This window comes from Nymphalis io, chromosome 13 (assembly GCF_905147045.1).
Source record: "Nymphalis io chromosome 13, ilAglIoxx1.1, whole genome shotgun sequence".
NCBI lineage: Eukaryota > Metazoa > Arthropoda > Insecta > Lepidoptera > Nymphalidae > Nymphalis > Nymphalis io.
In genome coordinates this window covers 9,578-297,935 of record NC_065900.1, presented here as the reverse complement: position 1 = coordinate 297,935, position 288,358 = coordinate 9,578, and the positions used below count along the sequence as shown (strand labels likewise).

The 288,358-nt window shown below is 35.9% G+C and overlaps 2 protein-coding genes, 2 long non-coding RNA genes and 1 other non-coding gene across 6 annotated transcripts; 4 read left to right on the top strand and 1 right to left on the bottom strand.

Annotated features, from left to right (window-relative positions):
* The first annotated feature begins 64,522 nt into the window (after positions 1-64,522).
* Positions 64,523-266,368, top strand: LOC126773051 (collagen alpha chain CG42342). Its single transcript, XM_050493684.1, has 23 exons — positions 64,523-65,149; positions 251,342-251,412; positions 251,556-251,591; positions 251,967-252,002; positions 252,680-252,715; positions 253,079-253,150; positions 253,293-253,361; positions 254,273-254,452; positions 255,044-255,149; positions 256,722-256,819; positions 256,921-257,055; positions 258,754-258,783; positions 258,954-259,001; positions 260,969-261,073; positions 261,275-261,319; positions 261,428-261,490; positions 263,580-263,606; positions 263,755-263,808; positions 263,893-263,919; positions 263,993-264,028; positions 264,359-264,493; positions 264,889-265,088; positions 266,280-266,368. Exons 1-22 carry the CDS (start codon positions 64,789-64,791, stop codon positions 265,069-265,071), a joined length of 1,953 nt encoding a protein of 650 aa, XP_050349641.1. The 5' UTR covers positions 64,523-64,788; the 3' UTR covers positions 265,072-265,088; positions 266,280-266,368.
* On the top strand, positions 123,488-127,442 carry LOC126773090 (uncharacterized). Its single transcript, XR_007669712.1, has 3 exons — positions 123,488-123,803; positions 126,611-126,836; positions 127,351-127,442. It is a non-coding gene; the product is annotated as an uncharacterized LOC126773090 (long non-coding RNA).
* Trnar-ucu (transfer RNA arginine (anticodon UCU)) lies at positions 196,299-196,371 on the top strand. Its single transcript has one exon. It is a non-coding gene; the product is annotated as a tRNA-Arg (tRNA).
* LOC126773089 (uncharacterized) lies at positions 258,674-265,004 on the bottom strand. 2 transcript variants are annotated; one of them, XR_007669710.1, is made up of 3 exons: positions 264,688-265,004; positions 261,765-263,624; positions 258,674-258,768 (listed from the first exon to the last, which is right to left on the bottom strand). It is a non-coding gene; the product is annotated as an uncharacterized LOC126773089 (long non-coding RNA). The 2 variants fall into 2 exon arrangements; XR_007669711.1 differs by lacking the exon at positions 258,674-258,768 and adding an exon at positions 261,390-261,520 and having other exon boundaries at positions 264,688-265,003.
* A 6,708-nt stretch (positions 266,369-273,076) lies between the features above and the next one.
* On the top strand, positions 273,077-279,414 carry LOC126772940 (protein toll-like). Its single transcript, XM_050493550.1, has 8 exons — positions 273,077-273,462; positions 274,364-275,273; positions 275,357-275,526; positions 275,998-276,146; positions 276,223-276,363; positions 276,553-276,945; positions 277,025-277,363; positions 277,443-279,414. Exons 1-8 carry the CDS (start codon positions 273,318-273,320, stop codon positions 278,016-278,018), a joined length of 2,823 nt encoding a protein of 940 aa, XP_050349507.1. The 5' UTR covers positions 273,077-273,317; the 3' UTR covers positions 278,019-279,414.
* The last annotated feature ends 8,944 nt before the right edge of the window (positions 279,415-288,358 follow it).

The following is a 288,358-nucleotide window of genomic DNA, read 5'->3' as shown; positions in this document are numbered from 1 at the left end:
AGTCCAACAATTATTAGGCTCGGTTTAGATAATCCCAATGATCTCCAAAGTGTGTAATCAAATTAACTTTAATTATCAATTAAATCATATAGGTACGTCAGACGATCAGAAAAATAAAAATTATTGAATTGAAACTTTTTCAGTATTGTGATAGTGAAGATTTTAAGGTCGAAATCAGATATATAGTTTCTCATATGCTTATGCTATATACTGAGTATATATGTAGTTGTTCCGACTGACTGTCTCATTTGTCAATTGATTAGTTAAAGCTACAGATCTCGAACCCGTGGTCCGGTTGAAAAAAAGAGTTTTTCTTTTAGAAAAATCTTTAGTAGCAGCAAAATTTTTGGAATTACTTGAAGCCGTACGTCGTGCGCCTAAAATTGGAGGACCAATCCTCCCAGTCGTCCCATCAAATATCAAATTATAAGAGTGAAGGAATTGACCGTGCTTTTCTAGAATAGGAAGGCGGACGAGCATATGGGCCACCTGATGGTAAGTGGTCACCAACGCCCATAGACATTAGCATTGTAAGAAATGTTAACCATTGCTTACATTACGAATGCGCCACCAACCTTGGGAACAAAGATGTAATGTCCCTTGTGCCTGTAATTACACTGGTTCACTCACCCTTCAAACCGGAACACAACAATATCAAGTACTGCTGTTTTGCGGTAGAATATCTGATGAGTGGCTGGTACCTACCCAGACGAGCTTCCACAAAGCGAAACTACTAGTAGAAGTAGTACGAACGATCAACGACTGTACGAATTTCAGAGGCATGGAAATGTGATACTGACTGATAAATGAAATAACAAAAACTTTTTTTGTGACATTTCCCGCTTAAATAAATGCAACTTGCCTTTTATTGGAAGACGAATAAAATTTATCATCCATTAAATCTTCCAAGAACATAAACAATGAATGCTTTAAATAAAAAATCCCAAAGATCTACGCTGAAGGCGGAGATTAAACGGTCTTTTTAACTATACCATCCGTCTTGTTAATCCGTCCTTGTAACTAATGACATCTAGCGGGAAAGAGGTAGAAATAGATTTCTATGTTTAAAATACAACGTATTATTAGATTGATTGTGTTACGACTCACTTGTATGGTTATGTTATTGGATGAAGGGGTGTGTACAAGTCAGTGAAAGTATAGGAGACAAAAAGCTTACGTTAGATAGTGCACTGAGAGAGTACAGTAAAGTGATCACTGTTTGTGTTATTACTCGTTTCTTTCTTTGCACTTTTATAATAATATTACATATATTATTTTTCAGATATACATAACTAAGTGCGACTGATATACATATTTACAATATATGTCTAAATACATAATATATACTTTTATACATAATACTCTCAGACTCGGGGATCGAACTCGCAACCCCGGTGTGGAAAGCACTGCCAACTGTTCCAATGGGTCAGTCTTTTCGACATTGATTGAATGAAATAACAGTTTGTAAGCTTTCCAATAATGGGTAAAAGCCTTCCCTCCACAAAAAATAAAATATGGATCTTATTCCACCACGTTGCATCAATGCGGTTGGTAAGGATCCGAGTGAGTAAGAATTTTTTCCAACCCGAGCAGGTTGTTTTCCTTCACCGTCCAAAGCGATATGAATTATAAATACAAATGAGTGCTTAATTAAATTCGACGATGATGTTCCGGCTCTTAACTTCAAACTTCGTTTAAGTGTCACGTGCTGTAATTAAATTGTCATTATTTTCTTTAACTTTTAATTAAATTCTTAATAAAATCTACTGATATATTTTGCAGAATAAATTGATTAGTTCAGGGTTGAGGTCTTGAAAACACAGTTGAAATTGCTTTTCAATCTGAAACCATTTGCCATAAAATTCTAAATTAAACAAGCCATAAAAATTTATTTGATTCAGTTACAGTGAATTTAAAAGAATCATAAAAGCTAACAGTATAATCGAACAGAGCTGTATTTCAGGGGTGGCGATAAAAAATTTAAATCTTAGTCTGAAACGCTCGACTGGCAAATGTTTGCGAACGCATTACGCCGTCTGGTTGAGATGTGAGATGTGCGCTGCGCAACTGTACTTAGTGACATTCGCATCTATTCTTAGAGTCAATACGTACTTGGAAGTTAAAATCTATGATCTAACGTATAATCTACATAAAATTAGGAAAAATAACTAAAACTTTATCTTTACTAATATATAAAGCTGTATAGTTTGTTTGTTTGATTAAACGCGTTTAACTCACGCTACGATCTATAGGGGCAATGACGCATAACGCACGTCAAAATGCGCATGTAATCAGTATAAATAAATAAAATCAAAAGAAAATATTTTAGTTATAGAGGGTCAAACTGAGCAAATACATAAAATTCATAGATTTAAACAAAAAATATGCCGGATTCGTTCTTACCTTATTAAATTACATTACATGACCTGAAATGCCTTGCTACCCTTTTCTATTGATCAAACATACGTTTAATTTATATGTACAAAAAATTAAGATACCAATTATTGTGCTGATTTTAATTAAATGTTTGCATTTCGTTGATAACATTTAATAAGTAATTTTTTTTTGTTCAAAATCGTATAATAATAACCTAGTTCAGTCAAATTGTCTGTCCAACCATATTCAATGCCAGGAGGATAATTTGTTATAAGCTATCTGGTGCCCGCGACTTCATCCACTTGTAACGATTTTTTTTTTATATAGAATAGGAAGGCGGAGGAGCATATGTGCCACCTGATGGTAAGTGGTCACCAAATGCCCTGAGACAATGGCATTGTAAGAAATGTCAACCATCGCTTACATAGCCAATGCACCACCAACCTTGGGAACTAAGATGTTATTGTGCCTGTAATTACACTGGCTCACTCACCCTTCAAACTGGAACACAACAATAACAAGTACTGCTGTTTTGCGGTAGAATATCTGATGAGTGGATGGTACCTACCCAGACGAGCTTGCACAAAGCCCTGTCACCAGTAAAATAATAACTTTGTTGCGGCGCTTCACTATCTATCATCGCGGGGTGCGGGGACGCGCCTACCAACTTAACTTCACTTGTCGTCTCGACTCGCGTGCGCGACACACATCAGTTCTTATAATGATTTATCATTAATACAAGTATTCAACTTCCAAAGTCTTCGTTATTTTTACCACCACAAAAGCAGCTATCGAAGCTAACAACTTAGTTACAATGCAATTTCTTGTTTTATTCTTTTTTTATATATTTTTTTTCATTGAACGATACAATGTGTTATTTATATTGTATGTACAGAAGTCGAATCTAAAACTATCTTTAAATGACGACAACTTTTTTTACTGTTATCTGGTTTCAATAAAGCGAAGTCTAAATGTTGCTCCAAGCTGAAAAATCAATAGTGCTTGGTTAGTTTTGAACCGACAATCTTTAGTTAAGATGGTCTATCTTGGCTCAATTGCTCTCTATACATCATCGCTATAAGGAACGTATGTTTATTTGCTCGCGCTGTAACATTGCTTATGTATATATGTAAATACAGTTTACAGTTTAAATCAACGGTTTACTTTTAGTTCAAATAGTAAATAGTAGTAAAGTAACATGTCGAAGTTCACGCTTCCTATGTGTATCCGATGATCCCCAAAATGAGTTACGCTGTTCAGCACCTGAGACCTTCATTTAATAAACATCTTATTAGTTCTTATCTTTCAATATTAAGTTTCAAAATGTATTGGCGTTATGTAACGGAAGAGGTTCCTATTTCGACATACGAAAGATGTGAAGTAGGGTTGAACACAATCTTTACATTTATAAAATAACGTATATATGTATGTCTGTTCCCTTGTTATTTGAGTTAGTATAATAACATGTTCACGTTTTGTAAATATTTTATTATACAAACATTATTCAAACATAAGTTTTGCTGTGCAACAGCTTAAGAGCGCGATCGTGATTTCACGATGACATTTAAACACCGGCTCCAATAACATAAAGAGCGCAAAGTTTGTATAATTAATTATTCTCATATTTATTATAGAAGTTCACAGTAGAAGCCTGAAGTTGGCAATGCATTACTTCCTAAAGCTCACGTAAGGATTTAACGCTGTCTACGTCATATCCATATCCTACGTCATAACAGATTACAATCCATAAAGACAATTTTGTTCATTACTATAAAAAATATTTTTTTTAATTCTATATTAATTTAACCTAAAAATTAAATAAATTGTTTTTATCATTACTAATTTAATATGACAGACAGCCAGAACAAATATTCAGATCGTAGATTACTGCCCACTTCTAAATTATAAAAAAAAACAAACAAAAAATAAACTGCGACGCGATCAAAAAGACAGAATCCAAGGCATCGCGGAGAATCTCTTGTGTCCCCAAGAGAGTAAGACGTTCAAAAAACTCGAGATAAAAATTATTTATGACCAAGGACGAGACATTAAAGCAATATTAATTCGTTTTAGTGCCGCCGTCGCTCCCGACAGCGACGCTATCGTTACACGCGTCTTGTTTTAAAATTATTCTTAACGAGCGAAGACCGCGACTGCGTCCGTTTCAACTTTTTAATGCAGCTTATTGATCAGCCTCTAAGAACTTGGATATTTTCCGGTTTAAAATGTAGCGTATATTTTATATTGGAATATAAGCTATTACAATGTTGATTTTCAATTAAACAAAAAAACATTACTTGTTTACCCCGGTAATAGTTATTATATAAAAACTTTTTATTTAATGTATACTATTATGTAATAAACAATTCAAAATACATTTTGTATAATAATGCTGAACGAATTCTATAAGACCTGAGGCAGTGAAGAAAATAACTTATGTAAATATTAAAGAAATATTATTTTTTTTACCGATAAACAGTTTACTCGTATATACTGACACAAGCAAATAAACATACTTACCACAAGTAAGTTATACGTACAGAAATGACTCCATTTAAATGATGTTATATATATTAATTTGTTTTATGACGTTTGTTTGTCGCACAAATCGCCATTGTGTGTTAGATTATTTATGAGGCATTTGTCACCAGTAATAAAGAAAAAATGAGCGTTTTCTTCGCAGTAAAATATGAGATACAGCGGAATTACATGAGGCAATTGGTTTATCGAAACAATCGTGTGATAACTAAGACATTCATTATGATGTAATGTGTTTATTTATTTTATCTTGAACCTCACTGAGCTTGTGTATCAGATCGAAGTGTATCTTTGTACTGGGAGACATAACGATAACTTATGTTAACAAGCCAACAAGACTAATTAAAAGTTTAATGAAGAAATTTGAAGTAACGTTTTATTATGTTATAATATTTAATATCTTATATTAATTATCTTGTAATATGGCAAGATCTTTCAACCTTGTGATCAAGCCTCAACCTCCGCCGACAAAAAACAAAATTTTGGATTGTTGTGTTCCAGTTTTGATGATAAATGAGCCAACGTAATGACAGGCACAAGGGATATAACATCTTTGATCCTGTGGTTTTTGAAGCTGTAAATTTCTTACAGCGCCAGTGTCCTTGGAAAGAAGTATGCACATTGGTCGTCTGTACGATGTTATATACCTTATGATTTCGAGCCTGTAATAATTCGGTTTTTTTATCCTTTTCTTGCTCTTGCCGTCTTTAACTTGTGTTCTTTTTTAGATACAGCTTTAGTATTTTTATAAACCATTAAAAATAAATGAGCAACAACCCTAAAATATACGGCATATGAATGTGGAAGTGACAGTTTATTTCGTTAGCCACTTAACAACTGATTGAGGGCCGCTCTCCGCCATAAAGTTTTACAGGAAACGATCTTGTTAACTCCTATTACTGTAACGCTCGCTGTCCTAGTAAATAAATATGATGAGTTTAAAAATATAAAATCTAACCCGCTATGTGTAAGAACCATCAAATGCGGAGGCTAAAAATCAAAAAATATTCGTTCAATTAAATACAGTTCATGGTTTTAAATAAAATGTTAAAATTGGGGTAGATATTGAAGTCGGTAATTTAGCAATTTTTTAAATTAAAGGACTAATGTATATATTACTTATACTTATAGTTCGTATACTACGGCTTTTACTACAGCTTGGCAAAATGGCTCTGCGTTTGTTTTATACACTGTGAAATCAATTTTATTTGGTTTAGGGTTGCTAGCTTACGAAATTTATTATTTATAGAAAAATCGTAAACAAGTCGTAGTAACGAGTAAGGTCTTAGAAATTTCAGAACAATCTCATATAAAGAATATAATATAACATACCGTTTACTCATTGCTGAGTAAAGACCTGATTAAAGGAGAAGTTTTAGAGCTTACTCCAGCATACTGTTTTTGGCTTAGCTTGGCACACACAAATACTTTTCACAGTTTTATTTGATATTTAGATAAATAATAACCACAGTTTAAGTACATCACACATAATTTCTGCTTGCCCGGATTATAACCCAAAATGTCTGATTAAAATCCCCGAGAGCCATATTGCTAAATAATCTTAAAATACAGCTAAATGTTTTCACTAACAGTTGAGTTTAATGATTGATATTTTCATAAACCGTTTCAAGAACTATTAGAGAAACAAAAACATTTCAAGATTTGGCGGGAGTCGAGCGGAGGCGTGGAATTTGCATAAATTTGCGTTAAGTAAATGGGGGACCTGACAAGTTTAATCTTGTCTTTACAATTTATTGTCCCTCGACTGCAACCTCTAGCTTTGCACTGGCTGAATAAACATTTGGTCTTAGTTCAGGCTCCCGGTTAAATCTTAAGGATGTACTCGAATGAGTTGCTGCGGAGATATTATTCATTGCTATTAATCCAACGATTCTTACTTTGAAAGCTTAATAAAACGTTTAGGTATATAAAAGTTTTCGATTAATTTAAGACACTTTTAATTCGAAGTCAAACGAAAAAAATAATTGAAAACCCTATTCTAACACAAACAAAGCTTTGATCAAAGTAAATGCTTAAAGCTACTGATAATACCTCATAATATAATACAATCATTTATGAATAATATATTTAAGCAAAAAAAAAATCCCATTAAACAACACCGACAGAGAAAATGTAAAACAAATATTATCTCATATACTCCAATTCAAACATGAATATACGAAAAATTACCTACACGCGAAAATGTACACAACTTTGTCAATTTACCTCGTTAATTTTATGTATTCGTGCATGAAACTTATTTCTTTATCCAATATTTACATAAAACGCCTACACGAATAAACCTAATAAGGGGAATTCACAAAAGTTAGCAAATTTTACGTCACAAATATCTAAGAAAAATAAAGTAAACTAACATTCTGTGTATATCCCTAATCCGCCATTTGCAGGATTTCGAACAATGTTTTTGTACGCCACAAAGTATAACAATAACAGCCTATTTAAGGAGAATATAAAATATAAAATAACAGCATATTTAAGGAGAAAGCAATAAACTGACATACAGACTTCATTTAACGAGATTTGTTTGTGCCTATATAATATCTATGATTCGTTGTTCTAGTTGCAACTTTATAAGGCTGTATGTCCCAAGGTTCTAAGATCAAACCCTGAGTTGGGCAATAACATTTTTTGGGCTTTCTGTCAAGAAATAATTATCAGAAGTAGCTGGAAGTTTAGAAGAGAGCAGTATTTTATTGTGAACCAGTTCTATTGAACATGGGTTTATTGGGACTAAACATACATCTATATCTCCATGTTTATTATTCCGTGGTATTGTCATCAGTCAAGGCCAAATCTAATGTTGAATAAGATCTACCGTACCGTAACAGCCTGTGAATATCCCACTGCTGGGCTAAAGGCCTTAAGCACATGAAAATTCAGTGGTGTTTGCCCGGCTTTGAACCCACGATCATCGATTAAGATTTACGCGTTCTTACCACTGGGCCATCTCGGCTTAAAAGCGGAGTATAACATGAATTATAAAACAAATCATGCTCATGAGGCCTTAGTGGTATTTAACCGTATTTGGTCTCGTAATCTTCGATTCACATTCACATTTTACAACCACTGGATTATCTCGACATGACGACGTATGATATAAAACATCGATGAAAATCGAGGTAGTTAGAAAACTAAAAGTCAATGGTTTGTCATTGTTCAAACAATCGCGTATAAGGGCTTATACTATTATAATACAAAATAAGAATAGAAAAAAATAATGCAATCGGAAAAAAAGCTACAGATATAAATTACGGAGAGACAAATACAAAAGTGGTTACACAAAAGTGTAATTATTTCGTCTTATTTTATTTACGTATGTATTCATCTCTTCACTATTCAAAGGAATAAAATTTGCATGAATATTGCAACTTTTCAATAAACAAAGAAACAGCTTTAAAATATTATCACATAATTGTCACTAATCAATAAATTTCAATTTTGTTGCGAGGAATTGAGAAATAAGCTCGAGTTAATTTGCTGTAAAATTATTTTTAAATTATGTACATCAAAAGCAAAATGGATAATTTTATTTATAAACAACTCTGATGCTGTATTTAAGATTTATACATTTTGCGATTTAAGTAAAGTTTAGAAGTTTCTTAAGTTAGTAGAAGTTGAAGTAGTTTAATAAGCAGTTTTATCTCGAACTGAGCTGTTCGTTGCTAACCTGATGAATTTAAAATCTTATGAGATTAAGATTCTCTTGTTTCACTAAATGTCTCTAGCTTTTAGATAAAACTTGTATTCAAATTCATTGAATACTTGGATTTGAAATCTCTTAATAGTTTTCACGGAAGATTAGATTTTAAATTAGTTTTGTTTTAAAATATTATACTAAGTTTATTGCGTACTATTTTTTATAGGAAGCCAAAACAATGTACAATGTATGTAATGTATATATATGTCAATTAACAATTTTAAATAATGACATTTACTAGCACCGAACCAATCTGTAATTTGTTAAATTATCCAAACCAAAATAAGAGATCTTGAGAAATCCTTCAAAAATCAGACAAGCCGGTTGGCGTGGTTGGTGGATGCTTGCCTTTCACGCCGAAGGTTGTGGGTTCGATTCCCACCCAGGACAGATATTTGTGAGCATGAACATGTCTGTCTGTCCTGAGTCTGGGTGTTATTATCTATATATATCTAAGTATGTATTTACAAAAGAAAAATAGTATATGTAGTACATCAGTTGTCTGGTTTCCATAGTACTAGCTCTGTACAAGCTTAATTTGGGATCAGATGGGCGTGTATGAATAAAATGTCCCAGGATATTATTAAATTATTATTAATTAATTTTTACATGCACGTAAGTGTACATGTAATTATATATATAATGTACGTTTCATACATGTAAATAAAAATTTAATTGTATCTACATCGATAATTATCGAAGTCTAGTAAGTAGAAATATCAATACACATTTATTAATTAATTTAACAAAGAATACGTTAATCGAGTCTTTATTAGACGAACATTTTTATCTCCATTGTTTCATTATAATCTCCTAATACATCAATGTAACTATTAGACACTTTCTCATGTACCACTCGATCTGTTTCATTAATCACATCATTGTGAAAACTTGATGCTTATGAGAAATATTTTCTAATGTATACTCTATGTTTTGGCTGATAAAGCTCATTTGAGTTTGTCTGTCGTTGAGCTTGAAGATCAGAATGTAGTATTTAGTTGGATCTTCTTGATTGATTGGCGTCCTGCGGGTCAAAGATCACTGTCTACACTCTGATTCATTCTTCGTATTCTTACGATTTATTTTGATCGATTTATATCTAATTTATATTCTTATTTTTAACTGTCTTCAAAATATAAGGTGGTTGTCAGTTCGTAAGTATCTATAATATTTTTATGTTTTATCGGGTGTAACTTTTATGTTTATAAACTGATTTTAATGATTATTTTTAAATGGGGCTTAAGACATATAGGTATAACTTGAAGGTGCCCTAAGGTCCTCTAAATTTCATAGATATTAGCCATTGATTCTAAAATATTTTCTTTGAATTAGATAGTTTATCAAAGTATAATTTGTTTCGATTTGGGTATAAAATATCATCATACTCTAAAATAAACGCAGACGTGACTCAAACGTGACTCAGAAGTAGCTTGTATTATTCGATTAGCTACTTTATTCATGACTTTAAGACAAAATCGATAGCACATTACTCGTGTTTCACTTAGGATCTTCGTTTATAAATTAAACCCTATCTACTTTAACAATTGCGTCTAGACGTTTCGCAAACGACGAACGAAAAATTTATCTAATGTAAAGAGATTAAAAATACGATCAATGATATCTTAAATTTCGCTAATCGCTGACAATGCTCTTCACTAATTACCTCTTAGGAATTGAACTAAGCGTACTAATACAATTTTGTGAGTGCGAAAATATAAATGTCATCAGTTGCTGTTATATTAACTTCTATTACCAAAGTGCTAAAGGCTATTATCGTATATATCTTGGTGGCGAGTGTCGCTAAGTGTCTAATTTGCAAATGGAGTCGTGTCGTAGGCCTCACAATTTAGCTTAAGCGAAACTCTTAGCATGCCGTTTGCGAAAGTAATTGAATTTAGTACAAAAATTCGCCCGAAATATTATGTGTATTGCTTGGGCTTCTTTCACTTTATTTTTAGAATATTGGTATATAATAGCTTCGGTGTGTATTGTTAAGGATTTAGGAAAATTGGATAGCTAAACATCATAGAGATATACAATAACATATTTTTTCTGAATTACCATCGTTCATTATTTTTTTCTTTAGCAATTAATCACTATACGTTATGTTGGGCAAAAAGAAAATTATTTATTACACATTTCGTAATTTATTTTTGATAATATGTTTTCTTGTTTAGTTTAAGAAACAATTAAATTAAAATTAACCTTAGAAAATAAGATGTTATATAATAATTATCATTTAAGGAAAAGTAAATAAAAAAGTACCTAATACGTGTACGTCCTAAATATATTAAAAGATTTTGCGTTATTTAATTTAGTAGACCTTACTTAATTATTTTTATTTAGAACTGTTTATAAATTTAAAAAAATATATTTAGTATTTTCAACAAAAACGAAAAAGTATTAAAATATCTCCAAATAATAAAACGCAATGAAGGCACTTGGTATAAAGTAATAGAACGAAATCACTAGTTTCAAGAAAACTTAAATGAGAAAAAGCAAGTAACATGAAGATAACAATGTTATGGACAGTTGCAATTATAGCGTTGCATTAAGTGCATGGAGGCGAACGATGCACTCAAACAAAAAATGCTTATAATTAAAATTTAAAAAACAAATACACGTAGTAGATTTTGTCGAACGGCTTTACCTATAAATGTTTTGAGCGAGAGATTAGATTAAATTATGTTATTTTAATGTGGTAGGGATTTGTGCAAGCTCGTCTGGGTAAGTACCATCCATTCATCAGATATTCTACCGCAAAACAACACTACATGGTATTGTTTCGGTTTGAAGGGTGAGTGAGCCAGTGTAATTACAGGCACGAGGGACATAACATCTTAGTTCCCAAGGTTGGTGGCGGATTGGCGATGTAAGCGATGGTTAACATTTCTTACTGTAAATGCCAATGTCTATGGGCGTTGGTGAGCACTTACCATCAGGAGGCTCATCCACCTACTTATACTATAAATAATATCTATATATAAATATATCCGTGCAGTGACGGAGAAAGAATACATTTCACTGCCCCTCTCTTTCCCATGGGTGTCGTAAGAGGCGACTAAGGGATATCTGTGCGACCATCTGCTCATCTGGTGGTAGAATGCTAACATCCGCCTAGCTTGTTACCACCGTACGCATGGTGAAAAACTCGTGAAGTGGCTTGCAGCCGCGTTTCGAGGTCAGCCAGCGTACAGCCAGAGCCCGAGCGAGTATTGCCGCGATGGGTGTTGGTCCAATTGGAGACGGCTGTTGAACCAATGCCGGGGGAAACTATATTGACCTGCCGGACAGGGAGACCCGAAGAAACGGCTGTTCCGTTGGCCGCCCGTGGCATAGTACAGGGGCCCGAGCGTGCCTAACCAGCTCGTGAGGCTGTCCCACCAGGCGACGCATAATCTCGGGGTGGACCGTCGTGCCGGTTGGTGACCGGAAGGTGGGGTCCCGGCGGCCACTTCCGGGGGGGTTCGGGGGCCCTTCCGTCCGGCGGGTCAGTGTATTTTTCCTTTTGGCAACCACTTGGGGAAACACGCCTCCACACTTTGCCCATCCCTATCGTGGCAATACATCGCTCGCTTCACGTCTCTTTTCCATTTTATTTTTCCCAAATGGCGCAACAAAACAGAAATAACGGTGCACACCCCCACCATACCCTCGCTGTTTGAGGTCGAGTTCTCTAACATCCGAGGCCTCCACACTAACCTCAACGCTGTCCACCACCATCTCGAGACAGCACGGCCAGCAATGTTGTTTCTCACGGAGACACAAATACTCCGTCCTGCCGATACCAGCTACCTTAATTATCCCGGCTACACGCTTGAAGAATCCTTCAAAGCGAAAGCCGGAGTATGCTTGTTCGTCAGGACGGATGTTTGCTGTCACCGACTGCGCTGCTTGGAGGACCCCTCCTTCTCCATGTTGGTGGTACGTGTGGACCTGGTTCATCAGAGCCGAGTCTACGTGTGCCTCTACAGATTCCACAATGGTGACTTGGAGACAAGCCGCAAGCGGGCAGCGCAAGATCGGCCAACGTGGAAATCCTTGGGGGGAGGTCTTGTCCAGCAGTGGACGTCTTTCGGCTGGTGATGATGAAGCAATGACCTCTTCTTCTTTCATCTATCAAATATATAATGAAAGAAAGAGCAAAATATATGTTTAACTAAACAATCGCTAAGCAACGTTCATAAAATAAGGCCGCTAGTCTTTACATCATACATACATACATTATCAACCCTTCGTCGTCCACTGCTGGACATAGGCCTCTCCAATGGCACGCCACTGAGCTCGATCCTCAGCTCTCAATATCCATCCGCTTGTCCAGCAGTGGACGTCTTTCGGCTGGTGATGATGAAGCAATGACCTCTTCTTCTTTCATCTATCAAATATATAATGAAAGAAAGAGCAAAATATATGTTTAACTAAACAATCGCTAAGCAACGTTCATAAAATAAGGCCGCTAGTCTTTACATCATACATACATACATTATCAACCCTTCGTCGTCCACTGCTGGACATAGGCCTCTCCAATGGCACGCCACTGAGCTCGATCCTCAGCTCTCAATATCCATCCGCTGCCAATCTTTATGCTTATTCGTCAGGACGGATGTTTGCTGTCACCGACTGCGCTGCTTTGAGGACCCCTCCTTCTCCATGTTGGTGGTACGTGTGGACCTGGTTCGTCAGAGCCGAGTCTACGTGTGCCTCTACAGATTCCACAATGGTGACTTGGAGACAAGCCGATTATTTGACCATCTTAGTCGGGTGGCAGATGCTGCGCAAGAGCAATTTCTTAACGCGGAATTGGTGTTTTTGGGGGATTTTAATGCTCACCACGAATCCTGGTTGAAATCCCTCAAAACTGACCATGCTGGAAGGACTGCTCATGCTTTTGCTCTCACACATGACTTGACCCAACTGGTTGATCAGCCCACCAGGATCCCAGACATTGATGGGCAAGCACCTTCTCTACTGGACCTTCTGCTGACTTCTCGCCCGGTGGAATATCAGGTTGTGGTTCAGGCTCCTCTTGGCTCTTCGGATCACAGCTTCATATCTACCAGAGTGCCACAGGCCAAGCTGCCGCCACTAGCGGTATGCAAACGTCGCGTTTGGCACTATAAGTCGGCGGATTGGGACGGTATGCGCGATTACTATGCGTCGGTCCCTTGGAAGGAACGTTGCTTCAGTGGGAATGACCCGACAGCTAGTGCCGCTGCTGTTGCTGGCGAGATCATGCTGGGAATGGAATACTACATTCCTAGCTCAGATCTCGTCAGTAGGAGTACGCGTAACCGTTGGTTCACTCGTGAATGTGCCGATGCTGTATCATCTAAGCAGGCGGCATATCGCAAGTGGATCAACGGCTGCATTAGCGGGGCATCTAATATTGACTCACTGAAAGCAAACTATAATAAAAATTCCAAGTCCTGTAGAAAGGCATACACGAGAGCGGATGCACAGCGCATTGTACAGATTGGTCATGACCTTGTTTCGCATCCTAGGGGCTCCCGTAGCTTCTGGCGTCTGACCAAGTCTGTGCAAAACAATTTCTGCCAACCTTCGCTGCCACCGCTCAGAAATCCGGACGGATCGCTAGCTCACAGTCCGCAAGAGCAAGCTGATCTCCTGGCTTAACTCTTTGCCGACAATTCCGTCATCGATGATTGTAGTGCACTGCCACCTACAATACCTGCATGTGGCCATACGATGCCTGACATTAAAATCAGGCAACGTGATGTGCGTGCGGAGCTGCAATCACTTGATGTACGGAAAGCTAGCGGTCCCGATGGAATACCAGCCATAGTGCTGAAGAAGTGCGCAGCGGAGCTGTCTCCTGTGTTAACGCGCCTGTTCCAACTTTCTCTCTCTTCGGGAAGTGTGCCGGAGGCTTGGAGAAGAGCTAATGTGCAAGCGGTTCCCAAAAAAGGGGATCGGTCTGACCCGGCAAATTATCGGCCAATAGCTATCACCTCAGTACTTTGTAAGGTGATGGAACGGATTTTAAACAACCAACTGATCCATTACCTAGAAGATCACTCTTTAATTAATGATCGTCAATACGGGTTTCGACCAAAACGGTCCACAGGTGATCTTCTAGCGTACGTAACTCACCTCTGGGGTGAAGCTATTGACAAGCATGGAGAATCGTTGGTTGTCAGCCTCGATATCTCCAAGGCTTTCGACAGGGTCTGGCACAGAAGTCTTCTCTCCAAGCTGCCGGCATATGGTCTGCCTGCTCAGCTATGCACCTGGATTGCCAGCTTCCTACACAAGCGTAGCCTTCGTGTTTTAGTTGATGGTTGCGCTTCACAATTCTATGTAGTGAATGCTGGGGTCCCCCAGGGATCTGTGCTATCTCCCACACTCTTTCTTTTGCATATCAATGATATGCTCTCTCTTTGGAACATACATTGCTATGCAGACGATAGTACAGTGCATGGTGGATACCACGGACGCGCAGTGGCTGGGTGAGCGGAAATTGAGGAGAGGCGGAAGGATCTTATCATTGAACTCGATAGGACGTTAGAGCTCATCGCCAAATGGGGCTCTGATAATCTTGTTGAGTTTAATGCCAAGAAAACACAGGTATGCGCTCTCACGGCGAAAAAGTCAACATTTTCATATATATAGATAACATCGAGGCTATTATAAAAACAGCTTCACGGAAACTCGGAGTTCTGAACAAGGTGCGGCGCTTTTTCACGCCACAACAACTGTGCCTGCTGTACAAAACACAGGTACGGTCTTGCGTGGAATATTGCTCGCACCTTTGGGATGGCTCCGCTAAGTACCTACTTGAGGCCTTGGACCGGTTGCAGCGACGTGCCGTACGCATTATTGGCGACGTAAAGGTCACAAACACCCTTGAACCTTTACATTGCGTCGTGAGATAGCAGCACTGAGCGCTTTCTATCGACTGTATCACGGCGAGTGCTCTGAGGAATTATTCTCTCTAATTCCTGCTTCCCCCTTCCTTCTTAAGTCCACGCGAGCTGGTTCTCGATGTCACCGCCTAACTGTGACATCAATTCCATCGCGAACAAAGAAATTTGGCAACTCCTTTCTTTGTCGCACTTCCAAAAAATGGAATTCCTTACTAGCTCACGTGTTCCCCTCCTCTTACAACCCGGGTTCCTTCAAACGAGGCGTGAAGAGGCATCTTGCGGGCCGGCAAGGCGAAGGCGGCTAGTGCAGAACGTTTTTCCCGTCTGTACTGGCCGTCGTCGCGTTTGGACTCTACTACCACTTACCATCAGGTGGAGTAGAGTAATTTGCCCTCCCGGCGAATATAAAAAAAAAAAAAAAAGTTTTCGATTGTCAATCAATTATGTCAGAAATAGAGAATTCTTTGTAAATAATCGCTCGCTAACAACGTTTATAAGTAAATCCTTAGTGAATATTATATATTTTATATTGATTATGATTACTTACGCAATCTGGTTGGATTGAAATGATTATAGAGAAATCAAAATTTGTTTTGTGGTAAATAAGGGTTGTATATAGTTCGACTGACAACCGGATTGCTGCTCTAGTGGCTCGCTCTTGTAGCTATTAATCACGAGGTCCTGGCTACAATCCCCAGGTCAAGGCAATAAAAACTTATTGCGTAGTGGTATCTCGGAGTTTGGTTTGTCGGTGATTACAAAATCTCAGAAAACACGTTAAGCCGTTTGTCTTCTCTAGTATTGTCTTAGTTCCATAACTTCGGAATATGAGAGTTCATGAATTAGACGTTGCTTAATCGAGATCGCTGTTTAAAGGAAATAAATACCCAACACTTACATTTTCACCCTTATTTATCCTATTTTGTGAATTTTTATCATCGGTTCACAATCGAAAATAAATTATGAATCGGAAATATAAACTCAGTTCACCATATTTATTCAAGACAATATACTAACAGCTGTTTATTGCGTATATATGCGAGTAAGTTAAGAAAGAAAGTAAAACTTTCTTAATTAATATTTGAAAAACGACACTGAATACAATAAATAGCATAGCAACCGCCCTGCGTATTGTGGTCACGTAGCCTAACAATAGTTTCTGCTCACGTGCTTAACACAAAACCTATTTACTCTGTGGTTTTGTGTGAAGTTGGTAAGTCGTACAAAAGCTCCACTGCGTACGATTCCAAGTTTATGGTGAATTGGACAAACTTTCTAACTCTGTATGTGAATAGCGGTTTCACATTGAGGATTGTTTTCAGTTTACAACTAGATTTCCTATGAACTTTTCTTTGCGTGACACCGACGACAAAGACTACTACTATTTTATATGTATTTAAAAGTATTTTATGAGGTCATGTCAATGAGCATAATATATTTTCTACACTATAGTATAATGTGATGAAAATATACACGAGCTTTCGAAAGAGACGGAGATGAATATCAAAGTGATATGTTATTTTTTATGTATAAAAAAACTGCAAAATTTCGAACAAAATAAGACTAAAATATTAAATTTTATATAACCAGCTAAAAATATTTGCAAAATTTCTAGCTCAATTCATAAGCGGAACTATTTTAAATATCAATTGCAAGATTTGACCCATCCATACAAGTGTATGAAAAATTATAGACATACGTAAGATATAAATAAATACACAATACGCTGTAAACTATATAAATCAATATGATTATTAATAAAACTCACAAAGAAGTTTCAACACTTTTGAATCGTCTATAATCCGCCATGACATGACATGACGAAATGTAGGTCTGCATTAATATTGTTATTCTGAAAGATGGAATGAAATCAGTTTTTTTAAAGCGTAGTGTCACTTTTATTACCTCTTCTAAAAAAGCTGATCTGAAGTATCTTTAAATCCGGTAAGGATCTGCGAAGAGGGCGGGAAACGATATATCCTCGTCCCTCGAGAGCCGGCTATCGCTTGTAACCTCATAGCGCTGATCAATAGGCCTTTGTCTTTGGTTACTTATTTATTGGCAGAAATTGTAAGGAAAAAATAATACTAATAATACAAATTACTTTTAACAATATACAACTATTAAAAAACAGCTTCACGAAAACTCGGAGTTCTGAACAAGGTGCGGCGTTTTTTCACGCCACAACAACTGTGCCTGTTATACAAAACACAGGTACGGTCTTGCGTTGAATATTGCTCGCACCTTTGGGATGGCTCCGCTAAGTACCTAATGGAGGCCTTAGACCGGTTGCAGCGACGTGCAGTACGTATTATTGGCGACGTAAAGGTCACAAACACCCTTGAACCTTTACAAATGCGTCGCGAGATAGCAGCACTGAGCGCTTTCTATCGTCTGTATCACGGCGAGTGCTCTGAGGAATTATTCTCTCTAATTCCTGCTTCCCCCTTCCTTCTTAAGTCCACGCGAGCTGGTTCTCGATGTCACCGCCTAACTGTGACATCAATTCCATCGCGCACAAAGAAATTTGGCAACTCCTTTCTTTGTCGCACTACCAAAAAATGGAATTCCTTACCAGCTCACGTGTTCCCCTCCTCTTACAACCCGGGTTCCTTCAAACGAGGCGTGAAGAGGCATCTTGCGGGCCGGCAAGGCGGGGACGGCTAGTACAGAACATTCTTCCCGACTGTACTGGCCGTCGTCGCGTTTGGACTCTACTACCACTTACCATCAGGTGGAGTAGAGTCATTTGCCATCCCGGGGCATATAAAAAAAAAAAAAAACTTATACGTGAGCCGAGATGGCCCAGTGGTAAGAGCTCGTGAATCTTAACCGATGATCGTAGGTCCAAACCCAGGCAAGCACCACTGAATTTTCATGTGCTTATTTTGTGATTATAATTCACGTGATTATGATTAACGTTGAAGGAAAATATTGTGAGGAAACCTGCATGTGTCTAATTTCACTGAAATTCTGCCACATGTGTATTCCACCAAACAGCATTGGAGCAGCGTGGTGGAATAAGCTCAAAAACCTTCTCCTCATAAAGGGAGTGGAGGCCTTAGCCACACAGACATTCACAGGCTGTTACTGTAATATACTACTTAATGGTAGGATTTGAATTGGTACCCACTCACCACATAATAATTCTAAAGCTCAACAGTAATACTTTGTATTGTCGTGTTTCGGTTTGAAGATTAAGTAAGCCAATGTAACTGCAAGCCCAATTTTCAGTTCAGTTCAATCGTTTATATTTTTTACAGCGCCGAGCGGGTATTGGTGACCACTTACCATCAGTGGCTCATTTTCACAGCCAATATAACGCCCACCATCCATTTAAACAATCCATATTATATATACTATTAGAAATCAAGATAGAAATAGGTTTTTTAAAAGAGGTAATTCAATATAACTATACAACAATAAAGTAAACGTAGACCGATACGTACAATTTACACACACACAAATAGAACAAAGGAATCAAGACCGAGCAACTGAAATATTATTTATGACATATCCGCCACAACCGAGAGTCCAAGCAGAAGTGTCTAAAGCCAGCCTGGCCGGCCGATGAGCTCGGCAAGGCCAGTCCCCACTATGATGATCATCACGCGATCAAGTCGCACCGCTGGGTCATGCCCCGTCGGAAGACATTCCTAACAATACAAAATAAAAAGAATTTTCGTTCATAAAATATTAGAAGTCAATAATATATAAATTATTATTTATAATTTTATAACATATATTTTTCATACCTTAAATACGCCAACAGCCGCGATATCTAATATCCGATCTCACTCAGTATAATATTAACAGAACTGTTAAGGTGCTATGAGTGGTAATTAAACCTTAAACGTCCAGGGGATTGTCATACAACTATAAATTAATATGTTAAATTCAAGCTAACTAAGTCCAACTGCGTTTCATCATTGAAAGTGTCACCGCCCAGATCATTTGCATTATTAAAGTTCAACATAGATGTTGTCGCGGCACGAGCTAGTCTTGTGTAATCACAAGCAAGTAACGATAAGGTATTAAGCCTAACCCACAAGCCTGGCGATGGTTACGTGCGGTCCGGTATGGCTACTCGTTTCGAGCTGCTCTCCCTTGTATGACACGCGCTACATCTGTTGCAATTCGTGGACCGCTATGCCTGCCGCCTACATATCGTTATTAACATGGGTCACACGTTTCCTTTACGAGGAAAATTCTTCGTGATTATTTCTTGTTAACTTTTTGTTGCGAAGCTGATAAAGTGACAAATTTAAAGATAACGCTTAAAATGTAATGGATATAACTGGGTGGTAAGGCTTTGTGTAAGCCCGTCTGTATTTGTATCGCCCACTCTACATCATATATTCATACATTCTCCCGCTTATCAGCAATATTATAGTATAGTTATCATTTCGGTTGGAAAGTGAGTTAAACTTAAGGCCCAAGGAACACAGGATCTTAGATCCCAAGGTTTTATACTTGAAATGAAATTAACATATATTATTATTAAAGAAATTTTTATTGATTTTTATATCATAAAATAAAAAATAAAAACGATTATAAACTCCATTCTTTGGTATCATCTATAAAATTCAGTATTTTTAACACGATATTCAAACTAATTAATAGACAAAGATAAAAAATCATTCGGTGTACTTATATTAAATGCATAATTATCGAGAACTTAATTTTAAACCGATTAATGAATTAACCCAAAAATTACATATAATTATTTACAGAACATAATTACTGATAATGCTTCTTATTCTGCTTAACGAATGACGTCACGATTAAAGAATTATTTCCGTACATTCGTCCGTTATCAGTCGACATCACGGGGCATGTCTCACGAAGTTGTTTGATTACATCAGATTAGATTGATAATAAATTCGAGTTCAAGATCTTGAGTGAGTAATCCGTCGAAATCTGTTCGGCGCTTAGCCGCTTTGTTTCATTTATCTATGTAGATGCCTCCACAACTATATGTTCGTCGACCTCCATACACATATATTATATAACAATGAATGAAATTAATAATGATGTACTTTGATTATTTAATATTTAACCGTAAATTTGTAATCGTGATTAGAAGTCAAATTAATTTTAGTAAAACTGTAGCTGAACTAGAAGAGTGTCCAAAACAGTAAGGAAGGATTTTTAATAAATATAAACTTTGACGTAATAAAAAAGCCGAGATGGTCTAGTGGTTAGAACGCGTGAATCTTAACCGATGATCGTGGGTTCAAACCCGGGCAAGCACCACTGAATTTTCATGTGCTTAATTTGTGTTCATAATTCATCTCGTGCTTGACGATGAAGAAAAAACATCGTGAGGAAACCTGCATGTGTCTAATTTCATTGAAATTCTGCCACATGTGTATTCTACCAACCCGCATTGAAGCAGCGTGGTGGAATAAGCTCCAAGCCTTCTCCTCAAAAAGGGAAAGGAGGCCTTAGCCCAGCAGTGGGACATTAACAGGCTGTTACTGTACTGTACTTACTGTTGACGTGTTAAAGGAGATGAAAGTCTGTTTTGAAGAAAGAGCTTTAGAAATTGTTAATTAGCAATTCAGAATTATTTGAGTTTATAATAAAGGACATTTATTTTTAACTTTGCTACTTAATAAGTTTAAAGCTTATAAACAAAATATATTAGTCTATCTATTCTATATATCTCAAATATCTACATTTCAAACAGATTGTTTCTATTTTTATAATACACTGACCAGTTCAAGAGTGTCGGTATGGGTTTTTTTTCTAGACATATTGAGTAAAGTATTACATACAGCTCTTCGAACCCACGTTAGAGTATCGCACGAAATCTACTTTTTCAATTTAATCTGAACAGAAGTATCGTCTCAAGGGTTTCGCCGTTTCGGTTTACCTTCTTGCAACTGTTTGTTATTTACAAAAAGAAAAAAATATCAGACACTAAATTGTTACATGAATTAGATAATGTGTATGTATACATTAATATATATATTAAATACATTAATCATCATCATTCCTTAAACCATTTCTCGCGCAACTTTTCATTTTCATTGATCCAGCCGTTTTTGGTTTTATTAATATCGTCTTTCACAGAATCCATTCAGTTTTTTGAAGTGAAAGCTTTTTTAGGCGCGTTGCTCTGTTTTGAGGTATGGGATAGATTCGTGGCTTCGCGTCACCGACATGCTGATGTTAATATAATAAAATCGTTGAAAGAACAAATAATTTAAGTATTGCGGAAATGAATGAGGATAATAATGATTGAAATTTATGCAAATACTAACAGTATACATAAAAGTTAAATTAAATGTATATTAACTATTATTTATTTAAATTAAGCTAAATTAACATGTTGCACCAAGCTTGCGACATACTTTGTAATTTGATGAATAAAAAGCTATATAATAAAAAAGGATAGAATTATTACTTTGAGTGCCAATAGATGTGGAAATTGGACAAATATATTTCAAGTTTTCATTTCTGTCGGCAGTCTCTATGACTGCCTTTAATTTTTTTTTATTTATCTCTGCCCATGCGTATTAATATATTAAAATATTTTGACTATCATTATATATAACGAAAGTTATTCTGTTTGTCATATAATCACATCAGCCCGGTAACTGAATAAAAACATACGAATTACGCAAACTCCGATAAAAATAAATTTAATACCAATCTGAAATAGCAGACAATGGCTAAAATATTAATTACAGCTTATTATTTTTTTTATTTTTACTCACACTCCATACCATAACACAGCTATATATGATATCCCGGGATAGTGGCTACCTTGAACAGCTGGCTGGCATAACTCCACAAAGCCTTTCTACCTAAATTCCTGCTGAGACACTCATATAAAGGTGGAGATTGTAACTGCAACTCTCTGACCAGGCAATAAATATTAGAAGTCCATGAACATAGTGACCGATACCTCAGAAAACAGAATATTCAAATATGACATCTAAATATTATATTTTGATTAATTGATTAATATTTATAAGTACGATGAGGCGTGATTCTATATTGAGATTCTAAATTGAGCTAAAATTGTTGCTTACAACGGATATCGTGAACACGATATTAAAACCCATATCGACAAAATTTTTATAACTTATATCGTTTATATGTGCTGGTGACCACTGGATCGCTGAAAAAGTGAACTGAAAAACTGCTTTATGGCTATTCTTATATTGTACGATTAATACACGAGTAAGAGCTGTTAAAGTCGTTCCTACAATTTTTTTGACACATACACGTGACTTTAAAACTTACGAAATTTATTTGTGGATATATTAAAAACATAAGCAAATCGAATCAATTCTTGTATATTAGTAACAGGATAATACATCTACAAATAAATGCCAATTCTATTATTAATTGTTCTATGGTCAAGTATAGGTAATTAGTACTAATTATCGTGATTGCGTTAATTGACATCAAATGCCAGCTAAATTACGTCCCGTCGGATTAGATCGTCTGTGAGTTGTGCTCTAGCTAATTGCCATATTTCCTGTCTAATATCTAGACTGAATGGCTTGCAAGTATATGATAATTGACGGGAATTTTATAAATGATTTGTAAAAGAGTGCTATTGGTCTATTGCACTCGAGTGGGCAATACTCGGTCCGCGGAGCACCGATAGCTCGTGACCTGATTTTCATACACCTAAATGCTACCATCAAATAAATAAAAAAAATATATCTATGAAATTGTTGAGTACACTATTTGAGGAAACATTTATGTGTGTAACTTAAAAATTTAACTTCCAAACCCTCATTTATTTAGATGTAATCTTAACCTCAAACATGTTCAGTGATAAGTCTTATTTTTGAACCGCATTTAAAACCAGTTTCACTGAAATGATTGCACTAAAACTTTGCCTACCCTTCTAATACACCAGGCTTCTGTCTACGCAAAATTATTTTTTTCTTGCTAGAGCATATATTCATTTCTATAACAAAATCCCTTATATAATTTAGCTATGCTAATTAGTAAATTTATATATCATGTTAAAAAAATTAATTAATAAGATAACATACTCGATACAGGATTATATCCTTACTTTTTTTAATGATGATATATTTTTTTAATTTATATTTTTACGAGCTGGTTTATATTTGACGAGCCGGTGGACGTGATTAGTGGATGCTTGCCTTTCACGCCAATTCCCACCCAGGACAGATATTTGTGTGCATGCACATGTCTGTTTGTCCTGAGTCTGGGTGTGTAAAATAGTAAATGTAGTATATCAGTTGCCATAATACAAGCTCTGTACAAGTTTAATTTGGGATCAGATGGCCGTATGTGAAAAAAAATAAATGTCCCAGGATATTATATTATTATTATTTACATTAAAGCCTTAAATATATTAAAATAAAAAATACCGTACAATTAAAATTACTGTACAAATCTTGACCGCGTGTTGTTACGCCCTCACATCTCAACTACTCAACTGATCGTCACGAAATTTTACATACACATGGTCAGGAGCACAGAAAAGGACATATGTTACCTATCTCCTTCCCCCTTCCCTTACACGTAAGCGAAGCCGCGGGCGGAAAATAGTATACTATATTGATATGAGTAATAATAACTTCAGATATTCCAAATTTGAAAATTGCAAATATGAAAATGAAATAAATAACAAAGAGAAGGATCGTAATCGCAAAGTTTATACAAAATCTCGTACGCGTGTTCATTTTCAGTAAATCAAGCGATTCCCGCAAGCGATCTGCGACGGACTCGAGGGACCTTTAAGTTTAGGGTTGCCTTTTCCTTTTGCTTTGTTATTTTGAACTGTATGCTTTTCTTTTCAGTACTCTTCTCTTTTCTTCTGTCGCATTGCCTAGATTTTGTCTCTTTCATCCACTCACATCAATATTGTCACTACTGCGTTTCTAGTTTGATTGTAGTCGTATTTATCTCTTAATATAATTATTCCGATTTAGCATGGCATGATTATTTCTAGCTAATTATATAATATTAATGTTGATACAAAAAAGCGACAAAAACAAGATTCGGATTCCATAATATTACATGAAGATCTATACAAAATTTAAAATGTTCATGAAACCTATGATGATAATTGTATTGAACCTGTAAGTTAGATTGTAATAAAATGAGAATGTTCGAATAATTGTTCTTTTAGTTCCTTACCATGTATTGGTGTGAAAGGTATTTCCAATTTTTTTTTAAGTTAAAACAATTCACCTTTTTGAATTTGAATGGAACTCAAAAAATATGACAATCGTAATAAATGTCAGAGCCTTTTTCTCAAATAGACTAAAAATATATATATAAAAAAACCATTATTCACAAAAAAAACACATAAAGACAGATATTAAGAAAAGACCATTAAATTATAATCCCGGAAGTCACAGCCCTAACCGCATAAAAACCCTTCGTATCCCGTACCCGGGACACAGCGATAATAAAAACCCCGCACGCCTACTCGTCGCATGATTAATGTTGGATCTGACACCGCCTTAGTTCAACATAAATGGCTTTGCGCATGACATGTTTAATCTTTGACCACTACATTTAGTATGTGCACACTCTCGCGTTAAACAATGAGGTTATACCCACGACTTCATACGTGTGGGTGTCTGAAATGCTCCGACTTTTACCTCAATATTTTTACAATTGCTGCTATACAAACTAAATGAAACTTCAGAAATATTAAGGTTCTTACTTTTTAATACCTTTTCTAACGCAGTGGAAGTTTTCAAAAGAAGAGAAATCCACATTACATTCTTTACATAAATTAATTATTTATAAACATTGATTCATTACTGCATGAAAGTCTAAAATACCAATTACATTTAATATTTTATTATTTCTATCGTTTATATCGAATCTATTTGTTATCTCCATCAATATATATTTTTAAATAGTAGCTTGTTAATGATTGTTAATTATATATATGTATATCTAAGCTAGGCAGATTCACCTGCAATAGGATTTTATTCATAAGCCTGCATCTTCTTAAAATGTTTTCCTTCGCCACTGAACACTGACCCAGCTTGCATAGCTATTTCCAAAGTATCAGCACCTCTCGTACAGTCTGACATTCATCATCCCCCTCTCAAAATATTAATTCAAAAGTCCTCATATGCCACTGTCAAGTATAATAAAATCCTAAGATACAATTATACAAAACGTGACTATGAAGCGCTGAATTCTGCCTTAGAAACTATAGATTGGACAGTTATATGGTTAGGATGATGGGATGTTAATGAAATGGTTGAAGTATTTTACTCGAAATTAATGTCAATTATTCATGAATTTACTTCAGTTTAATTGCCGACGAATGAGAAATTCCCTGTCTGGTATTCCTTATCCCTTATTTTTAGCTCTTAGAGAAAAAACGAAATACCATAAACGATACAAAACTTACGGAAATGAAATGAATAAACTTAGTTACTCTTTAATACAAGAACGATGTGAGGCTTTGGTAAAAGAATGTTATACTAACTATATAAATGTAAACACCTAATAATTTACGTCGAAATCCAAGGTATTTTTGGTATTTTATTAAAATTAAAATGAGTAACTGTACTTCAATTCCCAATGAAATGACCCTAGGAATCGATAAAGCAGTGGGTGGGCAGGACATAGCTAACCTTATCGCCAAGCATTTTCAGAATACATATAATTTAAGCCGTGAATACTCGGTACTGCCAACACCAGATGTTACTAATCCATATGGCAACGTTATGTCACTCAGTAAATTGTTCGTAGAAGAAGTCGACGTTTTAAGATGTCTTCAGTCTTTAAATACGAACAAATCACCCGGTCCTGATGGATTACCTCCATTATTTTTGAAAAAATGTGCAAAAAATTTGTAACCACAAAGGGGGTGATGTAGGTGATGTAACTGCTTATCGTCCTATATCATTACTATCTAATTGTGGTAAGATACTTGAGTCAATTGTGCATAGGGAAATACTAGGCCATACACGTAAATATATAAATTGTAATCAGCACGGCTTTTTAGCAGGTAGATCAACAGCATCAAATTTAGTGTCTTATGTATCGGTAATTGCAAATGCCTTAGACAAGAAAAAAGAGGTTCATTCAATATACACTGACTTCAGAAAAGCGTTTGATGTTGTGAACCACCGGTTATTATTGAAAAAAATTGAACACATTGGCATTCATGGTTCGTTATTGAGATGGGTTGAGTCTTATCTACAAAAACGTTCACAATTAGTTAATATTTGTGGTTTTAAGTCCGCAGAAATTGAGATAGCTTCAGGAGTCCCTTAAGGATCAGATTTAGGCCCTTTACTTTTTTTAATCTTTGTAAATGATTTATGTATTAATATAAAATCGAACTTCAAATTTTATGCTGATGACTTGAAAATATATCGCGTAATAAATGATGATTTAGATAAGCTAATATTGCAAACGGATATAAACTATATTTGTGACTGGTGACACACAAATCAAATGTACCTCAACCCCACGAAATGTTTTTACATAAAATTTTCTCGCAAGATTATTTCTGATAAGGTGACATATTATATCAATAATAATTCAACTATCCAAGAAGTAACGAGCATACGTGATCTTGGCGTTATACTTTATAGTTCACTAAGCTTTAGGCTACATCTAGATCATATAATAAAAAAAGCATCAAAACTATCTGGATTTATTAATAGACAGTTAAAGATATTTAAGCAACCGAGTGTTTCTATTCTTTTATTTAATACCTTTGTTGTATCCTGGAGTATTGCAGTGTAGTGTGGAGTCCTTGCTATCAGGTGCACATAAATAGACTTGAATGTGTTCAAAAGAGATTTTTATATCACCTTTCTTACAACGATAATAAATGTCTCGAACTGAAATCGTATGCACAGAGACTGAATTTTTACAGAGCAAGCTCACTTTACACTCGAAGGAAAATAAATGATATCATCTTTCTATACAAGCTAATTCATGGACTTATTGACTCGTCCGATATCCTGCAATGCATACAGTTTTCCATTCCTCGCCCAAATAGTCGCATGCGATATTGTATGACCTTTTGTCTTCCTACCTCTAAAACAAATGTACTTAACCACTCGCCTTTATACCGCATGTGTTTCTCTTATAATAGTATTCGTTTTAATTATGATATTTTTACCGACAGTTCTATAGCCTCATTGAAAAAAAGTTTAAAAAAACTGTTTCGATAGATTAAATTATTTAGCTATTAAAAAAAACTTATAAGCTTAGGTATTTGTTGCTGTCACAGACTAGACGCTTTTTTCGCACTTAATCAAAAACGCATGTCGTGTCTACATCAAGAGAAATGTAATCATTTAAATTTTTTGATTGTCATTTTGTTGCAATGTCAACCATCGCTTACATATCCAATGCGCCACCAACCTTGGGAACGAAGATTTTATGTCCCTTGTGCCTGTAATTACACTGGCTCACTCACCCTTCAAACCGGAACACAACAATACCAAGTACAGCTGTTTTGCGGTAGAATATCTGATGAGTGGGTGGTACCTACCCAGACGAGTTTGCACAAAGCCCTACCACCAGTATGAACAGAAATTATATTTTTTAGAATTACAAGGTCCTCTAATAAAAATTAAATATTATAAAATGTTATAAAGTGTCTTATTAGCAAAATAAAGACATTTTCGTCGAAATTTACATCGATGTATCAGTGACCAAGTTCTAACAACCAAACAATGACACATTATTAAATAGTGACGTTTTAATGTTATAAATTTAATTAGTACTTCAGTGACATCGCTCAAAATTAATTCAATTCAAATCTTAATGCCGAGATGGCCCAGTGGTAAGAACGCTTGAATCTTAACCGATGATCGTGGGTTCAAACCTGGGCAAGCACCACTGAATTTTCATGTGCTTAAGGCCTTTAGCCCAGCAGTGGGACATTCACAGGCTGTTACGGTACGGTAGACCTTATTGAACATTAGATTTGACCTCGACTGATGACAATACCACGGAATAATAAACATGGAGATATAGATGTATGTTTAGTCCCAATAAACCCATGTTCAATAGAACTGGTTCACAATAAATACTGCTCTCTTCTAAACTTCCAGCTACTTCTGATAATTATTTCTTGATAGAAAGCCCAAAAAATGTTATTGCCCAACTCAGGGTTTGATTTTAGAACCTTGGGACCTGCAGCTTTATAAAGTTGCAACTAGAACAACGAATCATAGATATTATATAGGCACAAACAAATCTCGTTAAGTGAAGTCTGTATGTTAATTTATTGCTTTCTCCTTAAATATGCAAGTACAATTACCAGGGCGCCATAAATCGTAAGTAAGTGACATAATATTTATAGATACAAGTTTGAAACACATGCCATAATATAGATGGGATCTCGGAACGTAATCATTTTGATTTCATTACTTCTATTTCGATGCTTTTTGAAATGTAATTATTAATACGTTAAGGCTCCGCTTATATTTCATTTAATATTTTAAATTTACATATTAAGAGAATTATAAATGTTCACTTGAGTTTCAAATATTTTTTCATATCTTCCTATGTGATATTACGGAGAGCTGGAACGCTTTTAATGAACACGGGATTGACTTAGCGGATTTGTACGAGTACATTTTTAGTCGTTCAACTGCTAAATCGAAATGGATTTTAGCCGTCTGCGCAAAACTTTCTATCAAATTGGAGTAACAAATATTTAATAATAGAATGCCGTCTTTCGACTTTTATTTAAATTTTTTGTGGTGCAACAAATATTGTTCAGCAAAAATCGAACGGTCACCTACTAGCGTCATTACAAATTTTAATACTATATTACGAATCTTTACATTTACATGTACATGTACATTTACATATACTAGAGCAAATGAAAACATATCTTGCACTTTCTAATAAATAAATAAATAAGAAAAACTGATGAAAATAATTTATACTAAGTTCATGAGTGTTACTAAATACACTATTATAGTGTAGTCAGTGATTTTAGATCTATGTGTCCACATTCACAGCAAAAGATTGATTACTCGCATTAGAAGCTCGACCAAAGCGAAAACTGTATCGGCCATTTATCGCAGTCACATACCATTTATATTATGTTCTAAGACATTTTATCTGCTTCTGCAAATGTAATAAAACTCTTAAATACTATTTGAGTATAAACAATTATCAAAAGATAAAATTCATTATACATACATATTTATTCCCAAAAAACATAAATAAACTTTAGTGACCGCTGTTAGGAAAATAAAAAAATTGTGTTGCATAGTAATTTGTTGATAAGTTATCAGAACGTATGTTTGTGGTTTCTGAAATAGCTTTTAACTATTGAAAATTCACATTAAAAGTGGATGAGTGGCACAATAGAACTTAAAGGGAAATATTACTCAATCCATATACCGTTAATACGCCGCCATCCATGGCAATAAAATCCCTTGCGTCTGTAATTACACTGGCTTACCCTTCAAACCGGAGCACAGCAATAAAAAAATGCTTTTTGTCGGTAGATAATTAGTGGCACCTACCCAGAGGGGCTTCCGCAAAACCCTAGCAAGTATAAAATCATTTCATAGGTACTTTATAAATAATTAATATAAGCAAACACAAGAACCGCCCCTTAAAAAAATGAAATCATATTCCCCTTACTTAACGGCATGTCTTTAATATGCTGATTGCGTTTAACATCGAAAGGTAAATTAAAATGGTGTCTCACTAACATAAACAATAATGAAGTTATCCCAGCCCAAGTCGCGCAATGAAGAACTATTAACGTTGTAATGACTTACCGGAGATTTTGTTATCTGGGCACTCGATTATAGCCCTTATTGATAAGGTGATAAGAGTTAATAATTAGCATTTATTGAATTTGTAACGAAGATTTGTATGACCGAGTCAACGTAAACTATCAAGTCTATTACTTTTGAGTTCCTTCACTTTGTTTGTATGAAATATAGCTGTCGTTACAAATCTTCATCATGTGATTCCGTATAAAATAGATTTGATACCAGTATACAAACAACAATGAGCAGTTTCTAGCTAAATATATTCTAGAAAGTTTTATTTAATACTTCATTCGAATTTAATATTTTGCTTATTTTTATCGTGATTTATTTATTTTTATATCTAGCTTTATCAATGCGGCGATCTCTGACAGGTAGAATTTGTATCAAAAACTTATCAATAAAAATAAAAACATAGTGTGGTTGAAAATCAGCTTGCGACACTGAAACCTCAACAGAATAATTATTTTATTTTAAATAAATACACGTTTAAAGTTAGTCTTCCCGGTGTGTCGGTCTCGGTATAAACTTGGACAAGACCAAGGTCAGGTTCAATAGGCATGTCGTGCCGGGACCGATATACGTCGAGGGGAAACCTCTCGAAGTTGTTAGTGAATATACCTACCTAGGACAGATAATACAAGTCGGTAGGAACAACTTCGAGAAGGAAGCCGATCGAAGAATTCGCTTGGGATGGGCAGTATTTGGCAACCTTCGTCAAGTCCTCAAGCCGTCTATACGGCAATGTTTGAAGACGAAAGTCTTCAACCAATGCGTCTTACCTGCCATGACATACGGTGCCGAAACGTGGACACTAACTGCGGGACTAGTCCACAAATTCAAAGTCGCTCAGCGTGCTATGGAGCGAGCTATGCTCGGAGTATCTTTGAAGGATAAGATCAGAAATGAGATTATCCGGAAAAGAACCTGAGTCACCGACATAGCTTGCAAAATTAGCAGGCTGAAGTGGCAGTGGGCTGGTCACGTATGTCGTAGGACCGATGGCCGTTGGAGCAGACGAGTCCTAGAGTGGAGACCGCGAATCGGCAAGCGCAGCGTAGGGCGCCCTCCAGCCAGGTGGACCGACGACCTTAAGAAGGTGGCGGGCACCAACTGGATGCGGAAGGCGGAGGACAGGGAGCTTTGGCGCACCTTGGGAGAGGCCTATGTTCAGCAGTGGACAACGATTGGCTGTTGATTGATTGTTTGACACGTTTAAAAAGCTATTATTAATATTATATAAGATAATGTTAGTGCATATAAAAGGTTTTCTTTTAATGAAATGTTTGGTAAGCACAATTTACTTTAAATGGCGGCGTAAAGGACCTATTACATTATATTTGGCTTATTTGCACAAATAACGGAAACAATGTATATTTATTTTTACCCATTAAAAAAATGTCTGGCAATTGGTGGCATCCCTATGTATTTTTTTCACTAAAAAAAATTGTAATATTTTCCTTAAGCTGTCCATGTTTCCAGAAAACTGATTCCTAGATTTTTCTAATGTGCTAATAATTAAACTCTTCAAATACAACAAGAAACAATGGTTTAAAACACCTTACCTGCGTTTCACAAAGTGATTAATTGACCCTAAGAGAATCTAAATAAAAATGTGTGTACGTTTTCGAAACATTTAAATATTCTCCGAAAAACATTTCTATACAAAAATTAAATACCTCAAACAAAGTTCTAAAGGAAATAAACACATAAGTCGGTCATTGAATTCGGCAATGGTGTGTGAAGAGGGTGCTTTGAAGATATCCGATATTCATATATTGTGTGAAGACGCTTTTATGTTGGCGTCGGTGGAAACTCGTAAACATCTTTTATAATCTTATGAATAGAAAAGTAGGAAACGTGCGAAAATTCCAGTTGCCATTGGATCCGTACCTCGAGGAAAAACGTCTAACATTCCTGTTTTCATCCATGATCACGTGACATACCGTCATATCATAGTCAACATTAATATAAATTAGTAGACATATAATTAACTACATATTTACAAATAAAAATTAATAATAGCTGCTGTATAAATCATGTCCGCGTGGCGTTATGGCTAGAATGCTTGCAGCGTATGCAAAAAGTGAACCAGCCATCTTGTCAACACGGAAAGGTAATGAAACGGTGTTTTAATCCTTAAGATAGATTTTGCATTATTATTAACTGATGTTCGATTTTAAACAATATTGATAGTGAACAAGTAAGCGCTAAGATTTTGACTTAATAATAAAAACAATTTTTTTACAATGTCAGTCTGTCTTTTCTAGCACGATTGTACACAATTATGAAACTTGATAAGACAATAGTGTTCTGAAAAATCCTTTTTGTCTCCTAAAATCACGAAGAAGAAAGTAAAAAGCATTACCTAAATCTCTAAAGTTCTCAAAATAAAGTCTCGGACACAGGTTAAGGACCTGTGATCATTAAAACTTCAATACGCTTACATTCTGAATACATTTTATAAAACAAATCTTTAGAATTCTGAAGAACCCACGAACTTTTGCATCGTAATCAGTCTCTTGTGAAATATATTCGTTTAAAAACAGAAAAATAGCATTAATCTCTCCTTTTGTCTTCATTCGTAAGATGCTAAATCCATCTCACTGTCTGCTTTGTTGTGTAGAACATTCAACGCTATTTATTTCTTGGCCTCGGATTCTGTAAAAAAATATATATATTTTTACTTATTCGTTTTTTAATAATAATAATTTAAATTCTTAGTATGTAAAACGATGTATTCGATTGAAACTTATGCTAGTTCACTGTACTATGAATGGTCTTCTATCTCTCTCCTTTGAGTTGTGTTTATATATCATCTCGCGCTTGGCGAAGAAAAACATATGAAGGAAGAAAACCTGCCATATATTTTTTCCAACCTGTGATATAGTCTGGTAGAATAATATTATGATAAAACCAAAAAAAGCTCCATACCCTTTTAGTTACAAGGAAAAAAATTTTTTACTTTTCTATTTTGTTACAATTGCATGACTCAATACTAAATCGATTACGCTCAAATTTAGTATGAAAAATAATGAAAGAAAAATAATGTTATTGAAAATATGAAGCACTATTTTAACACGAACAAAATTGCTTGTAAGAATCAATTATTAAAATATTACTAAGAAAAAATATTGCATATAAATCAAGTACCTGCATTATTAAATTATTGAAACCACGTCGATATAAATATTGTCACTAATTATTTCCATTTGTGTAGTTCCATGTTAATTAATGTGGTCATTTACCGTTGTATTTGTTAAATACGAACCGCGTTAATCACTTTATAATTAATATATGAAGATTCTTGAGTGATCTTGGCATCACAAGGCACCTTCCTGTAAAGAGATTTCGCACAAAAAATAATAATTAGCGCCATATCACTTCAATTGTTTACAAGCAATTGTATTTTTATTTCATAAATTTGATTTTATTCATAAAATGATTATTTAAAAATTACGATATAATGTGATGCAAGAGCATATTACCATTCTTATAAAAAATAATTTTCTGTGGCAATAATATTAAAATCAGGTTTGTATATGTTTATCGATTTTATTAATAATGATATTGTACGAGATTTGAATAACTTATAACTATCATCTTAAACTGAACCTACAAAAAATACAGCGCACTTATTATATTATGTAGGTTATAAAACTGAGAATATTAATTCAAAGACTGAGATTTACTCAGAATTTTATTTTATATTCGTTTCGTTTCGTATAAAATAATTATAGCAGCTTTAGTTTATTATCTATTTCATTAAGGCAGACGAGCAAATGGGCCAATTTGATAGTAAATTTTGGCAGTGAAGTTGATCATCCATAGACACTGACACAAAAAAATGAATCACTCCTTATCACTAATACGCTTACAACCATACGATCTATGTATTTATATACTTTATGTCTCTGGCTCACTGAGCCTTTAAAACGAAACATAAAAATACATGTAGCGTTAGAATAACTGAAGAACGGTCACACAGAAGGACCCATCGGTAACACTAGGACTTTTTAAATTTAGAATTCCGTTTAAAATAAGAAATTGGAAGTGAAGGGAATATCTACGAAAACGAAATAAAGCTAACCTCATAAAGTCGAATCGCTTATGCAACATTAAATCATATAATAAAATTTATTGAAACGTTTTTATAAATTTCGCGTTGAACCTCAAACGATCGCGTTTTTATCGGTCCTTCTTTCATAAAGTCCTCAGATTCTGAGGGGCGAATGATTTGTGAATGGCGCGAAATCTACTTAGATTTCCTCATTTCGACTGAAATCGCTGAACCGTTCAGATGGTCACGTAATAAATTATTTCTTTCGAATTGTTGCGGTGAAAAACAGGCGTTGTTTGCGAGTTTCGGGTTTATTTCCATTGAGAATTTTGTATCATTTCATTGTAATTTTACTTAAAAAACGTTTAATGTTGAAAATTAAATTATGTCATGGAATCAATTATTTCTTGTTTATTTCGTTTAAAAATGTCTCATTGGTTGATAACTACCTTATGTCCTTTTCTGCGCCGCTGACATACGAATTATAAGCATAATTCCATGATGATTGGATGGATAGTCCAACGTAAAAGTGTTACAAACAAACTCCCTTTCACCTTAATATTATTAGTTAGGATGAAATAATCACACGTTCTTCTTTGAATATCACAAAAATATTAATGAATATATGTTACGAGGTATACACAACATACTGAAAAATCGCAGATCCGTTTCGGTCCAGGACCGATTCTGAAAGTCGATAAGAGCTCATTCACTTTAATGAGCTTAATTTGCAAAAGTCACAGCAAAAAGATAAAGTCCGGCGTTAATAGAACTTTGTCAAAGGACAGTTTGGCGGACGAGTCACTGCGATCGTTAATTTAATTATTGAGTTTGAATAACTTTATTTGTACAGTTTGAATATACTTTGTTTAATTGAAGGTTAACTTTTTAAATTCAATTGTTTTAATTCTAGAGTTCGTTTAATTCTTATTAATGTAATGAGATAGCTTTGTTTTAGTTATATTATTAAAATGTCGCCGTACGTCTTATAACTTAGGCAATATAGTCACTTTGTGGTAGAGCTTTGGGCTCTTCTGGGTCAACACCACTTCCTCACGTATTTTACCGCCAATAGCCGCCACTTATTATTGTTGCTTACTAAAGATACCGGTTCCAATGCACTACTAAGTTTTTATTCATTCATTAGGCGATAAAAGAGAAAATTACGCGTAACCTGCATGAGTCGAGTCGGATAATCTAACACATTTGTGTCATTTAAGATTTGATTCAGGTGTTTTTATTTAAACACTGCCATCGTTGAGAAAATTGCGTAAAAGTGACGTAATTCCACCAACCCGCATTGGAGCAGCGTGGTGGAATAAGCTCCAAACCTTCTCCTCAAAATGAGGAGAGGAGGCCTTTAGCCCAGCAGTGGGACATTCACAGGCTGTTTCGGTTCGGTTCGGACGTAATATTAACACAAGTTAAATACTGGTGTTAGAGCTTTGTGCAAGCTCGTCTGGGTAGGTACCACCCACTCATCAGATGTTCTACCGCAAAACAGCAGTACTTGGTATTGTATTGTGTTCCGGTTTGAAGGGTGAGTGACCCAGTGTAATTACAGGACTAGCTATCTAGCTATCTAGATATCTTAGTTCCCAAAGTTGGTGGCGCATTGGTGGTGTAAGCGATGATTAACAGTTCTTACAATGCCAATGTCTATGGGATCACCAACGGGTGACCGATTTCCATCATTTTCATTATGTTTCACGTGCTCTGAACAAGTCTTAATATTTTTTTTTATTTTCTTTCAGGTAAGTTCCGCTGCATAATATGGTAAGATTATTTTACGGTAGGTGTGTTATAATTATACGTTGGTCGGAACATAAAAAAAAAAAAACATCAGACCAACTAGTCACTATGCTAATTGCTAACAGCTTTGATATCCGTACATAGTAAATGCGGATGTTTTTTTTATTATTTCAATTATGATAATAGAACCCTATTGGAAAAAAAACCAAGTAAGCTGATGAAGTTACTACATTTATTACTTTAACTAATATTATTATCTAACTACTACAAAAGCAATTGATAATAATGAATAGCTAATGGACGGATAGATGGATTACCACCATGTTGATATGATAAGTGCTCACCACCGCCTATAAATATTGGTGTTGTCAGAAATATTAATCATTCCTTACATTGCCTTAGATATTACTCCTTTCAAACTGAAATATAATGATACTAAGTATTGCTGTTTGGCAGTAGAATATATCATAAGTATCTACCCAGACGGGCTTGCACAAAGCCCTACCGAGTAAAACTATCTTGAATTATTTAAAGTATAATATTATAATTTTTAAACAAGACTCGATGTATTCCAACCTTTAGCTAAAGTCAAACTCAGTTCGTGTAATGTCCACAAAGTCCGCCGCGATGAATTCCGCACAATCCTAACGAAACTGCGCACCGCATCTCATGCGCACAAATTACGTACAATTACTGCTTAACTACGTTAAACCATTATAAATTCAACTCCCCGACCCCTCTAACGCTTAAGAAATCCAGACAAACGCGGAGACCAGATTGATACAACCAGGGTTCTTCATTAATTGGTCGCTTTTAGACCCCCATCTTCTAGTTTATTGCGACTTCAGACGGTGACACGCAGCCGAACATATAAAATGAAACCGTAAGTGGTATACTTAAGGTTATAATTCGTTTGACCGAATCTTTGTTAGGGTTAGACGGAAAGCAATACAAATTGATCCCATCAGCATTGTTGGATCCCAGGATACGGTGTTTAAGGAGCGATCCGGTTGATAGTGTCAGAAATTACGCTATACTAACAGTGGATTAAGCAGCCGGGTATGCTCTGAGTTATAGGCGATTTAACCTTAATTACAGCTATCAAGTGATAGGGAAGCGTCGGTATGAAGATGTTTCAGCATTTATTAGTATTTAGATCGTTACTCTTAGACTACCTGAAAGTTTGAATAAAACAACTTTTTTTGTAAAAAAAAACTACGTTTACTTTTTTTTTTATTCAATTCCAGTTAACTTTTGTACCGCTCGATAGATCTCAAATTCAAATAAAATATAAAAAAACAAGTAATCTAAAAAGGGCTGGCGTAACACCGGCAGTAAACTTGCTATCTGCGGTTCGTATCATAAATAAAGACAGCGCCGGTGGGCAAATGCCGCGGTGTGACACACGGCCGCGATGCGTGCGTGCCAAACTACCCTCCCATATAGACATAGGTAGTGCCGTAGGGTTGGCAATATTGACTATTATTTATTTTTATTATACTTCATAACGAAAACCTTTAAGTAACACTTTATTTCTATTGGCATAAGTAGAATACGAACGATGTAAGTCTACTATTTCATGTCTGTTTGTCCTGAGTCTGTGTGTAATTATCTATATAAGTATGTATTTACAAAAGAAAAGTAGTATATGTAGTACATCAGTTGTCTGGTTTCAATAGCACAAGCTCTGCACAAGCTCAATTTGGGATCAGATGCCCGTGTGTGAAAAATGTCCCACGATATTATTATTATATTATATTACTATTTCTTTTACAGTTATAATATATAGTCTACTATTTCTAGTTACTCTGTCTTATACCGTGTTGGGGCCTTCAAGCATGGCATTTAAGATGTTATGTATCTATTGTAAATTTTTCGCTGAGCTGGATTTCCGTTTGAGCTGTACAGACTAAAAAGAAGTTCAAAGAAACCGAATATTCGAAATATGTTTTTTTGGTTTTTATTTTTATGAGTAATCACTCCGTAAAGAAAGCAAATTATATAACATGGTTATTTTTACCATCTTTGAACAAGACATAAACAAATAATATACTCCATTTTTATTAACAAAATTCAAAGCGCTGTCAACTCACAATGCAAGCAAGAACATTATGACCGATGTTGAGCTGAATGTTTTTTATGGCGCTATTTTTACTGGTAATAAAGTTTGCCCTTTGAGCAAATCTTGCCAAAAGTACATATAGATACAGTATATAATGTAACACTATTTTGACACATTCAATTTGAGCTATTGCACAAAAAAAATGTTAATAAGAATTCAATACATAAATAGTTATAATTTAAGGATACGTTACTTTTAAACTTAAGAAATATTTAAGGATAAGAAATACTTGATATAAATCTATTCAATAGTTTTCATGTGATGCATGAAAAGACTAAGAAAGAGATTATTAAGTATCTCTTTTCCATCTTTAATTATGTAGTATATATTTATGCGAAATAATGTCGCAAATATATTTAAATTATAATTTTGATTAAATGTATCTGTACTGGTATCAAAATAAAATAAAACAGTGTCAGCCCTACATTAAATACCTACACTGTTAATACAACAAGTCTGCGCTAAGCTTTAGCATGATTTGGCACACATTCAGATTGCTCAATTGCACGGCGAAATACCGTAGCTTTAGATTTCAGTGTACATTTTAAAATTCCCTTTTTCAGCAACAAACTCCATTCCTATTTTTATTCTACTACAGAGGGAGATATTTTTAAAGGTAAACGAACTCTTAAACTATTTTAAATCTATATATAATCAATCATTAAATACGTATAAACATTTATCTCGTGATAATATTGTAAATAATACACGTTGTTTCTTACACGAGACATGTTGAAAGCTTATTATGATGAGGGGGTCTATTAAAACATTTAGCTATACGTTTCGAGTTTGTTCTTACTACTACAGGAATTTAATTAAAATCTTGCAATAAAGTTACTTTGAATAATTTTCGTAATATATCTAAGCTACGCTCTGCTATAGTATTTATTTATTTTGATCTTCAACCGTTGTGCATGAAATACATCCAACATATGCTTAACATACATACTACTGGGTAGGTACCACACCCTCATCAGATATTCTACCGCAACACAGCAGGTGTTAGCACAAAGGTTGGTAGCGCATTGGCTATGTAAGCGATGGTTGACATTTCTTACAATGCTAATGTCTAAGGGCGTTGGTGACCACTTATTATCCGGTGGCCCATATGCTCGTCCGGCTTCCTATTCTATAAAAAAAAAAAAAAAACATTCACTTAAACTATATATGTACTACCAATTATAGAACACAGCGTTCCCAACCACAATAATAATGTTTATAATTTACTTAAAAGTAATTATTCTATAATAAGTATAGGTTACTGAAAATACAGTAATGCCTGTTAATTTCCCACTGCTATGCTTAGGCCTCCTCTCCCTTTTTAGGAGAAGGTTTGGCGCTTATTCCACCACGCTGCTCCAATACGGGTTGGTATAATACACATGTGGCATAATTTCAATGAAATTAGACACATGCTGGTTTCCTCACGAAGTTTTCCTTCACCGTCAAGCACAAGATGAATTATAAATACAAATTAAGCACTTGAATATTCAGTGGTGCTGCCCCGGTTTAAACTCACAATCATCGGTTAAAGTTCACGCGTTCTAAACACTCGGCCATCTCGACTTGTTACAACATAATTTTAAATATTTAAGAATGCCTATATCGTATCTATGGATAACTAAAGTTATATAGATACGATAACTTTAGTTTATGTTTAATTTTCGAATTAATAATATCATGCTATTTCAGATTAAAACGTAGACACTTCAATATATATATAGTCATTATTTATCTTTAGCCGACTTCAAAATAAAAGGAAGTTGTTAATTCGGCAGCTTCCTTTGTTGTTAGATAATGTTATACATGTCTTCAAAACGTCAAAACCGTTTATATTATCAAATATTTTATTTCTTATCACTTCACAATCATAAATATTTTGATCTTAACATTACGATCGTGGGTTCAAATATGAGAGTGATTAAATTTTCTTAATTGGTGTTTATAAATCCTACCTTGCTTGGCGATGAAGGAAAACATCGTAAAAAAACCTGCACGTGCCGGATAAAATGCTGACACGTGTGTTTAGCAATTACATTCGGAACGTTGTGGTGGAGTAAGTTTCAAACTTTCTTATTTAAAGAACTCCTAGATATTTTACAGCTCGCTTACTTTTAGCTTTATATTATTAAGTAGATTACACTTTATTCGAGTTATTTACGAGTTATTCGACTTGAAATAAATAACACAAAAACATTACAAATAGATAATATAAATTGCTAACAACAAAAGTATATAAATGAATCCATTAAAGATTTAATTGAAAAGTGACAAGCAATAAGACGTATAGCTAGACAAGCCGACAGTGACGAGACGGATCAGAAATAAATGGCTCTAACGACTTTACAGATTACACTATCACAAAGTACATAGTTGTATCGGTACAATTTGAGCGAGTAAAACTCTATTCAACCAGATCAGAGACATAAGGCACCAATTTAAAAGCACCAACGGATCAACGCGACAAATTGTCGTACACTAACGAGACTAGCTTATCTTTGATCGGGCAATTGTAAATAAATTTATGTTCCTAGATAACTTGTATACACCCGCATCCAAACTTGCGCTCCTTCTACTATGAGTTAACAATTATGTTCGCGATCAATTTCATCAACAACCATTACTGTATTAGTAACAGTATAAATATTCGAATAAAGAACAAATTCGTCGATGTATGGTATCGTAGTGTTATTGATTTTTATTTTCGGGGCATTATTTGGAAAGGCAGCGGCGACCACGAATCGATTGTTATCACTTGATTGCTCGATGTCATCTGACAACGCGCAGTGAATAGATAGCGAATGGAATACAATAGAATTAAGTTGTGTTAAATCAAAACGCAGCCAGGGTCCGTTCGTGGAATAAATAACGAATGGCATCTGATAGAGATATATTGGCTCTCGTTTGCTATTGTTACGCGATGGAGGCGGAGGATATATGCTGTCACGTGTTGTGAAATGACAAATATTATAATAGCCTGCGCAGGAAGTGATTATTTAACCCCTTGTCTTCTTTCTTCTTTATTTTATGTTATCTGTGATGTTATCATTTGCAGGAACAATCTCACTATATCCTATTCTCTCACGAAAGAATGTTACACACAACCATAGTTATTTACATTGTTGCGTTTCTTTGTGAAGATTGAAAGGTGAATCAGTTTTCATCGCAAAATGATATTGTTATTTATTTATAATTTTCTTGAACCTCGCAATAAGATAATAATGATAAATCTTAAAGTGTAGTAGTGAAGTGTGATTTCATCGTACAGGCTTTAAAAGAAAATATTAAATATAATTTATTTAATTTAATAACGTTTTTAGAGATTATAATATAAGGTATATTACGCTGATATTTCCAACAGAATTATATTATAATGAATAATTTTATGCTGATACAACTTTTTTAATATTTTTCATATGTTATCATTTTTAACGTTTTTATATAACATATTTATCTTATCATTTTATATATTTCTCTATATAATTTAACTTTATCTAAAATCCTTTCGCAGCATACCCCAGTTCATGTCCTATCATCGTCTCCCATCTTCAATAAATCGGTACTTAGCGTCGATTTGAACAAAACTGCGACATATTGCTTTTATTGACAAAATATTTTTATCTGCAAAAATAACCAAACATAAAATGATTTATAAAAGGTAATATAGAATTCATGTGCTTAATTTGTGTTTATAATTCATCTCGTGCTTAACGGTGAAGGAAAACATCGTGAGGAAACCTGCATATGTCTAATTTCATTGAAATTCTGCCACATGTGTATTCTACCAACCTGCATTGGAGCAGCGTGGTGGAATAAGCTCCAAACCTTCTCCTCAAAAGGGAGAGGAGGCCTTAGCCCAGCAGTGGGACATTAACAGGCTGTTACTGTAATATAGAATAAAAGTCATCATCTGAGGTGCGTTCAGAGACTTGTGATGAAAATCACAAGGTTTTTTTAAATATTACAAATAATTTTACCTATGTATCTTTATGATGTATTTAAGTTTTCTCTACAAAAACCTACACTATGGTACCATTATTATAATCGTTCTGTTCAAGAATATTATTATCTTAATTTAAAAATATACATAGCCAACACTATAAATATTTAGGTAAGAGGCTCTTAGAAGTAGGAAGTAAGTTGAGAGTGTATAGTTTCGCCTATTTTCTTGTAACCACCAACCACACTACGCTTCGTGGACACGCTATAACTCGCCGACCACGAAAGACCTCGCTGCTGCAGCTATCCATTCCAAAAACAGAACATTCTTACATGTGCCAAAACGCTGCACACTGTTTAATTAAACGTAACAACAGTCAAATCTGTTTGCAGAATTTTTTCGTTGTCAGCAGATAAATATATAAACAATTTTTTTTTATATATGTATATATACAGCTACTAAATATATATTAAATGTAATATTGAATTTTTTTAGCTCCAGAAATTTCGTAGTCATCCTTATCCTCGCTATCATCCCATAAACCACGTGTCTTAATGATAACTCGTTCTAAATTAGTGTTAAAGGCCTTGTCTCTACCCTAAAATAACTTTTCCTCTTCAATAGAATAAATGTATAACCAAACATTTCTTTATTTCTCTACAATTATGGCATTCTATTTTGCTCAGTTTATGTCATTATAGCATTCATAGTCATTGTGCCCTTTTGCTTGCGTTACGCTGGCGAATCACTTGGGCGAATCAGCGGGCGAAAACTTGTCTGTACTAAACTATGTATCAAAATGAACGTAGGACGAAATAAAAGGAGTAACAATCTTAAACTTTTTATAGTTAAGGCATAAGGAAAAGTTTTGGAGCTTATTCCACGAGACTGCTCCAATGCATTTTCCCTTCCAAACAAAACCTTCCCTTCGTCGAGCTTTATACGAGAGGAAATTTTAACAAAAATTAAACACATGAAAATTAAGTTGGTACATTTTGAATCACTTAGATTTGAACCCGCAATCTTCACGTGTTCTTAACACTTAGCCATTTCAGCCTTTTGTAAAACGAAGTCGAGAACACAAGCTCTTTAAAAATAAACGATAAGAGTAATGATTGAAATATGAGTTCCCTTTTTCGAAACGATGAAAAAGAAATTAATTTTAATAGTAAGTCAACATCACGGGTGTACGGGTTTTGATAATATTGTGTTTGTTCAGAGCGAGGGCCTTGTAAAAACATATCGGATGCTTGTTTGCTGTATCCGAAGACAAACGTCTCAATTTCGGAGGGCGCTTTGTTTAGTAGGGGTACGTGTGATGAAGGGCGCACGGAGATTGTGATTTGGTTGGTCCGCCTTAAATAATTGGTATGTTAAAGTATCGATTAGAAATATTATGTTATGAATACTTCTGCTATATAATAAAGTCAAGTGAAAGTATGCAACATATATATACGTAAACACACATCATCATATAAAACATTTCATGCTATTTATTGTATTTTTTTATTTTATAGCAATGTTATATATTATTATTAACAAAATCCGGGAGATGTTATCCTTTTTTATATAATAGGTAGGCGGACGAGCATATGGGCCACCTGATTGTAAGTGGTCACCAACGCCCATAGACATTGGCATAGTAAGAAATGTTAACCATCGCTTACACCGCCAATGCGCCACCAACCTTGGGAACTAAGATGTTATGTCCCTTGTGCCTGTAATTACACTGGCTCACTCACACACAACTATTTGTGTTCCGGTTTGAAGGATTCCGGATTGATATTGATCAAGTACAGCTGTTTTGCATGGCCCATATTCTCGTCCGCCTTCCTATTCTATAAAAAAAAGTATTAAAGCCTTCATTAAACAGCGACTGTGTGATAACCCTGGCCCTTCGGGCCAAAATTATTCGATACGGCAAGACGACTTGCCCGGGAGGAACTAGCCCGGGTAAAGGGGGAATCTCCGAGGCCCGTACCTAGACTTGCTTTTAGGGCCAGTCAGGAGGAACATTCACTCAACCTTCTTTATAAAAAATGCATATTATTATATTTGCTAACATTCACATTTATCTATAAAATCAAGTAACCACCAACTATAGACCATAGAAGGAATATTAACCATTCCTAACGTCGCCTGTTTGGTTCTCTCACCGTTGTTGGGGTCCAACCGGAACCCAACAATACTAAAAACTGCGTCTCACATACAACCTTATCAAGTAAAGGAGCAGAATTATAACAAATAATAAGGTTATAAGTTGTGCTTATTATTATCATTAATCACATCACCTTCGAAGCCTTTGAACATCAAACTAACATTTTCTTGACTAATATCTTGCTTAAATACAACAACACATATTCATAGTGAGCGAATTCCCTCTGATAGAGTCGACCCCAATAAGCGCCCCTATATCCTAAGTCCTGGAGAGAAATGCAATGGGTCATACGCAAATATTTGCCCAACCATAAGATAGTTTGGCGTTCACACGGACAGCGGCTCAGACGCCCTCTTTATACATACGTTAATGATTTCATAAAATTTTAGTGAAGTGTAATTTTAAGCTCATAACTACTTAAGCCATGTTATAAAATGTAAGTTAAGTTTATTAGACTTCATTCTTGTAAAATACACTAGGTTGTCTTTAAAATATTTATATTTATACTTCACCCTTGTAATCTGGTAAATAAAAATTATTTAAATTAAACTATACTAATAATAACTATACTAATAAGCTCCAAACCTTCTCATCAAAAAGAGGAGAGGAGGCCTTTAGCCCAGCAGTGGGACATTCACAGGCTGTTACGGTACGGTATACTAATAAACATTTAACTAGGACACAAGTTTATTTTACAAGTTTCGTGTGAAGTGCCTTTAAGTTTCATCTGAGTGAATTATCGAGATATCCTGTTTTAACACCAGATGCTATTTAGATGTTCTCGGGTACATTACTTCGCCCCATCCATTTGTCATAGCTGCTGATGGCTTTAATTTACTATGGGATGTGAGCCCAGGACCTTAGCCCATACGGATAGATTTATAACGCATTATGTTAATGAGTTTATCGTTTTAACGATAAGTATTATTCTAATTTTAAATTGTCCATACCTTATAACACTCTTGACATTCCGATCAATGACAGTTTTATCTTTTATTATATTTTGGTATATAATCCGCTTGTAATTTCTTACATAATCGGTCTCGTGTATGGTTCAATGTGTGTTGAATCGTTAAAAGCTCTACACACCTACATGAACTAAGTATATTTTGCTTTCGAAACAGCAATCGACGATCGACCACCAAACCGTTATGTCGATTTCATATAAACGTAATAAATAGTGAAACATCAGCTTTATAGATAATAGCTTGTTCAGTTTCCCGTGAATGAGGAAATTTGATAAAAGAAATTCCTCCCGATCAGAGGGAAACAAACCGTCGATGTCGCCCCAAATGTTCGTGGAAATCGTTTGCTAAATCGGATCGCTCACTATCCGCGCTGGTTGCCATTTTACTATGACGTTTGTTATTTGTTTTCTTCTTGGCTTTATCTGTCACTGTCAGGACGTTGTCCTCGGGGGAGTTTTCAACACCGACCTTTTCGAGATTATGATTTTCATTTTCTGAGATGAAAAAGGAAGCGACGTGATGCGGTCGAGGTGCATTTGAATAAAATTGTCTTGGTTAGGAAATTTGTGATTCGAAAGAAGAGTTGAGTTTTATTAATATAACCTTTAAAAGTTTAGAGTATCGTCGTTAAGATTGTTCGATTAAGTAATTTTAACTTTTATTAATCCAACAAGTACTACTCATGTATTACTTAAATAATTTTATTTTTTTGAATTTGAATCATGTATTAAATTACTACAATAAACGTTATGTTAATACCAGCGAAGTATCAAATTCATTATCTATTCATAAATAAAGAATCTTACTTATATAATTTAAAAAATAGCCTTTATATCGAATTAAAATTAGGAAATACTAAATCCAAACTTTGTTATAGTCTATATAATCTTGTATTAATATGTTTAATAAGTACTGTATTCTAAACATAATATTCAAAATAAATCTTGAGGATTACAAAAAATTACTTTGCAAATAAATTTTATTTATTGATTTTGCGGAGTCGTATACCTACTTGATACATAAGTTTATTAAGCAAAACATTATATATTCATGAGTAATTTACAGACAGTAATCATGTTGATTCAATAAAACAAATGTAAATTTAAACATTCAATTGAAATGTATTAATCATTCAAATTAAAAATTCCATCCTGAGTACATTAAATATTTCAGTAATAAAATCTTATTCGTAAATACATTTGATATAGACGTGTCTCGCAAATAAAACGAAACGAAATTGGATCAACTCAAAACATTTCCATTAGCGTCTCAATGAATTTTTTAAGTCCGATTAGACAGATCAAAGTGAAAGAGAGACTGTCGAAATGAAACCAATTTATGAAGGCCAGATGTAGGAGCACGGGCAGGGCGTTCGAATGGCGTATACTGTAGGGGAAGTGTATATCTTTACACAGACGAATGAGTGCGAACAAAGTGCGCCGCGTGGCCGTGGTATCACTGGACGGAGGCTGGTCCCTCTTGGAAGCGCCATTCATTTCCTTCTGTGTTTGCTTATCCAATGAAACTCAGATTAAAATATCGGGGTATATGTTTAGCTATTATGGTAATGTTTATTTATAATACATTCGCAAACGAAAACATACAAAATTCAAAGTCGGTTTTACATTTGGAAGATTAAATTATAACTTGTAGCTGTTTGTGTATGGATTTTTTTGAAATTTCAGATCTAAAAACTGCTGCTGTTTCATATTATATTAATATTATGAATTTATCATATTATAAATAATATAATTAATAATATAATATTTATTATATATAGTTATTCTACCATATTTAGCTTTGCCAAAACGATTTGATATATCATTTGTCATCTTAATTTTACAAAATATTTATTAAATAGTTTTTAGATTCATGATGGTTATAAACATCTATCATATCATTGTCATAATAGACATTTCACCAAATTAAATTATAGCTTTTGTAACACTCGTTCCCACTCTACTTAAGTGAATAGAATAAGTACTTATACAAAGTGTAATACAATATCACGTTAAATTGTATATTTTTTTTAAAGTTTCTCAATAAAGTCTCGGTGTGGCAATCGAATAAAACCATATAAATTATTGCTAAACGTAAACAGTATACAATCGCTACCACCCACTTTTCACATACGATGGTCGAATGTGTGTGGGAAGTAAAACAGATATCCACTCTTATATCTACCATAGATAACAATTTCGTATCAGCAGGACACCGTCCCTTATTTAGTAGACTTAAGACTTAAACATTTATAGTAATAAACGTCGCTATCACACTTAACTATCACTTAATATAATGGTGCCTTCAAATCTTACGATATCTGTTCTCGTAACGATGCTGCAATATAATATGCGTGTATCAGCTGAGACGATATTAGTTATGAATAATTATAAAGACAGTGATAGAAGAAGAAAAGAGAAATGTGTCATCGATTTCTTTGAATTAAACAGATAATAATAATAATAATATCGTGGGACATTTTTCACACACGGCCATCTGATCCCAAATTAAGCTTGTACAAAGCTTGTGCTATGGAAACAAGACAAGTGATATACTACATATATATACTACTTTTCTTTTGTAAATACATATTTATATAGATAATTTCACCGACTCAGGAGAAACAGACATGTTCATGCACACAAATGTCTGTCCTGGGTGGGAATCGAACCCACAACCTTCGGCGTGAAAGGCAAGTATCTACCAATCACGCCAACCGGCTCGTCATAATGATAGCTATATAATGATAGCTAATATTGAAATTTATTTTAAGGGCATTTTTTGGGAGAATATTTTAAGTGTTAATTAATTACGATGTTTATTGTCATTTTGAATAAAGCAACAAATACTAAATACTAAACGCCGATTGGCCAGCCGTTACGTCATCAGAATAAAAAAAAATAGATCGTAAAGTATATCTTAATTTATTTGCTTGGATTTTATCCCACCAATAGGATTTAGGATAAAAAATATTAATACCCATTACATAATTAATATAAAACTCAAAGATAAAATATAATATAAACGGTAACTAACAAAGAGACCGGCTAACTTAATCGTTTATTAATACAATTCAAACGACTGCTTCCTTGCAATTTTGCATATATCGAAATTCAATTTCTATTGATAACATGAACGTATAAGTTTGTATACCTCAAAGTATATTATTATTTATAAAATTGAAATCTTAATTTAAAGAATGTCCAAATATTTTAAAACAAGTATACGACTTATAAGAAACTCATACGTAGATATAATAGGGGAAACTCAATAATCCTAAATGGAAAACGATTTGAAAGGCAATCTCCATATGATAATTTTATTTGATAGTTGACACAATAATGAAGTAGTCATAACACGCGTGGAAGCAATACCAATAGCCGTGGCCGCAGTATCGTTAACGTGCGCCGGCTCAGCGATAAATGTAAATAACATGCCAACAATGGTCTCGCAGTTTATGAACCTAACGATCTTACAAACTGATTTTAACAAAGCGTTTTCTGTTACGATATTCGTTTTGAAACGACTTCAATTATACGTTTATTTATCTGTGCGACGGTGGGGATATTGATTGAAAATGTTTTGAAATGGCATTAGTAGTATTAGATTTATAAGCTAAGTTCTTGAATATTTTTACTCCAGCACGAGAGAGTCCTTTGGGGATATCACGTGGATCTGAACCGAAGATCATGTCTGTCTTAATTATACATCATAATTTACATCGGTGGGATTAAATACCACGTGTATATCCACCGAACCATAGTGGAGCAGTGTCGTAATAACCTCAAAGCCTTTTCCTTAACAGGAGGGAACAGGAGGCTTTAAGTTAACATTAAGTATTAACTCTTATATCTACTTGATGGTAAGGCTCACTCATCACATTCTACCGTCAAACAAGTGTCTACTGTCGGTGGTGGAGTGGTGGTGTAATGTCTCCTTACCAGTACCAGTACAGTACCAGTACTCTTTCTAGAAGATAACCACTTGTCACAACGGAGTCGCACGTAGTCACAATGCCTTTCTAAAACAAATAATAACGAGAGTTTTATTGTGTCGCGTTTTTAAAAGACAATTTATTAAAATAATATATAAAATATATATATATAAAATAATAAATTTACAATAAATATATGTATATTTATTGTAAAATTATTACTATAAACTTTCAATAGAAAACAATAGATATCCATTGCTGATGTAAATTTACTCTTTTCGTCCTCACCCTAAAAGGTCAACCCGAAACATACCCTAAGATGCGGTCACATTTGTCCCGCCCTTGTCTTCAAAGTTCCTAACTTAATTGTTACTTTGCCATTAATTCCAAACAACTTTATAGTTCAGACTTTATGTAATTAAGTCTTTAATTAAGACAACAAAGCAGCTATAGTAGCATATCCAACAGGATCGGAGAAGAGATCAGCGCTACTGAGAATATCTCGACAAAAACCCGATAACATTTTTATTGACGCAGGGTCGATGCCAGGAGCTCGGCGTCAGCAACTTTGTAAGCTAGCCACTAGACCGACGAGGTGCATCAAGACAAAATAAATTAAAAAAAATTAACACATCTATGAATAAAATGTTTTTTTTAAATAAACTTCCATCTACTTCACGTACAACTTTTCAAAAATAATTGATTGATAATAATTATTATAAAGAGCACTTTTATCTACTTCTAAGGCGATATTTTAGAACCCACTTTCAAATGTATCGAGTACTTAAGATATCTTCTAACTTAATAGTATCTTATGACATAAGGTTTTAGAATTAAGCCATTAAATAAAAATAAAAGGCGGTCCGCTTTAACTAGAACACAATCTCACGAATTATACATTAGAGAGGCGATACAGTTTAATAAAAAGTGTAATAAACAATTCCATAAAGATCAGCGGCTTCATAGCAGTACCGTCACGACTTCATTCAAACAATTTTATATGAAATATAGTTACAGCCCGCATCTTCGCTTGTGTCGACTTTTGACATCGAGTTTGAGGTCTGAGGTTTTCCACTGACACCTGGCAGTTTATCAGCTATTGAATATAATATCACGTTTTTACTGATGGAAGAGATTCATATAGATGACCTTGGTGAGATGTACCCACGGATATAAATTTAGCAAAAGTAATAAGCGATTACAGCATTGTAAGTCATATCGTTCGCTTTCTGTTTATTTGGGATCAGCGCAGTATGTAGGCTGTGTTGGAAAAAGGATTTCGTAGATTATTACAGCCGATCGCTTGCCTAACGCCGAACCTTGGAAGTATTTTAGCTGATTGTTTGGTTTCCCTCCGGAAGCGCATTTGTGTGTTATTTATAGATGCTTTTCACAATTATTATTTTTATAAAATTTACTTCGTATATTTGTTCATTGAATCTGGAAATACATAACAAACAAACAAACATGCTTTACTTACTATACATTTAATATAAAACTTATATGTTATTGTTATGTATAGTTTAAGAACAGATATAATATATAGAGCATATTTATATAGGTTGCATGTTTTTCGGATGTACAAGGAGATTATTATGTCATCGAACTTGGACAGAAAACGAAGCGAGCATTGCCAAAATAAAGAAAACTTTGTAAATTCAAGAAAACTGTGTAAATAACATTTGTAGCTCTCTAACATATTTATAAAAAATATAACAACATATATCTTTTATAAATGAATCGAGAACAAGAAAAAATTAACGATGATTTTTTTTATTTCTTTTTATAGTTTCTTAGCCCTCAGTCCACTTTATAATATATACCGATAGTTTTAAGGACATCGCAAGATATTTGAAGTCTGAGAAAAAGACGTGGGGCGAAGTAAGATGTACTAACTAGTACAGGCGGAACTATCGCTTGGTTCAATTCATATTGCATATATTTATTTATCTTTTATAAATAAACAACGATAATCATTGTATAATTACGAGAAGCAAAGGTGAAGCAAAGGTAGTGCACAAGTGTGTGCGCGAATACAGGTGCACTCTCTATTCCCTAACTCTCATAATCTGATGGAACGGCAATCTGACACGACGGGAAAGAGTTCAGGCGCAGGACCAATGGTTTTACGTGCTTTCCGAAGCACGGGAGCATACACACTTTCAACTTCCAGACTCCGGGCTGCTACTGAGATTTTTCGACAGAAAAACTTAATAACTAGGATTGAACCCAGGATCTCCGGGTGTGTGGCCTTACATGCATACATCAATACATCCTGGAGCAAATAATTCATATTTTTAATAAATTTCCAAAGATATTTATAAATGCACCTAATAATTATTATGGCCGTACGTAAGTATAAACGCCGCTTAGCGACATTTTCTTAGTTGAATACTTATTTGTCTCTTCTATCATTATTGATTTCACATATAATAGAAGACGACACAACATTGTTTCACTAATCACTCGCTAAATAACGTTGATAAATAAGACTGTAAAATTTAATTTTAAAAAAACGTTAATAATTGGCTTGTTTTAATTTAAAATAATACAGTTACAGTAAAAGCCTGTTAATGTCCCACCGCTGGGCTAAGGCCTCCTCTCCCTTTTTGAGTAAAAGGTTAGAATAATTAATGTTAAAAGACGGACCGCCTTACTTATAGCCTTTGCTAAAGGGCTGTTTAGTTGAACACTATTTTCGCTCTTTCTGTGATTATTGATTTAAAAGTCGAAAGAGGAAAACAAAACATTGTTTACCTAAATAACCCGCTAAGTAACGTTTATAAATATGCATAATGAGAGCATGCAGTTAGTATTCGTTGACTTTCATACAGGATAGGCAGGTTAAATAATAATTGATTGATTTATTTATTTAATTGAATTTTATTAACATTCATATGTAATTTGATAGAATCGAGTAACTACTGAGCTTAATGCCAGTTATTCACGATAAAATCTACATTCCTCATACATAGTATGACGATATATAAGTTTGTTTATGGGCCAACTTCAATAGAGAATATTTCGTTTAGATTCAGTCATCATATGGAATATTATGATGTAATAAACAAACAAAGTCGAACGGGCCGCTAGTCTAGAAAACCAAATAACTTTTTATTCCTATTTCCTCCTCCTCGCCTTTTTGAAGAGAAGGTGCTTGGAACTCCACCACGCTACTCTAATGCGGGTAGGTAGATTGTCATCCACATGGCACATATAGGTTTTCTTACTGTATATAATGTGTTCCTTCACCGCCGAACACGATATAAATTATAAACACAAATTAAGTACACGAACATTTAGCGGTGCTTGCCCGTGTTTGAAGTCGAGATCATCGATTAAGATTGACATCTTCAAGCTGTCGTGCCGACTATACTAGACTATACTACCGAATCTTAGTATTCATTATGAAACATACTCCATCTGTGTATCTTACTATCTTATTCGAATTCAAATGAAGTTTATTGGCATTTATATGTGAAACATTTCATTTGTATATAGTGTTACCATAAAGCTATTTAGCAAGACTATATTAGTTTAGGGAATTACATTCAAAATAAAGTTAACAGTGACTTGGGGTATTGTACAAAGTTCTAAATAAACATGTTACTGAAGTTACTTGTAATATAATGTAACAAATATAGCAACACTCACATTTCGGTGCACATGTTGTTGCCGGCTGTTACAGAGTTGCGGAGTTTGGTGGCTCCAGCAACTTAGCAACTATTCTGGCACCCGCCTTGATATATTGTTACACTTCAGGTTAGCGACTTGCGATTTGTGAACCCTGGTTTGAGGATATTTGATTCTTGAAGATATTAAAGATTTAAGTGTTATAAAGGTTGTAAATGTGCCTTTGCTGGATCTTGAATCCTTTTGAGGCTCCATCACCACATTTTTATCTATTACGTAAGGCGTTTAAAAATTAGCAACATAAAATTGATGTTTTGCTTAAACAAAGTAAAATCAATGATTAAAAAATATGTCTATTTAAAAAAAAGTCAATGTCCGGTTTTTAAGGAATTCCTAATATTCCAATTTACGCTTGCAATTAAGCGTGAAGCTTGTGTAAAGAGCGCTATTGCAATTTTTTATTCAATTTAGCACGTTTTCTCACGACTCCCATCACCACCTATCACGAGATTAATAATAAGCATAAATTAAAAACAAAAAAACAGTAGTGCTTGTCTGTGTTTAGCAATATTTTATTAAGATTCGCGTGTGACGAACCCGTTGACCATATTTGTATTGTAGTCTTTAAAATAATTTGAATCGTGGGGAGGAATATTATTGATCTTTTTTTTAATGTTCTTCTAATAGCAAAAATAAAAATAATACATGTCTTATTTTGAGCGAGAGGGTTTATTTTTAAGGAAAATTAATATTTGGACACTATTCCATTCCACTTCTTTATTACTTTCTTAATATCCTAGATAACTTGCATACATAGATTACTTTAAAATGACAACCATCAGTTACTAATCTACACAATAAACGAAGTCTCTCATTGAAAATATATACATTGTGTGTGTACAAGATTCGTCGTAAAGTATGTGAATCACAATCTACATAGTTGCTAATACTGGCACATAATGTGCTCCAGACTTAACTTTGAATGCAAAACTTTATGATAGTAGTGATTAGAACGTCACGCGTCACCGCCAACCAATTTGAGGGGTCCAGGACAATTTGTCTTCTGGGAGCAATTTGAAATTCGCTTGGGAGTTAATAGTTTCTCTAATTGATGTCACTTTGACACTCCGCTGTGATCTGCGTAATAAATTGATAAGTTGATTGCGGTCCGATCGCTTTTCGAAAGGCAATAAATGGAAAAGAGATATTAGGGATTTTGTAACGTACTTCGCGTTATCTCTTCACACAGCTGTTGGTGACGGCTTTTAATATTCACGCTTATGTAAATATGGTAAATAAATGTTTTATATATTTTATATTTCTGATTGCTATATTATTTCATTTTGAATGTTTTCTTTCTCTTCGTGCGAGCGTGGCCTCAGTGTATTTAGTTGTCCTCTAATACCTGTAATGTTTATGAGATTGTACACATCGCCGAAATAGAAAAAGTTACAAATAATCTTATTGCCTCTGCTGGTTTATATTTCGCCTAGATTTCAAAATTGCGATTCGAGAGGAAAATTCGGCTAGTATTATTGCCATCATTCTACGTGGTCATAGTTTATACTGTAGCTATTTTACAAATACCTATTTAAGTCACATATGTAAATTATTCTTATGTAAATAAAATTACTTAACGTGATTTACACAGTTTTATTATAAATATGTCTCACATGTATATATTTGAAGATTAGATTATGTATTGAACCTCTTTGATTAATTTTGTTAGTCGCTGTAGCCACAATAAGTTATGTTGCAAATATAAATTACCTTCACAAAGCTTACAATTCGTATATGAGTTAAGTAATTTCCCCATCCCGAGGTAAACTCCGCTCGACGAAATTGTTATTTTGAAGTTTTATAAAATGGTATAATGGTTTTTGTTCACAAACTTCTAGATATTTACGAGGCAATATCTGTTAAACACGCAAGTCACAAGTGGGTGAGTGAGGCGACAATTCATAAAACGCTCAGTGGCTCAATTTACGCCCCCAAAAGGCCGACTCCACACTCGGGTTTAACTAATGTTGCGTCTTTAAATACTTTTGCGGTGTTACATAATATATTTCGCTTTTAACACATTGGTATTAAGCAAACCCAAAAACAGCTGTCGTTACATTTGGACAATTTAGACAATATAGTAAGTCTTTGATTATTTAATAAATACTTTACGTTAGATTGCGAGTAATGCAAGTGTCTTAATTTGTACGGCATTTTCATCAGAGTGACGTGAATATTTTACGTGACAACCAAAACTAATCTGCCAGGACAAATTGTTGCATGTAGCCAGACCTTAAGTACTTTCCACACCACTGTAAACAAACCCACGGGCCGATAACGTAGCGTCAACCGTTCGGGCTTAAGGAAGATATTCCATTTTCTGTGCTTCCCTCCGCATTATTTATACCTCCGACTATTCGTTTTAGATATTGTATTTCAATAGAAATATTGTAAAGTATTTGTTTTGTTACTAACCTTTTTAGTAATTACATTCTCAAGATTATGAATATTCATTGCGTCGCGGTTATTATGGTATCATATTTGTTTTTGCTGGCATTTCGTATAATAGAATATTAAATTATCCTAACCTATACCCGCGACAGCTTAATGCTAACGTTGAAGAAAACACCAGAGGGGGTTTTGTATTAAAATTATAAGCTTAAGAGAAATCTGCGCTGTGATAAAGATAATTTATTTCATGAATTATAATAATGTTTTAGTAAAAGATCACAATGAAAGTCTATGTAAATTACCGCAACAAGTCCTTATAAGGCGATGACTTAGAACTAATTCCACCACGTAGCTTTAGTGTGTGTTAATGGATATATATATTGTTATCTTTCAACAGGTTTTCCCACAATATTTGCCTATACCGCTGAGTATAAGATGAATTGTAAACACAATTTTTTCTATTGAAATCTCGCTGATGTTTAACTAGTTTTGTACTCGCAACCTTAGTGAAAGTCAATCTAAATTTAAGAAGTAAAGAACCACTGAGCCATCTCATTTCGTTCTACTGTAAGCCCAAATTATTATTTTCAAAACAAGGAAAATAACACACTTGATAAGTAAAAGTACTCTAGACTTTAAAGATAAGTTCAAATACAAAAACCCCGCCCGATATATGTACGTGTTATCATTATATTTCGTTGTCCGTAACCCGTAAGAGCCTGTGAATGTATCACTGCTGGGCTAAAGGCCTCCTCTCCCTTTTTTGACGAGAAGGCTTGGAGCTTATTCCACCACGCTGATCCAGTGCGGGTTGGTGGAATACACATGTGGCAGAATTTCAGTGAAATTAGACACATGCAGGTGTCCTCACGATATTTTCCTTCACCGTAAAGCACGAGATGAATTACAATCACAAATTGAGCACATGAAAATTCAGTGGTACTTGCCCGGGTTCGAACCCACGATCATCGGTTAAGATTCACGCGTTCTTACCACTGGGCCATCTCGGCTTCATTGAGCAAATCAAAAACTTATTTATATGTATTAAATTTGAAAATACAATTTCATAAAAGTAGTCAATACAAGAATAAAGTATTCCGATAAAAATAAAATAAAGATGTGAAGATACAGATCCAGGAAACATCAGTTTAAAGAAAATCCGGAGCTCCACGAGGGTTGCCAATCTGAATTTATATTACCCACTATAATACTTTTTATCCCCAAATAAAAACGGTATAGTCAAAGTTTTACGATTGTTCAACTCAAGTTGAACGATTGGCTCGCTTCAGATTTCCCATGACAATCGTCTAGTTTTCATAATAATTAACCAAACTCCTAGTTTCGTTCGAGAATATTTTAATGACAGAATTACTTACTTGGATTTTAATTACCGTTACCGCTATTAAGAATACAACATTTCAAAATATACGACTTTAATTTTACTACAATTTTATAATTATAATATAATTTATAATAATATAATAATTATTAAAAGTAAAAGCAGAAAATATTTACTCATGATAGTATATACCAAATTTAATTGCATCCTAGCCAGTAGAAGGATAACATTTTATGTTTTGTATTATACTGTAATTTTGTTATAGACTCTTGTACGGTCTCATCTTTGTAAAAAATATCTCTGGTTGTTTCATTCACTGTGTTATTATTTTAATGTAGATTATATGTATGTATGTATATGATGTATGTATATGATTAGATGAAGATTATATTTAACTCTTAGAGTTAGTTCTTCTAACTTTGTTGTGAAAACCGCAATGTTTCTTTCGCCGTTTCTGCTCAGACATAACTCAATATGTAAGAATAATACTTCACAAATAAATTGTGGTTATCAAGTACTTTTCGAGTCCCAGGACTTGAGGTGTATTAGAGCAGGCTTCGTTATGTCATCCTGATGTAATCGCCTTAGTTAATAATAAGGAACTGTTTGTCCTGTCTGTGTCTTCCTTATCCTATTGATATCTTTAACAATTGTACAGCAGGTTAATAGGCAATTATCTAGGATTATGATGTAAGTGCATTAGCTTCGCGCTGATGTAACGTCGTTAGCATGCTTAGCGATAGTTCATTGTATTATATAGTTTGTTAATTAATAAATTTATATAAGCAAATACTTTATATATATTTATATATGTATACACTTATAAAGATATATAATATTTACTATAGCTTTAATTAAAATTATCGTAACCTAGCTGACGTATTAAAAAAAGATTTTGCGCCATTTTGACTTTTTTAAATTATTCAATGCTTAATTTTTTTAACACAAACATAACAAATATGTTGAAATTAAAAAAAGAAATTAAGTTTAGAAGTAAAGCCAATAATAATCAATATTAATAAACAGCAGTACAGTAATATTTTGTAAATAATTAAGATTACGAACGAAGATTGTCACATAATGTAGTAATAAACTCTTCGTCAGATTGAAATAAGTCGCCCCTCGGAGACAGATCCTGCATACGAGCTGTGAGGTGCGTTGTTCTTCTCCTAATAGTGCTCGTTTGTCTTGGATGCTGCAGATTGTGCCGGAACTGCTGTTTTAAAATGTTAATGAGATAACTGTGCAACATTATACGTTACCTCAGCTCAAGAAAACTTTTAGACAATTATTTACTTTGATGTAGTACTGTTCTTAGTTCGCTTTATGGAATATATTTTTAATTTATTATAAGAATAGTATAATAAAAAATTCCACAGGATAATCTTTTACACTGTGTGTTTTTTTATTTTAATTTTATATATTACAAAAATGACTGTACATAACTTAAAAATAAATGAATAAATTTTTCATAAGGTAATATATAAGAAATTTAATTGAAATCTCAGTCTGTAAATGTTCTACTGATACATTGATATGTAACGAATCCATCAGACTAATCCCCCGAATAATTATTTGTACTCCTTCCCACATATTTGACAGCAGTTTCTTTGAGGGACAAGGCCGCCTGTTGCACCGAATGTAACTTTGTATATTCCGGTAACTTATTGTCTACATAAGTTACATGTTTATGTTTTTGTTAGTACAGAAATAAATATCTCATTGGGAATAATCGAATGGGAGTAATTATCCTTATTTAATACTTTGTTTTGTAATAAAATAATAATTATTGCAGCAAAATCATTCCATGTTTATTATATTCCATGTTATATCCAAATTTCCATAAATATATTCTTTAAAATAAAAACAGAACAATGATCAATACGAATGAATGAATGAGATGATTAACTGAACTGATTTCAAAACTAATTATCAAAAATAAGTTATTAAGAGAAAATTTATACCCAAACACATGAAAAATATATATACTCGTACAAATGAATTGAAAACTGGCACCTTTTTGAAATCGATAAAAAAATAATTTATAATATTCTTTTTTCCATTACATAAGCGATTATTTCGACATTGTCATTTTGCTCTTGTGATGTAACGTATATTGTAATAATTTATGACTTGAACGACTTTCTTCATTTACTTATCATAAAGCTCGTATTAAGAGTCAACAATATTCTTTATGAGCCTCTTGGTCTTAATCACGTTATTTATAGTGTAAACTTGAGACTTTACTTATTTAATAATTTAAATTATTAATATATTTTACATCAGTACACCCGACCCTGGTTGAATTATTGCAAATTGATATACCGTCTTTTGTTCTTATTTATCAGAATATTACGAAACGAGGAGGTGGTCCATTAGTAAGAATACGTGAATCTCAACCGAAGCCCGTGTGTTCAAACCAAGGCAATTTAAGTTTATAATTCATCTTGCCGGAATGCTTGAATTACTTCCCGGTGAAGAATAACATTTTGATTATACCTGCGTACATATGTATCTGCCAACCTGCATTGGAGAAGCGTGGTAGGACAATCTCCACACCTTCTCTTCAATAGGAGAGGAGACCTAAGCTCAGCAGTGCTAAAGTTTATTCTTCCAGTGCACATTATATATGTAACTACAATATAATGTTTTTTTAATTAATATTTTTAATATAATTTTACGAAATCTATATTATTATATGTTAAATATTACCATTTTCAGATGACATCTTTAAGTTTTGACAAGGTCGGAAAGAGACGTCTAAATTATCTGCCTGTTTTCAAATAAAATATTTAAAATGGTTGATCACATTCAACGATATTGAAAATATCTTTATACCATATAAGATAAAACTCCAACTATTTATGGCTCGAATTTTATAAAGCCAATTAAAAGGCCGTAACATTAAACCGAGGAACACGAGTTAAATTTTAGAAATGACCATTTAGATATTGATAACGGACTGCGCTGGTGCCATCTCTGATCGCTTGGGTTATAATTGCTTGAATATAACAAATATTCAACTAACATTTTTGTATGGTTTTGTTTAGAAATATTTCACATACTTAAATATATTTAAAATATCATCTTAATATTTTATCAAACAAATAACCTAGTGACACACTACAGTGATTTTAATACTTTTAATAATAAATAAAAATCAAGCAAATATAAAATATACTCTTAAAAATATGCGCAGCAGGAACGTTATATTATAATGTAATTATATGTAGATATAATAACCAAATACCAACATCTATGAGTATAATGGCTTACCTATATTATGAAGTGTATAATGATGTATAAAACGGCAATAAACAACAGATTTATTGGTATTGTTGTGTTCCGGTTTGAAGGATGAGTGAGCCAGTGTAATTACAGGCACAAGGGATATAACATCTTAGTTCCCAAGGTCGGTGGCACATTGGCGATAACACTATAGCTTATTATTTAGTTCTTAGTGTAAATAAATAATAATAAAATTTCAGTAACAATTCCAAATACGGGTACTTTATGTCCCTTTAGTACGTAGAACAAGTATTGGCGTATTGTGATTCCTTTAAATATAAAATAACCCTGAATTATGGTATGTGTGTTATTAACAAAGTTATGTGAATACAGAAAATCTTTCGATCACCTTTTTGAAAATGGAATATACTGGGACATAATAATATCCTGGGACATTACTCACACACTACCATCCGATCCCAACTTAAGCAGAGCTTGTTCTATGGAAACCAGCCAACTGATATACTACACATACTACTTTTCTTTTGTAAATACATACTTATATAGATAATTACACCCAGACTTAGGACAAAGAGACATGTTCATGCACACAAATGTCTGTCCTAGGTAGGAATAGAACCGAAGACAAGTATCTACCAACCACGCCAACCGGCGAAAATGTGTATTACGTGTTAAATTAAATAGTAGTGTTGGTTAATTCATACACACTTCGGTTATAGTTCTCACCCTGAGTCAACGTATGGAATAGATTTTATACAGGGATTTCTCTGTACAACGAATATACGTTCGCTGGGGATAGTGATAGAATAATATTTAAATATCCGATTTCCAAGTGAACATTTCGCGAGCGAAGTAAACCACGAACTAAAGTAAATAGAATCGAATGTTAGTTCGTTGTCAACTATATTCGAATACAAAATGAATACAACGTAACGACAGTCGATCCGATTTATTATTAGACATTTATGACGGTTGGTGCGTAAAGGTCCGTAACGCACGGTCGGAGAGCGTTTTTTGTGGCGCTCTCGGCTGCCACTCGGTTCTTAATGACTCTATTAAAGAGATTAATTGGCTCCATAGATTAAAAAAAAAGCTTTAAGGTTTTTTTTTTCATTCCTTACAAATTTAATTAATGTCGATACTGATCTTTGAGAGTAGGACGAACGAGTTATTAACTACGATTTGTTTTTGGGAAATTTGATATTTTAGTTTCTGTCATAAACATTTTTGATGAGTACAATTATTATTATAATAATAAATAAGTAGTAATGAAAATTTATATGTATGTATAATGATAACGGTGTTGTGTCTCTAAAATTTGAGTATGATTATAATCGCGGCTAAAGCTGGAATGTACAAATGAATGGTATATACATATTATTATAAAAATATATTTTACTAACTTCCGCCCGCGGCTTTGACCATGTGTGAGAGGGGGGGGGGGAGTTAGGTACCCTATGTCCTTTTCTGTACCTCTAACTACGTGTGCGCAAAATTTTATGATGATGGATAGAGTATTTATGATTTACAAGCGTAACAAACAAACTCTCTTTTGCATTTATAATATTGGCAAGGATTATTTTTATGATTGTTTTCTCATAATATTAAGTATTATCCAAAAAGTAAAAGTTGTAACTTAGTGAAGGTTAAGGTTATGACGAGTGAAACAGGAAATGACAAGGATACCATGGAATATTAAAGAAAACTTGTATGTTTTATAGTAATATCTCAGACCGATATAGAATGTTGAATGGTAGACAAAGCTTTACGCTCTCACAAGGAAGCAGGGTAAGGAAAGCTGAATTTGAAATAGGAAGCTGATCGCCATTGCGATACGGGTTAACGGACACGCTGTTACAATAACAAAATTCATTATTATTATTTTAAAATGTCGTTGTCTAGTAAAAACTTTAAGAGATAATCTGTGAATAAAAAAAGACTTGTGGGATTTAATTTCACAAAAAAGTATTTATGTTACTTAATTTGATATAAACGTACAAAAAAATCCGTAATGTATTATTAGAACACAAAACTTCTTAAGTAATGTCACCGGGGCGTCCGGCGTATAAACATTAATTACCCTGAAATGTGGACGATATTTGGGTACGAAGGTAATACCACGAGCTAAAATTTAATTATGTATAATTTTAGTAATCATTTTCTTCACGGTACTTTTACTGTTATTATTTAATATGTTAAATGTCACCGACTTAAATACGCTAAAACATAGCCTGAAGTCATCGTAAAAAAAATACATTATTCATGATGACAATTCTTAGTAATTGCAGTTATTTCAGTTGTAGCATTAAAGAGAAAAATTTTATTTGCTTTTTATGGAATAACGGTAGAACCACTGAACATCAGTTTTTCAGCGTTTGATTATAATTATTGACGTTAATGATCATTATTTTATAGTAACTTTTCTTATTTGCTTGCTGGTATAATTATTGTGGTTCAATTTTTCCTAATTAAAATGTAATATAGTAAGTTTTTTTCTTTAAATAGTTTTAGCGTATTTAATAAAAAATTTATTAAAATTAATTTGTCTCTTAAATATGTATATATTAGTAATTTTATAATTATAAATATATGGGGTAAGCAATTTTATGTAACAGCATAGTTTACTAAGCACACAGAAAAATTAAAGTGTATGCGACACAAGATTACTCACACAACTTTGTAAATGATGCATCATTTCATTGAACGCTTTTGTTTGTTTGCGTGTCTGACTTTTCTTATTAGTCTGAGAGTTGTTCTTGGTTCACCGCTGAGGGATTCGTGCATGCATGTATGCGGGAAGTGATTTCGTTCTAATCTATACTGTTCAAATTTATAAAACTATTATTATAAATTTGAACGCGCCAATATCAAGATCTATCAGTCTGATTATAATGATTTTCCATTTGACCAATTTCGGTCACGGCGGCCATTTTCAACGGAGTCCAGCAATGCATGAAATATTATCGTGTAAATATGTGTGCGCACACAGATGCGCTCTTAATAATCCGATGGGTCATCTATTCGACACGATACGGACAAGTGTTTTTCAAGGGACTCATAATATTATTGCTTCCGGTTGCTACTGATAATTTTTTACGGAATAAGCCAATAAAGTTTTATCGGTCAGCCCTTAACTAATATATAGAACCTCGGGATCTACAACGTTACAAATCGTATCATATTATTATTGAAATTATAGATTGAGAGTTCGGACAAACCAAAAATAATACAGACGGTATTGAAATTGAATTGAACTGTAAGCTATTATTAAATTAGCCAAAAATAACTATTATATTGTAGTTATAATTTACAAATTACTATAATATAGCTATAATATTAACAAAATAAATTTGAACTTACAAAAGTAACGCCTTAAGCGATATTAATTATTCTTCTAGAAATTAACTTTTAATAACATTTACTTTTTATCTTCACTGATTGATCAAAGTAAATTTTTAATGATTAACCTCTCTAGTAACGTCTTGACTAGCGCTCGCCCCGGCTCACCCCCTCATTCCAAGTGAGTCACTCTTTGCTCTAATCAGAGGTTATATGCTTTGTAGAATCTTTACATAATCTTACATATAAAAATGGATGTTGCTACATCTGTTTGTGTTTAATAAACTTTGAAACTCTTTGATCGATTACCAAGGTAGTTATATAGCATATATTATATTTACGTGTGTCAATACACTGGGTATGAATTAGAGCATGAATTTTAGCGCAATCGTATCAGATAAAAAAATATAATTCGTGATTATAATTATAATTCAACTCGTTCTCGGTGGTGAAAGAAAACATCCTGAGGACACATGCATGTGTCGGATGAAGATCTTCCACGTGTACATATATCCACCGACCCGCATAAGAGAAGCGTGTTAGCTAAATCGTCTCAAAACGGAGAGGAGGACTTAGCCCAGCAGTGGCATATTAACAAGCTGTTATATTTGAATCTTATAAAACTCTTTGTGACATTACTGTAGTTTATATATTTTAGGTATATTTTATTGTATTGTATACTTAATTTAATATTATATTTTAATAATAGTCTATTACGTGCTTAGTTATTTTATGAATTTTACTTTTTTTTAATTCTACTCATTTAGATACCCCTCCCCTACCCATGGTTTGAGTCCGGAAATAGCGTTAAGGAAGACAGTAATAATTTTACGAACAAATTTTTTTTGTGTTCCATTTTTGTGATATAATGCAAAATAATGTAAACTAAGTGATATAATGTAAAGAACAGTCTTTACATTATATGCAATAAAGTATAATTAAACTAATAATTTATCCACTTTATAAATACTGTTGAGAAATACTTACTACCACAAAATATGTACTTAATAATTTTAATTTATTTATTTTATATTTATTCTGAGTTTGAAAATATTATCAATGGTATATTCTAAGCATGGGATTGGTGTAATACTTTACAACGAGTAATTTAACATCGTTAAAATGTACCCCCACTTCATCTACATTAGTTTAGGTACCAATTACTGAGGATAAGGACATAAGTCTCCTAGTAGGATGTAGATATGACTTTGATAGTCCCAAATATCCGCGTTTAACGCGGGCTGATCCGAAGCATTGTCGCATGAAGTCCGTAATCCAGACGAAGCAGTTAGACAGTGGCGTGCCGCCTGCCGAGTAGGAAGGGTGTGTACTCGCGCTCCTCGCGACGACTGCCGAGAATACGATCGAGTTTCAAAACAACGACACCGCTTCGACATTACGTTCTCTTCATACTTTTCTTAAATTCATTATAAAACAAATGCGTCTCTTTTGTGATATATTTGTACTATCCTAAATTTAAATTTAAGAGTATATTTTAATTAGCGTAAAAAACCAAACGCGTCCGTCGTGCGTACAATGTGTATTCAAACGAATTAGCATGGAACGGTGGATCCCATGAAACTGCAGCCATGATATTCAAAATGGGGTTAAAGCCTCCGGGCAAGAGCCCTCCGAAAAAAGAGACTAAAGAGAAGAAAGAAGAGGAGAAATGTGAGGAAAGATGCCCCGATCCATGGATGTACTGTGTCGTGTTGTGGTGTGCGTGTGCCATGAGTCTGATATCGAGTGGATATAGTCTATACAAGCAGCAGGGGCTGCAGGACAGGTTGTCGTTACTGGAAGAGCAGCATTTGGCATTGAGAAGTGCAGTTTTGGAGCCGCAGCAACCCTTAGTCGAGAGACTTAGAAGGGAAGTTCTCTCCAGACCACCCGGTTTTTGGAGGGCAAAAAGAAGTATTCGTGACTATGGTGACTGCGTTTGCCCGCCAGGTAAGTTGAATGAATAAATAAAACGAACTTTAATTTTCTTTCACAACTAGTAAAGCCCTGGATAATTCATAGGACTAGATTTGTTACATAAACTTAGTACGTTTGAAAATAAACATTTCAACAATGCTTCGACACAGCACCGCGCGACCCCCTGACAAGGAAGTGCTTGACAAATTGCAGAGTATTTGTAGAAAAACATTAGAAGATAATAATATTCATAACTTTGTCTTATACCTTAATCTTTTTAATAACAAAAAAAATATACTCAAATCGATTTTTTATTTTTCTAATAAAATTATTTTAAATCTTAGACTAAATTATACCCTCTTAAATAAAAAAAAATACAAATTCCTAGTAACGACATTTTTTGCATAATAGGTATCTTAAAATATTTAACCTGAAAAAATTAGAACCCATTTACTTATTAGGCTAAATAAGAAAATATAAAATGAAAAAAGAAAAAAAAGAAAAATACGGGTTAAAGTATGGCATAAAGTCGCTTAAAACTATTTATCTAGGTATTTTTTTCTTACTTAGCATACACATAAAAATACAAGTATATTTGTTAAAAGCAAATAATATGATAGTTACATTTCAAACTCGACTCAGGAACATAAATATTGAGACTGGTCATACTCGAACAAATTGAATTGACAGGCAAACATACACACGAGTATTTACCTCATCTCAATGCCGTGGTAAATAACTATTAAAACCGATCAACTCTATCAATATTTGTTCAGTGGTGAAAGCATTTCCATATGGTACATTCAAATTTCCTGTTACATTATTTAAGTTTTATCATCTTCGATAATGTGTTTCATAGTCCAAGGTCCAGTAACCAGTAAGCAGTAACAGCCTGTTAATGTCCCACTGCTGGGCTAAGGCCTCCTCTCCCTTTTTGGGGAGAAGGTTTGGAGCTTATTCCACCACGCTGCTACAATGCGGGTTGGTGGAATACACATGTGGCAGAATTTCGGTGAAATTAGACACATGCAGGTTTCCTCACGATGTTTTCCTTCACCGAAAAGCACGAGATGAATTATAAACAGAAATTAAGCACATGAAAATTCAGAGGTGCTTGCCCGGGTTTGAACCCACGTTCATCGGTTAAGATTCACGCGTTCTTACCACTGGGCCATCTCGACCTCGACCAGTCCAAGGTATAGTTTGATAATCCAGTTGATATTAAATTTCCCACAAAATATTTTTTTTTTAATATAAATTTATTAATTAATATTAATGGTTTAACCCGCTATGCTTAGTTTGTTATTATTATTCATTTCGTACTCGGCAGTTAACTATCATAAGGAATCTTATTAAAATCTGCCACATAACTCCAATCTCCAGAGTTTCTCCTCAAAAAGGAGAGCAGGCTTTAACCCAGCAATAGGACATAAGCAGGTTGTTTATATATTACAATAATTGACATTAAAGTATAATATTATCATTTTTAAACAAGTTTTTGTTATCATGTACTAAAAAAGATAAAAATTATACTTTACCTAAAATTATACCTGATACATACTCGACAATGGTCTAGTCACCATTGTCGAGTATGTATCAGGTATATTAAAGTAACTCTATTTTCTTCCTTAGGGTTCAATCTTGCTTCGTTCTAAATTTTAACAAAATCGGTTCTTTTGTTTAGCCGTACAAACGTACAGACAGACAAATAGTTTTACTTTCGCATTATTAGTATAGATTGTTTTGTCACCAGCGGAAATTGTGTGTAAAATTTCAACTCAATCGATTGTGTAAGACCGTCATAAAATTTTATTTGCATCGACTCACTAATACTAGCAGGTAACGTTAATCTTTAAAATCGTGTAAAAAGTATAATGCAAATGAAACAATAAAATGCACGTCTTTGCACTCTTCCTTGCCTATGATACAGAATATTTGTTCCCTGAACAGCTTCCGCTATCAGTTTAATTAGAAACTATCTCTTTCAAGTGAGTACGTTTTTTTAATTTTTTATTTGTTTATTTTTTTTAACGACTCTTTTGATTAAATCTGTTATTTGAATCTTATATTGTGCTCATTAAAAAAAACCTAAATATCGCACACGCACTATTCAGCTAAGATGTTGCCAAATGTATTATTTTTTTCTAGAATGAAAATTTTGTAATTTCTCTTTGTATATATACAATTGCAAATTTAGTATACCAGTTCTTTTTCATCTACAGACGTTTGCATACTTTGTAAATAATAATTTAAATAACAATATAAGAATTTACATTCGTTCAAATAAAACGGCATTCATTTTTTTATACATTATTCAAATACCGACGAAATACATTTGAACACGACGACGCGACATATTGTTTCAATCGTAGTATTGTTTTAAATCACATTCGTGTACAATTCGATCACACATTCGATGGCGATTTGCATTCATTCAGTGTCATTATATATATTATTAATGATCGTACAAAATTGCACCGCGCACTATGCACGACCAATAAATCATTCTATTCAATACGAAACGGATCGTAATTATTCGATCAATTGTATCTTTTATATAATGATCCCGTTAAAACAACTTGTTGATTCACAAATATGTACTATAGTATTATATAACTATTAACAATTATAATAAACGGATGTTAAATACAGATTTTAATAAATTATGTTTAGAGTCTCATTATACATCAGGCAACGAATAATTTAAGATGATATTTTTTTTATGAAATATGTAAGCGGATGCCCAAATAAAAAAATCCAATGCGCCATAAACCTTGGGAACTAAGATATTATATCCCTTGGTGCCTGTAATAACACTGGCTGACCCTTTAAACCGAAATACAACAATACTAAGTATTGCTGTTTGGCGATAGAATATCTGATGAGTGTATAATTTACCCAGAAGAGCTCGCACAAAGTCCTACATATAAGTAAATTTTTATCTTAATTTACCATATTCAATAAAATAAATATATATGCCATGTGGTTTTAGTAGAGTAGAATAGAGCCACTTCATGTCATTCCGTAGGTGTCATAAGAGCCGACTGAGAGAATACTTGTTAAGTGCATTCATTAATCGAACACTTAAGCGTCTCGACAACCCATGTGTTGACGAGGATCCAACACATCAGGAATTAGCAAAAGCATTGCCAAAGAGGATTGACATCAGAGACACCGCAAATGTTTTCTACATGGATACTGATCACAAATTAATGGGATAATGATGATGAATGATCAATTTAATACAAGATCTATTAAACTTGAAATTCCTACTTCAAATCAAAGATATCTCAAAGATTAATATTTTAGCACTTTTTTCCAATTTTAATCTCTTTGAATCACGGTTAATATGGACCTCATAATTTCGTACCGGTGGGTCTAAAAGGCCGACCTCTTCAAAAAAGCTATTAATTTTTTTGGGCCGCAATACGAAGTTAATCCCGGGTTGAAAGCTGTCAACTAACCCCATAGTTATCAGAGCTGCCCTCAGGCGCTGATCGAAAAAATGATAAACGGTCCGGATGGCGCGAAAACGCCGGGGGTGACACTCTTATTTAAAGGTTACGATAAGTCGCAGTTAATACGGGAACAGCTTTTTTATTACGGCTTACTTTAATACTGTGATTATTAGACCTTTTCTAAGTATCGAGATTGAAGGTTCCCTAATAATTCCAAAATTTATCGTCGACTTTTATGTTTTTGACAAAATATTTTATCAACAAGGAAAAATGCCTGACGCAGCCGTATAACTATTGACATTTCTATGTTCAGATCGTTCGGTGTATATATCTTGTTTTACCCTTAATTTATTCCATAATACGCAGTAACTAATATTAATATATTTTACTCAGTAAAAAGTATAAATAATCGAATAAATAAACAGACAAATAATAATTACAATAAAGCAATTACTCCATTCAAATTGGCGTCCGCATTGTGTTTAGTTATCGTCGTTGCATTTAATTATAGCAGCGTCGCCCGTCGCTAGGTAAATAAATGAATCCACTAATTTAGAAAATCCGTGGGAACGTCGTGCATTCGATAGAAAAAAAAACAAACTAGGGGTACCAAATACCCGGTCGCGATAAAACTGACGCGTGCATTTGACAGCACCCTGCGGGTTGAGCCACACGCTAGGACTTAATGCTGTGTGAAGCTACATAAATACTCAATAGATAGATAAAAAGCAACGTAAATAACAGGAAGAACATACAAGCATAAGGGTTATGTCAGAATACAGTAATAAATATACTTCTTTGTTAATTCAAACAAATCCTGTACATATGGCACAAAATAAATTGATAAATGGTAACTGCTGTCATCCATTAAATTGGATTACTGGTTTTATGAATACCGTTTACGTTGTAAAAACTATATGTAATTAATTACTTTAAAAACGGTATACAGATTTAATCTATTATTCACTCAGTAACCAGGTTATACATTTTTTGAATTATCTTCTGCATTTATAAGAGATGAAGAGTGGCCGCTGTCATTTTCACTAAAACAATTCGGTTCAACTCCATATCAAATTGCTAAATGTTGGAAAAATATGCACTGTGTTTCATAACAATACTTGACTCAGCCCTCGTATTATCAGCGGCGTTGGTGAGTGCCGTACAACGAATTGATCCCTGATCGCTTTCCAATATAAACCCGTGTCCAGTGTCCACTCATTTGTACAGCTTTGCTCAGTAATTACATACATTCCATTTTAGTCGCAGTGATTACAAACATATTTCGTTTTTCATTGGAATATTGGGAGTTGTTTCGTTTTATCCGTTTCTATCAACAATAGCGTCAATACAATTCTACAATACTACTGCTACGTATCAGATGGAATAAATGACATTCCGAATAATATAGATATAATAAGAGTTCAGTAGATTATATATTTAGATGTAGGTACTAATAGGCTAGGTGGTGAAAATAAAAAGTACTTATTACTCATCGAATCTGAAAGACTTAGGAAGTACCCTAAAAGAATAAGGAAGGGTTAACAGCATTTAATGACAAAGACTAATATAAAAAATGTGACCTTCTCGGCGCTCCTGTAAAAACAATAATAAGATTATTGTGACATTTCCATAGTTTGTACAAAATAATATTTCAATAGAAATAAAATATAAAAATCCAATTTAATATATTCAATTAGTGTTAAAATTAATTAGGAATCGGATTGAGGCAGGTGAAGCCGTGAGTATATTCAATTAGTTACAAATATTATTCCATTACTAAGTTAATGCAAACAAAACAACAAGCAATTTTAAAAAATAATATATTATATGCTAATTATGTTAGCACATTTAAAAATATAATATTATTATTTTTATTACAGGACTTTATGCCTTCTTGAGGTTGTCATATTGAATTATATATCCCGTGTGTGACGTAACAGCCTATAACCAGCAGGCGATCAAGATGATTCTAACGGTACCGCAATAGTCAAAATTATAAAAGGTAGTTTAGAAGATATGCCAGAATAGATGAACATACATAGCCTACTGAAATCATTACCCTCCTTTTGGATTAGCTGTAGTCGAGTAAAACTAGTCACGATGATTTGAAACATAAATTCAGGACTGGAGCTTTTCGCATTGGAACGCTGTACGTGAATCCTCTCATCGTATTATGGGAAGCGCTTGTAAGTGCCAATCCGCATACGAGTAGTCGAATCGTGATCACTTCCAATACCGACGTCCAATCTTCGATACTATTTATTTGGTCAATTTCGTTGATTACACCGCTGTTAGATTTTTACAGCAGTAAAAATCCATGTGAAGTTCTAAGAAATACAAAAGAACATCACTTAAACTGAAGTTAAAATGAATTAAACAAATATGTATGTATTTAGAGCGAGAATGTTCTCGAAGCTATTGAAATTAAAGCAGGTCACTACATCACTGGCACCGCATTGTACCACAGCATGATCTACCCGCGCTTTAACTTATCTAGTAATTGTTCGAGTCTTGTTATAAAATCGAAGTTAACGTTTTTTTTTTTTCTTTTAATAAAACAACATTGTTACCTCCGTACAAAACATGCTCAGTGTCTTGTTACACTACAGGATAAAGTTTGGGCGGCTTGTGGTTTTCCTTGAAAGTACTTTTGAGGTTTCTGTGTACTTAGCGATACTTGCTTGTTCTTACCTGTGTACTGCTACTAGTTTCAACAAAGAGTTATTCAATTGAAACTATGCGTGCACTGTAACGGAAAATGATACCATATTATGTAAAGTCAGTGCAAGTGATACGACTCGCTACGCCAGCAACTTTAAGCGCGCGGACGTCGGACATGATATTTTTTTTGTCTCATTATCCGAGATAAAAGTTGATTGTATGTAACGTAACGTAATGGTACAGTTTTATGCGGAGTTTTATGAAAATCCAATGTAATATTTCCAAAAACGGACATTGTTAAATACATGACTGTTTCTGCATCCGTATCGACTATCTCTATGAAAGTATTTAAATAATAAAATAGAAGCAAAGCTCGTAACATGTTTTCATAACGTATAATGTATTAGTTTCTCTAGCGATTAATACTATAATAATGAAAACTAAAGGAATAGAATTTTCTAGTTCTAAAACAATACTTTTTAACTCGTATATCAAAACAGTAATTTTAAAGCGAGTTATATCGTCTAATGAAAATTTGAAGATAAAAGATCCGCGGGAGCCGTCTCCGTGAGTAACAACGCTCAGTGTTGTCTATGATATAAGAACGTGATTCTTAGAACTTACTTGTAGCTTACGAGTAAAGTAAGTGTAGCAAGTTCTTAAGCTACGCTTTTTGAGCTAGTGAACAGCTGAGTTTTCTCTTTGTCTCATAAGAAATCAAAATTTACATTTCACAAATGCTTGAAAAATCCGGCTCCCACTGCTGGGCCTTCTCTGTTCGAAAAGAATAGGAGTGCGGATGCCCACACGAGATAAATTATAAATAAATTGAACCTGAGAAATTATTGGTGTATGCCCAAATTTAAATCCGCAATCTTCGGTTAAAATTTTCACGATTTAACCACTAAGACAACTGAGCTTAGCAGGAACTTAATCGTTTCTGAACTTTGTGACCAGATGCTTAATTTGGTTTATGATATTTTAGTCTTCTCATTTAAAATTAACAAAGAACATCAATATACCGATATAATACCAAAATCCATTGAAAGGAGCGGGACTAAAGATTTGGAATGGAATGTTAATTTTCTATATTAAAATAATTTTCTACGATGGTTAATATTTTTTGTCTTTTTTCATTTACCTGTCATGCTTTATTAGGACGTATATCTAGTTAAAACGCCTGTCATGTCCGTCCATCAAATGCAATTATTATGCGAGCCAACCGTTTAGGTCCACGATGTTCATGTTTGGCGTAACGCCAGACAGTCTAGCCTAGTGTATGGTACAGATTAAAAGATCGAGATTACAGATGGTATAGGAGATAAAACTCATTAAGGAAACTTAATGGCTGCAAGCACAACCGGAGACAAAGACATTATAGCAAATCTATTATTCAGTTAAAAGATGCAATCTATGAGTCATTATATACATTTAATTATGATGTCAAAAATTGTTGAAGCAATTCAGAATCGTAAAGGGAAAGCTTTACATTTTTTTGTTTGGCTCAGAACTAAATGAGTCAGAAATTCCCGTAATAAAGCAATCACGATATGCTTATTACTGTGTTAAATGGCAAGGCTTAAGCTATTTACATACAACGATTGTCATCTAACCTCCATAAACCTGTCAAAGAGCAGTTATCATTTATTCTAATATTAAAATTATCTGGCATCTTAATAAGCTCCATTTACGTATCGTCCTTTTCACTGCACCATCATTACACTCTAATAACATCGAGTATAGAAATGTGAGAGACTAAATATGGGAAAATAAATTAAGAGACACAAAAGGTGTGGATTAAGTGCCTTGGTGAGGGCTAATAAAGGTCCAATGTACATTGTTTTGCACCTCCTACATACTTCTGATGATAAAGCTTGTTCTTATATTTACCAGTAGTAAAACACGATATATTTATTTACATGAAAACGCTTAACGGCGAACAACAGAAATATTATGTTTATGATTTTTATAAACTATTTTATTTTAAAAGTATGTCGTAATGGTTTATTTATATCTGAGTTTCTTCCACCGGTTCTTCTCTTTTCCGTACCGGTAGGTTCTAGTTTGCTATCAATAATTGAGTTTAATATTTCCATGTTGAATAAAGTATTTTGATTTTTGATATAATAATTATTTGCATAAAGAACTCAAATACACATATAATACTCAAAATTTAAAAACAATTTCTGTACAATTGACCGAAATGGTGACAAAAATCACCGCACCTTTTCCGCAGTTTCGAAGAAGTAGTTTATAATTTTAAAGCAAGTTTACACGAATAAATTACATGGCCTATTTTACAAATCGTATAGTAAAATAAAAAGAAACTTCAGAAAGTAAGTCCGTTAATTTCTATAGAAGTGAATTAGGCGCATAACTAATCTGTTCAGTTTTCTAGCCATTGTTTAAAGTTCGTAAAGGCTCTGAAATTACTGCGATCCAGTAATTTCGAGTTTACCTAATTGCTCAAAGGCTAAGCTAGAGGATAAATAGCCTTTTATTGATTACAGTTTATTATTTATTCACTTTATTTCACAAAAAATTAAATAGAAAAACTTACAAATATATAGGATAGGTACTCGTCAAATATCACTTAATCAAACTTAATTTTAATGATCTATCAGTTGACTTCGAAAAATTAAATTTTGTTGTTTTAATTAAAATTACGGTGCCAAGCTCTAGTCCAAAGAGGTTTAAGTAGGACTAGCGTTGATGTTATTAAAGCGATCGATCGGCTTTACCGCAAAGTAGTAAGTAAAGTAGGGCACATTATAATATTTAGGCAGCTCCTAAACAAGTATTTGCGAAGTAAAATTGCGTTTACCAAAGCTTATTTTACTTTCTCTATTATCTGGAAGGGAGAAAACTAATAGCGCGGCAAACAGAGGATGTTTAATCAAAACTATGTGATTAAACATCATGAACTAACCATGAGCGACGACGCGGAATGAAACCTTTGAAAATTTTCGAACCCAACAAAGTTTCCGATTCATGATCAGCTTTAAAATATCCGATTCATTGCCGATATGAAATACTCTTTTGGCCTTTGAATAGTTTTCGCTAAGTTCGAAAGGCTTAAACTTCGCAATCGCTCCGTCTGCACGAGGTCTTCATCTTCGAATTAAATTTCCTGAAAATACAAATTGTTTCCGAAAACTCTTAAGCCATTTCGAAGATAGTACATAAATAAAGGTACGAAAATAACTTATTTTATGACGCGTTGTACTTTATATCTCAATGACTATAAGTAAAAGTAATCAACTTAGATTAATAATTTATTTTCTTGGATCACTTTTATTGGTTTCTAAGAGATACTCATTAATATTAACATAATCTTATAGACCTGGTTGAGAAGAGCGTGTGTGAGCTAAAAGCTTTCAAAGGTGGCGAGTTGATTCTAATTGAATGTTTGCGGGAACTGAAACTGGAAACATGGAAAAAATAATTTTACAACGTGTACGTAAGGAGCATAATTGTTTGAAATTGTCTAAAGAAATAATTTCTAAATTATGAAAGTTTACGCTTGATATAACCAAGCTTTGATCAAATAATAACAAGTCTTAACAGTACATTAATGTAAAAGATTATCGTATCATTTCATGGCGCATATATTTTTTGACAATCAAATTGAATTTTGACTCCCTGGGCATTTTTGGAAAGCGTTTAAATTGAAAATTATGTTTCAAATGACGATTTCAAAGGGACATTTTATTTTCCACTTTTATATTAAAACTTAATTACACCCATTAAAATTTGTATGTTTTCGCAAAACAAAATCCTTTTTTTTTGGTAAATATGTAATCTATATATATAAATAAAATTGAAGTATCTGTCTGTGATTTCAAAGTATATGCCTGTTTTCAAGGTAGGTTGGCTATTCGCGAATTACCAAATCAACAATCATTTTTTTTGTTTTTGTCTGTCTGTCTGTCTGTTTGTCCCGGTTAATCTCAGAAACCGCTGAAACTTACAATTTGAAATAACTAAATTATTATAAGAAGTATTTCGAGGTTCCGTTTAATCTTTGTTTCATCAAAATCGGTTATGTCTATCAAAAGTTATAAAAAACGTACGTTTTTTGATGTTATAACATATGTCGCGGATATAAGATTTATTATTATTATTTATGTTATAGGTAGCCGGACTGCTACCGTATGTGATCGCTACCGTCCTTAGACATTGGCGATGTAAGAAATATTAACCATTCCTTACATCGCTAATGCGCCACCAGTTTTGGGAACGAAGATGTTATGTTCGTCGTGCCTGTAATTACACTGGCTCAGTCATCCTTCAAACCGTAACGCAACCATACTAAGTATTGCTGTTTAGCTGTAGAATATCTGATGAGTGCGTGGTACCTAATCAGACGGGCTTCGGGGACAATCTTGATAGAGCACAAAGCCCACCACCGTTTACAAAAAGGTGCTTCAATTATTAATTATAAATAAAGTTTTTAGTGAGTTTAATAATTTTGTTTAACCTGAGTTTGATATAATAAAAAAATGGTACGCTTGCTCATTTAAAGTATTAACTATATCCAACGGCGTGGGTAGATGCCGGGGTATTCAAGCAACAGAATCGTAGATCGGAATATTTGTATAAAATAAAATTTTCTTCAAGCCATTTAAGTCACAATAAAATATGTTAAAGTGAAACTTCAGGGATTCACAGTAAGTTCTCTAGAATAGTCATCAATCTAAAAATTAAAAAAATCTTTATCCTTACTTTCTTCTAACCAGAATGACATTTTACTTTAAAATCACAGACTTCCAAACTATCATTTATCGTTTCCTTATACTTAAGCACAAGCAAAGCCGCGGGCAACATCTAGTTACGAAATATGTAGGGTACGTTTAGACAATCTCAAGTAATTTCCTGAAATAAAACAATTTAAATAGAAGACTTAAAACATTGAAAAGTTAATTTCAATGCAATTTGCTATTTAAATTGTTCCGAAGGTCGGAAAGAATTATGCGGTAGACCAGAAAATCCTCCGTGGCGGAGACTAAATTAAGGCCATCGACAAGCAAATGTAGGAGATACATTAATGGAAGTGTTCCGAAGAATTCGCCGTGGAAAATGCTGAATCGAGTCATTACGATGAAACGTGTTGAACAATAAGTGTATTTGCACAGTTCATTATTCAATATAATATTATACAATAAAGTACTACATGGAATACTTCTAAATAACTCCTTTAACATTGGTTTTGACAATTTTTCATTGTTAATCAAAATTAATTTTATTTTATTTCATTTCTCTGTTAAGTTTTATCTATACCAGAGAAGAACATTTACAAAAGTGAACTCTATTTTATTTTACTTCTATTTATTATAACTTGTTTAATTATCAAGTAAACTAGAAGGTTACTGTTTAATTATATTTGTCTTTTTCGTCATATTTTCGTTGTTATTTTATTATATTTAATTTCAGCTTAAAACAATACTTGTAAAATATAAATGTATGATTCATTTGAAGAGCTCTGATGTCTGAAATACAGATATGTATTTATTTATCTCGTCCAGACACAGCTGCCTTGTTGATTTATTAGATAAATTATTTATTAATCTCACATAGATTTTTAATAAACAAATAATTATTTATATTTTATTATTTATATGTCTTTTTAAGCACTTGCTTAGAAACGGTCCAATTTTACTATAATGTATTTTTGTATGCGATTTTTCACGCTAAGTCTTCTGTTTGACTTCACTCAACATGCTAACATTTTCTCTTAAGTGATGCAAGGTGACGTCGTCTCGGTTGGCTGCGACGCGTGTTCGTTGACAGTAAGGAAATGGCTCGAGATGTTTGCGCAGCATATCACTTAAAGGGTACTCGCAGGTAGTCGGCTTGTGGTGAATAAATACGGCGTGATTATACTGTAAGAAAAAAAAAATAAAAGCTCGACTGTGGAAGCAAACTGTTCATACGTGAAATTAAATAACTATGATAATTAATCAGTGTTTATTTACAATGAAATTGTCATTTTATAAGATTTAATTTACCTAATTTCTAATTAATTCGATAATTTTATCCGCTACCTCTATATATATATGAAAGTCATTGGATTTTTTTATTGGTAACGAGATCTAAATATTCAATATTAAAGAAATTTACTATGTACTGTTTGATTCCATAAAATACAAATCAATTAATTAAACGTTTCGTATCATATGATAATATACCTTATTTATTAAAGTTTATATATATATATATATATATATATATATATATATATATATATATATATAAGTTTTGGATCGCAATAAATCACAGAGTTCTGCGATATTTTGATAAAATGAATGGTTAAAAAATCTTGACTCTCGTATGAATTACGTTAATAACAATACGAATAAAATTTGACGAAGAGTTTCAAATCAGTCTTATAAAATAATCTCAATTTTGAATATGTTTGCAATAAGAAAACAGCTATGAATAAACCAAATTATCGCAAGTGTTCACCTTTGCCCAAGAGCCTTGTAAGAGGGATAGTGGGTAACGAATTTATTACACTGTCAGCGAGCTACCAACTACGGGACATCCTCGTAGATTATGATGTAGCGATGTGGCGCAATAATAAGTAGGTTGTTGATGTTTACATTTCAAACTGTTTTTACCGAGTAGTTGAAATAATTTCTGTTTAATTGCAATACTAGCTGACCCGACAAACGTTGTCCTGTCTTAGCTATGAATATTCAATTAGAATTGGAATAAATAATAAAAAAATATATATTTCCAACATTGTTAGTTTAATTTTTTGACGAGTAAATAATTGTTTAATTACTATTGTTCTATTGGTTGAAATTTTTTTAATGATTTTATTATAACTTGAAGTAGAAGTAACAGCTTCCAACTGTCCCAATGCTGGGCTAAGGCCTACTAGTTGTGAAGTTTTGGAGCTTATGACACCACTCATGTAGGTTTCCACAGAATCTCTTCTTCACCACCAAGCACGAGATGAATTTTTAACCGTGGTGCTTGCCAGAATTTGAATTCGAAGTTATCGCAAACTTATTTTACTGAGCTGCCACGACTCTTTTTCGGCTTAAAAACATAAAAGATATATTCATAAAAGAAATATAATTAAAAACACTGATTACAGGAAACAGTGCATATAAAACCACGAGTAAAAATCACTATAAAATATACTCGAGTGATTAAGTATAATATTAATTTCTCGCACGCAGCCGTCTGTGAGTCGGTGCGATATAATAGATTTCAGCTTTCAGTATAGCAACGCGAAAAGCTCGGTCTGCTCATAGAAAGTTTAAACCTAATTAGCTATTCATTGCGCTCCATGATATTTACATTTTAATTTATTCAGCATTATAATTACTGGAAATTTGTAATTAAATCGTACGTTTCTAGTTAAATAGACAAATAAACAAAAGCTGAGTTTGTGTATGTTATTAAAAATGAAAAAAACAAGTGTTATTTTAATAAAAGTGATGTACAAGCCTGTGATCCCACTGTTGGCTTAAGGTGTGGAGCATATTTCACGAAGCTGCTCCCATTGCGGTTTGGTATACTCATGTGACAGAAATTCATCTGACAGAAGATAAATATCATAAACAAATGTGGAGCATATAGTATTCATGCTAAGTGGTGCTTACCCGAGCTTGAACGCTTAATATTCGGCAGGATTCACGTGCCACTGAGTCATCTGAACTCTAACTTGAAACATAATAATATAATCAAAAACAAAATATACTTCACAAGAAAGCTCTTACAAGTTTTTACAAGACAAATTTAATTTAAAGCTTCCCGTTCGGAATGTGGATTCTACCGAGAAGAACCGGCAAAATACTAGCTACTGTCTTTCATCAACCATATTACATAATATATAATTAAGTATATTATATGTTTCTAGTCTCAAATAAACTGTGTAGCTTTCGTTTCGCTTGGTCGCTCAAGTGTGATCGATGTTTTAATCTCAAATTCAGCGTCCATACGTGATATCAAATCACTAACATTAATGACAATCAAAACTGTTGGCTTTCTAAATTTTCACATCCATAATGTCGTAATCACGAGCGAGAACAGGTTACTAATCAAACGTAAGAACACGCTTCACAAAGAAAAGCTAATTAGCTGCAAACAATCTCGTGTAGGGATAAGTCAATTTGGTCCCACCCACGCACAAGTACTTAAAAATCATCAAGTTGATTGAGACCTTGGAGCAGAAATCTTTTAGAACTGACACGTGTTGTAGACACAATTTTTTGCTCTATACCTGGAGGCGTAGCAACAATTGACAAGTTCCTCGGAAGCACCGACCCAAAGGATATTCAAATATATCAAAAATTTAAACTTGAAAAATAGTTTTAACAGTAGATTAATTGTTAGGCATTTTTTTCTGTATCTTTATGTATAAAGGGAATGAATGAGAGGAAAGGGAATAGAAGGAAATGACCACTCAACCAGTGGTGTTGGTCATTTGCGAGCATACATTTTTACTACAAAAAGCCACTCGTTAGTCACATATATTGTCAATACCATCAGACGTATAAGATGCTAAAGCGATATTACATTAAACAATTTTTAGCAAAAAATAACAACTGATTCTTTTTGAGACTCTTTCAATTTTGAGGAGAAGCTTTGGAGCTGATACGATCGTGCCGCTTCTTTGTAAGCCCGGGTTGATAGCAACGCATAATGCATACTATTACTTGATACATTCAGGTTTCTTCACGACGTTTTCATTACTGCCGCCAATAGATAAAATCTAAAAACAACGTTGACAAGATTCTTCGATTGTAACTACGTGTGAACACTAGAGCACGTTGGCTCGATTGAATTAATCAAATTCATATGTCTCAAAACGTCCTGTTGACACTATTAGAGAGTGATTTTGCTTCAAGCCAATCTGATTTTACTGTTTTCCGAGATCAAAACGGTGCTCTTGGGACGTGTAATGATAATCCCAGCACAGCTTCAGCCATCCTTGGTGCAAAACAAGCAAATAATCCCTTTGAAAGATATTTTTAAACCCTGTAAGCTGGTGATAAATTTAACAATGCTATTTCAACTAACGAATAATGTGTGGGTAATTTTAATTGTTAAGATTGATTGTCATTCCAAGGGGTTGGGAAACGAGCTCGCGTGAATACTCGTCAGTCTAAAATAATCTTCTTTAAAAATAACTAGAAATATAAATTAATCTTCTCCTTAGAAAGCTATAAGAGAAATTAAAAAATATTTTTTTAACGTCTATTTTTTACCTGGCAACGAAGGAGCAACAAGAAACGTCATAAGCATCCTATAGATGTTAGTGTTTTCAAATTTATATGTTAATAGTAATATCTAGACGAATCTTCCCTAGCTTATCATAGTCGAGTTTTAGTTTATTAATTAATTAAAAGATTATATGTTTCATCGTATATCTATATAAAAGTCTACCAATGGCCATAAGTGCGACGAATGGTGCATTTGCCGAATATTTGGTAATTGTACAAAATTTACTTGGATAAACCTATAATTTTGTACAGTTATTGACAATATAACTAAGATTTATGGACTATCTGTGGAGAGAGAAGACCATTTACAATCGGGTAGTACATTTGCCCGTCTGCCTTCCGGCTATTGAAATTTATCTACGCTTAAAATATATGGATAGTTTATGAGTAAAATTTGAAACGGGTTACAATGCAAAATGAGCATACCGCAGATTCATAAAAAAGTAAAGTATAAAATAAGTTTGTTTAAAATGTACCTCAGAGCTCGTTATGCAGAACACATTGCCAATTACAATAACCATCTAGATAAGAAAACGTAATTATGTTGGTTGGTAGGATTGAATCTCGCTGGGCGCTGGGCGCTGGGCGCTGGGCGGGGCCAGTCAAGTCGATAGAGTCATTAGGCGGCTATGTTGTTGATATTTCTTATTTAACCTTCGGTCAGAAAATAAAAGAGAAACTATGTTATATTTCATTCAAAAATCTACATACTGAAAAATCTAATTAAATATTCACCAATAAATAACAGTCTTCATCAGATGAAAATTAATGTTGTAATTATTACAATAACAATAAACAATTATAGACGTTATAGCATTAATTTTCTATAAATGAAATATGAAATGTTTTTAAACATAATGTTATACAATCGATAACTTATTAACATTTATATAGGATTTCGGTTGTTTTTGAATAGAATTTTAAAAAAGGAGTTATTTTTAAACCGATGTGATATTCCTGTTAGCTTCACTTGCTACTGTTCTAGTGGTGTCCTAGCGTGCAAGTGCTAACTCGCCAGTGAGTAAGCTTGTTGACTCAACCCATTTTACTCGCGCACTTTATTAGACTCAACGGTCTGAAATACCACCACTAAGACATTATATTACAGATAGTATCTATAAACTTTATATTGTAAATTTGTATCAACTAAATTATATCCTGTACTGCAAAGAGATAAATGTGTATATACGATGTCGAGATACAAAACTAATCATTATTAGATATTTTTAGATTCAGTAGTGTTTTCTAAGAACTCGCTTCGATCTCACGTGAAATTTTCTAAATCGAGTTACAGTGATACGCTATTCTGTTACGTGTATCATTTAAATGTTATAATGAATTACAGTCAATATGTTTTGCGACACATACCACTTGCGACCTTTTACGATCGTGATCCGTGGTGAGTTATGAGTTTGTTCTTATAGAATTGTTGTACTAATTTATATCAAATGCCTTACTTTGACCTTAGTAAATGAATTAAAATAATGTATTTTATCTCTCGCTAAAATTTTATATTTATATTAAACCTGTTTTCATATTAGATACCGTATAGGTCTATAACACTCCACTTATGTGTTTATATTAACATTATTCTTAAAAACTTGAACTCACTTTAATGGGACTTATAAATTATTTCAATTAATCATTTCGTACATAAAAGGCTTTATAATCGATATATTTCTGAAGTAACAACTTGTATATGTCTCACTGCTTAACAAAGGTCTCCTTTCCTTTTGAGGAGAAGAATTAGAGCATATCCCACCACGCTGCTCCAATGTACGGACTCACTTACGATGTTATTCAACACACAAATTAAGCACGTGAATCAATGTTCCAACCCAAATTTGAACCCGCGATCACGGTTCATGCCACTGAGCTATATCGTCTCATACATATTATATAGTTCTTGCTTCAATCAAAACTTTTATGATACCAATAACCACACATCAAACATTTGTTTGTATGTTTTCTTTGTCACATTCGAAAAAAAATTACGTGACTCGCCTGGCGTCACCCTTTGACGGCAGCTTTTATTTTTATTACGCCCTTTATGGGGCTGAGGATTTATTTTTATAGTCTGCGGTAATTGAAATGCTTTTGTCTCCGGTCTGTGTTGGCTCTGTTTTTTTTTAAAGTATTATACGATTGCTTGAAAGATTTTGAGTATCAATTACAATTTTATTACTTGGACTTTAAAAGTGTATGTAAAAAATATTAATTTCGTTTTTAAGTTTATCTCGTGAGGCGCTTAAGCTGCTTTTAAAAGGATAGCCTTTTATTTTTAAATCCTTAAGAAATGTAAAACTTCTATAACTTCGTTTTTAATTAATGTAAGTATAGGTTTGTTTGTTTTATATTACTTTAATTAAATACACCTTTTTATTGAAAAAGAGACAAAACAAAATAATATTTCTTTTTTTTAATTACAAATTCTATTCTATTGATTGAATTATTATTTTCAATTGATCTACAAATGCTACAAATGATGTTTTAAATCTATTTTTATAATATATTTACATTTATAATTTTTTTTTTTTTTATAGAATAGGAAGGTGGACGAGCATATGGGCCACCTGATGGTAAGTGGTCACCAAACGCCCTTAGACATTGGCATTGTAAGAAATCTCAACCATCGCTTATAGCCAATGCGCCACCAACCTTGGGAACTAAGATTTTATGTCCCTTGTGCCTGTAATTAAACTGGCTCACTCACCCTTCAAACCGGAACACAACAATATCAAGTATTGCTGTTTTGCGGTAGAATATCTGATGAGTGGGTGGTACCTACCCAGACGGGCTTGCACAAAGCCCTACCACCAGTAATTTACTAACACAAATATATTCTAATAAATTGCAAACATATCTTCAGACATTTAAAGCGAGCCCCTCACAATGATTCGATGCAAATCACTGCAATAAAAAACCAGTTTCGACAATCGTTCCATTTAATATTAATCCGCAACACACAAATAAATACATACACACATTACGAACACACACAAGCGAACGAGTGTAAACGCTATCGACTAACACAATATAACCTACACATACGCAACCCCAATGGTCCAAAGAGACAATGACCTCGGACAGCCCTTTAAAAATATTTGGGGCGATCAACCCTTTATGCGGATATTTTGATTTGTAATTTGCTAAAAACAAAAACTTTATCGATATATATACAACTTAGTTATGGTAGCTTTACATTTATTTTAATACTGTAACACGACGATTTGAAAGTGCTTTTACGAGTCTACTTGAATAGTTAATGCGTTTTTATAAACACTCATAAATGAAGTTGTTTATATTTGTGTATTTAGAAAAACTAAATTAGCCGAGGTGGCTGAGTGGTTAGAACGCGTTAATTTTAACCAATGATCGCGGGTTGAAACCCTTGCAAGCACCATAGAATTTTCATGTGCTTAAATTGTGCTTATAATTCGTCTCGTGTTTGGCGATGAAGGAAAACATCGCGAGGAAACCACTGAAATTTGACTGCAATTCTGCCACATGTGTATACACTAACAGGGGAGGCCTTATCCCAGCAGTGGGATGTTCATAGGCTGTTACTTTAAATAAAAAAAAATCGAGGATATAATTTTAATCGCCGGCTCAATAGTTTCATCGATGAGATTCATAGAGACTTGAAAAGCAAATCTACAATAGAGATCTTCATTAAATCGATCGCCACACACAATTAGCGTCCTCTTTGAGACGTTCTAATTATCCTGTCTTGGACTTGAATTGAAAGTATTTTTTTTTTTTATTATATTCTCAAAGGGAAGTAAATTATTTCCACAAAGAAAACTGATATCACATGCAGTTTCGTCGAGTGGTCGATATTTCTTAGAAGGAACCATTCGATATATTATTTACGTGCGAAGCGCCTTTTGTACTCTATCCCTATGACTTACCATTTACTAGACGTTTACGGCGTTATGAAACTTTAAAAATAGTCTTCGCAAATCGGATGACGGAAATAGATATTTCAAATGAACAAAATATTTTGTCGTATTGCTTTTCTTTGCATTTTAGTGTACTCTTTATGACGATAAGGTTAGGAGTTTATTGCACCACGCTGCTCAAATGCGGGTCGGTAGGTACACGGGCTAAATATTATCCGGTTTCCCTACGATCTTTTCTCTTACCGACAGTCACATGGTAAAATGTAAACACAAATAAAGCATATAAAAACGCAGTCGAACCTGCAATCTTCGGTAAAGATTTACGTGTCTAATGACACGTAAATGTTTCAAATCTACACTGAGCAATCTCGGCTCTCTAATTTATAACTATTTTTTCCACTAGTTTGAACTACAAGTGTGCAGATATGAAGATCTAAATATTCACTTACTTCTGAACATTGCTTAGTAGCCGTTTATTTGAACACTGATTTCACTCTTTCTATCATTAATGATTTGACATTCAAAAGAAGAAGACACAAAATTGTTTAACTAATTACCCGCTAAACAACGCTTATAAGTAAGACCCGGATCGGAGCTAAGATAATTTTTGGCAGGTTTTTATATATAATATTTTCTACTTATATACGGTGATTGTGTTAAATTATCTTCTAATTCATAAAATATCGTATAGTTATTATTAAACAATTTATACAATACGATTGCAAAATGTTTCCAACAAAATGTAGACCTTTCAATAAATGTTACACGCCTTTAGCGATTGTTATGTTAATGTAATGAATCTTTTGTAGTGACATGAATAGGAGCGGTCAGTTCACTATAACCACCACACAAACACACATGACACACACACTCACAACAAATGAATAATAACATTAAACAGGATATTTATATAACTATTTATAAAACACAGTGAATTTAAAGCGCCTAAATTCTAATGAAAACTAAACAGGTTTCGTTTAAAACGAAAAAATATATTTAAAAATCATTGTAAATACAAATTGTTAAACATAACAAAATTAAAAGTAAATGTTGAATGTGATAAAAAGTCTTAACCGTCGAGATAACAAAATTTAATTGGTTATATGTACTATGTACCAAGTAATGCGAAAAGATGGCAGAGCAGTTACTTAATGTACGTTTAATTACAAACAACATTGAATATTTTGAAACGGAACGCAGCGTTAATGGAAACATAACAATTAGCGACGCTGTTATAGAGCAATAACATAATAACAATAAGGTTAAGCATAGCCATCGTTAGCCTCTGTTAGAGGGGAATAAGGTTGAAATTATAAATATTTCAGGTCCATTGAAGCCAGCTGTGGAACGAACGGGAATCCGTCACACGTAAGTGATGGAACATTGGAACGCACGCAACGTACAATAAACACGTTGCGACCTGTGGAGTAACAGCCTAATATTTCTCCAGTGCGGGGCTTTGATGAAAATAATGATGCATGCCCAAACTGTTGAAACCAATTTTTCTTTACCAATCCCGAAATACGAAGTTCTGTTACTAATTTATACTTCTATTCTTTTATTTAAAGCTCAAAAGTTTATTTGTTTGAATGCGCTGGTCACATCAAATGCGATTTGAAAACATTTTCTTGCGATTGAAAATTCACTAATTAAAATGGACTACAGAAGATTACTCTGTCTACAATCCGCGGAGGCGAGTCTATGTTTAACGCAAATAAAACATATTAAAACATACAACTCGTATATGCGTTATGTATAGTTTCAGAATATAAGTTGCAACTTAAGATCTTATAGGATGTTTACTGGAATTTTAAGAATGACTCTGTACTCGAAACCTCTGTACTTTTATATTAAAAACCAAACAATAGGCTATGGACACACCAGCGATGTTTATAGCGACACACACAATGGGGCGTCCATTTGTGTCCACGATAAATATTGTCACATATCCCTCGAAGCACGACATTAAGTCGGATTCACTTATTCTTAGAGTTTTTGTGAACGAAAATATTTGCAGAGACGTTTCAATTTTTTGTTCTTTGTTGCCAGCTTTGCGGCGCGCACTGCGACACAATGCGTACCGAAACTATTTCTCATTGAAGAGAGAATATTGTTTGAATAAAAACACAGATGTTACTATATCACACGCATCGTTTGATTCGCTAATATATAAAGTGTAGTAGTGTTTTGTTATTTACTTGTATTTATATTGGAAAAGATAATCTATATCGCGGCTTATTATACTTCTATTTTTGGCGGCAGCTACTCATGACTTACTACTACACATGGCGATCCTTTTAATGTTCTATTAATTTTAAGTTTTAAATCGAAACATACATCGATGTAATCATTTAACTAATATCTGGATTAATATATAATCTCTGAAATAATGGTAAATATTACTTTTACGATTGCCTATTATTTCGTAATAAGCATGTTAATTGTCCTTTCAAATGTAAGCCTTCGGTGCCGACAGACTGTACTATAATCGCATTCGCGTCTCATTTTTCAACTTTCCCCCCTTAATAGTGTTAAAATCACATTTAAACAGCCAAACGAAAGGGACAAATGAACTGTATAAAGTGACAGGCGATATCATAAAGATTGGAGTACATTGAGTAGAACAAAATACGGAGCTTGATTTATTGGAAGGTTTGCAGCTTTCAATGCAGAAATAAAAAAAATATTTCCTATATTTGTCTTTTGGTATGACGATTTCTTCTTATATTTGTCAAGCTTATTTTTTTGTATCTTCGCGTTTGCAATTTTGATTAAACTTACAGTATAGAATAGGTTAAGAGTCAAAGATATTCCTAATCTTATGCTCCTTGATAGAAAGTCTAAGGTTTCGATCATGTCTCTTAATAATTTTTCATGTTGTTTCTTGGTCACGAAAGCAACGTTGTGTACTGACCCTATACAGTAATAAGCTGCAACGTTCAATTTGGTAGCGACAGATGTGAATCAACTCCCCGCTTGTCCCTATTTTCTTTCAGCCACTTCTATTAAGTGCCCGTTTCCAACTATTTTCGATTTATTATTTGTTAGAAAATATACAATTTACAACGAAATTGGTCTTCAAACAATAGCAGGTATTATCCTCTCAATTGACGATTTAAAAGATTGTTAGGGCGGGTTAAAGTCAAATACAACAGCGGTTTTAACATTTAAATCAAATAATAAATTAAAGGGCCTGCGTGTGTAATTTAGTCCAGAGTGTTCTGCTGCGGCCCTTACAGGTGATATTTATGTAACATCTGCCATTAAGTCACTTCGATAATGGTTGGGTGTTTTATAATTATAGACATGTATCAGAGATTGATGATTTTCTAGTATATCATGCATTTAATTTTTATTTAATAGACCATTGAAAGGAAATTGTTTGTTCTTCGAATGTCATTTCTGCTTACTAATTTTTCATTGTTGAGTTTTCGTTTTAGATGCATAATTTAAAAAGTGGTACTTTGAAGAGTATGTAAAATATTTCAAATTAATTTATTTATAAATTGTTTTATAAATAATTTAATTTATGATACATTGAACGAATGTAGTTTTTTACTTTTAAAAATGCTTCGTTATATTTTTACTTCTCTTATAAAAGCAATGTTGATTGTAAAGCTAAACAGAATACTCAGACGTTAATTAGTTGTGTATTGCGGTAACAAAATATTTAGTATAATCTTTCCCCGCCTGAAGCTAAAGGGATCAGTCATTCAATATGTTGTTATTTACTGACGTCTACACAATGAGTTGTTTCTATTTGTATTTACTTTTTCCTGCAAGATAATTTTAAATATGTTTTAGACGAACTTTGGCAATTTTAATCTTTTCTATTGACCTTACAATATTTTTTGTAATTGAATCAATATTGTAAACATTATTTTAATAACACATTGTATTCATCAAAGTATCTGCTGACCGTGAAACGCATTGATTGAAAATTAATCTCACAGCGAAAGGAAATAAAAATTCAGTTCCGAAACGGCTGCGCTTGTAAAATATTCAATATCCGTTTAGCCGTCGTTACTTTAATCTCGAGAGTAAATTTGTCACCCTTTATTGAGTTAGATCACCCTCGGATGACGCAGCGTAATGATAACAATCAACGGTTGATACAATGGACGTTGCAATGACGTTTTTTCTCTGACGACTCACTTCGCGCTCGTTCAAAGGATAACGGCTGGAGTATTCATTTCACATTTAACGATATCTTCAACCAGTAAATTTAAAGACAATTCTCTTTTGTCCACAGTTGCTCTTTCTTTTGTTACTTTTTACTCGATTATATTTTAATAGAATCAATTTAAATACGTAATGTACATTTAAAAAGTTCTAAAATCACCGATAGAAAATAGACTAGAAAATATTCAGACCAAGACTTTTATTATGTTCTAGTTCAAGTGAAACAGTTTTATATTAAGGACACGTGTAACATAAAAACGTATTAAGGCATATCGATTGTAAACTTCGCATTAAAAAAACGAAATTAATCTTTTTTTTTTTGTTCTGTATGAGTGTTATGTTCGAATGTTGATTCACATGCATTCGATACGTTGAAATACAACCCCTCTTGATATGACAGGTGACGCAACGGAAATTAACGAGCCTTAACATCGACCAAAAATTAACCATTTCTATGCGAAAATGAAACCCCGCGTATAACGGTTTTCTATTAATTGTTATTTAAAACATTAAGCGTAACATGGAGAAACACATCCGAATGTTGCTTATATTGGTTTTCATTTACATACATTACATTACATAGTACGAAATATTAAAATATTCGACATTCATCAAAACAAAAGTGTTCGCGTATGTTTTTTCCCGCTGCCTATTAAATCTGCGGTTGCGCTAGGTAAAGAAATAATGTCAACGTATATTACATTGCAAATTGGTTTCATCTGAGAATGTTCAATCATATTCGAATATATTCCGAGAAAAAATGTGCAAAATTTAAGAAAAATTCTCTCATTCGTGAGCACTCATAAACCAAATTCAATCACGAATTAGGGCAATCACATTGGCTCAGAAAAATTCCGAAATTATTTTCATTCAAGATATCGCTCGCATTCACGGTTCTTTCATCCCAAAAATTTTCAGTAATATTTTTGAAAGCATTTTAGAATAAAACCTTGGAGTTTCAGATGAGCACTGTAATCGCAGGGCCGGCACGTGGCATCTGTCGGGTCACGGGTCGCCGGAACTTTGCTCGCCCGAATAAATTCAGATGTTTTACAGTTTTACCGCCGGCTCAGTGTTTTGCCTTGTATTGTCTTAATGATATTCTGGCATGTACTCGTTGACATTTAAATTTTCTTAATAATATTTCTTCAAACACGGACTGCATTATATAATAATTTGGTAACGACGATGCTTATGGATTTTAAAATGACAATGTATGCCAATGACTTCAATTGGAAAATAGAAATGCCTGAAGCCTGATTTTTCAGCAGCTTTGATATCTGACGCCCTGGTGGATAGGTTATTTAATTCATGTATCACTCTGCACCGTTGTCGGTGCACCTGCAACGAGTCGGAATGCAAATGACTGCGTCCGGCAGTTCCCACTTATCCAATTTGCAAGGCTGCCGTTACTGTCACCTATACACAAATTGCTTAGCTGGTCCTCTGCTAATTGAGCTCGCTTGGTAAAATCTTTTAAACTTTTAGATATCGGTATTTGTTTTACATTTTGCGTTTAAAAATCAAGATATATTTATTGTTCCATTTTCATTAGCTAACTCCAATTTTATTTACATAAAAAACCTTTTTTATCTTATTATTTATTTATAAAGAAACAAACAGTACAATTACACGTTATATTAAGTTTTAATAACAAGACATAGACATATAAAGTTTCCAATAATAAATAATTCGTTATGACAGCAAAAAAACACACGCTATAACTGTCATCAAGAATTGTATGAAGAAAAAGAAACTACATAAAAATTTTAAAAAATTATTATAAAACAAATTAATTTTCAATATTTTAAAAGCTTAAATCGCCAACACATATCTTTGTCTTCCTTTTCAAATTAATTACTCAAAATACTAACTGTTTTTAAGTCTCAACTTTTTTTATTAAATTATTCTTTATATAATAATCGAGAAGCCGCCATTTAATTACCATTACTAAAAATGTATTTACAGTAGCGAGTCTTTTTCAACAGTTTTTTATATTATCATTTGTTTTTTTTAGGAATAGTAATCACTTGGGATATATTATCCTTCCTAAAGAGCTGCTCTCTTGAGATTTTTTTATTTTTCTTTACATTTAATCATATTCTTATAACATTTATCTGACGTTTTTGAATATATTTCTGTAATGTTTGTTTTCTGTGACAATAATGATATCATTTGAGGAATACAATTTTTCGCACACTTCGAACAACCTGCAGCAGACGCCTAACACGATAGCTTTCTTGCTCCAGCGACCCTTAATACGTTTAGCACCTACAGCGGGCCGTTAATATTTCTTTGGATTATAGCCTCTATTCCTTTCATCTTGAGTATTAAAATTACTTAACTACTTACGATGTTTCACCGCACCTCATTCCCACTTGTTCTTAAATACTTCAGCTGGCAAGGTCCCTCGCCTTTTTAATATTTTCTTATGAAATATTCTTTAAGAACGCGTGAAAAGAACCGTATTTATATCAAGGTCTTTTCTCGCTACCATTTTGTATTTAGCTAGTGACTCGGTTGATTTTTAATAAAAGTATTAGCTGATATGAAATATTAATATGATATTTTTTTTATTAGAATTCACTGGACATTTTAAGTTGTCTTCAATATAAAACTACAATTTGACTTATATGATAAAGCTACGAATATGTACGTAGTTTCGCCACAGATAAGTATGCAACGCTGATGATTTTACATATTATGTATATGTATGTACGCTTATTGGCCATTCAGTTAGGTCGGTGTGGTTTCTATGTGGGTTTACTGGGCGCTCCTCGGAATGCACGCGCATGCATAAGTCGACATTGTTACAAAATGTTAAGATAAATTATTAATTAAAAAAAATCCACCTCGTCCTGTCCGTAGGAATGTGTTCGGATCAATACGAGCTTTGAGTTGCAACAAAATGGTATTAAATATTTTTATACAAATTAAAAAAAAAGATATCGTAATAATAATATGTTTAATAAAGATTAATACATACAATATATAAAAGCCAATTTTCATAATCATATTATGCTGTCATATTGTAATTAAAATTTGGCGGTAGTCCAATTCTAAGCCTAGTTTATTCAAAGCGCCAAGGTGGGTTCTTCCCTACTCACTCACATTAATTTATTTTAATACGAGCATTATACACGTCGTCGTTGTTGAACTCGCGACATGGAATATTAATTTCAATATCCCCATTTTACATTATTTTTATAGTTCATATGTACTTCGATGAAGTTAAACGTCAAGTATTTTTCTTTAAGAATATTATTCTCGGATTTAATAAAAGTAATTGTAAAGTGCTATTTTGTTATTCTAAATTACTATTTAAAATTAGGTACTGAAATACGTCGTTTTTAAAGCGATTGCAATTAGAACCTTGAACAAGGTAAGCTATGAGATGATGCGAAGGCTCAGAACACTAATTCCGCCTAGACGTGGCCGCCTACACGTACTGAATATACGCACAATTTACTCGTGGGCAGGTGATAAATATTGAGGTATTAGTACGAATTCAACTTGTCGCTTTCGTTTATTAAAATTAATGTGCTTAGATTTTAGTTTGCGATTTTATAACACCGTTAATAGTCATGACGACAGAATGTTGACCGCTTCATCAACTTACTATGTAAAGGATTTGAATATGTTTAAATGTTTTCCTAATAAAACACTTCAGGCTGTCACAATATTAAGGTCGTGAAGTCAACAATTATGTGACACATGCGATTCCTGAATCACGCTAACACTGTATTCACCGTAAGAGTATATAGAGGCTCTTAGAATATTTGCATCACGTGTAAATGAAAAATTAATTCACTTTGAAACGGTTTTTTTATTAGTGTCAAGTCAATCCCATAACTTGATGTAGTTTATGATGCGTGTTCTGTGTGTTCGTTCTTAAATAATTCTATAGAGATTTCCGAATCAAAAGTTAAGATTGTTCATAGTAATTTTGTGAGCCCTTAATTCATTATAATTATAAAATTGTTGTATACAATAATTTTCTTAACGTTCGCAAAGACCAAGTTTTTTTACCTAAAATTTTAATATAAAAAATTTCAGACGATTCAATATTTTTAACTAATGACTCCATAAAATATTCCAATAATATACATTTTATAGGTTATTAAGACGAAGTGACTTTGTTTACGTGGATGATAAATATGTATAAGTTATTTTGATATCTAGATAAATTCTTATCGTGTTGCTTAATTATATTAACATAGCTTGTATAAATTAATTCCTAGTTCTGTCTGCGTAATCCTTGTAAGTCATCCGTGGGCGGACTTCAAGTGGCCAGGACATTGATGCGATGAAGTGATCCAATCTCTACTCAACTTTAAGATTGTTTTGTTCATAAAGCGTGTGCGCTTTGCACACGTGGTAGCTCTTACTTCCGATATCTGTAATATGTAAACTCTGTTGCTACATACCTTCTACATAATTATTATGCCTTCTCATAGCTTTCGTAAAACGAAACGCATAATAACATAAACGTATGTCTCTTCTTTCTTCTATATTGTTAAAAAAAAAATATATATCGATTTTCGCTTGACTTGAGAATAGTTAAAAATAAAATATAAAAAAATGCTTTAAATAGGCAATAGTTTTATCTGTTATTTAGTTTAATTGCTTAAAAAAAGTTTAAATATACAAACTTAGTGGTTTAGATGACTCGTAATTGTACATACCATTCTCACTGATATTACTTCAGCATAAACTGGTAAAATATATAACTCCCCAGCCGAATACGAAACAACCCAACAAGCCTTAGCGTAAATTCGATAAAACTAGTTGCCTTTACACCATAAAATATAATCTAAACGAGTCCAAGGTGTAACATTCAATTACTCGAATAAAACTCCGCTATCCGTACACAATAATTAAACTCTGTATTAAATTATTCATGAGGTGTAAAGCTTATGAGCGGCGTCTTCGGTTCAAAGCCATTGGAACTATTAACATTTTAATTATCTCCATTATTATATAGAAAACTGGAGGCTCGTGAGTTACAAGGTAGGGAGCACAACGAAATGCTAATATAACGTTATTTGGACCACAAGCTGTGGGTGTTCGGGTAATTGATAGATTTGACGTTAATGTCGCTTCGAACTAAGCCATAAGAGTATTCAAACTGGTAATTAAAAAACATACGTAATCGCTTTAACATAATAAATAAATATTTATTTATCTCATTTACTGTACGATATAGTTTTATATTAAAACACTTAAAATTATTTTAAGTGCAATTTAGTTAAACTATGTAATAATAATAATAACACTTTTTTATTTCTTTGGGATTGAGGTTTATAATTAAGGTATTGATTTACTTCAGAAGTATTAGAGTTCGTTACACCCGCTCTCAGTAAATAAAGCGGTCAGCACATAGTTCCCACGGGCACAATGCTCTGAACAAAATACACTTGGTATGTATGGAGTGGCTCTATACTTGCAGAGTTAGGCTACCACATAGTGAGCTAATCGCTTCGACCTTTGATGTGTGCGATTATTAACCGTGGGCTAACGGTAATTGTACAATATAATAATTTACAGGCAGGAAATAATGAAAGTTCAAAGTTGAAAAATGCCTTAGGCGTTTGACTTCAGACAAGTCAAATAAACCAATGAAAGCAATAGTAAAAAGTAGTTACTAATAGTATTACTTAAGAGATGAGTACCAATTGTCAGAACTCGTAAATCTAAACCAAAGACAAGTTTAGTAATAATAAGCATTGAATTCAAACACAGATCGTAATTTACGTATATAAGCATAAAATATACATTCCAATCAAATCATAATAATTAGATTGAATTTTATGAATAAGATAATTCAATATGTTAAAGAAATACATCAAATCAAGTTAAAAAAATATGATTATTGTAACAGTATCAGACATTAACATAAAATATGTACATAAGAAGAAGTAGATAGCTGATATGGCCTAGTGGTTAGAACGCGTGAATCCGTAACCGATGATCGTGGGTTCAAACCCGGGCAAGCACCACTAAATTTTCATGTGCTTAATTTGTGTTTATAATTCATCTCGTGCTTGACGGTGAAGGAAAACATTGTTAGGAAACTTGTATGTGTCTAATTTCATTGAAATTCTGCCACATGTAAATTCTACTAACCTGCATCGAAGCAGTGTGGTGGAATACGCGCCAAACCGTCTCCTCAAAAGATAGAGGAGTTCTTAGCCCAGCAGGGACATTAACAAGCTGTTACCTAGTACATAAGAAGTAAAATTTTCAAACTATTCAAGAAATAATACATTCAATTTAAATCGAATACACAGACATTATTGTAAGTCAGTACATGATTTCAGTACTGACAGGCGAACCTTTCTGAGAACATCCTCAGAATGGTATTAGAGCTGTTCCGGACCCGGCGCACCGGAGATGTACTTTCCGCATGCTCGCATAAGAAATAACCAAGGCACTGAGTTTTCATGACCTTAATTTGTGTTAATAATAAATCTGGTGCGCGCTGGTAAAAAAAAATTAAGGATATGTGCTAGATGACAGGCTGAGAATTGCGTACCCACTACCCCGCGTATAGCAGCGTAATGGAATAAGCTCCAAACCTTCTCTTCAAGCTAAGAAGAAGTCTTTACCTTTCCTGGGATAACGTAGGCTATCTAAGACATGTGCGCTGGTTTAACATTAACAGAAATACCTTGTATTCAAAATGCGTAGCTATTCTGATCTTATATCATATTATATAGTTTTTTCATGTATCTTCCGTTTAATTAAAGTATAATAGAAGCAACATTGCTCTCTAATGAACCAAAAGATAAAGTTTAAAGTAAAGGTTTTCAACGTATTTCAGCTCATACTTAGCGCTGTGTATTCGTCGGACGGTCGGTCTGTTCCCTGTAGGGCAAAACTTCATTGCTTTGAAAAATTCTCCACGTCCCCCAAGTTTCAGATAAGTTTGTTTAAACTCACGACGGAAGTTGTATGAAATTTTCAACGCGAGCTCGATTTTAAGGCTGTGTGGATTCAACGCTACGTCTACTTTCTCCATATTTTTTTCCATAAACTAGTAATTAGGAAAAGTTTGTAATTATTTGTTAAAATAGTTTTAAGTATCCTTGTTTGAACTTAACCTTTGAAGGTGTAGTATATTTAGAATATTATTTAAGAGTCAAATATATATAAATATAAATGCAAAGTTTTGTCGTCAGCGGTCGTGATTACGACCTTGCTAAAAATCGTCAACAATTATATACTGAAAAAAACATAAATGATTATTTCTATTTTTTGCGTCTACAGTGGTTCTAAAGGATATAAGCTTAATAATCTTCAACAACGGCCCGAGGCTCTATAAACTTTTGAGTTCTAAATAAAAAAATATAAATCGAAATAAAATTTAAATAATGACCCAAAAGAATTCAATTTTGATGTAATTTAAAATACGATTCGGATTTACTTTTTGTGAACCAGTTTTGAATTCGCGCGAAGCTCGCTGCTTTTGGAGCGTTTTTACTCCTGAATCGAATAATTAATTACCACACGGCTGTTTGTAATCAATTCTTCGAATCTCGGTTCCATGATAAAAACTAACGCAAACTCGGATTCTCTCTGATTGTTTTAGGGAAATGACTGAATATCGTCTACATTTTCTTTTCATCTATTATAGACACATTTGTATATATAGGCTATCTGATTGTCATTACATCATCAGTTACACGTCTCTAATCATGGAACCTAAGATGTTATCTTAACCGTATATAAATCATTACACATCTTTCTCTCTTTTGATCTTTAGTAGAACAGGACCACAATTAAATTTCAAAAATTATGGAAGATTCAGATCATTGTTGTTGTGAAATTATATGTGAAAAAATTGTCTGTCTCTGCTGTCGTTGGTTTAGTTGTAGTTGTTGTTGCTTTACTTATAAGGCAGCAAATAGCAAAACCTCAGAGATGAAACCCTGGATGGACACCAAAAATCTTATAAGGTTTTATAGAAATATAAATAAACTCTTAGTAGTAGCTTGGAGATGGAATGTTGTCAATGTTACAATCCACGTAAAGCCTGGTTCGGCGCCTGACCTGTCTCCGGTTTTGCATAAAAATATCACAAATTAAAATATAACATCATTCAAAATAATAATAGTTACAGAGTACTATGAGAAATTAATTCTAATAAATTTGTATGATATTACGCTCCTTTAATATCAATTACCCATCGCATTAACTGATATGAACCTTCGCCATACAAGCGAAGTGCGTTCAGAAATAACCGTAGTGATGTTATCTCTTAGCTCTTATGAAATTATATTCGAGTTAATTAAAGGTTATCTCGTTCCGGATTAGCTGGTCGATTAATCTTTATTTATTGTTGCTAGCTCGCTACCGGCCTGCGTTCACAACTTCACAAACTTGAATATTATATTATTATTAATAAACTTAGTCGACAATATTATAAATCATGCATTTATTAATATTTTATCGATATTAATTTGAAAGGTATGATTATATGGTCATTACACGCACAGAGGCATGCATTGCAAGAAGTGCCAAATATTTCCGTCAATCGTCAATGTACTGCAAACAATGCAGTGTTGGTGGCATTGGTTTATTGTTAATTAACCTAACCCACACACCGGCAAAATAAAAAATTATATCACTCATGTTTTAAAGTGATAACAAATTTGAGTCAGTTTTAATTTTGAACAAAAACATTCTAGAATATTCTACCGGCGTGCTTGTGTGTGGCATCTTTATTTAATATGTTGGACGGCAAGCAACCGATATCATTCAAGTCGTAGACAAAAAAATCAATGGACTTCTTCAAACTTCATAAAAACCAAAACCTCATAAAAAAAACAACCAGATTTGAAATGTAAACAAAAATAAACAAAGGTCTTCATCGGACTAACAAATCACTTTGTTTTTGTGAAACAAACGCGGTATTTTATCGAAGTTGTGGGATAAACACAATTTTGCTTTCGGTCTGTCGATACAGATCACAATAATGTTAATAAAACTATGGGAATTGTACATTTTGATAGCCGAGGGCTTATCGTTTCGGCGCTATAGCCTTATTATCTCGGGTATATTTTAGAACGACTAGCGATAAAATCTGTACAATTGAATGAGGTATTTTCGTAATATTCTTCAAACTCAATGTAGCTTTTTTTAGTTAATAATGTTCCAATGATATCTTCCAGGCTAGCATAAAGCTTCTGTTAAGAATGGATACGATTGCCCAAAGAGTCGGGATAAAACCTGTGGTTCCACAAATCCAGGTGACTCGTATACCGTTGAGCTAGAAAGACTCACTTAACCTCTTATTAAGTAACTATAAATATTCCACTGCGGTACTTGCCTTTTCTTAAAGACAAATAAGATAATGTTTGGAGCCTGCTATACATGAATTAATGCGGGTCCTGAGACACAATGTGGCAGAATTTCGGCGCATCGTGACGTATTCCTTCACTACCGAGCGAGAAGTGAATTATAAAGAAAATGGTACTTGCCCGGGTTTGAACCTACAATAATCGGTCAAGATTCACGTGCTTTAGTCCAATGGCCATGTAAGGTCGTTTTATTTTAAAGATATTTTATTTTAAATGTTATTTCAAAGTATTTTAGTACAAAACATTAAAAAAACCGTTAATAAATTATTTGGTATAAAATATAGTCGCCAATAAATATATTAATAGGAGAGAACAATAAAAATTCATTGGGCACTTTATATTCTCTATGAATAACGAAGTAGACGATTAAATTGGCATATCATTACTGTAAATGTTTGTAGTCAAATATAAAAATGAAATAATGCGCGCGTTTCGCTTTAATATATTCACCAAGAAACAAGCTAAAGAGCTTTTAAATATATATATTAAAATTATTATAAGGACTAATCAAATATGCATAGTTATATCTATCACATTAAGGATATACATATATAGATAACATACTCGCCCACACATATGGTTCACGGAAACCGAAAGTGGTTTTCGTGAACCATACCTGATTACCCTACCGTGATTGTTGAAGTATCCGAGATGGTTTTATCTCAGTCAGCTAAAAGTCAAGATGCAAAGCGATGCTGCTGGATTTGGCAAAGATAGTGAGCTGGTTTCTCTAGCTGTCGCTCTCAGCGCGGCCGGTCACCGTGTTTATTTTTGTAATGTATTTTTGTAATGTTTCGTTATATGTATAGTTTATCGGCACGTTATTATTCATATTTATAGGAATAATATCTATTGCATAATGAAAAAATATATATAAATATCTTTATTGCACACATAAAAATAAGTAAAAAAAATATTAATAATTTGATAAAATAAAAAAAGATGCGAAGTGCGGTTCCTATCACTAAAGTAGTGATCTCTTTCCACATAGAAATACTTGTAGGGTTCATCGGACCATGCTTTAACGTACATATATAAAACTGTAACAGACATATAAATACTGTAAATATATATAATAAATATGTACAATACAGTCGATAAGTAGTTGTAGAACAATTTCGTCAGTGAATGATGTGAATGTGTGTTTTTGTAAATACATGTCATAATATCGTCATGCCTATTATAATACGCTCGGCTCCCGGAACTCGTGACAGCGGGATAATAAATCACGATCAATAGAAAAGGATACAACATCGTTCTGGTAACTATTTTTTTATTTCTGCACCCCGCGGTCTCCGCACGTCGTATCGAACGTCCAGATCACAGCTGAGACAATGTGTGTGCGATATTATCGTATAAAAAATCACCCGGGAATAAGAAATATATGGACGTGGCATTTGGGTTTTTTATGTTTTTATAATATGAATTTACCGACTAGCTTGTACATCGACTTTACTCATACATATTATATAGATAAATGAGAATAAGGATAAGACCAAATCTTATTGTGTGTTAGCTGAATGTTACTGGATTTTATAGCGCAACTAGAATTATATTAATCAGCAGTCAATCGCAATCCACTGCTGGACGTAGGACTCTCCCAAGGTGCTCCAAATACTCCGTTCTCCGCCTTCAGTCGGGTTCCGTCGCCTTCTTCAGATCAGTAATTATCAAAGTAAAATTTAATTTTGATTTTTGTGGTTACGAATGATACATAGACAAATGGAAGATTGGTGTACGACTTCGTTCATAATATGTCGGTTCTTCCATTCGTCGCACAAGTATATGAAAGACGAATTCACAAAGGCTTAAGTGACAATTGCAGTCAAGTGGCAGTAGGGCTGCCTGCCTGAAGATGTTACGAAAAACATTAAAAAAAAATTATTGAGGGAGTTAGTTATATAAATAATTGTATTAACTTCATTAAATTAAATGTTTTTAATAATAAAAATGACGTGTATTATCATTACGACATGTATTACTGGAGCCTTTATCATCGATTCCATTTTTACTCTTTTAAAGTGCCTCATTCATTTGCCTCGTAACCGATGGTAGCGCAGTTACGCTCAACGTCGGTGGTCGTTCGACGGGGGGTCCTTTGCACCATCCTTCGTACTGCCTTTGTCCCCTGAACACGTATAAACGTCCGTAGCTAGGTACCTACGTAAGTGGGAATGAGATCAGAGATGAAAACTTCTGAATTTTATGCCGCCATATATCACCTTTACATAAAATAAAACTAAAAGGTCGCTCCTGCGTCTCCCATAATATATTTTTGTCTGACTGTACTTGAGTGAAACACTGAAACTTCTGAACTATGAAAGTCTGCAGTGAGGTATCTTAATTTACATAATATATAACATCGAATGAGCATTATATAATATTGCAGCCACGTAATTATATAAATACAACAGTAACAACCTGTAAATGTCCCACTGCTGGGCTAAGGCCTCCTTTCCCTTTTTTGAGGAGAAGGTTTGGAGCTTATTCCACCACGCTGCTCCAGTGCGGGTTGGTGGAAATACAAATTTCAATCATATTAAGAATGTAAGAAAAATATTAATATGTATAAAACATAAGGAAAAATCAAAACGGATGCGCTAAAGTCTGGAGAAATAATTAAATTCATATATGTAATAAAAGTAACTAAAAGATTCCAAGAAGATACAGTGTATTATGAATGGTTAAAAATTCCTAAGAAATAATTACGTTTTATAAAATAAAAAGTTCCGGTTATTTAAAATTTCTTTTAAAAACGAATTCAACTATGAAAGCAAATTGTCGTTATTATAGAGCTTATTTAACTTTCCATAACTTCGCTAAAGTTTTCCAATTAATAGTTAAGGAATTTTTTGTCTTTGTTACGGGTATCTCTTTTTAATAGTGACTAAAATGAAAGTAAAATAATACTTCACAAATAATATATCTGAGTATGAAATATAATACTAACAATGAAATTCAATCAAATCAAATATCGCGTTGGATTAAACCTGCGTCAATTAAACAAAACAAGCTTTCATTTAATCCATACCGTATATATTTTGCATTTTAAAAGTTATCATTTAGTTACTATCACTACAAATTGTGTGCGAAATATTACAACTCTATCAGTTCAGTTGGCTTTGTGTCTATTGGTGATATTACAAAAGTTTAGAAACAAATATTAAATATCGTTTTAAGTTTAATCGATGATAGGGCTTCGTGCAAGCCTGTATTAACATATTCTACCTCTAAAGATCAATGCATAAAACTGTTGTATTCCGGTTTTAAGCCGGTGTAACTACAGGACAATGTACATAACGACTTCGTTTCCAGGGTTGGTGGCGCATTGGCGCTGTAAACGATGGTTAATATTTCTACCATTGTTAATGGGCGTGATCGATCACTTACCATTAGGTGGCTCATTTGACAGCTTACCTACTTACCATATTGAAGAACAAAATACAAAAACGCGTAATAAAACATCCCAATACAAATGTGTACGTATTGTTCTAGGTATAGCGGACGTTTATTACAAACACGGAAACATTTATTAATTGAACTAATTGAGATCAAAGGTCTTAACCGTCTTAATTACCGACAGTCGATCAGCCATTATATGAACGAACCATTCATACCAAATGTCTCTATCATCTTCAGCATCATTAAGAAAGAATTCCGAAACGTGTACACTATATTCCAATTATTTAATACGTCTTAATACTCAAGCATGCTATCAACGTCCCTATTTTGTTGTTAATAAAGGTGGCTATCGCTTGTATGTGTAAGGCAAATAGAGCTTAATATTTGTGCGTGTTGTTGACACAATTCTCTAGAGTCCCAAGTTCAATGTGTGTCAAGTGCAATTAGTAGAGCACTGTAATGTCGTTCAAATTATATTATACCATCGAGTATTAGATAGATACCTCGTTTGAAATAGTTTAATGATTGGTTTGTAAAATGTAATTATTTAAACATTTGTCTATCCTATATGTTCTATGTGATTGTATTATCCTTTACAGGAGAAGGTGGTTTATACTTTAGTATTAAACGCCCAGTTAAAAATAACCTTTTAAGTTTTTGCTTACAATAAACGTTTTTAATGGTATTTTGATCGCATTGTTTTAAGTAATATATTTTAATATTTATCCGTATATTCGTGCACGATATTCACACTAATACACATGTTTATATCAGCAAAGAAATATTTATCTCGTACATTTGTGTGTAGGTATAGTTTCTGGTAAAACTTATGTTTAAAATAATAGAGAGTTCAGGTTGTTTACACGAGTGAAGTTCGATTAAAACTCTCCCAGTACATACAAGCTGGTCACCAATACTGACAATTAGTTAATTGGTGCCTTCGCGTGCCTTCGCTTCGTTAGCTCCTCAATGAACGACTGTGTCCCTCCGTTTGTTTTGTCTAGTGAATGTTTGTTTTGTACTGCCTTAAATTTGATTTACTTTTGCGTCATCATCATTGACATTGTTTGATTTTTATCGTTATACGAGACCCATAAGCAAACAGCTATCTATCTTGCTTTTGAAATAGATCTACAAATACACCTAAGTGAAAGAACTATAAAGTCATATGAGAACTCTTGTATATCAAATAGTAAAGTACCGTACTTATATATATACTCATAAAGATAGTATCTATCGACAAATTGTTTATTAAAGAAATCTCATGCTAGTTACGTTTTAGTTGCTTGTCGTGTATTGCTATAATTAGAGCCTTTTTGCATATTAAACTAATTACACATGAGAAATTATTGGTTCTCTTTAATTTTTAATTATTTCAATAAACATCAATTTCGATCATAATTTTGATGTATCGCGCGAGCTTAGGTGCAATTTTTTTTAGCATACAGCAGGTCACATCTCGGCAGTGTTTTTCTAAATATATAAAGAAATAAGCATACTATGGCAGTATATGTCACGCGTGTGTGTGTATAATGTTATAAATTAAGAAAAGGGGCGAAAATAAAATACGATAAATGTAATGCGTTCACTTGAAGATCCTCTCGTTTTATTGTTTGCATATTTTTGTGACAGTTATTGCGTTAAGGTGGAAACCAGCTGTCAGACACACGAAGAGTAAAAAGCGGGGCATTTAATATTATACTAGTGAGATTTTAAATGCTTTAGTTTCTTTATTTTTGTTTAAGGAATAACATTTTTTTTACATGAAAAAGTGCTAGTGGGTCACCGGATATTAAATTTTTACAAGCGCATAGACATCAGCTCTGTAAGAAATATTACCATTCGTTATATTGGGAAGAAGCCACCAGCCGTGGAACCTAAAATGTAGTCCCTTGTGCCTGTAGTTACACTAGCTCACTCACCCTTTAAACTGGAACACGAATAGAACGTCTGGAGAGTGAGTGATAAAGTCCTACTACCGAGTAAGAATAACAATTTAGTGATAATAACATGTGGTAGTTGTCCTTAACTATTTCTACTCAACTTAGTCATATTTGCAGAATGGGGAATACCTGTTACTCAGTTTATTTGTATGAGTTACCAAATGTATCGTATTACGACAACAAATAAAATCCGACATTACAAAGACGTTTCTATAGATATCTTAATAAATTGTTATTGAGTTATAATAAATTGAATTAATATTAAATAAAATATTTATGTTTGATAAACCAATTCTATGTCTGTTAAGAACTTAGTCGTGCTTGATTTTAATTAAATAAATTAATTTTAAAAATATATTTTTAATTAAATCAAATTTGATATATAAAAAGTAAATAAGAATTTAATATTATAAAACCGCGTAAGTGAATTAACGATGAATGTGCAGTGCGATTTATTCGGCTGTATTCTCGCTTGGTTAACAACAGGCCGAGCAAGCAGCGCTGGCGGAAACTAGCCTTGTTCAGGATACAGGATTACTTTGATCGATTAAAACCTTTTCGTATATAACTACAGTTAAAAAATATATAAAATAATAACAGACTGATTTAAAATTCTTCGGTCCTTCTCGAATCCTAATCTCCGATTATCTCCCAGTGTCAGATAGCAGGATGATGGAATGATCGTGATCGCGGAGCTACGTCGCAACATGAATAATTCGGTCTCGTGTGTGATCAATCTTATTCCCGTCCCGGCTCGGTTGATTTCTATTAGTTGCGTTGATAGATTCAGTACTGCGGCTGCGGCTGGTATTATACTGTATCATTATAATTAGTCACGGCTTACTCGATGGATATGATATTCCGCTATAATAATAACCTGTGCAGCCATATTGAAAGTTTGCCTCGTTTTCTACAGTTTGAACGTAATTTATAATATGTTTTTCAAACGCTTACATTATAGAAACTATTAGCTGTTCTGTTGTAAGTATGTATTTATTAAATAAATTTGTTAAGATAAAATGTTGTCTTTAGGATTATATTTTAATTACTGTGTTACAATCAAGCGTCACATACTTCGGCTTTCAATCCATGAACTGGTTATAAGTGAATGAATATTTATTTTAATATGAATATTGAATACCGCCGTGGAGTACCGGCTTAGAATACTACTCCCCCAATCTCATCCCGTGGGTGTCGTAAGAGGCGACTGAGGGACGGGGAAAAGGGGGGATGGGCAGCAGCGTCCCTCCTCCCATAAACATCTTACCCCCTACTGCGCTCGCCAACACGCCTGCCCAGCGCGGCGAGTATGGGCAAACCCCTCCCTTAATGGCAGATGCGCCCAAAAAAAGGCCCCCAGTTACCGGCAAGCCCGCTAGGCCCGACCAAGGTAGCGGTCGCGGTATCGGCAGGGCAGGGGGTGCTAAGAATCACCGGTTCACGGCAGGCTACCGTATAAAACGACTGAAAATGGCAACGTATAATGGACGCTCGATGAGGCTGGACCATCACCTCGCCGAATTAGAAGTAGAGTTAAGTCATATAAACTGGCATATACTGGGGTTATCTGAAGTCCGAAGACAGGGGGAGGACACGATAACTCTAGAGTCCGGTAACTTACTCTACTTCCGCGAAGGTGATAACCTCTCCCAGGGTGGTGTCGGTTTTCTAGTCAAAAAGGATCTCATTAGCAGCATTGTGGAAATCAGTAGTGTGTCGAACCGGGTAGCGTACCTTGTCCTAAAACTTTCCGACAGGTACTCCCTGAAGGTTGTACAGGTATATGCGCCAACTTCGACATACTCTGATGATGTGGTCGAAGCGATGTACGAGGACATCGCCAAGGCCCTCAACGACACCTCGAGGGCCCACTACAATGTTGTTATGGGAGACTTTAATGCTAAAGTGGGAGTACATGATAGCGGTGAATCGAAAGTCGGACCTTACGGCTTGGGCTGCAGAAATCACAGGGGGCAAATGCTGGTAAACTTTCTCGAAGCGCAGGGGCTTTTTTTGATGAATTCTTTCTTTCAAAAAAGGCCTCAGAGGAGGTGGACCTGGCGAAGCCCCGATAACGTGACAAGGAACGAGATAGACTTTATCATTTCGAATAAAAGGCACATATTTAGAGATGTTTCAGTGATCAACAAGTTTAATACCGGAAGTGATCACCGCTTGGTTCGAGGCACTCTAAATATCAACTTAAAAGCCGAAAGATCGAGAATGATGAGGTCTACTCTCCGACCTACCATGCTCCAAGCTGCTCAAGGCTCCGAAAAGTTCCAAATGGAACTTCAAAATCAATTCACCGCGTTGGAAACCATAAGCAGCATTGATGAGAGAACCGACACGCTGGTCAAAATACTGCAAAACACATCCCGCAAGTGTTTTCCGCCACAGAGAAGAGACAACGCACCAAAACTCTCTGCTGAGACACTCGAGCTCATGAGAAAACGACGAGAACTACCATCGTTTTTGTCAGATAAGGCCTTAAACCGAACAATAAAAACGCTGACGCGACGCGATCTCCGACGCTCCAATACCCGTGCCATCAAGGCTGCGATTGAGCAAAATCGGGGATCGAAAGTGTTCGCTCGCAAGTTTGGGAGGCCGCGTCTGACAAAACTTAAAACTGAAAATGGTGGGGTCGTTACCTCTAGGCCTGAGATTATCGGAGAAGTAGAGAGGTTTTATGGGCAGTTGTTCTCTTCAAGATCGGATAAACCCGTGGGAATCAGTATTGATGACCAGCGCGCCCCTCTTATGCGCCATTACTCCGAGGAGCTCCCGGTCGTTGACCAAGGAGAGATTAAGGCGGCTCTAGAACAGCTTAAAAACAACAAAGCTCCGGGAGATGACGGAATCACAACAGAGTTGCTTAAGGCAGGCGGGACTCCGGTCCTGAAAGAGCTAGCAAGCCTCTTTAATTCCGTCATCCAACATGGCAAGACCCCGGAAACGTGGAGCGGGAGTGAGGTGGTACTGTTTTTCAAGAAAGGTGATAAAACCCTCTTGAAAAACTACAGACCAATCTCCCTCCTGAGTCACGTGTATAAGCTGTTCTCAAGAGTCGTCACGAACCGTCTCGCCAGACGACTTGACGAGTTCCAGCCCCCAGAGCAAGCCGGCTTTCGATCAGGCTACAGCACCGTGGACCACATCCATACTGTTCGGCAGATTGTGCAGAAGACCGAAGAGTACAATCAGCCGCTGTGTATGGCATTTGTGGACTACGAGAAAGCCTTCGACTCCATCGAAACCTGGGCAGTGCTCGACTCATTGCAGAGATGTCATATCGATTGGAGATATATCGAGGTACTGAGATGTCTGTACAACGCCGCTACAATGACTGTCCACATCCAGGACTGTAAGACGAAGGCGATCCAACTGCGCAGAGGGGTGAGACAGGGGGATGTAATATCCCCGAAACTGTTCACCAACGCGTTGGAAGACGTTTTCAAAACGCTGGATTGGACTAGGTATGGAGTCAATGTAAACGGCGAGTACATCTCACACCTTCGATTTGCCGACGATATCGTCATCATAGCAGAGTCGCTGGAACAACTCACCGAAATGCTGCGTAGCCTAGGCGAGTCTTCCCGGTGTGTCGGTCTCGGTATGAACTTGGACAAGACCAAGGTCATGTTCAATAGGCATGTCATGCCGGGACCGATATACGTCGAGGGGAAACCTCTCGAAGTTGTTAGTGAATATACCTACCTAGGACAGATAATACAAGTCGGTAGGAACAACTTCGAGAAGGAAGCCGATCGAAGAATTCGCTTGGGATGGGCAGCATTTGGCAACCTTCGTCAAGTCCTCAAGTCGTCTATACCGCAATGTTTGAAGACGAAAGTCTTCAACCAATGCGTCTTACCTGCCATGACATACGGTGCCGAAACGTGGACACTAACTGCGGGACTAGTCCACAAATTCAAAGTCGCTCAGCGTGCTATGGAGCGAGCTATGCTCGGAGTATCTTTGAAGGATAAGATCAGAAATGAGATTATCCGGAAAAGAACCGGAGTCACCGACATAGCTTGCAAAATTAGCAGGCTGAAGTGGCAGTGGGCTGGTCACGTATGTCGTAGGACCGATGGCCGTTGGAGCAGACGAGTCCTAGAGTGGAGACCGCGAATCGGCAAGCGCAGCGTAGGGCGCCCTCCAGCCAGGTGGACCGACGACCTTAAGAAGGTGGCGGGCACCAACTGGATGCGGAAGGCGGAGGACAGGGAGCTTTGGCGCACCTTGGGAGAGGCCTATGTTCAGCAGTGGACAACGATTGGCTGTTGATGATGATGATGATGATTGAATATTTAATTAAATACGGTAATAGTTTCCGTATACGTAATAAAGCGGTCGCTTTGAACTTTCATTCATCTATTGGTCCGTTCTGTTTTATAAATTGTTGCTAACTAAAGATCATGAACGGCTCTTGTGTTTTCTACTGTTATTGCCAATCTCGGAGAGTGTCGGCCAATGTCGGCGTAGCGTGGACAGAGGACGAATGGATTGTGAATAATGCAAGAGTTGAGACGAGCGTCAATCCTTATCAAAAGGTGCGACACTGACGGGTTTGTGTAATGTGCTCGTGTTGCTTTTGTATTTATGTTTTTACATTTATTCTATTCTAGTACAATGGCTATATGTTCTAGGTACCGGGTTAAGTTACTTTTATGCAGGTAGCAAAATGTATCTTATATGTTACAGAATATTACGACTATTGTGAAAAAATGAACCTTCTATAAATTTATTGTACCTTTAACACAACTTAAACGATATAACGATTTATTACTGTGATATTATATAAACATCGGCGCTGCTGCAACAGATTAAAAGAAGGCCATGTATGGATTTAATTATCTTTATAAAACCAATACAACAGTAAAAAAACGGTCTTTAATATTTTAACCAACGTTTTGATAAAATCTAGCTGACAATTGTGTTATTTTTAACTTAAGAAAGAGCCACCCAATTGATTTGAAGTTCCAATTGTTTACTTCGCTATCACCGGTTGGTTCTCACGATTATAAAAATTTATATCGTTTAATTCTAGCATGTTACCAATAATTTATTTTCTTTCTGTTTCAGGTAAGTCACCTACACAAACTTTATTGGAATGTAAGTGTTTCTTCGCAGCCTTGAATTTATCAAGACATTCTCCAACGGCACCGAACAACGTTTCTGTAATAACATGACAAGATACTAATGATTCGATACTCAGTTCCCTTGGCAGTTTCGCTTCAATAGTGGCCTCTAATGTCATAGGTATAAAACACAAACGTCCGCTTTCATTGTTACTATTGAAACGTGTTTATTTACGAAGTGTTCGATCGCTAGTCTGTCGAACAAAAAGTAATTCTTGTATGACAACCAACGATATCAGATAAGGCGGTCATGAATTATTCAAAAGAAATTTGTATCAACACAAGGTTTATTTTCGAGTTTATGAGAGTTTATTTTTTCAGCTTCTTTTAAATTCTAAAAGTTTTCGTGTTTTTCTGAAAAAAAACAAACAATACAATATTTGAACAATATTTAAAAAAAGGTTTAAGAATTCTTTTATATATTATTTTTTGTACTAGAACGAATAAAATTAAGTATCATAGTTAGTGTTGCCATCAGCAGTGAACGTGTCTGCAAAAGTTCTGTTCAATTATTTGTAGAGTACTGGTGTAATATTCAGCTGAAAAACTTGAGCACACACACTAATACGTGACGATAAATGAAAGCTTGTAAAATTATAGAAAACAATACAACAGATCTAAATATGAAATTCATTCAAGTAGGACAAGCGGCTTTAATTGTCATATTACCAGATATAAATTAAAGATACGATCGCTTCGAAATGTAGAGTATGTTACTTCTTGTTAATTAATATGAATATTTTGCGCTCAACTAACGTAGATACATGCTAGAAAAAAGGAATTACCTGTAATAGATACGTAATAAATATGATCGTTTCTTATACAATCATATAGGCCTCTGCATCTTTGACAGATGATTTAAGCGGCATCGCGAAGGCACTTGCGTTCATGACTGAAGAGACCCCTTATACAATACTTAAGTGTATACTCTTTCTCTATCTATAGTTATATAATTATTGATAATTATTATTTAATAAATCGTATTGTTATTTTCTACTTATTCAAACTTGCGTCAAGCAGTGAAGCGGTGAGTATTTTATAGAATACGAAACATGTAGTAAGTAGTGTTGGAATGGCTCTTGTTTACATTCTGATGTATCTTAGTTTAACGTACATTCGCCAAACGGCCTTTCGGACAAAGCAGCATTATACCTACAGAGCGCTGTAAAACTTTTACTCCTCCTTTTAATGTTCCTGGCCACAAAATGTCAAGTATCTATAAAACGTTGTAATATCAAACGTAAGCTAACGAAATAAGGTCTTATTTTAAACAGACTTCTCCCAGGATACTGTACTGCGAACAGTAACTTTATTTACCCAATTGTGAATACCTTTTTCTAGAAGCAAGGAGTTTGTAAGTGTTGCCATGTTATTTGTCAAGCTCTCGACTGAAACTGTTGTTCTGCGGGAAAAAAACTTGTAGACAGAATAAAGATAAGCGTGGCACGCTTTGAAGTGTCAGCTGAAGCTAAGTGGAATAGTTGTCGCGGGCCCTCGGAAAACATTTTTATTTTGAGCTCAGTGCGTTGGAATCGCTTTTATAAAGAAAAATTGTGTTTTCTTGCTTGGAGTTAATAAAATAACCTTAGTTAGCTTTACCTGATACCAGAGAGATGATTAGCGCTTGATAGCTGATATTGATCTTTGTCTGTAAATAAAGCTTGCATTATCAATACATTCAAAAATATATCTTGCTTTCTCTTATGTTAATTGTGTCTCATTGAAAGTTAGAATATTAGTAACGGGTAATCAATACAAATGAGACTTTATCTTATTCAAGTAGGTTTAGTAGGAAGGTTTGTTGCGACTAATGTAGATTCTACAGAGAACCGACTGGAAACTCAATAGTTACACATTTCCAAAAATTATACTAAATGGCAATTATAATTAAATACAATTGAATTATTATTTTTATCCTTCTTGCAAACCAGTGAATGCTATCTCCACGCTTTTTTATCATATAGAAAATTCAATAGTAGGTATGTTAGTATTTTATTTCAAGAATATAATATAAATCCAGCAAACTAAAGCACACATAACGTATTATGATTTATATACATACCAGCTACCCGTCCCCACTTCAGAGGGGAGGAATAAGGGTCTTTATATAAGGTTTATGTTGAAGGACAAACATACAAAGAACAATTCTTGATTTTCTTAAGCCAGAGACTTCGGCATACAGAACACCTCACCAAAGTTTCATCACATCACGGGATGGATAGTTTAGAGGCGTATGAGGACAAACACACAAACATTGATTTTCATTTATTTCTCATTTATTAAGATTTAATTTAAAAAAGGAATTTTAAAATCCGTGATAACTTATCTCGAAGGAACAGGCCATGTAATCATTAGGATAACTTTATAAAAAGGGTAATATTCCTAAAAGGATGATCGAAGTAATTACGGTCGTCTACAAATTGAGCGATTGTCTTCGCCCACGTATGGTCGTGGGCGTGGGCAGTGGGGTAATGGGTTTACTTTAATAGAGCTTGTCTATTTGTCGGGCCCTGTTATTAGTTGATGTGTGAGGCGATGCTTATTAACCGACCCGTTTGCGTGGGAGTGCAGGAACTGAATGCTTTGTACGTTTTTTTAGCTGATTATGAATGTAATAGGAATAGTAAATATCATAAAAAAATGTTAATAGTTTTGGAATGCAGTGTAGCTCTAAAGTCCTGGGTTCGAGTTCCGTTGTAATGTAATAAAAAGTTATTATTTTTTTGTCGACAAATTCTGTCGAGCAGCCAACTTTAGATTTGCCTTCGCACCATGAGAGTGCAGTGACAGAGATAGCTCAGAAGGACATCATTATCCAATGTATTCAGCTATTGCATTCATCTATACGCAACAAATATAAATACAAGAACTAACTAAGTATATTAGAAACGACTCTGCAAGTGTACACTTTATTTTATAAAATATTAACGTGTAAAATAATATGAATCTCTATTCAACTTCAGAAATATAATTTTATAGTAACTCTTCTATATTAGAAGAGTAATATCAGATGGTACACAATATTACTATAAAAGAGTGTATTTATATCAACAAATCGACAGCATTAAATCATTCGACGCGCAAATAGAATGCTGTTTCGTAATTATCGAGTTGATGCGTTAAAGTGATTTGATTGTGCGTGTTAATGAGTTCATGTAGAGAGTACGTGGACGTGTTACGGGTGAGACCGAAAACTACATTCATTTGTCTCGGTAACGTTATTGTATGTAATTTGCTTTAATTATCCTATAGAGTTTTGTGACGTGTTACTATTGTCAATAGCATTCGTATGGAATACTAACGAAGTCACTTCTACAGTAACAGTCTGTGAATGTCCCACTGCTGAGCTAACCTCCTGCTCTCCCTTTTTGAGGAAAAGGTTTGGAGCTTAGTCACTTCTACGCGATTTCTTAAATAATTATGACATTTTCGTATATTTTTCCGAGACTGCTACACTAGTGCTGTACTGGCTGGCTGTCTACAAGACAGATCCCAACGTTCAAGGTTCTAACCCGGGACTGTTTAATAAAAAAAACATTTTTTGTAAGCACGTAGGTAAATCCGTTGATCTTGCGCCTAAACGCGTCGTCATTTTCTGTCGTGAAGGTATAAAGAAATTAATTGCGTACTCTATTCTCTAAAAAATAAAAAAAAAACATTATTAAATATAAAATCGCTGCATTTACTTATTACAAAAATATACCACCAGTTCAGAAATAAATAAGTCGAATCTAAGAACAACCGGCGAAAGAAACTCAGCGGGATTTATGACATTTGAAACAAAATCATCATATTAGATGGTTTTAAACTCTTTATAATTATGTTACTGAGAACGAAGTATACATCCGTGATGTATGTAAAGAATCAACCTATAAGATAAAAACCTTTAAGAATTTGAATACATTTATAGTCTCTGAAGCTACTTGTAAAACTTTTAACAAATGTAAAATAATTTATCCCCTTTCCTGCATAGCCGATAAACGTGCCTCAAAGACTACGTTTCCATAAGCTTCCCTTTCCTCGTATCACGTTCTTGAACACCGTATATTTTACTCCGAGGGTCGCAGGTGTCTTTTTTACTCTGCATCTTTACCCGCATACATTTGACAGTTTTTCACATATTTTATCGCATACGAAAATAGCACTTATTATCATTAGAATAAAGATGATGTTTCTAAAGTGGCAAAAGAATCGTGTACAAAAAGGATGAGAATAAACGCTGAGAATTCCTATTTTAGGATCGTCTCTGATACTAGCTTCCCATTGGAATTGTTTTTGTACGCGGATTTAAATATGAAATTTATGATGTTTTTGAAACTACTTTAGAAAAGGCTTGCGTCCTTTATATTATATAGTGTATATATATGTATATGTACATGTATGTATTGTATATATATGTATATGTATATGTACTGGTGGTAGAGCTTTGTGCAAGCTCGTCTGGGTAGGTACCACCCACTCATCAGATATTCTACCGCAAAACAGCAGTACTTGGTATTGTTGTGTCCCGGTTTGAAGGGTGAGTCAGCCAGTGTAATTACAGGCACAAGGGACATAACATCTTAGTTCCCAAGGTTGGTGGCGCATTGGTGATGTAAGCGATGGTTAACATTTCTTACAATGTCAATGTCTAAGGCCGATTGGTGACCACTTACCATCAGGTGGCCCATATGCTCGTCCGCCTTCCTATTCTATAAAAAAAAACCTTACAAAAATGTTCATATGAGTATCCCGTTCGTGCCTCGAAACGTAACGGCCATTACACGGCTAAAAAAATCATTTGCTTTTTATTGTATTAGTTAGGCACTGACTGGTAAATGGGTCGCCTGATGGTAAGTGATAACCACCGCCAATATATCAACTCCTTACATCGCCACCAACCTTGGTAACAAAGAATTTGTGTTCAGGCATTGCTTGTTATACTGGCTCGCTCAGCCTTCAAACTGGAACACAAAAATATTAAGTATAGCGGTAGAATATGTGATGAGTGGGTAGCTACCCCGACGGGCTTACACAAGACCCAACCATCTAGTAAAACTTTGTCAAAATTTAAAGAAAAATTTATAATAACAACAAAAGAAATGCCTTACTATGTGCTTGAGGAAATATCAACACTAAGATTTGCTTAATTTGTGCTCATAATTCATCTTGTAGGTTCGCAAAGGAAGATATTTCAAAAAAAACATTCATGTTTCGGATAGAATTCTCATCTGTCCACGCGAAGAAGAAAAGAAGGCCTCTACCAAGCAGGGGATATTCGCGCGGTTTTATTTTAATTAATTAATATAAGAAATTGATATAAAAATTGATGTCTTCTAAAATATTGATATGTAAAGTTATCTAGGGCAAGTTATGTAACTACAAGATTGACTTTAAAAATAACCTAATTACACCTCGCGAGGTGTAAACCGTGAACACGCGAAAAGTTCCCGCAAGAGTCGCACGCGAGGAGCGCAGCGCAACGCAGCGCAGAACCTCGCGCCTCAAACACCACGTGATGAATATTTATTAATGTAGTTACACTTCGTTTAAGATTCGCGATGCGCATTTTATTAAATAATAATTTATTACATAAACTTTATAAAAGCTTAATGTGTAAGTAAAACGTTTTTTTGCAAACTTTTTTTTTCATTGTCAAATGGTTATTATTACTTTGACAGAGATTTATGAAATTAGTTTGGATTTGCTTATATAAAAAAATATAATTGTTCTTGTTTCAATAACGTAAACAGCGTTCGCTTACGCTTTATTCATTCAATAGATTTGAATCTATGTCCAGTTATTATTGTCACTTCCGTGTAAGTTCCGGACAGACCATCAACGTACAATAGATAACGCGAATCGGATATTTTTTATTTGCAACAAAAATGGAATTGCCATTGCAACGCACACCGGCCGTAGATTACTTGGTAATTAAACGGAAATGATTCGTGAATCAATCGTTCCGCTTTTAACTGTAAAATCACCGTCAAAGGTGCTTGTCGACCCTACTTAAATAATGTACCTTTTGACGAGTCTTAACAAACGTTTGCGAATGCACTTGCGACTTGATACTGCGTATATGATTGTATGAAATCATTATAGTAAATATGTTTTACCCCTCTGACCAATCTCAAGACAGAACACCCAATTGTGCAGGAGTTGTTACAACGCACAAGTATCTGCGAATTTATGTCGCAGTTGCAAATCAAATCAAAATATTTATTCAACAATGCTTCTAGAATTACTCTATCTTATTGATTATCAAAAATCTACCGCCGGTTCTCAAAGAAACACCTTAGACCTGAGAAGAACCGACCAAAATCAGCGGTTTCTTTTTATAATAAATATGTATGCTATAAATTATATATAAAAAATTATTGTCTTTATAGACATTAATTTATTATTATGTCTTATAAACTTAATGATAATATTATGTATGCCGAACTAACTAGGTAATAAAATGGAATTCAAATGTCAAACTAAAAAGATTAACCTTATTTTACAACAAATGACGACGAAAATTCGAGTGCCCTATACCGAATATGTGGACGTATATATGTATGGACGACCCTGTACTGATCAAATATGAAATCGTTTCTTTTAAAGCTCAAGATTTAAGCGTAACAGTGTTACCAGCAATAGTGGCCGATAATGCGATCCGATGACAGCCGCTCGCGAGAGTCGTTCCGACTGTTTTTACAGCTAATAAAGTTTTATTGGAGTGCATTGAAGGGCTGAGTTGATGAGAAACTTTATTATTGTAGTAACGTGGTTGCTGGCCGTCGCCACACGTACCGTACGGGACGCCGAAATATACGGCTCATTTAATTCTTTGTGTTTTCAAACTCAGAAAATATATTTAAATATTTTTTTTAATTAAATAATTAAATTTCCACATTATATGTTTCTATTCTATTCTCTATGTATCCGTTTTCTAGTCCTAAGAATGTAATATTATAAATGTGAAGCTTGTATATTTGGATGTATTTTACTCTATTGAGCTCAAAAACTTAAACGTTATCTACAAAATTGATCACTTAATAATTAAAAAATAATCTGCAACAATATGAAGTAATATTATCATTAAAAATAATAAACGAGTATTGTAATAAAAAAGTAATTTTAAACGAATGTACACTACTTTTAATAAAATGCTTGCTTATCTCAGAAACGCTGCTGCGCAGAAAACTTACAGTGTATAATCGCCCTTAACCGCTCCTCCGCACCGCAGCGCGTTTAATCAGCCGGCTTTATCACCGTGCCTTTATTTCACTAACTTTGTCGAATGGCTAATGTCATAGTGAAGTCAAGTCGACTTTGCTAATATGTGTAGATAATTAATTAACTTCCGACTGCATGTACAAAAAATAACAGCCAGATAATATTATATTAAGCACATGAAGACTTAGCGGTGCTTACCTGGATCTGTACGTATCATATCCGCTGGGCTATTTCGACTTATATATCTAACAACAATACAATAACAGCCTGTTAATGTCCCACTACTGGGCTAAAGCCTCCTCTCCCTTTTGAGGAGAAGGTTTGCAGCTTATTCCACCACGATGCTCCAATGCGGGTTGGTAGAATACGCGTGGAAGAATTTCAATGAAATTAGACACATGCAGGTTTCCTCACCGTCAAGCACGAGATGAATTATAACCACAAATTAAGCACATGAAAATTCAGTGGGGCTTACCCGGGCTTAAACCCACGATCATCGGTTAAGATTCACGCATTCTAATTATTTTTACATAGCATGATTGTTCCTATCGTTTTAAATATACTAAAATAATATCTTGTTCCAATATTACCAGTAGGAGACTCATTTTCGGAGATAAAAAGTAATTTTCTTTTTATATATCTATTACAGATTTATCAGGGTTTGCTACAAGACCTACAATCTAACCATTATCTATATAATCCGACTTCGTCGACATAATAGTAGCTTTGAGTAATTATAAGTCAATTATCACACAGTACATATTAATTTAGTTGTATACGATTATAATATATTATTTAATTTAATAAATACAAACGATTAACTATTAATTTCTAACATTCCGAGTCGATGGTAAAATATATTCAAAGACGTTTGAAAGACTACTTGAAAAAAGGATTGGTCTATTTTTGTTTTCCTAATTATATCTCTTAATGTGAATGACAAACATTATTTATTTTCGCTTGTTTAAAATAAAACCAAGTGTACATTTGTAATAAGGATCCTTATGATGATTTTGCTACGTCAAATAACACGTCGCTAATATTTCCGTCGATGTTAACGGGACAGAGATGAAAAGCGAACCAAGTGATTTATGACCAATAAACGCAATAAGAATAGACGTGACAAAGATTTCCTTGAACTATAAAAACTTGATGAATAAACGAGAAACTCAATAAATGAAAATATACTCTTTGATTAAAGCCATTGTTTGATATTTTATAGGAAATTTCCTTCGCCACGGGTGAGGCTTGAGATAAGAAGGATCCCTTGTAATTTATTGTCTATAAACGCCCCATGAGACTGTGACTGCGCTTCGACCTCCGAATTAAACATATATACAAAATTGCTTGATAGTTGTGTATAAAAATAAATTACTTATAAATATTTTTATTTCACACATGTTAAAGGAAAACGTTGATGTGTGTGTGACAGCACATATTTTACATAAGTATATATTATGTTAAACAAACGTTATTGACTCTAAGTAATCTTAAAGTTTTTAAAGGAAGAAATACATAAATATTATGTAGTCAGTATAATGCTATAATAACGTCACTGTACAAACTGTCCAGGCAAATATTTCTCTTGTCCTTCCAAAATACTAATCCGAACTATCCCCATTTTTGATCACATTACGTTATACGTACATGCCTCTCGTATTGTATCATCGGTCATTGACACTGTTATAATAACCATGACTTGCTTTACTAATGTACTACTTACTGATTTAGAACTTGGCTAGTCAATAATTGTATATTATACTACTACATTCATTGAAGTAAAATTGTAATCTTCCATGTATTCACGAATAGTATTTCTTCTTTGTATTTTTAGTATACAATTTGCTATTCTTTGCGATCAAAACCCAGCAGTCGTACAAGGAAAGTTTCCTATTATCATAAAACAAAAAATCTCGTTCGACAACTGTTCACCCTCGTGAGGGTTCAAACACCCCCTTAATAGGTCGATCGCAATCCGAAGTAATGCGGTTCTTTGTATCCGTTTAATTAGTTCTGTTTTGATGACCACTACTTGAAATAACACAGAGTTGAGAAAATAAACAAACATTGAGTCGAAAAATATATATTTATTCTTGCATCGTCATTTTAAAAGATTATTTCAAAAGCCATTCGGTTCTCAATTTCACAAATTATAATCAGCTTGTACAAATTTTATTTTTTGTTCGAATCATATTAATTCATTAATTTTATATATCCTGCGTGGAAATCACCGAATATTAATAACATGCTTTATTAGTATTTATATATAAAAAGTACTTTCGAATAAATTAAATGTTAGATTACAAGTTGGGATAAAGATCACTATTTGAATCTCTGTATGCGAAATTCTAAACAGATCATTAAAGACAAACATTAGAGATTGAGCGCGTCCAAGCGCAGCGAGGGTATCGCTAGCACACATCTGTGGACAGACGGACTTGGAATTAATATACTTTAGTTTTGTGAATTTGTTAAAATTGTAGGTATTTAATCTATAAAATAAAAATTAATTAATTAAAATAGGCTCTTGCGAAGATATTTGAATCCTTATTTTACAACATAAATTAAACTTAACGTTAACACCGGTTCGGAATATAGATTCGAAATAGCTGACTAGAAATTGCGTAGTGCCTCTTCTTATTTACCAATTAATTGTTTATTTGATATATAATAATTTATATATTCTATATCCGTGCAGTGACGGAGAAAGAATACATTTCACTGCCCCTCTCTTTCCCATGGGTGTCGTAAGAGGCGACTGATGGATATCTGAGCGACCATCTGCTCATCTGGTGGTAGGATGCTAACATCCGCCTGGCTTGCTACCACCGTACGCATGGTGAAAAACTCGTGAAGTGGCTTGCAGCCGCGTTTCGAGGTCAGCCAGCGTACAGCCAGAGCCCGAGCGAGTATTGCCGCGATGGGTGTTGGTCCGGTTGGAGACGGCTGTTGAACCAATGCCGGGGGAAACTGTATTGACCTGCCAGTCAGGGAGACCCGAAGAAACGGCTGTTCCGCTGGCCGCCCGTGGGATAGTACAGGGGCCCGAGCGTGCCTAACCAGCTCGTGAGGCTGCCCCACCAGGCCACGCATAATCTCGGGGTGGACCGTCGTGCCGGTTGGTGACCGGTAGGTGGGGTCCCGGCGGCCACTTCCGGGGGGGTTCGGGGGCCCTTCCGTCCGGCGGGTCAGTGTATTTTTCCTTTTGGCAACCACTTGGGGAAACACGCCTCCACACTTTGCCCATCCCTATCGTGGCAATACATCGCTCGCTTCACGTCTCTTTTCCATTTAATTTCTCCCAAATGGCGCAACAAAAAAGAAATAACGGTCGTACAGCGGTGCTCACCCCCACCATACCCTCGCTGTTTGAGGTCGAGTTCTCTAACATCCGAGGACTCCACACTAACCTCAACGCTGTCCACCACCATCTCGAGACAGCACGGCCAGCAATGTTGTTTCTCACGGAGACACAAATACTCCGTCCTGCCGATACCAGCTACCTTAATTATCCCGGCTACACGCTTGAAGAATCCTTCAAAGCGAAAGCCGGAGTATGCTTGTTCGTCAGGACGGATGTTTGCTGTCACCGACTGCGCTGCTTGGAGGACCCCTCCTTCTCCATGTTGGTGGTACGTGTGGACCTGGTTCGTCAGAGCCGAGTCTACGTGTGCCTCTAGAGATCCTACAATGGTGACTTGGAGACAAGCCGACTATTTGACCATCTTAGTCGGGTGGCAGATGCTGCGCAAGAGCAATTTCCTAACGCGGAATTGGTGTTTTTGGGGGACTTTAATGCTCACCACGAATCCTGGTTGAAATCCCTCAAAACTGACCATGCTGGAAGGACTGCTCATGCTTTTGCTCTCACACATGACTTGACCCAACTGGTTGATCAGCCCACCAGGATCCCAGACATTGATGGGCAAGCACCTTCTCTACTGGACCTTCTGCTGACTTCTCACCCGGTGGAATATCAGGTTGTGGTTCAGGCTCCTCTTGGCTCTTCGGATCACAGCCTTATTTCTACCAGAGTGCCACAGGCCAAGCTGCCGCCACTAGCGGTATGCAAACGTCGCGTTTGGCACTATAAGTCGGCGGATTGGGACGGTATGCGCGATTACTATGCGTCGGTCCCTTGGAAGGAACGTTGCTTCAGTGGGAATGACCCGACAGCTAGTGCCGCTGCTGTTGCTGGCGAGATCATGCTGGGAATGGAATACTACATTCCTAGCTCAGATCTCGTCAGTAGGAGTACGCGTAACCGTTGGTTCACTCGTGAATGTGCCGATGCTGTATCAGCTAAGCAGGCGGCATATCGCAAGTGGATCAACGGCTGCATAACCGGGGCATCTAACATTGACTCACTGAAAGCAAACTATAATAAAAATTCCAAGTGCTGTAGAAAGGCATACACGAGAGCGGATGCACAGCGCATTGTACAGATTGGTCATGACCTTGTTTCGCATCCTAGGGGCTCCCGTAGCTTCTGGCGTCTGACCAAGTCTGTGCAAAACAATTTCTGCCAACCTTCGCTGCCACCGCTCAGAAATCCGGACGGATCGCTAGCTCACAGTCCGCAAGAGCAAGCTGATCTCCTGGCTAAACTCTTTGCCGACAATTCCGTCATCGATGATTGTAGTGCACTGCCACCTACAATACCTGCATGTGGCCATACGATGCCTGACATTAAAATCAGGCAACGCGATGTGCGTGCGGAGCTGCAATCACTTGATGTACGGAAAGCTAGCGGTCCCGATGGAATACCAGCCATAGTGCTGAAGAAGTGCGCAGCGGAGCTGTCTCCTGTGTTAACGCGCCTGTTCCAACTTTCTCTCTCTTCGGGAAGTGTGCCGGAGGCTTGGAGAAGAGCTAATGTGCAAGCAGTTCCCAAAAAAAGGTGATCGGTCTGACCCGGCAAATTATCGGCCAATAGCTATCACCTCAGTACTTTGTAAGGTGATGGAACGGATTTTAAACAACCAACTGATCCATTACCTAGAAGATCACTGTCTAATTAATGATCGTCAGTACGGGTTTCGACCAAAACGGTCCACAGGTGATCTTCTAGCGTACGTAACACACCTCTGGGGTGAAGCTATCGACAAGCATGGAGAATCGTTGGCTGTCAGCCTCGATATCTCCAAGGCTTTCGACAGGGTCTGGCACAGAAGTCTTCTCTCCAAGCTACCGGCATATGGTCTGCCTGCTCAGCTATGCACCTGGATTGCCAGCTTCCTACACAAGCGTAGCCTTCGTGTTTTAGTAGATGGTTGCGCTTCACAATTCTATGTAGTGAATGCTGGCGTCCCCCAGGGATCTGTGCTATCTCCCACACTCTTTCTTTTGCATATCAATGATATGCTCTCTCTTGGGAACATACATTGCTATGCAGATGATAGGACGTTAGATCTCATCGCCAAATGGGGCTCTGATAATCTTGTTGAGTTTAATGCCAAGAAAACACAGGTATGCGCTCTCACGGCGAAAAAGTCAATATTTTCCCCCTCTTCCCTCCCTCTGTGGTACTCCGCACAGTGATGGTGATGCAAAGCAAAATCGCCATGCTGGGGATTGACGTTCGCTGCGACCTTAGTCCAAGGGATTACATCGAGGCTGTTATAAAAACAGCTTCACGGAAACTCGGAGTTCTGAACAAGGTGCGGCGCTTTTTCACGCCACAACAACTGTGCCTGCTGTACAAAACACAGGTAAGGTCTTGCGTGGAATATTGCTCGCACCTTTGGGATGGCTCCGCTAAGTACCTACTTGAGGCCTTGGACCGGTTGCAGCGACGTGCCGTACGCATTATTGGCGACGTAAAGGTCACGAACACCTTTGAACCTTTACAATTGCGTCGTGAGATAGCAGCACTGAGCGCTTTCTATCGACTGTATCACGGCGAGTGCTCTGAGGAATTATTCTCTCTAATTCCTGCTTCCCCCTTCCTTCTTAAGTCCACGCGAGCTGGTTCTCGATGTCACCGCCTAACTGTGACATCAATTCCATCGCGAACAAAGAAATTTGGCAACTCCTTTCTTTGTCGCACTTCCAAAAAATGGAATTCCTTACCAGCTCACGTATTCCCCTCCTCTTACAACCCGGGTTCCTTCAAACGAGGCGTGAAGAGGCATCTTGCGGGCCGGCAAGGCGAAGGCGGCTAGTGCAGAACGTTTTTCCCGTCTGTACTGGCCGTCGTCGCGTTTGGACTCTACTACCACTTACCATCAGGTGGAGTAGAGTCATTTGCCCTCCCGGCGATATAAAAAAAAAAAATGAAAACAATGAAAACCAACTCCAAGTTTTTTATCTTTATCTTTAACTATATAGATCTTGTACAGAATAATATGCCTCCTTTATTAATATTTTAAAATGAGGCTTAAATTTATTTTTTGTAAATGTAAATATTTAGTCATAATTTTTAAAGTTGTTTTCAATAAAATTATATTTTACAGTGTTATATTATATCTAAAAAATCCATAATCAAATTTCTCATGCATTAGAAGTACTGCATACCGTCTGCATTCTAAGTTTTAACAAAAATGCACCGCAGACACGCTCTCGAAAATATTAAAAGTGGTCGAGAGGGTAGCAGTCTTCAATAGAGAGGAGCAAAAAGAGGGCTGATAGAAAGCCTAGTCACATGCGAAACAATAAAAGCAAGAACACTAGCGACGTTCTGTAGCGACGAGTAAAAAGAAAAATGCCTCGATAAATCTAAAAATTTCCGATCTTACAACAGGGTAACCCGCACACAGAACTGTTGTTGAACATCAACAATAACGGTGGAGTACTTTCATCGTGATTATGACTCAAATTCCTCAATGTAAGCTTTTAGAGTAATATAAGATAAAGATGTTCGTCATAATATGCTAAATTCTAGTAAATTTAATTTATATACTTAACCGATTTAAAAAAAAAAAGCAAATGAACGGTAAATGTCCTGATGCTTGGCGTTCTAGCCATTAGGGGATTTCGGGTGATTATAAAAATTCTATCAAAATATTGCCGAAAAGCTGTCACAATATTATACACATTTTTCAATTTATGTTCTGTTGAAATGAATCGATGAATAAATAGTGAATATTGCATTAAAATCTTATCACTAACTCCAACAATCGCATCTCACGTGACCGGCATCCGTCCATTTGTCCGGAAGTAAACGTTAATATCAGATAATATTTTAAATCGACGAGAATTGTTTGTATGCTGAAATTCGACCGGAAAAATCATACACTGATTTTAAAATAAAGTAATGCAAGCAATGGCAATGTTTTAGAATTAAAAAATATGCTTATTTTATATATATATATGTATATATATATATATATATATATATATATATATATATATATATATATATATATAAAATATATATAGGTGTCGTTAAGTGTTTTTATTTGAATAACTATCAAAGACGAGATCTTTTTTTTCATTAGACAGACATACATACCTCTACTACGCTTCATTTATATTTGAAGGGCTCTATTTTAGGACAGTTCATTGCATTACATAGTTGCTTTTGGTTGCTTTGATAAGGAATTTATTTACTTTAACTTAACAAAATACACATAAAAGTTGTGCTTTCTAAGATTAAAAATAATTAAATAAGTTAAAATTTGTATCAAAAATTTTATTAATAAAAAAAGTAATATTATTATGTTCTAAAAAAAATAACTAGTAAATAAAATTTGCACTCATATTGATTTATTCAAAAAAGGCATTGTTATTAATTATTTTCTTTCATTCAATGCACAGAGTTTATTTCTGATAAAATCTACAATTTTAATCAAAATTTTAATAATCTGGATATTAGGATTATCTTTTATAGCTTTACGCTTAACTTATTTCATAAAATACCGTGTCAAAAGCAAACGCGACAATTTATTAAAAATATTTATTTTTACTTTAAACAATATTATTCATTATTATGAGTAACCTAATAATACCTAACGTTACCAAAACTCAGCAGATCGCAATATAAGTTAGAACCGGTCTCGATGCATGATTGTCCATAACACATGAAGCAGTATCGGAAAACGATTTGACTCCAGACGGAATCCTCGCAACTAAAGGGCCGGCGAGGAGAGAATAAAACAAAGAAAAGTTTTTATAACTCTCTCAATTGCCGCTATCCGCTACGAGTTTAAAAAAGGAATTTATAAGTTATCTGTGGTGATAGAAGAAAGTAAGTTTTATTTTAACGCTACATGAAATCCTTCTTAGCATACACATGTGCATTTGTTATTTTTATTTTTATTTCATATTTAAAAGTGAGAACTTCCTTGTTTTGAGTTTCCTAAATCTTTATAAACAATAGACATTATATTTTTTAAATCGGTTTTCATATTAAATGTCTGAAGAAATAAACAAATATTATACTCTTTGGAATTATTGTGATCTTTATAATTCGGTTTCGGCATTACTTACAATTTCAAAACAAATTTTGTTTTCAATGATTCTTATTTTTTCAACCATCTGGGATTGCCTGTGCATCTGTCTTTCTCGAGTCTAAGAAAATATCACTACAGATTATAAAATTTACGAGCAAGGGAGTCGTGACAAACGATTTAGAGAAAAACCCCTCACGTCGTAAAATAGATTTTAGATTTCAGCTTTAGAATACCAGTGGTTACACACACGTAAGCTTGGATCATAATCTAGTTCGATGTATCATCATAACTTCAATATTAATATTGTTTTAAAGACAGACACACTGTCCTGGCTATGATTGAGGAGCTGGAAAATCTATATTATATTTTTAATTTGTTGCGGCCGACATATACCAATTTAGATATTTAATTACACCGTAAAATGATTAAAGTTTTTTATATTAGAAAATATCCGTAACAGCCTGTGAATGCCCCACTGCTGGGCTAAAGGCCTCCTCTCCCTCTTTTAAGGAGAAGCTTTGGAGCTTATTCCACCACGCTGCTCCAGTGCGAGTTGATGCCACATGCAGAATTTCAGTGAAATTAAACATATGCAGGTTTCCTCACGATGTTTTCATTTACGTAAAGTACGTGATGAATTATAATTACAAATTAAGCACATGCAAATTCAGTGGTGCTTGCCCGGGTTTGAACCCACGATCGTCGGCTAAGATTCACGTGTTCTTACCTCTGGCCATCTCGGCTAATTAGGAAAATAATGAAGGTATAATTATATTAATTGTAAATATTTAATTTGACAGGCCATTTTATCCTATATCAATAAGCCCTATGACACTTGAAATAAATACCTTTAAACTAAAAATCTTTTTAAAACATATTTAATTAGAATCCGAAATCATGACATTGACACGTTGGACGCGATGACATTCGATTGACACGACAATCATTTATTTCGGACACACATTTTATCTCGCATTCGGATCTTAAACTGGGACCAGGTTAAATTCCCAAGATCTTTTCAATGTGAGAGTACTTGCGGAAAACTTGATTTAGTTCCTTACAATCTGTGAAGTCAAAGTTCCGTAGTTATGTTTCGGCCACACTTGTCACCTCGAGGGACGTGTTTCTATTGCGGTGCTCGAGGATCGTGTGGATGCAGTATTTAGCTCCACTTTATGGTTTTCATACACGTTTTGATATTAAATTTTCCATTTTACGCTAGTGGAGCCAGTTGACCGTACGAGTCTGGAATAGTTTGTATTGGAAGTGACTGTAAGCAGCTTTGATTTTGTGGAATTGTTAGAAATTAACAGTCTTCTTTGTAAGTTTTGAAATAATTAACGTAAATTTATAAGAAAATAAAAAAATATATTAAAAACCAATCTTAATGCTAAACGAACTCGCACAAAGCCCTACAACCAAGTATTTAGTATTAGTAAGTAAGTATTTAAGTTTAGTCATAAAAGTGTAATAAGAAAAAGTTGTTTAATCGACCTTATGTAAGATTTACACTGTGAATATATATTTGACATGATTATTCAAATATCGCATTGAAAATATATCGAGATAAAGTTAAAATATCTCTTTTCCAGATATTTTTTAATAGTTTTGGCGGAGAGTAAATTAGCGTACGAATAGCGAAATAGCCTTCTATAAAAACGACATACACGATTAAAAAAAGTCCATGGGGCAAGCTTAAACTGAATTACAGAGCGCGTTAACATGTCGCGGCTAAGCCGGAGTCGGCGTTAAATTAGAAGCCATCGTCGGCATTCAGGATCGACCGGCGACCGGCTATTTGTTACCTCTGTTTTTCTTGCGAATTAGCGCACTTTCAGCGTTCCCTTGGTAATTTCCCTTTAAAACGTTCCCTTTAATCATTTCATTTGCAATTCAAAATTAAAAGAACAAGCATGAATAATTTAAATATAGCTTTACTGAAGCTAAAAGTGTGAAGCTTAACAAAAAATATATTATAATTAATTTAATCAAATGTTTAAGGAAATGTTACTTTTTATTACGAGCAAATTGACTGCCTGATGGTGAGTTGACACATTTACCGAAAGACACAGACAACTGTCACTGACTTACACACACATAAACCACTTCTTATATCGTCCACATGTTGCCAACAATGGGCTATGAGATAGAAGAGAGTTATATCCCTTTATTTATTTATTTGGATCTCCAAGTTATACATAACACTCATTCAAAACACGCTTTACATTAACATAAAACCAAGTATGTAATCGGTAACAGCAGAACAAACCATTTCCAAACACAATTACAAAAAGAGGTAACAAAATATACAAATAAAAAAAAAATAAGAAATATTTAAATGAAAATACCTTTTGCTTATAATTACTATGATTATGGCTATTGAGGATAAAAACATTAAAGGTTTAAATTGAACGATATTTAAGTCGATTACTTACACCACCACCAACCCGCATTGGAGAAGCGTGGTGGAATAAGCTCCAAACCTTCTCAAAAAAGAAGAGGAGGCCCTAGCCCAGCAGTGGGACATTCACAGGCTGTTCTGTTACTTACACTTAATTGCTAATAAGCATTATCTTATTGTAACGGTGCATCATTTTATAAGATATTGAAAGAACTTGGAAGCTGGGCATCATGTAAAATTCATCACGTCGACTTGCCAAGATCCGTGGTGAAATTATAAGCGTCGATGCACAACTTTTTGTGAGTTGACATTCGACTTCTACGCCTTGAAGGTTCATAACTTTGGTGATACTGTTGAATCTTTCATGTGAATAGTAATGGAGAAGATGGCGCCCTACAATAGCAGCGAATAACGGCGAATAAGCTTGGTACGTAAAGTGTATGTCCGAGGCTCATCAAGCTTGCTTTTATTTAACATTTATTTTGAACTTGCAGTAATTGAAAGGAATCCAACAAGAAAATTTTCGAACTAAAAATGTTAAAAAGGGTTTAAAAATGATATTTTGAGTTAAATAAAGTAAAAGTATGAAAAAAATATTATGAAAAACTATATATTTAGTATACAAATTTCCGAACATCAAAGTTTTAAATAACGTACCCATTAATTTATCACCACTGGGCCTAAAAGAACCTCCTCTCCGCTCACGGAGATTAGGAGCTTATGGCACCACGCCGCACCACTGAGGGCTTGTGGATACACGTGAAAAACAATATCACCCGATACTTCCAGATTTCCTCACGACGTTTAATTTCTACACTGATTAATTTTTTGCGGCTTTGGCAAATACGACTTCAAATTTAAATACAATAATATATTATTTGAAAAATATTACAGCAGATATTGAATTTATTGATATTTTAATATTAAAATGCAAAGGACAGGTTGTTCTGGAGGTGACCTTTCCGCTTGACCGGTAAACTATAAAACTTGAAAAAATAAAATGTCCTTGGAAAGTAGATTTTGCGGCGAGACTCAGAAGAAGTTTAGTAGGATTTTTACTGCGTTGAATATTAAATAAACATTTTTTTGTTATAATTCTGTAAATAATTTGATGTATATTGTTCTGAATTAAAACTTCTTTGGTTACTGTTTGTTACATTTCAAGGCACAAATGACAAAATTTCCAAATGTAATATTAAAAGTTACTAAAATATACTCTTTTTCCATTTTCTTATAATGATTTCAAATTCACATTAGATAAATTCTATTACTCTTATATATTGCACCTTAAAAGAAAGGTTTAAATCGTTCTTGTGTAACATGGTAAAATGTACACGAGTAAAAATAAGTAAATTTAACAATTACCACACCATTTATGTATAACATAATGGCCAGACCATTGTTAGTTTCCATTTCATGACGCAATGCAAAATTCTCATTCTGACTAATAAAACATTGCCCTGTCCAACGAGACAGAGGGACCGTGAAGACTTATTCGGAGACTCGTAACTGGTCCATGTCGAGATAGCTATATCGGGAGCAGGTCGGGACGGAGTGGAACTTGAGACGGAATAAAACCGCAATATTTTTTATTGAATATTTCAAGAAATATGTCTTCAATAAGCAGGTTTAGCGAGGGCTTTCTCTATTGACATGACATAACTGATGAGGATGAACTTGTCGGTACATTTTCTGAACAGTTACTTAAAAAGAATTCAGTAATCAGTGTCATTATGGGCGATCGTGGCGCTTATGGGAAAAATTCATAACAAAGAGCGACCGTTACACGTAAAAGAAAAACGAATATTTGAACGGCTTTTCGCACGCAAACCCTTAATAACCCATAACGATATTAATTTACTAGTTTTTTTCTTATAAAGTAATGGAGTTAGGATCTTCATACGGATAAGGTAACACCCATATACTGGTTGTTAGTAACGTAACAATTCATCTACAATTAAAACACGAACAATTTGTTTACTAAAAAAATACAGATAAAATATAAAAAGCCATTTTATTTAAAAAATATTTCGTAACATTTTCACTTATAAAATGTAAGCATTTATTTCAAATTGCTAAAAAATCATTCGAATGTAGTTTTATTTTTTATTTCGATTAAACAAGTATTGTGCAAACTTCATAAATAACAACGGTATTGTGTTGGTGTCTTTTGTGTTGTGAAGTAATGATTGTGATTCTTCTACCTATTTAACCCTAACACTTTATTTATTTCAATATCCGCTCTTCCTTTATTATCAAACACCTCCCTTTACGTTGGGGTCGGTAAAGCTTTTATTAGCAGAACGATAGCATCAACCGCGTTCAATATGACGCTTGCACCCAAACATTCACAAGTGAAACGAGCTACATCAATAACGCCCCACACTTACTTTTTGTGAAGAATCTGAAATTACATACGTCAACGCATTCAATGGGGCATTTAAAAGCATTCCTGTTTCGCCCCACGTGTTAGTCAGCACTCTTCTATTTTTAGCTGTACATTGACAGATGCAAGCACCGGTGCCAATGTTCGCATGAAAAAATTAAAGGTCCGACAGAGCTAAGCCCATTTTCCAGTTGTCGGATTTCTGCATTAGGAGCATGCTAATCCTCAATTACAAAACGTACCCACATCCGCCACGCCACTTATACTTTGTTCGTCGTTGTATATTTTATGTCAAGTTGTACACTAGAAGTAATTTTATATTCTGTTAGAATGTTAAAGCTGCGTCACAAGTTAACATGGAAAATATTAGTTCGTCAACGCAACTTTAATATATTTAAATGAACTGTTTCAAAAGTTCTTTCAAAGTTGATAAATTTATAAGAGTCAACAATATGTTATGCAAGCAGTTAATAAAAAAGGAAAACATTAGTTATTTTTTAAAATAGGCTCGAAAATGGAGGTGCCGTGTTTCACAGTTAGACGGTCGCGACAACGAAATCTGTCAGCGAGCGACAGCGGGTGTCGCTGTGTCGCGTACTCGTGTCAATCTGTCGAGCTAATTTACGAGAAAGCCGGTGACTCGACAGACGACACGCGAGTATTTTCAGAACGCAATACGTTTTCGATTGCCCCCATCGGGTTACATGTTTTTGTGGAGATCCAGTGGTAAATGCACAATTGGGAATTTGTAACCGATGATGAACAACTTAAACGGAAATGAATTGATTTCAATTGTCGTATGAAGGTATAAATATATGAAGAGTGGAATTGGCTATGTGGCTAAAGCGTGTTAATCTAAACCAATGATTTCAGTTCCTGTTCGGGCAAGCACCGCAAAGACTTCATTCATTTGTATGCCGAAGAAAACAATCTTTAGAAAACCTGCATGTGTCACATAAAATTCTGACATAACAACAACAACCTTCGTTAGGGAAGTGTGGTGAAATAAGTGCCATAACTTCTCCCCTAGGAGAAAGGAAGTCTTCGCACAGCAGAGGGACTTTTAAGGCATTTACTTTTTACTGAATTATAAAGTACGCGAAACGTTCACGTTCTCAAAGACATCAATAATACCTATTTTAAAATATAAAATACATTACTTTACTAAAACACTCCATTTACTAATAAAAATCCTACCGACATCGATTGTGTAATTATACGATGTCGGTGAGTAGCTACAATACTGCACAATACTAATTCGTAAATTTATTTAACACAGCGGTTAAACATCGGTCGTAGTAAAGTTCATGAGATTTGCTTGCGAATATATGTAGCGTGAAAAATAATAAATCGTGATTCTTCAATCGTCCGTTCAGACTGAATATGGTCTATCTGATTTGAGAACACACCTGCCTCCTCATTCCCACGTAACAAAGTGCATGCATTCTTAAATTATATTCATTCCTCGCTACGTGGCGCCCAGTTCAAGATAGATTTCAAGCTTGGGTTGTCAAAACATTTTATAAAATTTATTTTTATTTTTTGTTTTACAAATTTTTTGTTGCACTGAAGTGACAATATGAGCAGTTAATTTAAATAAATAAGAAAATTAAATTGTACAAAGTCGGACTTATCTTTAAAACGGTCTTTGCCAGCCAACGTTTGAGGTGCACGAATTTATAGAAATAACTAAAATTATCTAAAAAAGTCTTGGTACTAATTTTAGGTGTTAACGATTTTATCTTTTTCTTAATGTTTAATCGATTTGAAATTTTCTAGTAATTTGGTTTCTTACCATTGTCTAGAACTTTATAACGCTAGTTTATTTGACGAGTCTCATGTGTTCTGTTTTTGTGTAGGTTTTAACTTAGAAATTATTTTATATCAAACTAACCTTACCAAAATCCCTGAACGCACAGTGAAAGACTAGGAGATTGCATTCGCCGGCAGGAGACATGGGTTTTATGACTTCGTTTCGAATAACAGTCTATCAAGTGTCATATTTTAGCAGCAAATTGCCCTTACCCTATTGACGCAGTTATGTTTGCGAAGCGAACGCTTCCCAAGGGATTGTTTGTCAAGATTAGGCTCGGGACATTGAGATCGTTATTTTAAATCACGCCACTCAATTGTGTAATAACATTTCCACTTGGATGGTTAACGATGTTACTCCGATAAATATTTTTATGAAACAGCAGTAAAGGATTTATGGCCATTTAACTGACAATAATATCGGTCACTACAAAAGAATCGTTCATTCGTTTCGTGCGGACTTTACTCATTTTTTATAACGTCAATGTCGAATTCACTCTCATATTAACGATTACGAGTATTATCGTCTCAGCATTTTTATGAATCCACGCGCGGATATTTTATTGCATATGAATCTGTAAGGCGTTTTTAATTTTTATAACTTATTATTATATTAATTTGCATCTCCTCTTATTAAATAAAACCTTTGTGGTATATCCAAATATTTTTTATTAACAATTTGCGGCCAGTGTACTGTAGAACCTTTGATTCCGTGATTCATAAAAAGAACTACCAGTAACAGCCTGTTAATGTCCCACTGCTGGGCTAAGGGCTCCTCCCCCTTTTGAGGACAAGGTTTGGAGCTTATTCCACCACACTGCTCCAATTCAGATTAGTAGAATACACATGTGGCAGAATTTCAATGAAATTAGATACATGCATGATGTTTTCCTTCACCGTCAAGCACGTCAGATGAATTATAATCACAATTTAGCACATGAAAATTCAGTGGTGCTTGCCCGGGCTTGAACACACGATCATCGGTTAAGATTCACGCCTTCTAACCACTAGGCCATCTCGGCTTAAAAAGAACATCAAGAAGCAACAAATTGAAAAATTATATATATTGTTGTTACATAGAGATATGTCGCAAGATTATTATCACATTTAATATATTAAAACATTTCCAACATTTGAATTTAACTACGACTAATTATTTTTGTCAGTTAACTGACGATTGTGTCAAACTCCTTTAATTAAATCGTATTTTTAAAGTAAAACACTTTTTGGATCGATTTTATATGGTCTAAAAGTATTGGGAATAAGTATTCACTAGCAGTAGATCATCTTATTATTTATCTTTGCATTGGGATAGTTCGGTCCAGCCAGCGGGGCGCGACATCTCGTAAACTTTTATCGGCGCCGCCACATCTGCGACGATCGTAATGCCAACTCGATTTGTCGAAGAATTGTTTAGATTTTCTTTTATATTGCTTATGGAGGATTGACTACTATGAATAAATATATTGAAATGTGTGATAGCGAAATATCGATATTTCATTCTGACCTTTTTTATGTAAATCATGCGACATTCGAATAAAGCACTACATCATTTTCTTGGAAGCACGCGATGACTTTTTTATGTTATAGGTAGACGGATGGGCAACCTGTGCAATGCAACCTGGGCAATGGGTGGTACCTACCTTGACGGGCTTGCATAAAGGCCTACCACCTAACAATAATTCATTGGTATACTAGTGGCATTACCGAGCGATGTGAAAGTTACAGACTCAGCCTGTGTATTATTATAATAATAATAATAATAATAATATCCTGGGACATTTTTCTCACACGGCCATCTGATCCCAAATTAAGCTTGTACAAAGCTTGTGCTATGGAAACCAGACAACTGATATACTACATATACTACTTTTCTTTTGTAAATACATACTTATATAGATAATTACACCCAGACTCAGGACAAACAGACATGTTCATGCACACAAATGTCTGTCCTGGGTGGGAATCGAACCCACAACCTTCGGCGTGAAAGGCAAGTGTTCTACCAACCACGCCAACCGGCTCGTCTTATATATTTGTCCTCTTTATTCCCGACACAAGTTTACTTGAAGGATAAATAGAAATATAATTGGTATTTATTATTTTTGGCATTCATTACAATTTTTTTTTTATTTTGGTACTTTGGCTTTGCTGTTTTAAACTTTTAGGTATAACTAGGCAAATTGTGATTTTTTTAAACATATAACAAAACCTTTGTTAGAAAGAAACAAAAAATTAAAAAAAATCATCAATACATCAAACAACAACAACGAAGTAATGTAAATGTACACATTACATACTATTGAGATTGTACAATACACGGTCCCTTTCAACTAAACCGGAGCGACACATCCCTCGAAGCGAATCATTTGATTACAAACAAATCAAGACAATGGTGTCAGATGTCGAGGCGCGGCCGCGGCACAGCGTGAACCTGTCACTACACGGACAAGTACAATAGACACGCATGTGAGATGAACACCTCCAGCATCCGGGATCACCTTTAGAGATAGATTTCGATTTTGAAAAAATATTAGAATTGCTATTTTCGAAACAATCCTATGATATAATATCCTAAAATAATAATATGCTTGATTTTATTTATTCAGGCACCACACATACGATGCCAATTATTTTGTAAAGGTTGTTTCGAGGGAATGATTCTGATAAAAAAGGTTATGTGAGTCAAATCGAATAATTGCATACAAAAAATATAAACAGGTGCTGCAACGCAGCCTTAATATCCAAAACATATCCTTAAAATGCCAACATATATCTGTATTGTCTTTTTGTTCCTTGTTAGTGTTGTATTTCATTACGGTCCCAGTGAATCGTTCTATTTTCATTATTTAGTTTTCCCGTAACTTGTTTAATATTTTTATGTTAATGTTTAGTGAAATTATTTCATTATTTATAAACATTTACAAATTTTATATTCAACTTAAGTACATTGTCTAAGTACCCTTATATTACTTTGGTTCAGCTTATTTATCCGTGACTTCGTTTTTCAGTAATAAATTTGTTTATTCGCTGTTTACACTTATACGTTCCCAAATGTATTAAACGAAAGAATTGAAACATTGAGATTTAATATCAAGACAATTAATGAACCAACTTACATATTTATTATATTAGACATACACATGTATGTCTAATATAATAAATAATGTAATAAATATGTAATATTCCTGATTCCTGCTTCCCCCTTCCTTCTTAAGTCCACGCGAGCTGGTTCTCGATGTCACCGCCTAACTGTGACATCAATTTCATCGCGAACAAAGAAATTTGGCAACTCCTTTCTTTGTCGCACTTCCAAAAAATGGAATTTCTTACCAGCTCACGTGTTCCCCTCCTCTTACAACCCGGGTTCCTTCAAACGAGGCGTGAAGAGGCATCTTGCGGGCCGGCAAGGCGAAGGCGGCTAGTGCAGAACGTTTTTCCCGTCTGTATTGGCCGTCGTCGCGTTTGGACTCTACTACCACTTACCTTTAGGTGGAGTAGAGTCATTTGCCCTCCCGGCGAATATAAAAAAAAAATGTGTATATAGTTTTTATCTGAAAGCATCACATTTGTAATATAACTCTACACAGGAATGCCGACACTCGACACCTGCGTAGCTTTTTAATCTGCATTACAATTTAATTTAAACTTTATTACAAACACTTAAAGTGTATATATGAACCATTAACTGTCTAAAGTTTCGATTTCAATAAGAGATTAACAATGAAGGCTTATACTTAGTTGGTTTTTGTCATCATATTGAGTATTAGCAGAGGATTGTGCGTTTAATAATATTTGTTATGACATGTTTGGGGAATGCTTTTGACTCGATAACTATTGTAATACTTCTAATGTTGACACACGGTGTGAATTATTTACGACCGGATCCAAAAATGAAAGAGAGAATTCAAGGGTTCCAATGTTTAAAAAGTTATGTCAATAATAAAAATATTTAAAAAGATTTATCTTTGTTAGTATTTATTTTTAATTGATTTATTTGTTCGTCGTTATGAGTCGTACGATACATTTGTTAGGGAGTAATTGTTTAGTATAAAATAATTCCTGTTTTATTTAGTATCGTGTTAGAATTACATTTTTCATTTCGTTTATGTGAGAGAGATTACGTATAACCACAGCAATGAAAACATTTATCAAGTGAAACATTTAATTTCCTTTCACTTACAAATGGTAGGTATTTTTCAATGCTTTACACCGCCACTCGGCCAGTCGACGCCGGAAGTGCGATAACAGCTGCCGAAGGCTGACGCGACTTCCTCTTACTCGCAGAATGCATAGTTCATATCTTATCCAAAAAAACTTAAGAAATATTGAAAAAAAAAGACTTCGCTACAAATGTATTGACTTTGAACTACACACTGCTCACTGAGCACATTTTTGAGCTAAAAATATTTTTTCCAATCGACTCTGTTAGCGAGGCAACAAGCAAGACATAAGTTTAAACTAATGTAAGAACAGTAAAGTAAAAGCCTGTAAATTGCCCACTGCTAATTAAATCAAAATGTATTTTATCGTTATTTTATAGAATTATATTAATATAAAGATGGTAGAATCTATATTATGTAATGGTACAACCATTACATAATATAGATTATTTGGTGGTACCATTACATAATATAGATTCTACCAAGAAAAACGGCCAGAAACTCAGTACTCTTCTAATAGTTAAAATACAAAGCTATGTCAATCAAATGCAATTAAATTTATATATATCCTATCAAAAAATATAATATGTATATATAAGTATATATGCCTTATATATTAATGTTTTTTAACAATCGAAACTTAAAGTAATTAATTACTAAAGTTAAAATATCTGTGGATTTTTACTATCGTAACGAATACCTCGCCCCGGAAGGATTAACTTTGTTGATTCAGAAACTTGGCATTATAAGCTTATTCTTACTTCTCGTGTTTGTACAGTGATTATCACTGAATATATGAAAATGCTTAATGTTATTGTGTATATACAAAATATTAACATAAATATATTGTGACGCAATTGTAAATATTCCTACTTTGTTATAAACATAACGAAGGGAGCCTCGAGCGTCAAGATTATAATTAGATCGGACAGTTCTCTTTTATAAAATAAAAACAGATGCAATATCTGTAGCGTTACCCCAAGTAGTAATGTATAATACATAATACTATGAAAATAACCAAAATATAATAATCGAGCTATATCAATCAATATCTTTTCTAACCGCTTATACTGATGAGCTGAATCTTCAAAGCTAATGAAACGAACTATCGCGGCGAATTAATGAAACACTAACATAATATTACACTGTTCTAGAATTAACCAATTTTAATTGATATGTGAAAAGTTCCACAGGGAATTGTCAATAATTGATATCCGTATTAATTCGAAAGCTGACTGTTAACATTCAGTAAAAAAATCAATTGCTTTCAACCTTACCTACATCACCAGGCAAATTCAATGGGATTCTGTACGTACTTTGATCTACTCGGGGGCTTTAGCTCCAAACAACGATTCATTTAGCAGAAGCCGGGGGATGATATTTTAACGCTCCCAAGACATATTAATCCTCGTTAAGTCCGATAAATTATTCACTTTGCTTTGGAGTACCCTTTTCAGGTCAGATACTCTTCTGGGAATACGAGAATCCGAGATTTTAGGCTTTCTTCAAATATTCATTTGACACACGTTCGATACTTTACCACAGACTAGTTTCAAAAATCAATCTTCTAAAGATTCACTTCATGAATCAAAACTCAAGCTGTAGCATTATTTAATTTGAATAAGATTGTCTCCTGTTAGAGAATCAGTATTATACATTCGAGTATTGCTCGTATGCCGTCACGGCACTCTTAAGTCGTAACACCCCCTCTTCGCCGCTTTATACTCCCTTTTGTGTGCGTGATGCGTATATTATATATTTCGTTGCTATATGATATTATAACATTTTATGCTATATGATATTATAACTTCTTATTGTCCTGATTCGAAAATATGAACCCAATATTTTGGTATCTGCAGGCCCATAAGACAAATACTTCAACATCGAGGGAGTTCAACATATTCAGAGCAGCACTGAATATGTAAATGTCTGGCGTATGTTTGTGACGTTATTATATTTCAAACATTTCTTATAGCGGGAACGTATTTTCCATAAATGTATGTCAGAATAAGGAATATCGTTTTGTGCGATTTTTTATTTTCTTGGTTTATTATCCTATTAATCAGATTAATAAATATAAAATTGCTGATTTAGATTTGTTGAAGGTCGATTGAAAAATTAAAGACAAATGAGTCATCAATATCAGAGCAATGTGACATTCGCCAATCAGGTTAATGGAATGGGCGAGTGAATAATAAAATCATCCAAACCATGTAACATGAGACGTTCGTCAGCCCACCGGCCGCCGCCGGCTCGCCCTGTCGTCTGCTGTTACTTCATAAAGGCTACCTATATCGCTATCTGTAATATAGTATTTGCAAAATGTTTTCATTATTTGGATCATAGTATTCGTCAATTTTTAGAATAGAATATTAGAATAGAAATAGAATATTTAGCGGTAGCCTGAAGGTTATTGGTATTTTAACGTTATAAGTATGGATCGGAATTTCTGTAGTTGTTTTTTTTCAACTTATAAATATTTTAGCATATCATGCAATAGCCTTCGTCCACAAGTTTGCGTAAAGTTTGAAACTACAAACCGGACCAGTAATAATGCTAATGGCACCGGCGTTGTTCTGTAACACAATTATCTCAACTCGGCTCTGCGCAACGTCGTGATGAGTGTCTTGGCATACTGCAGCTAATCGTCTTATAGGATCGCTGCTGCGTTTTCCTTTAAGCTTTCATTATCCTTAAGCGTATTAGAAAAAACATTGTACTGGTCGATAAACAGTTCAGGTTTAATGTTTTAGCCAACAACTAAGAATTTGTAAGAGTTTAAATTAGTGTATTATAAAACTTTTTGCTTAGTCTTAAATAAGAATGACAACAACTGAGAGCCCACGAATAAAGCAAAGCAAGGCAAGGTTATATCAACTGTACTGTATTGATATTCCACGAATACTGACACAAGTCGAATCTTTCGTTCGTAACGAAATAATACATTCCGTATCGATAAACTTTATAACACACATGCATTTCAGAACTCATCATTTTGAAACTTAACATCGTGTATAATGAGCCTTAACCCTCATAAAGCCACATCGAAAACACTAAATACGCAAACTAACCCATTATAAATTCAATTAAGGGCATAAGACGCAGACTATTTGAGACGGTACGAGGGGCCTGAGGTGTGGGAGACGGGGATAAACATATTGCGGGCCACTTGGGCTTAAGTCAAGTAATACCTTCCCGCTGGCCCTTTATAGTGAGAACAATATCACCACGAACAATGCGGACTGAGGACAAGAATGATGCCTAGAGTGAGGGGGAACACATTATATAAAACTATTTTAGTGGCAAATGCTTATATAATAAATGTTGCCAATATTTAAAGAAACAGCGAAAACTCGTTATAAAGAATTGTGAAGTAATACTGCTACAAAATACTTCTCGAATAAAACAGACGTAAAACAACCTAAGTAGATTGTAAATGGTATAACGTAAAAATTGCTGTATAAAATTACTTTCACCAAGTTAACTCATATCGCGTATGAAAGTAATATATTTTATAGCAGTATTTCACGAAAGAAAAGTAATACTGAAGTGTAACAATACCGGCCGTTGTGTAATTCGGAACTTCGTCCATTCCATTCGGTTATTAGATATCTAATTTTCTTTACGAGACTTTGGCTTTCTTCCACAGGATACGTAGCGCCACGTAGCATAATTCTGTTAAGTGTGTCTCGTTCCACCATTGGTCTTTGTACTATCTTTCCCACTCTAACTCGCTGTTATAACTATCACAAAGTTAAAAGTCCTGAAATCGACGTTAAATTGAATTTCCGTAAATATTCTTAATTTATTATTCTCTTTATTAATTTTTTATCTAAAGCTAGACGAAATAAAAAGTATTTTCTTCTTATTTTTTCAAGATCAAATAAATATACCACCTTTCTACCGAGAAGCATTGGCAAGGATATTTATTCTATGTCGTCAACCATATACACGTAATAATTATGTAATTGTACATTTTTATACACTGTACTTAAATGTTCTGCAAGATGTTATTATAGAAAAGAAAACTTTGGTCAAGGAATGTTTTGGGATATATTACAACAACTATTTTTTTTTCTCTATAGCCAGAAGAATTTGTAAGGGAAAGTAAGAAAATTATAATACAAGCATAATAGAATAATCATAAAAAATCTTATACAGTTCTTTCAAGATATTCGCTTATTTGTTATTTGTTATTGTTACCGAAAATTGCGTACGACGTTTTTTTGAGTTTTTTTTTTCATAATTTCTTCGAAGTGAAATCATTTTGTACGATGTAATTTTCATCAGCTCGGGTCCAATTTTCTGACCGTTTTTGAACGAAACTGGAAAAGGGTCGCTTTGTAATTTGTTGAAGGTAAGTGTAACAATGAAGGTTCTTTGATCGCAGGTACCAACATAATGGTTCAATCAGAGGCATTAATTTTATGGATACAAAACGAAACCTATACAATACAGTATGAACTTGATGAGTGGTTTTTATATTATGAATTTGATGAGGTAACATAATGTACATCATTAAATTTTGCCTCTCTTTTCATTTGTATATCTATATTTGATTGTACTGCTGGCAGACATCATGCGTAAATTACTGCCTTATATTAGTTATTATAGTTATTTCGCTATTACTTATGCTATTTATCAATGAGAATAAGTGCGTTCCTGCTGATAAGATTCGTAGTCTTCCCGAAGAATATCATAAACATAAATAACGGAAGGAAAACCGGAATAACTTGTAATAATAAAAACAATCTTTATTGATGTAGTGACATTTCAAAAAACATAAATATACAAATAACTTGTAATATAGAGGAGATTATACCGGGGCTTGCTCGGGAATGAACCAGCAAACTTTGATTACAACTCGCGTATTCAGGTTCTTCTAGGCCGACGGGACTCCAACACGAACAGAGAGAGATAAAACTTGAAACAAAGACTGAGTACTAAGTTAAGAACATTTAATTTAGCATATAAGAAATAAAAGCACTTGATGTAATTATTCATGAGCTCGTCAGCTCCTCAAACTTTGCTCCTCGCACTCTTTATCTTTCAGCAGCCAATTCGTATATTATTAGACACTTATTCTGAGAACGGCATTTATACGCCGGAATCTTTTGTAGTGCACGTTGATTTTTGATCATTATTGTGCATGAGTATTGTGTAGTGAATAATGCCCTTAAGAAAAATGGTATAACATTTGTTTTTAATGTTATACGTATATACTGATTAAAATACAAAGTCCAACTACGGGTGTTACAAAATAATTGATGTGCAATCAAAAAGTAATAAACTATAAAATTATATTGCCTGCGGATATAATTATTTACTGTTATTTATTAAAAGGGATAATGATAGCAAAAAAAAAATCGCTTGCTGCATTCGACGTGTGGTAGAAACCTTGTGTCGACCGCAACACAGTCTGTGTTAAGCATTAAACTGACATAATTTAGTGTTCCCTAGGAGCATGTAGCTAATTCGGAGAGTTAATAGTTTCGTTGCAAAGATATTGTGAAAGACACGAAGGCTATACAGCGACGTAGTCTCAATCTTTATATGTGGTGCGGTCGGAAGCTGTATTTAGATGTAGAAATAGCGAGTTGTTTTTCGTCGAATTGGATTGCAACTTTTCAAAATGTTTACAATAGGTTTACTCAATGTTAGAACTTTGTGTAGACCTGTTACGGTATTACTTACTCATTCATCGCCACATATCAATATTGGTGTGTTTCGGTACGGAGTGAGAGAGAGAGAGAGAGAGTATTTATTGGCATATTGGCATTGTAAGGAGAGGTTTTAAGTTCTCGCATTACAATTGTTTGGTCAAGGTGGCCTTAACTTACAATAAGGAGGGCCATTTACTTGTCTGCCTTCCTAAAATGTTTATAAACAATATCACTATTTAATTACTTATCATATTGAGTTTCGTCTGTATATATGTAAGTGTTTTTTATAATGATTTCACGGGTATGATCATTTGAACATCTGAAAATTAAACAGAATCCATATCGTTTTAGAGATTTCATCTCCGTCAATGTTAAAATTTAATCAATTCTTATGGCTTATGAGATATGATCTTCGAAATTGCAACGATCGCGACCCAATAATATTATATAATATAGCCCAAGTTATTTGATATTTGTGACTCGATATCATTATAAGTCTGATTTAAGAGCGAGAATATTTTAATATGTTGATGTCGAAATGAGGTATCTTTCGTTTATAAGTATTTTAATCCGCTTAAGTATTATAATCATTAATTAGACTTATAAATCGCTGGCCGCGCCCGCTCGCATTGGGGCTGATAAAGCACAAACATGGTATTGTTGTAGGCAGCTAAGTCCACGTCTTAGCGGCTTAGAAATTGAACAACGCTTAAAACCCTTGCTTAAGTTGCTAAATAGGGCTAAGTGAATGTATTATGCGGATAAATTTTGTATGGAAATATAAATAACAGTATATATGTTCTATATATGAATCTATTTGACGCTATAGAGAAAAGTAGCCTGCAAATGTCCCACTACTAGGAAAACACTTCCACACTTAGGTAGATGATTCTGATATGATTCTCCGTATTGCAGTTTTACTCATTAGATGCATGAGTTATCACGGTTACTTGTCTTAACCACAGAGCACGAGTTAAATTATAAACAGAGTAAGCACGTGGAACTTGGTAGTGGATACACAGACTCAAGCCGGGAAGCGTCTTGTCATATTTTTGTATGTATAAGTCACTCCAAATAAATATAAATACTAAGCGTGTTTTTTGTATATACTTATTTAAATTAAAATTTAATTTAAATTTATTTTAATTTAGTAATTTTATATATTCCATTTTTAAGCTAACCACTTTTTTTCCTTTGTGTACAGTGAAAACGTCAGGTCTATCGTTCCCTGAGTTACATAAACAATGGAATTTCTTTTATTTTTATCTATCATTAAAACCGTAAATTATAAAAATTATACGTTACCATTCAAAACGGCGGTCTATTTACAAAAGTCCTTCTTTAAAAATTATAAAAACCCGGGCAGTGTATCATTTAGTTGCGTTACCTGTAATTACAGAAGGTGGCTATTAAGAGCGTGGCAGTGAAGTATGGTGGGGTAATAAGTGCACTTGTTAATAGTACGTCGATTTCAACGCAATCGTATTAAGATATCCGTCGCTCGCCACGCCTGTTGCTGAGTTAAGTCTTAAGAAGAAGCGATGTATGTATGTACGTATGTACGTATGTACGTATGTATGTGTACAGTCTAGTTAACGTTCATCGACTTCCTCCACGCTCTCTAAGTTATGTCTCTCCGTCCTGATGTTCATGTCTACGAAATGATCTAGTGATAACTATATTATGCATTTTATATATTCCTAGCTATCTTTTGATGACATCTTTAACAATAATCGTCATATTTCAGCCAATTTATATCCAACCTTAATTAATTGTACACTTAAATATTCTTCGTGAACTACTTCGTCCAATAATAGAAACCGTATGAAAATCTGTTCGGTAATTTTTGAGTATATTGCGATCAGGCAGACAGGCAGACAGAACGACGGGGGACATTGATATCCTTGTTTCACCAAGATTTTTGAATAACTGTTGCGACCACGTCAGATGTATCTCTATTGCAAAAAAAAAATGATAAAGATCACGGGTAAATCCGTAATACTATGTATATATAAGCAATTAACTTAATTTTTTTTTTATAGAATAGGAAGGCGGACGAGCATATGGGCCACCTGATGGTAAGTGGTCACCAAACGCCCTTAGACATTGGCATTATAAGAAATGTCAACCATCACTTACATAACCAATGCGCCACCAACCTTGGGAACTAAGATTTTATGTCCCTTGTGCCTGTAATAACACTGGCTCACTCATCCTTCAAACCGGAACACAACAATAACAAGTACTGTTGTTTTGCGGTAGAATATCTGATGAGTGGGTGGTACCTACCCAGACGCGCTTGCCCAATCTCTACCACCAGTATTATATAAATAACACTAATAACATGTTATATATCTACATTAAATTCATCGTTATATTTTTGAAACAATCATATTTATCAATAAATAAAATCAATATGTTTATTTAAATTCTAGTTGAAGGTTTATATTTAATATAATCGTGTAAAATGCTGTTTTAAAGGTGTTTGTAAGCGCCTGCTTGAATAAAGTAAAATTTGATTTCATTCTAGTAATGTTGTTGCAATGTCCTGCTCATATAAAATAATTTGCCGCTGACTTCTCAATCACATTTTTTGTAGACAACATTTTAATGTGTCATTTTCAAATACCATAAAATGTAAATTGTAAGTTCAGTTAAGTGATAACATTTTAAAAATACGTTTTATAATTATCGTTCGTTTTGAATTAATCTTATAAAACGCCACAGTCCACGTCTCGTCCGTTCTGTAACGAGCGCTCGCTTATTTACTTTATCAATTTCTATCATTACCTCAACGGCATTAATACTGATCGCCTCTCGCCGCCGGGAATTGTTGTTGCCTATAAAACGTTCATTGTTAACGAGAGATGGAGATACCGGCCGACGGTGGGTGTGGGCACATTTATATCGCTACAATAAACTAAATATTATTAATTTTAATAAGTTTCTCCGCGCTACTTTCCTAAATAGTGACTTACAAGTAATTTTCATAAATACGCGAAGATATCCGATTATGAAATAGTGCGGGAAATTATTACGTACCGGTAAGTTAGACATTTAAAGAATCTATAATTTAATACTATAATTTAAATAAAAATCATTTATTTGATGGTATCAAATACTCGTTACATTTGGGAATTTTTATTTTTGTTAATTAGCCAATCATATCCGCCATTTTGGATTTGTTATGACATTGCGTAATTGATGTGACGTAGGTGATATGCGGGACTGCAAAACACAACTAACGTCATCATCATCGATTGACATTTTTTTTTATTCCCTGCAGGCAAGTAGTTGTGACAAAATGTCCTGCAACACTTACAAATTTAATATCTCTTAAACTGATCCTATTAAATATATATATATATTTGAGATTCCTATAGCTAGATTTCTCTCTCTGGCTAGACAGTTTCTATTAAGGAGTGTCATAAAGTTTCGCAGTTTTACCCTGTTTCAATTGTTGTTTCAGAATAAAAGGGTAATCGGAATAGTGCAAAAATTGCGCACGCGCTCCAGTGACACCTTACATAGACATTGGCATGAATTTCTCTATTAATATTGTTGTTAACAAGTGACTATCGCATTAGGATAACGATAAGCGATGATATTCCACTAGCTCACTTGATTAAAGATTTTGACTTTGTCGATCCAGAAGCACATAAACATGCTTAACGGTCCCAGTTAATGTTAAAAAAGTCTATTGTTACTAACATGCTAGTGTGTCACGACTCACGATATCTCCTGTAAGATCTGTTCCCCCCTAGAATATTGTCGTAAATCATTTGTCGCTCGGGGTTGAGCGTGTTCCGCGCTGACGGCTTAATTACAAGCCCGTGTGTATACACTCTCTCGAGATAACCGCTCACAGCCCAGATCACTGGTCGCCATTCTTACATGAAACTGTTACATATTTTATAGATTTCATGATTTAGAAATTTGATTTATTTTTAGTTACCACGATGTTAATATTATATTGATAATACATAAGGAAATAATTATTTTTTATGCTATACTGTAAAAGTGCACATCATTGTACATACAATATCTTGCAGTGACAGACAGTTACGTAATATGTTCGGAGTTTTTGTAAGATTTATATTGAAACTGTTTCAACTAAATAAACGCAAACAGTGTATGTTAATATAATTAATTTGATATCTGAACGAAACGTGTTTATAATATTATTATGAAGTACTCCAGTACCACTTACGTTATTTATCGATGAATGTTCGACTCGTTTCGGGAATACGGCATTAGCATTTCTCTATAAATAACGTTAATGTAAATAATCGGAATAGTAAGCAATAATAAAATCAATTTGAAATTTATTTAATCTTTTAAATATAGAATGGAAGTAACCGTTTAATTTAATTTCAAATTCCATTTAAATTTAATTGATTTAGTTATTAAAATACCGTGAGGAAACCTGCATGTGTTAAATTAATTAGTACCATATGGGTATCCGCCAATCTGCATTAGACCAGTATGGTGGAACAAGGCCCAAACATTTTTTTCTAGAGAAGAATATACTTAATATTATGTATAATGAGGTCATTTATTTTTATGAGAATAAGTATGTAATCGCCTTATCTGCGTTAACAAATTACCTACTATTTATAAGAAAACATTTTATGAATAACAAAAAATATTAGGGATAATTATTTTCGTCCTATTAATAAAATAAAAACGTAACAGCGAGGGCACTCCGAACCTAATTAATATTGAAGTTTTTCGATTCTACCAAATTGGAACGTAATTTTTTTGGATTAGGTTTTTGTTGGCGAGAATTAAAATCGGATTTTCTCTTTTTTGTATTTTGTTGCAAACTCTTTAAGACCAATTATTAGAATCATTAGAATATCGGATTCAAAATAATTAATATTTGTAAATATACTTATTTATTTTGACAATTAAGTTACCTCTTGAATAATTTTCTTTTACCCAAGTTGTATATATAACTATAATATAAAGCAGATCAAAATGAGTTCATTTATTCTATACACCTTTACGACTATTTTACTCATATGACGACGATAAGCCCAGTATTTGCTTTTAATTAAAACTACGCAACAGTGTACACACAGAAAATGTAATATTAACAAAGGTATGAAAACACATAAAGTATTTATGCAAATCGTAAAAGAGCATTAAATTCGCAGACAAGCAAAATGTTCTTATTACGGGCCAAATCCAATTAAACTTGAAATCGTTTGTTCCGACCTGACAAGCTCTCCGGCTCGTCAAAACTACCGCTCGCCGCAGCCTGAAGTGTTGATGACGTAAAAAACGGCTACTATGAATATTAAACAATACTCGAAATTGAGGCATGAATATATTTTACATTTCTTTTTTTACCCTCGACAAAATTATTTTGTGTATAAAGTATATAAACAAACGTTTCGCTTTTCATCCGTCAGAGTGATGAGGGCATATACTTTGGTGGTAGTTGTTAATTAACGGTAAGGTTATCCTGTGGTTTTATTAAACAAACTCCCTAATATCGCCAAGTTTTCTTTTCGAAGACCGAGTTAATTTATTCAGCAGCCGTTCTTTTTTCCATTGCACACGTGTCCCGTCGCCAATATACATATTTCCTCGACTTTATTCTTCTTTACGCGTCGCTCGTGTTCTACGTGCAGCTGCACTGGAAATTGCCTTCAATAATAATTTAATAACACGCCTCGCGGGAGCATGTTTACGTTCTGAGCTGAAAAATGTTTCCTCATATTCATTTCGGACTTACTCGCTAGTTCTGCGCGAGAATGTGGGTCATATTTTTGCAAAATATTAGGTTCCTCATTCCTCGTCAGAGGAAATCCTCATTTATCGTCTTATTATAAATATAGAAGAACAGAAACGTCTTCTCAAGTAACCGCAGTAACAACTTCTTCATCTCAAGAGAAGTTAAAATGAGGCTAAGTTGTGAGAGGATATTGAATAAGTTTCAATTTCTGCACCGATTAAAATTTTTCATATTGAAAAGTTAAAACTTTTCACTTTGCCTACTAATTGTTTCGTGAATATTAAACCTTACCTGCGAAACATTTTGAATTGTTCTAATGGCGACAAAAATACAATACATTTTTATAATTTCCCAATAATAAATATTGTCTAAAACCCGATTCGATTTGGACCCATGTTCCGATCAAATGTTTACAAGGCAATCCAATTACTCTGCATAATATGTGTTTGTACATAATGTAACGAGTCGCTGAGCAGAGCAGACGAGCAGACAAGGCGGGCGGCCACTTCGCCGATTGTTTGCCGACATGTGTAAACTCATCAGGTTACAAAATGTTAGGGAACGAAGAAAAGGCTTGAATCGATATTTTCTTTTACCAAATGCTCAGCAAAATTATTTCATTATTGAAGTATTCCAATGGAAAGTAAAATATTGTGACTGCTTTGCGATATCCACTCCACTCGGGCGTTCATTTACAAAATACGTCAAATATCATTGAAACACAAGTCGTCCTTTTCTTTAGTGGCTTTTGTGTCGCTGTTGCGACGTTATTAATGATGATATCATTGTTGCATTGTTATGAAGACATTCAGTATTAAAGTTTATCATTTACTGGACTCAGACAAACGCTATTTTAGTTGAAAATAACCGACTCTATACGTAAACCTGTACATTATATACCGTGACTGTTATTCAGGTAGGCGGTACTGCGGATCGTGTAACAATAAAGCTATTAGTCTGATGGACGTGGCCCACAAATTACTAGTATTTTATTACTTATTAGTATCGACTTACATGCTACTCACCTCTCAGCCCTTTTAGCGCGGTGTCGGGTTAAGGTCATCGGGTGATTGTCCAGCCCACCTCTGTTATAATTTACTAATGCACAATTAGTGTAGTTTTTACATGTTTTTGTTGTACTCTCTTGTAGATCCCTTGCAGTTTCATGTCAATATATTTAATCAATATACAACTTTCGTATTACATGTTCTTGGGAAAAGTTAAGTTAAATAATTTATTCATTTTCATTAAAGAAAGTTTTATTTACTAAATTTATAAAAGAATTAATGAATGAATTATAGAAATGAATGTTTCATATTTTTTGTTTATAAATTTATTTTAACAAGTTAATTAAATTAAAGTATATATTAAATTAAAAATAGAACAACGTATAAGCTCACGATGAAACGGGTCCAGGTATTGTAAAATATAAATAAAAAAATTGGCTGGTTAAAGATGCTGTATATTTTGCAACAGCTTTTTTAAAAGTAGAGACGTTGACATTTTAACGTTTACAAAGTAAATGTCAAAATTGATATAATGGAAAACAATATGTTGTTGTTTATTTCAAAAGCCTACATTAGTTATAACAAGTTAACCATTTTAAATTTTACATAGGAAAAACATTTTGATTTAGCGTCAATAAAGTAAATTATTAACCGAATAAAACTAATCGCATCGGAGTCAATTGATTGTTACTCACTATAATATAAAAAACTTCGTGAAGAAACGATGCATGAGGTGGTTAAAAATCTGCCTCGCTCCGGAGCTGCTTGGTGAAGTAAGCATCTCCTTAAAATCTCGTGGATACGGTTTGAACACACGTTCAGAATTTACCCCGACAAAAATACTGAATTGATTGCGCGTGAATTTTGTTTAAGATACACTTGTCTTTACCAATAGAATATCTCCGCTCAATTTACCATTTTTAGCTTGATACATGTTTGCAGGTAAACTGAGTTTTTGCATTTTGTATAACTGAGAAACCAATTCGATTCATTTCTTAATAATATATTTTTAAATATAAAGTAACGGCCAATATGATAATCGTTGTGTACGGGGCCATTATATTCATTATTTATTGATTCTCTTACACTATTATGATGTAGTATCTCTTGCGATATCATTAATAATGTTTCACCGGAGTGTTCGTAAATTAATTACGAGTCCTCCGTCGCGCGCGTCTTGTTCCTACACTCGAGTGATTTATGCCACTTCATTGTACACTACGGTGTTGTACTACGAGAGTAAAGACACGAGAAGATAGATGGTAACACGCCGCACTGATTGTAGCGCGTTGCTTGATTAATCTACTCAATAGGATGATCTCCTCGTCTCTTATATACAGCTGCGGCTCGTGGTCTTCATGTTATCGCTGACCTCTAACAAAACAAACGACTCTAGTTTGATACAACTTTCAGTTCGGACCCTCTCATACATTTATTCAAATATTCCAGTTATAGTAGAAAATTTACATCTTCATATTACGACGATGTAACCGTACTAATAATATGAAAATGAAAATTTTCTTCGTTTGTTTTTTTTGAGCCACACTGGATGGATGTGGATCGCATTTTCAGAGCCATATTTATCTTTTAAGTTTTTAGGTACAGTCCAAACATAAATGATATATATAGTACTTTATATGGCTTATTCCGTCAACGTAGTTAAAAACTCTGTTGGATCAAATTATTTCCATGCCAATAATATTAAAGCTATAATAGACACACTATGTCTTTATATTTCTGATTTGTATATCTCCAAAGTGTTCAGAAAACTCCTCGACGGCATTTTACAGTTTAAAAAAATACATAGTTATTTGATTTTATTTAAATTTATTTATAATGTAGTATTAATCCTTATCAAACCGCGATATGAATTAAAAATATTGTGTATCTTAAAATTGAACACAGGTAATAATGAATGAGCTGTGTATAAACATAGTATGATTGTATTGTTATTACTTTACATGTCATTATTAAATACACATTTATGAATATATATATACGCTTCGAATTTATATATATATTTGAAGTTTAAATAAATATAAATATATATTATACCTTTGATATCAGGTCGGGATGCTAGAATTGTATAAAATTTTCATACAATTAACACGAGTCCGATTCTACTTGTGTGCAAATTTCTCACGTTGTCGGGGTAAATCTTCCAATCTTTAATATGTATTTGCTTAACTTTCGATCTGCAGACGTCGTTTTACCAGGTCATGCTAGCAATTACCAGAGATAGGCTATCTTCTCATTGACCACTATTTCTCGGCTGAGATAAGCCACGCGTTAATTATACTACTTGTGGCGACTCGCACGCTGTAGGTGTGAAGACTTCTTATTACCTGTTCGGGACGCTAAAGTTCTACCGTAATGGATTGGGGCCATGGAACCTTAATTAAAATTGATTATCCGATAGTAATAACGGTTTTACTTGCTTCTGGTGTGCTGCGGAAAAGTAATCAAATTATTAAATTGCAAAACTTGAACGCGTAACCACCCTTCACCTATTCTGCCAGCAAATAGCAATACTTAGTATTGTTGTTTTACGTTTTGAAGGATGAGTGAGCCAACGTAACTCTGCAGAGTTGCCCAAGGTTGGTGCCACGTTGCACGCATTTCTTACAGCGCCAATGTCTATGGGCGATGGTTACTACTTTAATGACTTTGAAGTATAGACACGTATCATTAAAACGGTCTTATTATTGAATTAACTTAATATTTTAACAAAACCACCAATTAACGAAACAGTCTCAACAGTACACAGCCTGCCTTTTTTTATAGAATAGGAAGGCGGACGAGCATATGGGCCACCTGATGGTAAGTGGTCACCAAACGCCCTTAGACATTGGCATTGTAAGAAATGTCAACCATCGCTTACATAGCCAATGCGCCACCAACCTTGGGAACTAAGATTTTATGTCCCTTGTGCCTGTAATTACACTGGCTCACTCACCCTTCAAACCGGAACATAACAATAACAAGTACTGCTGTTTTGCGGTAGAATATCTGATGAGTGGGTGGTACCGACCCAGACGAGCTTGCACAAAGCTCTACCACCAGTACTATATATAAGCCTAATTGTTAACCGAATCTCAACCGAAGATTGCTGGTTCAAACTCGAATAAGTACTACTAGGTTTTGTGTTTACGATATGTAAATTATGTATTGTGATTAAGCATTTGTGTTAGCGATTCAATTCGTGTACGGCAACAAAGGTATCCTGCATGAGTCGAGAATTCTGCCACATCACATGTATCTTCCATCCAACATTGAAGTTACCTTCAAAGCTTCTCCTCAAGAGATATAGGCATATGCTCGGCAATATCACAGGCTGTTACTCTACTACTAACACGACGCTATCTCTCCTCGTATCGCGGTGACCATGTTCTTAGTAATGTTCGTGAAAGATAAGTTTAATTCAATTCTTATCACCAACATTCTCGTAATTTACTTCGGTATCGACTTCGATTCAGTGGCCTTATTCTTTAGTAAGGTTGAGATAGTGTGACAAACAAATAAGGCGAGCATTCGATTGTAGGTCGCTACGATATCGAAGCTGACGCAAGATATTATAGGCACATGTCTAAATTATTATATAGGTATTTAAATGAATACTCGTAAGTTGCATTACTACATTTAAACATAAGGCAGTGTAGTACACAATAAAAAAGTAAAGTGAGTAGAAATCCCATATTTAGACGTGAGAGCAACCACTTTAAGTGTTTTCCGAGGCATTGGAGTGTCGGTCCCAGCGGCGTCCGAACAAAAAGTTGTTTAAGAGACAGACTCAGTAATATTATTTTATTGATCTTATCTGGAATTTGTACCCAGAACCCCGGGAGCTGCATCTTAAGCTAGTTGACCATCCAGGCTGTTTGCAATTAAATATAATTAAGGACATTGCTTCTACTTTACTATGAAGTTCTAAACTGGTACCAACGCATCGGCTGTATCTCCCGCCCATCGTCCCGCGCTATCGGCGTCGTGAGAGATTACTGCTATTTATTACTTCTCAATTTATCTAACAAAAGGAATATATTGTTCTTAACGATTAGGCATTTGCTATTTTATAGCGCCGCATTACGAGATAGCTGTGCTTAATTGGTTACTAAGGTTAGTTCATATCTCACGCTCGCTATACAGGATGAATTATGGTTTAAGAATTATAAGTCTGAAACTTTTCTGAAGTTTCTTATATTTAATTACTTATTTTCACTTAATTTTAAATTTTAATGATTCAGTGCAATAAAACATTGTTTACTGTTAAAATTATAGCTTCGATTCCCGGTTGTGAAAACCGACTTTCATAAATTTACTCATGAACTTTTAGTCTGAGTAAAGTCGCGTAGCTCCTGTGAACATTTTTTGGTATTGCTTGGATTTTCGGGTATAACAACAGTAAAAAAGATTCAGCCTGTATAACTGCTGGTAAGGTTGTTACACTATGCTATCGCTTCGAGGTAAATTATATGCAATGTGAGAAATACATTGTATGCAATTAGTCGATAAATAATACTAAGACTGATTCGTGCGGTGTCGCGGTCGGCTCCGCGTTGAGTCTAATTGGGAAAGCCGAACTCACGCTGTGTGCCGGTGGCGTTAAATTTAACTTGAGAAAATCTCTTATCTAACTGATAAAATAATAATTTATTCCTGTCCATACATTTTATGCACATCTTAACACTTACTAATTACGACTGTACTTTAATTGTATGACAACGTTGTTTCAAATGGTCTCGCTAAAGTTAACGTTGCCTCAGTGTCTTTATTGAATGAAGAAGTAACGCGATTATTAGTTGTCAAACCCTACTACCGGAAATAAATACTACTAACCCGAGGAAACTGGTGAAAGAAAATCTGCGAAGAATTGAGTCGAATTAAGTCGAACTGACATTTTCGAATAAAAATCAATATTTTACATTTACTAAAAAAAAAAACTAACTACGGTATCGTAAGAAGTAGCTTCTTGATCGAATTCGATCGAACAGATGTAAGCGTAATATGCACTGTTAACAATGAAATAGTACTAAAATCGTTGAGTATTTCCGGACCTACATAGGCTGTAGCCGAATAAACTTGCCACTAGATGAAGTGAAATATAATATCTTCGTATCGATATATAGCATCATGATGATATCTTAATACTAGCATTCGTATCGACGATGCAGCCGTGCGTGCAACCTCCGGCGCGTAACACCCGCGCCGCATCGAGCATGCATTGCCGATCACTGCAGACGCCGCTCGTCCACTCGCAACTAATGCGGTGGAGCGACCGCCTGGACACAGTACACGACGGTCTAGGTACAATCTATTTATATAAAAGTATCACTTACTCGTAGTTATTAATATAGTAAAGTAATTGAACAAAGTAATTATCCTTCATGAAAGATTTCATATAATAATGAACATTATTTCTTTTATTTATTGGTATCATGGAGATATCTAAATCCTTAGTTTTTGTATAAATTTAGTTTGAGTATAAATGTTGTCTTTTTCCACTTGGCGATTTGCGCCAATGTTGGAGATATTACAAGAAGTTTGAATAAACATATGCGTAAATAAGGGTGTGCAGTTTGACTTATCAGCTGTTTACGGACGGAGAGAGATCGCTTGGCCTAATTAGTGATTGTATTATAATATTTGAGTATTATTTGAAAAATCCTTAATAGTAGATATACTTAGTACGGGACGAGAAACTTCTCTGAAGAGAACGTCGATTGCTTATTAAATATGTAAAGATAATAAATAATATGTCACAGCAATAGTAACCACTAAAAGGGCTACTTTCGATTGCTATGTCGCTGCCTGAGTGGGAGGGTTTCATCATGTATTATTTAGTACCGCAGATAGCGAACGTTCTCTTCATTTTCGGCGAAACGTTCTATCTGTCATCTCGTTCGTAGGCGGCAGATGGTGTCATATTTTCGAAACGTCATGCAAGTTTATTGGCGTGGCGTTACTCTAGAACAGTGATTTATTCGACATCTTTATTCGACTGTTAAATGATTTGATATTTCCTGTCGTATTGGGAAATAAACATCGCTTACTATAGAATGACCTGATTAGAATTAAGCCCATATTAATGGACCACTGAATAAGTTTTACGTAACATAGTTGCAGTCTTTATCCCTTTTCTCTTATATATCTACGAAACGACAATTCCTTACTGAAATGTAATATTGTCAGATTCTTAACTATGAGCTTTTACCGAAACTCTTCGATAGAAAACCTAATAATTTTAGATTGGCCCAAGCCAGGATTCAACCTTGGGATCTTTCATTATCATCATTGTCATGGAACCGATGAAAAATAAGCTAGTTCCGAGATCAAAGAAGCAGCTAACGAAAGTATAATAACAGTTTAAAAAAGAAGAGCTATAAAACTTAACATAAATAAACCTTATAATAATTTCTTATGATCATACTATTATTACTGAAGCAATAGCCGCCGAAACTGATATGTAAATTACGCTAAATTCTCAAAATATTTAAAAAGAAACGTAGGTTGTGTCGTGGTATTAATGTTCAAGGCGTCGGCCGTTTGTCTGCAGATCACGTAGCGCGATTAATACAGCGCGTTCATTTCTCCTAATCATCTGTGGAATTGAGAAGCGTCTTACAATTTAAGATATTTTATATTTGAACCGCACTTCATTATTCATACACACAATAAAATATAATAAAGTGCATGTAAATGAATAAATTATAGTCTTTAAATTGTCTTAATGATCATGACCTTTTGATATATTTGCATCTTATTACGTCACGCTGTTTCTATATGGGTGGGAGGGTGCACATGTGTCAGAATTTCATTAAACACCTGCTTTTTCGCGAAGCACAAAAACTTAAATTTTACTAGAAATAGTTTAAAAACAAACTTTTTTCCATGTTCACGAGAACTCGTACTCGTGTCGTACTTGTTACATTGTCAGAAAAAGATTAAAGTTTTATGGTTACAACGATATAACACAAGATATACATACTCATGATATGTACATTTATTTCGCAAACAATACATGAAAACAGATCGGTTGATCTGTTAATATTTGAACATTTTGTACTAATTATTATTCTTATATCTTTAAAAATCAAGATATATTATACATAAGAAGTGTGTTATATTCTACAATACGGAGCAATAAAAGTGTGTTGTATTATACACGAACGTCTGGACCACGTAGCGCTAATAATACGGTCGTTTCCTTTTCTTATGTTCATAGCTGGAGGTAGTAACTTTTTAATTTACTCTGTCTATCTCTGAACGTCGTATCCAAAAAGATAATTTTTGAAATTAAATATTCAGAGTTTCGATATAACTGCGGCTATTCGTTCGTTTAGGAAGCGTTTTATCAAACTCTGGTCACGTACCAGTAATACAGATCCATCCGGGCTCCGAATCGCTCTCGTTAGCACCAATTACGATTATGGTATTAAATTCCAGACATTTTTTTAATGCCATTGTGTGGTGTCAGTATCTCTATAGACAGTTACATCTTTAACAATAAATACTCAATTAAAAGATTTATATATTGTATTGTATTATCAATAATGTTACATATATTCTACCGCAAAACAGCAGTTCTTGTTATTGTTGTGTTCCGGTTTGAAGGGTGAGTGAGCCAGTGTAATTACAGGCACAAGGGATATAACACCTTAGTTCCCAAGGTTGGTGGCGCATTGGCTATGTAAGCGATGGTTGACATTTCTTACAATACCAGTGTCTAAGGGCGTTTGGTGACCACTTACCATCAGGTGGCCCATATGCTCGTCCGCCTTCCTATTCTATAAAAATATATATATATATATTTTTACTAATATTAAGACATTTATCAACATTAAAACAAGGAACAAACTTATATAATTATAATAAACTCTTTTAAATTCTGTTTACTAAATAACCTAGCATTCTCACACCCCCTCGATAAAAGTGATCGATGATCCCAAACGGCCCTAATTTCAAAACTTTGACCAAACTCCAACTTTTACCAAATGTTCGAATTCTCCTGTATTTTTGACAGTTAAATAGATTTTCTGCCTTTCAATGTGAAACCCTTTTCAACGTCCCTTTCTAAAGTAACCAGTTATTGAGATACTAAGTAACATTTAATCTTACTTATTCAGGACTTCAAATACGGTGAGTGAATTCTGTAATTTTTCGCAATGGTAGTAAATCCTAACTTATACAAATTATAAATGCCTATTTTAAATGAAAAAATGTGTCTGTTTGTTATGCTTTTACGTCTTAACTACTTACACACGTTGGTAGCGGTACAGAAGAGGACATAGAGTACCACTTTAAACCACATACGGTGATATAATCCCAATAATCTCAACAAACTATATCACATTATCAATCTTCTCGGTATCATTACACCCACCATTCAATAAATTGGAATCCCCTTTTGAAACGGTAACAAGTTTTCTATCAATTATAGGAACGAGTTCCGGGACGCTAAAGCAGATAATCCTCATGCAGAACTCGTGCGGTGTGCTGAATGGACACTCGTTGCTCATTGAGAGGATTATGCCTAACCACTCATAACTCGTATTTATAGATCCACACCACTGCTCTTCTTTAGAAACACTTTAGCTGACATGGAAAGCCTCGATGGATTTAATCAGCGAAAGAGAAGATAAATATAATTAAGACATTATACAAGAAACATAATTTAGATAAATGTTCAAATAAAAGTTTTGATATTTATTATTTCTTAGAATCACAATAATTTAATTTAATTAAAACACTAGTAATTGTAGTTTCTCTGAAGTTCATATTTCCGCTTAATCAGATTCGAAGTGAGACGTTCGCAGTAAGTAACAACACGAACAGACGCGGTCGGTTCGCACCTGAACACTACCAGTGATCTATTGTGACGCAACAGCTGCCAGTTATGAAGATGTTATCGCCCTCTCCGATTGTATCTCTGCTGTTCGCCGGCCCGAGTTTGCAGATGGTGAGAAGTGAATTAAAACTGGTTACATTCCATAGAGCTTAGACATTTTTTGCTCAGATTAGCTACTAATACTTGAGGTATTTTGTACGAAGTGTAAATGCAATGCTTTTAATAAAGCTGTTTTTTTCTTCGAAATCGTATTTCGTGGTCGTAAACAGAATCCTCATGTCTCATTATAATAGTATTATTTTCGATGCCTTGTCATTCAAACGCAAAATTAAGGATACCTCATCTTTTATTTTTAATCTTGTATTTTTTTCTTAATAATTATCTTTCTTATGTACGCGTTTTATTACTATTTATTCCTATTTTTCATTAAAGTAGTTACGTAGTTTTAACATGTTTTATTGTAAATAAACGCTCAGACATCATATTAAATAAAAATTATCTCTCTTATAATTTAAAAAATACACAAATACTTTTATATAATTTCACATTTCAAGCAACAAATTGTTGTATAATTTTGTAACCTGTGTGGTGAGTGTGGTGTAAGTCGAGATGGCCCAGTGGTTAGCACGAGTGAATATTAACCGATGATCGTGGGTTCAAATCCGGGCAAGCACCACTAAATTTCATGTGTTTAATTTGTGTTTATAATTAATCTCGTGCTTAAAGGTAAAGGAAAACATCGTGAGGAAACTTGCGTAATTTTATTGTAATTATGCCACATGTATTTTTAACCAACCCGCATTGGAACAGCGTGGTGGAATAAGCTCCAAACCTTCGTCTCAAAAAGGGAGAGGAGGCCTTAGCCCAACAGTGGGACATTAACAGGCTGTTACTGTACTATACTGTGAGTGTAGAGGTGAGTTAGTCTATAAGTGTGTACGCCCTGTGAATTATAAGTTTTAAATTTAATTATCATATTTGAATTTGTTCAGTGTGTACCGTTGACTTCGCAATAAAAAAAAACTATTACATACACTGGCCGCCAAAAAAATCGACCCACCCGTATTTTTTTACTTACAAAGTTGTTATCTTAACTATGCGACGACCTAGGTGGATTGTTTTACTTATGGGACATACATTTAACATTTTATTACCCACTTGATATTGATTTGGAGGAGTTGTAAGTGTTATTGAGGATATTTGGAATATTTTTAAAGTATTGATAAGAAAACGTTACTTTGTGCACAAAGTGCATGGTTAGTTTATTTCCAGTTCTTAACGCAGAGTCATCTCGGTTCGATGTTTATTATTGATTAAGTGTATGAAACTTTGTTGAAACAATAATTTTAATAAGTTTAAACATAAAAAATGGATACTACTGAAGCAGAAGCTGCTCAAGTCGTAGCTCTTATTCATGAGGGGTTAAGTCAGCGAAATGTGGCTAGAACACTAAAATTAAGTCGTTCAGCGGTGCGAAGAGTGTACAAACGCTACTTGGAGACTGGGGAGTATCGCCGGAGACCAGGATCTGGAAGGGGGCGTGTCACGAACCCGACCGATGACCGTTTTATTGGTTTGACGTCTTTAAGAAACCGACATCTTTCGGCTGTTGACGTTCAAGGTAAACTCCGAGAAAGTCGTGGAGTGTCTGTGAGTGAAAATACTGTAAGAAGAAGACTTCGAGAGCAAAACTTAACCCCTCACAAGCCAGCAACAGGACCAAAACTCACAGCATCCCATCGACAAGCAAGACTACAATTTGCTAGGCAGCACGTCGATTGGACACTGGACCAATGGGAGACAGTATTGTTCAGTGATGAAAGCCGAATGTCTCTAGTAGGCTCTGATGGACGACGTAACGTCATGCGAAGGCCAGGAGAACGCTACTCTCAGTGTTGCATTCGAGAAACAGTCCGATTTGGTGGAGGCTCTACAATGTTTTGGGGAGGTATTTCTTTGACGGGACGCACAGAGCTGGTTTTTTTCCGTAATCGTGCTGTTAATGCTGAAACTTACATAACGGACATTCTGGAGCCTCATGTGATGCCTTACGCTGGATATATTGGGGATAATTTCCAACTTATGCACAACAACGCACGACCTCACGTCGCTAGAATTGTTAAAGACTATCTCAGGGAAGTCGAAATTCCAGTTATGCAGTGGCCAGCCAATAGTCCGGACTTAAACCCGATAGAGCACCTCTGGGACCAGCTAAAACGTACGGTTCGAGCACGAAATCCAATTCCAGAAACCTTGAATCAACTGGAAGCTGCCCTAACTGAAGAATGGCAACGGACCCCATAGGAAGACATTAAAAAGCTAATCAGGTCACTTAATAGGCGTATGCAGGCAGTGATTAGGTCAAGAGGAGGAAACACTCCCTATTAAAGTAAGATTTAGGCACCCAAATTTAAAAACAAACGGCATAATCGTTTTGTACACAAAAAAATAAAATTGCGTAAAATTTTGTGTTTTCGTGTTTTGTCACATATTTACCTAAAAACCTATTTTTTGCGCACTATTTCTGTTTTTGAACAATCCTACAATTGAATTTTTTTATTATCAATCTTAAAAATATAAATATGTGGAAGTTTAAAACCACACGATAGCTTTTTTACAAAAAATGTAGGTGGGTCGATTTTTTTGGAGGCCAGTATATTAATCATAACACTCGTTCGAATGGCGATCATAAATACTCACTGCAAGTTATTGTCATCGCATTAATAATATAAACGCGCCATAAAATATATATGGGGGGAGATAAAAATGGATTCAAATCTGCGGCGAACCTGACAAATGGCTGCCGATCAAGTTTACAACTTCCCGAATGCTGCGGAAATGATTCTGATTCAGTCGACGAACTATTGCGATAAATCGCATCGAGTCGCGCCGCAGCCACCTCGCTCATTTGTATTGTTCACACGTAACAGCTACTGCCCGATGAAGTGATGCTGTAATCAATATTTTAAATGTATCTTTTAGTGAGAAATCTTCAATTTATAAGTATCATAACAATCGACACCGAAATAACTTTTTAAAAGTTCACCGGAATTGCAGTACTTTTGATACTTATCACAATTTTCTCTTATAATACAAAAATTATAAGCTCATTTTTAATGCATTATTTTTGATTAATCATAATTTTATTATTATGCGGCACATCATTACAATTTATTCCATAATATTTTAGGTATTGGCTGCAGAATAAAACAATAGTACATAATAAAATATTTTTAGACCGTATATACTTTCATGTACATATATTGACGGGTAAAAACGTCATCTATCAAAACCTTTAAAGCTGAGTTTAAAGCTGAATTACTTTTTTTTTTCATCTTTTAATTCATTTCGTGCTCAACCGTTAAGAAAGCACTGTGACAAAATCTGCTCGTGGCAGAAGCAAACCGAAGATATATGCATTGTCTAATCCGCAGCGGTGCAGTGTGGTGGATTGAGCTGCGTATTAGTTCCGTTACGTTCCGTTTTACTTCAACGTAGTAGGAAATGTACGGACAGTTACTTACTTATTTTATAACTAGCACAACGCGCGGTTTTGCCAGCATGGAAATCAGCTTGTAGCGTAAATGCTTCAAAATCTGCCATTTTAACGTACATAATTCCAGTTTTAATAATACGAGTAAATGTTTTACATTATTAGGTAGCATTGGTAGGCTAGAACAAAAAAAAATACACATCGTTTCGGTTTTGGTAAATGGCAAATAGACATATTAGATTAAAAAATATTTTGAAATCATAGACAGACAATTCAATTTTATTTGTTTGTAAATATTTGTCGGAATATAATCTTGTTTACTATGATTAAGTCTTACAGTAACTTAATAATTACTTTGTATTAATTGATGTGATTTAATTTATAATAATTTATTTTGATCAAACTCGAGCATAATTTAATGAAGCGTGTTTATATTATTATATTTATATTTAATTTTTTAATAATTATATCCTAATCTCATTTGTTTTATAATTTAAAAATAATTGTGTATGACGTGTTTGACATGAGTGTAGAAGAAACAACTACGGCCTTACTTAGCATTACTTAGCGTTGACATTCGCAAGAAGAAGACAATATTGCTTAAATGATCCGCTAGAAAACGTTTATAAGTGAGATCGCTAATAAATATAATTATTCAACTTAAAATGTCGACGTTTTATTAACTATAACAGTTGTTATAGTTAATAAAACGTCTAATAGTTAATAGCAAACTTAAAGAAATAAATATTAAAGTTGCCATAGATATTGGCATTGTAAGAAATGTTAACCATCGCTTACATCGCCAATGCGTCATCAACCTTGGGAACTAAGATGTTTTGTCCCTTGTGTCTGTAATTACACTGGCTCACTCATTCTTCAAACCGGAACACAACAATACCAAGTACTGCTGTTTTGCGGTAGCTTGTACAAAACCCTACCACCAGTAACTAATTACTACCTCGTACTATTTAGAAGTTAAGTGTCTATGTATTTATTATAGGTAATAATTATATATATTCGAGTCAGTCAGTATATAACAGACTGAATATAAATTAAAGATGGTAATATTTTAAGCAAACCAAGATGAATATCATATTTTCTGAGATCAGACGTGTCGCGTACTATTTACATATAATGTTCAGAATGTCTGTAATTTAAATGATGATAATTTTACCAGTTAACGATCGTGAACTAGAACATAATAAACCGATAAATTGGCAAGACACGTACCAGCAAGCTCTACTCGCGACAGGGACATCAATGAGTAATGGTGGAATAAAACATATTGTCGTCAATAACTGTATGATCCTAATAACTAATGGTACCTCGTAGAAAGCTCGTACGTCTTGAGTCACGGAGACAAGTCGAATTAAATAGTGTACCTGTTTCCTCGAGCGTGTAATTGACCTAAACATTAAGCGCCAGTTTCTGAATGGTGAGTAAACTAATGTAACCAAATACTGAACGCTCATTGGTCGCCTATTGCATCATCAGCGGCCACCGACCAATGACAACCGAGATTAAAATCAAATTACTAAATCTGACTTTGCTCACCATTCCAAAACCTAGATGTAAGCCTATGAACTTTATTTATCTTACATAAATCGGGCTAGTAACAACGGGGTGACTTTTTACCTTCAATTCTTAATCTTCTTATCTGCTTAATAAAAGTAAAACACCAAAGTATTACTAATACAGAATTGAAATTGTATAGTGGCAACCACAACAACTGGCAGAATACACAAAGAGGACTTATTAATACATATAATTAAATATAATGCTGTTAGCAGCCGTTAAATTATCATTAATTTATCGCAAAATTGAATCAGACAAATCGACTGTAATATGAACTGCTACAAGATCTGCGTCTCCCGCATCAATAAATCATTGGATCCACTATCACGTAGCGCCTCGTAATTCATACTCGTTCTACGTAATTTATACTCACCCCCCGCCCCTCGCGTGTGACGATACGCGGTATCTAATATTGATGTTAATCTCATGCGTGATGTGAGAGCAAATATCGTCGAATTTCTATAAGATTTACAGTTTTTTCACATCCAATTGCTAAACAGGGTTACCTGTTTATGATTAATTAATATTTCTCTCAGCAGCTTAATTGCATTCAATGGCTTTAAACTTGAGTCTTTAGAGTCTAAACGTGCAAATAATATTCAAATCCAGCCACTTTCCCGAACAATGAGTAAACGTCTGAAAGATGAGCAGAACTCATTTCGATCGTTAACAGAATCTCTCGAGTAATTCAACGTCAAACCGCCTTTATCTGCGATCGCGGTTAGTATTGTGCGTTGTACAGTAAATAATTTCATAATTAAATCGTCGCTCATTCCACAATGAGTACGACGTAAGCCAGTTAAAGGTTTCTGGCGTAAGAGCGCGGCTTACGGCGGATTGCGGAGTGATTATTATTACGATTACGATACACTTTATATTCATTATTCATGGAGGATATTTGCTTTCCATCGAAAATGAAATCATTCAATCATGAGATAGAATATTGCAACAATTATTTTAAGATCTATTTTACATAATTAAAAAAAAATTGGACTACACGCTCAATTTATCGAAACGTTTTAAGTATTTAATGCATTATTATATTATTTGTATTACTTAAGATGTGATTTTTAAGGTTGTGTAGTTAACTCCGACTTAACTGTAAGATATCAAATTAAAATATTAGAGAATGGAAGTCATAAATATTTCCACATACCATAGTAACCATTTTAGTTTTATTAAAATAATCCTTTTAAAATAAATAATGTTTTCGGTAAACAAAATTTTATTTTACGAATTGACCAGTAATTTGAGAAATATTATTTGAATAAACATATGAAAAATGACTTGCGATAACAATAAAAAATCAGACTTAAGTTTATTTATGCCTAGTTATATTAGGACAATACTATTTTCGTTAACGCTCATGACTTGAAACTTAAATACTCCATTCATGATTTTGCGCAGTCAATTCGGAGTTACTACACCGCCGTTATGAAGTACTGTTTTCCGCAATAAATGTTCGGCGTATTACAATACAATCCATTGTATGTTTTTGATCAATAATCATTTAAATATTACTTTGTAAGAAGTTTTAAATAACCTTGGTAGATATTTTGAATTGTTCGCGCGCACTCTTAATATAAGAATATGTATTCGCATAGGGGGTGGAGTCTGGTGGCGCGTCTTTTGCCCATCGTCGCTTATTATTAAGTGGTGCTTTACCAAGCAATTAAGTGCAGAGCTCGCTTGCGGCTGAACGATGACACTCGCTTTATAAACTCAATACGGGTTAATGTCGTTCTAGCTTGTAATCGTTTTTATTTTATAGTAGCTGACGCCCGGCATGTGTCACATTTTTTTAAATATTTGTTTTGACTTTCTTCCCGTGTACGAAAATCATATTATACTAGAAATCTTTCTAGAACTACCAATATCAATTTTTTGTTTCACCTTAATGAACGACGTATGAACTCATATAATACGAACAAAATATATATAAGATTGGAATATATAAGATTGGAATACATTATATAAGATTGGAATGTGCTATGGAATCTGTATGTGTAAAAAGAAAACAGAAATACTTATTTCTTAACTTTATAATCCTATTGGCGCAACGAGTCAGCTATCAATGTCAGTCGTAAGTTCTGTTCCCGTGGCTCTTGTATGTCCCACTCCTCGCCAAGTATACATTTGAATAGACAAGAAAAATGGAAAATTAATAATACCTTGAAACAAGCATTGTTGGTATCTTGAAACAAAATTAAAATGACAATTTCTTTTGTAATGACAGCTAAGTATATTAAATATTTTAAAATGTTTATGAGACTTAAAACTAAATTACAAAGCTTATTTTTAAATTCTTGGACTTGAAACGTAAATTACTAATATAAAAAGATAATTTATTGACTATAAATTAATATAATTAATTAAATATGAATAACGTATATTTAAAGCGGGAATACATTTAAACTATTTAAAAGGTCAACTATCGCGCCTCACCATAATATATCGTGATAATGAGGCGTGACGGCAATTATTAAAACTCGAGTAATAATCCGGTACAGGTACTTAAAACAAAATCATTGACTGTACTGATGCGGGAAATAAACATAAATTACAAAAACTCTAATTTGTAAAATGAAAGTAGAAAACATTTGATCAGTATTTTTTTTCTGTAACTATTGAATGCGGTCGCGTGCAAACTTAATTATCCGATGGTGGTATTATTCCAGAAACCTTCACACGGGAAGACCCTATCTCTTAGGTCAGATCCAGCCTGTGAGAAAATGCCCGAGAGGTATGTCTCGCCGCTTATACCTAAATCGACTTCAGCCAATTAGGAGACTACAAACGCATATCAACACAACTGTACAAAGTTTTAACTTAGTCGCATGATCTACGCGCGATTGCATAGAATACGGACAATAGCAATCATTAATTTGTATAATCATATAAGATTACATTGAGAATATTATTTCCTTTTCTGTGCAGAGTTTTGTTCCATTTATTTGAAACACAGCGCAGTCACAGTCACAACACACACCGGTGTAGCAAAGGAAGCTCAGTACAGACAAACTAGACTGTAGTTCTATAATCGTTTTTTTTTTTTTTTTAATTTAATTCTGTAGTGTTAGTTAAAAAGTTTACTTCTTGCATTATTTTCTTGTCTGTTATTTAAACAGCTGTAAATAATCGTGTCACTTGACGGAATAATCGTTACTTTCTAAAAAATGTTGTTCAAAGGATTTGGTGCGAGGACTTTGCGAAGAGATCTCACTTCAACTGCTTAACTTTTATTTGCAATACAAAAATAAATAAGGAGATTACAATGCCCTGTCACGGTACAAGCATGTTCTGTACAAGATCTGATTTTTATTTTTTTCCTGTAATCATAAGAAAATATATATTTCGTTAAAATATTGTCCTCAAATATAGAGGAAGCCTTAGCGAAACAGTAGGACATTTACTAAGTGTTACAATGTACCACCTATTAATATTACTTCAAACACAAAAATCAAAATGTATTTTATTTCTTTTAGTAATTTCGTCACTTATATCACTTTACTATTTATTTATTTATTTGGGACACATACAGCATAATATAATACATACACATTTGGTAACAAAATAAATTTAATTTTTTTTAACAAAATTATATAAATTATATTATATAATTAACAAAATTATATTCAAACATGGAGTGAACCTAACAATAACAAGTTATTTAACCATTAATTAAAATATATAAAGTCAAGTATTTAAAATGTAATTTAAAAAACAGAACAAAAAAATAAAAATAAAAATATTAATGAATATTATTATATTTGTGCAGCGTTTGTTATAATTGTCACATGCTCTTACCAAAAAACGATTTTTAGCATTGTTCGTTCTACATATTGGGACATAAATGTATGTTTTGAACGGGCAATGGAATGTGAACACTTGATATATATATTGTTGACTAAGTACATTGAATCGACAAAATTATTTACAATTTTGTAAAGAAAAACCTGATCTTTGCAGTCCCTGCGTTTCTCAAGCGACAAAATATTAAGCTTACAATTCAGGCTATTTAAATTCATCCTTAATTTCGAATGTACCAAAAGAACCGGTTGTATGTATGTATGTTAATTCAATACAATTAAATTACTATATATGTATGAGCATCACAATCAAAGCATTGTAACTTCACGCTTTAACATCTACTCAGTCTTTTATGGAGTAACATGCTTATTAATGTTCATTACTTTGAAAATAAAATAAAAATAATTTAGACCCATATTATACGAAGTCTATTTTTGTTCTCCAAACAATAATATTTTATGGTAATACATGCAAAAAATACGCGACTTTTTCCGTACTTGAAGATGAATAGTAAATTTTGCCGTAAATTCAAAAATGGAAATCAAATTCAGTCTTCCAAAACGCCGTTCAAACGTTGAATCTTAATTATAGCCAGCTCGAATGCCTACGCAGCACTGAACGTCCAATTTACGTCCGTCCGACGTACTCCAGACGAACCGACTTAAAATATACGCCCCATAAAGTCACTCTACTTATTTGGTATTTAATTAACTGTCATCCTTTTCTGTCCATCTTATTAGTATGAAATATGACAACCAGCTTGTCTTTAAATATAGTGAAGCACTTCATTCCATTTGATTATGACTCTCGTAAATTAGATCTTGTTATTTTATTCGGGAATAGCCATTTGTTAGCTTACGAGATACTTGAACATTTGTTTCGTCACTTCCGTGTTATATTTTATCTCAATCGTATTCATTTTATTTTTTATACGAATACTACTGAAATTAATGTTATGTTTAATGCTAGGTTTATTTAAGTTTTTTTTTCGTTTATTTTAAATTGAAAGGTAAACTAAACTACGCGCCATATTATTCATCATACCGTAAATCCATCACTGGTGTCAAGCACTAAGATGTTTTGTAAGGAATATGTAATTACAATACAAAGGATTGTTTTTTTGTATTCAGTGAGCCAGTATCAGATGTACCCAGGTGGTCTTGGACAGTATATTTTGACATACTTCATGCACTTTTTTTAAAGTAAAAATTGACTGGTAAAATAATAACAAAATTAAAACTTAACTTCTAATATCATTGCAGCAAATACTCGGCTATATATATAAATTAAAAAAATGAAGTTGCAATATTGTAATTCAACTTTTGTGACTGAAGATGTAATCGTATTACTCCAAATGCTTAAAACTAATCTCTTAATGATTATAAGTTAGCTGTCGTCTAATGATAATGAAACCCTTTGCCCGCATCTCTATCACGCCGTGACTCAGTGGAGCTAGTTTGCGCTGTTTGTTCGAATATCAGCCCTTATAATTAGAATGATGGCGTTAAGGGCACTTTGCGTGTGATGTTGGAAAATTTTCACATTTACTGTTCGCTCTGTCATTAACAGATTACGTGAACATTTGTAGATTTTTGATAATTAATAAGCCAGTGTTGTACTTTCATATTGAAAAAAATGTTTGCGTTGACTTTGGATTTTAGTGATAAAGCTAGTTAGTGATTTATAAAATTTTAGTAAATTATTTTCCATAAAACAAACCCCGTGATCGTGTTAGCATAATTAGTATATTATTTAAATTATTTTTAACAATTTAAATTACGATGACAACAATATATTCAAAATAATATAAAAAACAAAGTAGCAACAAAAAACATTATTATAATCATATTATGTTAAAATATAACAAAGTTATAATTTTATGAATTCAGGGGGACAGATCACCTCTTTTATGGCGACCATGGCTCCATAGCGGAATACATTTCAACGGCCATTAAATTTTACGACATCAACTTTTCAGTCGGGACTATAAAATCATTTCACATTATACACGCGACTGCGATCGGGCCGTTTCAGACTCATCGTCGGGGTGACCACGTGACTACTGTGATTACCACCGACAAGGAAAACTAACTAAACACAGAAATAAATTTACTTAATACGTTAACTGCTGTGTTAAAAGGGATTATAAAAAGCATTCACTTGTTCGTGTGTGTGTGTCAAACCTTGCTACTGTATATTAAACCGATTCACAACTCGTAACCGGTTTTGTACTTCCTTACGGTGCTGGTGACAATTCAGTGTAATGTATAATAATTTTTATGTTTGATTATCGAATAATTTTCGCAATAAAATTGTAAATCACTGTCAGTAAAAATTTGTTACTTGCGGTACATTACAGCTTCTGTTGGGAGGCAATTGTTTTCATTGCTGTTTTTCAGAGTCGTTACTGTTTTATTTTATTTCTGCTAAACTAAAGAGTAAAGAACAAAAGTCCTGCGTGTCAATAAAAATAGTTATATAAAGTAGATATAATCAAAATATTTGTGATAATTGTTAACTCTCGCAAATTATTTTTAAAAAATTCGGCTACTTTTTACGCAACTTTTCAACTCAAATATGACCATGCTGCATTTAATTGCTTGAAAAACCTTCTCGCATTTGTAAAACTTACTTGGTATGTTAATTTAACTGAAAATGAACTTTAAATTTTCGGCGTTATAATACAATTTCGTATGACACATTTCGTAATTGCACATTTTAATCTAGACTTGAGTTTTTGTCGACTGCAATTAGATGTCCGCGACAAAGCGGAGAAGAGATTGCAAAGGATTAAATGTTTCTGTTACATCGCTTTTTGTTGTAATGTCTTTGCATTTCGTCCGTCCGAAACGTTTTCAATAATTATCTTTCACTTATGTTTTTGTTTCAAACCCGTTGAATACTATTTTCTATTATTGGATTTATTTTCATATGTTGAATGTATTGTTTCAGGTAAGCCGATAAAATCTCTTACATCGAACGGGTTCAGCTTTAAGGTATTTATGTATTAAACATGTTGTTATAAGAGGAAGTAACTGGGCGTGGGCCAAAATGTAAAATGACTTTTAGCTCTGAATGTTAGATAAATAATTTTTTAAATAATATTCTATTAAAATAAGATTCGATTGTAATAATATTCGAGTTTACTATTTGAATTTTGTTAGAATATAATATATTAAATAAAATGATGTATGTCCGCTCCCTCACACATAATAAACCCGTAGCGAACGAGTGCGAACTGCCAACACCTACAATAACGCTACTCATCAATAACCCTTCATCCCTCGAGGCGGCCGTGTGGACCGTGTAGTGTACAATCAACAGCGGAAATGGTAAAACGTAATATCATTTGAGATTTTTTTTCGTTCCTACAAATGAGTATGTTCATGTTAGTTATATTTAAATCACGAAAAATGTTACATGCTATTTTTTTAGCAAAAATATGTGCATATTTATTTTATGAAATATATATAAATAATACCCAAACTAAATAGTCTGGTAATATTTTTTCTACCATCAATGTGGCTAGGATGACTCCGGGCTAAATTAAATACTTACCAAAGTCTGCTTACAAGATAAAACAGAATTAATTGATATCTATGTTAGTTATTTGTATATTATGTAGAATACAAGCGATAGAGCGATGGTAGATCGTGGCTCTAAGAACTCTCCGATAATTATTTAATGAGGTGAATTTCTCATGTGACTTTTATTTCATCCGTATTAAAGAATCCTCCACCGTCTCGATACACAATTCTTGAGTTTCCTACCGCCGTATGTCGTTAGCTGTACGAGAGTACAGATTTGTAATACTACAGCGTTGCACCCGTAATTGGACTTCTTCGACGACGCCTAATCCGAACCAATTTGTAAAAGTGAGATCGGTGCGAACTTCGCTGATTGCAGCTTGCAAACTGTAATTTCGTGTGTTCTCGCTTTGCTCGCGATTTTCCCTGTGGCTAATGAATTCTCCAAATAGTTGCTACGTTTGCTACGTTTTTCTCTATTACTAAACGAAATATTTAACTAGCCTGGTATTAGAGTACTGAGGTCTATCTGATCCAATGGAAATTGATGTAATGTAGAAGGGGAAGTAACTGTGTAACGGATTAGAGTAACTTTAGTGTTTCTAAAGTCATACTTTCTACCTCACCACTCATGTTCTGTTAGGTAACTCAGTCTTTGTTAGTCTGTAGATTCGGACGCGCAAAAGATAACAGGCTTGGTTCACTAACGAAGTTATTGTTAGCTGCTGATAAAGTTGTGCACTGAATAACCTTTGAATAATAATTGATGTGATTTTATTAGTCTGTATCGAAAAAAAATCCATTTATTAAATGCTTGAATCCATTTTTTAAATATTTAAAACCTCTTATGATAATTTTACATTTCATAGATTAATATAATTAACAGATAAAAATATATATGTAATAATTTACAGTTATTGAAAATTGCTGAATACTTCGAATTTTAGAAAAAAGTACCGTACCGTAACAGCCTGTGAATGTCCCACTGCTGGGCTAAAGGCCTCCTCTCCTCTTTTTGAGGAGAAGGTTTGGAGCTTATTCCACCACGCTGCTCAAATGCGGGTTGGTAGAATTCACATGTGGCAGAACTTCAGTGAAATTAGACACATGCAGGTTTCCTCACGATGTTTTCCTTCACCGTAAAGCACGAGATGAATTATAATCACAAATTAAGCACATGAAAATTCAGTGGTGCTTGCTAGGGTTTGAACCCACGATCATCGGTTAAGATTCACGCGTTCTTACCACAGGGCCATCTCGGCTTTTTAGAAAAAAGTATTTTATTGTTATTATAAGTTTAATTCTAGTTTTATCTGCAGAATATTATTTACAAATCTTTGCCATGCGGTTTTGCTTCAGCTTGTAAAGTCGTTAGGTGTACATGATAAAGTTGGCTCTTTGTTTGGGCGCCAGGTGTGGCGCGAGTGTAATGGCGTGCTGATTGCATTAAATAAAGCAACGCCAACGGCTTAGTATTTAGCGACGAGTCGTGAATAAGTCCTTGTTTAGGTTCAGTATTCATGGCATTTACAAAAGGGTTACGACTGTTCACCGGTTTATACGTGCTAATTTTGCGCATAGTTCAAACAATACTTGCTTTCGATTAATAAATATTCTATTAATAAATATTATAGTGTTAACTATGTGAATATAAAAATATCATTTAAAACGACAGTGAATATTAGAACATCACATCAAAATTTAAAAACGTTGAACTGTAAGAAGGAGCGAGTGACATGTATTAATTAAGCCTTTACGAAAAACAAAAGCACCATTAGTCAGTGTCCCTCTCACGCATTAAAAAACGAACTTTCGAAAGTTAACGAAGTCAACTGCAACAAAAAGTTGATTCAACGTCACGGGACAGTTGTCCCTACGTTTTTAGGTAAAGGGTATTTCTGTTAGTGGAGATAACTCCATTCAATTATTATAGCTTATCATAGCTCTTGTTTGCGAGATATAATGAAATACATAACGAAACACGAAATATTTAAAAAATATGTTTCGTCAAAATAATGCATTTTTTAAAATGATGTGTACTTATTCAGTGCCTGAAGGAAGGTTGTTATCTTTTCTTCTCATTGTATCATTTTTATTTTTGAAAACGCACAACATAAAAACTAATTTTATTACATAAATATAATGTCAACTATCAGTCTGTACAAATAAGAAGACGACTGTCACCGCCGTCACCGCCGGCACTGCACTTCGCATTGAGTTTTCAATTATCTTTTTAGGTATCTTATAAATAATCTTGTATTATTTTACGTATGGTGAGTGACCCAGTATTTAAGGTCCTCTACCTTAGAGAAGAGAAGTAAGGGTAAAAACATTTTAAATCCCGTGGTGGGTGAGCATCTACTTTATATTTTCACACGAAACCGTTGACGACATAAAACACAAATTAAATAAACGATACAGATTTCGATACACACAAAAAATTTTTAAACTACTGCAAAAAATAACACGCAAAATAAAAAGCATAAATATTCCTATTATAATAGGTTATACTTCTTCCAGTGCCAATGTTTTCAGGCTAAAGGGACCAATTTTACTTTCGTTAGATGGCAAATTTGCTACTCTATGCCTCTAAAAACAACTCTTTTTAAATATATATTATATAATTAAATGTGATTGCAATTTAAATGTAGCATTGCACATTAAGTTTTAAGAGATTGCGCTAAATGTACTTCAAAGTGAGCCCCAGCAGCCGCGGGGTGGTCCTGGCCCCGGGATGATCGCATTAGCTTAGTTTACGAAAAATGTGCGCCGCGATCTAATTACGGTCTTTTGATAAAACTTTTGGAAGGACTTTCCCGATGAGTTCGTGCTTCATTTTATAAATTGTTCCGCCGACCCTCGCGACCCTCGCTACCGTCGCTGCCGTCGCGACCGTCGCCACCGTCTCGCTCGTTCTGATTTTATCTCGTTATGTTTCCCTCCCTTCGTTTTGGACCTTCGTTCGCTTGTAATGACGTGTCGTATGCCGTGGATTTTTTCTTAGTATGACCGTACAAGTTTAGTTTGTTACAGCTTGTATGTTTTCACATGTATTCATATTCAACGGTTAATTTAATTGATGTAAAGTAATATAGCAGGCACGAAATGTCCCACTGCTATATTACGCATATATCATACATAGATAACTGTAATGTTTCATAATGTAATATTAATATTTTCAAGATTTATCAAACATAACAATGATATGCATTAAAGTAATCTTTTAAAAGTTTTGTGTCATATTTCAACAACTACTTCTAATTTTTTTATATTATTATGGCAATTGATACGCATTCAAAAACACATTAAGAAAATTTAGATTCCCCCTTCCCGTAATTTAGGTTTAGTTTACTTTTAAAGAGGATTGTTACTTGTTGTTTGTGCGCGTCTTAATGTTTAAGTGGTATTATTTAAAGCACATCGAGACCTATGAATATGCGTTATTTGGATAAGTATGAACTAATATATGTCGTTTTTAATTTTTATGATACGAAACCACGACTGTTATACCAAGTAATAATATTGCGCACGTATAGCACATGAAGTGCATCGCGTCGATTAGTGCTAACTGCGGCTTCCTACATAATCGTATAATTTATCTACGAAGGTGCCCAATCGAGTGTAAATCCCAGCTTCCTATCAGACATGATAGAGGGCTTATCTTCAAACAGGATATTATCAATTGCAGCTACACGCGGTCAAATCTAGACCAAGCCTCATAGTTCTTAATACGCATGATATAAAGTTCAAAATGACTGTAAATGTTAGAATACGTTACCTATAGTATTCTAGTACATTAGTCACATTTGTCTGACGTAATCCATTCGACACGGTGCGAATTTTCTCGTATTAGGGTTGTCAAATTTTAACTGAAATATTTTTATTTGCCTGCTAATTTTGTAATTTCAATACTGGACTATTACAGTGGGTAATAGATATTTATTTATACTACATATTTATTTAACATGCAAAGACCTTCGATATAGTAGGTATAGAAATAGAAAAAGGGGTAGCATCATAATTAAAATAAACTTCAATCAGACGCGTTGATTCAGAATGTAGATTCTAATGAGTCGACCCGGCAAGAAACTAGGTAGGTCTAGGTAGGTAGGTTTTTCAGACATTCCAACTTATATTTCAACTATAAAACCGACATTTATAAAACTTAATTAAAAGCTAACTCATAATAAATACGACTTTGCTAAACCAAAATTAAAACATTATATATGCGAACGATGAGCGAATCAAAACATTTGTATGCAAATTGACTTTTACGAGTACACATATGTAAATCAAGCGTTGACATCGATTAGAAACATTTTTTTTTATAAAATGGGCTGGCACTGACACGTACTCACACTAATGAGTAAGCATTAACGCTGTACATAATATTAACCATTACTTACAAGGCTAATGCTCCACCATACTTAGTTATCTGCTTTGTCCGTTGTGCCAGCAATAACACTGGCTCACTCTCTCTTATACCGGAACACAACAATAGTATGTATTGCTATTTGGCGCTACAATGTGTGATGAGAGGGTGGTCCTGCCCAAACAAGCTTGCACAAATCCCTACCACCAAGTGAATGTGAATTTATTCTATAGATATATTTAATAAAAATAATGAATACACCGTAACCCTAACCAGTACTTTTCCTTCATCAAACTAAATACGCACAATATATTAAATTAAGAATGTCACTATTGAAAATATATCCGCTTTATAAATCCTTATTTATTTATATTAGCATTCATTTGCTAGAGTAATAGATAAGATAGGGATTAGTTAGGTTTATTGAATAGCCAATAAGCATTAGTGGAGGCATTGAGAACATTCTAGAATAGCATAAATTTAAACTAGTTGTATAGAACTCACGCACACTACTGAACATACCCATTGATTCTTTACGCCACCAGGTCTATACATTCAAAAAAAATATTTTCTGAGGCGCGTGTACCTTTACTTGTGTGTTTAAATGTATGTATGTATATTACACACACAAGTAAAGGTGTGATAAATATGTTTCAATATCTGCGAGGAATAACGTAATGGCTGATACGTGTGTATCAAAATTAATAAGACGACGTGTCGCGGCGAGATTTTAATACTTTTCCTCGGCGATTTGACAGTGATTACCCGGCGACGGCTCTGAAACGGGTAAAGCGTTAAGGGCAGGGTGTTCTGCAATTTTATTTAATAATACATTAACAGTTTCCATGGCAGTTCGATTAAAAAGTATTTTACAACTACATTTGAATGAAAATGTTTAGATTTTATACACACATGGTCATCCTGTAATAAGCAATAATACTTTCGTCGTAAAAATTCGCATAATTTTTTTATTACACAGAAACGTAAATAAAATAATCTATTTTGTAATTGTCTGAAAGAGATCACTCGAGAAGCGATTTCCTTAAAATCAAATAAAAGTCAATAATTACTTAAACAAAACAGGAATGTGTGATTAATAGGTGACATGACCCAGTCTTGTTTATTGAAAATACAATTAACTCGTCTTAAAAGTAAACGCTAACATATTCTTGACCTTACGTCTTGTACGTAGTGGTAGCGATACACCGCGCCGCCTCGCCGCCCCGCCGCCCCGCACCGCCGCCCGCGTGCGTGTAATTCATATTTGATTACCGCCGTGCTCATCTCCTGTAATTACCGCGGCGGCCGAGATGACTGTTTTAAAGTTTTCAAGCTAATTGTTTAAGTGTTTGCGTTGCTAATTTAAGCGGGAGTGCGGAATATTTGTATTAAAAATATACATAATATTATTATATCAGTTACTATATGATATAAATTATGGGTATTTAGTAACTTAATAATTCAAAGCCAGCAATTACTTGTACAAGATACGTAACCTCTTAGTGGCCATGGTTCGCGGTGCATCGAAGGCGAATTGAATGAATCATATTTCTTACATTGCTAAGGCCACTTACCATAAATCTTAAGGTTATTTTATAATAGAACTAAAATATAATAAACTGCGTCCTCCCCCTGCTTCAGAAGAACTAGAATCAGGCAAATTATCTCATCAAAGCATCAAAGTATGGGGTTCGTAAGCGCGCACGTAGGCGTTGCCGCGACAATGGTAACGTAGTTGCGTTACTACTCTGATTACAGGCAACTAGCGCTGATTACCGGCGCGGTGATACGCCACACTGCATTACCGCTTCCATTTCAAGAGCGCTAATTTAAAGTCATTAACGACACTCGTATCGGTGGTAGTATTACTATAACTCTGTATTTACTTATCTATAGACACATACACAGACACACGCGAGGTAGTCTATTAAATCAACCTCAATTAAACGACTCTAGGTTCATAGGTAGTCTGGGTCGCGACCTGAATGCCAGGCTGCGGTGGGCGGCGGACGTCCGGTGCGTGGCGCGCGCTATAATTGGTGCAATTGACATTCCAGCCCCGGCTTTACGAACTCGTCTCCAATAAATAACTTAAATAGGAAGCATTTAGCCCCAATACTTCCCGAGTTCAGCTTCGTCTGTCGCCGGCGGCCCGAGTGTAACGGGAGAATTATTGTCGATAAACTTGAATCAACGTCGTATTTTTTTATCTACATTAAACATGTAGGCGACCATCAATACGAGCCGTATTTTGTTGAAACTTTTATAATAATGTTATATTTATTTACGCACAGAACATCATGATGTTGTTAAATTAAGTTAAATTATCAATTCACGGAAATCTTACTACATTATCCCAATGACTGTTCTAAATTACTCGCGAAGCTGTCCAACTCCCAACGGAGCAGCTCCCAAGTAGATCGGATAAGTGAATACATTTACCGAGATAAATATTGTTTCCGAACACGCAACGCGCAGTCACAGCGAAGCGTTGTTTTGTGCAAAGTATTGCGACACTAACGACGGTGATACGCTCCGCGCAGATCAAAATATCATTACAATAGTCTATACAAGGAAGATCAAAATTTAGCTTAAAATTCTAAATAGTGAAAAAATATATATTATATGTGTACGCGTCTGCACATTTATTGTTACCAAGTGGAAACCAAAACTTACATTATACCGCCATATACATATATCATATATGATCGTATACGATTTGCGTTATAACGAATTCAAAGATTGAATTTTTCTACCTTTGTCCTATCAAACTAAATAACATTCTACTAACTAAATAACATTATTGGATCGTAATTAAAATATTTTTATTGTATATTATTAATACTTTCACTTCATTTGGAAGTAAAATGGGTGACAGTGATTGCTTTTATATACTTTAATTATAAGCAACGCACATTGCAGTCTGCATAGTGTCTGCCGATGTCGTGCAAGATGAACATTAACTAGCGGTTATGAATCAACACCTCTTAAAGATAATTTATTAATAATGATTTATGGCAGCAGACGGACGGCCGGGCGGCGTGGCATACGTTTTTATATCAGCGGTCGACACTTTGGTTGACACTTAACTATTATCTTTTGCAATCTTATTGCATTATAAAAATATTCACAGCGAAAAGAAATAATCGCGCCACGTGTTTGTAGTTTTTTTTTAATACAATTTTTCTTATATAGTAAGAAGCGAATTACTCGTTTATTATTCACTAATATAACATATATATTTAAAAAGCTGACGTACTTTTATGTAGCAACAAATGGATAAGAAACAAGAGATCAATTATTATTAAAATAAATAAAATATACGCATATTTGCTAATGTTTACTGAACCTTATAATCGTATGGAATTAGCACACCTAAGTGAATTCATAATCATTATTCCTCACACTCGGCGTATTTAGAGGTAATGCGTGAAGACTACTCGCTTCTGATATTCATAGAGAATTAATTATATAAGCCAGTCGGATAGTAGTCAAGACAAGTACATATAGCACCAACGTGTTAACAGCTCTGGCTCATGTTGTATGTTACACTCGAGTCGACGTACTCGTAATTATACTACTGATACTGAACACCAAGATATGAATCAAAATTAAAAAAATGTATCACACGTTTATATATATTTATATAAACGTGATATGTATGTAGTACTTTATTTGATAACACAAAAAAATATTCTCTACAAAAAGCAGGACAACATTAGGAAGTTCAAGAAAGAGCATTTGTAGGAATGCAAAACTCACTAAAACACTATTTACATCCATACTCATACATGTTCACCATCATACATCCATACATGTATAAATAATTATCGAAATGAAACATAACGTTAAGACCTTTCAGTCGGATTAATAAGCATAAAATAATTACGGAGAGATCTTCGGATAATAATAAACTCATATTCGATGCATGTTCTACCGTAATGGTGTAATGACAGAGGAATCCAATATTTGCCACGAACTCGTTTCCAAAACCACAAATCGCTGCGCTCGCGTCAGAACACTCATGCTCTTATGTGAAGCTGTATCGTACGTCTTAATAAGCTCGCGCTGAATAGTCAAGCTTTCTGGTGGATTTGCAAAGCTCATTTAATATCTGCTCGCGCGTATAAGCGCAGTAATTAAACTCTGATGTGCATAGAAAATGAACCTTTGTTCAACTACATAACTTTATAACGAGGCACGATAAGCAGGAAATATTTGCCACTTATCCGAGTACGACTACGTAGATACTCGTACGTAGCTTCATTGGATGTTATTTTATGTGTGTTCTGAATTCCGAACATCAGAGCTGGCGTATCGAAATTCGATACGTAGAGTTAGTTTTGTTTATTAATAATGATATTATTAACAGTTGAAGCTTATTTATCATAAAACGTCCAAATAATAAATAAAAACCTGTAGTTGAACAAAACTGTTGCTTTCAATACAACACTCGTACGAGTATAAGTTACTTGTTGTTAGAATTCTAACGATGTAACAAGTAAACACGCGTCTAATATAATAGATACTTGAACGACAGCCGAATTATTATCGAAGTTACCGCACAACGGGTGGTGTTGTGCGTAACGAAAACAAAGATAAAACACAATAGAAACAAATCACGCCAATTTTTTATTTGCTACCTAATGGTAAGTGGTCGACGCCACCATTGACATTGGCCCTGTTAATTGTACACTGGTTTAATAGTCCAAGAATATAAATAATTATATAAATACTACTAAAACAAATGATAAAAAATTAAAGTGGATATAGGATAGTGTTGCATTATTAATAAAGATTTATTCATCAAGAATGTTTGTTGTGCATAATACAGCAGAACTATTAGCAAATCGCATGGAATATGGAAATCTAAGGTTTGTTTATCTTTACTCCTTCGATTGGAATAGTAGAAGTACGAGAGTGGATATCAATTAAGGCAATCGTTTGCGACGCGTCACGCTACGAGCTAAACGCATTGCCTCTGCAGACAATCACATCACCGCCTTGCATGCTACTGATCAATATCGCTCACGAGGCGAATAGCGAATAGTGATCCGGCACTATCAACTATGTGTTACGCTAAACGACTGCTGTATAGGCGACACGTCTCGGAGTAATTATGCTATGTTGTAAGTTTCGGTAGTTGGGCTGGCTTCCAGTTAGTTGTGAGATAGGTCATAAGATTCGAATCCAAGGTCGGGCAATCTGGGATCGAGTCGATACTGAGAGGGTTTCTGTCTAGAAACTTTGACTAACAACCAACTAGAAACTTCTGTATTAACTAACCTTTATTTCTATCACTCTGCATAATTAAAATAAACTATGTCGCTGAGTTTGTTCAAAAAGTATAAAACGTACAAATTTAATTTTAATTACCCCGGACACCCCAAACAACGATAACCAGTGAGTTTGTAAGCGAATTCAGCGAGTATCATTTGAACTGGTTTTTTTTAATAATGAACACTATTTCTACTTTTAATTATTCATAAAATATACACAAAAGGTAAAACCTACAACCGCAATCTTTATTCACTTAAAAATACGTACTCAATTACGTAAAGGCTGCGCCGGGTCGTATCACAAAAGCTGCATTTAAGCCTCAATTTCAACTCCATCAAGCAACGCGCTCCTTCAGACGAGCCTACGTCGAAGCAATTAGTCGCGCCGCGCCTCGCGCTAAACGCATTACCCTCTCATGCAGGTGAGTCTATGTACGTCTGTTCTAATGTTTAGTCTAAGTCTGCGTAGAGTGCACAATATCACTCGGAGCCATAACACGTGCTCCTATTTCTGTTTTGCAGACATCAAAACATTCACAGCTTCACGATTATGTTATATGTATATGCCACATACGTGGCAAAAAGCATAATATATTTTTCTCAAGGCTTTTGTTACCCAGCTCTAAATGACTCAGAACTGTCATTGTCTTTTTACAATATTAATATAATGTAAAGCTATAAGCGGTTCCGAATGTTATATGTGATTAAAATAACATCTTGCCAAAGCAATTCTAAAATTGATTGTCTTCTTTGTTTTTACATCTTGTTCAGAATAATATTTCTGATTTATTGTTGTGTAATATTTATTAAAATGAAAAATAAATGTAAACATTACTAGCCTTACTTATAAATGTTACCGAGTGCTTGTTTAATTAAACACGGATTTTTCTCTATCCCTGCACTGAACTATTCAGGCTTAACCATATCGATATGACATACTAAACCATATATCGTATATACAAAATACATAACATTGTATATCGAGTATATAGTGCACTCGTAGACTATCAGGCTATCGGGCCTAGCTCATAATAATAAAGTTACACGTGCACACAATGCTCTGTGACACCGCTCGCAAATTACCCCCTGACACATCGCCATGAGGCCAACTACGCGTACACATACATTACAGGCTGCGTTGATGCTCCACGCGGTGTTCAATTATATCAACAAACCCATTTTACGTAAGTTTGGATTTTTTTAGCCTTTTGCCATTTACATAATAAAACAATAGATAATATTTAATTAATATTATTATTATTATTTTATGAATGTAACCTGTCAGAATCGTCGTAATACTATGAAAAGATTTAGTAGTTTTAGTAGATTTTTTTAATACAAAGGCTCTACTGAATTTCTTGTCGGTTTTTCTCGATTGAATCCACGTTCCGATACATTAGTGACGCTTGACGACTTGAAATTGAAAATTACTTGTAAAAACTCAATTAAAATAAATATGTATTTAATTTGATTGATCGATCATAAGGTTATTTTTCTACCACCATCCATCTCACCACTTTTTTTCGTGTGTTATTGAACCCGTGATTTGTGTTTGAGATCAAAACATTCTACCGTCACGCGTTTTAAAATTTACTAATACTTTGTGAATATAGACAATGTCTTGACGCAAACAGCAATTGAAATAGTTTGACACGACAGTTATTGTTGCAGCGTCCGTCTGTAACAGACTACAGCTGGTAAGTATCTCGTTGACGCGACATTACAGCGAGTAGCGACCGCTTAAGAGACGCGCTTTGTTTAATTTAGAAATAACACTTAACTTAACTTAGACACTTAGTTTCAATTAGTTATACAAATCTTAATAAAATAATGAATAATAATAACATTTCAGATTATAATTGTATCGGCTTAGACGATTCGCGTCTTAACAGGAAAATGACTTGTTTGAATTACTATCGGCAGAACGTGTGATGTTTTTATTTATTTCACTTTTGCTTTAGTAACACATTCTTAATGTTCCAACCAAATTAAAAAAGATAAAGTTCACTGACCCCATCTCGAGGCGAATGCAACGAGGCGAACATAAACGTATTCAAAATCAGACAAAGGTAGTGTTGCAAGCTCGCTCATGTGACTAGCACAATGCCCACTAAAACATAATTAGTCGTATTTCGTTATTCGCAGTCACGAGCCTCTCATTACCGTTACTCATCGATGTTGAATGTCCTACTGTTGGCTTTCAATACTGCACAGATGCCTTTAAACGACTCAAGTAAACATATCCTAAATATTTAATAATCGAATTTAATTGTTTTTATACTACTAACAATGTCTGTTGTGACGGAGATATTAATATTTTAATTTAGCTGCAAATCAAACGTAAAGCTTGTACTTATTATGACAACGTACGAACGGATGAAACAAGCAACTGTTATCATTACTTGGCGATCTGTAAACCAGATATTGAAGCTGCTAGTATCTCAATCAATTTAAAATGTAATAGTTTTGATAATGTTTTAAGTGCTATTTGATAAATGCTGTCATCACTACACAACTCATAATAGCGACCGGTCGACCATTGATTTTAATCACAGCTGCATAAATTATCACTATAATCGAATGATTCAAATATGGGCAATTTAATTTCAAAACATGAATAATGGCGCTAATTTACTACAACGAATTTATGAATGAGTCTTTAGAATGTAAAGTAATTTGTAATTAAGTCATGATATCGTTGAAATAAATTACTCAGCGTTCCAGATACGAATAATAATTGACGTTGATTTAAGAAAACTGCTGCTTTGCATAATAACATTTTGGCCAACCTACAAGTCTCTATAAAGGAATAAGTCTTTAGATAGTTTAAAATAGAGCTCGAGGTACCTCTGTGTCACGCACGCATTAAGCATTCCCCGTGGAGCCGCAGTCGTCTCCCGAAATCAGTAAAATAGTGGCGTTTGTTGGTCTTGTTTAAAATTCAAGGATCAGACGCGGGCACAATTCTGAAAGGAACGTTTCTTTTTATGGGGGTCACTTGGGTAAATATCGCGTCTTCATTTGGGGCATCGCATTCGAACCACGTACGAAACCGCCCCAGCGCCGCCTTCTTTGTTGGACACTTTAAATATTTTGCTGCATCCGATATCGTAGATTGTGCTCCTAGATAGGGTTAGATCTTAAGAAACTGAGATTTAAATAACTTATTATTCATGCACGCTAACAAGAAACTAACAGAATTACATTCTTGTATGAAAATATAAAAAGTTTATACGTATTATGTATATTATATATATAAATGTTTGTTTTCGATCACGTATATGTATATCGTATAAACAAACCTCATATAGTTATAAGTAGCCATACTCCATATTTGAAGAACAAATTAAACACATAACGGAAGGTGGATTATTATTAAAAGTTCGAATAAAAATCTTTAGATGCTGATGAAAGTACTTAAACGTCTCAATAAATGAAAAAGTGGTTACACAATCGAAATGGCTGTGTTTTTAGGGAGAATAATTACAGGAAGTGTTGGCGCAGATGGGCAGCTCGGAGATTGCGTCGTCGAGGAATATCAAAAATGCATTACCGGATGGAAGAGAATAGTACACGAAACACAATTTGCCCGCGTCGGAGCCGTCGCAGTCTCATCTGCCGCCATTTGGATGCCGGACGCGTGTCGCGCTCCGCTAATATTTTAGAGTCCCTCGCCCTTATAAGTACCAGCCGGGATCACGACTGTGTTCGATCTGATGATTTTCTAAATTACTTTTATATATTTCTTCTGAAATTTTGTCCATCGAAACTAATATATATTGCATTTGAATTGTTCTTTTTTACGTTTAATGATTCATAAACCCAGTTTTCTGACTACTTTGCGTAAAAGTAATTAGTATAAAAATATACCAACATTTATTTAGTAGTATTTGTCTTTAACTTTATCTTGAAATATGAAAACGACTCAAAAATACTAAATTTCAATAAAATTGAATACCGTTTCAGTATGATTAGTGTGTTGATACGAACCCCGACCTGAGACATCTTATACCGACAACGATTAATCTCGTCACCGAATATTTTCGGACACAACTGTTACCTTTCATGAACATTACGACATAGAATTTAGAGTATTTTATATGACGACAGAAACGTAATGAACTGCACCAACAGTATTTGAGTTCCAATCTAAATACTTAAAGGAAAGTCAAGCTCTGTATTTTCACCGCATACTATTTACACATTAAAGTGGAAATCACGGGGGATCGCTAACCTTCGAGCATAAAGCGTCGGTATCGACTCGGTGTTTACACAATCCAATCGGAGACTGCAGAGGACTGATTTCCAAATTCATGAGCTGAAATGTGCAATCGCCGATATTGGCCCAAGCCGCAGCCAACGTTCGCTCTGATCATCTTCTTTATAATAAGAAAATCGCACAGATATTACTGCTCTTTTTTAATTTAAAAAGGATTTTGAACCAAATAATTTCATTAAATTGTTTTTTTTCATCTATTGTAAATAAGCATTATTCTTATTTACATCAGAATTATTTATGAAGAAATATATATAAATATAATTATTAAAATTAACTGGGTAATATATATATATATATATATATATATATATATTACCCAGTTAAAATATATATATATATATTATATATATATATATATATATATATATATATATTGTTTTAAGACGACAAGCAAGTAAATATATACCCTTGCCTATATTGCCAGTAGGTTCTTTAAGGAATATAAGGAGTTTATAATCTCGAAATAATGGATCAATCGGTTTATATCAGACCACTGTTTTAATTGAACATTATTATATTGTATTTTGACTTTTTCCCAAACGATTAGTGTTATAGTAAATAAGTAAAGTAATTTAAATTAAATTAAAAATATTTAAGTCTCGTTTAACAAGGATGGGTTTTATAACAAAGAAAATATATCTTTATTTAAAAGTGTGAGCAACTGTTCTCCCGGGGCGAACTAGTTGATACAACGTGTACTTCTCCCATAACCCGTTTCCGCTCTGAACATCTCTTAGATTAGTATACATAAAGTTTCCTCTTCCTCGGCGAGCGCAGTTCATTTGTTAAGGTTGCGGAGCTCTGCGGAGTACTTTGCTTTGTTTAGGAAGAGTTTGTTGATTAAAGAAATTTAATATTGTTGAAAACGATATTATTATTATAAAAAGATATTATTATTTACAAATAAATATTGTCAAAAATCACATCAAAGTTACAAATGTTGCAAATTATAACAGGAATCGAGTGTTTCAGTAACTGGTCTTCACCGAATCGTTTGCGTCCAAGATGTCTTCTCAAAAAAAATCGGTCTGTACACTCAGGATCCAGGTTTCTTTAGTGTCAAATTTCTTTGCAGTCAGACAAAGGGACTGTAACCTGTAACTTTTGTATTTATAACAATAACTAGTACATATTTATAATGTTCGTTTATTGTGAAACACATTGAAATCTAAACGGGAACTTATTCTCTTTTTAAAACATTATCGTTTGAAATATCTTACGTACCGTATATTTTTACGGCATCCATCTTCAAACAGATTCGTTCCAGTTGCGAGTTAGCCTTTATTTGGTATAAGTATTTTCGTTACAAATAATTCGGGCCGACGACTCGACAAGGAGAGTAATGGATCGCATTGAACACGATTATATATCGCCGCAAGCGAATTCCAACTTGCTGATGTTTTTAACGATATTTATTTTGGTCCAATTATATCAAGACTGTCAATGCTGTCGCTTGTACTTACATTTTAGATGTATAATCTGTTGAAACAGTTTTATGAGTCTACTATTTTTCTATAATATTTAATCTTGATCAATACTTTTATGCTTCTGCTTAACATTTTCTAGGCTTACTTATACTCTATGATCAAAGCACCCACAACTTTATAGTTTATTATAAAACTAGTATATTGTAAGAAGATGTAATTAACAATAGCAATAGTTTCAGTGCAAGAATAAATTAAATAACAGGCGCTTAATGTGTAAAAAAAGTTATTTTTTATTCTAAACTTACTCAAAAAAAAAAAGATGAGAAGGCTGTTGATGATGATGACAATCTCTGATTCAACTAGTTTAAAAGCAGTAAAACACTTTTTTCAGCTTAAACTTGAGGAAAATGTAGCAAAATTTTGACTTAATATTTTTGATACACAATTAGAAGAGTTCATAATATACTGTTGATAAAAAATCAAGAAGAAATAAAACATAATTAGGTAATTCACTGAAATTAAACGTAAATGCGCTTCGTACCCTGAGTCGTCAATCCGTTCTCTGAAACAAGAAAAATAAACCGCGTCCATAAATTTCAAGTAAAACTGAATTGAAAGTGAACTGTGTTCATTAAGGCAAATTATTGAACGTGACAACTCGTAAAGTCACAATCATATCTCTTGTGTTGCGGCATATTTTTTGTCGTGTAATGTCATTCCTCTGTTGATACAGCGACTGTTCTTCGTATTAATGTTTGTTTGAACGGATTTAGAGTTCTAAATAACTCGGACACACGTACTCCGTCTTAGTCTCTCATAGCGAAGAATAACTTACGTTAGACGCAGTTTAGTTAATATCTAGGATTTAACGCGGCTAACATTCATCAGTTGATCGCTTTTTACGACATTTATAGTGAATTCTCGGACAGTTGAATTATGTTGTGAATAAATAACTTTCAAGAGAGTTGTTTAAGTGAAGAAAATCAACGCAAATATGATAAATCGGTCGAGTTTACTCGAGATAATCTCTAAGCCGATCGCTGATTTATCAGATATTTTCGCTACCAAGTAAGCCATTTGCTGCATATTGCGTTAGGAATATTCATATTTACATAGCTCGTAACTATATTCATTTGACTATAAACGCCTCTGCGTACTTTTCGAGGGAGAAATCTACGCAAAATCCACAGAGACATACTCGCACGTCGCGCGAATACAAATCTCCCCTTCTTTCGTATCTGTGGGGAAAGTCGTATACGGTCACTAGTCGCCATAAAAGCAAGGGAGCCGTCTATATTGGCCGGTGACGTGCGTGCGGCGTGCGTCGCTCAGATAACGCGCGGGTAAGCTCACGATATATCGACGGATACGGACGATGGTGGTAGCAAGAACTGCTCGATGGGGCTATTTTTTGCTTTATATACGATAGAACCATTCGAATAGATTTATGTTAGTATTTTATAACGCTTACCTTTGGATCGCTCTGACTTCACCGTTATAACAAAACTCACATTTCAAAAATTGACACTGTGTCGTTGTATGTTTTTATTTGCAAGAATAATTTGTAGGCAACTGTACAGTTAACTAGAAATAGCAAATAACAGTTAATTATTTTTTTTTTAATTTAAATTTGCAACAGATATTTATAAATATGATAAAAGTATATCATCCCCAGCTTCATATAAATCTGAAAACATATGAATGCGAGTTCTCCGATGCGATGTATTCGAAGCTTAATGGCAAGATAACAGAGTGATCTCTTTACTCTTATTAGGTGTAGACGTAAATCAAGTCGAGCGGTTGTAAACTTGCGAGTTACGCTCGAGCGCCGCAAGTACTGGTCGCGCTGCAGGGCTGTAGGGCTGCTGCGCGACTTCACGTCGACTCATGGATACGTTTTATTTAATTCTTTACCGCGGGTGTCAAATTAGATGTTACATTTTTTATTTAGACAACACCAAAATCAAGACGTGAAACTTCTCTGTATGCTATGACAGTATTATCTTATGGTCAGTTTTGAGTGTGACGAAACCACCTAAAGCTTAAGTGAAAGTTTATTTGTAAGATTTGTTCATTTAGAAACATAGAACAAAATAAAATAATTTAATATAAAATAAGCCATTATTTTATATCAATTTATTTCGTGTATTTCGGAAATGGTTCTTATGATTTGATTTAATTTAGATAAGATTATTACTTTTAAATTTATTTAAAAATGTAATTTAAAAAGAAAGTTTTTTATCAAGGTAAGTTTTTAATGTGATTTGATTTTGCACTTCTTACCAAAGACAACCCTTACCCGCCACCGGCCGCCAACTCCGCTCAGCTGCTTGGACGGACGCCAGAACGCACACGCGCCCGTCGCGATCGTCATTAGACAAATTCCACTATTATTCGTGTTGCAATTGTTTTCAGTTTGAAATAAGTCGTTTTGCTTTTAATAGATTTAAAAAGAAAGCAATTTACAGTCAAATCAAAAGTTTTTATAGCGCTTGTATTCTTGAGACGTTCCAAGATTAATCATCTTCGCGTGTAGTTTCCGAATCCTTAGAAATTATATTTTATAAAATGTACAATTGTATCAAGTGGTGTGAGACCCACTCTCACATTCACTCTCACGTTCATGCACTCAGTCCATTTCTGTCCCCTGATAACGTGTGTGCAAAATTTCATGATGATCTATTGAGTAATTCATAATGTAAAGTTTATTTTCTTCCGAGGGTGGCGATTATAATTTCAAAACACCAATTTACTGTCACACAATTTTATTATTAAATTACTTCACACATCAATCAAACTTTAAATCACTTTATTAAATCACAATACAATTATAACACGGTTTTCTTTCACAATTAATAGTCCTTAATTAAATCGCGATTACACCTCATAAATGTAATAACTAAGTTGCCTTCGGGCAGCGTAACGATAAACTGATCTCGAAATACGTTTGAGACCTTTTAATCTCAAGACGAGAGATCTCTTTATTTTATCATAAAAATGTGGGTACATCGTAATTTTTTACAATAAGTCACCTGAAGTGAAGTGGTCCGTCGTCCATAGTATGAAACGTTAAACTTTGCTGACGTCGGCAAAGCGTCACCCACCACAAGTACTGCACTGGCTCACTAACAACCAGGGACATAGAAATATAATAAAAATAACATTAAAGGATGGTAACTACCCAGTTGGGCTTGCATTAAGTCATCAAGTCTCAAGTGAATATACCGTAAATAGCAAAACACTAAAAAGCCTTATGATAACAAACCGTCGCACGCTGACACTGCGCGTGGTCTAACGGACAACCAACATTCTCTTTGATTGGCATAAACAGACCTAGTAAGTCAGACCCAGACATAGTAAACAAATAATCAAATTAAACTTTATTCAAGACAGCTTTCATAAGTAAATTGACAAAATTAAATTATATGTAAAGATAGCACCGGTTCGGAAGCAAGAAACTCAGAAATAAGCACGCACGCAACAATATACACAATCAAATATTATAACTATATTGGATATATAGCATGAAAATCAATAATAAAATAATATGACTTATTTATTAATTATTTTTTAAGATAAGTTTTAAATATATTACTCGGCAAATGTGTCTGCGGGATCTCATTATAAAATCGAAGACTAATTGCTCCGGGAGGGATGTATTTACTTTGCGAAGTCGGAAACGTATTTATTTAATACACGGTATAAACATTTACTTTTATAAATCAATTATTGTACTAACAATATCTACTTTTATTTACATTTTCATGTGCATTCAATTATCCCGCGTTAGTTTATTATATAATGCTATAAATAAATAAATACACAATGTACAGTGGTCGACATGTTTAAGAAGGCTATGTGTCCTTACATCAGAGCGCACGCGTCGAAGTCGCTTCGCCTTCTCATCATCCGATTAATAACGCAGTGAAATTGGAATAACTACAATAACAGCCTGTTAATGTCCCACTGCTGGGCTAAGGCCTCCTCTCCCTTTTGAGGAGAAGGTTTGGAGCTTATTCCACCACGCTGCTCCAATGCGGGTTGGTAGAATTCACATGTGGCAGAATTTCAATGAAATTAGACACATGCAGGTTTCCTCACGATGTTTTCCTTCACCGTTGAAGGTGAAGGAAAACGGTGGAATAACTAACAACAATAATATTATGAACAGTTACAGCTCACTAAATTGTTATGCTTTCAATAAATTACAAATTCAACTCTCGAGACTACATTATATTAAAATCTACACTTCGCTCGCTCTTTCTATATAGTATAGCAATATTGGACATGACGCATGCTATATGTTGTGTATAAATTAACTTAAGTCTTGATGACATCCGTTAACATAGATAGGTCGACCAAAACAGATGAGTTAGTTTGGAATTAAACGATACCTACGTAATATAGATAGATCTAATTGTTCGATCCGGACGTCGGGTTGCTATAACAAAGCCGCTACGAACAATATTTAAACAGCGAGATCCATTACTTACGCGAATGTCTCAATTGTCTTCCCGACGTTGAATTATCATGTGTTTGTTTTATCTTGTGCTTGGCGGGTAATGGAAACATCGTTACGAAATCTGCTTGTGTCGGGTTAAAATGTGCTACATGTGTATCCCCCGCATTGAAGCAGCATGGTGGCTGATGCTCCAAGCCTTCTCCTCGTAAAGAAGGCCGTTTTCCCTACTGTTGCTTTTTATATATCACGCGTAACTCTTATTATACATTGACTTGTTGACTCTCAAGTTGCCTGGAAGAGATCGCTACTTAGCGATTTGACCTTAATGTGCATCTAAAATAGTTTTGTTATTTATATTGTAATATGTTTGTAGGTACAATGTATAATATGATTATTATCTATTCATATTTATCACTCACCACTACGTCGTAATATTATTGTTGCATACAAAGATGATATGTCAGATTACTAATTAAGATACATCGACGATGAAAATGTTGGAATTAATTGATGCAATCAGTGTGAAATCAAACCCACAAGAAGTTACGACTTTTATTTATTGTGATATGAGAGGTTATTTTGCATTAAGCCTTAATAACATGCGTATCATATTATCCTTAATTCCCTTACAGTAATTTAATTTAAATAAAATCGTGCTAAATAAATTTAGTTGCTTGCACGGTTCCATAACAAAGAGTTATTTAAGGAAATGTTATTAAGCTTTATGGTAACTTGAGACTCACACGGAGTCATATGTACATGTACGGTTCTCGGCTCCATAATATGTAATGTTGTAAACAGAATAATAACAATATTTTCTTACACTTGTTCTCGTTCCTTTTCAGGTAAGGCCTCTGTCGATTGCGTTGAATCACGTCGTCTGCCCGCCGCCCACGCGGACATAAATCTGGTTCGTACAAATTATTAAACTGTCAATGATTCGCCGACATCGTAACAGTCGTTTAAATCACATGAAAGTTTTAATTAAATTTTTTATAACCGCCTAATGAGGGAAGAGCTATTACAGAACGGAAACGAATCGTTGATATCGCGGCGAATATATCTTATGAATGGACAGTTAGTGTTGTTCGTTGTTGATGGTAATGGAGGAGATTTGTCGCTGCTACCGGGCGGTGCGGCTCTGCGGCGGTGCGGGGGTGCGGCGGCGCGGGGGGGCTAATGACGGGTCACGCAGATCGCAGCAATAAATACAGATTAGCTGCATACAGCCACCCGGCCACACTGCGTGTCTAGTAACGGAGCGTACACATCGACGGCAGTCGGCAATATAATACAGACATACTACTGTCTACATACAATGAAACAGCGGTAGAACTGTAACGAATAAAATCAGTATAAAACAAAGTATATTATTACATATATAAAAAAGAAATGTTTTAAAATGAGGTCCATGCTTTCCAATACGACCATGAAAAAGAATACTGTTTTTTTTTTATACACAACAACGCCAAAAGAGAACTAAGTAAAAGAAGGCATGCCATCTCTTTAGAGGATTTCTCTCAACACACCTTAAATATAATATTGACTAATTAATATGATGTAGGTTCATCAAAGGACATCCTGGTTGACTGTTTATATGTTCAGACGAGTAATGAAGTATCAGTCAAGTATATACTATAACTATTAGAACACACGTCATTTTTATTATTTGCTTGTTCGTGTTTTGGGCGACGGTTCAGGAGTCGTTGACAATTTTGTTCCTGGATAGATAAATAACTGCGATATTATTGTTTTAATATGTGTATAAAATTTAACTGGAAAATTTAGTTACAACCAACTAAAAGCGACCAAACTTCAGTGTGAAAGGGCCGTGACTGTGTTCTGAGATTTGAAATATTGATATGTTTCACGTCAGCTCTCGCTTACTGTTTATAGGAGAATGGAAATTCTATAGGAGTTTTCGTTGTAATAACCGAGCACCACGCAGTACTCGTCGATACGATCTTTATACGTTTTGTAAAACAACATTCGTAATTTATTTGTTTTATCACTGTATTCAATGAGTAAGGTAATTACCATATTTGAAAAACCTCATAATAATAATAAATGACATCTGTAGAACTTTGCAATGTAAATTAAGGCTTAAATAGCATGAAAACAAATCGTCCTCTAAACAGTATGTAAAGCAGTGGATTTGGCTGCTCCGCGGAGAACGAAGAATAGAGACGACGCGCTGCCATTTAAATTCTGCTGTGGTCGTCCGCGCACGCTCCACGAATCTAAAAAACGCTCGAACAGAAGCAGAAAATAGATGCGGCATTGTCGACATGAAAATGTTAAACTTTTGAATAGCCTGCTCAGCAGTACGCAACGTTTTCGCAACACTCAATAAGTTACATTTAGAGTAGAGCAAAGGGTTAACGACACCCGCGTCGGCCTCGCGCATCATAAATATTGACATTACACATACCTACACACAATTTTTCTCTGCTTTTAAGGTTTATCGTAATGTTTTTATTACGTATACTTCTCCCCCGACAGTCGCAAGAAAATTTAAGAAACAAGTCATGTTTCTACAATTTAGCATAAAGCCTCACGTTTTCGCGACATAAGCTGTCGTTATCTGTCCGCCGCGGGCCGCCATTTTTCTAGCTCAGAGTGCGTCGCGGGAAATATTGTCCGTCGCTTAGCGCGTCGCACCCTCCTGCCATTTGCATATATTTACATTATAATCCTTGTTGTTTGGTGGAGTATTCGAGTCGGATATTATTTAGATTACGCGAGGGCGAGTAAATGCACCGCTCGGGTCAAATAGTTTTATTGACTTTCGCGAACCGCGCTCGCTCCGTGATTAATGCGTTCACTGTTTCTCTTGTTTTTGTTTTTCCGACATTTGCTAAATGGACTATTTAAAAGTTTATTATTAATCATTTCGTGGCGAACGCGGCGCTTTCAAAAATATCTGAGAGTTACGACGCGGCACTGACATGTTTTTAATTACATGTTGTTTGTATACAAAAACAAATAAACCAAATAAAATTTATTTTGTTTACTACGATGATGAATATTAACGTATTAAAAGTATTTTATGTGAAAAATGTAATAAAAATAATAATCAAATAAAGTACTAAGGTTTGCTAACAGGCGACAAAGCGATCTGTGGCAGTCATCGAGCTCGTTCGGTCCAATCAGAGTCTGTCAGTCGCCGATAAGTCAGCTCTGTGAAAATGTTCGATTAGGCACACTCCAATACGTCAGGTCCGGGAGTTTCAGTCTCTCGTGACGTCTCCGCTCGTCAGCGAGTACTGCACGTACAATGGCATCCAATGCACTAAACACAGCCTCACATACTATCTAACTCCTATTACACTCATATTTCAGAGAGCTAGCTTATAGTATTAGTGCGTACATACCGGGTCAACGTAATCTTCAGTTTATTATGATCACAGTTTTAATTTAGGATAAACCAAATTATCCTCGTGTAGTATTTTTACTACTAATAATAATTAGGATTAGCAGTAAAATATATTTGAGTAATAACTTACTATTCTCATTACTATAACACTACCGAGATAAAATGTAATATAATACTACCGAGAAAAAGTTGATCGTAACAAAGAAGATCACAAACTTTCATCCGGGCGAGCACCACTGAGATACTTAATTTGTGTTTATATGAAAAAATCACGAGGGAAACTAATGTCTGAGTCCTAGTGATACTCTGCCACGTGTGTCGACCAACAAACACGAGAATGGCGAAGTAGACACAGCTTAAAACATTATCTGTGAAGAAGAGAGGGGTTGGCTTTAGGCAGCAATGGAGCAGTAACAGGCAGTTACTAAATAAACAAACATCCTTCTGTTTCGTATGTATTCTGTAATTGACTACCTCGTTGGTTTAGTGGCTAGATATAAGGTCGCTGACCCGGAGGTTCTGGGTTCAATTCCCAAGTCGGGCCAATAAAAAGTTATTGGGTTTTTCTGTCAGAAAATTCTCAGTAGCAGCCCGAAGTTGGAGTTGGAAGTTGGAAGTATGTATACTGTCGTCCCTCGTAAAGCAGTCGTCGGTCCTGACTAAGCGCTGCGCTAAGGAACAGTGTGCACCTGTGTTTGCGCACACACTTGTGCACTATAATACTCCTACACAGTTGGTTAATCTCTCGTGAGATTGGCCGCCATGGCCGAAATCGGTCTGAAGGACCTCATTCTGAAATTGTTATTTGAGTCAGTATTCCTATAATAAAAACTTAATTACACTATTCAATCGATCATTTCCACATAATATTTGTATATATATGGTATTACCCAATGTAACCCGTCGGGCGCGGTGCGGGATGAGGCCGTGGCTTGTCTAATCAAAGGGCGTCAGTGGTCGATCTGTCTGTGCGAGTGCTGGATTAGGAAGCCGTCCAATTTGTCAGCGGCCGGTCCGTCACCCGTGACACTTGCTCTGCTGAATCAGTGACGTTTAGTTATACGAGTTGTTCTCTATATATTCGTTATACATATGGAGATTGCATATGGAGATTGCATATGGAGATTGCTCTAGATTAATATCTATCTGTACATGTATTAATGTTGTTCGAGACATAAGTGTTTATGTTACTTTTAAAATATGTTATATTATATCCTATTTATGATAATAACAATCTAAGTATTTTTTTATTAAGTTTTGCTAAATTTTCTCATAATTTTTATCATAATTACCAGACTCATTCGAGTCATTAATATCGACGCTTGGTTATTTTAATCGGCAAATTGTTTTGTTTGTGTAGAAAATATTTGATCTGTTGAGCTGTCTGCTTAAACGATGCAATAAGATAATATTTAACACATATTCGAAATCCTACTTTAATTATAAATAACGATTAAACAAAATAGCTCAGGTACTTGCGATAAACTGAGCAGCAATTAGTGTCTGCCAGTCGATGATCGGTGCACTCGCCGCTCGCGGCCGGGATTATCGAGCCATCCAGCACGTCACCGGCTCGACTGTCACCGCACGTGACAGCTCGCAGCCGCCCGGCGTGACTTACCGTCTACTGGCGCCGTACGTCGGAACTACCGCGTACATTCGAAACGATATGTCATTCGCAACAATTACCACATTATTTTACGTTGCGTATACTTTGGTCGATTTGAAAATATTATGTACTCTTACACATTATATACTCGTACTGCCCTCGTAATTGAAAGTAAGGTATCTTCGAAAGCATGTTTCGTTTCGACCTTACAGTCAGTACTAAATGTCCAACTATTGTTAAATACCTCGTACAGAACTATAGATAGGTGCATATGAGATGATTATTCCGGTACATACATGTTTCCTCACGATATATTCCTAAGCCGCCTATTACTAAATGAATTGTAAACAAATATTAAACACGACTAACCAACGATGTTCATGATGTCAAGATGTTCCACGAACTGATCACCTCGACATACTTACTTGTTATATAATATACAGCTAAGTCTTCCTTTTCATCAATTGATTTGGTTTTGTTTATACTCGTAGATTACGATACATCTCAGTAGAGTAATGTAAGCTGCACTTACTCAGCAATGAAGCTGCAATCGCTACTAATCACTTATCGTATGTAGTTATATTTAGAATACTATACGGGTGGGGGGACGCAAGGGGAGGGAAGGAGGAGGGGCCTCGAATGTCAAATATGTTAAGCACGGGAGACACGTAATCAAGCGACGTGCGGTTACCAGTTATACCTATAGACTGAGTTTAATGATCTCCGATATTCCTATAGGCACCTAGAACTGCATATACATATGTTGATTATTTAACTCTTCAAAGATTTAGGAAAAAATATAGAATTATATAAATTTAGACTAAAAAATATTATAAGCCTAATGATACATTTACAGATTATTACTTTACATTTATAGAAAATATACATTACAAAGCCGACTTTCTTGCTATAATATATGATAAATATATTTAAATTTAATATTTTTGATTATTAATAATTCCGCGTACGATTTCAATGAGCGACTAAACTTAACGACTCACAGCTCGACCTTTCTTGAAATCGATTAAAAACAGTGACTATATTTCAATTATTCATACATACATATTTAATTTGATTTTGACATATCATGATATTACACAAAAAGTGAAAATCATTTTCTTGCGCTCAAAGATAACTCCTTAAAACATTATTTTTCCAACTTCAACAATAAATAAATTAAATAGTATTTCATTTCGACGAATAATTAATTAAACCGTTAAAAGACTGTGAGCGTATGACGAAGATATACATTGTACGAGATATCAACATCCATTAATATGAGACACGTAATGAAATTTCCAGTGATCAGAATTTAGAGTATCATTAACAAGTTTAGCGCGGGGCTTGCGGGGCGGGAGATTAAACTAAAGGCGTAGTTGTAGGAGTGCGTTCCGTTAAGCAAATTATATCGTAACCTCCAGTCGGCAGCTGAAGACCGGGAGCCTAGGGCTGAAGAGAGAATATAGCTCACTATAAGCTCCGAACGAATATTTCGAAATGTTTTTTCTCTCGAACATATTGTACAGCATAACTACGAGATAGGTATATTGTATTTAATTTAAATATGTACGTATATTGAAAAACGTTACGTATTTAAGCACGTCACGTTTTTTCATACATTCATTCACTCACTCATGAACTATATTATATGTCATAATTACTTAAATCGAGTAAATATTAATTAAATACAGACTATATCCAGTTAATATTTATTTTCAATAAACGATTATTTAATTTGCTTACGGATGGTATAATTGTAAACGATGCGTAATTTAAAAGCATCTCAATAATTAACGTACGAACGTCAATTATTGAAAATTTACTTTCAAAGTCGCGTATGTGACGTACAATTTTATTGTAACATCTTCAACGGCTCGTTACTTGTAGCTTAAAACTACTCGTAACTGATGTACAATAACGATCTTCGAATCTTTAAAAATAGGAACCGAATATTAGAGATCATTCGGCTTTTATAAACAAGCAAATTAGCCATTTTTATTCATGCCACAGTTGTCAGTAAAATTTAATTAAATTAACATTTATTCTTGTTTAGGCGAGAAAGTTATAGTAAGTTTTAAGATTCCCTTTACTAGCCCAAATGACAAAAAATGCTGATTTACTTTTAATTAATGTAGATTCAAAGGTACGTATATTTTATTCTTAATAAAATTATATATAAAATTGGTCGATATATCCGCGCGCCAACCCTGCCAGCGGGCGCGTCGCGAATAGCGAGTCGCGCTGCAGAGATAGGTGGATTACGTCAAACAAGTTATCAAAATACACACGACCTCCAGATTTCATTACCCCTGAATTAAGTCAGCAGCAGTTGTATCGACTTAATCTTAACTCTGATGTGAGCGTCGCTCACTGTACATGAACACACGTGTGTACACTGTGTGTTCGTGTGTGTACGCACCGCGTAATCATTTTCAAATTGATATAAATGTTGTTGACTCAAGTTTCGTGGTTCTATAATAAACGAATAAGCGGACGTTGATGACTATGTCATTGTATTCCTCAGCGTAAATAAAACTTAATATGTTCACAATACCGAATACATATGTATGTTACTATTTATTAATAAATAGCATTTACTTTTAAATTAATATTTTTACAAAAGAGTACTTCTGTTCTACCGATAATTCAATTTTACTTTATCTTTTTAGTACGTTTAAGACTTATATTATACGACTTCTTATTACTTTTATTTATCTTGTATGTCAAACTTGAAGAAATAAATTTCATAAAAAAAACCTTTTGTAATATGATCGTCGGATGTATCAAGGGTGTAAAATATCTGAGAAGTAGGGCGACCTCTACGGGAAAGGGCTAAATGACAAATAAAGAAATAACACTTTCGTACTTCATACATAAATTTACATTTACATACAAACAGTAATGTGGCGGACACTCTGCAGTACACGAAGGACACTTAACACTATTATTGCTTATGTACCGATGCATGTACGTCAGTTAAATCATGTATGAACATAAATAGTATATTTGTTAGATTTTGTATTTGAAAAACCAATACGCTTTTATAGCAAAAAGTCGTGTAGTCCCTGTGGCGCAGAGGATAGCGCGTTGGACTTCTAATCCAAAGGTCGTGGGTTCGATCCCCACCAGGGATGGAAGCATTAAAATTTTGGAATTGTTATCCAATTATGTTAATGTAAATAGTAACTAATTATGTTATTAATTGGATCATCAGTAATTTTATAATTAAACTAAACAATTAAATTATGTTGGCATGATAAAGTGGATTCAAATATTGTCCACCGGTTTGTTAAATCTTGTTCTGTAATTGAAAGGGACTTACATCCAAAACAGAGGCACAATCCAGTTTTAGACGCTTGGGCGCTAAGATTAGTATAACATGCATTGCTTAGGATTAAGTTAATATTCTTGTTGAATGATGAACTTAGATGTTTACACACGTTTTTCTCCTAAGTATATGATATCATTATATAGTATTCGTTGGCTATGATCGTGCAATGTGACAGCAGCCAGTCGGGTGACACACACGACCCAATCTTTAAGAAACAACATTATTCCTGACAGCCGCCGCGCCGCGCTCAGACCATGATACAAAAGGCAATTCAGGAAATAAGGTCGAAGGAATGTGTTGCAATAATTCACTACTGGATTAAGAACAAACGCTTATATTTTATTTCTCTTGTTTCAACATAGATGGTATCAAATTGTCTCGTGATAATAATATATGTACGTATTTTTGATATGTAAAATGATAAAATATAGAATGGATTGGTCGTAACGCATTTGTATTTACACACGCTCACAATATCTGAAATGTCTGCGGCTTCATTACCTCAGTGACGAAAATAGACCAAGTTCTAGTTTTCTGGTATTAATACAAATGAATAAATTACAAATTATATTAATATCAAAGATGAATCGGAATGATCTGAATTACATTATATAATCCGTAACAGCCTGTGAATGTCCCACTGCTGGGCTAAAGGCCTCCTCTCCTCTTTTTGAGGAGAAGGTTTGGAGCTTATTGCACCACGCTGCTCCAATGCGGGTTGGTGGAATACACATGTGGCAGAATTTCAGTGAAATTAGACACATGCAGGTTTCCTCACGATGTTTTCCTTCACCGTAAAGCACGAGATGAATTATAATCACAAATTAAGCACATGAAAATTCAGTGGTGCTTGCCCGGGTTTGAACCCACGATCATCGGTTAAGATTCACGCGTTCTTACCACTGGGCCATCTCGGCTCGTTAATAACATTATAATAACATTATATAATAAAAAATATAATTTGTAAGTGAAAAGCAGTTTTCAAAAAGTACTCACATGGAGATAAAATTTCCATAAGAGTGCGATGGTCATCGACTAAATATAATCAGCGAGTGCAGATGTCGTCTCTTCGGTAGCGGCGCTCTGTTTAGTCTAGACTGTCATTATTATTGTTTACTTTACTCGAAATAGATCTTAATACGGAGGGAGAAAGTTGCACAGGAATTAGCTACTCGATTTCTTTGCAACAAGCGATCCACCAACTTCAATAATTATTAAAAATGAGCTCTGTGTATGATATTATAATAATGTACTCGTACATAATTGTTGTGAGATTATCAATAATAGTAACACAGTAAGTAGTCTCTTGCAAACGAGAGTCTTTATTAAAATATAATATTTTTCCTCCTCTCCTCTCGCTGCTGCTGCGTGAGTTGGAGCACATCCTCTATGCACTAGCCTGTCTCGACTCGAATTTATTAAAAATATTTTTTACAAAAAATAATATTTAGTGCTGTCATAATACCACAGTCGGTATCATTCCATTATTTTTAAGCAAATCAATGTATTTTAGTTAGCAGCCACGTTGTCGTCGCGACCTTTATGATACATATTAAAAAACATTATTTGTCATCTTATTGATATGACATAACTGAACAATAATTATTTTTAGAAATGATTGAATGTACAAACTGATTTGTGTAGTAAACTAATATATTAACATGTATAGAAAACGATTTTAAGACATTTGTAACAGAACGTAGGAGCTACTATTTTAGAATACCTATGCATGTGAAACGTGACTCCTTGAGACATGTTATAAATATGCGGGGCTAGGATATGTCCTAGCGGAGATCCAGATTAGCCGATCACGACCGAGAGTTATGCACGCTGAACAGATTGCATTTCAACACTCTCACAACATTCTGAAACGGATTGCCGACTCAATGATATCAGTTTCTTGAATAAATTATAACTTACTAGTTCTTTGCTGAACTAACTTATCACTAGAGATTTTGTATTCAAAGCCATCTTGGATTCCAAACAGATATAACATATTAGTTTTTACCCGCGACTTGTTTGGAGGTGGGCAGGTGATAGCTATTAAAAAGTACCTTATGTCTGTCCTTGAGTTGGTAAGCAAGCTTGAGGTTAAACCAAATTTCATCAAAATTGGTTCAGTGGTGTAGCCGTAAAAGCGTAAGAGTATTACTTCCGCGATTATAATTTTAATGTAAATATTGTGACATTATATTTATAGAATTACAAAAAATATATTCTTACTTGATTCGTAAAATGGATCGAGTGTCTCGGTCTAACACCTCATGAAGCGGTGGGCCCTTTCTATTAGTCCAATCGACTTAATAATTGCTATACATTTTCATTGGTGTTGCTTTACAGCACAAAAATATTTTTTATTTTATATATTCTTCAGATTATTTTGCAGTAGTTCGCAGTGTGAAGTGTTCGTCTAATGTCATCCTAAAATCATCCTGGGTAAGGGTGGCTTTCCAAATTATTATTAAGACATAATAATAGTATGTAGTGTCACAATTCGTATGTTGCTTTCGTCCGTTAATTTTAAGTTAAGTTAAGTTCGTTCGTTAATTATGTATTATTTGCCTTATGCACGCGCTCATTATTGTCTTAATATGAAGCATGCCGTTAAGCCGGCAATCTGCTCGTAGCACTTAGACTAAATTACACTCGCTTTTATTTAATTTGGTGGCGGCGGTAGGCGTGGCGGACCACACTTGACGAATTAATGTAAGCCAGTAATACTGTAGGGTGTAATTTATATGAGGCATGGCCTGTAATGCATCATATCTGGCCGTAAACATGACCAACGCGCTTAATAGCTGGTTTCCTTCGCATAACTCATGCGCCTACTTTCTGCAGCGTGATTGAGATTCAAAACATGTCTTTAACGGTGCTTATATTTACATTTTAAATTATATTTCTGTATCATAAAGAACAGATACTAATAATATTAAGATTATTGCGAACTCCAGCAGTTATTAGTTATTAGAGGCAGTTTTATAGAACTACTCGTACAACGTGGAACTTTAGAATTTGACTCGTCTACGAAATTATGAATAAGAATGATTACATGGAGACATTATTCATTTCACGCGCTCGGAAATGAGATTTCCTTTCTTTTAGAAATGTTCAAAAGTTTCTTATTCATAAATAAAATACTTTTGACGGCAACCATAATGGAATTTAGAGCACTGCCTTTTCCTATTAATGATAAATGGCTTTATAATTTTATGTATTCATAGGAAGTCATATTGAAATAAATCTTCTTATAATTATATGCGTATATAGAATTGAAAAAACGACCGTATTGGAAACACGCAAATAAGTTTTAATACTACTAGTATAGTATAGTAGTATAAGTAGTTCCGAGTGTAGAATTCCCACCAACCTTTTGAGTTTCTTACTCAATAGTTAGGTACTTTTTTATCATAATACAGTAATTATTGTTATTCATTAAGATTTATGTTGTACTGATGAGTAATTTACTTTAGGTAATGTCGTGTAGAATAGGACGTGCTTCGAAATAGTTTTTTTACATGAACTTTAATATTGTAAGTTGATTGATACAAGATAAGTGTGTATGATATGATACATTTCGATTTGAAGCTGTGTACCTTCCAGTGTCTTGAGATGTAATGGCAGAATCCCAGTTACCCGAAACGTGTGCCGAATATTCCGATAAATCTATGAGGTGCAATACCCGAAATTGTTTCTAAGGACGCCTCGCCCTCTCCGATAGCGGAAGGCAGCGAGTGTGTGGGCGGCTTTATCTATTAAGAGGCGATCACACGCGCGCATACAAATTGACGCATTAAAGACACGCAGCGTCGATTACAATCTTAATAGCTTTCTCAAATGAAGCTATATTGAAAATTTATCTATGAGAGAATGTTTTGATTGTTCTCAGAATAGACACCGGCCTATTAATATACGATTTGAAAAAATATATGTACGTACTTCACATTTCTATAAATATGAAACCGTAAAAACCGTATGAATACAATCATGAATATTCAAAGGTTCTTTCAACACAAACACGTTGTCGTAACAAAAGTGATTAACAAAACAGCGTATCTTTGTCAGTACACTATCTTATTCAGACTATAAAATGTTGTTTTTGTGAAATGTCATCTTCCAACTGTCCATGATTGAAGACTTTGTAAGCGTTATTAAAAGCGTATTACCGAAGCAGCGACAACAAAGTAAAGGGACGTCGTACTTTACTACTTCGGAGCTGAGTCCACGCTGCGAGCGCTTATAACAATGTAATCGGTTATTGGCGCGGGTAACGGGTTCAAATCAACGAATGACGAAACAAAAGGAGTAAGTTTCTTGTGTATTGAAACTAATTTAATTTGGAGTGCTACAGTGGGACGTGTCGAGCGCTTCGAGGGCGGGTCGGTCAACTAATTGAAAAAGTTTTTGTGTCGCTCGCGCTGTGTGGATGAACCTTTATCGAGTAGCGTCACACTGAAAACGATTGTCGATTTCATTTTCACATAATTGAATTACTCGGCGGATGTTTTTAGCTTTCATTGACTGTTGAACTTTTTGAATAAATGTTTAGTGTTTTTATCACACGACGCCATTCGCCAAAATTGTGCTCATTTTATAAGAGATCGATTAAAATATACGATCCTTTAGCTGTTTGTGGCTTTCCCGTCTACTAAAGACTTGTGACAGCAAGGAATTGTTAAAATAGAAAAAGCTACGGTCTCGGTCGTGGTCGGTTTAACGGATGACCATGTCTTCTGATGTCAGAAAAGAGCGAAATCGGTGTTTAATTAAACAACCGCTAAGCAACGTTCATAAGTAAATATAATTTGACTGTTAATAGTTATATTAATAACTAAATTGCTATTATTTTCACATTTATTATATTAAACACATTATACCTATGTAAATAATAGTGTCGTTCATATGAAGTGATGAAATCAACTCAAGTAGAATTAAAATCAGATCGTGTCGGAAACGAGTAAATTCATTAAAAAGCAATTACACAAAAATAACAAACAGACGTACCCATTTAATTTATCCGTATCGATATGCAAAACCACCGCCGGCCGACCGCCGGACAACTTGTCAATGTATTTAATCCCTTTAACGCTTTGTCGGACCGTCGGAGGCTCTTTTTCATCGCAATCGTTTAATTAAACGCCGACACACAAAGGTGGACCGAGTTTTTTACATTTCCATATTTTCCTGGCGATTACCATCGCATTACGTACGTTATCGGCGCTGTCTGCTCGCGTCGTTTCATTTTATTGTTCCACCGGAATTAAAATTATCGCGGTCTTTGTCAGTATTTGGTAATAAATTTAATCCATAAATGGTTTACTGTAAGTAAAACTAAAGCTGCTTTTTGAAGTTTTCGACATCCACTATGTTGTTCCAAAAATAATTTTACTATTATACACATAGAATTCATCCGTTTATATAATAAAATATGTACTATTTTTATTGGTTTTATGTATCTAAAGAAGGAACTATATTCTATTATATATTTATATACATTTATAATATAACATCTGGGTTCCGAGAGATATGTTCGTTATAAGAATTTCAGTTGACAAACAAACTACAAAAGTCACTTAAACTCACTGATAACAATATTAAGGTGCAGCTAAATTTTGTAGATCCATTAAGACAACGATGAAAATTCATTCGCTTTGCTCATGTCGTAGACAATTCCTATAAAAATTATCCTCAGACACAATATTCCTATAAAAATCGTATAATATAATAATCTATCTAGTCTAGCAATTAATGTCCGCAACGAATATTTTTTCAAGGAATATTTTATAATTATACAGATTCGGCCTCCAACACCACACCGCATACAAATACGATGCTATGATAAAATCCCGATTATTCCGATGCTTGCAAGTCGAGTAACATTTTCATTTAACTTCCCCGTCAACTCATAATCGCGCACGCGCCCGCGGCGCTGTTACCGAACTCGCTCGCGGTGATTGAGGGATGATAATCCCAATAGATATTGTGAGCGCGAGCACGTATCTAATTTATCGCGAGAGCTCCCGCTGCTTTCTTTGCTCGCGTTATCGTCTCAGCTGTAATTGTTTCACGGTTAACATTACTACTTTTGACGTAACGTTATTTTTTTATTCTGTTTCGTATTTAAAGAAAATAGACGAGCGAAGTACTCGACTTATGATAAGTAATCACCATCGCGCATGTACTAATCGATTCTTACGTAATCAATGCATATTGTTGTTACACTATTTACCGATCTTATTTGCGGAATAACAGGTAAATCGGTGGTACCCATTCGGAAGACTTGGCACAGGGCCATACCACCCACCGATAAAACATGTGTGCTTATTTGTGACAATAGTCAGTCATTAAAAAATATTCAGATATCTTAAGCCATTGTGCAAAATTGTATGTAAAATGGACATGAACATGCTAGAAGGATTTAAGTAATGAGTAAGTTACTAAAAATTTCATAAACGTTTTCTTAAAATAATACTATGTATAGTATTTTGTTAATTTTTTTAAATTCTTACAATTTAGTCTAAGTAGTAGGGCGTAGACGTAGGACCATAAACGCAGCTAGTGTAAAGTTTCGATTCCCTGCAGAGCCAACCCTGGCGCGGGCGAAGAAACCCGCTTCAAACTTCATTGATAATAGGCACTTATGAGATGCTGTTTTAAGAGTGGTTCTAAGTTAACTAAATTACCCTTTGTAGACGGTTTTGCTGTTTTTCTTAGTTATTTTTTTGTTAAATTTTTAATTTTCGAACATGTGAATTATATGAAACCGAAAATGAAATTAATTGAATCAAAAGTACTTGTAAGAGCCTATTTATATTTTGGCATATATATTCAAATAAAAAAATTACATGTCTGTGATTTCAAAATAATTGCGATGCCGCGAGTTTTGCTGGTAAAATATATTTTATTTATAATCTTGCTGCGAATACTTTTATAACGATTCTCATTAATTTGTTAAAATTGTTGAACGTTAAAATAAGCTTACATATTGTATACATATACCACTATACAAAGCAGCTCTGCCGCAGCCGAGTAAAAGAAATTGCCGGTAATGGTATGGATACTGTTATTAAGTATTTTCCTACAATAGAACGGAAGACGTCCAATTTGTAAAACATTAAGTAAGTTATCAGAGGCTCAGGAACTCCTACATAATTACGTAGGTTTACTAGAAGTATTACGTTTGTGCACTTGAGTTTGTAACATGGAGTGGTACGTCTCTTGCTTGAAAGAAAAATTACTATATTTAGTCAATGCGTACTAAAGAAGTCCGCAGGTAATGATAGACGAAGCAGTCGTTTTGTAAAGATGTCCTTTATTCAAAAAGTCCGGTAACATAATTCTGTCCATTTCAGTATATTTATTTACCTAATTTAACATTTTGGCGCAAATTATATTACAATAGTTGAACATAATATGACGATCTTGGCCTAATTCTTATTGTCTTTTAAAAAAAAAATGCTACTGCCAAATATTGTAATATTGTTCATTATATTTTCATTCTTCTTTAATGTATAATAAATAAGTTGTCTATTAAATTTGTATGTTCAGACACAAAAAATAATGACTAAGACCCATTAGGAACGTTCATGCGTATCCCGAGGAGGCGCGGAGCTCAGCCGCTGGCGACAAATGTCCGCGATTCTCATTTCTCAAGCCCCTCGTTTCTTCGTTCTAATGAGAAAATTGTTGTCCGCCAGGAATGTAATATACTCCCCACGGACCGAGCTGCTCTAAGAAAATTTGCTTCTTTGTTTATTTATTTAATACTTTGCATTCCTTTTAGGATGCGATGGGGATTTCGTTCTTGTTACCGCCCGCGCCGCATCTTTGTTATCTACAGCAGCAAGTTAGATTCGCTTCAAAACAGCCAGAACATAAGGTCGACGTTTCACTACATACGGCAAAATAAATGCTATTAATTGCCAACATGAAATGTGGAGCCCAAGATATCAGTTCTGTTTACCAACTCTTAAGCTTAACTACAGTCATACAGTCGAAGAGCTTGTATCGTTGATAGTGCTAATCTCAAAAGTTCTGATCAGACTTAACAATTATTTTTGAGTTATAGGGACAGGTTATTGAGGAAGTTTATTGACTATATAATTTTACAGTACGCTCTCGTTTACGATTCGAAAGAGCAGAGCAGCAGTGCTCCCCCTGCCATAATAGCCGCTGGGGCTAAGTGGGTTACCTGTATCCGGGAAAAGAAGGCCCGCACAGGCGAGCCGAACGTCGTGGCGACACGGTCGCAGGCATAAGCGATACTGTGGTTTTTAGTGGGTATTCCGGCACCTTCAGTGCCGGTGAGCCCCACAAACTTCACGTGGGCGCGTTTCTCCAGCGAAAATATAAACACAGGGTTTATCCTCGACGGAGATTAAACGGAGATATTACTGCGCAGGAGATATTACATTGCACAGATTTGTATGCAAAAACAGATACACTATTTTCTCACTCACAAAAATTATATAACTTTTTTTAGTCCGGACCCGGAATTCGAACAACAGACTTCGGGACCTGCAATCTTGTACGCTAGTCGTCAGGCGAACGAGTTGAACTTATAATATTATTTTAATAAATACATATATCTATACTAGTTCCTTTCATAATAAAGACAATGATAGCGCTCGGGAGGCCGAGCAGCCTGCGAGTCATGTCATGTCTTGTCACGTGTAACGGTTTCATTATAATCTCCAGTAAGCGCACAATATTGTAATATTATTTTGTCCGTCACTTATCTAGTCAATCTAATCGCTCGCTCTAACAAGAATCTGCGGGTCGTCGTTAGACCCCACGGCTTCTTGGATCATATAGCTTATCATTACTTCTAGACAGATTCAGAACATTGTTAATACACCAACAATTTTGAGATATAGTTTTATTTGTTTTGTCGTCTTTCCTATAGTAAATAATAATCTCTCATTACCTTGTAATTGAACTATTGAATTGTTCCCTAGATGGGGTGTGAACTAACTGCTATCAATGAATTTAATATGAGATCGTAAAAATATTTTATTTTTATTATATAAAAAATGTATTTCGTTATCAAGACATGTGTATATAATTTTATAAGTCAAGCAAGTAGCGAGAGATGAGCGTTTCAGTTGCGCCCGTCTAAAGCATTTGTCTCCATAAAACTGCAGCCTCCGGTTACTCTAGATGGCAGTACAGAGCACCATGAGCTTATCTTTTTAAAAAGTTTACACTATTATCGCCTTTAAACTTCACAAGATAAGAGTTGGAATAGCGTGTTGTATTTGGATGATATATTTGGTTGCATTACTCTAGAGAACAATACAAGTCGCGCCGCAATAGTAATTCTGATAGTCTTGTTAAACCACGCGAGATGCTGTTGAGGGAAAATTATGTAAGAATTTCGTTAGTGTTTTCCTCAGCCTTAGTTTTGTTTAAAAGTAATTACGTTGGCGTATTAACATCACCGCAAGAGCAGACGACATTACTTTCGTTTATATTTACTTAATTAGATACCCTGAAAGAAAAATACGTAAAATATTAGAACATATTATTATAATATGTCGCTTTGATGAATTAAAAATAAATCACAGGGGATATAAATTCAATACATTAATGTAACTAACATCCGACTCGAGATAACATCAAAAGAACTAATACCGGGGCGACACGGAAATTCGTTTTGGACTGCAATACTAATAAATATGTAGCTCTTTATTGCTGCCGACCACCGCTCCCAACGGCGCTAGCGGCGACTGTTACTTTTGTCAAGTCCAATTAAATGTGGTCTTCATTCACAATTCACCATTTGTTTTAACAAAACAATGATTTTTAAAATTAAGGACACATATATAGAGATTTACTATTTTTTCCTGCAGACTGATATGCCCCACCAACCATTTTTGTAAGATGATGTATGGTCTCGGTTTTAAAGTTCCTTGTACATGTTATAATTAGGCTCACTAGCCCCTTAAACTAGTTATTGATGTGTGTTGGTAGAATAACTTATAGTGATTCACACCTACCGCGGTGAGGTTGGCCAATCATAAAACTACTATAAATTATTTTATTTTTTTAAACTACTTCAACCGTAGGTCATTTGCACTGTACAAGTGCAGTGTCAGCTTATACAACGAATAACGAACGCTTCATATAATTTGGCCGGATAAATAAAAGTAGCACCAACATGTAGTCCAATACCTCCACGACATTTTCTTAAATGGAAAATAAATCCGCTACTGACAACTACGCCGGTCGTCAATTATTTCTCACAATAATTCAAATGATATATTAGTTATTTAACATCGTAGAAGATTTATCGTCGGCGAGTGGTGGTTTACACACAAACTCGCAACGGTATTAAGAATTCGAAGTTCGCTCGTTGTTTAATATCGGGATTATTGCGTCATATCTCAGTTGTATTGCCGTTTGCCGAGCTGCTGCCGATGACTTCGGCTTTTTCTAAAAACGTTTATGGAAACAGTAAAGTGTCAGTCGCAATATTTATCCCAGTGCTATATTATAGCCAGATGGTGTATTGGAATCTTGCCTCGACTTAACTGAACGTTACAATCCGAACGTGTTCTTGTTTCTATTTATGATTGTGTTGGAATGCAATCCGCTCGGTAATTGCTCATAAAATAAGAAACTATTCATCTTTCATATCTCACCCATAATTGTCATATTTTATTGATAACGAGAAAATAATAATAATAATAAATAACTTTATCCACCAAAAGAAACAAAGACAAAATTAAGGTACAAAACCATAAAAAAGAGTTAACAATACGATATTTGATAATTTGGTGAAAAGGTCGTAGTCTTAGCTAGGTTGCTTTTCAGTCTACGCTTTGTACATATGCTGCCAACACAAACGTTACATTCAGTGCAGTAAAAAATAAAAAACATGCAAGCATTACTAAAACAGAGGTTTTTTTTTAATTCTTGGAAAAGGAAAATATTTTATATTGAATATAAAAATAATAATATTTAAAATGTATAAGCAAATAGAGATATGTTTTAATAAATTACAATCAAAATAACAATTAAGTATATTAAGTTTAGTTACACACATTTGTCCAGACACATTGCGTCTTTTCCATTGATAGAAGCCATTGCTTCCACTGTGCCTTAAACTTATTTTGAGACGTAGGTACTATTCTTTTATTAAAATCATGATTTAATACTATTTTCCTGACCAAAAACCTAAGAAGTAAAAGATTATCTCATAAAAATATATTGGCTCCTTAGCTCAAAGACAAGCTAAAACTGTCTCATTACTATTCTTCTATATACTAGTGTGTGAGATGACACCATGTGTCGTTATTATTAATTACTTTTATCTTTTATTTTATTTATGAATTACTGAACATGCTCCGAGTTCCTAGCGCACATTTGCATAATGTCATGCCAAACTCAATGTTGTCTGGAAAAACTAGAGCGACTTCAGTAACGACCGCTGTTTGAGCCATTTATTTTTGTGTTTCTTGTTCATTCTTGCGTTTTGGTGTATTGTGTATATTGTGGTAGCGCTTGACAATTCAAAAGTACTTGTACAAGTCTATTTGAATAAAAACATTTTAATTTGATTTGATTGTACTGCAGTGATTTGTTTTAATTTTATAAATGTCATAACCACGAGTGAACAAAAAAGAAAAAAAACATATAGTTCATCACTTCAAAAAGTTGTTGTTTATTTCCGTTGCTAATAATAATTTTATCGTATCAGCGAAATTTTCGCTGCGATCCAAATAGTCGTGGTATCTCGACCGGCTGGAGCAGCGCCAACTTAGCCACGGAGTAGAATGAACGACATTATAAAAACACCACTACGCAAATTTAACTCGTATTTTTAAAACGGCAAAGCTTATTTCACATCACACTTTAAAAGGATAACCGCTAAAGAAGCTATTAACATTAGTACCACAAACTTGTGCCTTGTTTACGCGTCTTGAGAATGCACTTTCTGTTGCAAGATGTCTAGAATTTAAAGCCCTGGAGCTGTCCGAATTCAGATCCTTTATTGTAAGATGATAATTGACTCCGTACCGTTTAAAAATAAATAGTGGTTAATATATTTTAAGTATTATAATTATGTAAATAAGGGTTAATTTTCAATGCAATTGTTAAAGTTGATTCGTAATTAGGACACAAATATTATTAACGTTCTGGGACGATCAAATGATCAGATATGAACGGCTTGTACAACAAGTGATCTAGGAATGTTTCTTTTAATAGCAACCGTTGAATACGACATTTGTGTAAGATTGAATAAAGCTATAAATTATAGTACTAATGAGATTCCAGATGTTTCACTTTAATTCATTGAATGTGTAATAAATAATTTACTAGACGTACGAATATCAAACTTTCATGGGAATTAAATCTAACAAATAAAAAACGCGAGTTCATTTTAGGCGTCATTAGCGTCAATTTAATGCGGTGTAGGTAGTGTTCATATTATACCTAAGTTCTCTTGAGGCTCTACTCTGGCTTTAGTATCATTAGATTGTCAATTTTTATTTTGGCTTTGAGAGAGAATTAATGAATATAATAATAAAGTAATTTTAACGTTATAGTGAAACATTGAAACAGTTGACAATTTCGCCGTTTGCAAAAACTTACTGTTTACTGAGAGTAATTATTACTGATAACAGCTTATAGGAGTACCCAGGTACAGCAGACCATACTTTTATGCAGACGCGGTTTTAGGCAACAAAACGCAAAATGATATGCAAAATGTCAATGACAATATTCGATAACACGGTGTTTTTCTGCTCTCATCTGGTTATTTTCGTAAAATGTGCTCATTATATTTAGATAATTGGAAAAAGATCATTTATTCCAGATTCTCATCTTATAAGTATAATCTCGTTTATAATTGAGGCATAGATCACGCTACCAGTGAGGCGCGTAATTACGAAGCTTATTACCCATACCTGTCCGCCCGCGGTATTGTTTTACAGCCACTTTGCCAAATTGCTGCTTCGCCATTATATAAAGATCCATCTTACATTGTTCTTGTTTCTTTTTCGTTTTTAGTTTTATATAAAATATTACAACAAATTGTAAAGTAACTGCAACAAAGATTGTGTAATACATATATTAAAGTTAACATTGTTTAATTTAACATTAGCTTAACATTATTTTATAACATAAGAAGTAGTACATATTTTAAATATAAAATAAATTGTTACCCGACGCAACTAAGCCTGATGTAAACTAATTATCTTATATTTGCACTATTTATTCTTTTCTTAATTACGTTATATGTGTTATACACAAAAAATATAGCCAGCGTCAATCGTCAGATGGCCGCTGATCAGACCTCAGCTGGCGAAGTGCAGCTCATAAATCTGACGCACTGATAACCCACCAATAATTTCTTAAACCCGAACAGATCGTAAAATATTATGACGTTAAGTACTCATTCTCATCTTTGAATATCATTAAAAATATTCCCAGTGTATTAATTACGGCTTTCGCACACTTGCCTTACTAAAGTAGTAGCCTTCAAAAATCCATATAAGCAAGACGTATTTATTTTACCACGCTGCTATACTGAACGGGATAGTCGATCAGAGATTAAAAGAAGTTGGAGAATTCCGTTTCGCTGAGCACATCGCGAGTATTTCTTACACCTCGACTCGTTTAACTATTTTTTCGGTGACGCCGCTGCGAACCGCAATGAGACAGGCTAAGCGTAAATTGTTCAAGAACATTAAAAACGCATTTTTACTTTCATATTTAAAGTAATCGAGGGACGTGAAGTTAAGTTAAATGGTTTCCTTTTTAATGGGAGCATTAGCGGATAGCCATAAATTAATTTTATAGCTCCTGAAATTTCTTATTTAGTCGCACAATTCACAAAATTTTAGCTGAGCCACTTATCTTATCTTCATTTGAATTTTACATAACTCTGGCGTTTTGCGCGAGATATATTCTTTGGTCGTGACATTTTATCCTAACAACATCTTAGAAGTATTCGCCGGGCCGAAACCAGAGAGTCACACCGCAGCCCCTTTACTTAATATTCTAACTGCTTGTTTGTGATTCTCCGTAAAGTCTTAAAGTCGTAAATAAGGGTGGCAGCACACGCGCGATTATCCTCGTGCGGCGTGCGACGCGATTTGTCTCAACAGTTTAAGAAAATGCAAATGAATGCTAATCGTGACAAGGGTCTTACGACATCTCGCTTGCCGGGACGTTGATAACGGGCTTATATCTATAAATCCGCAGTAGCTTTCTGCTCGATTCGATATTTCTCTGCTAGTGATAATACGAAACACTATTTCTTAAAAGTAAAAACTGAAACTAATTTACCTGAGATTCACTTTGCAACTAATAAGGTGTAAGAATAGTAAAAAGTATCTTCATTTTGCTGTATAAAAAAAAATAACACACCACTGTCATTACTATCAAAGGCTTCAGGAAGGGTGAGGTCGTGATGAATGTCACGTTCCGCTCAAGACTCGTTGACGAAATTGCACATAATCGCGGTCTTCCAAATACGTCGCCTCGTGAGCGTGGGGAAGCTATTAAGAACCACCCCCGACGTGAAACGCAATTTTTCGTACTTTATGTTAATGTTAACCGATGCGACATTAGGCTTTTTCATTAAGTTCGCTGACACACCGATATATTGCAATTGAATTTACGCTGAAAACAATCTGTTTGGACAAATTGAGAAGTTGGAGGGCGCATTGATTTGCATAAAATAATACGCGAGCGCTCGCTCCACCGTCAGCGGCATGTTGTGTGCGCAGCGCACCGCATCTCGACGCTCCAGCAAGAACAGCTTCCAATAATATTGTGTCAGTAAGCATATCATGAATGAAGTTAACGAAAACTTTGATTACTCGTCAAATAATAGAAGCTATACATTAAACATTTTTGTTATAAATACATTGAAACTAACGATAGTTTTATTTATAATCTTTATTATAATAATTATTTTTGAAAGAGGTTGGGTAAATGGTCACTTTATTCCATTAGCTCTGATTCCGTAAAAAGTATAAACTATTTTTTATACAGTCACTGCGTCTCTAATCACGAGATGTTACGCTGTACCTATAATTACGCTGGCTCACTCATCCTTCAAACCGGAACACATAGTTACAAAATGTCGCTCTTTGACTGTGGAATAAATTATGAGTGCAAGGTACCTACCGAGGATCATTGGTAGGATGATAAATAATCTATATAACGTGTAACTCACTATGACATCGTCTTCACAGTAGGTACTTAACAATAAACGTACGTAATTAACATATACATACAGACTGGTTATGTGTGTAGTCAAAGATTCAAGATTGCTCGAGTATGCTCAATAAACTTTCGAAAAGCTAACATAAAATGAAACGCCGTACATTTTTGTTTAGCGGCTTCGGAAGTCGGAAATGAAAACAGAACGGTCGGCGGACGCAACAATCAACATAATGAAGAGCCGGATTTATGCCCTCGACGAGTATGTACGAGGACTAAATAAAACTGCCGTTAGCATTATTTTGTTTTGAAAATTCTCTTTTTATTGCGGCATCAGTTTTATCCGTTGCCTTATACTTGCATAATAATAACATTTTATGTGTATCTTATGTCGTGTATTAAACACAAATATTATACCAAAAATCTTATTCTCTAAACGGTATCTTTTAACGACACACCGGTTTAGCTTCGGTACATTCGTTGCAATGACGTTCAAATTATTTTATTGAAATCATTATATTCATTTATATTTACCAGAAACATCATAATACAATAATAAATTTAATTTCAAAACTTTTACTTAAAGCAATATAAAATAAAACATCATCTATGAAATGGTAAAAGAAAGTCGTATATGATTCCTTATACTGCTTGTATATTCGCAATATAATACTCATATAAGATTTAACGATTCTTTTTACGAAGAAAACTCTCTCGCGGCCATTAAATAAAACAGGAACGTCGCAACAATAAGAACTTCAATGAAAAGCAATAACCTCAGGTATGAGTTCGTGCGCACTTTTTGAAATCACCCCGAGCTGTCTCGTCCTAGTCCCGCCCGTGTGCCGCGCCATGCGTTTTGAACCTTAGCCGCCCCGTCCCTAAGACACTCGACGTCTTCGTACTGTTCAACTGTACACCGCGTGGAAGTCAGCATTGTCTATGTTAAAGTTTTCGAACTCTATTACGAAGGTAATAAGGAAGGAAATGTTATCCGTTGAATTTAAACGTTGCCAACAAAATGCAAAGTAGCGTCGTCACTAATTGACAATGAGTTTATTCGAAAAGTTTGGTCCCGCCGCAGCCGCCGCGCGCATCTCTTAAGTTTTTATTGCTAAAGGAGAAATTAACACGAATATTTACGAGCCCATACATATTTTATTGTAATATTTTTGTTTTACTCCGTTATAAATTAGTATGAATGAAACTCCTAATTTTGCTCCGTTACACACAAATTAAATTTATTACGAGATGAATATTTTTTTTCATCTACTCTGTTACGGATCTCATTCTTTTACAAATAACCTTGACAACTTAATCAAATGACGATCATGACGTACATATATTTGGCTTATTAACTGAGGCGCGTTTTATTTACCGCAGCGTTTCCATCAGCGCGGAAATTTGATTGCGTTTCCGGATGCCGCCTGTTCCTATCCAATGACTTAGTTCTTAAATATTAAGAAATGTCTGGACCCAGATGTTTTGTTTTTCATTCGCATCTCCCTCGATCCAGACGACCACGTTTCATTAATACTTTCACAATTATTCTACTTAATTGTTCTCTAGTAATAATATCTTCCGTAGACAAACCTATCTTCTTTTTAATTATTTTTACGAATCGTACATTTTAATTGCTAGTATAGAGGTGTGCGAAGTGACATAAAACAGCAAAAGTTCAGTCGCGGTTTCACGTTATATTTCAAAAGCGTGCTCGCGGGCGCAACGACAGTGTATTTTTCATGGCAGGCAGAGGCTTAAGTGGAAAGTTTGCTCCATTGCTGGACTTTATCGTTGTTGTACTGCGTACAATTCTTCATAATAATAACAGGGTTGTGGGTTGATATATTCATTTATAACTATCGCATTGTCAAACTCACGTTCTGTTACTGCTATGAAATATCACTTACTCTGTCACCAATTGAAACGATCAGATACCCGGTTCTCCTTTGTTTTGAGGCTGTCGATAACCAAGAGGTGTTATTGTCACTCGACAGTTACATTTAAATCTTCGGATTAGTCCTCTTGGATTGTATATGACTGTATTTGTACGTTTGTAACGCGATACTGTTGAGATGTGGTAATATCACCGAATACTCCGAATCTTCTACAACAGCGTTCTACAACACGTCGGTTTCTGGAACTTGATGTAACCCGGTAAACAGTAGAAAGTTGCTTTCTCAAGACACGGACGGTAAAGATAAAAAAACAGGCGTGCTGGAAGAACGTCCGGTATCGCTAAAGTCGAAGAATGTCTCGATGAATGAATCTGTCTCTAGCCGAAGATAATTAATTTGTGAAAATAACGACCAATGTTCATTAATCGACTGGCTACAATGCTAGAAAAAAGGAAAAATACAAACTTGAAATTATGCAAGTCTCTTGTATACGCATCTACACTCTCTAAGACCAGAAGTCTGTAAATCTGAATACATGTAAGGAGTAACGAGTGACATTGGTGATTGAAGATTTTTTTTTTTCTTAAAATGTAAGGCAATATTATTAAATCATAATAAATTGCCATTGTGGAATCATAAAGAACACAGTTTATAAAATTGATAACATACTTTGTAAGTACCTACAGCTAACGGCTCAAGATATTGATTAACTTTGTCTCATACATGTACTTAGAAATAAAGTTTATTTCAATGCAATAAAAAGTTTGGTTTCAGCTTTGTTTCAGGCAATGAGAACGAAACGAGTCTCTCGTTACGGTCCCGCAGCGAGCGCCGCGCAGGCCCGTCGTAGTTTCACGAATTAATTCCATTCCAAGGCTGCGCTGTTTGCCTTTCTGAGTAGTTTCCACAATTTCGTACGCTCTTGTAATTTCTAATGTCTAAACTGATCACTAATGACCAAGTTGGAGAGCAGCGGTGTGAACGGACAGAGAAGACTAAACAATAAAGTTTTGGGTTTCGTTTTACTAATCAGTATAATACGAGTATGTTCATTTTAAGGGTTGTTTTTGAGATCACTTCAAGGTAAATGTTAGTTAGCAGTGTAGACAGGTTAATCGCTCGTTATTGACTGATTAATCAAAGAGTTTGAATTTGCAAGAAATGATTGTCAGGTATTTATTTGTATCGGTTCCTATTATTGCTCATAACCAGGTAGTCAATTCGCAACCATTACTAGAAATGCAGTGTGCTCGTTGTTCGCGGATGGCTCGAGTTAGGTGTAAAGCTGGTGGCACAATGAAATGGAAGCGCGCTAGCGGGCGCAGACGCGAATAAATTAGGAACTCGTAAAGCCGTGGCTTCGCTGCAATATTAACGCTTATTTGTTATGGTTCTATTTCTATATCGGATTTATTTTAATTTATTCATTTAGTCGTAATGAAGTCTCTGTGCATATTTTTCAATATTTTACTGACACATAATACTAAAGTTAATAGTATGATACAATTAAGCTCAGATCGGGGTCTCACTACGACATTTGTAGTATAAATGCCTACTCGTGGTGACTTTAATTTACGAAGTGTAAATAGTTATATGAGGAACCAATTAATAAACCCGGTTTTAGTTTAAACCACAAATTTTCAATCTTAATCAAACTGTAACTATCATCATAACGCTTCTCGCTACACATGTTTTCTAATATCTGATAGTCAAATTAATTACGTTTAGTTTCGATACTTTATGGTAATGGTTAGCTCCTACTACGCAACCCTAAAACCCATTATATTCGACATATTTTAAGACGAGAGTCTTGGCTATCGTACCTTTCTATGAAAAGCCATAAACAGAGGAACACGTGTAAATGTGGCGGCAAGTCGTGACAGTGCGTTGTGACGGGATGTTGGCGTGTCACCGCTCGTTGGTGACATAAAACTGTCAGATATATGCGGACGTACAGCAGCCGTTGAAATGGGACGTCAATAGTTCGATACCTCATTGAGAATCAACGAGCCGGGCTTCCCGCCAGGAGAGTGTGTCTGTGGCAAAGTCGGTAATGATCAATTTTCTAATAATAATCACATTTGATTTGTATATAGGAATATATAATTATATACACTTATGTATATACATATATTCACGTTGCCCTACCAAAATGCATTACCAAATATTTTATATGTACAAAATGATAAAATGGATTAATCTTAATAATATTGCTCTAATATTTTTTATCTTTGTATCTCGAGACGTTCAAGTAAGAATATCGCATAGATCCTCATTTTTTTCTACATTATCCATATCAACGTTCAGACTTCAGACCGTAACACGCTAACACATTCCGCGCGGGGCATGATTACGTGTAATATATAAAATTGCAAAAAGCGTTTACCCCCGCCGCCCCAGCCCTCGCTCTTGATTGCAAGTAAATACCGACCCCCTCCCCTTCTTACCTCCAACCCCCGCGCATCACATCCCCGCGCCGCGCGCCACAGATAACTCCGTTTAGCCAACACTTGCCTGCGTTTTTGCGTATTTCTCACACCACAAGGGGATCACGATGTAAGAATAAAAATGAATGAAAGTATATATGTTTCTATAATATGTTTCAATTAAAAAGTGTTAGATCTTATTCTTTATATCTTAAAAACGGTTTTCAGAAAATAAAATATAACTAGAGATCACCATTACACCATTATATGTGGATTTAAGCTTTATCGTCGCTAACGATGCGAATTACGAACAAGTAATCTATGCATTGAGTTAAACGTAAGAACTTACTGTTTATTTGGGAAAGGTTCGATTCCCTCGCGGAAACAGTCTGCAATAATAGTCCTCGCAGTCGGTACAACATCCTCCCTCTATATAAGTTCCAGAACAAAGAGCCTTAACGGTGGCGAAGTTTGCAGTAAATCTCATAAATTAAGTCGGAATCTTCCCGCCATATCATCCGCAAATGCAAATGTATGCAGACAACTAGCAAACACACCTTGAAGTGGTTGGCTTACCTCTTCAACGCATGGGATTCTAACCTTTATTATAAAATAACATAAAGATGCATCAACTTTTATTTATCTCTCGCCATTGACAGGTGGATTCTCCGACATTCGAACCCTGTAGTGCTCGCAGAAATCACGCGAATGTATAATGTTATATTTGTGAGAACTTCTTCGTATTTTTCGTTTCAGAAGCTCTTAGAAGCCGCCATGAAAATACAAATAAAGTTACTTAGTGCTGTTTGAATTGCAGATGTAAAATATATTTTTGTATTCTGAATGCTTATTATAAAGTGAAGTGTAGTTCGATGTACAAAGCCAGCGTCCGGTAAGAAAGGCTGCCCGCTGTGTTGGGTTTTGTGGCATTATCTAATAAGTTAAGTATGAGGAGTCAGTTGCAGTTATCACTCGCTCGAGGCTCCTTACAAAAACTCGTCTGGCTTCGCTCGAGTCTAAGCCGTTTTTACGCTCCATCTGCTTTTAACTGATAATACCTTCAGAACACGAACCACCGCAATACATAATACGTCTTGATAGATCTTAAAACTATTCTTAATTTGTGATTATAATTCATCTCGTGCTTTACGGTGAAGGAAAACATCGTGAGGAAACCTGCATGTGTCTAATTTCACTGAAATTCTGCCACATGTGTATTCTACCAACCCGCATTGGAGCAGCGTGGTGGAATAAGCTCCAAACCTTCTAGTCAAAAAGAGGAGAGGAGGCCTTTAGCCCAGCGGTGGGACATTCACAGGCTGTTACGGTTACGGAAAATATATAATAGTTGAAATCCATGCCTGGATCCACTATGTAGTATAATCTCAAAAATAGTCCAAGAGTAAATCCACGATACGATTGCAAATAAACATGCAGATGAAATCAGGTATTAACATGTGCTCACTACGGGCGCTCGCCGCCGCCAGCGCCTCTCGGTTGTGATTCCAACAAATCACATAAAGCCTGAGTTACATTTGATCAAACGGATAGTATTAGTTTATGAGCAATACTGTTTTTTGATAAACACATTAGTAATGCTGTGAATCGACTTCCTCGTTTTATCGTTTTACACAAACTATGAAATAATATGGCACGCGTAGTGTTTTTAAATTGAATTCATAACATTAGAATTGATGTGCGCTTGTGTAAATTCAAATTCTGATAAAATGTTGGGATTCACCTTTTGCAAGTACGCCGTATTAGTCTTACTTTATATTAAGCGATAAGCGAAATTAAGCTATACGAACAACGTATTAAGTATTTGGTAGAAAAATATTACAACAACACAAACGAAACAAAACAGCCGAATACAAATAATTTCCAAGAGATAGTCTGGGATGTCACGCGTTAAGTTGCGAGAAACGCGCGTGACGCGCCCCGCCGTGCGTGACCACTGACCCACTAACGACCCGTGAAATTCACGCTTCGTGGAAATCTCTCATCAAAACAACTGCGTACTTATGAGACATCGCCTACATGTTAGGACGAGGGTGTAATGGCGTCGTGGAACGAATGGTTTGATGGATGAGCGCTCTCTAGCTAACAAGTGACCCATTGTGTGGATCACAAGACCAGAATTATATCTAGCGTGTGTATCGGGAAATATATTTTATACAGATTGACTCAACTTTGCCAATACACACAACTATAACCAGATACGTACGGAATACCTTTGATGATGATCTAATGACTAACTCTGGTCACGCCGGCCATGGTCAACACTGCCAACTGCACAGGAGATTATAGTGCAGAGGTGTGTGCGAACACATAGGTGCATGAACTATTCCCTCAGTTGCACTCTCCCATCACCAATCATGCGCACATCGGATCACTGCAGACTTCGTAACTCCTTGCTGTTGCCGCGAACTTAGACCGGGACCCGTCACCGTCTGCAACCGTAGATCAGCCACTAGAACAACGAGGTAGTTCTACTCTACTATCTACTACATAAAACTATATCAAATTCCGACATATTTTTTTAAATATTATATATATATATATATATTGATGGTTAAAATTTCTTATGTCTATGGGCGTTGGTGACCACTGGTCCATATTCTCGTCCGTCTTCCTATTTTATAAAAAAAATACGAATATTATAAATAGTAATTGTGTTTGCTGTTGAATCGTCACGTCATGTCATTTCATTTACGGAATTTTTAGAAAAATAAGTTTGACGCAGAGGGAGTCACAGGGAGAGGCCAGTTATCAATACTTTTAAAAGTACAATATTGAAACTATACTAAGTTAAAATGAAGATGAAACTTAGTACACGTACACCATGAGGCAGCTCGTAAAAATACCTTTCATTAGGAAGCGAATGAGCCTCTCGGGGATAATCAAAAACAGTATCCGCCCCGACAGCTGTATCTCCTTGAAATTCAAGAGAACACAATTACGGACCATTGAATATAATTCAATTGATTTCACAATTGCAATTGTAACATCTCTGTGAGCTGTAATACGCGTTCTTTGCTTGCTTGTTATGTTTTTATAAACATTTTGTTAAATATGAACTTGTGTCAAATTAAAAGTTACGAAATTGCCTCGCCCCGATACATGGTATCGAATTTAAAAACACACAGAAGAGAAGAGTTACGTGTATAGAATGACAGTCATCAGGCGCAAGTTTGGCGACATGAGGCGGCTAATGAGGCGGCTTGTATTCAGAGGACGCGCCGCACCTAGCGCCCTTTTATTGCCCCCGCGACCGACTTGCCGAGCTGTCTGTTCACGTTGCGTATAGCGCCGCGTAGCATTGGCAATGTTTCTTTATATACTTTAACTAACTCTAATGAAAATTTACCTCTCCACAGCAGTATAGATAGATATTTATAGATATTTTCAGATAGTTTATTTTTTCTATAGATCCGTAGGTCTTGTTCGGATTCCATATATTCCCTACCGATTCCTTGCCATCAGATTATGAGAGTAAATAGAGAAAGCACCTGTGCTTGCGCACGTACTTATGCATTATAACATCTCCTATGTAGGTGGCCACTCCATAAAAGTCGTCGCAGCAATTATGTTCCGTTAAACTGCTCTAACTCTGCTCGATGTCGTAATAGCCAATTCTTACTAACGATCACAGGACATTAGCTATCAGGCACGTATAAGTATATAACAATAATAATAATATACTAGGATATTATTCACACACGGCCATCTGATCCCAAATTAAGCAGAGCTTGTGCTATGGAAACCAGACAACTGATATATTACATATAGTACTTTTCTTTTGTAAATACATACTTATATAGATAATTACACCCAGACTCAGGACAAACAGACATGTTCGTGCACACAAATGCCTGTCCTGGGTGGAAATCGAACCCACAACCTTCGGCGTGAAAGGCAAGTATCTACCAATCACGCCAACCGGCTCATCAAAAGTATGTTTGTATGTATTTTACTAAAACAATATACCTTCGATTATTTTTTTAGTAGAATTGTATTCATCATTGTAGGCACAGGTGGTGCGGAATTTTAACAGCAACGTACCTATATCTCAACCTAAGTTTGTCTCGTCCAATGAGTTGTTACCTTTATACAGCCTTGACGAATGACATGTTATATTAAATACTTTGATTCAATTGAATATGGCTTAATCTTAAAGCATCGTAAATATTAAAATAATTGTTGCAAAAAACTATTGTCTGTTTATCCATGAAATATAAATAGAAAAAAGTACAGTTACTAGTATTACCGAAAAGTGCTAGTTTTAAATTTGCCTGAAATAAAATCAATTTATAAATAACTTGTGAATTTACTTTTTTGTGACATGACCAAATACTGAAAGTAAGGAGAGCGATTGTTATCGTCCCATCTCGTACTCGTACTCTATACTTCGCGCGAACGTCGACCACACATGCTATAGATTGCTTATCTAAATATATTAGACTAGCCAAGTCAGACATTAGTCAATATATTATCCTAAGTTATAAGAAGAAATGGTATTTTAAGTTATTATAAAATATTTTATTTTGTTATAAATAAATTTAAGGACTGACCATTGAACTTGGCACCCATTTAGATCTCACTCCTTTTGTCGTTGAAGTCAACAACCAAGGCACATATCATAATATTGAACTTAGCTATCATTTCACATTTATGTTTTTGATAGAATATAATTTGTACTTTTTTTTTTAGATTTTTGCCGTCCACTGCTGGACGAAAGCCTCCCCCATAGAACGCCAACCGTCCCGATCAATTCAATGATCCCGACAATTTGTCATACTAAGAATAAAAATCATTTTATCTCAATAATATAGGAAAAAGTTTTTGTTACTAATTACTAGCTTCACAAACCGACATCGTAACGGTCGAAGTCGTTGACGACTAGTGCAGTTACGGGGTACAGGGTTGATTTAAAGTTGTACAACTTTATACTTCACATTTAAATGGCTTGGCCTTCGTTGTTGATGAGATTTTCGTTTCCAAAAGTGTTTTGTCACCTTAAAAGTCCAATTTTACATTAATTCCTCCACACAAATTAAATCACTCACTGAAAGTGTCCCATTTATTTACAGAATAATTGAGTCGTTGTTCGTTTACATAGTCTCGTGTAACGCGATAGTAAATACGAACAATGTAAAATGTCAAAATAAATAAAGCGAAGCCGTACTCATGGCTGTGTTATGGCGATAAGATTAGAACAACATATTTTTCCTTCTTTTCAGATTTTTCGTTAGAATTAAGCGATTATGACTAATACAATTTCATGGTATTTCCAGCCACTCCGACAGTGTGCTTAGACTAAGTAATAATGTTTCTGTTTACGCTGTTGTATAAATATATACCACGAGGGTTTTCACAAAAAGTATCATGGTTATTTTAAAATATAAACGACATCAGTTATTCTACCGATAAACATCAACACTGTATCAATTTGATCTGGTTTGAAGGGTGAGTAAGCCAGTATAATTACATGGGTCTTTAACTACACAGGTTATACGTACCATCTTAGATCCAAAAGTTGGCAAGATCTATTCTTGGGTGTAAGAGACAATATTTTATCTTTAAAGTGCCAATGTCTAAAGGTGTTGACCACTTATCATTAAATATTCCATTTACCTGTGTGCTTTGATACCAAATAAAATAAAAAAAATAATTACCTTATTAGTTTATATGCTTAGAGACAATCTGTTGCGCCAAAAGAATAATTTGGATTGCATTATTGAACTGTGACGAAGAATGGATACCGAATTGTCAAGTCGGAAGTCGGATACGACTCCTATGAAGTAATGGCTATTACTCACGACTCACGATACAACGGAACTATGGGAAAGATATCAATATTCAAATTTATAAGAAATCTACCTCATAATAAAAATAACTCAAAGTAAACGTCGCATATTATCTTTTATTATATGATTAGATTCATACAATAAATAATCATCGTAATCGAATCAGAATACCTTCGCTCCGGACCACCCGCGACGTGCAATCGGATTCATTCGATAACGCCATCAAAGTATCGGCCTTCACAAGAGACAAGGTTAGCGCTAGCTATTGAATGAACGAAGTAACCGTTTATCTAAAACATCGCCGTAACGCGTACACGTGGGCGCGCGCAGTGAGGTCGCCTCGTCATACGAGACGCGAGTGATGAATCGCTTTAAAATGTATATTTCGGAAACCTGGATCGCGTAACACTGGGCTTCTATACGATTACACTTGCGATTTTGTCACTATGAATGTTTGACAACAATTAATGTCTATCATATGTGGTTTGTATTGTGGTGATGGATTCAGATATTTCACAAAAATGACTACACTCTACTGTCTTATCGGTTATTATTTGCTTAATTCCAAGTTATGGATTTTGATGCAGTTTTACGATTACGGATAATTTAATTATCTGGGAATGCATGCTTATTAAATACAAGTGGTTTTATGGTCTTAACATGGTGTAATTTTTTTTTTCGCTGGAAAAACGCATTTACGTGTTTCCCCAACATTTCACCCTCCCCGGGTTAAAAAACCAGCTGTACCCACTCCGTATTTTCTTCTATTTAATAAACTATTGAAACGTTGCTCTTAAACATTGTCTATGTCAAATTATAAACTTTCCGTAGTTTAATAAAATGTTACAATGTGGCAGCTTTAGTTAAATGTATTTGTCACGCAATATTAATTATCCGTATTAAAATTAACATATTCATTATAATGGTTTTCTATAAATAAAATCGTTTTTACATGTTGCAATTTGGCCAAGTGGGTCATTTAGGATAAATTACAAGATTTTATTTTAATAAACGCATGAAACAAGACGAGGGGCTTGTGATGATATACTTACAGTAGCGCGGCGCGCGGCGGAGACTATTTTATCATATTTTTTGTCTCGATATTTTCATAAGATTTTTTTTATAGAATAGGAAGGTGGATGAGCATATGGGCCACTTGATGGTAAGTGGTCACCAACGCCCATAGACATTGGCATTGTAAGAAATGTTAACCATCGCTTACATCACCAATGCGCCACCAACCTTGGGAACTAAGATGTGGGACATAACATCATTGTGCCTGTAATTACACTGGCTCACTTACCCTTTAAACCGGAACACAACAATACCAAGTACTGTAGTTTTGCGGTAGAATATCTGATGAGTGGGTGGTACCTACCCAGAAGAGCTTGCACAAAGCTCTACCACCAGTGATATGGATTTATTTATGTATTCTTGTCAACATGAAAATATATAATAAACACCGAACGATAAAAAAAAAATATTTCTTATGTCGTCAGAATATTATTATAGTTACCAGCTTAATGTAAATATATTAATTAATAATATTTATAATCGTACTGATTGTATCGACTACATCTCGATTAAACGCGAGCATTGTACTACATGCACTCGGTAAATGCTTGTAATTCCATCAAGCATGCTTTGGACAAAAGGACATTCCTCTCGCGACGGCGATGCAACTGACGCGATTATATCTCGTAGATAGTGGAATGATATTTTAAAATCTCTCTTGTATGATTCATAAGCCTCACCGACACGTCGTGCCACGGGAATATTAAATTTATTAATAATATGCATCTTTTTTTTTACAGGTAAAACAAATAACTCGAAGTTTCTACTTATCTATGTAAGTCAATCTATGTTATGACAATTATATAGGCATAGCGTGTGGGGGAGCCTTTAGTTCCAAAACTTTCATGCGACCCGGTAATGAAAAACTCCGGCAGTAACCCTTTACCAATTAATAGCTGGTATAAGCTGATAAAGCTATCAAGATACACCTAAGTCGAGCCGAGTTGGCAAACTCGTCGCCGATAGACGCAACTTCGTGTGTACAGCTGAGTTCGATAACTCCAACTATGAAACAGTCGTTTAAAGTGAACTCCGGTTACCAATCTACATATTATCGAGCCATACTTGAAGTTATCGCCGCGGCTATACCACTCAGAGCTGCTCGCTATACACCGGAATACGAGTACAAATTACCGGACAGACTATTCGGTATTGTTAATGTAATGTTTATATAATTTTGTTAATACACCACTTCACTGAGGTGGCACGTTTACATATTAATTGTATATCTGAGCAAACACCAATTACGAAAATCTCAAAATATTTACCGACCGATTTAAATGTTATCAACAATTAATCTATAATTCAATTCGGAGAAAAAGTTTCTCAATCAGAAAGCTGTCAGGAGGCGAACAACACGTGATCCCGCCCCATACGAGCGCCGCGGCTCTGGGAATGAGAAACAACATTAATATGGCGAATGGAAATAATAAATCAGTCCGCGAATAATATCGATACCGACTCGACAACTTCTTACTTCACCGCAGCACTCCATTATTTATTTTGTCGATTACGTGCGTCGACATATCTCATCTCAGCGGCGCGGCGGGGAAGTGGAGCGCCGTCTTAGCTCTGTTTTTATATCTCTCTCGAGATTTTGCGCAAGTAACCGAGAAATTACAACCTCACGATAATATAAATTCTGAACAATGCAACATATATTATGTTATACTTTGAAACGTACTACTCTTTCTTAGCGAAATAATGTTGCTTCTCTCTCCATATACATACACAAAGGACCACTCCGCGCCGACCGCGGATCGCCTTGCGAGTCGATAGCAAGACGACTGATTATGATTAAACAACGTACTCTCTCCACATCCTTAATTTAATTAATACATACAGACGTACGTTCTAATTTAATTAAGATAAATGTTAATTGATTCTTGGAACTGGTTTCACTTCGGATGTTATGTTTATACAATTACATTAATAATAAGTACGGGAATGATTTCTCGGCTGCAAAAGTAGACTTTATGAATGTCTCGCTCGAGGTAACATTGAAATTAAGGTTACCTTATTAGAGCCTTGTTCCATAATGTATATTTCTATATTGTTTCGAACATTGCGTTTTGGGACGTTTCTCAAAAGTGAAAGGGATTTTGTGTATGATCGATGCACAGATAGACAGCGCCACCGGTAGTCGCGCGAAGGCACTGGGCCGCAGGCGACCTCATCGCTCATGAAGTGGGCCGTCATCCGTCAGTGCTCGGGCCGCGATTAGCGCCGCTTTTATTTGCCCGTCTTTCCTTCTGCCGTTCTGCAGGAACTAAACGAATTAGCTCGCGATTGCAGTGACGTACAGATTTATAACTCCACGGCCGTATTTATCTCGACTCGCCTCGACCGGGACGTATATTTATGGGCAGGTCTCAAAGTGTAATTGTCGTAAGCTGTCTCGCTTGACGTGATTGAAATTATTGTCTACTGGCATTCTGCCCCGCGGCTCGGACCGCTCCTTTGTCTTATCTTCTCGGAAATCTGATCACTACTGACAGAAACAGGTTTGGATTGAAAGATCGGCTAATAAACGTTAGATCTGCTTCGCGTGCGAGCTGGCGAAGCGTGACTTCCCAGAACATTGTCGCAGCGGCTACGAGCTGAGCTAATAAATTAACTTAGATTTACAATAGACAGCATGAATATTCTCCAACGTGCTAAGCTGCAGACATTTCGTCTGCAGGTGCGCGTCGTGTGCAGTCTCATTTACATGCAATTTGTCGTCACATTGAGTGCACGAACACTACCTACTTCATATGTGAATTGCAAGTTGCGGACGATTCACCGCACTGAACGCCGGAACTACAAGTACCTTCGAGTAGAGTATATCATGGACACGATTATAACTAATACCTCATCATAGTATATGAACTACCGACCGAAGTCAAGATTAAATTAAAGGCACATCTCTGATTTAATAATAATCTTATTGTTAATAATTAATTAACTGTGTAAAAACAACACAGCGCTAATATTATTACAGTAAATAAGTATGGGTCTACTTCCTTGTTACGACGCAGGACAAGAACTCAAATCATAATGCGTCCACTACATCTTGCCAGCGAGCCAAGTTCAACTTGGACCTCATAACTCGTTAATAAAGTAGTCGGATATGATCGAAGGCCCTTCAGTTCGGCAAGGTCCGGCCGACACCCACGTAACCGCATTAGTTCAAAATCGACAAATAAATACGTCAATATCGCGTGGAAATATTCATAAAGCCGTAACACCGACAGTAAATAGCTCGCGGTGAATAGCACTCTCCGTCCGCATTTATCAAACACCACAATACACGTCACATAAATCGTATGCAACGAAATTATTTATTGTACCCGATTACGTTTTACCTAATACCCGAGCTCGAGCGCGCGTCGCGTCGTGTCGCGTCCGACTCGTAATGATGTTTTATTTTCAAATTAACGTCAAGTAAACGTATTGTAATGGAGACACGCTGTCGAGTCGAACCCTTTACCAAATTATAATAAAATTTCAATAACGCTTCATGAGTATCTCATGAAGCATTATTTGTCAGATAGCATCGATTTGCGCCGTGACTCGAGACTTGTCCGTGTTAATTTCATTTTAATACTAACTTTCTGTTCAGTAAGTTTAAAAAAAACATCATAAAAGTATTAACTTCAATGAAACAATTTATAAAATTAAATGAAAAAAAAATGATCCACAAAAAATACGGACTGGTGTAGCTTTTGATTAAAAATATGCACATAAAATATAAAATTATTCAAGATGGTAGCAATTGGTAAAGAATACGTTAAGTAACCGGGAAGTAATTAAATTAATTAGTGACACGGTGAAGCTCATGACTTACTAGTCGTGATGTGTCGCTGCAACTCCGCAGACGACGCCCGACCGGCCTGCGGACGTCGCTTCATGAGTATCTCATGAAGCATTATTTGTCAGATAGCATCGATTTGCGCCGTGACTCGAGACTTGTCCGTGTTAATTTCATTTTAATACTAACTTTCTGTTCAGTAAGTTTAAAAAAAACATCATAAAAGTATTAACTTCAATGAAACAATTTATAAAATTAAATGAAAAAAAAATGATCCACAAAAAATACGGACTGGTGTAGCTTTTGATTAAAAATATGCACATAAAATATAAAATTATTCAAGATGGTAGCAATTGGTAAAGAATACGTTAAGTAACCGGGAAGTAATTAAATTAATTAGTGACACGGTGAAGCTCATGACTTACTAGTCGTGATGTGTCGCTGCAACTCCGCAGACGACGCCCGACCGGCCTGCGGACGTACCTGCTGCTGCGACCGGAGCTGCCGCGTCACATTACCCTAATCGTTGACTTATTGCCGGACGCGCTTGATTTAACGTCATAATCGTTGGTTCCGACGCGCGCCTCTTTGTCATCTCCACCCAACACTCCCCTCCGGTTGGCGCCACCACGTGCGAGATCTTATCGATATTGGTTTCAATTATAATTTTAAATTTTACCACGGCTGTAAAGTATCCAGGCATCCCCTTAACTTAATTTATTGTATGTAAAATTTAACTATTTCCTAATAATTTTATTTTAATTTTTATTTGTTCTATTATTATTATATTGGCTAAAATGTTTCAAAGATTCTTAAAGAGAACCACCGTAACAAATACGACAAAGAATGACAAAGATACATCTGTCACTATATAATTTAGCCTCTAGATCAACGAGACAGTCTGTACTGCCGTTAACATAATTACAATCACGGTACATAATCGTCACCTCATTATTCAATCGATACGCCAGTCGTTGAAGACTCAGCTTTTTAATTATAAAGACGAGAACCGCGAGCTGCGAAGTCCGGAGACAAGCAGACAGCAGTAGTGTCGAGAGGGTTACTTAAAGGATTTATTTATTACAGCTTCTGTCCATACTCAGCCGGACGAAGATATTTTTCATATTATCTGTTTCAATAGCTGCTTGCATGGGACCTTTTAAAACGTCGTTACACTACCATAGTAGTATAAATAATAGTACGCGATACGATATCAGAAATATATACACTCATTTGTTATTTTATGATGACAAAGCTTATATATTAGATAGTATGTATAATAATAAATCGCAATAATAAATCGCAAATGGGTTGTATAGGTAAATCACGGGCCAACACTGTTAATTAATATTAACTTTAATTCACTTTTTTGATCAACTTCCCCGATTTGTTATTGATGAAAATCGAACATTAGTCGAGAGAATTTTACACAAGGAATTGGAAAAATATAGGTTGCAAAGAGAAAGTTTTTACAAACTTTAGCACGACTATAAAGTGCAAGGCACAGGTAAACATGCGTTATTAATAAACCCTCATCAGTTATTTGATTGTTTTTGTTTTTATAAAATGAAAGGTTATTTTATTTCCTATTCGACGGTATTAGGTCGCCTCGTCAAAAGTGTGTCACATCCATGGTACTCACGCTTCTCAGTCACTCTCGCTGCTCGAGCTAAAACATTTTAACAATTTAAAATCCAGATGACCATGGATGTGACATATATTCAGAACATAAATAGACAAGGAATATTATTGTATACAAGATTATACGGATGAAAAAAAGGTTGGAGTTAGTATTCGTTGACCCGTACTGGATAATTAAAGTCAAAAATGTATTCAATACTAAAATACAAGTACATAATAAATGAGCTGTTGGTATATTATGATTAACTTGACTAACAAAGAACGCCCAACCCGCGGCGGCGACCGATTGTGGTGCGTAATTAGGGCCAGATGCGAGCGTAACTGCTCGCCAGATTTATGTCTCTTCAGCTGAAATGGGTAAATAAATATGTTTTTTGTTCCGATCCTCCCCAGATCGCAATATACGACTGCATCCATCATAGCCCTGATTAAATTCGCTGTTAAAGCGAACGATACTAATTTATCAATCTAAGCTATTGTGAATGTCCGTCCCAAAGCGCGCTAAAGAACTTTTCTCCTATACAAACGATTAATTCTGTTTCAGTAGAGATTCGCGAATACATATTTATTTTAGATTTTATTCCGAAACTTTCGAAGTTTCTTTTATGAAACAATAACAGAGCAAGAAAATTAAATCACTTTATTATTATATTGTTTATATGAAATGAAGGGCTCGCCAAATTTGCATTATTTTATATTTCTAAAACTTATTTTAGGAATGTTATCGAAATGTTATTCTCGTGAGAATGAAAAAAAAAACGATCAAAAGAAACTTTTTACTTTTTCAATGAATTCATAAACATTTTACATTAAATATTCAGCCCGCGGTCATGATTATTCTTAACAACACATTCTACGATACTCAGAAGTGAAGTTTTTATTAACATATTTTCTACTTCTTAAAATATTACATTTTCCAATTAAACTGCTTTCATTAATTAAGCAAATTCGATTTGAGTTCGACTCTTTATAGATTTACTGCCTACACATCGACGACTCTCTTTCTGACATCAGTAATTTGACATTAGAAAGAATGATACCAAGCATTGTGTAATCAATAGTGTTTGTAAAAGTTTATTGCTAATGGTGTTAAGCGGCTGAGCTATGAAAAATATTGAGGTGTACTATGAGTACATGTGTTGCTCGCTTTATGTTTTATTAAATGATAAATATCGATTTCATACATTTGACAATGTTAACTTTCTAACTCTAGTCGTAAATCATTAATATATTACAGTTGCGGTTTGTTTATTGTTTCTAAATATAATGGTTACATGAGACTTCATATGTATGCAGGTCGCGATACCACGTGGTGGTACTTACCTCCCAAGCCAATCGATATGAGATATATATCGAATTAAAAATAGAGTAATTTGATTTGATATCTTTAATGCATTCCTCGTCTGCACAGACGTAATCTCAAGTGAGCAGGATCAAAGATAAGACGCACCGTACGTCCCCGAGGGTGGTCCGTGAGCAACTTATTTGAAACGCTAATACTGTACACGAACAGACTGGCATTTCTAAATTCACTTGGCTTTGTGTGTAGGAAGAGAAATGAATACTCATTCATGTTTTGGGTGTAATATTACAAATGAACTTATAAAACATTTTATATATTATACTAGCTACCCGAGCCGGCTTCGCACGGGCGTACGATGGTCTACATAAAATGTTTATATCGTAATATATACAATTTTTACAAAACCTTTAATGTGTTACATATCATACACCTAGACCTATCTCATGAATCACTCTTTCTTCTGGTGAAAGCCGAAAGCCGCAGGAACATCCGTTCGGTAGTTTTAGGGATTATGTCGTTCAGACAGATAGACAGATGCGGCGAGGGACTTTATAATATGTAGTGATTTGGGTTTATTCCGCGACCATGCGACAATTTTATATTTTCTAAAACTCGATATTTCACCAAAGTTCTCGGCACTCATGAGCTGACTATGAGCTCTACGTGCCCGCCGGAGTGACTGCACGAGTTTTCCTTACCAACTTCTATTGTTGTTGTTCTTGTTTTATTGTCCCTATTGATGCTATAGTACTATGAATGAAAATTTTTCATTCATAGTACTATAGCTTATTACTTAAAATTTAACCAAAATAATAGAAGTTTGAACCCGACATGCAGCGGTCGTCATCTGTACAGTGTACGAAGTATGTGGATGTTTTAATTGTTAAAGAGAACAAGATATCAAATATTGTATACATATTAGTATCAGTAACTAACAATAAATATGAACTGTATAAAATATATGTCGTTGTGCACGCGGAGAGCATGTGCTAGGCTTAAAACGTATTTAAAAGGTATAGTATTAACTAGCACATTCATTCTGAGACGAAATAAGTAAACTTTACATCTCTAAAGTTACACGGTTTTTATAAATATTGAACAAATTTTTATAGCACATTGTAGAGAAGTAAGGCAGCTACAAGAAAGCAAAAAATAGACGCAAGATGCTTTCTCCGGTATGAAGACACGCTACTTGAGAGAGTCGCGCAGTCCCGCATCGCGGGACTCTTGACGGCCCTCATTAGAAACTAGGAAGCATTCCGCGGCCCGCGGGAGCCGTGCGTTGCGATAAAAACTTTGCAAATACTTTCATTTCCATAATTAACTTGAGTTCTCCGCCTCGTCTACGTAACGAGCTGAACGCGACGCCGCGCCGTCTCCACGCGCTAGTTGTTCAAACAAAGGTAATTCAATCTCGGGAGGTAGACGCTTATGTACTCAGGGCTTAAAATACAAACGGCTATTCCTAATTTATTAAAATAAACAAAGTTGTACAAAACAAAGTTATTTCTAATATTTTCTGTACTATTACTTTACGCGCAATACGCGAATCTCTGTTGGTTGAGCTTTAGCGGGTGCTGTACATGTACATGTATGTGATAGTATAAATGTTTCTGCATTTCATTGTCATGTCACAGAAGAGGTAACGCTTGTGCTTAACGTCTTTATGACAAGTCTCGCCAGCACTCGCGGACTGTTCGTAGTTTCGCTCTTACTCGGCGCACGCCACCGAATCCATATTTATCTGAAACCCGAGCTGTTCGGGATTCTGTCACAATAAATAACAACTCGTTAACAATGAAATATTATAAAGTTATTGTTACTTCGTCTCGTATCCTCTGAGCTTATGTCCTTACACAAAGTCCACTACACACAAGCTAATGTTGCCATACTCATAATTGTTTTAAAAGTAACGCTGAACTTCTATGTCATTCTTCACCATCATCATCAATATCTCTTAAAACTACTAATACTAATTCGATTTCTGATAGTTTTACGTGAATACAAAAAAAAACAAATAACCATATAAGAAAGTAACTATTAATATTAATTATATTGTACAAAACCTGCTTACGAATCATGAAATATAAAAAGTAAGTAAAGTTTGATGAAGAAGTTATTTATAAAAGGGTCTACTAATGACCGTTTTCTAACCAAAGTCATTACAATAAGCCGGGCGCCCGCTGACTCCTCCCGCTGCGACCGTACGCCTCAACCCTAATGATCGTAAACACTTGAATGCAATTAAAGCACATTGTTGATCATTACAGGCTATCACCGATGATTCTATTCAAATATAGAATAAACATTAAAAAAAACAGTTTCTTTCAATTTTAAGATCATGACTACCTTAAGTTTGTGCAAGATTCAAAAACGTTTAAGTTTTTTAATCAAAATGTTGAGACCGTCCCTTGATCCTTAAGATTTGCCTATTAGCATGACAATCGTCGCGAGCGATGACAAGCGTCACTTACACCTGCCCCCTGCGACGTCGCCAGCTCCGTAGACTTCCCGCTCTTGCAGAATCGTGCTTACGCCAATGTAATAAGAATTACAATGGTCGCATTGTGTTTGTTTACACTAAGACGTGATGAATGTGTCGAAAACAGACACAATCAGACTGATCGACAAACGCGCGGCACATTGAAGTCGGCGATCATATCGAAGGCTAAAGAATATAATAATAAGTTAGGACTAAAACTTGTCCAACGCTTGCACCGCTTGCAACACTTAATATGCACTGCCCATTTCTTATGTTATATTATTAATATGCATTTTATTTTTATCTCAAATATATGATATGCGCAAGACTTAATTTATGTAAACAAAGGTAAGCAACCATAAAGTCGAAGTTCCACATTTAGTTAAGTATTTTAAATTGAACATTTAAAAGCGCCTGTTTCTACTTCATAAAGTATACAATTTAAATTTAGATACATCCTATATCTATTTAATACGTGACCATTTTTTACATAAACTCAAATACAAATAAAGTCAAATGAGTAGTGTAGTAGTAAATGTCAAATGCAGAGCTTTCATTTTCGTTCGCATCGGTTCGACGCGAAGCTCGATTGTCATGATAATGCCGCACGCCCACATGACATCGACACGGCCACGACACTACGCAGCCAATAAAGTCACGCCTCTAGAAATCTCATCAAGGAATGTCACGTCAGGTGCAGCGTCTCGTTTGCGTCGGTAAGGCGCGATCCTGCGTCGTCATCGCGATGGAGCGGCCGCTGCGTGTCGCCTAAGTTGCGGGGCGGCCCGACGCCCACACCGTCATACGCCGACAACGAAACTGCGACACGAATTGTTCTGTAAACTTGCAATGTTCGGATTAATTATTTTGGTTAGTGTCGTAACGAATGTTCTATTATACAACGTTTCCAATATTGAGGTTAATCATTCGATTTATACATACATATATATTACGTAGTTTTGATATTAATTACAATTTGATAAGTATTATACGGCATCATCGGTACGGTGTGCCATCAGCTACGCCCTTCTGTCACGTCAATATCACAAATAATGAGTACATTGATATGTATATAATTTGATTATAACAGAAGGGAAACTGCTCAGTTCCTCACTAATAGTTCTCGGTACTGTACTGTACACACGACGTCACGACGGCTGCGGTTACGTAGTTAGGCTTATTGTATTGCTGATGGATTTAATTTAATTGCAAAATGACGATTCTTAATTGATGGGATTCTTTGAATTTGATATAATTTATTTTTATATTTCAAACATGTTTTCATTGACAATTTGTTACCGACCTTAAGATTTATATCAATATGTCTCATCAATAAGGGTGACCGACTCGTCCCTCATACGAGCGCACGGCCATAGCTGGTGAGTGCTATAACATCTAGCGAGTAGGTGATACTCTCCCGAGTTCCACGGAACCCTAATGTTTCATTGTCTTTAACTCGCCCTGGTAGAACGTTTTGTAATCGCCAATAAGTTATTACGCGGAGAAATAACTTCGTGCTAATGTAAATTCTCGACTAACGATTGAATTACTTGACTATTTCTGTCGAACAGACATCTTGGCATTGAAAACATTATGTTCTTGTCCTCATTCAATTGACTTGACATGAACTTTCGAAATAAACGGAACATACGATGTTGTCCCACGCAAAGGCTTGACTGCCAACATTCCCTTTATTAGGTAGTGCGGAATATCAACAAATTAATTAAAATGATTAAGCAGAGTGAGATCACATGCGTGTACAGACTCTACGGTGCGGATACGCGTGTGTGTGCGTGTGTGCGTCGGCGGTGCACTCCGGGCACTCAATCATTTAGCGGCCCTGCATCATGCATGCATCGGCCGAGCGACCACTACTACACGACTACACAGCTCTTGCATTGATAAATACGTGCGTGTCGCTGCGCCCCATTCAATTACACTAAGGTTCGGATCGAACTGGCGTGCGTCGAGTGTGGGTGTCGGCTGATGATCGAATATGGAAAGAGCAGAAATCAATCGCGAATTCCAAGTATAATAATCTGTCGGAAACTTTAAATTGTTATCATAATTTACTTTAGCCTTAAATGTCGGTCACTGATATCAAGAATCACTTAAATGTTTTCTTACACTTACGTGCTACGTGAAAGTATTATTATTATCGTGAATCAATTACTTGGCTGCACATAACTTTCATGGATGAAAGGAAAAAAATATTCCACTTCGATAACTTGTTCGTCTTCCTCACTGTATATTATTTAATTAGTATTATTTAAAGAAAATTAATGTAACTACCTATCCGGTGTTGAGTCTTGTACCGGCCTGACTGATTGGAAAGCGCCACTCATCAGATGACCTGTTTTTCTACAGCCAGACAGCAATACTGAAGTACTGCTGTGTTTTCATTTGAATAGTGAATTAGTCAGTAATAATGTTAGGTGAGCTACGAGAGACATCACATCCTAGATCCCGTTGATGTCAAGGGTCGACGCATTGACCGTGTCAGAAATGGTTTATATTTCTTACACGTGTAATGTAATGTCGGGTCCTTGTTATCATCAGAGCGGCTCGGTCTATCTTCAAATATAAACTATATCAATATTGCTTTTCATGAAAATTGTATATTATGTGGAAACATAAGAACAGGCAATTATCATAACTGACGCTTGTGTAATTTAATTTCATACTCAAACAATGTTTCGTGTCACTTAGCAAGACGCTGTACGAGGCGCTGTCACGCGCGTTGATTTACAACACGGCCGACAACTGACCCCGGATCAGATTCAAGTTTTATTAATACCATTTAAATTTATTCGAAGTAAACTTTACATTACAAGTTTTCTCTGAATCCATTTGAATATCTCATGAGATACACCGTTGTAATTGATTATTTGGATCGACATAATTGAATGAAAGCGGCTTAATTGTGAGATTATCGCGGCTAACCGTTTCTGGTAAGGTATTAATCATTATAATTCCGATATTATAACAGCGCCCATACATTAAAGGTTATTTTGGTGGCGTCACCCTGACTCTTCTTAATATAATATGTTAATGAAGATTTATGTATTTTCTTATAGGATAGTTGATGCTTGTATTGTAGCTTACAAATACGTATGGTTTCTTTAATACAGTTACCAATGAATGAATTAAACATAATATAATTAAACTTCACTCTAATCGTTTGTCAGTGTCAAATAAAATACCTTAATTTTGAGTATCTGCATAAATTGAATGCTAATAAACCTTGCCTGGTTTGATATTGATGTTGCGACAGTCGCAGATGAGATGCGGGCCATTATCTCGCATTCCAAAGCTCGGAGTTTGTCTTCGCACCAACTCATTATGTTAGCAAATATCTTCGCAGATTTTCATGTAATTCTCTTCTGGCAGTTAAGTGAAATCATATGTTTATTCTATGCTTCATTTCAAGATCCTTGTTTCGTGATATTTTAGTTATTTAATTTTAATTATTGTTATCTATATTAAATAAAATAAGGTTGAAATTCAATGTAATACTACTGACTTTTTCTGTCAAGATATTCTCAGAAGCCGTCTAAGCTTTGGAAGTTTTTAGCGTCTAAACTCCCGAACTCTCTCCGAGCGTATTGGATTCTCATAATCCTAAGATAGTTTAAGAAATTAAGAATGCACCTTTATTTGCGGCCATACTTCTATACTACATCTTGCAGTCTATGTAAAAAAGGCCAGAATCGTTCAGGAGGAATCGTAATGTATCGTTCGTTCATCACCATAATCTGACTAGTGAGATTTTATGTTTGAACGCATTTAATTTTAAAATCAAGAACTAAAAGGACGATTAATAATTATTTTTGAGTTAGATAGTGCGTTTATTGAGAAAAGTTAAAAACAAGAAGATTTATGTTATATATAGATCTATGTTATGGCCCGTAGCAGCGAAACAGTAATCGTAAACATCAACTGACCTAAGAAACTCTACCGGGACTAAAAGTTGTTAAAGATGCTCTTGGATATGTTCTCATCGTGTGTAAACAGACATAATGTGTTGCTACTACATTATATTTATGAATGTAAGGTTGCAGGAGTTGATCTGTGTGTTTTAGAAATGTCATAGAATATTAAAGCTTTTTCTTGAAACGAAAACATTAAAAATGTTTTTTTTTTCAATTATAGATATAATATACCAATAATTTGAAATACATAATATCTAAAGTTTAACAGCTTTAAAAAAATTGCAAAAGCAATAAAGATCGACAATGTGCCAATACTAAAAGCTGATTAAAAATACGCGACGTAACTCGGCAGGTGACCGCCGAGCGACGTCACACAGAGCAACTCCACCGTAGCCGCGGAATGTGACATTGGATTCATTCAACGATGCACTTTCACTATGAAAAACCAGATAAACAAAAGAAAATAAGTAAAATAAAATCGTCATTGTACAATTATATATTCAATAACACTCACAACATTGATTAAAATGCTATATTTGAATACAATTACAACTGTTGATATATGAGTAAGCTTTCTCCCGCTTAGTTAATTTTTAATCGATATTAAGACATGAGGGTAGAGGGTCGTCACTCGCGCCATGACCCGAGGCTACGACGACTTGCACACGCTCTGAGGCAGACGCAGGACGGCCGCAGGCGGAGACGGCGCCGCCTTACCTTGATGAGATGTGATCGACTAACTATCGTATCGCAGTGGTGCAGAACGCGACACGGGCATGTTATATATTATTTAAATAAGGACTGTTTCTTTTACTCAGCAGTGAGGCCGCTCGATCTTATTTTTTCTTTTTTTTATAGAATAGAAAGGTGGACGAGCATATGGGCCACCTGATGGTAAGTGGTCACCAAACGCCCTTAGACATTGGCATTCTAAGAAATGTCAACCATCGCTTATAGACAATGCGCCACCAACCTTGGGAACTAAGATTTTATGTCCCTTGTGCCTGTAATTACACTGGCTCACTCACCCTTCAAACCGGAACACAACAATATCAAGTATTGCTGTTTTGACGAGCTTGCACAAAGCCCTACCACCAGTAAAACACATAATACATATTAACATATCCCATATTTATATCGTAAGTTTTAAATATTACTATCCAATCTAATATTGTAATTGCAAAGTAAATAATAAACATTCGCGATTGTCCTTTCTCATCTAAGAATTCATCGTTCTTATCCAATTACCCGAAGCGGCCATGTGGCGGAGTGATAACAAATATTTGTCTGTTTCCACCGCTCGTCTCCAGAAACATATTAATTCCGACGACGAAACACAGAAACAGATATAACGTTCGGTATTTTATAATACCTAAGTAGTAGTATAATACCTAATAAGCTTTTCAAATATTGTTATTCAAACTAATACCAACTGAAACTGAATAAAACATTAGAAGGAGATATATCTAACGACAAAAGATTTAAAGGACAGCCGTGTGTCCGATAACAAATGTGAATATCCTAACAGCTGCTCATTGACAACCCGAGGCTGAGCCTCGTCTAAACGAGCTCCCGGGCGCGTGACGGCGGGCGACGAGCAGACGCAGCGTGTCGGGCGGCCTGTTAGGTGAAACCATTAGCCGTATCTCGCCCGCTGAAGCACGACACTGGAACTTGTGAAACCGACTTTCGAAATGTTAATAAAACATTTGAGTGCAGTGCTTGTGAGGCTATAGTTTAATTAAAAACAAAGTAAAACTTTTGCTTCTTGAGACTAAACTCTCTCAAAACAAGGTAGGTACGAATAAAAGTATCTGCGGTGATGTTGGTACAGTGCTTTTTAATAAAAATGTAACGCCTCTTGATGTATGTAACAAATCTCATCTTAATCTTAATTCCATGAAATATGAAGCGATCTAGTGATTCTATAAAGTATACCATATAGAATCATACCTTGTACACTTACTCAAAATATTCCAGTGATGGTTATATACCTCCTATATTCGCAAGAAAAAGTTTGGAGTTTATTCCATCACTCTGATCTATTATCTGAGATATTCGAAGTAAAATCTACTATTTGGTAGTGCGGAATTTTATGTGTGTTCCTCATTTTTTAACACTAAATATATATTTTATTTTAAAATTAATTTTTAAACAATATCGTATTTTACACTCAAAGTATCAAGTTTAAAATTTTAATTGAGCAATCCTGCAGATGGTTCACTCATACGCCTCATTTTCCTTTAAGAGAAGCAATACTATCGTAATGACTACGAGTGGAGTGTACTGGTGTTACAAGGAAGCTCAATTACTGCGCTCCGCCGCGCCGGTCTCCGTGTCGACTCCGAGTGACTTGCATTTGTCAACGACGCACTCACTCCGCCGCACCGCCCGCGCCCTCGTGGAAAAGTATTGGAACTTTCAAAGGCATTGTGCTTCACTCCCGCTGAGTGGTGACCATTAATTTCCGACCCATTGCTATACGCTTCCATCCTGAATTTAATGGACATATGTCATATGCAGTGAGTTCTTTCGCTTATAAATGAAATGCTAGTGAAACTTACAGTGTAGGTATTTTTTTAGTACATAACATATGATATACTAAAAATAAATGCAATTTATGCAAAATACTTTTTATTATATAAAATTATATTCGTAAACTGACTTGGAGACTTATGATTGATTGCTTAGGAAATTTGAGAAATATAAGCATTTGCAGATGGAACTGTTCACTAAAGTCCATTCCAATTACAAGCAGCTGAAGATCGTGTCCAAATGACGTCGGAGCTTTATCAAAATGGGCTCTTCAATCAGAGGAACCGCATGTTTGTTCCAATACTCTCCAAAATTGATTGATCAAAGGTTCTCTTCTATTTGTATTTAGAAAATACGTGGTCTCGTTAATGATGCACAGCACGACGCAACAAATGCATTGATTCTCTTCTTTATGTAAAAGATAAAATGTTGTACCTATTTAATTATTTCTATGTTTTATATGTGACATGACAAAATTAATTTCGAACTAAGTATCATTGAACGTTGATAGTTAATTCAAAATTCATTCTAGAGCAGTATTTTAAAATTGCGAGGGGTGCTGAATGCCAGTCTTAAAATATTCTAAATATTCCCGCGGGCATGCGTCTGGCTTCCGCGCTGGGATCATCCACCACGCTGTATAATTCATAGAGAAAAATTGCAAAGTCCAAGCGAGCGCGTCTCGAGGTATTAAGCTTCGGATCTCTTAGGGTCGAGCCCTATTCTCCTCGTGTTGTCGCCCAAATCTAATTTATCATATCGTTCTCATAAATCATGTGTTCAATTAAGACACATTTTTTTTAATTTTTTGCATTTTCTATTTCTTTATTTTATTTAAAACTTTAGTATCGGCACGTACCAGGAAAAATGTGAACATTTGTACCTGTAGTTACACTGGAACACACACACGATACTAAGTGTTGCTGCTCGCTGTGTCGGTAGAATATATTATTATGATGAGAGGGTGGTACTTACCCGGACGTACACACAACCCATTCGCCAATAAAATCCAATAAATTTTTCTCTTCGACAACGCAAAAATTGAAGGATATCAATCGGAAATCTTAGACAAGCCTGCCTGATGTTATTTCATCCGGATAGTCAGTATTACTGCACATTATGAAAGTTAATTATAATATTTCAAATGTCTGTCTGTTGGTACTTCATGTGCCACGTTGGAGTTTTTCATCATTCGTTATCTTTTTGACAGTGAAAGCGAATAAAAGCTCGTAATACAAGAGAAACTATTCTCTTTTAAGTGGGCAATAAATAAACGATGACTCTTATCATGTTCAGACAGCAAATTAATGTTTTACTCGTTTTATATTATAAAAGCATTTATTGAGGCTTCGATAAGACCTCGTCTCTATTTCTTAAATAAGTGAAGTCGTATATTGTTCTGGATTAGTGTAATATATCCTCAATCAATAATAATTGTTTTTGATAATTATCTGTATCATTATGTTTAATTAATTTCGTTCCATTTCGTCATGATGTACTGGTCCGACAAATCAGACGAGTTTTCGTTACCCTTTATGAACTTATCCACCGAACTAGTTCTATGAACTCAGACGTGTCAGATATCATTACTGCTCTACGGCCGTAACCCCTTCATTTACACTTTTCATAAATTTCTCGGTTTACGACTCAATGCGAACTGCATCAACTTTAATAACAACACACAATTGTTTAATAAATAAATCAAATAAGTATATTAGTCAATAATTTGTTCAACAAAGGTAACTAGGTGGCTAACTTCATTTCGAATAAATGAGGGCTCTGAGAGTGTGATAAATAGCTTCCTTAGCTTGTGGAACATTAATAGTATACTTAGTTTTACTGGTGGTAGGGCTTGCACAAAGCCATACCACCAGTAAAACTATCTACTATAGCTCGTATAAGTAGGTACCACCCACCCATCAGATATTCTACCGCAAAACAGCAGTACTTGTTATTGTTGTATTCCGGTTTAAAGGGTGAGTGAGCCAGTGGAATTACAGGCACAAGGGGCATAACATCTTGGTTCCTAGGGTTGGTGGCGCATTGGTGATGTAAACGATGGTTCACATTTCTTACAATGCCAATGTCTATGAGCGTTGGTGACCACTTACCATCTGGTAGCCCATCACTGATAACAAGCATTATTATGTTGTAAATTATAACTTGTAACTTATTTCTCATACCGTGACTCAAGCTCGTCAGATATTCTACCGCTAAAAAGCAATACTTAGTATTGTTGCATTCCGGTTTGAAGAGTGATCACTCACTCTTGTCTTGTCAATACGCCACCATGTCTGTTGTCACACTGCTAGTTTTTCTGCCATCGCCAATGTCTAAGGGCGTTGGTGAAAACTGACCATCAAGTGGCACATCTGTCAATCCGCCTACCTATATCATAAGAATGCATTTATAAATGATTGCTTATCGTTTTCTTGTTCTTCTGTATTTATTGATTCAATTGTACATTTACTTGGCCGTGCTGTTACACAGAATCACAAAAGGCCTCAACTCGCCTCTCGTATGTAATTACAGCATTCAAGAATACTCTTCCGCCCGATAGCGTAACCTGACATTAAACAACACCATTAATTGCCCCACTCGAACCCTGTCATCAAAACACTTGCTGCTATCATTTCATTCACACGACTCGTCTATTATACACCTATAATAAATACATTTCTTGTAAGTGTTTTTATACATACGATTAGGTCGGTAAGGTGGTATTTATATCAAAGATTTAGTTGAAAACTTTCGAAAGCATTAGATATGATACGAAAAAAAAGCTGAACTCTTAAAACGTCTGTTTGGCAACAAAGTGTGTCAATTGAGTTAGGAGATCTTCAAGAAATGCATCTCTGTTTAGTAATGCACGACGTCGTTTGTGAAAACAAAGCGGAAATAAAACCGTGGATTGAGAGCGCTCGAGGGATGTGCTGAGACTCGTGACACTCGACGCGACACTCGACGGACACTCGACGGAACTCTCGGGACGCAGACGCGACGCCACTCGCGACTGTTGTCGCTTGTCGCCGCGTTGATGACTGCGACTGCATCACTCGCAATGCGCTCAAATTAACTTGCTCCGTGACACCGTGAACTACCCCGGCCTACGAGCCAAAGGATGTTACTTAGTAACTGTTATTTAGTAACTTCTTAAATAAATAGGACACTATATATTTAAGAAGTTACTAATTATTTATTTAAATTATATTTTATGGTTTATTTAATAGTCTCTCTCAATCAATATTAAAAAAAATTTGAAAGCGAATATGATAAACAAACTTGTATTAGTGTATTCAAACATAGAAATGTTTTTTTATTCATTGTGAATGTGTATATTTGTAATTTAATATTGCGATGTTGCAGCGACACGACGCTAGTCGACTCGCGCGACTCGTACCGCTGCACATTATCATGCAAAGTTGCTTACTCGCTAGTCGCAGCCATCGAACTGCGCTCCGAAGCGTCTTCAGCACAACTTTTACTGTCTGTCGACTAAATTAAGCCTTCCTCGCGTGGTGGCTCCTACTGCATTATAATATAATATCATAACTGAAGACAACGTTGTTCTATTATAACGTGCACTAGCTTTAATTGCAATTAAGAAAATTGATAGTGTGATAGTATTGTAAACTAGGGATTGTGGAAATTGTTTCTAAGCGAGTCTTAGGTAACTACGTCGTCGTACATATAGTAGTTACATACATATGTATCTTATGTTATTCAAATCACTTATATTTTATATTTATCTTTGCAAATAATTTTGTAAATATTTTTGTAAGTTAGTTAATTTTTTTTATTTATCTTTTTCTACGACATAAATTAACTTAAACTCTGTGTTACTTTTGTCATTTCTTCTTATTTTTACTCATGTGGTGTGATCCAAATAAAGACTTTATCTATCTATCTATCTATCAAATATCTTTTTACGGCCGATAGGGCTTTTCGTTGGGCCACTTGTGAAAGTACCACCCATACCAACTCCACGAGGTATGTTACCATTAAACAGCAATACTTTATATTGCTATGTGCCTGTAGAATGGTGATTGGTTGTCTGCGTATTGAGGGCAAGAAGTTGATTATAAATCTTAAAGTTCCAGTGTCTATGGGTAGAGGTGATCACCTATGATCAGACTACAAGTTTGTTCGTCAACCTTGTGACCAAACATTTTATTTTAGCAACCTAGGAAACACTTGACTCAAGTACGAAAGCGCCGGAGCCATCAAAGTAGTCGTGTCTGTAGAATAGAATAATATACTAATATGTCAGCACAACTTCTTTTTTGCCGTTTTTTGTACACCCGGTACCGCAGACAAATAGTTTTAATTAAATTAAGAATATTTGGTGACGTCACGTCAACAGAAATTGTGGCTAATATTAGATCCTTACATACGAAATTGGCGTTTTGTACGGGAGGAATATAAAGTCAATTTTTTTTTGTAAAATATTTTTAAATAATCAAAGTATCCACCGTTGTTATCTATGCACTGTTGCCCTCTCATAGGTAATTAATTGATCCCTTTACTAAAAAACCATAGAGGCGAGAATCAATAAACTCTGAAGGTGGTTTGGACTGCCGCATCCGAGTTAAATTTTTTTCCTTGTAAGAAGTTGTCCAAATTCCGGAAAAAATGGTAATCTGTTGGAGCAAGGTCCGAGGAGTACGGTGGATATCGCAGACATTCCAATTGTAGCTCATCTAACTTAGTGGTTGTTTGTTGTGCAGTGTTTGGTCTTGCGTTGTCGTGAAGCAGCAGTGGCCTAGAGTGATTGACCAATCTCGGTTGTTAAGCAGCTAGTTTTTCCTTCATGGTTTGCAGTTACTGACAATAGATATCTGCCGTAATTGTTTGGCCAGATTTTAAAAAGCTGTAGTGAACGACACCGGCACTAGTCCACCATACACTCACAAGTAACTTTTTCTGAGTCAATTTTCGCTGAGGGCAGGATTTGGCTGGGTTTCCGATTATCGTACAGTATGCACTTTTCATAACAAGTAATGATTCGATTTAATATCCCTTCATTATTGTATCGGTTGAACAAAGTAACAGAGCAGCAATCGACGGGTGTTTGCAAGTTCGATTTACTCAATTCATAAGGTTTCCATCGTTCAAGTTTTTTTATTTTCCCGATTTGCTTCAAGTGGATTAATATAGTTTTATCACTTATCCCGAAGCCTGCAGCCATCTCTGAAGTACTTTTAGCCTTTAATTCTTCATTTTACACTTTTGGTTGATTCTGAAGGTCGAAATTTCCAGAACGAAAACGTTGAAACCAAAAACGTACCGTGCTTTCTTTTGCGACACCAGCGCCGTACACATCATTAATTCTTCGAGCTGTTTCTGCAGCACTGGTGCCACGGTAGAACTCGTAGTCGCAAATATACCGATATTTCATGTTTTCCATTGTGCGGTAATAAGCGACGCCAAAGAAAAAAATAATGAGAAAAAACAAATGAATGACTGTTTTCAAAACTCAATTGTACCAGCTAAATGAATTTATAAATTTGAATTTGGAATTCTTAACCAGAGGAGGTATTTCAGATCAAAGTGGTTAGTACGACAAAATGCTAATTTCATATGTAAGCACCTAATATTTTAGTAAAATACACCTGTAGGCCGTAACACCGTAGAAAATATCGATATTAAGTAATATTAACTTCTTATTTAAGTGAGACGAGAAGGTGTTATACCCTGTCATTACTAGCCGTAATGTTCGGCCGCGGGAACGCTTCTAATCTATTCTTAAAGACCGAAGGGATGAAAAAACTAAATTGCTCTCCATCATACCCTTGAAAATAACCAACTAATTTAAGGAAATTTCAACAAATTATTTCATCATAATAGGAATGAAATAACGCTAAAAAGATATTACCAAATTTATCAAAAACAAAAAAATTGGGTCGATTACTTAATATAAAAACATTTATCCTTTAAATTGTCATTATACAATGTACCCGCCATTTGTATAATGTGACATTAAGCGACAGCTTAGCGTCGCTATGACATGAATAACAATAAGTTATAGTCAAGAAAACGATCGCGACCGAGAGATATAGTGGAGCGAGCGGATTCGCAGGGATATTAACGGAGTCGTTTCGCTACAAACAACTGGCAACGACAACAACAACACGACTTAGACTATTAGTATGCTTTATTTCTTACTTTTCCTACTTTTGTCGTTTGCTTCATTCCCCTCTCCCTACTGCTGGGGAGAACACTACCAGTCACATCGACAGCGGTATTGGACCCCCCGTAGTGCCGCAGCCCACTCTTTCACTGCATTATGCAAATGGTATCAACAAAAGCCCTCAATTTTGCACGCAAAACTCTTGTAATCTGACGATTTTACAAAACACAATATTTTCATTACGCACTTCGAGGGTCCTTTGAGAAAAAACAAGATTACTTTCTGAAGTTTGAAGCGAAATGACGCTTAAGCGGGCCTAACTCAATTTGCGCACAGTTTGGGTGGAGGCATATTTACCCCTCGCGGCCACGGTTGGTGGATTAACTCGATTATCAAAATTCACGGGGGCGGTAATGGCCCGATAATACGAAGCGACTCGCACCGCGCACTGTCAGCGACTTTCGCGTTCCGGTCTAACGCGGTCTTGACAGCACTCAGGACCTTTTCAGGATTTATTCTACCGAAGGAACTAATCAAACATAATTCATTTTTTATTTGTATTATTATTGGTGGTTTTATAATTGATAAACTGCTTCTCTGAAACAAAAAAAGAGTAACTTGTTCTTCAAATAACAAATTCTATCGGACCTATCATTTCAATTTGACTAAACATTTAAATACCATATAAATCATTTCAATGTTAGATTGAATCGTACTTGTGAAGTACATTTGTATCTTCGCTAATCTGCATTCGAGGAGGCGGCGCAGAGAGGGACGAAAGACCCGCGTGGAATGCTCGATATTTAATTAAAGAAGCGCTTTTGACGAAGCCGCGTGTTGCCCGCGGATCCGCGCGATTTAACCTTATTGCGGACTTCGAAACACCGCTGGCCTGAAATAAATACTTTCTTGAATCGTGTTTCGCTCCCTGTCTCCTTAAAAACTCATTTAGGCTTACTACAGCCAAATTCTTTACTCGATAACATATATTACGAAAAACTTTTTTTTGATAAACTTATCTATATAACCAACAGCTCAGCTCAGCTGCAGCTGAATATACGTATATTAATCACACATATTTTAAAGTTTAGTTTAATTAAAAATTACTTATTTACAGATAGAATTAGCAAAATTAATTTAATTAACATTTATACAATAATTAATACTGGCAGCAGGGAAGCATTGATCTCAGGATTATTTTTTAAATATATTTGACGTTGGACAGCCTGTCTGGAGCAGAGCAGTATCCATAAGCGTCAATCAATCTGGCAAACTATGAGCAAGTACTCATCGGGTGTGTGACACGGGAGTTTTGGAACCAAATATAACCGCAGGCACTGCTCGCATAATATAATAGCGGATTCTAAGGGCAATTTAATACACGTGTTATTGCGATTACGCTGCGTAAACAATGTCCCGATATGATCGGGCGGTTATTTATATGCAATTAATTCGGCCGGCACTATAATTGAGCACTGCGGCGTGCGGGCCGCCTTCAGCGTCGGTTGCCTCGCCGCCCTCCCGGGTGTTTGCTCACCGAATTACCCAACACGACCCTCGCCGTACACCACACACCGACACTACATAACGTTTGTAAGCATTTCTATTATTGTCAAATCACAAAACAATAATGAATTAATTTTATTAACTAATTTATTTTAATAGTGTTTGTAATAGTTTTAGACCTTTTTTTATAAATTAGGTAGGCGAACGAGCAAATGGACCACCTGATGGTAAGTGGTCACCACCGCCCGTGACATGACATTAGCATTGAAAGAAATGTTAACCATCGCTTACATCGCCAATGCGCCACCAAGCTTAGGAACTAAGATGTTATCTCCCTTATACCTGTACACTGTGTGAGCCACACACCCTTCAAACCGGAACACAACAAATAACAAGTACTGCTGTTTTGCGGTAGAATATCTGATGAGTGGGTCGTACCTACCCAGACGAGAATGCACATACCCTACACCAGTAATATAATACTCAAAATCAAACTATAATTGAAGCGCCTTAAATCATTATTTTATTTCAATAAGTAAAAAATGATAAATTATAATATCCAATCAATATGCTTCCTCCATGTCTCAGAAGTAGCAAACACGAGCGCGAGGAATTATACTTCAAATGATAAAAACTGTTTGCGGACGTAATTGAATGTGAAATGAATTCAATGAGAGTGGGGAGCTGAGGATCAAAGCGGAGCCGCGGGCGCGCCTTGTATAGACTCCTAATTCATTTCAAACAGTTGCACTCTCCTGAATCTTCAATGCTTTCATCTAAGAGACAACCACTTTATAATAGCTTAGTTAAACAATACTTTCGAATTGTATTCTTTCAAATGTCCGAACATCGATACGATCGATCGTCGTTTTTACGGTACGGGTTCACATTTGGCTCTCTAATGTGCATAACTTTACATTTATATTACTTTTCACATCGGTATCGTGTCGGCCTACGTCAAAGCATGGATGCTTCTGCAGATAATCCGGATAATCCGCGCTCCGCCACTGTCGCGCTTTCGCACGTGTCGTCTGTGAGCGCCTTTACATAGTAATGTCGCACCTACGAGCGAAATCCACACAATATATTAAATATTTTCGTATTATTTTATAACGTGATGCCTATTCGTTTTCAACTATTCTTATTAATCACACTTTATATTAAAATTTGTAAAGAAAGGTTTTGATAAACGTAGATACATAATTATGTACTCTGTAAAGTGGACGAGCAGTTTACGATTGAAAAACGTGTGTAAGTAATCGTAAAAAGGATATATTGTGCGGGAAGAGACTGGTGTCGCCGCGTAGTGGCCGGTTTGTTAACTTACGAACGGCTAATGGGCAAGAAATAAGCTACCAGTATAATGTATATGCTTATAACTATTTATAACGCTGTTTTTCTATATATTTATATTCGTGTCACTAAATTTATGTTTATTAATATACAATTATTACTTATCAATCAATCAATCAACAGCCAATCGTTGTCCACTGCTGAACATAGGCCTCTCCCAAGGTGCGCCAAAGCTCCCTGTCCTCCGCCTTCCGCATCCAGTTGGTGCCCGCCACCTTCTTAAGGTCGTCGGTCCACCTGGCTGGAGGGCGCCCTACGCTGCGCTTGCCGATTCGCGGTCTCCACTCTAGGACTCGTCTGCTCCAACGGCCATCGGTCCTACGACATACGTGACCAGCCCACTGCCACTTCAGCCTGCTAATTTTGCAAGCTATGTCGGTGACTCCGGTTCTTTTCCGGATAATCTCATTTCTGATCTTATCCTTCAAAGATACTCCGAGCATAGCTCGCTCCATAGCACGCTGAGCGACTTTGCGATCCCTCAGTGATGAGGGATCCTCACGGGATGAGATTGGGGGAGTACTATTCTAAGCCGGTACTCCACGGCAATTATTATTACTTAGGTGTTGACATATTCTTGTACCATTGCGAAAAGTTGGATATAAGCTAGTTAGAGCCAGTAAATAAAGTTTCGTAAATAAAATAATTTCACCTCACCCTCTATACCAGCGATGTCAACCCATTCAACCGCGTTAATGTGATAACGTTTATAATATTGTATTTAATATATATTTAGGAGTATTTGGATTTGTCACTTAACAGGAAGGTTAAAAAACTAATAAGGCGTGACACAAGACGAGCGAATACCCGGAATATTGAAGATGCTATAGCACTCAATAGGGGCTCAAAGGTTCTTGCAAAGTCACATACCTCCTGTTGTCACCTGACAAAACTCAGAACCATACAAGGCACAACCGTCACCTCAAAACCAGAGATTCTAGCTGAAGTCGAAAAGTACTATGGCGATTTATACTCATCACGAGTACCTCCACCTGAGTCCCACAGTGCGGATGACCCACGAGCCAGACTAACACGCCATCTATCAGACGATCTTCCCGACATCGATTTGGGCGAGATTAGGATTGCTCTCGGGCAACTTGGAAACAACAAGGCTCCAGGAGATGACGGAATTACCTCAGAGCTTCTCAAAGCAGGAGGCACACCAGTTCTGAGAGAGCTGGCTCACATCTTTAATTCCGTCCTCCACAATAGTATAACACCGAAGACATGGAGCAGAAGTGTGGTGGTCCTGTTTTTCAAGAAGGGCGATAAAGTTATTCTGAAAAACTACCGCCCCATTTCACTTTTAAGCCATGTTTACAAATTGTTTTCGAGGGTAATCACGAATCGTCTTGCCCGAAAATTCGATGACTTCCAACCCGTGGAACAGGCTGGGTTTTGAAAAGGCTTCAGTACCGTAGACCACATACACACACTAAGGCAAATAATACAGAAGACCGAGGAATATAATCAGCCTCTATGCCTAGCGTTTGTGGAGTACGAAAAAGCCTTCGATACCATCGAGACCTGGGCTGTTCTGGAATCCATGCAGAGATGCCTAATTGACTGTCGGTATGTTCAGGTGCGCCATGTGTAATATAAATGGCCAACACATTACACATCTGCGATTTTCCGACGACATTGTCATCATGGCGGAGACTCTGCAGGATTTGGAAGAGATGCTAAACAGCCTGAGCGACTCTTCATGACAAGTAGGTCTCGAGATGAACATTGAAAAGACCAAAATTATGGCAAACCGTCATGTATCCCCGAGACCAGTGGTCGTAAATAGCTCTCCACTTGAAGTTGTGCAGGAATATATCTACCGGGGCCAAACTATACAACTTGGCCGGCACAACTTTGAGAAGGAGGCTAAAAGAAGAATACGTTTGGGCTGGGCGGAATTCGGGAGGTTACATCATATTTTTGAATCGTTGATCCCAAAGTCGCTTAAGACCAGGGTTTTCAATCAGTGCGACCTGTAATGACTTACGGTGCCGAAACGTGGACACTTCCCGTAGGACTGGTCCACAAATTTAGGGTCCACAAATTTAGGTTGCACGTTCCATTGCTCAGCGAGCAATGGAACGTGCGATGCTTGGGGTTTCTCTGGCAGATAGAATCCGAAATGAGGACATTCGCCAGAGAACTAAAGTCACCGACATCGCGCTTAGAATTAGCTCGCTGAAATGAAAGTGGGCTGGTCATGTCTCCAGGCGCATTGATGGCCGATGGAGCCGACACGTGTTGGAGTGGAGACCACGTTTAGGCAAACGTAGTGTAGGACGCCCTGTGACAAGATGGGCCGACGATTTAAAAAAGGTGGCAGGTTCGGGATGGATGCGGACTGCCAAAGATCGGGATGGTTGGCGTTCTATGGGGGAGGCTGTCGTCCAGCAGTGGACGGCAAAAGGCTGAAAAAAAAAAAAAGATTGGATTTGTATCCAAATACTTGAGACCAGTGTTAGCCTGCATCCTCACGTCACTTTGTGACTCACTTACCATTTACCTATACACACGTGAGACGAGAGATAAGAGAATATCCATTCTGTGGATATACATTATATTATACCAATTAAGGTCTTGGACGAAGTAGGCGTCACTCGCTCGCAGTCGATGAATGTAACATCAGCGCGATAAGAATGTCCACAACACGGCTTTAGATTATAATGAGCTCCTCTCTGCAGATAAACGTCCGCGGTGTAATTTATCGGTGTAATTTAATTAAACGTTTTGTCGTGCGCGTGTCGGCAAGAGATTTGTAGATCGCGTGCACTTTGTACCGAAGTACACACGTCGTCGACGTCGTATCGTGCAGACTTTGCATAAGTTAGTTCCCGAGGCTCGCCGATGACGACGGCGCAATGACAGCGTCGGCTAGACCGTCTAGACGCGCAGTTTACGACCTGCCCATTGTCGTACAACTCTTCGACTAGCTGTTCTCGGCTATCATAAAGCACGACATGCAGGACAAGGCCATTTCTTACAAGGCACCATGATATGTAGGTAGCTCGTTACCGAACCGCCCGTTCGCTCGGTGAGTCCCGAAGGCCTAGGAGCTCGAGAATCACACCGAGTTACTTTCCGGAATATAGCGTACACTCCGGTAAGGAACTATACATTACATACGACGCAGAGCTCCAGAGAATGTAGTTTGGAGCTCTGCGTCGTATTCTTGTGCTTTCTTAGAAAGTTATTGCTTTATGTTATTATCAACGTTCATATATATGAATTCAATAATTAATTTAAAATATTGAATTTTGTAAATTACAACACCTTGATATCTGTAATATGATACTCGTAGATAACCTTAAAGAAATATTGTAAGAAAATACTTTTAAAATAGTGCATAAAAAGTTATCAGCAATTTTAGATAATATGCGGCAGACGAGAATAATGTCCGCTTGAAAGCCAGGTTGGCAGGGGCGATCCCTAAGTGTCAGGGTTTGTCAGAAGTATGGATGACAATTCGGCTATTTGTTCGAGCTGGCAGAGAGGTGCTTGTGCCGAGGCGTCCCGCTTGAAGCGCCTCTCGACGCTGACGTCACGACAGCGTCACGTCATCGAGAGCCCACTTTACCAGCGGCCCAACAGTCTCGCGACCCGCAATCGAGTGCCACACGACTATAGCTTCATATTAAATATATATATTTTTAATATTAATATTGTACCTTGCGTTTGTTTCGTCAACTCTAATATAGATATATTACGTTTTTCAGGTCCTCCGGGCCCTCCCGGCAAGCGCGGTAAGAAAGGCAAGAAAGGAGATTCGGGCGAACCAGGACCTCCGGTACGTATCGAAGTTCTTGTCGTAATATATTATAATTTTCTGTTTCGTAATTGTTATTAATAAGAAATATGATATTTTTTGTATTTATTTTGTCCCTGTGGCTTATTTCTTTTTTATTTTATTTTATTTACATTTATTTACAGGGTTTGATGGGAGCTCCTGGGAAGAATGGATTCCCGGTATTTGTTTTATTTTTTCAACCTCAACTTAAGTTTTTCCTATATTCCTTTCATATATACTTCCTGATATTTCGGAATATATATAATTTTCACACTATATTTTAACCAATCTTAGATCTTTATTTTGTCTATGTTTTTCAAAATTGAGGTAATTTTCTCTTTTATATTTTGACTAAATTAATTTCGTACTGAATCTCCATTCTAACGTAGACACTGTCTAAGATTAATCTTCTGCAACGACTCTATACGCTGATACTCGTACGGACAACGTGCTAGGCAGCAAAACAAAAACACAAAATAAATAATTGTATATTAGGTTTAGCGTTGAATGTCAGTGAACTTCGGATACCTCAACGATACGGATTGACGTTTCAGGGAAGCAAGGGCGAGAAAGGCGAACGCGGTTTTATGGTAAGCGCCGGTCACTGACTGGACCCCGTAGTGCGCCTCACTGTTCCCACTAACCGCTGCAACGGCAACTTACTCCTGCCTTGAAAACCAATGTTTGAAAATAATAATACGAAAAGTTTGTTAAAAATATTCGTAATGTACCGCGAAGCACGTTGATGTAAATACAATATTCCGAACGAACGGAGAGGGCAGTAGTAACGAGCTTGTCAGGTTAATAGCTGTCTGTAGCGTAGAGCCCCCGGGCGGCGGGCACTAGTCGAGAAGTATTTGTACGGGACAAAACCGACGTATGACATCGTGCGGTACATTAATGGTGTTTTGTAATTTCACGTGAATTCACACTTTATTTTTCGTGATGTTCTCTTTACCTGATACTAATGTACTTAAATAACATTTTTTTATTGAAAATTTAAAGTATGAACGCGTGTTTCCTTAGAACTCCTTCCCCAGCTTTATGGTAGTGTATTAGTTTAATTAAACTAATATAGTAGCTTGTGAAAAGTCTGTCTTCCGATAGCTCGCTAAATCTCAACTCTTTGCCTTCATACTGTAACTTTAACGTTACTAACCTTATTTAATTACTTGGCTTTAAGTGACTTCCGGTGTGTTTCTTTATAATACTAATATACCTTTGAATTGATTCTTCACATGATATAAAGTCAAATGTTATTTTCCAGGGTCCTATTGGTCTGGACGGTCCTAAAGGAGATCCTGTAAGTTAAATTTAATTTAAAATAATAAACAATTTAATTTTCAAATAGTTCCTTAAAACCACTTAACTATAATCATGAAAAACAAATCAAAAATTACAAACTCAATTCACGTGTATAATACTTAGTCCGATAATGTTCTTTTGATTTCATAGAAATATGCTTTTATCTGTTTTCCACAATATATAAACCACAAATAAAAACTTGTTATTCGATGCTAAAGAACTTAAAGTAACTTAACTCACGAGATGTATGCTGATTGCCGGCTGATTGCTGATTCTCAATAACACACTTTGACTGTTTTGCTTAGTATTTACAAACTTGAAAGTTAAAATTAAATATTTACTAAGTTATTGTACAACTCAGGGTCGACCCGGTGACAAGGGGCAGAAGGGAGAACACGGCAACCCCGGGTTTGACGTCTTCGCTGCTGTCAAGGTAATAAATAACACACAGTTTATAGAACGCAACATTACAAGTAGTTATTATATTACAATTCGATGAAATCAGCTACAATAATACAAAATGAAAATGGAATCGGTAGTTGGCAACAAAATGTTTGATGTTCCTGCGATTGCAGGGCGTCAAACGGTCGGTGGACAACTTTAAGATGCACCCTTACACCACCGCGGAGATCATAGCCGTGAAGGTACCGTGACGCATCCTCGTAGTCGCGACTTGGGCTTTTATGAAATGTACTGTTTGGTTCTGTTCGAGAGAGCGGCGGATCGTGTGCGGCTTTAATATGACGATTATTTTGCGCTTATTTTACGAAACATTACGTTCACCTGAATTATTTAATTCATTTCATTGTAGATAGATTTTTGTACTTTTATATCTTAATGTTTAGATTTTATTTTTTGTTTTTGATGTCACTCGGACCTGCGGCAGTGGGTCGTTAATTAAACCATAAGTTACCTCTCCCGCGTCCGAATGTCGTCAGCTTGTCTGGTGTGCGCATGTACTGATGCGGTGTATCCGTAGGGCCTGCAGGCGGCCGGTCACAACATCTCCGCGCAATCCATCATTCAGCTTAAGGTGAGTCGCCGCCTTGTCGCTCGACACGCTCTTCATTCACCACTTCCTCCATTTCAACTATATCCACTCCGCTCTCTACTTCACACCTAGTCCAGTAGGGAAAAGACTTAACGAATCTAACTTATTCTATCAGATTCAGGAAGTTTGAAAACATTTTAATTGCGTGTTTTGTCCTGTCAATGAGAAAAACATTAAACATATTCGTTACTGATAAAATAACAAAATATGTGTTTTTTCCTGAACTACCCATTTGCCATGATGATAAATAATACGAGTATTTATAATGCGTCCACTAATTGCTTGCATGCGCTGTCTACGGTTTAGTGTTTCTTTTATGAGTGTTTCTGTTGTGTTTTTACATTCTTTGCATGAGATCAAAACGTTATAACATATTATACATATCTCTACTTTAAAAATATTTGTTCAGTAACGAAAAACTCGTGAGGAGTAAAATATGTCAGTGCTTTTAAAAAAATTAAAAAGCCATAAACCATCGTATAATCAAGTGATATATATATACAGGGAGAGCCTGGAGAACCAGGTCCTCCAGGGTCACCGGGCCCCCCTGGGAATGAAGGGATAGCCGGTGCAGAGGGAAGAGTGGGGCCTCCTGGTACACCAGGTCCAGCTGGAGCCGTAGGACCACCCGGCCCTATAGGGCCTATAGGCCCCGTTGGACCACCGGGCCCTATTGGACACAAGGTATGCGATAGTTTTGTTAATACGTTTACCAGTTATGGTGAGCGAGAAGATGACTACTTTGGTTTATGATTTTCTCATGTTTGATATCACTAAGGATGAAAGTTCTGTCATATATCGCATATGAATCGGATTTTTTTCCAACTGTGACCATACGTCGGCGCTGAGTTTTCAGGCTACGGCGCTTTAAATTTGTAAAAAGTAGGTCTAATTAACTCGTGTCGATGATGATTATATCGATATCGATCGTTAGTATGTGACATCACTGTTGAACAAATAAATATAATAACTATAAACTGTAGTTAAATGTACGAGTAAGTACTAGCAGTATTTTCCTGTTGAATAGCAATCACGATTCTCCCGGCCTGTGAAAGACCGACCAAAAAAGCCGATAATGTTATAATAATATAAATAAAAACCGTATAGAAATATTAAACACATATAGTATGTGTGAGACATAGATAATAATAAATAGTTGATTTGCGATAACTCGCACATAACCCTGTACATATATAAACATAACTATTTTAGTAATCACAATTGTATCGAGCAACAAGGATTCGACTGACAACTTTTCACTTTCTTACATTCCAGGGCGACAAAGGCGACAAGGGCGAGAGAGGTTTCACGACGACGCTGAAGGGCGACGCGTTCCCGACCGGCATCATCGAGGGACCGCCCGGACCGCCCGGCCCGCCCGGTAACGCATCGCATTATTAACTCTTAGACCTATCACCGCACACGCGACGCTACCTACACAGCGCTATACAAGTATCAGGACACTGCTTCGATCAGTATGATTCATGTCGGCAGCGTAGCGTTCCGTGGCGGGCAACCGTCTGTCGGCAGTTAAGCAATGGCATGTTTGGTGTACGCTTAGCGGCTACGGTGCTGGGTGCTTTCCCGACAGACGTAACGCTAATCCGACTAATGCAGTAGATTTATCGAATTGTTCATTTGGTTGATATTGACCCTGCACAAGCTTACCTAGATTTTTTATTTAATTTTGTAACGAAGTGGCTTACGTAACAGTTTTTTTGTGTTTTTATGAATTAGCTAACATTTTTAACTAGATATGGCAAGGTACACCTGTTGATCACCTACTAATTCGTCTACAATTAAGTCTAAACTCAGAGTATAAACTTGAAGAAACCGATCGAGAGCTCAACCTTCCGTGTCGTCTTCAGCTCGTTTTGCAATATATATATATATAAAATCATACAAAGGACAAAAACGCTAGTAAATGACATAGTGTTATATTAAACTTAATTGCGTCCGGAGAAGGTTCCGCAAAAAGAGGCGAGTAGACAGCATTCTCAGTGACGTCAGACAGATCAGTGATGGGTGCAAGTCATGTAAGCTATGCCGGTGTGTTGAAGGCACGGAGGGCGCGCGAGGGGAGCGCGGCGCGGCGGGCGCGCCCGGCCCGCCCGGCGAGCGCGGCGCGCGCGGCAAGCGCGGCAAGAGGGTAACGTCCCGCATCCCTCCTCGCCTGCGCCTCGCTCTCTACTCGCCACTTCCTCTCTCAACTTTTCGCTCCTTCTCCTCGACTCGAGCGGCCACACCGCTACTACAACTTACTGTTTTAGTTTTTCTGTAGTTTCTGTCAAAATGCCTTGAACTTACCGTTCCATACGATCACTGTGTTAAACATGTTTCCAACGTTACTGATAAAAAAAACCTATACACGTTGGAAAGTGTCAAACAAAGCATTTGTCTAATATTTGTAACTGTAGAGTTTCTCATGAAACCATTTCAATGTTCTCTATTCTATATTCGACGACGATTCGACTTCTTCATTGGTTTTCTATTAGCATGACACACAGCACGTCGTAGGCACGATCGCATGACGCATGATGCATGAGCCACGCCTTCCACTGCTTACGGTTGTGTTACGCGTAGATTGTGATGGTACAAGTGACGACTAACTATAGCTTCTCGGGGTGGCTTTTAATAAGCGGCGCGCGAGCAAGGCGTCTGCATCGGGCCTTGAGAACGACCAGCGCCGCTAATACGAAGGTAATTTGTACCGCTTACATTTTTTTTAGTTTTTGAATTGTAGAACATTAGTAGTATTCTCATCCACCCCATACATAAGCGCTGAAAATGTATACTCTTATGTTGTTCACTTAGTAATCATTTGGAAATACCAAATTATTGTCTAATGCTAAGTTTATCTTTGAAAAAATCAAAAATACATATGATAACCCTAATAAACATATATTTATACAGTTAATCGAAAATAAACTTACTTATTTATTTAATGTTTAAGGTACATCAGGAAAGGAGGGCGCGGCGGGTCCGCGGGGCCCACCCGGCCTAGACGGCCGACCTGGCGACCCAGGCGTACCCGGCCCACCCGGGAAACCGGTATGTCTCATAACTATATATTATAACTAGGTATAAATTCTCGAATTGAAATTATCATTTGCAAATCGTACAATGGTCGCTGTGATAACTGAAACGTACAGGGCGAGATGGGACCCAAGGGCGAGAAGGGTGACTACGGAGACATGGGCTCCCCGGGCATGCTGGGCGCGCCCGGCCTGCCCGGCCCGCCGGGGTACCCCGGTCTCAAGGGCGAGAAGGGCGACAAGGGGGACTCTGTGAGTACACTCTCTTAATTCCCAATCATCCGCAGTAAAGTTAATAACTCTGTCCTAAGCAAAAAATACTCAGAACAATATATTTTTCCCAAAATGCCAAATCCAAGACATCATTGAATTTGGAAGCACTTTTTAAGCGATATTTCGAATTTGGGACGATCATCAGGTTTGAAAACAAAGGCCGGTCCCTTTGTTTTCAAACCTCGTTTCTACCGCGCTTGACTCTGTACTGGTTGATCATATTTAGATGAAACTTGTTTTTTACATCTATACTAATATTACCTATATCTATTATTACTTCTATACTAATATTATAAAGCGGTAAGATTGTATGTATGATTGTAATGGATAAACTCAAAAACTACTAAACAGCTTTTCACCATCAGCGAGTAACATAGGTTATATGTATTCTATTTTCAAAAAATTACATATCCCTAAGAAAATTACTATAATGTAACCCAAGAGTAACAAAAAATTCGTATACAAGTCATTATATAGCGTGCGCTGCGAAAACTAATGATGATATCTAAAATATTGTCTTACATGCTGATAGTATTCGTCCCTCGGGGACACAAAATACTCCGCGAGGCTTTATGACTAACTATAATATTTAACTTCAAAACGTTCTAAAAAATACAACGATCGCGGCGCCTCTCGAGCTTAGAACAAATTAGTCTCTCACATTATATATTTAATTTAAATTAATATCTTAAAAGTTGTCGCAAAAAATTAAAATTCTCGCGCAAGTAAAATAATTATGATGGTGATCGACGGTGCGATAACGACGTAGTCGGCGCAAAAATATCGTATGTACCGTGTTTACTTGCTGGTGTGGCTCGCAGACTTCTTGTACCGGGGTGGGTACCATCCACTCGTCACACATTATACTGTCAAACAGCATCGCAGCAGCAGCATCTTTATATTATTGTGTTCCGGTTTAAAAGTAGTTATTTACCTACATTCGTTTTCGTGAAGTTAGTTAATGATACTGGTGGTAGAGCTTTGTGCAAGCTCGTCTGGGTAGGTACCACCCACTCATCAGATATTCTACCGCAAAACAGCAGTACTTGTTATTGTTGTGTTCCGGTTTGAAGGGTGAGTGAGCCAGTGTAATTACAGGCACAAGGGACATAAAATCTTAGTTCCCAAGGTTGGTGGCGCATTGGCTATATAAGCGATGGTTGACATTACTTACAATGCCAATGTCTAAGAGCGTTTGGTGACCACTTACCATCAGGTGGCCCATATGCTCGTCCGCCTTCCTATTCTATAAAAAAAAGAATGAGTCATTAAGATTAAAATATATTTTTTATGTTTGGTTTTTCAGTTACTTTACTCGTCGGTTTAATTTTTGCTTATAAATCGTCATTTTACGCGTAGTCAGAAACTCAAAAATTACTCACCGTCTCAGACTTAAGTATGTACTCGTAATTAACTGTATAATACGTACAATTAAGACTGTCTAATATGCAATGTATGGATATCAATGAATACTTAAACCACGCTTTTTTATGGTCTTTATAATCTAGAACGGACAAATATAAAAAATATTTATTTATTCATAACTTTTTTACAATGGATTGATATTAGTTTAGTTAATTATTTCACACGATGGCTTGTCAAATCTTTCCTAACGTGTCGCTTTCTTATGTTTCTTGTTTCCGGCGCGTTGTCTGCGGCTTCGGCGGCGGCTCTCAGCAGAAGTACCGGAAACTGAGACGCAGGCAGGTAACTATCCTCTCCGACACACACACAGATACAGACACACACATACACACACACACGACAAAAATAAAAATAAATCACGATAAAACATACGTACTTATATACAAAGGATACGCATGATATTATTTTATATACTATTTATTTAGAACTGTTAATCTTTATACCCACTGTTGAACTTGCAGGGAGATGGTACCGGATACGAGCTCTATGGACATGAGATCGTAAGTACTACTTAATATTATAATTTACAAATTGCAACTGCAATATCTGTATAATTAGGGATTCATTATTCCGCATAATGTTGTTTTCCTAATATACTTCGGCATTACACAGTCTTATTTATTGCCTCTACTGGTGACAGGAGGGCTGGTACATTTTTTGCCCAGAGAATCGAAATTGCGATTCAAACTGGAAATGCTACTAGCATTCTTGCCACAATTCCACGCGGTCACGATTTGTACAGTAACTATTTCTTTATTTTTCTTTTGCATAATGTTATTAGGCATATTGGCTAATAGCTTAAAAGTATTTAGGCATAAAAACCAATAGGAATAATGGATAACTTAAGGTAAGGCGGCGGTGGCCCTTGGCCCACCCCTAAGTCGCCAATGTGTTTTACATACACATAACAAATTTACAAAACTTACGTTTTCTCTAAGTGCATTTGGTACACGATAGTGATTCTGCATATGTTTTGATAATATTTCATGTTGATGTTTTAGGACCTAGGTCAACCATTATGCGAATTTGTTATGCCTATAAGAATTATATTTTAATAACGTTATGTGTAAATAAATGTATGCTTTAGGATGTTATACTTAAACATTATTATGTTTAGAGAAACTATGGAAAAAAAAATTATGCGTATCTTGTTATGCGAGAGTATTGTTATTATATGCGTAAATATAATTAGAATAAACATAGTATGCCACGTTATATTATGTCCTAAAAATGTATGCAAATCGAGAGGGAACCATATAATTATTATTTAAGAACCATTGATACAGTATACGAGTAAATCGAGATTAATAACCGTTAATTTTTCTTAATTTTTACAAGATTTTATTTAATTTCGCGTGTTAAACATCTTTACGTTGAATTAAATAAAAACAGTTCAGCGATTGAGTTAAAAAGCACACTATTAATCACCAGCGTCAATTGTGTCATTATTTCGTAGTTTATTTATAAATTGAATGAAATTATATTTTTAATAATATAATTTAAAATAAATTAATGTTTTTTTGTTTATGTTTATATGGTTGTACAGTATCTAATGGTTATTGCCAATTGTGTGAAAGCTTGTAGCGCACTACCAATAACTTACAATATAGATGGCGTGCGAGTCGTATAGATTTTTACAATAATTCATAATCCGATGGGACAGTAAATCCGACACGTAGGAAAAAATTCAACGCAGCACCAACGGCTCCACGTAGCTACAGTGCGAGCCATGGGCTGTAGTAGTCGTGACTTGGACAAAACTGCCAATGTCCAAACTCCGAACTTCTTCTGAAAGTTTCTTACCTTCAACCACTCAAGCCACTAAGCTAACGAGACAGTCACAATTAAGACAGCCATTGTACGCATCAACCATGTTAAATATAAAGTGATTATTTTGATGACGGTAAGTTATCAATCGGAAGAATATTCGGTAACCTGTTACCATAAAGGAAAAACTGTTTAATAAATTCAAATTTCCTTTTAAAATTTTAGAAAATAACTAGAAATAATAATGCTTTACTTCGTATAAGGGCGTGTTAGCCTTAAACGAACGACACCCTTGACGATATATAATCTGTGTTATTATATAGAGATTGAACGAAAAAAATCTGAATAAAATGAAATCTAATACAATCTGACACGTTATAATAGCGTCGATTGCATCGTTGAGAAGTGGTGTGTACCGGCAGAAGTGACCGCCGCCGTGGTGGCGCTCGTCTGTTACCGACTAAAAGTACAATCAAAACCACTTGTTCTGTCCTGTCCTGCCTGTTCTGTTTATTTTGTGTTTATCAGACCAACGTGGATGTGTTTTGTTTAACATGTTGCCCATTTCAAGATGTAAATTATCCTCTAGTACCTAATATGTGTGACCAGACATAATGTGACACACACATATATTGGGACCAGAACGGGTACCTACTTGATTTTATAGTGACAAGATGTTAATCATGTCGTATGTGTACAGATGATGGGTCCGCCGGGTGCGCCGGGGCCGACGGGGCCACCCGGCGTGGCCGGTCCGCCCGGCATCAAGGGAGACAAGGGCGAGCCCGGTACGCGCGGCAAAACGGTACGTACTCGCTACACTACCGCCCGAGACGAAGGCTCCTTGAACGTACCGAACGTAAATATAACATTATAGAATATAATCGTACTCACACACACACGTTACTAGCGAGTAAAACTTGTATTTCTAATTAAGCATTATTTTGTAGCAAGAATTATAAATATATCGTTACCACTTTTAATTGAAACATTATTCCAATTTCAGGGTGAAAGAGGAGAGAAGGGTGACCCCGGCCCAATGGGTCTACCGGTAATACACTTACAACTTATTTTTGCTTAATAAAAAAACTTTATTTATCAATCTATAATCACAAAATTCAAAAATTGTTTGTATTCCTACATTGAATGTTTTGTTCAGGGCCCAGTAGGCCTGCCGGGAGAGGCGGGCGAGCCTGGCCGACTAGGCGACGTCGGACCTAGAGTGAGTATGCCGACAATCCGATTCTTTGACCTAGCCGACATGCGTAAATAAAGTCTTACTAATTTGAATAGAAACTAGAATAAAATGAATGAACTTAAAATATAATTCGTACCAATGTATGTAAAACAAAACGTAAAGATCACACGTCCGCCTCAGAGCGACCCCTCACTCCCCACACGGACACACTAACAGACTAACAGCCCGTAGCGTACCGTAGAGTGGAGCTCGTCCACTTAGTCTATCTCGGCATGTCGTGAGTGGCACTAACACTAACCCGTGGTGTGGGCGCAGGAGAACCGCTGGCCGCCGGACTTCGCCTTCACGTAGGAGCGAGCGTCGCCGCCGCGCGCCGCACGTCCACTGCCTGTAAATTGTAATATTTGTACGTAATTAGGCTAAGTCTAAGATTTAAGACGTTACCAAATTTAGACGTAAGTGTTGAAATCTGTATAAAGATGATATTTTTCATAATCTTAGGTTGTAATTGTAAACGAATCGACGTCGAAGGCAGTCCCGACGGTCGGTTACCGCGCCGACGACGAGTAGGTACTCCTTCGACGTTCGACGCGTTCGACGCGGTGTATCGTTGCTCGCTGTCGGTCTACTTGGCCAGCGACACTTGTATAATACCTTCGCCGATAATAACTTAAGGATTTTCTGTAACATTTTTCATTCCGTGTAGTATTTCGTTCGTGATGTAAAGTACTCATATTGCGTGTATAATATATCATTACATGTAGTTAGAAATAAGTTGTAAAATGTTCATCGATCAGAGTAACTATTTTGATTCAAATAAGTATATATTTGTATATTAGAGTATGATCTCAGGAGAGGAGAGGAGACGACGTCCTCTTCGCACTGTGACGGTGTCGGGGAGTGTCGGGGAGTGCAGTGCTCGCTCTAGTGTGCCACGCACACAAGCGAACGCGTCGTGTACGCGTACTCCCGCCTCTGTAGACAACTATAAATGTTTCAGTATTTATCGATATCGCCCAATTCTTAGACTAAGTCCTATATTATCGTCCTATGATTATTATCGTCATTTCTATTCGTGTGTAATCTATAATTAAGATGTAATTCGGCGTCAGCGCACACAGCTTATGCATTGTGAATCTTAAATTTGTACGAATAAATTGTTAATGGTAATCGATCGATGAAGATATTGAGGCATTATATTTTAAAGTTGTATAATATAAGGCACGACCATATTGTATAACGCGAGGCTGCAGTGCGCTGGCGAGCGCGCCCCGCGTCGCCTGAGTCCCGAGTGCTCCGTCCGCACTAATAACCTTCATACTTAGACGTCGTTTCGGACGTATTCGCTTTTACCCTCGTCTATGTATCGTCATGTTCTATCGCTAATGTATTTTAAATGTCGTCTTTTATAATTGTTCTAAATCGAATGTACAAAATGTAACGATTTTTAGGCTAAGTGTTTTGCGGAAACAGATTAAGATTCGAGCCTAATTACCCGTCGGCTCGCGGCGAGCCGAGCCGAGGATGTGTCGCCACTCGCCGCGCCGCCGGTCCGATAGTCCTTCCGTCGTCGTATCGTTATGTGTTACGTTTAGTGTACGTACTATGAATTTACCTAATTAAGGATTTAGTTTTTTTATGAAAATTTAAAGTTGTCATTTGTACCATACTCACGAGAGCATAAAATATTGTTGTTCACAAATTATTTTCAAGGAAAATAAATAAATATTTGCATGCCGTGCATATTCTGGTCTTTCTTTTATCTTCGCATTTCTTCACGTTTTTCCCGCAACAGTTATGCTGTCGATATTCTACATTGACAAAGAGGCGTCTGTGCAATCGCGCACAGGCAACTGACGCAGCAGTCAGGCTGGTGCATGTATTGACTAAATTATAAGTCCTTCGACTCTCATCTTCTGAACATATAAATCTGTGTCAAATTTTGCATTTCACTTCTGACGCATGGACGACTCTAAAGTTGCATCACTTGATTACAAATAAGGCAAGTAAGATTACCACTACTATTTATACAATATAATGTGCAGTCCGTATGTGTAGCATGTCCGCCCCCCGCGAGAGCGCTATGTGATCTGACCTGTCTGTTGTTCCGCAGGGGCCGCCCGGACTCGACGGCATGAAAGTAAGTAGAGACCGGGACCTACAGATATTAATACAAGTAAAAATAAAAGAATTTTAACAGACAGCAATTTTTTTATAAAAAAAAATATAAGAAATATATTAGTAACATATCATTTACAACTCGTGTATGTGTGCGTATATGTGTGCAGGGCGCACAGGGCGAGCCGGGCAGCAAGGGCGAGCGCGGTGACCCCGGACTACCCGTATGTCTTTTTCTTCAACGAAATACTGTATTATTTTGTAACTGTTGCTTAAACTGAAAGTAATATTGCTTTGCGACATTTCAGGGAACCGACGGGATTCCCGGCCAGGAGGTAAGTTGAGCCGTTGGGTATCGGAATCGCAATTAAGTAATAATAAAAATTAACATCCGCTTTCGCTCAATAGGGACCTAAGGGAGACAAAGGATACAAGGGAGAGCCGGTAAGTGACGTTTGAACGTTTACCACTATACCGTCACCCCCGCTCACCCGCCACTAACTTTCTGTTCATAACCCATCCTGCATGTTTTATAACTAACAATAGTACACGAGCACACACAGTATTTATATATTATATATACCCGAGGCTAACATGTGCATTCAGCGTGTGTTTTACCTCTCAATTTACCTATGAATGGCATATTTTATCCCACAGAAGTTATAAAGCGATTGGCGACTCTAACCTTATCGTGCGTAAAAATAAATTTACACATCGTAAGGTGTGCGTCGTACACGTGCAAGTATCGCACTCATAGCTCGTCGCTATGTTCAGGGTCCGGCCGGAAAGCGCGGACGCAAGGGCGACAAAGGCGACCGCGGCGAGCAAGGCGTGCCCGGCCTCGACGCGCCCTGCCCGCTTGGACCCGACGGCCTCCCGCTGCCCGGCTGCGGCTGGCGACCCTCTAAGGTACCGCGGCTTACGCCTTGTCATTAAATGTACGGGCTTGGGTAACAACATTTACTTATCACGGTAAAAGGAATAACTGTAGATGCATGTTCTCCAGTAACCATTAATAACTTTGTATTAAACCCAAAAATTATATTAAAAATTATATTAATATAACGGGTAGATCTAATGATAGTTGTATAATAATCACTAACTGCTTCTTACTCCGCCACCTACTTCGGCCTTCGCGAAGTGAACTCATGAAAATATTTAGTGTTCAATTTAACATCGAGAACAGAGCTAAACCTCAGAGTTCACTCGCGAAGAACTGGTTGATCCCGTGACCATTCGGGTCACGAAGGAGGAGCAAAGGAGCGCGCAGAGGGAGTAGCGGGAAGTAGTTGTCGGTGTGGCAGGAGGCGGCTCGCGAGGATCGGCCGGGCGGCGCACGATCCGACGAGGAGGGCGAGACGGAGGCGGAGGGCGAAGGCGAGGCGGACGAGGCGGGCGAGTACGACGCGCGCGACGACGAGCTCGACGCGCCTCGCGACTACGACGACTACACCGACAACGCACACCACGAGCCGCATCGCGACTAGCGCGGCGACTAGCGCAGGTGCGGACTGCGAGCGGCCGCTGTGCGCGCTGAGATCACACTGACTATACCCAGACACGACTCACGATCAGCCAGTCTTTTAAAATCAAAAATTATTAAATTCATATTTTAAATTTTCATATGAAGACACTTTTCCTGTAGTACGAAGTTACGAAATGAGGTTACAACCCTTGGCTTACTGACTCGTCCCGGACAGTTATATATTTAAACAAAACATATTTCTTTATTATTTATGTAATTGGACATTATAATGGTTTTTGATAAATACTTATAAGTACTATATTTCCTGTTATAGACACAATAACACAAAAGTGTATGTAGGAACCTTACACCGAGAATGTGTGGGGCGTCACGCGCACAAATTCTTTGCTCATACACACACTCGCTCACTTATGTACCTATGTACATATACCTATTCGCCATCTCATGTATTTCACAAGTCACAGTCGGCGTTGCAAATTTCCTCATTGGGAAGGAAGAGTATCTCGACAATTAAGTTTATTTACATTTTTAAGGAAATCTTTCAATTTGGCGTCGATTAGTTGCACTCGCATAGTAAGTATTAATTGTGCTAAAATGTACACAATATACGTTTGATAAATGTTATTCAGTGTTGATGGAATTTTATTGTTAACCATTATTTTATTATTATGTAGCGGAAGTGACGTCATCTGATACTAACACGAATTGTATGTCGGCTTGCTAATAACTAATAATATATATTAATTATTACTAAAACTTTTGTAGCTAGTTTTGACCTAAATTGTATTAATTGGCATTATCAAAGCTTAGTTAAAGTTTAACGCACAGTATCAACCTAATTAGTGAAATAGACGTGTCTCTTACAATAATACAGATTGTTGTAATTATTAGCATCACTACCTGTGCATTCTGGAACAACAATTGTAATTTGACTACCAAATGAACCCTCAGCGGTCAAAATATTATTACTATTATATATTTTAAGTTTGCGACGTAATTCAGACGATTCGTTCAAGTTCACACCATTCGCTCGATAAATAACGCTACTGACGCCGGATTATATACTAATAATTACTATTTATATAGCTAATGGTTCAAACTAAATGTATCACATATTAGGTGCCATCACCGATCTGCTGCGCGCTTTCTACCTGCGCTAACAACGCATCAACTAAGTCCCTATCTAATGAATGTGTCACGTGCCAGGAGGCCATGCTGGCGTGGCTGCGGCGGCGCCTGGAGCTCGACGCGGTGGACAACGACCTGCGGCCCGACGCACGCCCCCCCGCGCCCCTGCGCATACCCTGACACTGAAAACGCCACATATCGTTCTAATAACAAATCTAACTGAAATCTACAGCTTATATCCGTTATCCTTATAGTTATAAATAGAAGACTTGGAGTCAATAACACATCATTAAATTGTATTTCTTCTTATTTTTGTCAAAAATAAAAAAAAACTGTTAATACGATAATAATTACTTTTATATCACACTTGACACACACATACATGTACAAAGAAATTTATTTTAGCAATTATTATTACACCAACTATTTTTGGCCTATGGGGCAACCATACCGATACCAGTGCATCATGAGTAACACGTGGGTCACGTGTAGATACATTTATAATTAAGTCATTTACATTTTACCTATTAAATCGCCCGGCTAACGCTTATGCGATTGTGTTACCAGCATTTGCTTTAAAACCATATCCAAATATGTATGATTATTGTTCATCGGAAATATTAGCGCGCTACACATCGCGAAAAAGTTGTAACAGGAAAACGACATTAATAATATGAAGATTATCGATGACCTCGAGCCGTCGCTGCCGGCGCCGCACGAGCTGAGTGAATGTTACATGTGAATAAATACCTACGACGACTGCTAAATATTTTTATACATCCCGTTTAAGGGTCCGTTCACACAGACCGGCTCGGAGAGGAGAGCAGATTTTTATCACGTTGGAAACAGTGTTTTGAGTGATTGTAGTAAAGTTTATTTTTGCATTTGCACCTTTTTTGTCATTAAAAATGCCTGAACGCGCTTCGTGTGAAGTAATAAAAGGAGCCGACCGGCTCCGCTTGCGTGCTCTTTCTCGCTCGCACCCGCTTTCAGATCTCTTCCAGCCGGTCGATGTGAAATAGTTGGCGGCTCCGCTCCGGCCAATTCCAAGCGTATACGACCCGGTCTGTGTGAAAAGAAAAAAGCAGGCCGATGCTCTCCGAGCCGGTCTGTGTGAACGGACCCTAACGAGCTTTTGGTCATCTTCTCCTGTTAGTTGCGTGTTTTGTAACTGAATTCAAGCGGGTTCCACTAAACCGATTCGGCTTATGTTGTGCACACTTCGTGTCCTGGAAACAGAACAATCTATGCAGGTATATTATAGTACTGAATTTTATTCGGTTTCATAAAGGGAATAAATAAAAGCTTATTTTTATATGTTCAATGGGTAATTATAAACTTACTTAACGTTAGAAATCCGTGTGAAAAGGTTTTACTGAAGTGAAAGTCTCAATTTCTAGATCTATAATTCATTTTTAGTTTTGGTATTGTCTATCATTCTCGCTCTCTATGGCTAATTAAGTTATATTATTTATTGTGAAGTGACTAGTTGCAGACAATAATACATAGTACCTCCTTAAAGCGTTAATCCTGGCGCGTTCTACGGCAGAGTAGGATGTCACGTGATGAGGCAAAGTTGTAATGAATTTTATTGTTGAGGACCTTCTAACGTAACGTTATCAATTATTTGTTAAAAAATATTGTAAATAACATTTGTGTAATTATAGAATTGAAATAATTTATAAACTTGTAAGTATAATAAGTAAATTAGAAGTTTAACTGTACATACTATTTACTTATATAAAAGTAGGCGTTTAACAGTAGGTATCATTTAAACGGCTTCTTTCAACGTTGTACAACGTGTGAATAGTTAATACGTGCACATCGATTATTCTCTGTCATTCATATGTAATTTGGCATTGGACAGAAGAAGACAAAGTAGTTATTGTATGTTACTATACACCGCTGTACAATGTTTATTACAAATCGTAAGTTCGTTAATGTATTGTATCTTCGTTACCGTCATCGGTATGATTTATATTTTTTATAATCGTGAAGATTATTTTTGAAATATTCCATAAATAAATAGACCGAGTCCTTTTTGAACACAGTTGTTCATCAAGCATAAATTAAATGCCAACACACATAAACGAATGTCGGATAAAATACTATCAAATATTATAATTTATATAATTTAAAGATCCAAGACCAAATCGAATAAAAATAAAAATAAATTGATTTGATTTAGAGTTTGGGCTCTCGACTTGACTATGGAATTCTGTAAAAGGTAATCACAATTATATGTATAATAACAATAATATTAATACAATAATACTTTTTTATTTGTAAATATTAAACTTTATTAGTTGTAATAAAGCTTAAGTAGTTATTCATGTATGTTAAAAATAAATATAAGATTTCCATTTTTAAAAATTTGTTTTTTTTTTATTTAATCGATCTTTAAGCAGTTTGTAATTTGATAGCTTGAAGAGTGTAATCTGATTAATGATTAACGATTACGATTAACGAAAGTTTCTTTTAATTAATCTGTAATCATAATCAAGTATAGTCCCCATCAATAAATATTGCACACCAACCTCGATTCAAGTCCAAATTTAATTTTGTATATAGAGTTGTAAAACCCCCATTTTTTTAATAATTTCAAGTTGTACCATGGCGTCTTTAGTGTATTGCTCTGTTCTGGTTATCGACAACGAACCCTGCGTTGTTGGTAACCAGAACATATCACGAATTACAACAAATTTGTTAAAAGACCCCCCAATTCAAACACCATTTCATTCAGACACGAAATTCCAGTTGACTCAAAATTGACGAAAACCCAGTTTACGATTTTATATGTCACCACAAGGAGAGGTTTACAGAATTTTCCGTGGACACGCTCACTGTGTTGCAATTGCCAACATATCATCCGGATTTTAATCCAATTGAAACTATATGGTCTCAACCGAAAGGCTATGTAGCCGTTAGAAATGTGGATATGAATTTAACTACAGTAAAAATCATTAACTGAAAAAGTAATCAAATCGGGGCTTAAGATTGGAAAAAGGTTTTCAATCACGCGATCAAATGTAACAATGAATATCGAATAAATCAACACGATTTAGACAAGTACACTGTTAGACTAGTGATAAATACAGCTGATAGTCACAATTACATTGATTAGTGAAATAAAAGAAGTAAAATGAATTGAGAATTCAAATGATTATGGTAATATATATTTATGGTGGGAGGATGTTAAACATCCGCCTGGCTTGTTACCACCGTACGCATGGTGAAAAACTCGTGAAGTGGCTTGCAGCCGCGTTTCGAGGTCAGCCTGCGTACAGCCAGAGCCCGAGCGAGTATTGCCGCGATGGGTGTTGGTCCGATGGAGACGGCTGTTGAACCAATGCCGGGGGAAACTGTATTGACCTGCCGGACAGGGAGACCCGAAGAAACGGCTGTTCCGCTGGCCGCCCGTGGCATAGTACAGGGGCCCGAGCGTGCCTAACCAGCTCGTGAGGCTGCCCCACCAGGCCACGCATAATCTCGGGGTGGACCGTCGTGCCGGTTGGTGACCGGTAGGTGGGGTCCCGGCGGCCACTTCCGGGGGGGTTCGGGGGCCCTTCCGTCCGGCGGGTCAGTGTATTTTTCCTTTTGGCAACCACTTGGGGAAACACGCCTCCACACTTTGCCCATCCCTATCGTGGCAATACATCGTTCGCTTCACGTCTCTTTCCCATTTTATTTTTTCCAAATGGCGCAACAAAACAGAAATAACGGTCGTACAGCGGTGCACACCCCCACCATACCCTCGCTGTTTGAGGTCGAGTTCTCTAACATCCGAGGACTCCACACTAACCTCAACGCTGTCCATCACCATCTCGAGACAGCACGGCCAGCAATGTTGTTTCTCACGGAGACACAAATACTCTACTGGACCTTCTGCTGACTTCTCACCCGGTGGAATATCAGGTTGTGGTTCAGGCTCCTCTTGGCTCTTCGGATCACAGCCTTATATCTACCAGAGTGCCACAGGCCAAGCTGCCGCCACTAGCGGTATGCAACCGTCGCGTTTGGCACTATAAGTCGGCGGATTGGGACGGTATGCGCGATTACTATGCGTCGGTCCCTTGGAAGGAACGTTGCTTCAGTGGGAATGACCCGACAGCTAGTGCCCCTGCTGTTGCTGGCGAGATCATGTTGGGAATGGAATACTACATTCCTAGCTCAGATCTCGTCAGTAGGAGTACGCGTAACCTTTGGTTCACTCGTGAATGTGCCGATGCTGTATCATCTAAGCAGACGGCATATCGCAAGTGGATCAACGGCTGCATTAGCGGGGCATCTAACATTGACTCACTGAAAGCAAACTATAATAAAAATTCCAAGTCCTGTAGAAAGGCATACACGAGAGCGGATGCCCAGCGCATTGTACAGATTGGTCATGACCTTGTTTCGCATCCTAGGGGCTCCCGTAGCTTCTGGCGTCTGACCAAGTCTGTGCAAGACAATTTCTGCCAACCTTCGCTGCCACCGCTCAGAAATCCGGACGAATTGCTAGCTCACAGTCCGCAGGAGCAAGCTGATCTCCTGGCTAAACTCTTTGCCGATTACTCTGTGATCGATGATTGTAGTGCACTGCCACCTACAATACCTTCATGTAGCCATACGATGCCTGACATTAAAATCAGGCAACGTGATGTGCGTGCGGAGCTGCAATCACTTGATGTACGGAAAGCTAGCGGTCCCGATGGAATACCAGCCATAGTGCTGAAGAAGTGCGCAGCGGAGCTGTCTCCTGTGTTAACGCGCCTGTTCCAACTTTCTCTCTCTTCGGGAAGTGTGCCGGAGGCTTGGAGAAGAGCTAATGTGCAAGCGGTTCCCAAAAAAGGGGATCGGTCTGACCCGGCAAATTATCGGCCAATAGCTATCACCTCAGTATTGTAAGGTGATGGAACGGATTTTAAACAACCAACTGATCCATTACCTAGAAGATCACTCTTTAATTAATGATCGTCAATACGGGTTTCGACCAAAACGGTCCACAGGTGATCTTCTAGCGTACGTAACACACCTCTGGGGTGAAGCTATCGACAAGCATGGAGAATCGTTGGTTGTCAGCCTCGATATTTCCAAGGCTTTCGACAGGGTCTGGCACAGAAGTGTTCTCTCCAAGCTGCCGGCATATGGTCTGCCTGCTCAGCTATGCACCTGGATTGCTAGCTTCCTACACAAGCGTAGCCTTCGTGTTTTAGTTGATGGTTGCGCTTCACAGTTCTATGTAGTGAATGCTGGGGTTCCCCAGGGATCTGTGCTATCTCCCACACTCTTTCTTTTGCATATCAATGATATGCTCTCTCTTGGGAACATACATTGCTATGCAGACGATAGTACAGTGCATGGTGAATACCACGGACGCGCAGTGGCTGGGCGAGCGGAAATTGACGAGAGGCGAAGGGATCTTGTCATTGAACTCGATAGGACGTTAGAGCTCATCGCCAAATGGGGCTCTGATAATCTTGTTGAGTTTAATGCCAAGAAAACACAGGTATGCGCTCTCACGGCGAAAAAGTCAACATTTTCCCCTCTTCCCTCCCTCTGTGGTACTCCGCTGGTGATGCAAAGCAAAATCGCCATGCTGGGGATTGACGTTCGCTGCGACCTTAGTCCAAGGGATTACATCGAGGCTGTTATAAAAACAGCTTCACGGAAACTCGGAGTTCTGAACAAGGTGCGGCGCTTTTTCACGCCACAACAACTGTGCCTGCTGTACAAAACACAGGTACGGTCTTGCGTGGAATATTGCTCGCACCTTTGGGATGGCTCCGCTAAGTACCTACTTGAGGCCTTGGACCGGTTGCAGCGACGTGCCGTACGCATTATTGGCGACGTAAAGGTCACAAACACCCTTGAACCTTTACAATTGCGTCGTGAGATAGCAGCACTGAGCGCTTTCTATCGACTGTATCACGGCGAGTGCTCTGAGGAATTATTCTCTCGAATTCCTGCTTCCCCCTTCCTTCTTAAGTCCACGCGAGCTGGTTCTCGATGTCACCGCCTACTGTGACATCAATTCCATCGCGAACAAAGAAATTTGGCAACTCCTTTCTTTGTCGCACTTCCAAAAAATGGAATTCCTTTCCACGTGTTCCCCTCCTCTTACAACCCGGGTTCCTTCAAACGAGGCGTGAAGAGGCATCTTGCGGGCCGGCAAGGCGAAGGCGGCTAGTGCAGAACAATTTTCCCGTCTGTACTGGCCGTCGTCGCGTTTGGACTCTACTACCACTTACCATCAGGTGGAGTAGTCATTTGCCCTCCCGGCGAATATAAAAAAAAAAAAAGATTAAAAGTTTAATCATGATTAGGCAACTTATTATTTTCAATCAGATTATTAATCTGAATTCACTGAATTTCAAGTTTGAAAATATAATGAGAAAACACAAATGAATGACTGTTTTCAAAACTCAAATGTACCTGTTAAATGAATTTATAAATTTGAATTTGGAATTCTTAACCAGAGGAGGTATTTCAGATCAAAGTTGTCAGTACGACAAAACGTTAATTTCAGATGTAAGGACCTAATATAAAGATTTTTTGTAATTAAGTGCATTTTGTCTGAACTATTTTATGATAACACTCACCGTTTACGAGAAAAAACTAAAAAATTTACACTTAGACCTTGAATATTTTTTTCAGCAGACGTTTGATTGATAAAATTATTGATATTATATTTGTATACGGTCTATCTTGACCGGACTATATGGATTATTTTCTTTACTTTAAGCAGTGAAGAAAATCATCAATGTTAAAATATTAAGAGGGTCTAGTTTTAGTCTGTGGTTACTATTCAATCGAAATATAGTCTGTAACGTAGAAGCTGTCTCGCTATCTGTCATTCTGTCATTTAACATTTAAGTTATGTTTTTACGAAACAACAAGTAGTGGTTGTGTTAATTTGAACAATTTTCCTTATTGCTCACGTAGCTTCTTGATGCAAAATTTAATAAAATCGGTTAAGGTTGTTATAGTAAATATTTTTACACCGAAAAATTGTTGAAAGCATACAAATTTCTCTTCTGATTTTTGAATTTTAAATTTTAAATGTAAACACGTTATGAAAGTTTTGAAAGTGAATTCCATCAAATGGATAAGGATTAAACAGTTAACAAATCAGAAATGGCATTAAATAGAATTTGGGTGTTTGTTTGGACATCCTTAGCGTTGGCAACGGCAGAGGGACCGCGTTGCCCCTCTTGGGCCACTGAAGACCAGTGTCGAGAAGAAGCTTCAGTGATAGATGAACACTTTTTCCTTATCAATGGTATGTATAACAATATTTAAGAATGTTGAACTTACAGTCATTCCCTTTCTCAAGAACTTTATATTTATCAGGTAAATTATAAATTATTATAGTTAAATATTTTTAAAGGTAATATCAACAAGAAAAAATTAAGATGTATGGGTGATACTTACATGAACAAATTGTGTGATTCCATCTAAAAAAGATAAGTCCTTACATACCAAATAAGCCTCTATTAAAAGTACAATTATATGTAAATAAAATATTGTATGTCCATGTGTGTCATCACAAATAAAAATATGAGTCATGGGTATACATGTGTGAACTTAAAAGTAGTGCTACACTTGTACATCAGCTACTGTGCTGCTTTATCTTATTACTCAGGTTCTTGTTGGCACATATTTTATTATTTTAAAAACCAAAGCAAGCCTAGTGAATGGCCGTACCATTCAAAGGTAAAAACAGCACACAATACCAGGCTGGAATTTGTTCAAAAATCCTCATGACTGATTTAAAACAAGTATTATATTTAAAAAAAATAAGATAATAAATAAGAGAAAAAATAAAGGAATATACATGGCAGATGAAATATTATGCATGTAATGAAATTTATTTGAGCCTGTTAGAAAAAAGGAATATTTTATAACAAATTATCATATAAATGGATTTATATATAGGTTGGCCTTTGTGTGTGCTGCATAATTACTTACAAAAATAATCACACCCGTTATAACAAAAAAATTATGAGATAAAACAATGAAACATTTGAATCCATTTATAATAGTATACTAATATGTAATTGAGATTAGTTTAGTATTAGGTACTTGTATGTATCTACTAAAAATAGTCCTCTTGATTGTATTAAATGTGAAGCGCAGAATTGGTCCAATGAGTATCTGTTAACATATTGTATCATTTTAAGGTCAAAAACTACAAGTATCCTCGAGCGTGAGATATTTTCATTTCACTTGCACGAGCAATGTTTCTCTGGAAAGCGAAGCGCTGCCGAGATTCGAGAGAGAGGTCAAGATGTCGCTAGTGAAGCTGACCGCGTGCGCGCCGCCGTCGCGCGGGTACGCCGCCGCGCTGCGAGCGCTCAACGTCTCGGCGCGCGGCACGCTCGAGTTGGAGAAGACGCCCGCGCAGCCCCGACTGCGTGCCGTCCACTTGCGCGACCTGGCCGTCGTCTCGCTCGCCATCTCATCTGCCGCCGCAGTTCTAAAACCCGACCCCGATTTCCTCGAACCGCTGGTCACTCTGCGTAATTTGCAACTCATCCGCGTGCTTCTTCCGCGATCCGCCACACTCCGCTTGCCGCAAACGCTCCACTCGTTGAGTCTGAATAGCGTCGGTCTCGCGAGCATCCCCCCCGAGGCGTTCGCACGCCTCCCTGCGCTGGCGCGTCTTATCGTACGCGACGACCTGCTCGAACAGGTGGACCTTAGCGCGGCGCCGGCGCTCGGCGTCGTACAGCTGAGCGCGCCCGTCGCCGGCGTGACGCTCGGCCCTTCTGTCGAGAACGTGACTCTGAACCACGCTCGCAGCGCTGACCTCCGCGGTAACTGCTCGTCGTTGCGGAACGTGGTGATCGACAACGTGATAGAGGCGCTGCCGGCCGGGTTGCTGTCGGCGTGCCCAGTGGTCAACGTGCTGCGCGTGTGGCACGTGCGGAGCGAGCTCATGGGCGCGGACTTGCTGCGGGGAGCACGTGCACTGCGAGTGCTGGAGGTGCGGTATTGTAGGCTCCGCACGCTGCATCTGCGGTGGATCGAAGACGCGTCCGCTCTGTACCGGCTCGATCTATCATCTAATGAGCTGGAGCAGCTCCCGAGGTAGCGGCGCCGTACGTTATATTACGAAAATATAATTCTTATTGGTCTACGTACTAACCGACATACACGCGTCTCACACGCAGCGAGCTCGCGGATGCGGCGCCGGCGCTGGAGGAGGTAGAGCTAGCGAACAATAAGCTCGGGCGGGCGGCGGTGGCCACGCTGGCGGCGCTGCCGGCGCTACGTGTGCTCTCGCTGGACCGCAACCCGCTCGCCGACATCTGCGGCTCCAGCGACTCCTACGTCGCTAGCGGTTTGTTTTTTATTTTAATACTTCGTTATTACAGATTATATATTAGAAAAACATTCGCGATGAGAACGCGATTTTTTAAGAATATTATTTAAGCTTGATTGTATGTTTCTTGCAATCAAACGAAAATTAATTTTTCCAATGATTTAAATAATATTAGTAATTCAACTATAAACAATTTTTATTTCGAAATCGTTCGACTCAGTAATGTTTGATCATCGCTTGTACTGCTGAATATTAAAAGATTATATTAAAATCAACATAAACATAATTTCCATTCGACATGGTCGATTTTTTTTACCATAAGACACAATATAACAGATATTCATTTCTAAAACTTCAATATTACTGAAGTGATTATTACGCTTGCGTTAACGTTATCTTAAGAGAGTAAATGTTAGACACGGCCTCAAGTAACGGGACAAAGAGTACCTAATGGCTCAGTGCGATCGACCGCCCGTCCATTGACCGCAGCCGCCATGTCGCCGCTGTGGAAGACGTTCTCGCTGCGCACGCTGAGCCTGGCGCGCACCGGCCTCTCGCACATCTGCCGCGACTGGCGCGTCGGCCTCGTGGCGCTCACCCGCCTCGACCTGCGCGCGAACAACATCTCGCTGCTGGAGGTGAGTGTGGGAGTCGCCGGCCCGCCCGCCGCGCCTCGCCCGCTCACCGCCCGCTCACCGCCCGCGTCTGTCGCAGTTCGACGACCTGCAGTGGCGCCGCTCGCTCGCCAGCGTCGTCGACGTGCGCGGCAACCCCGTGCGCGACGTCAGCTACACGCGCGACCAGTTCGTCGCCGTGCTCGCCGGCAACGTGTCCGACGCCTTCGTCTCGTCCTCGGTACGTTCACTTGAAATATCTCACCTCCCGCACATCGATTACTTATGTAATATAAAAATATAGTTTAAAAGATAGTTCCCCGGTTTCTCCTAACAATGGATCGCATCGCACCCCATTCAATTTTGAACACGCTTGGCGCTACATCGATCGCTCCTCCTCCTGTGTCACGAGCTAATCGAATCCCCGCAGATGACGACGCTGACGCTGGACGCGCCGCTGCAGTGCGACTGCACCATGTACTGGTTCGTGCGCGCCGTCCGCGAGCGGCCGCAGCACCCGCGCGCGCGGCTGCCGGCGGCGCGCTGCGCGGCGCGGCAGGCGCTCGGGGCGGGGCCGGCGCTCGCGGCGGGGCCGGCGCTCGCCGCCGTGGCGCCGCGCGCGCTGCTGTGCGCCGTTCCCGCCGCCGCGTGCGCCGCCGGCTGCGCGTGCCTCGTGGGCGGCGAGCGCTCCGAGCTGCGCTGCGCGCGCGCCGGCCTGCGCCGCGTGCCGCGCGCGCCGCTCGGGCTGCCGGCGCGCGCGCTGCTGCTGCCGCACAACGACATCTCGCACCTGACCGCCGCCGACGTCACGCCGGAGCTGGAGGTACGCGCTGGAGACCGATACGCGTCGAACGGACTCCCCTCGCGTCGCGCTGGAGATTAAATCTTTCTCTCGGTCGCAGGAACTCGACCTGACGGACAACCGGATAGCTAGCATCGATCCGACTACGACGGCGGTGCTGTTCGACGGGCGGCGCTCCGTGCGGCTCGCCGGTAACCCGCTGCGCTGCGACTGCGAGGCGCTGCCGCTGCTGCGGGCGCTGGAGGCGCAGGCGCGTGAGAGGGGCGAGGGCGGCGAGCGGTGCGCGGGCGGGGAGGAAGCGCTGGCGGCGGCCAAGCGGTTGACGGCGCACTGCTCGCCCGCGCTGTGGCCCTTCGCGCTGGTGGGGCTGGCGCTGGCCGCCGCCTCGGCCGCGGCGGCCGCCTGCCTGACGCGGCCCGTGGCACGTCAGCGCTTCAAGGTGAGTCTCGTCCCGGCTCGGTCGAGACGCTTCGGAGCTAAACGGTCGAGCGGGCCCTCACTAGCGCGTCCCCCGGCAGAGGTTCCTGTTCGAGCGCGGCCTGTGCCTGCGCTGGCTGCTGCGCCCGCTGCACGAGGACGACGACGCGGAGCGGCCGTTCGACGCGTTCGTGTCGTTCTCGCACCAGGACGGCGAGTTCGCGGCGGAGCTGGCCGAGCGGCTGGAGCGCGGCGCGGGGCTGCGGCTGTGCCTGCACGAGCGCGACTGGACGCCGGGCCAGTGGATCCCGGCGCAGATCGCGCAGTCCGTGTCCCGCTCGCGCCGCACGCTGGTGCTGCTGTCGGAGCGCTTCCTGGCGTCCACGTGGGCGCGCGCGGAGCTGCGCGAGGCGTTCGCGGCGGCGCTGCGCGACCAGCGCCCGCGCCTGCTGCTGCTGCTGCTGCCCGGCCTGCGGCCCGAGCGCGCCGCCGCCGCCGACGCCGACCTGCGCGCCTACCTGGCCTCCGTCACGTACCTGCGCTGGGACGACCCGCACTTCTGGGACAAGCTGGTGCTGGCGATGCCGCGCCCGCGCGTCGCCCCCCCGCGCGTCGCCTCCCCGCCCGCTCCCGCCGTCCCGCCCGTCACGACGCTCGCTCCTCCGCTGCCCGCCTGAGCGGGATCGAGTTAATCGCCGAATTTATTGTTCCGCGGAGATATCGTTGCGCCTGACGCGAGTGTGTCGAGATGCATCGATGGGCGGGAGTGTCCCTCTAACAGATGTTCAAAGATTGTAAGAACTAGAAAAACTTCCCTGGTGATCGATTCAATCATCATCAATGGTGATCGAAATACTAAATATCATACTTAGTCTTCAGTTTTCATACGTGTAATGAGAGAATGAGTGCTATAAATAATAGAGTGCCATTTTTGCTTCGCTTGATAATACTAAGACATTAATGAATAACGTCGTCTCGAATACCTAGAATCTAAGATGACATTACTTGTACAACTAATTTTAAGCTTAGAGACGGAGTTAGCTCTGTGGCCCGGTCGCCGGTGCTGTGAGGAACAGTATCCATAGAATACGAGTAATGAACAGATGTTTGCTGTTCTTCACGACACATGCCATTCTGCGCAGTACTGTATTAGTAATGTTACCGTTATGTTATTTCGCCTTATTATTATGCAATGATTTGGCAAATGGCAAAATGTGGTTTACATTATACTCAAAAGTGCACGTCAGCCCTTCTAGCACCGGGTGACAGAATTACATCCAAGTATTATATTTTGTTACTTTACGTTGTAGAAATTGAAAATACTTTTGTCAGTCACGCCATTAAACGCAAACGTGTTAATTTTCTATTGGATCTAAAAGTACGAGTACAGTGCCATCGTTTATTGAAGTCACTTTTTATTTTTTATAACAATAGTTGTGTTTTATCTGCGCCGGTAGAGTTTTGTCGATCACAGAACTGTTGATTTGTAAATAATGTGAACGTTGATGTCTCATGCCATATTGTGTATTTATGGAAAGTCTTATGCGACATATTTTATACTTAGTAGTTTCAGAGATGGGAAGGAGTTGAAATTTGTAAAGCTTCCGAATTATTCGTCATATAACTATAATATATAATATGTATTCCGAGAATGAACCCTTTCATTGTTCAATTCTCATGAAACTATTAAAAAATGTTTTCCTCGTAATCCTAATGTATCGCACAAATCGGATGTTAATTTACGCTGTAACGTACCTCTATTGTTTGGTAACAAATTTCAATTTTTTTCGTCCAGTAGCTTCTGAAACATGAAATGAACAAATATTATGTTGCGACTAGACTGGCTGCCTAGATAGTAATCGTATGAGGGTTCTGTTTGAGTTTCAGATGTACGGAACCTCTTTCTCATTCCCAAACTCATTCGACCGGACTAATTTATATAAAGTATACAATAAATATTCATAGCAAGCGTACCTTTTAATGTGTTGTGGTTATTCTAGAAGTTTATACCTTAGTGTTAAATATATAACTATACAATTTTTTTAATGTTATATTTTTAAAAGATTTTTTGAAATATATACCATATATTAAACTGTTTGAAATTGTTTTTATTTTCAGACTCCAATTTCCTACACTTTCTGTTATTATTAACGCACAAATTACTACTGAAATTGAAATGGCCAGCGATAGGTATATAAAGCGATTCCTCGGTTCGAATAAACCTTCTAAAATAGTGTTGTTGAAGGATATACACTGCACTTATATATATGTATAAGCATTAAAGATCCTCGCACACAGACCAAACTAGTCTTGCGGAACGGAAAACGTTTGTTATTGTATGTCACTAGTGACAATTTGTTAATAAATTTTTTGAAGTTCCTAAATCGCGCTAATTCATTTATGAACTTTTTAAAGGCTAGACTATTGAAACTGCTACCTCTGTCTGATATTAATCTAGCTGGCACACTAAAAGTATAAAAAACGTCTTTCAATACTGCTATCATGTATTTCGTGTCAGTACCACGAACAGGTTTTATTATTAAAAATTTTGAAAATGCATCGATTATTATAAGTAAGTACGTGTTTTTGTTACGACTACGTGTGAAAGGACCTAAGTGGTCCAAATGAATTGTATGAAACGGAATAGGAGTTTTAGGTATTGGATTAAGAAACCCCTCCGGTTTTCCTCCCGACATTTTATGGTAAGCACAGTCTAAACAGGAACGCACATACTTTTGTACAAATCGCCTCATTTTAGGAAACCAGTAGTCATTAGAAATCTTTGCTAAAGCCTTATCTATTCCTAAATGCCCAATGTCGTCATGATACTGTTTGACAATTCGCCATTTACATGCTTTAGGAACAACCCATTTTAATCCGGAATCTGTCTTCCTATATAAACGGTTATTGACGTAACGGTAATTGTTTTTAATGTCAGTTACTTCGTCAGTTTGTTTGTCAGTCAGGATTTCTATAATGCGTTTTAATTTTAGATCACCGTAGCTAACCAATCATTGGAAATAATTGCAAATACAGAGTATTGCAAGTTTTTTTTTTGTATAGAATAGGAAGGCGGACGAGCATATGGGCCACCTGATGGTAAGTGGTCACCAACGCCCTTAGACATTGGCATTGTAAGAAATGTTAACCATCGCTTATATCACCAATGCGCCACCAACCTTGGGAACTAAGATGTTATGTCCCTTGTACCTGTAATTACACCGGCTCACTCACCTTCAAACCGAAACACAACAATACCGAGTACAGCTGGTTTGCGGTAGAATATCTGATGAGTGGGTGGTACCTACCCAGACGAGCTTGCACAAAGCTCTACCACCAGTAATACTAGGTGGTATTCTACCACCAGTTTTATAGTCGTTATTAATGGGATTTCGACTCAAAGCATCTGCGTGATGCATTTTATTGCCTGCTCTATAATATAATTGAATTCTTGAAGCTTAATCTTAAACCTGAACATTTTAATAGTTCTAAAATTATTGTCAATTTATTCAACCCTTTTTTTTTTTTTTCGAGGAGGAAAGGCATTTACGCCTGCCGCCCGGACACGACCGGGACGGGTATGTGGGACTCACGGGGCAGAAGGCCATCGTCCTACCCACTAAAACCTCCTCGTTTCCTTCTCACCGCATGGTGGCGGGGTTACGGGAACGCGTTAGCACACCACCGCGACCCCACCTGCGGCCGTCGCTTTGGGTGAGCGACCCACCTGTTGTTTTTTATTGAGGTTTTCTCCTCTCGACCCGGCCGGTGAAGGCAAGGCCCTCGGTCCCACCGCAGGCTGGCGCCTGGATGGGGAAACGAGTTCGAGAAGGCGGTGACCGAAGTCCGTCCGCCCAGCATCGACACCGAAACTGGACGAACCCGCCTCTCCCTCCTCCTCTACTCCTCTACTCCTGTCTCCGGCAGCCCGAAAGGACTCCGGAGACCAACTCCTCCTCTCTCTCTCTCCGGCGGCCCAAAAGGACCCCGGAGTCCTCCTATCCGCCACGGAGCCGCTCGCTGGTCAACTCTGCGCAACAGAGAAGTCCCAGGAGCGGCCCGCGACACCTCCGCCGCGTCAGTCTCAGCCGCGATCGACAAGCATTCCGGAAAAACATCGGATTGCTGGTCGACCCCGTTGCCCAGGGTGCACCACGTGGAGGTGACTGACATGCACCCCAATTTATTCAACCCTTCAACTGTTTTTGATGGGATAATTATATCATCCATGTATGCCATGGCAGTACCTGACTCTGATTTAATTAATACTTTATTTATAATTCTTTGGAAGACAGCTGGAGCATTTGCCAAGCCAAAGGGCATACGATTAAATTTATACTGTCCCTCTGGTGTAACAAAAGCCGTTTTATGTTTACTTTTTTCACATATGGGGACTTGAATTGGACTAGCGAATTGTGAACTGGATTCACGTATGATATTAGCCGACATCATTTCCTCAATCATTTCTCTAACCACTTTTTTTTCTTCAAATGACAATCTATAAAGTCTATACACTATTGGCTTGTCATCGGTCAGCTTAATAGATAATTCTCCTACTTTTGTGCACCCTAACTCTTTTAAATTAAAAGCGAAACAGTCTCTATACTTATTCAATAATGTTAAGCTCAACGCTACGACCAACGCGTATATAATTTAGAATAACCTAATATTTATTGAAGTTAATTTGATTATAAATTTTGTTTAATGTTATTTAACTTCGTGATAAGATTTTTACAACTACCGACATTATAATGATTTAACTCTTGTATAAAAAGCGATGTATCTACAATGAACGATCATAATTATTGTTGAACATGAGCAGGGTGGTTACTCTGCCTGTTTAAATAAATATTGTTTATAACCAGCCAACACTTCTTTCGCTATCCTGGCTCACCTTCTGTTTCAATAAATTTAATATTTTTTCTCGATCTGATTTTTTTATACTATCATCTATTATTGTCAATAGTATTAGTTTCATTATTTAAACCACTATGATTATGTTTCAGAAAATCTTGTTCTCTAAGTTGCAACACATTAGCAGAAAACATTTTAGATTCAATTTTAAAGGCTCTTGCTATTTTATCTCTTTGTGACAAAATTATTTTCGAATCAGGTCTACCCTTTAAAATGATTTTACTATTTCCATCAATAAAATGAAATAATCCTCTTAGAACGATATATTCTTTACCGTACCGTAACAGTAACAGCCTGTGAATGTCCCACTGCTGGGCTAAAGGCCTCCTCTCCTCTTTTTGAGGAGAAGGAAATATATTCTTTGCATGGTTCTAATCTAACCCCCCCCCCCCCCTTCTATATACAAATCTCCAGTGTAATTTGGTTCGCAGTAAACGTCAACTATATTTAGTCCATTAAGTACTATTTTAAATTTTAATTTTACATCGAATTTTTCAATATTTGAATAACAGCTTAGATTAGACTATGAGTTTGCTCTGTATACGAATGACGAATCAAAAGTGGATATCTTGGTAAATATTCATCAGGTACAATGAGTACCTCTGTTATAGCTGAAATGTCATCGACGATAATCTGAACTTCGCAACTACCTATTGGTGTAACTAAAGAATTGCCAAATCCTATCAAAGTATCAGTATTACTTTTATTCCAACCATTTAAAATATTTCGTGCTTCAGTTTCACGCAACAATGTTTTACTGCTACCTAAATCAATAAACGATTTCAGTAATATACCATTAACGAAAGCTTCCTTATAAAACTTTTCGTCGTCATTTTAACTATTAATTCTCATGACTGTTTTATCCTTATTACCTCCATCTGTTACTATATTTGTTTTTTTATTAATATCATTCAAACTACTTTCTCTAGTACATTCATTAGTTAAATGACCAATAAGACGGCACTTCAAACAACGTTTAATAGGTAAATGACATCTAGAACTATAATGACACGATTGACCACAATTGTAACAGTGTACATTAAATCGTTTTTCAGTAATTTGTCTTTTTTGAGTTATTATGATATTAAGGTTATTAGATGGTATTTTATCTAAACGTTTGATCATCTTTACATTTTTCAGAAAGGGGATAATTTATTAGGGTCTTCATATTGTGCGGCTTCGGCACCCATTCTAACTGTTCTATCATCTATGCCAAAAATAATACAGTCCACATCTTTTCTACCATCAATACCACGATTTAATAAAACACATTTTTCATAAAAATATTCCTCTAATGAATCACCGATCATTGCACGTTTCAAAAGCATGTCAAGCATCTAAGTCTAGATAAAACAAAATGTATTGTTTGTCTTTCGGACCAATCGAAAATAGATGCACTCTCATTTACTTTATTTAACCACATAGACATGGTTTGGTTTTTTAATGATGGATCAAATTCAGGTAGTGTATTGATAGTATTTTGAAATCTATCTGTATTTTTTTTAGCCATAGCTGTTGATAGTGAACTTATAAATTTGTCAAGGTCAGATTTATTTATTTTTTTTTTTTTTTATAGAATAGGAAGGTGGACGAGCATATGGGCCACCTGATGGTAAGTGGTCACCAAACGCCCTTAGTCATTGGCATTCTAAGAAATGTCAACCATCGCTTATAGCCAATGCGCCACCAACCTTGAGAACTAAGATTTTATGTCCCTTGTGCCTGTAATTACACTGGCTCACTCACCCTTCAAACCGGAACACAACAATATCAAGTATTGCTGTTTTGCGGTAGAATATCTGATGATATTGCTTTAACACAAAATATTATTTGTAAAGTCCATACCATGAGTGTTAAAATGATCCCTGGATGCGTGATGGCTCCCGCGATCGTGATCAAGCAACTGGTTGGTGCAGCTACGCAGCACCTATTGATTACCGCCACTGCTACGGTCGCGGACACTGCGTTGACCAGCAACTTTACCTTGGTTACGACTGTAGTGCTGATCACGGCCACGACTGCTTTCTCGGCGGCGGTTACAGCGGTGTTCACTGCTGCGATTTCGGCTGTAGTCACGTTTGTGGCTACGACTACGATTACGTCTTCGATAATGTCTGTTATCTTGGCTGGGTTCACGTATACGTTTTGTTTTACTACACTCAACACCTTTTGAATATCGTCTTCGGTGACGGCAACTCCGTATTCGGGATGTATCGCGAGAACTAGATGAAACACTAGTGCTCTCAACGTCAGATGTAGTTTTACGGCGCTTGTTACGGTAACGTAAAGATCGATTCTTAGATCGCCGAGTCCCTGTTTCCTTAGGCGCAGGTGTAGCACCGGACATCTTGACTCAGTGTTATCCCACTTCTGATATTTGTAAAATAATTTCTTCGAGGGTGGCGATTATAATTTCAAAACACCAATTTACTATCACACAATTTTATTTTAAATCACTTCACACATCAATCAAACTTTAAATCACAATACAATTATAACACGGTTTTCTTTCACAATTATAAGTCCTCAATTAAATCGTGATTACACCTTATGAATGTAATAACTAAGTTGCCTTCGGGCAGCCTAACGATAAACTGATCTCGAAAAACGTTTGAGACCCTTTCAATTGTTTTTTTTTTCATTGAATCGTTCATTATTGTTACTAAAATATTTATAAATATTTGGACATAATTTGTTACATAACAACACGATAAAAGTTACGCAAGAGATTTGCGCGTGAAGAGCGAACCCAATTCTGAATTTATTAGCATCTACTATACTTTTTTTAAAATAAAACAAGACATACACGTCACTAAATATATTCATTTTTATAAACCACATTATAATATTATACATTAATACAGTAAATATATAGATAGTACAATAACCTCACCTTTAATTGATTTTGCTACCAATGCACCAAACGAACTGAGAGCAAATCAATTTACAACGCCCTTTTTAAAACACTTAACCCTACTTTAAATTATAATTTATTTGACTACCCTCTTGTTGATTTTCTTACATTTTAATAAAAATAATCAAATCAAAATCATATTTATGTAAATCATAGCATTCTTAAAATTACATAGCTTACATAGTTATGATGAGCTGGCTGCCTTCTGTAGCAGATCCTTCTAAGCATATAACGGCGGTTGCACACCATGATCGTGCGTCGGAATCACGTTTAACGGGATGAAACTCTGGCAAACTGACGTTCTTGTTCTCATTTGGAGATTTCAATGTTTGAATCAACGCTTGCATTTGTTGATTCTGCATTTCAAACAGTAGTCGCCATTGCGAGTCATTATGGTTGGTAACGTGAGTAGATTCATTTTCACGATTTGATCCCACTTCTGATGTCGGAGGGGACATCAGGTCTTTGATCATTATCGTCGAATATCGTGTGGGCGTGCATAATCACACCTTATTACGCTTCACAATTAATATCACACACAAAGTACTTTATTTATTGAATTTAATTATCGACTATTGCTATAAGGGTTAAGAATTAAGTTTGGTTTTGACTCAACAGTATATATTAACATCAAATCGGTTCAGTTCGGTTCGGTTCCGATCCGAATAAATATAGATTAGTCATAGTTTGATCGGAATTGAATCGGGAACGTATCGTAATCGTTATAAATTAGTAGAATTTGGCCTCTTGTTTGTTTAATTGTAATATTAGAAGCAACTTTTAATTCTATTTTTATTTCATTTTTGTCGAATACATAATAGTTACTCATAATTTTAACCTTTGTTTTTAAAATATTAACATGGGGTATAAGTTTGACCTATAAGTAAAGAATACTTCAATATCGAATCCGATACAACAATGTATAACTACGTAGATCAGCGCTATCGCCATGAATACTTATACCTTATACCTGATCCCAGCGAATGAATAACCGTGCCACCGAATCCTATCGTATCCCATTTTTTTTAATTTCTCATATCGATATTAAATCACTCCCTAAGTCAATAAATCCGATTTTTCTAATGTTACTATTTTTATATCTTATGTATTTATCTACATTACTTCGAAAATTTTGGTTTATTAAAAGAAAGTATTACTTTTTTTTCTGCTATTTTTATTCCTAAGGTATTTCATATCCAAGTGTCCTCACATTAAACATTTTATGCATTTTTTTAAGGGTTATGGACTTTTGCAACCAGAAAGCAGAATGACTCATCTTTACGATTATAATACTTAATTATCATATCTCTCATACCATTGTTTGTTTTTTTTTGGTACACCGCTTAGTTTTGGTAACGCATAATGTATAATCTGTCTGTCACTCCATCCATACAAAATAGCACATAAACACATTAACCTTAGTTAACCTATTACTTATCGTCCGATTTATTTTAGATCGAGGGTCGAACTCTGGGACAACATTAGAACTTGAAAAGTGTTCCTTAGTATTTTTTTAGCAGACGTAGGATTGATGGTGATTTGATATTTCATTTATAATAGTGTACCAAAGACCTCAAGAATATCAAGCAAATTTACAGCTCTTTTACTGGTGGTAGGGCTTTGTGCAAGCTCGTCTGGGTAGGTACCACCCACTCATCAGATATTTTACCAGCCGAGCCAGGGTAACTACAGGCGCAAAATACATAATATCTTAGTTCCCAAGGTTAGTGGCCCATTGGCGATGTAAGCGATGTTTAACATTTTTTACAATGCCATTGTTAATGGGCGTTGGTGACCGCTTACCACCAGGTGGTCCATGAACTCGTCCGCTCACCAATTATATAAAAAAAATATCTATGTAAATTATTCTAAGCTTATTAATATTTATTTGCCGTAATATGCTCTTGATCGAACAATGTATTTTATTTAATGGATGATTAATCAATGACTATTCGATGATTGTTGTCCATTGTGACTGTTCGTAGCATCACAATACATGAAAAAAAACTAGCCATCTTTATATCGCGCGATCTGCTAAAAGTCGCTTTTTTAGTAAAAGGGGGAAAACGAGCAGGGGCTCACCTGATGGAAAGCGACTACTACCGCCCATGGACATCTGCAAAACCCGAGAGCTTGCGGGTGCGTTGCCGGCCTTTAAGGAATGAGTATGCTCTTTGAGGTTGCTATGTCATATTGGTTCGGAAAAGTTGCATTTCCAAGTAACTATATACTTAAATATTTATTACAAAAATATTAGAGGATTGCGCACAAAAACTTTACAGTTGTATTCTAATTTGTTAAATTCCAATTATGACGTAATTTGTCTAAGTGAAACCAGGTTACTTCCTAATATCTTTGATGAAGAACTCTTAGATTCCTGGTATAATGTGTACCGGAATGATCGTGACTGTGCACTTCTAGGGGTAAGTAAGGGTGGTGGAACCAAATTGTTAATATGTCAAAGTCAATCTGTCAGTGTCAAATGTCAGATTGTCAATATGTCAAAGTCAATCTGTCAATGACAATGTGTCAAAGTCAATCTGTAAATATCAATCTGTCAAAGTCAATGTCTCAAGTCAATCAATCTATCAATGTCAAAGTGTCAAAGTCAATCTGTAATTTTCAAATGTCAAAGTCAATTTGTAAATGTCAATCTGTCAATGTCAATGTGTCAAAGTCAATCTGTCCATATCAATGTCTTAAAGTTAATCAATCTGCCATCTGTCAATGTCAACTGTCAAAGTCAATGTTTCAAACTCAATCTGTCATCTGTCAATATCAACAATCAAAGTCAATGTGTCAAACTCAATATGTCATCTGTCAATGTCAACTGTCAAAGTCAATGTGCTAAACCAATCTGTCATCTGTCAAAGTCAATGTGTCAAACACAATCTGTCATCTGTCAATGTAAACAATCAAAGTCGATGTGCCAAAGTCAATCTGTTAATGTCAATCAGTCGAAGTCAATCTGTCAAAGTCAATCTTATTTACAATCATTAATGAGCTTCAACTTGAGTATTCGCTGTTTCAGATAATGGTTAACATCTGTTTTTGTGTTTCCACAGTTGTTTTCTCCAGTAAAAACCCAAACATTTTTACATGGCAAGAAGTCAATATCTGGATAAATACTGCTTTTTTCATAGGTCCACAGCATTTTTTGATGTTTTTGATATAGTTTCCTTTTTTACG

Bases quoted from the DNA above. Each gene is read 5' to 3' on its own strand.
- LOC126772940 (XM_050493550.1), top strand. From the start codon at position 273,318: ATGGCATTAAATAGAATTTGGGTGTTTGTTTGGACATCCTTAGCGTTG. The intron at 275,274-275,356 runs GTAGCGGCGCCG...TCTCACACGCAG, and splicing joins GAGCTGGAGCAGCTCCCGAG to CGAGCTCGCGGATGCGGCGC. The intron at 276,946-277,024 runs GTACGCGCTGGA...TCTCGGTCGCAG, and splicing joins ACGTCACGCCGGAGCTGGAG to GAACTCGACCTGACGGACAA.
- LOC126773051 (XM_050493684.1), top strand. From the start codon at position 64,789: ATGATATTCAAAATGGGGTTAAAGCCTCCGGGCAAGAGCCCTCCGAAA. The intron at 65,150-251,341 runs GTAAGTTGAATG...TACGTTTTTCAG, and splicing joins TGACTGCGTTTGCCCGCCAG to GTCCTCCGGGCCCTCCCGGC. The intron at 264,029-264,358 runs GTAAGTGACGTT...CGCTATGTTCAG, and splicing joins AAGGATACAAGGGAGAGCCG to GGTCCGGCCGGAAAGCGCGG.